The following is a 288,358-nucleotide window of genomic DNA, read 5'->3' as shown; positions in this document are numbered from 1 at the left end:
ACAGGAACTTGAAATGTAAGCTCTAGGAATTGAGTTAAGCTGAATGTGGTTAAACAGGAGGTAGAAAGTTTAAATATTGACATCTTGGGTATCAGTGAACTTAAATGGATAGGGATGAGTAGTTTTAATTCAGGTGATTAATAAACTACTACAGGCAAAAATCCCTTAGAAGAAATGGAGTAGCCCTCCCAGTTAATAAAAAAGGTGGGAAAAGCAGTATGGGATATAATCTCAAAAATGAAAGAATGATATTTGTTTGAATTCAAAGCAAATCATTCACCATCACAGTAATAAAAGCCTATGCACCAACCGCTGATGATGAAGAGGCCAAAGTTGCTCAGATCTATGAAAACCTACAACATCTTCTCAAATTAACACACACACACACACACACACACACACATACACACAAAGTCACATTCATCGTAGGGGATTGTATTGCTAAAGTAAGAAATCGAAAGATAATTGAAATAACAGGGCAAGTTTGGCCTTAGAGTACAAAATGAAGCAAAGCAGAGACTATTTTTTTTTTTTTTTGTCAAGAAAACTAACTGGTCAAAGCAAACACTCTTTTTAAAAACCCAAAACACATGGACATCATCACATGGTCAATAAATAAATCATTTTGATTATATACTTTGCAGCCAAAAGTGACAAAAGTCTATATGGTAAATTAAAAGAAGATTTGCATTTGATTGTGGCTCTGATCATGAGTTCTTGTTGCCAAATTTAGACATAAATGGAAATAATGAAAACCATCAGACCATGTAGGTATGACCTAATTTATATCCCTAATGAATGTGAAGTAAAGGTAATAAGTAGATTTAAGAGGTTAGATATGGGTAGAAGGCCTAAAGAACTATGGACAGAGATTCTTGATGTTGTACAGACAGCAGCAACAACAATAATAACAAATCCTAAATAAAAAGAAGAGCAAAAAAAACCAAAATGATTAATAAGGTTTTTCAAATAATTGAGGAAAGAAAGCAAGAGAAAGGAGAAAGTGAAAGATATTTAACTGAATGATGAATTTTGGAATATAGCAAGGAGACAAAGTTTTCTTAAATGACAAACGCAAACCAATAGAACAAAACAAAAAAATATGAAAGATAAGAGATCTCTTCAAGGAAATTAGAGATACCAAGAGAATATTTCATGCAAAATGGACATAACAAAAGATAAAAATGGTAGGATTTAACAAAAATATAAGTAAGAAGTGATAAAAATATACAGAAGAATTATACAAGAAAGATCGTAATATCTTCAATTAACATCATTAACATCAAAAAGAAATCTAAGAAACAAAAAGACTAATGGAGATGACAGAATTGCAGCTAAGCTATTTAACATCCTAAAAGATGAGGCTATTAAAGTGCTTCACTCAATAGGGCAGCAAATTTGTAAAATTTGCCGATAGCCACTGGATTGAAAAAGATCAGTTAGGTCCCAATATTTAAAAAGCCCAGTGCCAAAGACTGTTGAAATTACTGAGCAATTGCCAGAAAGTTTATACTTAAGATTCTGCAAGGTAGTCTTCAACAATATGTGATTCCAGAATTTTGAGAAGAACAGGAAGGTTTTTTTTTTTTAATTTTCAAAATACATGCAAAGATAGTTTTCAATGTTCATCCTTACAAAACCTTGTGTTCCCAATTGTTCTTCCTCTCTTCTCTTTATCCCTCCACTAGGCAGCAAGTAAACCAATATATGTTAAACATGTGCAATTCTTCTATACATATTTTTCTACATTTATCATGCTACATAAGAAAAATCAGAGAGAGAGAGAGAGAGAGAGAGAGAGAGAGAGAGAGAGAGAGAGAGAGAGAGAGACAGAGAGAGACAGAGAGAGAGAGAGAGAGAGAGAGAGAGAGAGAGAGAGAGAGAGAGAAAGCAAACAACAACAATGAAAAAAAGGTGGAAAAACTATGTTGTGATTCATATCCAGATCCCTAATGTCCTCTTTTGGATGCAGATAATCTCTCCATCACAACCCATTGGAACTGGCTCTGAATCACCTCATTGTTAAAAAGAGCCAAGTCCATCACCATTGATCATCACATAATCTTGTTTCTGTGGTATAATGTTATCTTAGCTCTACACACTTCACTTAGCATCAGTTCATGTAAATCTCTTAGGCCTTTCTGAAAATCAGAGCAAGATGGCTTTTGAAGAGGCAGAGGAATTAGAGACCAAATTGTCAACATTTCCTGGATTATGGAGAAAGCAAAGGAGTTCCAGAAAAAAAAATCTACTTCTGCTTATTGACTACACTAAAGCCTTTGTGTGGATCAAAATAAAATGTGGCAAGTATTCAAAGAGTACCAGATCATCTTGTCTCCTGAACCTTTATGCAGGTCAAGAAACAACAGTTAGAACTGAACATGGAATAGCTGATTGGTTTAAGATTAGAAAAGGAATACAATTAGACCATATATCATCACTACTATGGACATCCCTGGAAATGATACTGCCAAAGTATCCAGTTTAATTTTAGCTTGTAGCCGTTTCAGTGAGGTAAGTTGCTATCTTTGATTCTGTTTGTCATCATCGAAGGCATTTGACAACAGGGCTGAAAACATCACGCGAAAAAGTATGAGAACAAGTACAAAGCCTTGTTCCACTCCATTGGACACTGAGGTCCTTTCTCAAACTAAATTGTCAAGCATTCTAACTCTACTGCAGAGAGCACAATTCCATTGAGCTGGTCGCATTGTTTGAATGCCACATGTGTGTGTGCTTGTCAAAAAGATTATTTTTATAAAGAACTCACACAGGGTAACTACTCACAAGGTGGTAATACAAAGACACTCTCAAGTTTCTCTTAAGAACCTTATAATTGGTTGTATTATGTAGGAGACACTGGCATAGGATTGCCCAGCATGCCCTTAATCCTTAATTCTAGTGCCTTCTCTATTACTTCTTATTTATTCTCTATAAAGGTTGAATATTTGATTGCATGTTGTCTCCCCTATTTGATTGTAAGTTCCTTGACAATGGGTATCTTTCTATCCTCAACTCATAGTCCATGCTTAATAAATGTGAACTAGACAATTATGCTACTAGATGAATTTGGCACTGGTTGAAAGGCCAGACCCAAAGAATAACAATTAGTAGTTCATTAAAACTTGTCAAGACTTCCCCAAAATGAAGCCACACAGATCTGAGAGAGGCCTGTGCTAACATTTTTTAAAAATTATGACAAGAATTAATGATAAAGATGGCATACTTTTTGTGGTTGACATGAAGCTGGCAATGATGGATAAAGAAATTGTATATAAGAATTAGGATTCGAGTGATTTTGACAATTAGAGCATTGAGATGAACAGAATGCAATAACTATAAAGTCTTGTTCTTGGATTCAAAAAAAGCAACTTCGTGATTAAAAAAAATGAAGATAGGACATGATTAGATTCCAACTTAATCTGAAAAAAGATATGCAAGTTTTATTAGACTATGAGCTCAAAATGAATCATCAGAGTAGCATTAGATTTTTTCTGCTTCATTCCAGAGGTCAGACACAGGAGTAAATAAGGAAAACCTGTTGAGAAGTAAATTTAGGCTTGATGCCAAGGAAAGTTCCCTATTACAGTAGAATAAAGAAACCAAGTAATTATTACAAGGTAACAATTTATTTAGTAATCCATGTGCTGGCAAAAATAAATCCAAACCAAGGTCCTTGGTAGTTTAGGGGAAAGGACCTTGATTTCCACATATTTAATGTAAATAAATTATTTGATTCCAGACCTTGAGTCATAGTCAATTCATAGCCAAACACACAGCAAAGTTCTACATTATTCATAGGATATTGTAGCCAGACTCAGAATTAACAAGGTAGAAATTTTCCTGTTCAGAAAGAAAAATAGCACAAAGGAGAAACTGAGTAAAGAGGCATCTATTTTAACTCTCCCAGGCCCAGATATCCATCTATAAAGTTCTCAGATTGCACTTCCTTTGAGCACCACACATAGCATTCCCCTCGAATAGCTTACTGACACTTCAGACCACTGTATCTAAAATAAAAAATTAGAACAAATCGAATTATAGTTTCATGAGAATTTACCTCAAATAGATAACTTTCACTAATTATCGCTTAGGGCTAGGTTATTCTTCTTATGTTGCAATATAATATGACAATGAGCACATATAAGAACATTTTATTTTTATTTGTCCTTCATTAATAACTTAAGAATAATTATATGCTGGAATTTCAGAAATAAGTGAATACATTATAGTTGACTCCAAATCCTAGAAAAATGTTAACTATAGTAAGTTTCCAATCTGTATTGTGAATTTATCCCTAAGACAAGATTGAAATCTTTAAATCTAATATGACTCAAAAATGTAAATCCAATTCAGACTATTTATTACAGGCACAATTTCTTTTTTTTGTTGTTTTTTGTTTTTTAAATAAATGGTAGGCAAATAATCTATCAGATAACATTTTTTTTTTTTTTACCATAAGCAGACTCATAAATTTTTTCCACTTTGACTGGGAGATTCTAGATTCTCAAATTTTATCACGCACTCTCAGCAGAGCTAATAAGATCTTGTGAACTCAACCAAGCAGAAAGTGCCAAGACACTTCACAGAAAAGGATAACTTGAAGAACACTTTGCTATTTTCTCTCAAAAGTAAGTTGTTGTTGTTTTTCTTGTTGTTATTACTATCCATTTAAAGTAAATATACCCCTCATTAAATACTTAAGTTTTCAAACATTTTTATCACATTCTTTTAACAGCTCAATTCACAATCTAACAGCATCCAGATTAAAAGAGAAGTTCCTTTTCTAATAGCATTTTTTATATAATTCACAAATCTCATAATATAAGAAAAAAATTTAGAAACACAATAATATTCACAATATTATGCACTTAAAACATTAGACTTATTACATGTATTTCAATTCAGTCAAATACATTTCCAAATTATTTTAAATTAAAAACTATTCATTTAATCATTTTTGACATTCTGTATTGATCACATTCAAGAATATTTACATTTATTAACATTTATATAGTGTTCTCTATGGGTCAGGTACTATGCTAAGCACTTTACAATCATGTGATTCTCACAAAAAACATGAGAGATAGGTGCTATTATTTACAAAAAAAGGATAAAGAGGTAAACAGAGGCAGTGTAAGTTGTTTAAAGGCATACAGATTTTATAATGGGTTCTAATTGTGCTAATTGGAAAATGTGTCTCACTGTAAATGCTATCACATTATGATTTCATTTCAAAACAAAATTTCAACCAAATCAACTTTAGATTCATAATTATTAGTGGTAGCATTTAAATCTCAATTTTCCCAAGGGCCAACAACTGCCAGAATTTAAAATTTTAGCATTTACTGTTTTCAGTTAGTTTTTGTTCAGAGACAGGAAAAAATTTTTTTTCATAGTGGTACTCACATCTTCCCATAACTTTTCTTTTTTTTACTTTAAAATCATCCAGTGACAACTTCCATCTGGATAAACCTAATCCTACCTGGCTATATTTCTCTAATCTTTATTTCCCAAGCATATAACTGACTATAGATATAAGAATAATCTTCACTCCACTGAATTATCATCTATAATTTGACACAGGTTTTTGTTACACAAAACCAATTAATTATAAAACATTGTGTTTTACAAACACACAATCTATTATAATACATTTTGATAACTTTGCTTCTAGCTTACCTAAACAGTTCAATTCTGTTATATCATTATAGAACAAATACAGTAGTAACACAAAATAATCTCCCAAATTAAATTTTATTTAGTTTGTAGTTGCTCCATGATGTAAACAAGCTTCTCTCTTTTCTTTTTTAAAAATTTTTTAAAATTTCTATATTTTTAAAATTAATTTTATAATTATAACATTTTTTGACAGTACATATGCATAGATAATTTTTTTTTTTACAACATTATCCCTTGTACTCCCTTCTGTTCCGAATTTTCCCCCTCCTTCCCTCCACCCCCTCCCCTAGATGGCAGGCATTCCCATACATATTAAATATTTTATAGTATATGCTTGGTACAATATATATGTGCAGAACTGAATTTTATTATTGTTGTTGTTGCAAAGGAAGAATTGTATTCGGAAGGTAAAAATAATGTGGGAAGAAAAACAAACAAACAAACAAAATGCTCACAGTTTACACTCATTTCCCAGTGTTCCTTCTCTAGGTGTAGCTGATTCTGTCCATCAATGATCAATTGGAATTGGATTATCTCTTCTCTATGTTGAAGATATCCACTTCCATCAGAATACATCCTCATACAGTATCATTGTTGAAGTGTATAATGATCTAGTTCTGCTCATTTCACTCAACATCAGTTGATATAAATCTCTCCAAGTCTCTCTGTATTCTTCCTGTTGGTCATTTCTTACAGAACAATAATATTCCACAATATTCATATACCATAATTTACTCAAACATTCTCCAGTTGATGGACATCCATTCATTTTCCAGTTTCTAGCCACTACAAAAAGGGCTGCCACAAACATTTTGGCACATACAGGTCCCTTTCCCTTCTTTAGTATTTCCTTGGGATATAAGCCCAGTAGTAGCACTGCTGGATCAAAGGGTATGCACTTTTTGATAACTTTTTGGGCATAGTTCCAGATTGCTCTCCAGAATGGTTGGATTTTTTCACAACTCCACCAACAATGCATCAGTGTCCCAGTTTTCCCACATCCACTTCAACATTCATCATTATTTGTTCCTGTCATCTTAGCCAATCTGACAGGTGTGTAATGATATCTCAGAGTTGTTTTAATTTGCATTTCTCTGATCAATAGTGATTTGGAACACTCTTTCATATGAGTGGAAATAGTTTTAATTTCATCATCTGAAAATTGTTCATATCCTTTGACCATTTTTCAATTGGAGAATGGCTTGATTTCTTATAAATTAAAGTCAATTCTCTGTATATTTTGGAGATGAGGCCTTTATCAGAACCTTTAACTGTAAAAAATGTTTTCCCAATTTGTTACTTCCCTTCTAATTTTGTTTGCATTAGTTTTGTTTGTGCAAAAACTTTTTAATTTGATGTAATCAAAATTTTCTATTTTGTGATCAATAATGATCTCTAGTTCTCCTTTGGACACAAATTCCTTCCTCCTCCACATGTCTGAGAGGTAGACTATCCTATGTTCCTCTAATTTATTTATAATCTCATTCTTTATGCCTAAATCTTGAACCCATTTTGATCTTATCTTGGTATGTGGTGTTAAATATGGGTCCATGCCTAGTTTCTGCCATACTAATTTCCAGTTTTCCCAGCAGTTCTTGTCAAATAATGAATTCTTATCCCAAAATTTGGGATCTTTGAGTTTGTCAAACACTAGATAAGCTTCTCTCTTTTCATGGTCAAGGAAGAGTTAACATAGACAGTTCTTAAATTTAAACTGAAAACATTTTTTTCCTTTTCTCTAATCAGTAAAATTTCCTTCTCTCCTTGTACTAAAACAATAAATCTATCCCTTTCCAGGGAAAAAATAATAATAAAAGGTCTAAATACTGTGTTCATGTAACTTTTACAGAGTTTGATTCTTATTTTTTTTAAAACAAACTGTACAAAGCTTGCCTCAAAACTCATTAAAAACACTTCATCATTTATAGAAACATTCAAACTACAATTTGAAAATTCACAGCCAAGTCATTTTAGTCACTGATTAAGCTCTAATTCATTTATAATATTTTATATCCCTGAAGACTGGGAGCAAAGATTATTTTCCTTCTTATCTGTTTCTTGTCTGCCTCTCCAACTGGACTAGAGTCAGAAATATAGAAAAAGGATATTTTTTCTGAAAATTTTGAAAGTTCCTCAGAAAATTTTCTCTTTTTGCACTCTTTTTTCTTCATTTTGTCAGGCTACAGGAAGAAGTAAGTTTGATTTACCAAGTCATAAAACAGAGATAATATTACAAGACAAATACATAGAAGCTACGTTTTATTTCTTATCTTCCACTGAAAGTTTAAAAAAAAAATCTGTGAGAATAAGTCCCTGTTTGATATTACTGATAATTGGGAGAGCTATTTTGAAATAAGTTCTGTAAACCATTTGGAGAAAAACCTTTAAATATAAAGAAAAGACTATTCCATATCCACAAGAAAGAATAGGAGGTAATGGAATAATGTATTCCAAAGAGCAATGGAACAAAGCATGCAGCCCATGTAATCTATCCTACAAATCTGAACTTAACCATACATGAAAAAAGATAAACACTCATTGCCATTAGGACTGGGAGAATTGAGTCAGGAAAAACCTTGAATCTCTGAACACTTTACATATCATTGTGTCAAATTCCAGGTGCATTATCTTGATCCTTGGTAGGATAATTTCCCCTCTGTTTGAGTATTGCCCCTTTTCTCACTGTCTCCTGTCCTTGACTTTCTTATCTTAGCCTCTATCCTGTCAGGATTAAGTTATGATCCTTTCCTGGAATTATAGCTTGTCCACTCATCCAGTGTCCTAGTCCCCCTTTATCTGCCTTAGTTTCCTCTATAAGATTGTACACTCAGGTTATGTATTCTGTTTGCAAACCTAAGTAGCTAAAACTCTATATAAGTTCCCTGCCTCAGTTCCTCAGGGACATGAGTTCCATTTGGTCCGCTAATCTAAAACTCTCCACATTAAAAGATTAAAAACAATCTTTGTCTTGCCTCAGTTTCTCTGGCATTATATCTTTCTTTCTTTCCCATCCCTTCCCTCTGTCCATATCATACCCTTATCTGCAGGTGCTCCAGCCTAAGTAACATAAATTTTGATCATTGAAAGCTCTGAACATATCTTGGGGCTTAACCAATAGACTTCTTTCTTAAGGATCATGCCTTAAACCTAAGTCACTCTGATTCTCATTGATTGGCCAATAAAAGGTACCAGGCCAAGCCCTACTGGGTCTTTGTGTGGGCCCTCAGTTGGCTCAGAGTAAACTTAAATAATAGTTGTTTCTGTTTCAGCCAGATACCCTGAGAGTTTTCCCCTCCCAGGATGATTTTTTTTTTTTTTTTGCTAGATAAAACTAGTCATTCTTTTCCTCAATTCTTACCTAATCTTAGTCATCTAAAACTGAGAGCTATTAAAGATGTAGCTTAAAAAGGCCAAGATTTCCTATAGCATGCAGGCCATCTCCAGTCATTCTGATCTATCTCTTGCCACTGGACACAGATGACTCTGGAGGAGAAAGTGAATCTGGTGATTTTGCAAAGCCCACTATCACTTAAATTTAACTCAATTGTACATCATGGTATCACCTTCCTGATGTCATAGTTCTCTGAGGACTAATGACAAACAACAATGATATGGAGTGAAGGCAGAAATCTAGTAGAGATAAAGTGAAGAGATGGACAGAAGGTATTATTCACAAATTCTGGCAACAATCTAGAAAATCAATGTTTACTTTTTCTTTTGTACTATACTACAATATGGAAAATTATTTGAAATGGGGAAAAGGGAGAAAGGAATAGAAAGGAGTGTGTGATATGCTGAGGTCAAAGGCTAGCCCAACAAACAAATACAACTCAGGAAGGCTAGCAATGAGAGGAGGGTGACCTGTGATCTCAGAAAGAAAAGAGCCTACAGGTGAGAGGAAGAATTGAAAAATGAGGGAGGAAAAGAAGCCTTTTGGTGGTAAGGGTTACATTGATGAATGCTCCTATGGTTAAGGAAAGATAGAATACAAAAGGAGATGAAGACCTCAAACTGAGTGTGGTCTAGGGGATTTTGTACTTGAAAAATTTGCTTCTCCTGGGGGCAGGAGGTGGGGAGAGTTGGAAACCTTAGGGATAATTGACACCTGGTGGAGTGGAAGAGCATGAACAAAGGGAGGAGATTTTCAGACACTGTATTTTGCCTTTGTATTCCTAGAATTTAGCACAAAACCTAGCCTGGCACATAGCAGTCACTTAATATTGACTGACTTACTATATGGCAGGGTCTCTGATTTCTTTACCATTTTAGTCACTCCCCTCTGGGTAAACTAATTTATTAATGCCCTTCTTATGTATTTAGTAAACAAAAAATATAGGAATTTTTTCTCCTTTTTTTGTTCTTTGTTGTTCTCTTTCTTTCTTTCTTTTTCTTTTTCTTTTCTTTCTTTCTTTCTTTCTTTTTTTTTTTTTTTTTACAATTTCCATAACTATTCCCAAACAATTAGATAAACATTTATTAAGTGTCTACTGTGTTTAGGAAACTGGAAAATGCCAACTTTGCATAATAATACCTGACATTTATAAAGTTCTTTAACTTTCACTTAAATTTTGACTTGTATTATTTCTTCTGAATCTCACAGCTACCCTATGAGATAGATATTATTAGTTTTATTTTTCAGATGGTGAAACTAGAGATTGAAAATTAGTCCATGGATACATAGCTAGTAAGTGTTGGAGGAAGGATCTGCATCCAGGTCTTCCTGGTTTCTTAATTTAGGGTTGCTAGACTTTTTAAAAAATTTGATAAATATATTTCAATATAATGTTATCCTGTGTGTTTCCTTTTATTTTAATACTTTAAAATATTAGTCTGAAAATTTTCAGGCTTCATCAGACTACCAAATCGATTCATGACATACAAAAAGTGTACGAATCCCAGAACTAAGGATGGGGAAAAAAAACATCAAGTAAATAGCAAGAATAAGAGATGATATAAGGCATTTTAAACATAAGGAATAGTGTGAGCCAAAGCATCCAGATGGTAAAGGACTGCTTATATTTGTAGGTTATTTGACAAGGATTAAGTCCTTACTTTATGCAGAGTACTATACTAGGTACTAGGAAAGTATACCTTCTAATGAAGAACCCAATTGGTTGGAGCATGACTCCCAGATATGTATACCTAATCTGAGTTTCTCTTCTGAGCTCTAAATTGTCATCAACAACTTCCTATTAGATATTTAGGACTGGATGTCCTGTAGACATCTCAAATTCAACAAGTCTGTGTGAACTGTGTTCTCAAAAACAAAACTTGTCATTTGTCCTCTTTCATCCCTAATCTATTCCTTTTACAGACTTCCCTATTTCTATAAATAACTACCATCCATTCAGTGTCATCCTCAGCTCTTCATTCTCCCTCAGACCACAAAGAGGATCAGTTGTTAAATCTTGCCTCTGAAACATATTTTGCATATTTCCTTCTCCATTCAATCACCTTTGACTTGATTTGTTAAAATAGACTTCAAATTAGTCACCATGCTTTCTCTCTCTTTCTTGTGGAATCTATTCTCCAAATGACTTTCCAAGAGACATGAATGAGTAAATAAAAAGCATGTTTATTTTTGTCAGAAACTGTGATAAGCACCAGGGATACAAATGAAAATGTGAAGATCATCCATGCCCTTAAGTAGCCTCCATTCTAACAGGAACATGTATAGGAATAGAGGTTGGAGAAGGGTATTTTGGTTTGCAAAATTATTGGCTAGTGAATAAAGCAGTAGGGGAATAATAACATCCTCTTTCTACTAGTAAGTACAGAATTGATTTGATCATAGCTCCAGAACTAGAAAACAAATAAATTTGGAAGGTGAATGTTGAAAACTATCTTTGCATGTATTTGGAAAAATAAAAAGCTATTTTTAAAAAATCTCTTTTAGGATAAAGATGGTGTCCCTAGCACTTAGCATAAAATCTGGCAAATAGTAGGTACTTAATGAATGTCTACTAAAATCCCAGCCTGTGATGGGGTTTGACCTTCTGCCTCCTCTGGATTCTATCATTTCCTAAACCAGACCATAAACTGTTATTCCAATGAAAGCACATTATTTCTCTTCTTTTGATCATTGTCACCAAATTTTACCTTTCAAGGAGAAGATCCACCAGATGAAACAGACCTGGTTGGTGCAGAAGAGGATATGAACCAGGGCTTGAACAGACTGATGGCAACCATCTGAGACCTGCTGGCAAACATCCAGTTCTAGGACCTTCTGACAGAAGATAACCCTGATGGGAATGGAGATGAGGATGAACACTGGAGCATCCAGAATCCCAGTGATATGCTGTATATTCATGATGTCTTTCGGTTGTAAATCTAATAGTTCCCTAAAGTAAAAAAAGTACATACTTACACACACAAAAAAAAGTCTACTGATTGATTAAAGTTATGAATACATAAAAAAAAATGCATTCAGAAAAGGGAGTGGAGGGTAAACATACACTGGCAAGTCAGCTGAGAATGACCAAGGAGAATAGCGATGAGACACTGATCATGATGATAGGAACTGTAGGACAAGAAGAGTTCCAGGGCTGAAAGGGTTAAATCCACCGGGACAGTTTCTGGTCCAAATAAGAAATCTAGCCAAGAAAAATGGCAAGTGAGAGTGTCACATATCCCATTCCATCTGCCCTCTCTGCTTTTTTCACTGAGTCTCCCATGCTCAGAATTGCACTAACATCTCACTTCCTACATTTTCTCTTCAAGGCTCAGCTCCACCATCACTTTCTGCAAAAGGCTTTCCTGATTTTCCCTCAGCTGCTAGTGCCTTCTTCTTTAAAACTGTCTTATACCTATTTTGCATTCCTAAAATGAATCTACACATGTCCATTTTGTCTTCCCCAATAGCAAGCAATCTGTCTGAGGATAGAAACCTTTACACTTTTGCCTTTGGATCCTTGCCAACTAACATAGTTCTTGACACAGAATAGGAATTAATAATTGCTTGTCAATTGTTGATTGAATGAGATAATCTGGGGAAAACTTAGTAGGCACCAATGATGTAGCTGATGTAGACACCAGATCAATGGTGGGTACCAAAAATTGGGGTTTGGTCATGTGAAGAATCCACAGTGGCCATTCTCTTTGGCAAAAGGTAGATTTATTTAGGGGAATAAAATGAAGACGAAATGAAGGGATGCAAGAGACATCAGGAATAGTAAATATGAAACAGAATTGGGAGAGCATAGAAAGGGGTTTTACCAGGAGAAATCCTTAGTTGGAAGCTAAATCCTAAAAGACTTAGCATCCCAAAAGAATTAGCTATAAGGAGGAAAAGTAGGGGTGAGAAGTAAAGTAGAGTTAGGTAGGATATTGTAATGCTGGAGAAACTGAGGCATGATAGAGATCAGAGAGATTTTAATGTTTTATTTGAAAAGGAGAGATTTACTGGGAACAAATGGATCCATAGTTTGGTCCCAGGGCTGATTGAGACTATCATCTTCAAGAATCCAGCCTCGAATGTCAGATACAAGATTCTTTTACAGGGTAACAAGATCGATGACATAATGGGGCAGGCATCTGGGATGGGGATGACATAATGGAGGAAAGCACCTGGAATGACATAATGGAGGGAGATACTAGAGATGGGGAGAGGCTCCTGATATTTTAATGATGTCTAAGATATAAGACCTTTATCCTATTAAACATTCTAATGATTAAGAGGGAATGGTTTATAGCCAGAGAGAGTAACTGAGGTAGCAATTAGGGAAACTGGGTCAGAAGAATTAGGGAAACTGAATCAGGACAATAAAAGGGACCTGTGGCACAACAATATCACGTGGCAAGGGGAGGGGCAGAGTGCCATGGCAGACTGACCCAAAGAAGGACAGTGGCCAAAAGTAAAATTATAAGGGGAATTTAACCTCAGGGACCTAACTGGGATTTTTGACAGGACATAGCTAGGACATAATGACAAAGCATAAATCAACTTTTGCCCTCAAGAAGCCCATATTCTACTGGAGGAATATAAAAAATATAGTCAATTAGTAATAAATATCTATTAAGTGTCTACAAAGTGTAAGCGCAGTGTGTTGGCTCCCAGGGAATAGGCAAAACACAATATTTGTGCACCAAGGACTCATCTAAAAAGGAAAAATAACACATGCAAAGACATTGAAAAGAGATAAGAAGAAGGTGCCCAACTTGGAACTATGATGAAGTCCTAAATCCAGAGGAGTGCAACTAGATTGGAAATGAAGAGATGGCTGAACCCTTAAATGGGAGGTTCTGGGAACACCTCTCTACCCTCTGTAATCAGAGGGAGGGAAGAGCCCGGAAGCTGGAGACCTGAGAAGGTGTGAATTCTGTGACTGTTGTGTTCAGGCAAGGTGAAGTTGAAATCCAGAGGAATACAATATTTTGAGAAATAAAGAATGATCTCTGAAGTAATCTAGAGATTCTGGTGGACAACTAGGTGGCTCATTGGAATTGGAAAAGCCCCTGATGCTAAAAAAAAAAAAATAAAAGATTTAAGGCAAAAGGAGAAAGGGATGGCAGAGAATGAGATGAATAGATAGTATATGGAAACAAGGAACATAAACTTGGGCAGACTTTGAGAGACAGAGGAGGACAGAAAACCTGGCATACCATGGTCCATGGAGGTTACAAAAAGTAGGACACAACCACATGATTGAATAAAGAGATTCTCCTAAGTGGAGAGGAGAGAAAGCATTCAAGATAGGGGAACATACTTATGTAAAGGCACCAAAATAAATGACGAAATGTGAGATGTAAGGTACAGTTAGCAATCCAGATTAAGACAAATTTAGACTATAAGAAGAGAGTGCTAGAAAGCAAGACTGGAAAGCAACATGGTTTCATATTGTGCAAAGTCTTAAATACCAATTTAAAGATTTTGTATTTTATCTTAGAGATAATAGAAACTTATTCTTTTTTTTTTTTTTTTTTTTTTTTTTTAATGTAGGTTTAAAGGTACCAGGTAAGACTTCAGTGCAAACTGACTCCTACTGAAGCTAAAAGAAACAGACATTGAAAAGGACAAAGCCTTTAAAGGAAAAATATATATTCTCAACCCTAGGAGGGTGGGACTGAGAATAACTCAATTGCAAATGAATCCAGTTTGACAGGAATATGCCTCCAGGCCATAAACTGCATTCACACCTTAGTCCTCAACTATTCATCTACATAAGATTCCCAAAGGGAGTGAAAATGACTAAATTAAAAGGAATAACCCTAAGGCGAAATGGAGTGGTTGTAGAGAGAAGGGTGTTTTGAGGGAAGGAAAATTTGTTGAAAGGAGAGGCAAGTCTCTCTTTTCTTGCCAAAAGATGACAAATAACTTCAGAGCTGAGATGAGAGTTAAAAAAAAATTCTGACTTTCTAAACCTCAGTTAGTCATTCATTGCTCTAGCTGAAAGAGTTCAGTAACTCTTTGCTGAAGAGAGAGCTGTCCCAGCTCTGTTAAACCCTGCCAGACCAGATGGTTATTGAAGATGGAAAAGACTGCAGCTGCCCATTGAAGAACTAACAGCCCAGGAGACCTGGAGATGAACATGTGGGCAGACACATCTTTCCTTGAGAAGATCTCAGTTAAGGAACATCCAGCCCAGCCAAGCTCATTCACCTGAAGAGTAGGTAGCTTAGTCCTGCTGATCCAGTCCTAGAATAGACTGACCCCCTCAACATTTAGGCAAAGAAGGGGAAGAGAAAGTGAAATTGAAGAGTAAAAGAAATTTTTTTTTCCTTTTAGTAAAATTCATGAACTTAATATTAAGGAAAGGGAGATAATGATTCATGAGAGAGAAGATCTTACCCAAGACCAATTACCTCTAATTACTGACATATATAAACATCATTAAAGGGTTTTTTGCAACATTTTGTTAAGACATTGATTTCATCAGTGTAGTGATGACTGTAAACTGTCTCCCTGACCCTTAGTGGGGAAGGTAGTCCTGGGTCTCAAACCCTCCTGGCCTCTGGGAGGGCCCCCACCTCAGCTTGGGACATGGTCAAGGCCCTCTATTGAAATGAAAATTAGTCCCTCAAATTGCTATCTCAGAGCATCAAAAAAACTCAATAAAATAGAATGATATGTGCCCAGACTTTTGCAAAAGTCCTAACAGAATTTTACCTGCTGAAAAAGCTATTTCTCAGTGCAATAAACCCATTCTTGCCACAAACCTCAAGCCTGTATTCACTAGATTTTGCAAATTATTTTGAAAGTCTTCAGACCAACCAGGGGATCCCCTTGCTGTCAACCCTCATTTCTCAAACCTCAACATAGGGAACTTTCCAATTGGGGAACTCCTCGTATCAAAGTAGAGCAAAACCTATTCTGTAACTCATAGCCAAAGGTATTGAGATGTTAAAGATTGTACAGAGCCAGTCATGGCTAATAGGCTTCAGAGGCAGGACTGAAGCCAGGTATCCTTGAGTCAGAGACCAGCTTTCCAACCATTACCTTATGCTGCTTCTCTCCTCAAGAGTAGATGGGGATGGGGAATGGGGAGGGGGCAGCATAGTCTGACCACAGAATTTTCAGGCATAAACATGAAATGGATGGCATAAGATTTTCATACACTCATGACCTAGGGACAGCAGTTTATTCAGCAAATACTTATCATAGATCTATCATGTGAAAGATATTGTGCTGTTGTCAAGGGGAATATAATCCAACCATCATTATCACACGCAAATAATTTTCTTATAAGGGAGAATGAGAGCTCACAAAGTAAGATGAGAAATTTGAGGAAGGACTTTTCCTCTCTCCACTTTCCAAATGCAGCCAGTCCTTCAAGATTTAGCAAAATTCTCTCCTCCAAGAAACCTTCCCAAATTATTTCATTTTACTGTAATCTCTCATTCTTTGATTTCCCATTAGCAATGACTGACTATATCACTTTCAGCTGAGGACACTCAAGGGTATTTAATGATTAGCGTGTCATTAATACCTTTAGGACACTATTGGTAAAGATGAAGCTGGGGAGAGGACAATGTCCATTTCAGAAATGAAGGATATCAGGAACTAGATTTCATTCCAAAAAAAAATTTTTTTAAGTAGTACAAGATAATAAATGGAGATAATAGTTTATTTGGCAGGAATATAAAGCAGGATAGGAAAGTTTATGAATAGGCCTGGTAAAAATTTAAAGCTCTGCAAACTGGCGATCAGAATAAATGTGCATATATAAATAAACACATGTATATTTACTATTTACTTCTGTAAAGATTCTCTATTGTCTACAAGATTGAATTCTCTGTTACTCCAGGTTCTTTATAATCAGTCATATATGCTAGCTTTCAAAGCTTATTTCGTGTTATTATGGAATTATATATAGTAGCCAGACTAGTTTCTTCACTTTGATCCAAGCATGTCTTAATCATTCATTCTCAAGTCAGAGCCTTTCCTTATACAATTCTCAGACTTGGAATGGGTTCTGCCTTTCTCTATGCCTTTCAAACCCAATTGATCCTTTAGGGCTTTCCTTAATTTACCATCTGTGAAGCATTCCCAAGTGACTCCATTCCAGGGATGATCTCTATGTAAAAACTTACTGTAGCACTTACTATCCATCTCATGACTTCCAGTTTTTAAATGTAGAATTTTGAAATCAAAGGGACTATCAAAATCATCTTTTCCAACTCTAGGGAGTCAGGGGATAAACTCAGTTAAAAGTAAGCATGTTTGACCTGCATGCTTGGAAGGTTCAAGGGAGAATTCCTCCAATTGGTATGTAGCTCTTACCATATGTCAGGTACTGTCCTACATACTTTACAATTACTATTTTATTTAAGCCTTGCAACCACCTTAGGAGGTAGGGGCTATTATTATCCCCATTTTGCAACTAAGAAAACTGATTATGATCTAAATTAAAAGACTTGCTCTGGGTCAGACAGCTAATATGTGAGGCCAGATTTGGACTCAATTATTCCTGACTCTAAGCTCAGAATTCTATTAGCAGCTAGCTGATTTCTAATTTATTTTTCCAATATTGTTGGATGAAAAATCCTGGATTTTTTAAAAAAGACACTAGAAGAATAAGATGAAGAGTTGATTATCTCCCCCCATGTCTGAGAAGGTTGCATGCGCCAGATAGGTACATAGCAGAAGAGATCCCTATTTCCTCTGTCCCTGGTTTCTAAGAATTCCTATTCCTTACTTTTTTGTGGTAGTCAGAAAAGAGGATAAGCTAACATAGAGTTAAATATGTCTCTCCTAGGGAAATATAAAAGAAACTATAAAAGAAAATTAATAATCTGGTAAATTAGTCTACTATTTTTCTTTTCTCCTTCTCTCCCTCAATTCTTCTTGTCCTCAAAATAGTGAATAACTATAGCACTATAGTGTTTGACAAACCCAAAGATCCCAACTTTTGGGATAAGAATTCATTATTTGACAAAACTGCTGGGAAAACTGGAAATTAGTGTGGCAGAAACTAGGCATGGACTCATATATTTAACACCACATACTAAGATAAGATCAAAATGGGTCCATTATTTAGGCATAAAGAACGAGATCATGGGGCAGCTAGGTGGCTCAGTGGATAGAGCACCAGCCCTGAATTCAGGAGGACCCGAGTTCAAATGTGATCTCAGACACTTAACACTTCCTAGCTGTGTGACCCTGGGCAAGTCACTTAACCCCAGAAAAAAACCTCAGGAAAAAAAAAAAAAAGAACGAGATCATAAATAAATGAGAGGAACATAGGATAGTTTACCTCTCAGACTTGTGGAAGAGGAAGGAATTTGTGACCAAAGGAGAACTAGAGACCATTATTGATCACAAAATAGAAGATTTTGATACATCAAACTAAAAAGTTTCTGTACAAACAAAACTAATGCAGACAAGATTAGAAGGGAAGTAACAAATTGGGAAAACATTTTTACAGTTAAAGGTTCTGATAAAGGCCTCATCTCCAAAACATACAGAAAACTGACTCTAATTTATAAGAAATCAAGCCATTCTCCAATTGATAAATGGTCAAAGGATATGAACAGACAATTTTCAGATTATGAAACTGAAACTATTCCTACCATATGAAAGAGTGTTCCAAATCACTATTGATCAAAGAAATACAAATTAAGATAACTCTGAGATACCACTACATACCTGTCAGATTGGCTAAGATGACAGGAAAAAATAATGATGAATGTTGGAGGGGATGTGGGAAATTGGGACACTGATGCATTGTTGGTGGAGTTGTGAAAGAATCCAACCATTCTGGAGAGCAATCTGGAATTATGCCCAAAAAATTATCAAAATGTGCATACCCTTTGACCCAGCCATACTACTACTGGGCTTATATCCCAAGGAAATACTAAAGAAGGGAAAGGGACCTGTATGTGCCAAAATGTTTGTGGCAGCCCTTTTTTGTAGTGACTAGAAACTGGAAAATGAATAGATGCCCATCAATTGGAGAATGATTGGGTAAATTGTGGTATATGAATGTTATGGAATATTATTGTTCTGTAAGAAATGACCAACAGGAGGAATACAGAGAGGCTTGGAGAGACTTACATCAACTGATGCTGAGTGAAACGAGCAGAACCAGAAGATCACTATACACTTCAACAACAATACTGTATGAGGATGTAATCTGATGGAAGTGGATATCTTCAACAAAGAGAAGATCTAATTCAGTTCCAATTGATTCATGATAGACAGAATCAGCTATACCCAGAGAAGGAACATTAGGAAATGAATGTAAACTATTTGCATTTCTGTTTTTCCTCCCAGGTTATTTTTACCTTCTGAATCCAATTCTTCCTGTGCAACAAGAAATTCGGTTCTGCACACATATATATTGTATCTAGGATATACTATAACACATTTAACATGTACGGGACTGCCTACCATCTAGGGAAGAGGGAAGGAGGGAAAAATTCAGAACAGAACTGCAAGGGATAATGTAAAAAATTACCCATGCATATGTACTGTCAAAAAAATTATAATTATAAAATTAATTAAAAAAAATTCTTCTTGTCCTCAATCTGGGATGTGCCCCTTTGAGTGATAAAGTTTCAGAGTAATACCGTATTTCAGAACAAACTGATGCATGGCATTAATATTAGGAAAAATAGAGGAAGAGATAAGGGAAAGGTGGGGGAATAAAGAAAGAAAATTTGTTTAGAAGAATGGGGCTTACCATTTTTAAGTGGCATAATCAATATTTACTCTATCAGTAGTTTCTGATCAAAATTCTAAATACTTTCATCCATATGCTCTCTGGGGCATGATTTTGAATAGTATATATTCTGAACTGAATTAGGCTACTGATACTGTTATTTATTTCGATTTCTAAGTTAAAAACAAAGCCAAATTCTTAGTCACTGTAATGACTGATTTGGGGCCTGGAAAAGGCATTAGGGAGGCCAGATGACTATGTGTGAGGAATTATGTGCTGTCCTTGTATCAACTGTCATAATTGTTTTTCTTTGTTACAAGGGAGATGCTCAGAGCATCATGGCTGGGTTGGCTACAACATCCAGTCTGATTTTCTGGATTTCTGTGGGCCCAGGGGTCATGCTGTTGGGCCACATCAGAAACTCTGATCCTTGTATTTTGAAAACAAAAAATGAGACAAAACAAATGAGTCTTTCAGTATATTAGGAAATAATTGTGAGGAAGCAAAAAGCATCAGGATGCTTTAACAAAAATAAAAATATTTCTAAATTACAATTGTCATACAAAAATTTTGTGCCAAACCCTGCAACTTTAATAGTCCATTTAGGGTGATACCCCTCTTCCCCCTGTACCACCATGCCTTTAAAAAAATTAGCACAATGTTGCTTGGAAATTAGAAGACTTACTGATATCATGATAGCTGTTCTCAAGCATTGGAAAAACTTTTGTTATATATAAAAAAAAAATAATAAAAAAAAAGGATTAGACATGAACTAATTGATTACAGAAAGCAGAACTAAAATAAGTAGGTGGAAGTTACAGACAGGAAAACTTGCTAACAGTCAGAATAGCCAAACCTTAGGAAAATGGGTTTCTTCTCTCTGAAGGTCTTCAAACAAAGGCTGGACACTACTTGTCGAATATATTGTAGAATTGTGGGGCACACTCTTTTTTGGCATGTTGTATTTTTCTATTCAGTCATTTAGACAAATGACTTTGATTTAACATTTGCCCAGTTTCCTGAGTAGTCTCACAGTCCATGAGACTTTATAAAAGGGGAAGGGCTCTGAAGATGGTCTTCTCACTGCCCACCTCAGGTTATATTCACTGGAGAAAGAGACCTAGGTCTTTGATTCAACTTTTTTTTTTTTTTTTTTTTTTTTCATTTTTTCTCTTCAAGGTACAGGGAGTGAGTCTCTGATATGGCCAAATAGCATGACCCATGGGTACCCAGGAATCCTAGAAATCAGACTGGATGTTGTAGCCAGTTCAGCCATCATGCCTTGGGGACCATGGATCTGAAACACCAGTTCAGCAGAAGTCAACATTGTCAGCCTCAGAGTCAAATATTGTAGGAAGAGTGCTATTTGGAACTGACCCACATTGTCAGCCTAATTTTCTTTGATTTCTAGGGACTCAGATGGTATAGAAAAATTATGTCCCTGAAGAGTAAGGGGGATAAAAATAGTAGTAGTAATGTTAATAACTATCTATATCTATATCTATAACTATATCTATAACTATATCTATATCTATAACTATATCTATAACTATATATCTATATCTATAACTATATCTATATCTATAACTATATCTATATCTATATATAACTATATCTATAACTATATATCTATATCTATAACTATATTTATATCTATAACTATATCTATATCTATCTATTTATAGCTATCTATAGCTATCTATCTATCTATCTATCTATCTATCTATCTATCTATCTTTCTATATATACAGAGAGAGAGAGAGAGTACTTTAAAATTTGCAAAGTACTTTACAAATATCTCATTTTTTTCCTCATGACCATCCTATTTCTTTGAAGCAAATTGTGCTTTTGAAGAAGTTAATCTGTATGGCACCTATGCTGTTGATAGAGGCCTGAACTGATCCCACCATTCTAGAAAGTAATTTGGAACCATGCCCAAAGGGCTATAAAATTGTGCATATCCTTTGATCCAGTAATATCATCACTACTAGGTCTGTGATATAGAAAGAGTTGTTTTTTTTTAAGGAGGAGAAGTTGGGGGGTTGAAGGAAAGAACCTATTTGTACAAAAATATTTATAGCAGCTCTTTTTGTGAAATTGAGGGGATGCTATCAATTGGCAAATGGCTGAACAAGTTGTAGTATGTGATTGCAATGGAATATTACTGTGCTAAAAAAAATGATGAGCAGGATGGTTTTATAAAACTCTAAAAAAGACTTGTATGGATTTATGCAAAGTGAAATGAGCAGAACCAGGAGACCATTGTACACAGCAATATTGTACCATGATCAACTGTGAATGACAACTACTTTCAGCAGTACAATGATCCAAGAAAATTCTAAAGGATTCATGATGAAAAATGCTATCCACCTCCAGAGAAAAGAATTGATGGAGTCTTAATACAGCTCAAAGCATACTATTTTTCATTTTATTTATTTATTTGTGGGTTTTTTCCTTTGGATCTTTTTTCACAACATGACTAATATGATAAGATATTTGCATGATTGAACATGTATAAAGTCAAATTGCTTGCTGTCGGTATGGAGAAAAATTGAAAGGAGAAAATGTGGAACTCAAAAACTTAAAAATTAATGCTAAAAATTGTCTTTACATGTTATGGGGAAATATATACATGTACATATCTGTGTGTTTAAATATGTACATGTACAGATATGTACATGTATATATTTTCCCCATACATATATGCTTTTTTTTTTAAAGAAACAGTTATTCTGATATTAAATGGCTGGATGGAACTGGGGTACCGTCTGTGAGCCTCTCAGTAGGGAAAGACAATCTATGGAGAATTGTGCCAAAAGCAGGAAAAAAAAAAGAACTTTCACCCTCAAATCAAATTATTGGTCTCTGAGAATCATGAGGAAGTAAAATATAAAATATTGCCTGAAATATGTCTTGTACAACTTTTTATGTTCATTCATGGTTTATAGCAGGTAAAAACTGGTTTTGTAGCTAATTTCTATTGCTTTATACATCCTATATATTTCTATTTTTGAGTTTCCCTTTGAAATAAATGAAAACTCTGCAGATTAAAGCATTAAGCAAGGAGAAAAGAAAACCACTAATCATGCCTTTTAATATTTAAAAGTAAGTAAGGAAAAATTTTTACAGACTACAGAAATAAAAACTATGAGATATTTCAATTATTCTGATATAATTTACCCCACAACGAGAGGATCAATTGTTTTGATAAAGCAAAGAACACACAAATAAATGTACAATAAATTTCTATTATTAGAAAAAAATGTGATTGTAGGAATTACCTTTACCAAAACAGATTATAATCTATCTACAATATTGTAGGGTTTTTCAAGGGGGTGCAAAAGCTCTAAGCAGTTACCTGATTTTTCTAGGGGTAACCAGGCAGTGGAAAATAGAGATGAGATCTGAATACAGGTCTCCCTGATTCCAAGCCCTTTTATCCACTCTACCAGATTGTTTCCTTACTTAATAAGAATTTAATACTAATTTAATTGAATTAAATTATTCTAGTAGCATTGTACTTTGCCTCTATAACTCTTGATTATGTAACATAAATATAACTCCCATATCTTCTATTCTTTAATTAAAAGTTGGCAATCACCCATAACTCATTAATCATTTCTCTAAATCACTGGCATTCAACCTCTTCAGTATTAGGATACCCTTTTAAATGTCAAAAAATTTCCCAGGCTCCCACATTAATATTACAATCGTACTATTAATATCCATTTATAAAATGCATAATGACCAAAAACTATTAGCAATTCTATGAATTTTTTCATTTTGTTAATCACATTAGCACCCAGAAATATTTTGAAAAAAGCTGAGGGGATGGAAAGCTGTCTTGGATTTAAGTCCTACTTCTAACAAGTACAGGCTATGGGATCTTAGACAAATCACTTAATATCTCAGTACCCTCTTGACAATTCTCAGTTAAGTTTCAGAATAGTTGCCAATTTGCATTTTTTCTATAGATGAGGAGAGGGAAGAGAGAGAGGGAATAAGCATTTACATAATTCCTACTATATACCAGGCTGTACTAAGCACTTTACAAATATTATTTCATTAAAAAATTATTGTTTTATTTTTTTCCTGGTTATATATGTACATTCATTTTTAAAAATACACATTTCTCTATGAATAATGTTGGGAGATAAAAATCAGAATAAGAGGGGAAAATTACAGGAGAAAAAAAATGAACATAACATGTATTGATTTACATTCTGTCTCCATAATTCTTTCTATGGATACAGATGGAATTTTCTATCCAAAGTTTATTGGGATTTCTTTGAATTACTGAACCACTGAGAAGAACCAATTCTTTCATAGTTGATCATTATACAGTTTTGCTGTTACTGTGTACTATGTATTCCTGATTCTGCTTGTTTCACTTGGTATTAGTTCATGTAAATCTTTCCAGGCCTTTCTAAAATCAGCTTGTTCATTATTTTTTATAGACTAAGAATATTCCATTATCTTCATATACCATAACTTATTCAGCCACTCCTTAATTAATGGGCATCTACTCATTTTCCAATTCTTTGCCAGCACACAAAAAAAAGAGGTATTAGAAACATTTTTGCACATGAGGGTTCTTTCCCCTCCTTTTTGATTTTTTTGGAATACAGAACATTATTATTTCATCTTAATAAGATAATAGAGGCAACTAAATAGGCAGAAGATAAAATTCTGATTTTGGACTCAGAAAAACCTATTTTCAAATCCAACCCAAACATTTATTAACTGTACCACCTTGAACAAGAGACTAAATCTTTGCCTATCTCAGTTTCCTCAGTCATGAAAATGAAGAAGATAACTTACCTTTCAGAATTATATTGATTAAATAAGACAAATAAGATGGAAGAATGAAATCACAGATAAGATTGTTAAAAATCCATATAGGTGATGAAATATTACTTCTTGAGGATAGTTAAATTTTTTTTAGTTTTTACAAATTCAGAAGTCTGTCTAAAATGTTTCTCAAGTCCATTTTTAGTTCAATTTCTCAATAAAGTATCTTGATTCAAAGCATATATCTTTCATGTTTGTTCATTTTTTCCAACTTCTTTATATTTTACTCTCCCTTTAACTCTCTCCTTTCTTTCCTTCACTGAAGAAAGGAAGAGAAAGATGAAAATAAATTCAACACTTTTCAGAAGTGCTTTTCAAATTATGGTTCAAAGTTTATTAGTAATTTCCAAAATGTTTGCACTTAAAATTTTCTACAGAAATAGGTCCAACATACTATTCTAAATACTGGATTAAATTATTTTTACAATAATACTCCATGCTCTTAAGAAACATAAAATACAGTGGGGATAGGGAAAGGAAATTAAATAATAACAACAACAATAATAGCTAGCATTTATATAGTGCTTTAAGGTTTGCAAAGCACTTTATAGTGTCATCTCCTCAGATTCTCATAACCACCTGAGGTAAATTCTATTTTTACCCCCATTTTATAAATGGGGAAACTGAGGCAGATAGCCCCTTTTTTTTTTTTAGCATCTTACCCAAGGTCATACAGCTAGAATCTGGCTGAGTCTGGATTTCAACTTAAATCTTCTAACTCTAATCTATCCACTGTACCATGTAATTGCCTCAATATAACATATATACACAGCCAACCAATAAGCATTTATTGGCTATTTACTGTGTGCTAAACCTTGGGGATAGAAAATAAAAATGAGACAATCATCGATTTCAAAATATTTACCTCCCAATGAGAAAGACAACCCATATATGGCCTGGGAAATTGGAAAGTTCATTGAGTTAACACACTTTTTCCAGAGGCAAGGTAGTGGTGATTTGATTATCTTTCTGGATTCTGAAGGGATGGTAAGAGGTCCAGGCTCTCAGGGCCTGGCTAGCTGAGTAAAGATTAGTTCAGAGAAAAGTGACTTAATTCCTTCCAGGAATAATTTCTTGGTGGTCCATTTTAGAGAGTAGAATAACAACAGAAACATTAGGGACAAGGAATTTTTACCTTGGCAGCAGGAACTGGGGTAATTTCTCTGGTTCCACTCCTCCCTCTCTGCTCTTATTAAGTGGATTTAACATGGCTTATTCAACAATCAAGGTAATTGGTAGTAGCTGCCTATGAGATAAGTTAAATTCCCCCCTCTCAACTATACTTCCTCTTGCCTAAAATGCTAAGTTTTGAAGATTAGGACTATTTTTCATTCTATCTCTGTCTCCCTTTGTACATAGTAGGCATTAGCAATTTCTTATGGGATGCTTGTATTGGGACAACTGGTCAATTCAAGTTATAGGAATATGATTGACTCAAAACATGAATGGGTTGCCTTGAGAAACTAATGAGCTCCCTTTCATTAAAAGTCTTCAAGATGATGTCAGAAAGACCTGGAGAGACTTACATGAACTGATGGTAAGTAAAGTGAGTAGAATCAAGAGATAATTGTACACAGCAACAAGATTATGTGATGATCACCTTTGATGAACTTGGCTCTTTTCAACAAAGGCCAATTCCAATAGACTTCTGATGGAGAGAGCTATCTGCATCTAGAGAGAGAACTATGGGGACTGAATGTGTATCACAACACAATATTTTCACCTTTTTTATTGTTGTTTGCTTGCTTTTTTTCTTTCTCATTTTTTTTTCTTTTTGATCTGACTTTTCTTGTGCAGCATAATAAACGTAAAAATATGTTTAGAAGAACTGCACATGTTTAATCTATATTGGATTACTTGTTGTCCAGGGGAAGGAGTTAGGAAGAAGGGAGGGAGAAAAATTTGGAACACAAGTTTTTGCAAGGGTGAATGTTAAAAGCTATTTTTGCATGTATTTTGAAAAATAAAAAGCTATTATAAAATGTTTTTAAAAAATAGAAAGAAAGAAAGTCTTCAAGCAGAGGCCCCTTGTCAACATCCTGAAGAAGAAAATTCTACACGGGATGAGAGACTGTACTAGATGAATTCAAAGTCATTTCCAACTCTATGATTCTTCAGTAGAATAAAAGAATAAAAGGTTTGTATTCAGAGGACTCAGATTTAAATTTGGGGTTGTAGCTGTAGCCAAATCACTTTATGCTTTTGGGTTTGTTTCCTCATTTGTAACACGAGGGGTTCAACTAAATGACTTCCAAAGTTCCTTGTAGTTCTAGTAGTACTGTCTATAATATGAGTTTGAATATGGTTTGTGGCTTGTCTCATTGCTTTCTAACTATGCATGTGCTCAGACAAATAGCTCTGTTCTTTATCATTCTATCCATGCTTTTAAACCCTTGGAATTTTAGAATGTAAACTCCTACACAACAGGCATCCTGTTGGATTATCTCCCTGGCCCCCTTACTTTTCATGAGAGTTGGCCAGAAAGTAGTGTGTGAGCTCGTTTCTTAATCATTACCAGCTGCTCAACTGCCTTTATGTATTCCCTGTAATCTCATAGCTAGACTTTCTATGGCAGTCACTCAGAATGACTCCACAATGGTTGATGAATACAGGTCCATTTCAGAACCTGCTTTTGCTTACCCACAATCAGTGTGTGTGGGCTCCTCAAAAGAATGTATTTCTCTGAGTGTAAACTGTTTGCATTTTTGTTTTTCTTTCCAGGTTATTTTTACTTTCTGAATCCAATTCTTCCTGTGCAACAAGAAATTCAGTTCTGCACACATATATTGTATCTAGGATATACTATAACATATTTAATATGTATGGGAATGCCTGCCATCTAGGGAAGGGGGTGGAGGGAAGGAAGGGAAAAATTCGGAACAGAAGGGAGTGCAAGGGATAATGTTGTAAAAAATTACCCATGTATATGTACTGTCAAAAAAAAAGTTATAATTATAAAATTGATAAAAAAAGTAAAAAAACAAAAAAACAAAAACAAAACTACAGCACAAAAAAAAAATGTATTTCTCATAGTCTCTGATAACAACTCCAGAAGAGAAGATCCAAAATAGTTTGAAAAAATTCTTGGGATCAGGGAAAAGCTTCCTGAGGTGTCTGCTCTGGGGGGAAAAGGCAGCTTTGGGATGTATCGGCATGTTGTACATCCATGAGGGCTTACATGTAGGAATGTAGATCCAAGTGTGAATCCATGTGTTTCTGCCAGAAGTGAGGAAACTGCAATGGGATATGGGACTTTTCAAAATGGGAATTCTAGATAAGAAATATTATCTTCAGGATATTAGGGTACTTGAAGGTTTAAGCAAAAGTCTAACAAATCAACAGTCATGAATCTGCATTTGCCACTAATGAGAAGTTTAAATAACCTTAGGAGGCATTTAGTTTTCTCCCATTTAATTTTTCTCACATATAAAAAGGAGAATGCTAACGTGGCGCAGGGGGATAGGATGAAACTAGTCACATTTTAATCTCTGAACATATAATTTGTTTTCCCTCAGCTGTCTGTAATTTCAATTTATTATTATAAATATTATTAATTATTATGAAATAATAATGTCTTTGTATGACTTGGTTAAATGAGTGGAACTAATGCAGCATGAGGAAATATCAATTGCTCTTGTTATGATGCTTAGAATGGCAGCAGAAGTCATTGCAGCTTTAGGGGTGAGGAAAGATGTAGTACACAAATAAATCCCTGGCATCTGGGCTTCATCCTCTATTCATCTCTCATGAGTAAGAATGGGACAGAATAATGCTTTGACTTCTACCTAGGAAACTGAGGTAGAGGAAGGAGGAGAAAGAAAATTAAAGAAGGAATTGGCAATAGACACAAAATCCCTTAGGTCTGGCTACTTTTTCCTGCGCAGAATACTTTAACAACATGAATCTCTATTACACTGTCCATCCCTAATTCAATGGAATCCTGCTTCCCTAACCCCCCTCTTTCCCAGCTTCCATAAAATAATATAATTTCTAGAACCACCTTCAAAATTTAAGATGGTTTAAAAATGGTTTGATAAAGTTCAGACCCCTGAGATCCACTTAGACAAAACAGATTTAACCTGAACTCTCAGGACAAGCTTAGAAGCTTACCAATAATTCTGGAAGCTAATGAAAATTAACCCAAGGTCCCATCATATCACTAAGGCCTAAAGCTAACAAACTCAAACAACCTACAAGTGCATGAATACAGACTTGTTCTTTGGAACCTCTGTGTGATCTCTATGAGCAAGAGATGAGTCCTATTTGTCAGGTAGCCACTAGACACATACACTGCTGTCTAAGTGGCAGATATCTTCCATTGACAAGGACAAAACCAGAAATTACAGGAGGGATGATAAGACCAAATAAGTCAGAAATTGCTGCTACCTGATATCAAGAATCTGAGCAGAAGGCTCATCTCTTGGTATATGGTTTCTCTGAGTCAAGTAACAACCTTTCACATTAATGTTCGCCAAGTTACTTAATCTACTGGGAGCCTGAATCAATCAATCAATTCCTTGGGGAATTCATTACTAAGGGGAATGAAATAATCAATCTGCAGTTATTTATTGAGACTATTATATGCTCAGCACAGGGCTAAATAAGCTTTCATGTTTCCAATCAACACAGGAAAAGATTTAAAGGTCTTTAAAAATTATTCCTGTGGTCCAGCAAAAGTAATAAGCATTCCCTAAAATAAAGTATACCAGGAGATGGGCTAGTGAGAGCATATATAGCACTTAGATAGAACTCTCTTTGTGGACTATGAAGTAAAACTCCTTTTGTGGATTTTGGAGTACAGATAGTATCTTTTTTATTTACTTATATGACAAAGAGAGACTTCTGATTCTGCTATTGTTTGTATCTCTATATAAACAATAGCAAAACTTATTAACCAAATAGATCTCTCTTTCTTTTTTTGTGATCAAAGAAAGACAAAGTATAAGCCTTTGAGCGAGGAAAGAGGCTTTAGATTTTTATTTCCTATCTGCTAGAAAGTATCCAAGACAGTGTGCCCTGTAATAGAGAAATGACACATAATGGCATTGAAAAGTGAACTTGAGGACCAAAGCTTTACAGCAACCACTTTAACTTTGAACCTACTATTTTCAGGGGCAGAGATGATATAGGAGAGAGTATGGCCCCAGATTAGATTTCTGTTCTTGTTTTACCTTCTCAAGGATTATCTCTTTGTAGAAAACAAATAATTTTTCATTGGCTAAATGATAATGGGTGGGACTAATCACTGAGTGAACCAATGATGTAAGATAACTATAACTGATAGTGGGAAAAATACATTAACAGGGAAAAAATAACTTGAGCCAATAGCTTTCAGTAAAGATATGATGTACCCCCCTTTCAAGTTTAATTCTAGATCACTAAGGAAGATGTAGCCAGCCCTCTAGAGATCTGATTTGACAGTACATGTAGGAATTGGGATAAGAACCTTTACATTCATAGTCAGTAATGCAAGCACTGTATCTATATACATATGCACCTAATAATTTCTTATGTGTTTAGAGTATTCATAACTATAGTGTCTGACATGGGCCTAAAGAGTCCTGAGTTCAAATCCTGTCTCTCTTTCTTTTTTCTTTTTAATAGCTTTTTATTGACAGAGTATATGCATGGGTAATTTTTCAGCATTGTCCCTTGCACTCACTTCTGTTCCAACTTTTTCCTTCCTTCCCTCCATCCTAGATGGCAGGCAGTCTCATACATGTTAAACTATATCTTAAATACAATATATGTGTACATATTTATGCAGTTTTCTTGTTGCACAAGAAACATTGGATTTAGAAAAGTAAAAATAATCTGGGAAGAAAAAAATGCAAGCAATCCACATTCATTTCCCAGTATTCTTTCTCTGGGTGTAGCTGGTTCTGTTAATCACTGATCAATTAGAACTTAATTAATTGGATCTTCTCATTGTTGAAAATATCTACTTCCATCAGAATATATTTTCATACAGTATTGTTGTTGAAATGTCTAGTGATCTTCTGGTTCTGCTCATTTCACTCTGCATCAGTTGAAGTAAGTATCTCCAGGCCTCTCTGTATTCCTCCTGTTGGTTATTTCTTACAGAACAATAATATTCCATAACCTTCATATACCACAGTTTACCCAACCATTCTCCAATTGATGAGCATCCATTCATTTTCCAGTTTCTAGCCACTATGAAAAGGGCTGCCACAAACATTCTTGCACATACAGGTCCCTTTCCCTTCTTTAGTATTTCCTTGAGATATAAGCCCAGTAATAACACTGCTGGATCAAAGGGTTTACACAGTTTGATAACTTTTTGAGCAAATTACTCTCCAGAATTGTTGGATCTGCTCACAGTTCCACCAACAATGTATCAGTATCCCAGTTTTCCGGCATCCGTTCCAACAATGTCATTATCTTTTCCTGTCATTCTAGCCAATCTGACAGGTGTGTAGTGGTATCTCAAAGTTGTCTTAAGTTGCATTTCTCTGGTCTATAGTGCAAATTCTGTCTCTTGCTACTGACTTTGTAACCATGGGCAAATCATTTAGCTTCTCTGGACTACAATTTCCTTATCTGAAATATTTAAAATAGATGATAAACTTTCATTTGCCAAATAAATGTCATATAATATTAATTAGAAAAACTATCCTGTGCATCCTATCTGTTACCTTCTTCTAAAATGATTTGTTATATAGGGAACTGAGTCAAATTTATAAAAATAAGAATCATTGACCCACTGATAAATGGTCAAAAGATATGAACAGTCAGAATTTAGAAGTAATGAAAGTTATTTATAGTCATATAAAAATTAATTTAAGTCATGATTGATGAAAGAAATGCAGCTTAGAACAATTCTGAGTTAGTACCTCATACCTATTAGAATCAACGAATGCTACAGGGGATGAGGAAAAATAGATAAATTAATAAACTGTTGGTGGAATTATGAACTGGTCCAACTATTCTGGTGAACAATTTAGAACTATGCCCAAAGGAATATAAAACTGCATATACCTGACTTAGCAAAACTACTACTAGGTCTGTAGCCCAAAGACATTAAAGATTATGTACTCTGGGAACAGTCCATAACACAGATTCACGGGCCTGTGTTCTAAAGCAAGCAGGATAAGATTTTACATATCTGGTGTCTTATAAATGTTAAATTATAACCAAAGATTGAAATTCCTCTCTTTTTTATTCTTTCACTTATTTGTTGGGCAAGGTATTCTGTGAGGACCTTAAAATCTAGTTGAGTTTTTAAAAATATACACAAATAACTGCAATATAATACAGCTTGTAGTATATGAAAACTGGTACTAGAGGCAAGTGCTATATCAGGGTGCAAAGCATGATCAGGGAAGTTTTCATGAAGGAGATGAGAATAGAGCTGAACATTGAAAAATGGAAATGGAAGATTGGGATCATTGAAATTTGGAGAATGGAATGAGCAAATTAAAAAGTCAGGAAAAGATAAAAAGTATGTTTAGTCATCCATGAGTAATCCAGTTTCACGAGAGCAAATATTTTATGTAGGAGTGTAACAAAAGACAGGACTTGTTTGTTTGTCTTTAATTTCAAATTTTGAAAATCTGTTTCAATTCAAGTGTATAATTTTACCTTTTCTAGAAAACATTTGCATGCTCCTACATTTTTATTGTAAATATAGACAAAACAACTTTTTGTGGATTTTCCTGTTAATTTTAATAACAGATGTCCTTTTATTGGACTGATTGTCAGACAAATCTGCAGGTCAAGGTATTCTATAAGGAAACAGCAGGGTGATGCATCAAAGGATTGACTTGGATAAAGAATATTTGAGTTTGAAGCCCACCTCTCATTGGCTAGCTGGCTAACCATGTCATGTCATTTAATAGCTCTGAGTTTCAGCTTTCTCATCCATAAAGTTGGCACACAGTATGTGCCTCAAAGGTTATTTTGAGGCTCAAATAAGATAATCAAATAGCAATTTATTAAGTACTTACTATGTGTCAGAAATTATAGTAAGTCCTGGGAATATAAAGGACATTGATGTCAATAAGTTCACAGTCTAATGGAGGAAACAACAGGCAAACTATGTACAAATAAGATATAGAAAGAATAAATTGAGGGTAGTCTCAGAGGAAAAGTGCTAAGATTAAGAGCTGGGCAAAGGCTTTTTATAAAAGATAGGACTTCAGCTTGAGACTTGAAGGAAGTTAGGAGAAAGAGATGAGGAGGAATAAAATTTCAGGCATGGCGAGAAGCCCAGTGAAAATGCCAAGAATTGGGAAATGAGGATTTAATCTTTGATCCCGGAGATGATAAAGGGCCACTGGATTTTATGGAATAGGAGGGGGTGATATGGTCAGATAGGTGGTAAAGGGCCACTGGATTTTATGGAATAGGAGGGGGTGATATGGTCAGATAGGTGGTAAAGGGCCACTGGATTTTATGGAATAGGAGGGGGTGATATAGTCAGATAGGTGGTAAAGGGCCACTGGATTTTATGGAATAGGAGGGGGTGATATGGTCAGATAGGTGGTAAAGGGCCACTGGATTTTATGGAATAGGAGGGGGTGATATGGTCAGATAGGTGGTAAAGGGCCACTGGATTTTATGGAATAGGAGGGGGTGATATGGTCAGATAGGTGGTAAAGGGCCACTGGATTTTATGGAATAGGAGGGGGTGATATGGTCAGATAGGTGGTAAAGGGCCACTGGATTTTATGGAATAGGAGGGGGTGATATGGTCAGATAGGAAGATTAAATAGACTACTTAATGGAGAATGGATGACTGACATGGGGAGAAATTTGAGGTAGTTGGACAAAACAGCTTGCCTATACAATATTTCAGGTACAAGATGATGAGAGTTTGCACCCAACAGTGTTATAGGAGAGAAAGGAATCTTGTATTAAGAGATTTTTCATAAAACTGGCATCTGATTGGATATAGGGTACATCTTCACCTTATAGATGGCATTGTTATTGTTATCCAGTTGTTTCCAGCTGTTTTTGACCCCATTTGGGGGTTTTCTGTGAGATACTGGAGCGGTTTGCCATTTCTTTCTCTAACTCATTTTACAGATGAGGAAACTAAGGCAAACAAGGTTTTTGGTGAGAGTCACACATCTATTAATTTTCTAAGGTCATGTTTGATCTCAGGTCTTGCTGACTCCAAACCCAGAATTCTATCTGTACCACCCAGATGCCCATATAGATGTTATCTACAATTATTATCAGAATCACACTTTGAGATAGTGATTTGAAATATATACCAGGAAAGATTGCAATTCTGAGCTGCTATTATTGGTTCCATCTACCAAAATGCTAATTTTCTGGCACTACTATCATTTGTATATGTAAACCAAAAGAATCTTGCTTTGTTCTTTTATAGCCAAGAGAAATTATGTTCCCATGGCTTCAGACAGTTGTTATGCCTTTTTCTGACTTCTGCCACTTATATATTAGGCTCCTGCAGATTATTACCAATATCAACATCTGGCTCTGCTTGCTTTCCTGTCAAATGAAGTGCTTCAATTTCCTCTATTTCTTCAGTAACAGGAAATACCATTTGTGCTTTGGTGGGATTTAGGATTAAACATTTCTGAAAGCAACTGTTGTTTTTATAAGACATCTTGAAGTGATGATTTATTTTGTATGCTCTTTTGCCTGTAAATTCTTCTCTCCATCTGAACTGAACCAACCCCCTACTCTCCACCCCCAGTCTTCACATCCTGCCATTAGATTGCTCTGCTTTTGTTTCTTCCATCCAGTCCTATTTCATGAGTAACTAATGTATATAAGGCATCCTACTGGGTGAAAAATCATCTCTAACACCCAAATGCCAATGGTTTCTGGCTACTGTTCATCTGGGACAGGAGGTATTGTCAAGTATATAGGAGAGACAGCCAGCCTCTCAAATCATATTTTCAATATTTCTTTTTTTCCCTAATAGTTATGTTCTATTTGTTTAAAATAACTCTGTTCAAGTAAGAATTTAATGGTCATTGATTTGAATTGATTACCTTTCTACGTGAAGGCAAAAATATAATGATTAGGGGACAATATAATGTAGTCCAAAAAGTACGGGATTCAGGAGCATAGGAGTAAGATTCAAATCCTGCCATTATAACTCATTTAAAATTCTCTGGGGCTCAGATCCTTCATCTAAAAAGTAAGGGGTTAGGTTGGTTTAATCAATGAATCAATAACAATTCATTAACTTCTATATGACAATACAGGGCTGGTTGATAATACAAAAAGAAGTAAATCTCTGCCCTCAAGAAGTTCACAATCTAATAAGGGAGACAAGAAACAGAAACGTATTCAAAGCAAGCTATATATATAGGATAAATAGGAAACAATTAATAGAGGGAAAGCACTAGACTAAGAGGGATTGAGTAAGACTTTCTGTAGAAGATGGGATTTCCTTTTTGACTTAAAGGAAGCCAGGGAAGGAAGCCAGAAGACAGGGATGAAAAGGTAGAACATTTTAGGCTTGGCAGACAGCCAGAAGAAAATGTTTGGAGCTGAGAGGAGGAATGCTGGGTTCATGGAACAGTGTCACTGTCTCAAAGAGAATATAGTGAAGAATAAGGTGTAAGAAGACTGGAAAGATAGGAGAAAGCTGGCTTATGAAAGGATCTGAACGCTAGGCAGACAGAGCATTTTTGAATTTGTTTTTGAAGGCAATAGGGAGTCACTGAAGTTTATTGAGTGTTCGGGGACGGAATAAAAAGTAATATAATCAGATCTGTGCTTTAGGAAATCTGAATAGAGGATGGATTGGATGAGGGAGAGGCAGGCAGACCTATGCAGCAGACTGTTGGAATAATTCAGACATAACAAGAGAGAGTCTGCACCTTAGTCGTAGCAATGCCAGAAAAAAAAAGATCTGTTTGAGAGATGTTGCAAAGATAAAATCAAGAGGCCTTAGCTACAGATTAGATATTGGGGAGTTACAGATAATGAAGAGTCCAAGATAACTCCTAAATTGCAAGCCTAAGACACTGGAAAAATGGTATTGCCCTTTTCAGTAGTAATAGGGAAAGTATATATGAGAGGGGAATTGGGTTTAGGGAGAAAGATAATGGGTTTCATTTTGGACTTATTAAGTTTAACATGTCTACTGGCCATCCAGTTCCAATTGGAGATGAAAGAGTAAAGGTCAAAAGAGTGATTGGGGAAGGAAAGGTAGATTTGAAAATCATCAGCATAAGGATGATAATTAAATCAAAGGGAGTTAATGAGATGACCAAGTGAAGTAGTATAGAGGGAGAAGAGGACCCAGAACAGAATCCAATTATAGGAGATCCAACAAAGGCAACTTAGAAGGAGTGGTCAAAGAGATGAAAGGAGAACCAGAAGATAATAGTGTCCTGAAAATTTAGTGTGAAGAGTATCAAGGAGGAGAAGATGAAAAAAAGGCTACAGAAAGATCAAGGAGAATGAGAATTAAGAACAGGTCATTGGATTTTACCTTTAAGATTTTTGTCCTCTAATTTTGGGGTGGTCGTTTCTAAAAAAAGAAATGGTTACTATTTGTATAAAAGCATGTGTTAGGTACTGTGTTGAATGCTGATATACAAATATAAAGAATAAAATAGTTTCCTACTCTCAAAGAGTTAACAATCTAATGGAGGAGAAATGCTCCACTTTTCACAAAGACATCAGTATTTTCTTTAGAGAGTAATAATAGGATTTAGAAATAGAAGGAACCTTAGACATTATCAAATCTTTTCATCCTTAGCCCATTCTCTGTCATATTAGGGGACATTTTCTGAAAAGCAGGTGACAAAAGGAGGAAGGCTCTAGATGATCATGGCCAGGAAAATATCTATTTACAGGCATACGTCATTTTATTGTGCTGTTCTTTATTGCACATCTCAGGTATTGAGTTTTGTTTGTTTGTTTGTTTTAACTGTGTGGAGCGGGTCTTTTGGCACTATCTCAACAGCAAGGGCTCACATAATATCTCTGTCACATTCTGATAATTCTCACAATATTTCAAATATTTTCATCATTATTATATGTTATGATAATCTATCACAACTATCTAAAGATCAGTGATCTTTGATGTTAAATTATTTTGGGAGTATTCACAAATATAAGACAGCAAACTTAATCAATAAATATGTGTGTTCTCATTGTTCCATAGAGCAGTTATTCCCCATCTCTCTCTCTCTCTCTCCTGAGGACTCCCTATTTCCTGAGATACAATAATATTGAAATTAGGTCATTTAATAACCCTACAGTGGTCTCTAAGGATTTAAGTGAAAAGAGTCAATTGATATGGGAAGCTTCATTGCAGTTTTATTTTAAGAAATTGCCACTACCATCCCAACCTTCAGCACCCATCATCCTGATCACTCAGCAGTCATCAACATTGAGGCAAGATACTCCATCAGCAAAAGAACTATGATTCATTGAAGGCTCAGATGATGGCTAACATGTTTCAGCAATCAATTATTTTTAAAAATAACATAATTTAAAATTTAAAATTACATTTAATTAAAGTATGTACATTTTTGTTTTTTTTAATGCAATAATACTATGGCATACAATAGACTACAGTATAATATAAACTTAACTATTATATAGACTGGGAACCAAATAATTCATGTGACTGGATTTCTTGTGATATTCATCTTATTATGTAGTCTGGAACCAAACTTGCCATATCTATGAGACATGACTATACTTTTAAAAGGCATAAAAGTGAAAGAAAGAAATGAGTAAGCAACATAGAAAAGTCACAACTGTCTTTATTTCTAAAGATCAGTGGCACAAAAATATGGCATGTTACTAGAAGAATAATGTCAATTATACTAATATTTAGAATGAGTGAAGAAGGTAAAGAAAAGTATGAAGAAGAAAAAAGAGATATATTGGGGAAAGAGGAGATTCAGAGAATGGACCATTTCTCAGGTGAATGGGATGATGATGATGGATAATAGATAATTCAAGTCAGTAAACTTTTATCAAGCATCTACTATGTGCCAGCTCTAGGAAGACAGTTGATGCAATGGATAGAACACTGGACATGGAGTCAGAATCATCAGAGTTCAAATTTGGCCTCAAAGTCTTACTAGCTCTGTGACTTTAATTGTGTCACTTAATCTCTATATGACTCAGTTCCTCATCTATAAAATGGGGATATACTGGAGAATGAAATTGCAGACCATTTCAGCATCTTTGACAACAAAACACTATGGAAAAAAGTCCATGAGATCATATGGAACACGACTCAACAACAATAGCAGCAGCAAAATGTGCTAAACCCTGTGTTAAATTAAAACAAAGAAAAACAGTTCCTATGCTAGAGGACCTTACCATCTCTATTGGGAGAAGACAAATATACAAAAGAAAGGGAAAAGGGGGAAGGGGAATGATGTTACATGGTGTCAAAACCCTGCAGTTTTATTGATAGAAAGTGGAAAGTTACCTAGAAAGTTGAGATCCTAGCCCTCTGTAAAGAAAGGCTTTAAGAGGATTTTAGTATTCCATCCTCCACCCAACCCCCCAATCAGAGAGGAAATAACACTGAGGAGCTGAGAAATTGTTGAATGTCAAAAACTGAGTCAATCCGCATGGTGAGATTTGAAGTGATCAGCTTATCCTGGGTGAGATTTGATGTTTCATGGATAAATAAACAGATGAATCAGAGTGGCTACACTTTTTTTTTTGCAGCTGTTTTTTCCCCTGTCAAATAGAAGTATGTTTGGAATGAAAAAGATAGAACAAAGTAGCTAATAATAGTATTAATATCCAAGATAAATAAGGAGACACATAGCACTGGCTGTCCTTTATGAGTTCAAGTCACTGGTCCAGACGAACTCCATTCTAGGATACTGAAAGACCTTGAAAATATGTTGATTGAGTTGTTTTCAATAATCTTTGGAAAATCATATGGAATGAAAGAAATACTACAGAATCAAAGAAGGGCAGATACTCTACATAAATGAAAGAATGAAGTTTCCTAAATGTAACATTGATGTGCTTCTTTGATTTCTACTAAAAGCTGCAAAATGAATTACAATGAGCTAGTTAGTGAATGACTAGAATAGGAAGCATTATTCACAAAGATAAATGTGGTTTCATTAAAAATAAGTCACTGAAAGCTTTTAGGTTCCCTGTCTGAGAACTCCCTAACATCTTAGAATAATATAATACTCACTATCCCCAGAAAGCAGTCAGAAGACCAACCCAGACATTCTCTATAGTGCAGAGCCCAACCCTAACCTAAAGCTTGAAAGCATCAAGTAACCTGGAAGAATGAGCAAACCAAAAAAAAAAAAAAAAAAAAAAAAAAAAAAAAAAAGAAGAATGCCATAAAAAGCTATTATAATGACAGGGACATTCAAGACAAATCCCAAAGACTAAAATAATCCCCAAAATAGTTTATGAGCAAAGCCTCAGAACAAACAGTTTGGATACAAGTTACCTAGAGTTCCTGGAACAGATAAAGCAAGAGGTTTTTGTTGGTTTTTGTTTTGTTTTGTTGTTATGTAATTTTTTTTTAAATAGGGGGCAGCTAGGTGGCGCAGTGGATAGAGCACCAGCCTTGAACTCAGGAGGACCCGAGTTCAAATGTGATCTCAGACACTTAACACTTCCTAGCTGTGTGACCCTAGGCAAGTCAGCCTCAAAAAAAAAAAAAAAAAAAAAAAAAAATTTATTTGGGGGGAGAGGAATAGAAAAGAACTGAAAACTATGGAAGAAAGAATTGAAAAGGGAATCTCAAAAGGTTCAAGACTTTGCCCAAGCAATAAACTCCCTGAAAAAAGTGGAATGGACATTCCAAGAGAATGACAACAAGAAATATTAAAGTCAAAAGACTTAAAAATAGAAGAAAATGTAAAATCTTTCATAGCAAATCAACCAACCTGGAAAACAGATCTGAAATGCCTAGAAAGTATAACCAAACAAAAGAACCTAAACATCTTAAAGAAAAAACTGCCCAAATCTTTTAGAATCAAAGAACAAAGTGGAAATAGGGGAAAAAAAGGCATCTCCTGAAAGAAATTTTAAAATGAAAACTCCCAGGAGAATTACAACCAAATTCCAGAATTTCAAGACAAAGACAAAAACAGTTGAAGCATCCCAAAACAAAGAATTCAAGTATGAAGGAGCTACAAATCAGGATCATATAATATTTTAGTAATCACCATCAAAAAAAAAAAAGAGTGAACAATTTATAATTCAGAGGACAAAAGATATAGGCTTACCCAAAAAGAACAACTTAGCCAGAAAAACTGAGCATAATACAATTTTAATGAAATATAAGAGCTTTAAACCTTCCTGATGAAAAGACCAGAGCTTCATAGACATTTTGAAATTCAAAAACAGGAGTCAAAAGAAATTTAATAAAAGAAAATATACTTATTTTCTAATACAAGGGAGAGGACCATTGGTTTCCCTCTGAACATTATCATCATCAGTCATCATAAGAATCTAATTAGAATACCTGGAAGTGGTGATCTTAAGAACAGAAACGGAGGGGAAGAGGAGAGTGGGAAGGAGAGAAGAAGGATGGAGAAAATTATTTCAGGTAGTAAGGGTGCTGAGCTTTTAATCTTATTTTTCATCTGTTTTGGTCAAAGGAAGAAAGATTACACATACTTGGGTAGGTTCAGAAATATATTTCACTAAACAAGAAAAAAGGAGGGAAAGGGGACAAAAGCAAGAGTAGAATATGTGGTAAAAGAGATTAACTGAGGGATTATTCCTAAGAAAAACAAGCTAAGAATACATAAAAAATATTTAGAGCAACCTTTTTGTGAGTTTTGTGGGGTTTTTGTGTGGCAAAGAATTAAAATTGGAGGGAATACCCATTACTCAGGAAATGACTGAACAAGTCACATAAATGTGATGAAGTACTATTTTGTCATAAAAATAATGGAGACAATTTCAGAGAAATTTGGGATGAATCTGTATGTCCTGATGCACAATGCAGAATGAAGTAAGCAGAAATTTATGCAATGACAATATTGTAAAGACAAATATTTATGTAAGACTTTGGAATTTTAATCAGTCTAATTCCAGATAACTCATGCTAAATCATGCTGCTACCTCCTGATAGGACTTAGAGTACAGATGGAGCCATATTTCTTTTGGACATAGAGAATGCGCGAGTTTGTTTTCCTTGACTACAAATGTTTGTAGCAAGTATTTTGTTTTTCTTTCCTACTTAGAGAGGGGGAGGTAGAAGGGAGAGAAGGTAGGTTTTTGCTGATTGAGAAAAATTTAATTACAGAAAAGGATATCAGATGATTCTTCATCGTGTCTCTGTGCCAAGTAACCTCCCTACCCTTTTCAGCTCCTTTTTTATTTGTTATCTTTCTTTGTATCCCAGTACTCAGAACTATGCCTGAACACAATGGACAGCTAAAGGTTTATTGACCATTGACTATTATTTATTGACTAATATGGGATTTAATAAGGATAAATGCAATTCTTCATAGGTTTCACAAGTCCAATTTGGAGTAGGTGTGTGGATAGACAGCAATTTATATGAAAGAAATTGTAGGTTTTTAAAGGACTTTTAGAAGTCTGTTCAATAGAAATGAACAGTATAATATGGCCATTTGAAAAGCTAATGATATCTACTTGGTTTATATTCCAAAGATATCCAAAGAAAAGGGAAAAGCACATATTTGTATGAAAATATTTATGGTAGCTCTTTTTGTGGTGGCAAAGAATAGTAATTTGAGAACATGTCCATCAATCAGGAAATGGCTAAACAAGCTGTGGTATATGAATGTACTGGAATATAGTTGTGCTATAAGAAATGATAAGCAAGATGCTTTCAGAAAAACTTGGAAAGACTTATATGAACTAATGCTGAGTGAAGTAAGCAGAGCCAGAACACTGTACACAGTAACATCAATATTGTACCATGATCAACTGTGAATGGCTTGACTGTTCTTAGCAATTCAATGATTCCAGACAATTAAAAAGGACACATGATGAAAATGTTATCCTCTTGCAGAGAAAAAAGTGATGGAATCTAAATGCAGATTAAAGTATACTATTTTTAAATTGTGTGTGTGTGTGTGTGTGTGTTCATGTAGTATACATAAGTGATTTCTTGGTTGATGTTTTTTTTTCTGCAACATGACTAACATGGAAATATATTTTGCATGATTATGTATGTATAACTATATTAAATTGCTTGTTGTCTCAGGGAAGGGAAGGGAAGGAAAGGAAAGGAAAGAGGGAAAGGAAAAAATTTGTAACTCAAAATTTTTAAAGAATGAATATTAAAATTGTTTTTACAATTAGGAAGGAAATAAAATATTATGTGAGAGAGAGAAGGGAGAGAAAAGAAAAAAGGAAGGAAGGAAGGAAGGAAGGAAGGAAGGAAGGAAGGAAGGAAGGAAGGAAGGAAGGAAGGAAGGAAGGAAGGAAGAAAGGAAAGAAGGAAGAAAGGAAGGGAGGGAGGGAAGGAGGGAAAGAAGGAAGGGAAGGAGAAAGAAAGAAAGAAAGAAAGAAAGAAAGAAAGAAAGAAAGAAAGAAAGAAAGAAAGAAAGAAAGAAAGAAAGAAAGAATGAAAGAAAGAAAGAAAGAAAAAAAGGAAGGAAAGAAAGGAAGGAAGGAAAGAAGGAAGGAAGGAAGGAAGGAAGGAAGGAAGGAAGGAAGGAAGGAAGGAAGGAAGGAAGGAAGGAAGGAAGGAAGGAAGGAAGGAAGGAAGGAAAAGAAGGAAGGAAGGAAGGGAGGGAGGGAAGGAGGAAAAGAAGGAAGGAAGGAAGGAAGGAAGGGAGAGAAGAAAGAAGGAAGGAAGGAAGGGAGGGAGAGAGGAAAGAAGGAAGGAAGGAAGGGAGGGAAAGAGGAAAGAAGGAAAGAGAAAGCTAATGATAAATTGCAATAATAAGGGCAAAGCTTCTGGGAATAAGGAGATGTAGTATTTCTGTGGTTTATTCTGATTTGCATCTGCAACATCTCTATATCTTCATCTACATTTACATCTGGTGTCATGTCCATGTAGTTTTCATTTTAAGAAGCCTATTGAAAGCTAAGCAATTTCCAAAGGAGGGCATCTAGGATCATGGAAAGCTCTCTGGTTCAGAGTTTTGGAGCTGAAAGAGACTTTAGCTGCTATCCAATCCAATCCCTTCATTTTACAGATTATGCAACTGTGGTCTAAAATAGGAAGATACTATGCCCTAGGATATAGCCATAGTAAGTAGCAGAGCCAGAATGTGACTCTGCCCTCAATCTAGTGAATCTGTTTTATTACTTTACCTCCTCTCATGTTATCTCAGGATTAGTTGATAGTAAAGGGAATGTTTAACTTTGAGGGAAGACTAGAGGTACATGACAGGCTAACATTAAGTATTTGATGGGCTGTGGGGCATAATTAATTTGTTCTGTTTAGCCCCAGAGGGCCGAAGCAATGGGTAGAATTTTGCAAGAAAAATTCCTTAACAGTTAACAACTGCAAAAATGAAATGAATTGCTTTGGGAGTAGTGAATTCCTTCTTCACAGAAAATCTTCAAAGGTTGAATGACTGGTTGTTATACATGTTATACTCAGGTACAAGTTGAATTGGATGGTTCCTTCAACTTCAGATTCTTTGATTTTTTGGTGTTTCAGAGATGCTAGCACCCACTAGCATTCTCACTCAAATCTCCTTCTCCATCAGCTTCTTTACCTCAATCTCAGCACTTTTCTCACTCCCTGATCTTTTCCCATCTGCTGCTTAGGACTACAAATGGTGTTTGATTAACAGAGCATAGCATTTTCTCTGATTACCATTTAAAGGACAAGTTTATATTAATGGTGTTATTGTGTGAAATGGCAAAGCTAGAAGAATTAAAATTGAATTTAAAAAGAGCTCTCCCAACAGCTCCAGAAGAAATATTCCCTTTCCACTACTTCTTTTTAAAAAGAAACTTCACATTTCAAGAATCCATGATTTTACTGATTGGCCATTACCTTCATTCATGCAAATTGCCACCCTTTATTTGTTTAGTAGTTATTCTTTATGAGTTGTTAGGACCACAAACATTAATCCCTTGCTAGCCAAGTGATAAAACTCTCTTCCCTAAACTAGAATGTCAGAGGGACAAATTCAGGGCTCACAAAAACTCCAGTGTGCCTAGAGCAAACTCCAGAGTTTTGGAGCTTGAATCAGATTTAAAATGATTTACACACCCATGTCAAACTGGAAACAGATCCCTGCCAGATGCATATTGACTTAGAAAACCACAATTTAACATTATGTTCTATTGTATTTTTATTTATTTTGTTAAATGTTTCCCAATAGCAATTCAATCTCATTCCAGACCTCAGAGAGGCAACTTGTTTGACATTCCTGGTCTACAAGAGATATACCAGATACCAGGCATTGTAGGATTTAACCCTTTCAACTCTTAAAGTCCCACCTTGGAGTCTTGATTGGGAATGCTTCATTTCTAGCCAATTCCAGCCATATTTCACTTACAATGCAAAGATATTTTTGCCTCACTGTATATACTCATTTGCCTCCATCCTTGCTTTCCAGTTTTTAAACTATAATTAAATCAATACAGTTTCACTGACCATGCTGGCAATTTTTCAAACCAAGTCACTCATTTTAAAGTAGTTTCCCCATTGGAATGCAAGGTTAATGAAGGCAAGAACTTCCTTGCTTTTGTATTTGTATACCCAGTGTTTAACACAATGTTTAGTGCATTGTAAACTCTGAGAACTATTTTACTCTTCCATGTAGACATGCATTTGTTGTTGTACCTATTCCCAAAACCTTCCAAAGGTGAGTATATATTGGTGTCCTTAATAACTCACCTTCAGACCATGCTGAAATACTGATGTAGGGTTTTCACAAAAGAGTCCTTTTAAAATGGATGTGGGAGAGATTTTATTCTGAACATTCCTATCTTGAATGATGGCAAGACTTATGGGGTTAATAGGGCAATGGACAAGGGCAATTTTCATACTTTAATCTGCAGTACAAAGGTACCACCTCTTTCCACTTTTACAATTGCTCTATCTCAGCTCCTATAATTTCTTTCTCTCTGTTGGAGGCTCCTGAACTGTCAGTTTCTGAAGCCCTGATTTTTCATTTCAGTGCACTATGTGGTCACAGAACATTAGGAAGCTTTACCTTGATCTCTCCAAAATGCCTTCTCCACATGCCATCCTCCCAAGGGAGTACTAACAACTGAATTTTGACAGAGAAGGAAAGCACTCCTTCCTACCCTTTTAAAAACTAGAACCAAGAATGCTTTATACTAAAAACAGTAGCATACTTCAAGTTATAAATTTTAACTTTAAATAGCATCTTGATATATCCCTATTGCCAGATACCAGTTAAGAAAATTCCTGAAGATAATTATGAAACAAAAATTAGAAGCCTATGAGGTTGGGGTGGGTCATTGATTTCATTGTATGAAAAGCTCCAAAATGAAGAAATTACCTCCACAAATGTCAGTCAGCATCTTCTCTTCATTTCATCTTATTGCCTAGTCATACTAAGAGAATGTGGGTAGGTGAAATGTTTAAATAGTCAGCCACAGTGCAACAGGAGATTTGAGTGGCCCAGAAGTAATCTCTGTGGATATAGGACTGCCCTTTGGGTGGGATCCTGGCCATATTGAGATAGCTTCATAAGGGCTGACGGCTCTCTCTCTGGTTGGCTGTGTGTGTGACCTCACAGGCTCTTTATAAGCCCACTGCTTGCAGCCAGTCGCCCTCTTTAACCTGTCTCCCTAACCTGGGGTAGCCAAGCCAAGCTGATGGATAGCCAAGAGAAGTAAGGAGTTTGGTAGTGAACACATGGATCTTTAGACCAGGTGTTCACTAGGGAACCAACAAGTCAGGGCATCAAGTCAGAGCATTATGTGAGTAGGTATAATAAAGGCTTTTAAGATTACATGTGGCTGTTCTTGAGCGTGCTATCGGTTATTAAACTATAGATTCAAGAAATCGTGGCCAGAGACTTTTGAAGGCCTCAGAGGAGGCGAGCCAGGTAGAATTGACACTGCAAAGGTCAGTGGTCCAAGGTACTCTGTTGGGCCTAGGATAGACTGGTAATAGTAACTGCCAGGAGGGCATGTCACAGTGAAACACTTACAAAATTTTTAAAAATCCCTATGAGTTCATTATCTTCTATTGCATTATAGTTTGTGCTGATAGATTCACCATATATACATAGTACAGTTTTGTGGTACAGTGGATAGAGTTCAGGACTTTGAGTCAGGAATACTTGATTCAAATGTAACCTTAGACATTTAATTTGCCTCAGTTTCCTCATCTGTAAAATAAGCTGAAGAAGAAAAGAGCAAACTATCTTTATCAAGAAAATCCCATGAGGTCATGAGGGGTCAGACACAATTGAAATAACTGAACAACAAATAAACCAACAGTTCCCAACTTAGAAATATTTGGCCTAAGAATAATTCATACATATACATATATATTTACATAAATGTATGTATGTATATATTACATATGGGTCAAAAGTCTTTATTAAGTAAGTTGTTTTTTTGTTTTTTGAACTGCTGACACTTGAGTCCAAATCCATCCATATCTTTACTATCTACCAAAACTGCTTTTCCCAAAGGTGCTGTCACCAGAGCTCTTTACCTGACTCAAATTTATTTATCCATCTCCCTGCCACTGTAAGCTTCTTCTAAGATTACCCTGGGAGCCAGAGCCAGTATTTATAAAAAGGGATTGAGATTGGGAGATGAGGCTTAAAGTTTTTGTGGGATAGTCTGTGTCCATCATTAATAACCATGTTTCTATAGGAAACTGCAGTCCAATCAGTCACTTTATAAATAAAATTTTAGAACACAAGCCATTCATAAGTTGTAGGCTGTATTCATATAAGAGGAATTGTGTTTTTTGCATATTTCAAAGAATTATCTCTTAAAGATTAAAGATCACATTTTTTTCAGGCACAGCTTTCACTCTAAGCTTAAATGAAAATAGAATTTGAATAATTTTTTCCCTAAAAAACAAGTTGAAACTATAATTTTAAATGCCTTTACATATTTGTGAATTTTCTTTCTGAACCTTCTCCTCCCATATCCGTTTTGGGATCTCTTCATATGTTCAGTAAAAAAAATGGCCTCAGTAAAAAATGGGCATAGAACTCAGAGATTTAAGATGAAAGAAAAGTTCTAAGTGAAAAGCCTGTATAAATTATATAACGAACAATTTCAAAGAAAATTGATTTTAAATTTAGTGATAATTCTACCATTCTCTGCTGAAATTAAAAAAAAGTTTAATATGAATCCATCTTTTATTTGGCCTTTATTGAATAGTTATGGAACAGTAAATGAAGACACAACACATGGATAATTGAAAACATCACAAACAAGACCTTTAAAGAATCTGAATATAAATAGAATCCCAACGTAAGAAATAAACCTGCTTTGCAACTTATAAGGAATATAGACCAGAGGAAAACTGTGGATATTATTCCTGCCTCTCTGTAGCATAAGTTTATAATAATCATCATAATAAGAATATATTAATAATAACAGCTTTCATTTCTACAGTATTTCATGGTTACAAAGCACTTTCACATACCTTAGATTCAACTGTACTGTAAGGCAAAAGATGAATGAGTTAATACCGGTATTTTGCAGATAATAAAACTGAAGATCAAAGCATGGAATCACAAACAGATTCAGACCTGGAAAGGTTCTTTGAGATTATTGAGTCCAATTACCTCATTTTACAGATGAGGAAAGTGAGTCTCACAGAAGTTAAATTATATGCTCAAGGTCACATTGGCAGAAGACTCCATATTTGAATCCGAGTCTTCAGGCACCAAATTTAGAGCACTAGAATTCACTTCAAGATTCCATGGATAAGTAGGAGACAGTCAGAAGTCCCAGAGGTAGGACTAAATAAAACTTCAGTGATCTCCAAAGGGCTATTGAGATAGCTAAATAAATGCCATGGATAGAATGTTGGGCTTGGAATAAAGAAGACTCATTTTCCTGAGTTCAAATTTGCCTCAGACACTTATTAGCTGTGTGACTGGCAAATCACTTAACTCTGCTTCAGTTTCCTCATCAGTAAAATGAACTAGAAAAGGAAATGACAAACCACTCCAATATCTTTGCCAAGAATACTCCAAATGAAATCAAGAAAAGTCAGACATGAATGAACAACAACAACAACAAAATGACTCATTTTACAAATGAAGAAACTGTAACACAAAGATGTTAGATGATTTTCCCAGAGTAGGAAAAAAGGTAGCAAGATTTAGATTACTAGAAAGAACATGAGCCATCCCTTTTCTGGATGTGATCAAACTTCAAAACAATCTATAATGTATTTTGTGAGTTTAGTGTCCATGATATTGGTTTAAAATGTAATTACACTAGGCTGCCATAATTATGCTTTATATAATTTGAGGCTGGTATTCCTGAATTTTAATATTCAATTTAATTTAATTAAATCAACATTTGCTAAATGCATTTTTTTTTATGACACTGTTGGTACTGAGAACCTTGAGAAAAGAAACTATGTGTTGCAGTGGAAAGAGATATATTTGGTATCCACAGGTTCTAGGTTTAAATCCCAATTCTTCCCTTATTTTTCTATTAGTATAACCTTGGGCAAATCACTAGACCTCATTTTCCTCAACTATAAAATGAGAGGGTTGGACTAGATGACTTAAATTCTCTGTCATCCTATTATTGTTCCTACCATCCAGGAATTTACACTCTACTAGGGAAGGAGATGCTATGCAAACTGATCAGTAAAATGCTCTAGTGTGAATAATAGGTAAAGGGAGGCTTTGAAGATAGGGAAAACATTTTCAGTTGGGACAATAAGGGAAGGTTTCATGGGGAGAGTTTTTATCAGCAGATTGATTGGAGATCTTGGATATCCCCCATAGATTCTGACAAAGGAAATGTTTTGTAAATTCTAGAAGACTATACAATGCGAGTTAATTTATTTGATATCAATTGTTTCTATATTATTTCTGCTAGGCAATGGGCCTAGGTGTTTTTTGGGTCCAGCCTGAGAAGCCAGTCACTACTTAATTTTTTTCCCCCATTTCTTTTTTCCCTTACTTAATGGCATTCTTTTGCATTGCATTCAATCTTTAAAGATTTTGCATTCCAAACTATTCTCCCTTCTCCCTTTTCCTCTTCTCAAGTCTGCAAGCAATCTGACATGTCATACCAACATGTAATTCATTTTTCCACATTAGTAATAGTTCAACAGAAAAATCAAAACAAAAGGGGAAAACCTTGAAAAAGAAAAAAAGTGAAAATAGTATGCTTTGATCTGCATTCAGACTCCATAGTTCTTTCTCTGAAGGTGTAGACTATTTCCCACCACAAGTCTTTTGGAATTGTCTTGGATTATTGTACTGATGTTGTTAGGATTCTTACAAGGTAATGTACTTGGTTCACACCTTTAAAGGAGCTCACTCATTGGTCCTTTAAGGAGCTCCCACAAGCCCAGGGAGTACCCACAAGCCCATTCTCTGGGAGGATATAAAAGCCCACTCTCAGAGAGTCTGATGTGAGTCAAAGGGAGAACTTCAGGGAAGCTTGAGGAGATTCAGTGGATTCACAAGTCCAGGAGATTCACAAGTCTAAAGGAAAAGTCTGCTCATGGACTTCTGGAAGATTCAGAACTAGGATTGAATTCTGGGAAACCCGCAATCCCACACTTGGAGGCAGAGTCTGATTCATTCCCACCTCTACCTTCGTGCTGGCTGGAGGCTTTGGATTCAGAGGGAGCTGGAGACTGAACCTGGCTGGAGACATTCTGACAAGAGCTCATGGGGAACCAAGGAGAGAGATAGGCCTCTACTAAAGCCAACCGGGCCCCAGGAAAGGATTCAAGTCTTTGAAGGACACAATGGAAGATCCGGATTTTAACTCCTGGCTGCATTTTGGGAATATTAGAACTGCACAGAAATGAAGGCTGCTCCCAGAGACTCCAAGAAAACCTCAACAGAGAATATTATATTTTAGAGAAAAAGAACATTACATGATGTGAAGAGCCAAACTGGTCTTCTCACAACATTCTTTATTGTGCACAAAGTTCATCTGGTTCTGTGCACTTCACTCAGCATCAGTTCGTGTAAATCTTTTCAGGTTTTTCTGAAAGCTGTGTTCATTATAGCAGAATAGTATTCCGTTACAACATACACACATGTTCAGCTAATTCCCAACCGATGAGCATCCCCTCTAAGTCCAATTCTTTGCCACCTCAGAAGGACCGGCTATAAATATTTTTGTACAGATGGGTCTTTTCTCCCTTTTTTAATGATCTCTTTGGGATACATTCCTAGTAGTGATATTTTTCACCACTTTAAACGTATTTTCCTGGGAAAAAATGTCAACAAAAGAACTTTGGGACGCAGTCTTAGGTTGAAGTATCTTCCCGAGCTCAGGAGAGGCTGGGATCTTCCCCGGCACCCCGCCCTCTTGCCTCCTTTCCCTCCCCCCCTCCCTCCCTCCTTCACTCCGTGACGTGCCGCAATGGCCTCTATCGCAGGCTCCGGGGGAACATGCGCACTGCCGCCACTTGTTTCTCGGCTAGCGCGAGCTCGCCGCCGCTCCAGTCAGTCTCCGCTGTGCGGGTCAGCGTGCGGACTGCCGGGGCTGCAGTGCCCCCTCGGGAATGTGACTGACCCGTGCCTGGGAAGCTTGGCGGCTCGGCTGTGCGTCTTCCCCGCCTCCACCTTTCCTCTTCTCCCTTTCCTTTAAAAAAGAAAGAAAGAAAAGAACACCCAGCAAGTTCCATCAGACACACTCCAGAGGCTCCCCTTAACCGTGCAGCTTCTTTGCAAGGCAGCGGCGGCGGCGGCGGCGGCACCAGTAGGAGTCGCCGGGAGCTGCTCGGGTCGCGCGCCGGTCCGGCGGAGCCCCGAAGCCCTAGCCGCCGCTTGCTGCCGCACAGTAGGCTGTGACTCGGGAGCCTTGCCCCGATCCGAGGCTTAGTGCGGACCGCGCCAGCCGTCTCCTTCTACCATCTACAACCACTGTCTCCTCCTGCGCTCCTGCTCCAGCTTCTGCTCCGATACAGCCGCGCTGGGCTGAGGCCAGGCTCCGCAGTCCCGGCTGCCACCCTCGACCCAGGCTGGGGCCGCTGCTGCAGCAGAGGCTGCTGGATCCCAGTAAGTTGAATACAGTTTTTCTGAAGTTGAATAAGGGGGCGGGAGACCGGGGGAGAAGAAACTAAGAGGCTGTGCTGATTTTGCATTAGTGTTTGTTTTTGAAAGGAGGGGGGCGGGCGGAGAGAATTGTGATGGGAGCTTGGAATTGGCTTGTGGCCCCCCTCCTCTCCAGCAGTGTTTCTGCGCTTGGCTGCAGCTTGGGGCTGAGGGTGGGAAGCGAGCCCCTTCCTTAGGCTTCACATAGAAGGGGGAGGGTGTCGGGTGACTGGTGGGAGTGGGTGGGCTAATTACCGTGTGACACCCCAGAACCTTGGACGGAGGCACCAGTTGGAAGCGTGCTTCGGGAGGACAGGTGCTCTGAGGGTATCTTGCCTCTTGCTAACCGCACATTCCAAACATCTTGAGTATGTGGTTTTGTGTGTGTATGTGAGTGTGTGTCCTAGGCTGATGTTGTGTCTCATGTCAAGTCTGCACTGGAGTTAATTCTGCGGGTTTCCGGCAGCCTAGGACTGCAATAGACCCATGTCTTCTGTGTGAAGAGAGCCAAGAGGAAAAGCTGCTTTTTCCAGGTCACTGGTCTGCATCTCTATCTCAGTTCTCAGGACTGAGGGGCAGAAGTTGTTAGTGTTTCTGCTATCGGGAACAGAGCCCTTGGGGGGGGGGGATAGATTTACATGCAAACCCAACATAGGAAGAGATATAAATGAAGCAGCAGCTCTAGACACGTGTTTTCATTTACCTTTGGAAATGCAGGGGAAATTGACAAAGGGCGAGGATTCTAATTAAGAGGACTCCATGACTTTACCTTAGCTGTCATTGTTTATGTAACAACTGTGAAGTCGCTCTGAGCGCCGGTAATAACTCCATCTCTCACTGCAGTGTCTGCAGCTTTGGGGCTCCCTTCTATTTGGTTAACATCCAACTTCATCAGTATTTAATGCAAATGCTGACATGCTATGGGAACCTGCAGCTTGAATCATAGAGCACTTTTCAAATTGAAAAGCCTTCTCTTAATAAAATAGCACAGAAGGAAGAGCTGAGTCTATTTTTCAAAACACCAGCACAAGGAATCAGATGCATAAATCACTTTTGAAAATCAGATACATTAAGTACATAGACTGTAGTCGCCTGCTTTTGAAGACGTTCCCTTATGTTTTTGTTTGTTTTTTTTTTTTTCACAAAAAGTAAAAAACATACTTGCCAGACAGTTGTTGAGTTAAGTGTACTGATGGGCCTAATTAACTTAATAAACAGAGAGAATGATTTATAGATAGCTGAACTGTACTACTCTGAAGGATAGAACTCTAACCTTTCTTTCTCATCAGTTCTCCAGAGGATTTCTTTTAAACACAGCAATTTATCATTGTTGGTGTTTAATTCTTGAGTTGATTAAATTAATAAAAGAAGAAGATTTTGAGATTCAGTATTATTATGAAATTATTAGACAGTGACTGTGGAAAAAGATTAAAGAAACTATTTTAGTATGTATCTGATATAGAAGGCATACTGTGCAGAACTGATCTCATTCCAATGTCAGGATTTTTTTCTGAATTTGGACTTAGGATAAAAGGATAATTTCATTATAAGCCTAGATATGTGCTAAGACCTATTCATTTAAGAGAAAAGCATATTATATTTAAAGTATTTTATCACACAAAACTCTTGTTCTGGGTTCTATGTATGCACATGTTATTTAATAGTGTAAATTTTCCTAATACCTTAAGGCAAATTATCAATTTCTATTTTTTTTAATAAAGCATGGAATATGTTATTTTAAAAAGTGTTATTGTTAGTCCCTGGCAATTTATTTGAAAATATCCTGGGCTCTCTTTTAAATATCTGCTTATTTACTTTCTTAGGATATTTAATATTAATGGAGAGTAAAGACTTGTAATTTATGATAGAAGATATCCTTTTTCAATTAGAAAATTACATGTGTGAGTATCACAGTCCTAGGAAATGTGTTTATAAATGGAATATGTTTTGAGTCTTTGAGACTGGTGGTCATTCAGAGATAGCAAAAATTGTTGAGCAAATTGTTATTTTTCCTCTGTGGGCATAATACTATATATAGTATTATTGATATTTTCCCCACCTTTCTAGATACAGCTGAAAGAACAACTACTGATTCTAAGCCACAAAAATCCATCAAATTTGCCCATCTAACTTAAAAAAAAATTATTTCTAATTCATCCTATTTTTTGTATGTTGCATTATAAAGTTAAGTAAGAATTATTTCTCCTTCACATAAAGTAACGATCTGTCACATTTTATTTGCACTCTAATGTTTCTTCAAGAATGTATAATTCTCTTGCTATATTTTGCTAAATAAATATAAAATAGTAAACTTCATTAAGCAGTCTTCTAGATTCAGGTTGAAAATGAGTTATGTGTGCACTACTTGTAATGTGTATCTTTTTACTATCTCCAGGACCCCAATAGTTAATGAAGACTAGGTCTTCATTCACTGAGCCTGGACTCAATAATTGTTGAATTACTTCAGTTGTGTCTGATTATTTGTGACCCCATTTGGAGTTTTCTTGGCAAAGACACTGGAGTGGTTTGCTGTTTCCTTCTTCAGCTTATTTTTACAAATGAGGAACTGAGGCAAACAGTTGAGAAAACTGAGGCAAATAGGCTAATGCATATTTGTTTCTTTCCTTTTACTGACATAAGGGCAGGGCCAATTGAGTCTGCCTTTTCACTAATGAAGGCATCCTAAGCCTATGTTTATCTTCATATTCCTAGAAAAAACATGGTCCCTACCTTCAAGGAGCTTACAGTCTACTATTTCAGGAGATAAAAGTAAGTGTCACCTTCTCAGCACAGTGGATGGAGTGCTGCTGGGCCAGAGACAGGAAAAATTCCTTTTTCTGAGTTCAGTCTAGCCTTAGACATTTACTAATTGTGTGACCCTGAGCAAGTCACTTAACCCTTTTGCCTCAGTTTCTTCAACTGTAAATTGAATTGGAGAAGGAAATGGAAAACTATTCCAATAACTCTGCCAGTGTGCTCTTCTCCTCTTCCCCCAATACAAATAGGGGTCATAGCTGAAAAAAAAACTGAACAACAAAAAAATCATACCTTTTGAAGGTAGACAAGGTTCTAAAGGGTAGAAATCATCAAAGACTTTGTGAAAGTAGCATTTGACCTGGGCTTCAAGGACTGACTGATTTTGTCAAGCAGAGAAAGGAAGTGTCATGAGTCAAATGAATAATAGCATAAGTAAAGATCAGAGATAAGAAAATATTAGGGGTATAATCTAGTGTCTGAAGGATAGGATACATATAAGAAATAACTAGGAGATTAATTATGCAATATGACTTGGAAGGGCCTTGGAATGAAATGTTTTTGTGAAGAACAATGACCTGACCAGGCCCATGCTTTAAGAAAAATAACATGGAAATGGTTTAGTGGAGAGCCCAATGGAGATGGTTGCAGTAGTCCTGGAGAGAACAGTGAGAGCTGTGAGATTGGAAGGGAGAGATGTGCTAGATGATTCCCAGAACTTTGTGCCTGACTGGATGGATATGGATAGAGAGCGAAAAGCTGAGGATTTTGAGTCTGAGTACTGAGAATGATGATGATATTACCAGAAACAAGGAAGTAGAACAACAGTGGAAAAGCCTCTTTGATGGGAGAAGATAACAAAGTCATTTTTGTACATGTTTACCTTGAGATCTTGAGATATCCAGATGGTGGGCAATTGAAAATGAAGAACTGGAGCTTCACAGAGAGATATGAGATAACACAGATTTAGGATTCATTCATAGAAGAATGATAATTAAGATCATGAGAATTGAGAGTTTGGAGAAAGGTGAAATTGTATTTAATTCAGTATGTATTTAAGAGCTTACTATGTGTTAGGCACTGTAGTTAGTAGCTCTTGGAGATTCAAAAGCAAAAATAATTCCTTCCCTCATGAAACTTATATGCACACCGATAAATAAATAAATATAAAATATACAAAATAGTTTTGAGATAGAAGGGATGAGAAGCACTAACTATTAGGGTCTTCTTGGCAAATATACCAGAGTATTTTAGCAATTCCTTCTCCAGTGCATCCCTATTTTTACACATAAGGAACTGAGACAGATAGGGATTAAATGATTTGCCACGAATCATATCTGAGGTCCAATTTAAACTCAGATCTTCTTGACTCCAGGCCCTGTGCACTATCTAACCACTGTACTACCTAGTTGCCCCATATACCATCTATATATTTATTTATGGACTTTGTGTTAAGGGCTGCTTCCCCATAGGGTACCCCTAATAGTGCTTTACCTTATTTCATCTTACCTTAACAATGTAACCCGATAAGTTACCTTGAATAAGTGGTTTTATCTTTATTTTGCAGATTAAAAATTAGAACATAGATAAGTGATGGCACCTCTAGGACTGATTCTGAGGGAAACCAGGAAGAACTCAGGCAAAGTCCTGTCTACTATCTATCATCTTGGCTTTGTCCTCTGTGATGGTAAATCTAAAATTGGGCAGCTGATTAGGGACAGAGCTGGCTCTAGATTTTGGTACCAATGAAACATGAGTGAATAAACTTAGATCATTTTCTTTTCTGTAAAATGGAGATAATAATATCTACCCACAGGATTATTGTGAGAATCAAATTATATAATTTATATGAATCACTTTGCAAAAACTTAGAGCACTATGTTAACTACATTACATCCTAGTGACCAGACAAACAGGAAATTTTGGGTTTTGGCTGTTACTGTGTTGGGCAATGGAAGACAAGTTGATTAGAGAAGTTTAGTGATTGCAGAGCTTGGATTGTGTATCTCTATGTCTTAAGCAAGTTCTGAAAATCACTCTCCTTCTAACCTCCATTTCTGTAGTATTTTAATGGTTAATAGTTTTAAAAATGGAAGTTTTTAGCCTTCATTATAACACATTTGACTTGATTCACAACAAATTTATAAGTGCAATGAACATGAAATTTATTGTTATTAATTTTTTTAACTCATAAATTTTCTCTTGCCTTCTCCTCAACCTTAACCTCCTTTATTTCTACATTAAAACAGTGTTTAAGAAACTGTTGCCCACTTTGTGTACCACTAGATCCAACTCCAGATGGTAATATGACAAGTTTCCTGTCTACAAACAGCAGTTGGTACCCACTGTACAAAAACTTAATATCTACATCTTTTGGGGGAAGAAGATAATAAGATTAGGAGGCCCAACCAACTTAAAAAAGGAAACCACATGCTAGTTTTGTGAAACAGGAAATATAAATCCTTCAAATGATAGTGGAACCATAGGGTATTTTATCTTTATAAGAGCAAATGTTTGTCTCATAGTAATATATTTGTAAAGGAAATGAGAAATATGGAAATCTGATTTTTCTTAGATGATTAAAACAGTTTTGTTTTAAAAACTTTTTAAAAAGTTAATAATAAATATTGAAAAAAATCATTCCTCCCCTCACTCTGTTCTCCCTTTCCTTCAGAGAATAGCATCTTATTCACAACAAAGTCATCTGTCATGTCCAAAGAGAATATCTTTTTTTAAAGAAAATTTAATGTATTAATCTGAAAGAATGATCAGTGATGATCATTTGTTTTCTCTCTTCTGTATCCCCCCCCCAATCTCCCTTCCCCATTTCTAATTCCCATCTCAACAATAATCACTAGGGGCTTTAAAAAGCCTTATTATGAGCCTCTCCAAAATATATATTCAAAATTTTTTCTCCTAATATCTAATGACTGACAATATATTGATTTTAGTGACATTGTATTTAGACTTAATGGAATCTTAATTATATGGGAATTCTTTGATACTTTTGTTTTAAATAATGTAAAGATGTAAATGAATTAAGTTCAGAGAATTGAACTTTAGATGTGATATTTAAGGCATGTTAAATAAACATTTAAGATATGTTTTATATGGGTTGGACTAAAAAGAAATTCTATCTGAAACCCTTTCAGTGCTATGAAGGGATCAATTCTTTTTTTTTTAAAATAATAACAATAAGCTTTTTATTTTTCAAAATACATGCAAAGATAGTTTTCAACATTGACTCTGCAAAACCTTGTGTTCCAAATTTTTATCTCTCCTTCCCCTCTCTCCCCTCCCTTAGACAGCAAGCAATCCAATATAGGTTAAACATGTGCAATTTTTCTATGTATGTATTTCACATTTGTCATTCTACACAAGAAAAATAAGATCAAAAAGAAAAAAAATGAGGAGCAGCTAGTTGGTGCAGTGGATAGAGCACCAGCCCTGAAGTCAGGGAAGACCTGAGTTCAAATATGGCCTCAGAAACTTAACACTTCCTAGCTGTGTGACCCTGGGCAAGTCACTTAACCCCAATTGCCTCAGCCAAAAAAAAAAAAAAAGAGAGAGAGAGAGAGAGAGAGAAAGAGATAGGAAAAAAAAAGTAAGTAAATGATATAAAAGTTAAAAATACTATGTTATGATCTACATTCAGTCCCCATAGCCCTCTCTCTAAAGGTAAATGGCTCTCCACTACAGGTCCATTGAAATAGGCCTGAATCACTGATGATTGTTGAAAAGAACAACGTCCATCAGAATTGATCATTGTATAGTCTTGTTGCCATGCACATCTCCTGGTTCTTTTCATTTCACTTAGCATCAGTTCATGTAAGTCTCTCCAGGCCTCTCTATATTCATCCTGCTGATCATTTCTTATAGAACAATAATATTCCATAGCATTCATTTACCACAACTTATTTAGCCATTCTCCAATTGATGGGGATCCACTACAGTTTCCAGTTCCTTGCCATTTCAAAAAGGGCGCCACAAACATTTTTGTACATAAGTCCTGTTTCCCTTTTTTATGATCTCTTTGAGATACAGACTCAGTAGAAACACTGTTAGGTCAAAGGATATGTGCTGGAACTCTATCTTTCCAGAAATCAGCAGGAGTCAGGATCACTAAACGTCTTTATTCTAGATCTTTACCGTCGCCTCCAACGCCAGGTCACAAGTGTGAGTGAGCGTGAGTTCCACCACCCAAGTTTTTCTTACTCCTCCCACACAAGTCACTTCCCTCTCTTTGTCTCACCAATCAAGTTAGCACTGAACAGCTGGGGAGGGTCAACCTTAAACAAGTTAATAGGGAACCGTCCAATTGGCAATTAGTCTCACGTGCTTCATCATCCAAGTGCATTGCTCAGTTCTAGCCCTTTACATCTCCCGCTTTCTTTTGTTTTAGACCACAGGAGGTCGTGCCATCCCTGACTTTTCAGGGAGATGAGAACCCCAAAAAGGAGGTGATCACGCCCCCCCTGACTTCTCAGGAGGGGAGATGAAAGCACTAAAAAGGAGATAATCATGCCCTCCCTGACATCTCAGGAAGGGAGATGAGAAGCACCAAAGAGAAGTGGGGATTTGCTAGCGGGTTTCTGGATTGAAGGGCCTTATTAGAGACAAGTATGCACAAACCCATCAGCATGGGAGTTATTACACAAGCACATAGCAATAACGCAGAGGCTATTAGTGGTGACTCTCCCCACAGTCAGTGCAGACTCGATGTGGTGTAACAAACAGGAATTGTACATGCAAGTAGTGATATAACAAACAATATAAATCAACATGGTATTGTAAGAGATTTCCAGAAGTCCTAGAAGGAGGGTATGTAAACACCAGACACACATACCCCTTCTTCAGCAACCAAGAGATAGTCCAAAACCAATCTATTGTCCATTGCTTCACTGTTAGGGAATCCAATGATCCCCGCAAGATTTTGAAGTCCAGCAACAGTCTTATGATGCCTCATAGAATCCAATGATTCCTGAGGACTTTCAGTCCTACAATAGTCTTATGATGCCTCAGAGAATCCAATGATTCCTGAGGACTTTCAGTCCTACAATAGTCTTATGATGCCTCAGAGAATCCAATGATTCCTGAGGACTTTCAGTCCTACAATAGTCTTATGATGCCTCAGAGAATCCAATGATTCCTGAGGATTTCAGTCCTACAACAGTCTTATGATGCCTCAGAGAATCCAATGATTCCTGAGGATTTCAGTCCTACAACAGTCTTATGATGCCTCAGAGAATCCAATGATTCCTGAGGATTTCAGTCCTACAACAGTCTTATGATGCCTCAGAGAATCCAATGATTCCTGAGGATTTCAGTCCTACAACAGTCTTATGATGCCTCAGAGAATCCAATGATTCCTGAGGATTTCAGTCCTACAATAGTCTTATGATGTCTCAGAGAATCCAATGATTCCTGAGACTTTCAAGTCCTACAATAGTCTTATGATGTCTCAGAGAATCCAATGATTCCTGAGACTTTCAAGTCCTACAATAGTCTTATGATGTCTCAGAGAATCCAATGATTCCTGAGGATTTTCAAGTCCAACAGTTTTTGATGTCCATGGGTCAAACGCCATAACTGCCAGGTTCTTTCAGTGGTGGGCACAGTCAGCAACGGAACCACCCGATGTTTCTTGGGCCTTCTCCTTTGTTTCAAGGGTCTGCTCCGTCTCTCTCCGATGGACAAGGCGAATACGGCTCATTGGCACCCATCTGATTCCTTCTCCATCTGTAGAGATACAAGCAAACCCTCTCCCCCAGGCAGTTAACCTATCTGGTCCCTTCCATTCACCACTTTCTGGGTCTCTCCACATCACTTGGCGATTATCTAAAGACAGTGGAGCTGCTCGCACTGGACACTGCCCTTCCGGTGAGTTATAAAACCTCTCTGCTGGAGCCAGTGCATCTTTGTCAAAAATTAAAATTTAATGGTATAGAGAACTAAATTTAGAAGTTCTCTAGGGTTACCCGTGGCTCCCCCTTTCTTTTGTTTTTGGAGGAGTGTCTTAATATCTCGGTTTCTTCTCTCTACTATTGCCTGCCCTTGAGGATTAAAGGGTATGCCCGTGGTGTGTAAAATCTTATACTGTGCACAAAAGTGTGTAAAATGTTTAGATGTATATGCAGGTCCATTGTCTGTTTTTATTGCTTGTGGCACACCCATAATTGCAAAGGGCTAGAACTGAGCAATGCACTTGGATGATGAAGCACGTGAGACTAATTGCCAATTGGACGGTTCCCTATTAACTTGCTTAAGGTTGACCCTCCCCAGCTGTTCTGTGCTAACTTGATTGGTGGGACAAAGAGAGGGAAGTGACTTGTGTGGGAGGAGTAAGAAAAACTTGGGTGGTGGAACTCACGCTCACTTGCACTCGTGACCTGGCGTTGGAGGCGACGGTAAAGATCTAGAATAAAGACGTTTAGTGATCCTGACTCCTGCTGATTTCTGGAAAGATAGAGTTCCAGCATTTGGCGCCCCACGTTGGGCGCCATTTGTAACGTGCTCTCCTGGCAGTTACAATTACTAGTCTGTCCTAGACCCACCAGAGTACCTTTGACCACTGTCCTCTGCAGTGTGAACTCTACCCGGCTCGCCTCCTCTGAGGCCTTCTAAGGTCTCTGGCCACAATCTCTTGAATCTATAGCTTAATAACTGGTAGCGCACTCAAGAACAACCACGTGTAATCTTAAAAGCCTTTATTATACCTACTCACATAATGCCCTGACTGATGCCCTGACTTGTTGGTTCCCTGGTGAACACCTGGTCAGAAGACGCACGTGTTCACTACCAAAACCCTTACCTCTTTTGGCTACCCATCTTGGCTTGGCCACCCAGGCTAGGGAGCCAGGGTGAAGAACGCCAGATTAAAGAGGGCGGTTGCTGCCTGCAGTGGGCTTACATAGGGCCTGTGAGGTCACACACACAGCCAATCAGCGAGAGAGTCACCCATTACAAAGCTATCTCAATATGGCCAGGATCCCGCCCAAGGGCAGTCCTAATATCTACAGAAATTACTTCCGGGCCTCAATCTCCCGATGCGCTGTGGCACCCATTTAAAGGGCCCTTACAGATATGCATATTTTTATAGCCTTTTGAGTATAATTCCAAGAATGGTGGATCCATTCACAACTCCACCAACAAAGAATCAGTGTTCCAGTTTTCCCACATTCCCTCCAACATTCGTCATTGTCTTTTCCTGTCATTTTAGCCAATTTGAGAGGTGTGTAGTGGAATCTTAGAAATTGCATTTCTCTGATCAATAGTGATTTAGAGCATTTTTTCTTGAGTTTTAATTGCCAACATTTTATTTTCATTCTACCCTCTTGCTTTTCACCTGTTGTTTCATGACCTTACATTCTCTACTTGCCAAACCTTGTGTTCTTTTGCATTTGACTGGCATCTTCCTTTTAGTTTGCTTAAAATATTAAAGGAAGAATCACCACTGACATTTGTACCAATTTAATTCTGAGCAAGACCCAACTTTGCTTGAAATAACCTTCGTGGATTTGTGTGGTGTCCAATACACACTAACAAATATGACTGTTCACTTTTTTGAATGCCCAAATATAAAAGTTTTGTTAAATAATCAAAAAAGCATATGTCATGGGTAGGATTTTAACTCAATTCTCATAAGAACATAAGAGCTACAACATGTTTGTTTGTTTGTTTGTTTTATCCATTTTGATCTGCTCTTTCTTGCTCAACCCAACAAAGATGGAAATATGTTTTAAAAGATTGTACATGTGCAACTTTTTCAGATTGCTTTCTTTCTTGGGGAGAGGAGAGGTAAGTAAAAGAGGAAGAAAAATTTGGAATAAAATTTTACAAAAATGAATGTTGAAAACTATCTTTACATGTCTTGGGAAGAATAAAATATTATTGAGAAAACAAAGAAACAAACAAGAACATAAGAGTTTGAAGAAATGTTGGAGGACATCTTGTTGAATTTCACATTTTACAAAGAAAGAAAATGACCTAAAAAGTCAATGTAAACTGCCCAAGTAACATAGTATAACAAAGTGATAGGATTCTGTCTTCATAACATAATTGAAAACATCTAAGTTGCATGACGCTGAGTCAGACACTGAATTCATATCTATATCTTCTTACTCCAAATCAATTATTCTTTCAACTAATGCATACATTGCTTTCTAGCAATTAGAGCTCTCAAAAAATAGTTATCTGAGTAAGAGTCAGTTTATTTGTGGGCAGCTAGATGAAGGCCCACTTGTTGGGTAGGTATTTATGCAGCAAGTAGGGTTGGACGAGAAGTCTTTTCCAATTCTGAGGCTCTGGGCTTCCTTTTGCGAGCTCTTTGAGAATAGGGACTGTTTTATCTTCTTCTGTATCCCTAGCATTTAGCACAGTGTCTTAGGCACTTAATAAGGGTTTATTGAATGATTGTTTGAATGGTCCTGGGATCTTAGCTAAAAGCCATGGGAAAAACAATCACAACTAAACTAAAACAGGTCATTAAGATAGTTGGATGACTGACATAGAAGACAGCTAATAGTTTGTACAATTAGTAACTGTGATTTGAGGTATAATAAAGAGATCAGGAAATAATAGCTTTAAATGAAAATTTACTGTAACATCCTTGAAAGCCAAGCGAAAAGAAGAATATGAATATGAAGTAAGTAGGAGTAGTTGGAGAGAGGTAAATTTGAAGAGCTAGAAATATAGCAAAAGAAGAGTTTTAGAAATCATGTTTTTGGTGTCCATATAGATTATGCAGTCCTATTAATTCCAGCATTAGAAAAATTATTTTTCATTATGTATGACATTATAATTATATAATGAAATTATAAATTGTGGGATTTTGTTTTCTCCTTGATGGTGGTGGAAATTACTAGAGATATGGGGAAAACAAGAAGACCACCTGGAGCCTCAATCAGCAACAGATGGCCTGTGGCTTTTGAATATACTGAATAAAGTCTTTAATGGCATAGCATTTGTGTAGCATCTCTAAAAGGGACTTCATGAATGGTTGTTTAGAAATATGATTTTTATCACAATTATTAAAATGAATAAGTTTTGATTTTGCTATCTGGGCTATACAAATAGCCATAAAGTAGTAATAAAACGATGATTTTTGTTGTTGTATGGTGTAACCAGTCATTGCTGTATGACTACATCATTATTCTTTTAAGATAAAGAAATTAAGATTATTTTTATGAACTATGGACATATACATAGAGAGGATGAAGGTAAAATTTTGTATATGTGATGGGGGGTTTTGTTGTTTTTACTGGTCAAGTTAAAATACCATATTATAGAAATTAAATGTTGGCAAGGATTCAAATACCAGTATTGTGCAACAAGTTATTTTTGCAAATATCAGTGATTACATTTCTATAGCACTCATCCACACATTTGCACAAGTAATTGTTGATAAGTTTACTATAATAAGAAGTCTTAGGTGTTCTGAAATACTGCCTCTTTTACTTATGTGCAAAGTTAAAAAAAATCACTGATTTATGAGCCAAGTGAATAAAATAATCATGAAAATATGTGATGGAATAACCTTTTCATGTTTCTTTAGATACATTACCTAGATTAATGAGTCTGGAAGGAGTATAATGGAAGTAGTAGTACTTGATAGTACTGAATCTGGAGACAAGTGTAGTTTGAAAAGCATTGGGAAGTGACGTGGAAGCCTGGTTCTAGGTAAGACAAAATAAAAGCTTTCAGAGTCCAGGTTCCCAGGAATAGGATCCAGGTAGTTAAGTTGGAGGTTGTTGAGGACTGGATGGAGGCAGCAGGATCTGGAAATGGCAGGGTTTACCATCAATGTAGGTAATCCCTTCAATGATGCTAATCTCTACCCATCCATGTTGGTATAACTTTTGCCTAAGTCCTGTCATGAATCTTCCACAAAGAGTCCACTCAATATTCTTCAGGTCTTTAGTTCTTTTGACATTGTAGGTATACCAATGGATATTTAAAAGCAGGTACAGCATCCCTACAAGTCACTGGATGGGAGAGTCAGGAGGGAGCATGTGCAGACAAGATAAACCATTATTTCCATTATCTTGGACACCTATTTTCTCTTAGACTCTGATGGAGACAAACCATCAAAACCATCCAAAATTGGAATACCAATTTTCCCATTTCAGTGTCTGCAACATGTTGGGGCATAACTCATCGGGAAATAAGGCTGACAGACACTCCTACATTAACTACAACCACATCTGTTAAAACTGAGAAAAGAGAATTCTTGTCACAAAAGTCTTCATTATCAAATGTTCAACAGTAGAAAATTAGATGATTTTATCAATGGAAGTGACATTAAAGAAGAGGCATTGATATGTGGTTTGCCAATGAGTTATAAGGAAAATGAGTTGTAGTTTCCATCTGACTGGCAAATGAGATTTTCCATATGTATCACCCCCTTTAAAACAGGTTTTCTGAGTGTAGGGACTATTCTACTTTATTGTTTAGATCTTTAGACTTGGTACAATGCTTTACATATAGTAAGCAATTAATACATGCTTCATTCATTTATTTATTTACTTAGTGTGGGGGAGATCTGGTTGTCAAAAGTGAATAGAATTCCTGAGCTGGAGTCAAGAATACTCATTTTCATGGGCTAAAATCTGGTTTCAGACATTTATTATCTGTCACTTCACCTTGTTTGCCTTGATTTTTTTCATCTGTAAAATGAATTGGAGAAAGAAATGATAAATCACTCCAGTATCTTTGCCAAGAAAACCCCAAAAAGGATCACAAAAATCAGACATTACTAAAATAACTAAACGACAATAACATTTTTTTGCCCTTTATCACTCACTCTTAGTATGACTGCTTAATCCTTCTCATTTTAGTATTTTTCTAAAACATAAATCTTCAATATTTTACAAACTGTGTAAGCATTATGATTATGATTTTTTTGACATGTGAGATTTTATAATACCATTCTTGGGGTAATTTTTTTAATTGCTGAAATGGATGGTCCAATGAGGAATCTGTCATATTTGTCCCTCTTAAATTATTCTTCTTTTTAAAGGTTAATGATGTAGCTCACTTTCTTAACTTTTTTTTTTATCTGTGTAATCATCTAGGTATCTATTTACCTATCTATCCATCATTTTATGAATAAACCTTAAAAACATTTTGGAAAGCTAAAAGAATTATGGTTTCATTAAGCAGTATGCAATAAATGAGTTCCAAATCTCACCATAGAAACCATATCTATGTATGTATCTATAGAGGATATAAAATCATAATAAATTAAGTTCTACAAAAGTCAAAGAGAAGTTTCTTAATTGAACAATTGTTTTTATCTTCTAAGTTATAATTCCCTTAAAGTAATCTGAAGTATCTTCGTTATGTCAGATCCTTTGTATGAATAAATATTAATAAATTAATGAAATCATAGCTATATTTATGAATGTTCTTGAAAAATATGGTCTATAATGGCATATTCTATCTATTCAGAAGGTGATTAGGAAGCTTGTCAAATGAATATTTCCAGAGGAAAGCAATTTCTAATATGTTGCATGTGTTAATGCTTATCCCTAAATATCAATTTGAAGCTTCACAAGGCCAATTTTGCATTTTACCTTCAGAAATAATATTGAATATAGGTGTCTTTGGACATAGAGTGTTTCTTCCTGGCTTAATCTTTTGTTCTTGATGCTTTTGTTTAGAAAAAAATAAATTTACAGAACAAATGAAAGGAATTTATTACCTGACTCCTTGATTATTCCAATAACCTGAAAAGAGAATTCTAACACCAGTGAGTTGTCAGTCCCCTTTTCTTTTTTTCTGTACATGCCACTAGATTCCAGATTGAGCTTTCTTAAATATGTTTTGGCATTAGATCATTCTGCTAAGCAAAAATCTTCAGTTCTTCCTTGTTGTCTGTAGCCTCTTGAGAAACACATTCAAGGCCCTCCATGACCTACTTCCCTTCCCAGCTATATCTGACTTAAATAAGCCCACAAGAACCATGTACTCTAGCCAAGATGATATGCTTATTCCTCATCCCAAGATACATCAATTTAATCTTCCTAAGATGCAGGTCTGACCCTGCCACTTCCTTCTTCCAAATGCCTCCCTCTTACCTCTAAGAACAAATAGAAAATCTTCTTTGGTGTTCAAAACCCTATATAACTTCTTCCTCTTTCCCCTTCCAGTCTTCTTAACTCATCATACCAGTGACAATGGCCTCTTTGCTGTTCCTCAAACAAGACCTTCCTTCTGACTGTGGACATTTTTACTGATTATTCTCTCTTCATCTCTGCCTACCGGCTTCCCTGACTTTCTTCAAGTCTTACCTTGTTCAGGAAATCTTTCCCAATCCCCTTTAATTCTAGTGTTTTCTTTTTGTTGATTATTTCCAACTTATTCTCAATAGTTTGTTTATATTTTCTGTATATTGTCTTCCTATTAGACTGAGCTCCTTGAAATCAGGAACTGACTGCCTCTTGTTTTTCTTCATATTCTCAGAACTTAACACAGTGCCTAGAACATAGTAAGGACTTGATACATGCTAATTGACTGACTGCCTACGGTATTTATTCCTTCTTCTGGACATTTTGTAAATTGTTCCTTCCTTTTGGAAGACCCTTACCATTCATGTGCAAAGTCTGTCCAACTGAAATACCGCCTCTTCCCTAAAGCATCATGATAGAAAGATTGAACTTGGATTATGCCTTAGAGTTTATATAAACCAATTATATTTTAGTGGTCAAGACACTTAGGCTTTAAGATATTAAGATATTTAGGAAGTTAAATGACTTACCCAAAGTCATAGAGCTACTATGAAAAGAACACAAGATTGGATGTCACAAGATTGGGGTTCATATCCTGTAGATTAAATTTAACTACCTGTAAGTCATTTTCACTTTCTGAGACTGTTTATTTATCAATAAAATGAGGAAGCCCATCTTTCTCTAAATCCTATAATCTTGTTATAGCAGAATTGGGGCTAGAATCCCCATTTCCCCAATCACAAAATTCAGGACTGTCCCCTGAATCACTTCAGTCCATATTTTTCTTTTTAGTCTATAGCACTTGGTGTTTGCAGTCACTAGATATTCTATCACTTTACTTTTAAGAAATTTGACCTTAGGTGCTTATTGCTATATGACTCTGAGTAAAGCCTTAGTCCCTGTTTGAGGTACCTCAGTTTCTTCCTCTGTACAATAATAATAATAATAAATATTAGCTGCATCATAGAATTGTTGTGAGAATCATATGAGATAGTACTTATAAAACTGCACACTTTAAAGCATTATCAAAATACTAGTTGTAGTTATCACCAAGCATCACTTGCTGCTTCAAGATTACTGTGGGATGCTGGGATGCTGGGATGCTGGCAATCCAGGCCTTGAGGGCCTATGATCCAGCTCAGGTGGCTGCTTGCTCCCAACTGGAGGAGATATCCCTTCTGATGAGGGGCAGGCTATAGGATGGCTGCAAGGAATGATTTGGATCCATACAATATGCTAGTCCCAAAAGCAGCAAAGGAAGAGCCCAACCTGGTGCCTTCCATCATTGCTAAGTGAACAGTGGTATGTATCTGTGAAGAGGACAACAGTTCAGTCGTCTGATTCTAGCTTCATGAAGGTGAGACTCAACATTACCCTAACTGTGAAACCATTATAAACTGGAACTCCACCAGATGAGCCAGTGAGTCATTGGATTGGCTTACTTGAGATGAGTTATAATGTTTTCTTCCCTCCAACAAAAGATTAACCATTTTCATTAAACAAACAAAAAAACCCTCATAAATTCACTTTTATTATTATTATTATTATTTTTTTTTTGCTTTTCTTTGTGGGTTTTTGTTTTTGCTGAAGCAATTGGGGTCGTGACTTGCCCAGGGTCACACAGCTAGGCAGTGTTAAGTGTCTGAGGCCAGGGCTAGTGCTCTATCCACTGTGCCACCTAGTTGCCCTGCCATAGCTTTTTAATTTGACTATAAATTCTTCCTCGTTGTGGACAGGGGCAGCTAGAGTAGCGCAGTAGATAGCTTTCTATCAACTTCATGAGTTCAAAGCTGACCTCTATGACTCTGGGCAAGTCACTTATCCCTGTTTGCCTCTGTTTCCTCATCAGTAAAATGAGCTAGAGAAGGAAATAGCAGTCTAGTATCTTTGCCAAGAAAATTCTAAATGGGGTTGGGTTACAAAGAATCGAATGACTGCAATGATTCAACGACGACAAAATACATGGGCAGCCTTACTCAGTGTGGTTGAGTGGAAGATTCATGAAATTTGGAGGCAGAAGACTTTGATTTGAGCTCTGTGACTGAGCAAGTTATGATCTCTTTAAACTTCTATTTCTCCAACTAATAAAATATTGTTAATGATACTTGCTCAGTTTTCCTTACAAGTTTGTAGATATTCATTAAGTATTTGTTGAGTGAATGATGTAAATTTTCTATTTCTATATATTTTTTCCTGTTAAAAGAAGGGCCAGAAGAATTGGGCAGAGTTGTATCTAGAGTTTCATTGGTGAAGATAATTCTAGGTAAAGAAAATCTCTTTAACCATGAAAATCAACTGTTCTACAATACATAATCTACATAGTTGCCTTGGGGCACTTGGAAATTAAATGACTTGCCCAGAATTACACAGCCAAACTCTGGATCAATTAACTAGCCTTAATTAATGCCTTTTATTTGCCAGGCACTTGCTAGGCATTAGGGACATAGATAAAAGTGAAAATTCCTATCGTCAAATTTACAAATCTATAGAACCATAGATTTTCAGCTAGAAGGGAATTTCAGAGACCATCTAATCCAAATCTATCATTTTTGCAGATGAAAAAACTGAATCCCTGGCAAGATTTAAATCATTGTCCTCTGACAGCTTGGTGGCACAATGGATAAAGCCCTGGAATCAAAAGGACCGGAGTTGAAATCAAACTCAACACAATAGCTTTGTATTCCTAATCAAATCATTTAACCTCTGTCTTCCTCAGTGTTTTCATCTGCAAAATGGGAAGAATAAATAGTACCACCTTCTCAGAGTTATTGTGAGCATCAAATGGCATCATATTCTTAAAGCTATTTGCAACTCTCAAGGTTCTATTTAAATGCTTGTTTTATTTATTATTATTACTAATCCTCTGACTCACTTTCTACTGTTACATGTTTAATAAAGATAACACTACACAAACACAAAAACAAAACTATATAAAATATATGTTATAATTTCATAAAATTAATGAAGGATTGATGTAGAAGATGGGGGCTGAACTGAGTCTTGAGAAGGACACAATGAATTGACCTTGGACACGTAACCCTGCCTCTGTTTCATTATTTGTAAAAGGAGCTGGAGAGAGAAATGGCAAACTAATCTAGTTTGCCAAGAAAATTCCATAAAGAATGGGTAGACTAAAATGACTAAACAACAATTCCCTATTGTGAATAAGATAAATTTTACAGTTTGATGTCATTTAAAATCTTCCAATCTGACCTCATTACAAAAAGTCCCATTTTTTTGTCTCATTTCCTTACAGTTATTATATATATATATATATGTACACACACACACACACACACACACACACACATATATATATAGTTATAAAATAAAAACAGATTAATCATTCAATGTGCATTTCAGTGCCAGTTACATATATAAGAAAATTATGAGAAACAAGACTGTATGTGTCATATTGTGTTTCACAGATTTTTACATATGCTTTTTATATTGGAGAAACTTAACCAATGAATTGAAGATTTATTGGGCTGCCAGATGCCCCATGCATCTTTGTTTCAGCCAAATGCAAATATGCTAATCCATGACATGTTGTTAGCATTCTGTTGACTTGATTTGACATTACTGCACTGCTTACTACCAAGGTAGATAATTAAACTGCATTTCACACTCATCTTTGCAAGAAAAGTGATTTCATTACCAGGTTCTATATATCTTCATTTTTTTTTTAAAGGCAAACCCTCAGATTTGCTCATCTTTTCATGTTTACAATTCGTATTTTTCAGATGTTTTTAATTTCAATAGACAACATGATACCACTGGATAATCATAATCAATATTTTTTAATATTAGACTATTCAATATTCTAAGAATTATTCTTAAGAATATTAAGAGATGATTAAAATAACTACTTATGACTACTGTGCATATTCTTTTTTCTTTTCCTTTCAGTAGATTTCTATTTCTTGCTTCATATTTAGTCCTGAGCCTGTCAAAATTCAAGTCTGCAGCTTTTTTTTTTTCTTTTCTGGTTGATATGTACAAGGCAGGCTCATGTTCTCATTCATGCTAATTCATTCACTGCTTTATTTTCATCTGTCACTAAAGATTGTGACACATATAAATTATAGATTTTTTCTTTAAGACAGCAAATTAATTTAAAATATTAAGAAAGAATTGATATTGCTTTTATGTATTATTTATAGATCCTGTTAGAACAACATTAGCAGAAGCTTCCCAGATATATTTATCTGAGGCAAAATCTAAAATGAACAAAATTTCAGATGCTCATAGAATTATGGAATTAGGACTATAGGGAACTTTAGATATCATCTAATTCAACTCTCTTATTTTATATTTGAGACTACTGAGGCCACAGACCTCAAAAGAGTTTTGCCAAAGGTCATATCATATAAATGTCAGATTCGAACTCTTGAGCTCCAGCTCAAAATGGTACTTATTTCTTCCTTTGCACTATTCTGCTACCATTTCCCAGTTACATTTAAAATTTTTTCAACATTCATTTAAAAATTTTTTGAGTTCCAAATTCTCTCTCACCTCTCCCCCACCCATTAAGATGGCAAACAATATGGTATCAATTTTACATTCCACTGTCTCTTGAAGATGGTTTCTTTACATGTTCTCTCCCCTCACTTTCTTTCTGCTGGATTTTAGAATAAATTTGCCCAGGGTCAACATTTATGGTTTAATTTTTGCATGGCTTATTTTTACATTATAACTATGGCTAATGTGCAATTGAAATAAGAACTTTTAGTGCCTGACTTAAAAAGTGTTTTGGGGCAGTTGAGATGAAAACAGCCTTCAAGGAATTATGCTGGGTGGTTTAGAAAAGGACTGCTGTGGAGCCACAGTGACTGAGAATAAAACAAAGCACCATGGCATAAAACTCCCATTTAGTTGAATGGTTTCTTTCTCCCACAGTTTTTAACCTTTCAGATTGGCTGACTTATTTGTTAATAGTAGCATGCCAGCACCTGAATTTATTATAGAATTTTCCTTTTAATAAATAATAACATTTCCAAAATTGTTGTTCTCTATAGTGTTTATAATAAACAGCTCTGGGCTGACAGTGAGCATTCTTCTCTCATACTGTTTTATAGCCACAGGCCATTTGGCATTTGGATATTCTTCTTATGTATTTTCTCAGCATCACATATCCTGAAAACAGTCAGCTCTGGATTAGAATAAACCCTTTGCTTCCACATTTAGTTGAGAATTGAGAATTTTTTTCCCTTTCTGCTTCTTTTTTTCCCCTTCTTCCCCTACTATAATTCAGTTTCTGGTTGTCAGGACCTCAAGTCTGATATACTAGGTAGCTAGTACAAAAGGCTTTCCTTTTATAGAGGGTTGTGTTAGCTCAAGGGAGTAATAACTTCAGTAGCAATGTATAAAATGTGCCCATATCAATGTCGCCTGTCTTAGATTGCAAATAATCATATGGCAAGAATGGTATCTGTTTCACTCAACTTGTGCCTTTCCCAGCATATAGTGTAGTGGGAGAGACAGATGAATTCTTGATAAGAGGTTTTGATGATGATAAAATAAACATGGCTTTAGTTCTGATCTAATAGACATACTCTGACACAGGGATGGATTTGGAAAGGATAATAGCTCTCTGGCCAGATGTAAAACCAAGCTATTTGTGGATAAAATTAACCCAGTCCCTTGAGAACAAAAGAGATGAGTTGATATTTATCTTCATCCATTTTGGTTGGAAATAATCTCAGAAAAGAAGCAGAGGTAGAGGCCTCGCCTAAATTGTTCTCTGGGGTTTTATGAAGAATGCAGAAAGTCTTATGAAATTAAAAAGTCAACTTTCTAATGAGTTAAAATATAAAATCGATTTTTAAAATTCATTCTCTACATATTTATTGAGTATATAAGGATTGCTATTTGTTATATAAAATGTATAATACATACATACATATTGTACATAATATATGTATGTATACCTATATTTGTATATTATATATATAAATGTATACCTATATATACATATATATATACTTATATACATATATACTTGTATACATAGATATATATATGAAAAACCATTCTTTTTTTTTTTTTTAAATCTTAACTGTACCATAAGCACGATATATTCTTGGCTATCCATGCCTTTCTAAACTTCTGTATCACCTAAGGCTAAAAAAGTGTTTAAAAGTAGATCTTGGGATAGAGGGGAAAGAAATACATATTAGATTTCTCTTTGGGTAATTTTCTCTTTTATGTCAATAAATATTTATTAAAAACCTACTATTGCAATAGATTCTGGAGATTGTAAAAAATAAGTTCAGCTAAGACAAAAATCTCCTTGCAAATAGTTTCATCTTTCTTTATTCACAATATTTAAGATAGGACTATACCTTGAACTAATGTAGGCTCATGATTCTTCTGAGAGTTGGTTTAGAATAGTAGGTAGAAAGGGTGATTTGGATTTAAGGAAAGTTATGTGCATATCCTACTTCTGACAGTTATTAACTGTCACATGATTTAGGGGTTTCTGACTTTTCTGGTGTTCATATTTGTGAAGGAAAGGAAAGGGAAAAAATGAAACAAAATAAATATTTATACTACTCTGAAACAGTCATTGTACTAGGTATTTTAAAGATATTATCTCATTTGATTCTCACAATGACCCTGGGATATAGATTTTGTTGTTAATCTCAGTTTACTGTTGATTAACAATAAAACATTACAAAATAATTAAATAACAATAAAAATTGATAATAAATGGTTAACACATTAAACGGCTTGCCCAGAGTTACACAGTGTCTGAAGCTGAATTTGAACTCAGATTTTCCTGACTCCAATCCCAGCATGCTATCTAGCTGCCCACCAGACATGTGTTTTATGCCATAAAAAAACAACTGCCATTTATATATCCCTTTACAGTTTGCAAAGTACTTTATAATCTAAAAATAATCTTTTGAGGTAAGTACTCAAGTAATTATTCCCATTTTTTACTCCAGGCATTATTCCCATTTTATAGATTAAGACAACTGGAGCTCAAAAGCCAAGCGACTGTCAAGGGTTTTTCAAACATTAAGTTTCAGAGGTAGTATGTGATGCTCAAGAACATCCAGAGAAGTTTATATCAAATTCCAGTTGAAACCAAGAATGATAAATGGTTACTCATCCCTTTTGATCTCAAAGGATAAAGGTAATTTTACCCATAAATAGCTTATTTTTAACCTCTGGCCAGAGAGTAATTTATCTTTTCCAAATCTCTACTTGTCTGTTTGGCTGTTAAATCAAAACTCAAAAATTTTTTTTTTCATCTACTGCCAAGTCCAGAGCTCTTTCCACTACAACACCAATCCAAAAGTAAACAGGAATCCCTTTGATAAATATACTGGACAAGAGTCATCCAGTGAGGGTAAACCTACTAGGTAACCTGTCACTATACAATTATAGACACATCAGTCACTCTTCTGGGATTTCTGTGCCTTGTTATACTGCCAGGATAGTTCTGGCCAGTGCAGTTCTCCTCCACCATCTTCCTACACATCCTTTAAAATAACAGACTTCTGTGCATAAAAAACCACAACGGTCATTATTCCCTACCAGAATAAGAATATCCTCCACTCCAGCTCTGGCAAGGTAGCTAAGTGGCAAAGAGAATAGTTTATATCTTGCCTCAGATACGTAGTAGCTATATGACTGGGGGAAATCACTTCATTTTTATGTAGAGCACCCTCCCTGGAGTCAGGAAGAATTGAATTCAAATATTACGCTTACTGTGTGACTCTGGGCAAGTTACTTAACTTTGCTTGGCTAAATTTCTTTAAAATGAACTGGAGAAAGAAATGGCAAAGCGAGTGTCTTTTCTAAGAGTACCCTCACCATGGACATTCATGAATATAATTTCTTCTTCATATATATATATATATATATATATATATATATATATATATATATATACTTTCTTTATCTGCTAATTTGTTATATATTTTGAATACTCCCTGATGTTCTGCTGAGCACATGACAATGTTCTCTTTTGTTTTGCCTTATTTTGTTTTATATTTCTTTTCTGTGAATAAATTTAAAAAATAAGAGTACTCCAAAATAGTGTCACAAAGAGTTAGACATGATTGAAATAACTCAAAAATAACAAAAGCCCCAGTTTCCCCATCTTTAAAATGGAATTAATAATGGTACTTACTTTGTCTGGTTGTTGTGATGATCAAATTAGATAAAATGCTTTGTAACAGATAAAGGGCTGTATAAAGTAGTCATTATAGCTATTATGTAGTTTCTACTTGAAAATCTCTAATAATGGAAGCCTTCTGTCATTTTTTTTTCATAACTCCAATTGTTCCCTTCATATTGAGTTAAAATCTGCCTCTCATTTTAACTTGTAGTTATTGCTCCTTGTTCTGCCCACAGGAGCCAAATATGTCTCCTCCTTATTCATGTAGCATCACTTCAAATATTATTTTTTGTTTCCCCATGAGACTTCTTCAGCTTAAACATCCCATCTTCCTTTAATAGGATGGTCCCCAGGCCTCTCTCATCTTTCTATCACCCTTCAATGGATGAGTCTCTTTGTTGGCTCTCACCCAAGACATTACAGTATATACCCCATGCTTTGGCTGAATTCCATACTTTGGAAGACACTTCTTTCTCACCTCTGCTTCTTAGAATCCCTAATTTCCTTCAAAAATTCAGCTCAAGAGCCACTTTATCTCTATAGTTCTTCTTGATCTCCCCTAGCTCTAGTAACCCCAAACAATTTTGTATTTCAGTGATTAATAAATGCTTGCTGACTGTATATAACTATATGCACACATCTTTGTTAGACCATTAGTTTTTTAAAGCAGGAACTGGTTCAACTTATCTTTGTATTCCTAGCCTTATTTCAGGGTCTGGCATTTAGGTAATGCATAAATATGCTTGTTCATTGATTGGTTGGGCAGAGTTACTGTATAGAAAAGCTGGGTTAATAACTGAGTAGACAGTATTTAAGAATTAGTGAATGGCTAAACTCTATATTCATATAACCCAAGATATGCTGAATTAGTGCTAATAGTTCTGATTATGATTTCAGTAAGCTTTCTTAATGTTAATTTTGCAAACCTATTTACTCTCTTACTATAAACTTATACCTAGTATTAGCCCATAATTCCCCAGAGCTACCTGGAAAAATCAGAGTAAAGCAAAAATAAATGAATAAATAAACGGATAAAGTATATTTTTGTCTCAGGTATCTCTCATCTTGGCTTTTCTGCCTATTCAGCTTCATATCTAGGTTCTGGAAGTTCTGATCTTTTATACATAACTGCTTCTTTCCCAGGTTTTCTAAGTGTTCTCTGATTTACTTCCAGATACCCTACAATCATAGGATCAATTCCTTCTCTGCAATGACTCCCACTTCTCTGCAACACAGTTTTGGAGAACTAAGTTTCTTGCTAGATAGATTCAGGATTTCATAGGATAATAGATTTTAAGCTCAAAGGCATTTTAAGGAACATCTGTTCCAATACTTTAATTTTACAAATGAGGAAACTGAGGCTCATAGATATTAAGTGACTTAACTATAGTCACATAGGAGCCACAGCTAGGATTTGAATTCATATCTTCCAACTCCAAATTCATAACTCCTTCCACTGTATTGTACTGCTTTCTCTACTTTTAGAATGTAGTTTCTCAAGTTTGCAAAACTTCTGTTTTTAGGAAGTTCTCTACTACTTAAAAAGCTGACCCATTAATTATCTTAACCAATCAGTCTTGACCATCTCCTTTTAACCTTTCATTGTCTGAAGCTGGCTTTTGTCTCTGAATACATAATTAGTTACCTTCACTGAAACCCCCTGTACCCTACCCTTCTCTTGTAGAATGAAGCAACACATTTCTTGAAATGTTATAAATCAAATATAAATTCAGTAAAATTTCTTAAAGCATCTATTGTCTTCGGTGCTTTCTACTGGAGAGAGAGAAGAAATAAAATGAAACCAGCCTAGTCTCCAATTAGGGGGGCAGTAAAGAGAGAGAGAGTGGGAGAGAAAGAGAAAGGGAGAAAGAGTGAAGGAGGGAGAGACAGAGAGAGATGTATCAGCTGATCCTGGAGAGAGAAAGACCCAGTTTTCTGGGTTGAAATCTGGTCTCAGGTACTTATTAGCTGTGTGCCCTAGGCAAGCCAACTTAATCCTGCCTGCTTCAGTTTTCTCCATCTGTAAAATGAGCCAGTCTTACTTGTGGCTCCAAAAAGCCATAGCATGTTCAGGCCACCCAGGTAAAACTTTCAGCAAGTAGGCTAAACCAGATTGAGGGTAACCCCTAAACTTTGGCCGTCAGACCCATTGATGAGTTAGGAGGATGTCGACCCAAGTATGTGAAGATTTCTCCCAGGAGAATGGGTGGATGGAAACAATTTTTTTCGTGAAGGCAGATGAAGCAGGTTATATGGAACACACTTAGAGCTTGGTCATCCATTGCATCCCAGGCCATCGCCCACCATCTTGACTTTTGTCTTGCCATTGGAATTCAAGGACTCTGGAAGAGAGAGGACTTTGTAGTACTCTACTTCCCTTAAATCCAATTCATGCATGAGTTAAGACATCCTCCATGATGTCATTGGTCTTCTTCCAAAACAAAGGATGAACAATAACCATGAAGAAAATGGCAAACTACTCCAGTATTTTTGTCAAGAAAGCTCCAAATGGGGTAACAAAGAGTTGGGCACATTGAAACGACTGAACAGTAACACACAGATGAGTGAATAAAAGTATACGCAGAATAATACAAAGAAATTTCAAGAAGTAGAGAGCTCTAACATTTGGGAAAATCTGCAAAGACTTCCTGTGGGAGACAAACTGTGCTGTAGTGCTAAGGATTCTTAGTGGCTGAATCATTCAACCCACACATGGGATGTGGAGAGGGAATAAAAGGGAAACTACCTGGGCAAAAGCATCAAAGCAAGAGAGAAAAATAGCTAATAAGTCTCTCTGAAGGAATATACAAATAGTATATGAATAACCATGGGAAGGACAGTTACAGAAATGTGAAAAAGAGGATTGTATCTAGTCAACTAGCATCCATTAGGCACCTACTGTGTACCATGCATTGCTTTAAGCACAGGAACTTTAAAAATTCCCTTTTTTTCCCATTTACTTTTTTCTTTTCAGCTACTTTGTTGATATGGCTTTTATAGGTTTCTATTCATTTCCATTGTTACTCTTTTCTATTTATACCCAACCCATGCCAAAATTTTTTATAATGGAGACATGTTCATAGGACTAGCTAAAAGATTATAATTTTCTTCAGAAGTTAAATCTGATGTTTTTTGCAGCCCAACATTTCTATCCTTATCCCCATTGCCCAATTTTTGGAGCACATTTTCAACAAAAGTCTTTCCCCCACCCTTCTGCTCATTAGCATCCTTTTATCATCCAGCCTAAAATACTTTTAAAGTTTCAATGGGGAAGTTTTCAATAAAATGAAATATCCCCTGTCCCCAGGACAGGTGGGAGATTTGACCTTGGACAATTACTATGGAGGACAGAATTTTACAGCAGGAATAGGAAGGAGTGATTAGGGACTCCAGTGAACTCTTAACAGATGTGTGGTTTTCTTTTATTCAGAATACATCCTATATGTCCCTGAATTCTCATCCTGAACATTAAAGAATTCTGAAGCTGGGCAAAGATTCATTTGGCTGTCCTCTTAACAAGATTCTTTCCCATCGTCTTTATGCAGTCAAAACTCTCCATCCCTTCAATGAGTTGTGCCTGCAGGGCTGTTGGATTGGATCCATTGTTAGACAGCTTCTGAAGGAACTGAAAAGAGGAATAATAATACAAATGATTTAAAAATAAGGTTTCTCAAGTCTAAAAGAGTATGTTGCTTTAGTGCCCAGACAGATTTTGTTCTTAAAGACAATTGTTTTATTTTTGTTGGTTGTTAGGAAACTATTACAGCTCTTTTTATTTTAAAAAAAATTCCTTATGTGAACTGCTTGGGTATTAATGATAAGTAGTCACTAAACACTTAGGATATTCATGGTACATGTTGTAACTTATTGTGCACACAGGCATACCTTACTCAAAGGAAGTGCAATAGGTGAAAATCTCAGTGCATAAAAATGTCCTTTATAACTATAAAATGCTATGTAAATATTAGTCATTACACAAAATATTTTAGGACTGCTCTTGATTTTTCAAAATGATTCACAGTAGGAGTCCTTTTAATAACAGATTTCCCTCCATACACTTAAAATATGATTCATTTTCCAAAAATTCTGCTTTAGTTCCAGGTTTCAAGGAGCACAGCTTGGGCATAAATTAACCTTGCAATTTGCCAAGCTTACATATGTGACAAACTGTCAGATCCAGCTTGTCATCCTGATGGGTCAGATTAGGGGTCGCTAAGAACTAGAGACTACATAGATACCCAGAGACAGGTAAGGCAGTCTGACTAGGACCATTCATTGGGTAGATCCAAGCAGTTAGTTCCTGCAAATGGAACTCCCATCAGTCTAGTTGACTAAAGCAGCTTGGCCTTAGATAAGGGATGAAGTTAGCATCAGGAAAGTTGAGAAAAAGGTAAAAAAGGGATCCAGTTAGAAGGAATGAAATTCATAAATCAAGTTCATAGTATAGATTAGTTGTTTGGTTTAATAATCAATATCATCACACTTATAAACCAACCTTCCTTGTTAAGAGACTGATTTAAGGGATATACAAAATACAGCTTTTATACCTGGACCTTTCAGACCCTTTATTTTTACAAACAAGGAAATACCAGTTATGCATAGGATTGGATATATCTCAAGCCGTATCTCTAAATACAAACCAGTTGCTGTAGTTTTCGAGAATCTGAATTAATTCAAATAGCTGATTTCTAACTAGTTATTATGTTTTCAAAATAGAGTTGCTTAGCTGAATTCAAGTATTTTTTGCTTTTTCTGCTCAGATGGTTTATTTATGAAGAAAGCTGAAAACTTAAGTTTGACCACCTGAACCATCATTTAGCATAAAATAATAATGTACCAAAAATAATGTACCATGATACTTTTGATCAAAGCTTTTTTTTTCTTCTATTTTCTTTTTTTGTAGTTTTTTATTTTTTTATTAATTTTATAATTATAACATTTTTTGACAGTACATATGCATAGGTAATTTTTTACAACATTATCCCTTGTACTCCCTTCTGTTTTGAATTTTTCCCCTCCTTCCCTCCACCCCCTCCCCTAAATGGCAGGCATTCCCATACATATTAAATATGTTACAGTATATCCTAGGTACGATATATGTATGCAGAACCGAATTTTGTTGTTGTTGTTGTTGTTGTTGTTGTTGTTGTTGTTGTTGTTGTTGTTGTTATTGCAAAGGAAGAATTGGATTCAGAAGGTAAAAAATAACCTGGGGAGAAAAACAAAAAATGCTAACAGTTTACACTCATTTCCCAGTGTTCCTTTTCTGGATGTAGCTGATTCTGTCCATCATTGATCAATTGGAATTGGATTAGCTCTTCTCTATGTTGAAGATATCCACTTCCACCAGAATACATCCTCATACAGTATCATTGTTGAAGTGTATAATGATCCCCTAGTTCTGCTCGTTTCACTCAGCATCAGTTGATATAAGTCTCTCCAGGCCTCTCTGTATTCCTCCTGTTGGTCATTTCTTACAGAACAATAATATTCCATAACATTCATATACCATAATTTACCCAAACATTCTCCAATTGATGGACATCCGTTCATTTTCCAGTTTTTAGCCACTATGAAAAGGGCTGCCACAAACATTTTGGCACATACAGGTCCCTTTCCCTTCTTTAGTATTTCCTTGGGATATAAGCCCAGTAGTAGCACTGCCAGATCAAAGGGTATGCACAGTTTGATAACTTTTTGGGCATAATTCCAGATTGCTCTCCAAAATGGTTGGATTCTTTCACAACTCCACCAACAATGCATCAGTGTCCCAGTTTTCCCACATGCCCTCCAACATTCATCATTATTTGTTCCTGTCATCTTAGCCAATCTGACAGGTGTGTAGTGGTATCTCAGAGTTGTCTTAATTTGCATTTCTCTGATCAATAATGATTTGGAACACTTTCATATGAGTGGAAATAATTTCACTTTCATCATCTGAAAATTGTTCATATCCTTTGACCATTTATCAATTGGAGAATGGCTTGATTTCTTATAAATTAGAGTCAATTCTCTGTATATTTTGGAGAAGAGGCCTTTATTAGAACCTTTAACTGTAAAAAATATTTTCCCAATTTGTTATTGCCCTTCTAGTTCTTCTTTGGTCACAAATTCCTTCCTCCTCCATAAGTCTGAGAGGTAAACTATCCTATGTTCCTCTAATTTATTTATGATTTCGTTCTTTATGCCTAAATCATGGACCCATTTTGATCTTATTTTAGTATGTGGTGTTAAATGTGGGTCCATGCCTAGTTTCTGCCATACTAATTTCCAGTTTTCCCAGTAGTTTTTGTCAAATAATGAATTCTTATGCCAAAAGTTGGGATCTTTGGGTTTGTCAAACACTAGATTGCTATTTTTATTCACTATCTTGCCCTGTGAATCTAATCTATTCCACTGATCAAATAGCGTATTTCTTAGCCAATACCAGATGGTTTTGTGACTGCTACTTTATAATACAGTTCTAGATCAGGTACAGCTAGGCCACCTTCATTTGACTTTTTTTTTCATTAATTCCCTTGAAATTCTCGACCTTTTGTTGTTCCATATGAATTCTGTTGTTATTTTTTCTAGGTCATTAAAATAGTTTCTTGGGAGTCTGATTGGTATAGCACTAAATAAATAGATTAGTTTAGGGAGTATTGTCATCTTGATTATATTCACTAGCCCTATCCAAGAGCACTTAATGTCTTTCCAATTATTTAAATCTGACTTTATTTTTGTGGCAAGTGTTTTGTAATTTTGTGATCAAAGCTTCTTAAACTTGTGGGTTGTAACAGTGGGGAATCATGAAAAATCTGACAACAATGAAAGGCATCAATTATTCCGCCAATATTTAATTCTTCATGTAAAAGTAAACAAGCACATCCATCTCATTAGTATGCAAATTTGTTTTTGTCTTTAATAAATGTTAAAATTATATCAAAAATTTTAAAATCAATTTCTTTATAATTTATTGTCAGTAAATGTTTAATTTATATACCTCTTTTATTGTGTCTATACCCAGGATTGCATAAAAAATTCTTGAGCAAAAAGCAGTCACAAGTGGAAAAAGTTTAAGAACCTCTGCTCTAGATAAATGTTTAAGTAGTAGTTGTATTATCATTGATAATTTTGTGTTCATGATTCTCTCTACAACAGAAGCTTCTTGAGGGCAGGGACTGCTTTTTGTTTGTATTGGGTGTTCATTTCCTCAGTGCTTGTCAAAGTGCCTTGCCATGTGAAGGATATGAATGAATGCACGCTAAATTGAATTTAATTGAACATGAGGTGGGAAAGGTAAGATTCAAGTCACAGTTGAACTGAAATATTAGACAGACTCCAGTTACTCAAACTAGAGTAAAAATAAAATGTAATGTCTATTAATGCTGAATTGATACTGAGTCAGCAATGCATTTATTAGTCTGATTAATTTGGGGGTTCTTATTCCTCATGCTTGAGTAGGTGCATTGGTCCCAGTGTCCTTGGCAAAGCTGGACTTCTAAGTAGGGTTTAACAGTCCCAATTTTCAAGGTTAAAAGAATGTAGGAAAAGGGAACTAAGCAGTTTGTTATGCACACAAATTGTCTAGCCTGCTGTTAAAACTTGCCCTTTTTTAAAAAAAAAAACTTATTTTTCTATTCTCAGCATAAATTGCTGGGCAGCAAGGCATGAGCAAATAAGCTACCTTCAGCACTTTAAACCAATGTCAAATAGTGGAAGAATTTCAGGACAAAAGATCTGATCTTTCCATGCCAAACTAGTAGTGCTCCCTTCCTCCCTATTTTATGTATATATTCATATTTGTGTTTTTTAATGTATGGATATATATACATATTTATATATGTAGTCTTCCTAAGATACTTGAGATGAAGAAATCTGGTTTTCATTTTTATGTCACTTCTTTTTTTTTTTTTTTAATTTATAGTTAAAGCTATTTATTTATTTATTTATAGCCTAGCTATTGTGTGTGTAAATAACTCTATTGACCCTATGTAAATCCTGGAAACCATTCAGTTCCATTCCTTGAGTGAGAAACAATTAAAAAGACTACCTCAGTGAAAACTAGTTCTGCTGCCTTTCAGATCACAGAAATAAAAGCCTTAAAACTCTAAATGTTTCACAAATGTGTTGTGAAGTATTTGGTTTTTTTGTTCCATTTCCACGGGGAGACATGGATACTACATAAAGGCTAGAAATAGCCTTCTTGTAGAGAATGTCTTAAACTATAGTGATTTTGAATCACAAGCGGTGATTCTCTGGATGTGGGCAGTTTTGGCACATGGCCATCTTCATTATTAATTCAAGTGTCTATCACAGTGCCTCACAGAGACTTCAGTAACAAGGACCTGCGGTGTCAGCTGCGTGGGTATTTCCTCCACCCATGGAGTTTACCACTTCTCCATATTAGAGTTAGTGGATAGTTGGTATAGTCAATAAACAGTCATAACCTGTTGGCCAGCCTTCTCATGCTGTGTTGATCATTCGTTACTACATTGTTAATCCCATTTTCAAATCTTATTTAATTTGGTTCATTCTTCCAGATATGAATAGTCTTTAAGATCTCCGTAGTGCAGATTAGATTTTAATTCAATTCCACAACTATTTATTAAGTTCTTCTATGAACAAGGTACTGTGCTAATAACTGGAGATGGGGATAGGAAGGTTAAAAACATAGATTTCCCCCATATAAGCCCCTTTGTTGAAGAGGCTTTTGTAGAAAATTCTTTTAAAGAAAACTTTTTGTAATCTTGCCTTACTAAAATGTGTCAAGCTGAGACCATACCCAGCCACAATAGAGCTTTTATTTATTCCTTACTATTTGCAAAGTATTATTAAGCATTTATTTTGGGCTTAATAGTATAGTGTCTTAAATACATTATTATGTATTTTTAATTCTTAGCACATTACATTCTGTAACTTTCCTTTAAATTGCAGCATGTAGACATTAGAATCTATAAATAGATAAATTATTTATTTTGTGTAATTAAATACTAGGCACTCTGCTAAGCCTTAAGCATACAAATAGAAGAAATCTAGATAATTCCTGCTTTCAGAGAACTTACTTTCTCTGGGGAAGAAGGGAGGACATTTAAAGGACAGATAAAGACCTAGTTCCAGGCAGAATGAGGTTCACCTATCTGACCCAAATGACCCAGAGTCTAAGTTTGGGTGCAAAGGGAGGGTGTGGTAAGGAAAAGTGGGGTGAGGTGAGTCCCCAGGGATGGACAATGTAGATGATGACCCCAGTGTAGACAGAATGATGAGATAATTAAGGGAGGATTAAAGCTTCTGAGACTGAAGTTTTTTCTGGGAATCTTTCCCTCTAACCATACAACTTTGTAAAGTATAATAATGAGATGCTATGACATCTTTTTTAATACCTATTCCAGTGGTAGTAGTGGAAAGTACATTTGTCTGGGAGTCACAAAGTCTGGTACAGTCTCTCTCTCTGTATGGACTTACTTCAGTTTCCTCAGCTATCAAAAAAAGAGGTAAAAATGAATAATATCTAAAAAGAGGTAAAAATGGATAATATCTTGAAGGTCCCTTATAGCTCTTTCATTCTGTATACTTGAACATTTTTGCCCCAAGCAAGCCTATTCTGAAAAATAGTGACTTTTCTTTACTATAGCTTTTGAAGTGGAGGTTTATTTAAAAAAAATAAGATCATAAATGAAATTCTTGGTTAAGTGTAAGTTGAATTAAAGGTAACTTCTGATGTCTCTGAGATCCTGTGATAGTGAGCCTAATTTTGATCAGCTGGAAATTTTTCTTTATGATCAATTCAATTCCTTGTGTTCTATATTTTAAGTTCATTTCTTCTTGGGCTGTCTTCAAAGAATAAGGAAGAGCCGATCACTATATTCTGTGAAAAAAAAAAAGCCCTTCATTCCTTAAAGATATAAAACCACTTCCTCTGTCTTCTTTTTTCCATTTTTAGTAATCTCAGTGAGATTTTTTTTTCTGACCCTTGAAACATATTTCAGTCTTCTAAATATGCTCTGTTTCTCAAATCCCTAGATTTTTGGAGTCAAAAGATTTGATCCATCTATACTTTCCACTCCATTTCATCCCTGAAATGAATTAATGTTCAGGAATACACACACACACACACACACACACACACACACACACACATATGCAGTATCAGGCTTTCATTGCCTCTCATCTAGATTCTTGCAACAGTCTCTTAATCCATCTTCCAGCTTCATGGCTCTCACCATTCAAGTATAACCTAAACATTGCTGCCAAAGTAATTTTCCTGAAGCACAAATCTGTCCATGTGACTCTCCTATTCAGTCAACTTCAGTGTCTTCTTGTTGCCCCTGTGATAACATATAAGCCCTTCTACTTTCAAAAGTCTTCATAATCTATATTTGGCGTACCTTTACCCTCCCATCATTCTGTCATTCAATCAAACTGGGCTTCTCTTCATTTCTCATACAAGATGATCTATCACTCGCTTCTCCATAGCTATGTCCCTGGCTGTCCCACATTCCTGCAATGATTCCCTTCTAATAGAGTCAGCTTTCAAACACTATTTTCTTTTCTTTTTTTTTTTTTATTAAAGTTTTTTTATTTTCAAAACATGCATGGATAATTTTTCAACATTAACCCTTGCAAAATCTTGTCAAACACCATTTTCTTGAAGACTTTCTGGTTCCCTTCAACTGTTAGCAATCTTCCTCTTCTCTCAACTTCTTTGTATTTAACTAATTTATATATGTTTCCATTTGTTTATTATTATTTTAGATAAATTTATAAATGTATCTTTTTCCTCATTAGAATGCAAATTCTAAGTAGGGGTTGTTTCATTTGAAATTTTCCCCCTGCACATAGTTAGGTTCTTAATAAATGCTTGTTGATTGATTGTTGTTACATAGTTCATATATGACCAGCACAGCATAGTAGGCCTTGGAATCAGGAAGACCTAGATTTAAATATCACTTTTGGAAGGAAAGTAGCTATCTTGTCATTGGGAGAATAAATTAAAATGGTGATATATAAATATAACAATATTACTGTAACTTACAAAATGATGAATATGATAAATACAGAAGTATGGAAAGATTTACATGAATTGGTATAAAGTGAAGTAAACAGAACCAGGAAAACAATATACATGATGACTACAAGAAAGTAAATGGAAACAACAGAATCATTGAAAGTGAATGTGGTGAGATTATAATGGCCAAACTTGACTCCAAAAAAATATAAAAAGGCTTTTCTCTCAACCTTTTTTAAGAAGTAGAGAATTACAGATGTGGAAAACTTCATTTAAAATCAGATGGGGGCGGAGAAGGAAAGGATATGTTGTTTTTTTCTCCTACTTTTTAATATTCTTTGTTTAAAAGGATGGCTTTTGGGGAGGAGGAAGGGAAATAAATACATTGGGAAGTATGTAAAAAGAAAGTATGTTAACAAAAATGAAGAAAGGAAGGAGATAAGCAAGCAAGTAAGGAAAAGAGGGAAGCATTGAGGAAATCCCTTTTCTAAAGTCTAATATTGTATTCTGCTGTATAGTTTTCAGGCTTTTTCTTTGAACAATTGAATTGTGTATCTTCCTCTTTCTTTATATTCCTAGAAAAATCTTAAAAAGAAAAAACGATTTTTCCAGTTCTCATCTTGTCTTTTACCCAATTTTAGTTTAAGATCACCAGTAGACCTAGAAACTAAAGTTTTATTTCATGCAGAAAATTGGAATGCTTTCAAGTGCCATGAATCATTTATTTCTTAAGTAGTTCTTAAATTGTTGGTGGCTAAAAAGGATGTTAAAGTAGAGGAACTGAATTTAAAAGTATCACAGTAATCAGATTTTATTTAAATCCTGGCTTAAGAACACATTTGTTTAAAATACCTATTTTCCTTTAATGTGAATGTAGTTTCTATTAAGATTGCATCCTTTCTTTTTTGTTGTCATATTTATTGACATGACATTTAACACCTCTCTTAATATTTTCATTTTAAATTGTATCTCTTTGATATAGCCAATAATATTAAAAAGAGAAGCAGTTTTGTAAAAATTATATGGAACAGGAAAAAAAGAAAGGGGAAAGGGGCAGAACATTTCACACTCATCTCATACATTCTGCAGTGTTCTTCATTATGAACACATATATAAATTATGATCATATAAATATATAAGCTAGATGACATAAGGGATAGAGTATCTGATCTGGAGCTAAGAATTCCTTTTCCAGAATTCAATTCTTCTTCAATTAACTTCCTGGCTATGTGACTCTGAACACATTATTTAACCCTGTTTGCCTCAGTTTCTTCATTTGTAAAAAAGCTGGAGAATAGCAAACCATTCTTGTATCTCTGCCAAGAAAACTCTAAACAGAGTCAAGAAGAGTCGGGAGTGACTGAAAAATGATGACTACTAATCAAATCCGGGACATTCCAGCCTTGGATCTAACACTAATTACCAGTGCACCTTTGAAAGTTACCTGCCCACCCTGGGCAAAGTTTTTCATTTGTAAAATGAAAGTTTTGTTGATCTTTCACTTCCCTTCCAGGGTTAAGATTCTCTTGCTCTGATTAGGTATCCTCTCTTGACAGTTAATCAGTAATGGGAGGATAATCTGCTTGTCCAAAAATGTGAATGGAGAAGTGGAAAATCAATGAAAAGAACATTTTTTTTTCTTCCTCATTCTTCTTCTAGATACAGCATTGTTACTGGCTTTTGTTGTTGTTCAGTTACGAAGGATTCTTTCACAACCCCATTTGGGCTTTTCTTGGCAAAGATACTAGAATACTTTGCCATTTTCTTTAGCAGTTCATTTTACAGATAAGGAAACTAAGGCAGTTTTTATTTTTTGCCCCACAGCTAGTAAGTGTCCGAAGTCAGATTTGACCCAGGGCTTTCTAATATCTGGCCCAGTACTCTATTCACTGAGCCTAATTACCCTATTGCCATTGTCTACACTGAAACAAACTTTTCTGAGGTGATTAAAGTGTCACAGAAGATGAGACTTTTGAAATTGTTCCCACTGATAAATGTAGATTCTACAATAACTATGAAAGTTTGCTTTTCTAGTCACGCTATTTTATGTCATCATTTCCTAGTGAAACATTTACTTAGATTAGTTTCAGATATTTAATGAAAGTCTCATTAGAAATGGCATGAAGTGTTCCTCAGCCTTGCTCTAGAGAGTCTTAAGGAGGAGTGATCATTCTCATACGATTCTACATGGAGTGGTGGAAGGAACAGTTCCTCTGGGCCAAAACTCCCTCATTTTGTAGATCAGAAAATTCAAAGCCAAAGTTTATTTGACTTGCCCAAGCTGACACAAATAGTAATTTTTTTTTATTTTTTTATTTTTTTTTGAGGCTGGGGTTAAGTGACTTGCCCAGGGTCACACAGCTAGGAAGTGTTAAGTGTCTGAGATCAAATTTGAACTGGGGTCCTCCTGAATTCAAGGCTGATGCTCTATCCACTGCCCCCGACACAAATAGTAATTATTAGACATCTACTTCTGTCCCTGGTTTCAACTCCTGAGAACAAAAATGTCCATCCCAGGTTAAACTCATTGCCTCTAATATTATAACTCTGCTGTTTAACTCAAGCTGACCATCTCTCTCAGCCTCCTCTGATTAAATTGATTATATTGTTTGGAAGGTTGAAGGGAAGAGTAACAAACTTCTACCAATGCCTTCCTTTATAGAGAGCAGAAACTACATCTTTGAACTCTCCGCCTGGTTTCATCTCCAAGGAACAAGATGTCTTAGTACTAGGACTGGCACATAATAGACACTTAATGTTTATTGGATATAATTGGTAGGAATTGAATTCAAGTGTTCTGACATTTTTTTTAAACTTGTGTGAAACTTTGCGTTTGTCTTTATTAAATCACATATTAGTTCATAAATAATAGTCAATGGTCAATAAACATTTATTAAGTGACTACTGCATTCTATAGAAACCATTGCAATCTAATGCTCTTTTCCTAGTATTATGTGCATCAGTCATACTAGTCATAAAGCTAGCACAGGAAAATTTGAGTTCCAATCTGACCTTGAACACTTATTAGCTCTTTAATCCTGGGCAAGTCACGCAATCTGATTCATTTCAGTATTTTTATCTGTAAAATGGTCTAGACAAGGAAATGGCAAACAATTCTAGTATCTTTGCCAAGAAAACCCCAAATAGGATCATGAAAAGTCAGACAAGACTGACAACTTTGTCTTGGTGATGTATATGTGTGTGTGCGTGTGTATGTACACATACAGACAGACATAAATATATAGATATCATATTTCAATTTAATTGGTTTCCTTTGTAAACTTTAAAAACAGTATTCTTAGGAAACTATATTATGAATTGAGATTATGAACTTTCTTCATACTATACAAAAAAAGGTTAGGAATTCTTACAAATATTTCTTTCTTTAAAAAATAAAAATTCCAGCTGGATTACTTCCTTCGTAGCCACCATCCAACTGAATCATCACTCCTGATATTCCTGCAGTCAGAAAACCCACCAGTGGTCAGCTCTGAAGAGGGCCCTGCAATCACTTCTGTTGTTTATCCACAGCTCTTTATTGGATAAAGGGCTATTAGGTCAGGGAACTCTGTGATCATTTTCTGTGTTGTGCTGTTTGTCATTAATTGGTGTATTCTACTATTAGATTTTTCATCAATTTTTGGCCAAATTGTCACTATTGCCTTTGTGAAGTTAGAGATTGAGACTTGATATTGAAATGCTAGTGGGAAAAAATGAATATGCAAGATATGCACTATCTCAAAAGGCTGTCCTCTCTTTCTCCAGAGGAGAATAGAAAACATTTAAAAATGATTGTTCATCAGTTCTCTTTCTGGAGGTGATATCATTTTTCATCATGGGGCCTTTGGGAATTATCTTAGTCTCAATCAGAGTAGCTAAGTCTTTCACTGAAACCACCCTGCTTCTCATTTCTTATAACACGATATATTCCATCACAATCATATGCCATAACTTGTTCAGCCATTCCCCAGTTGATGGGCATCTCTTCAATTTCCAATTCTTTGCCACCATAAAAAGAGCTGCTATAAATATCTTTGTATAAAAAGGTCCTTTCCTCCTTTAAAAAATCTCTTTGGAATATAGATCTTATAGATACTATTAGCTTTTCAAATGACCCTATCATGCTGTTCATTTCTATTGAGCTTTCAGTACTTTAAAACTCCATAATTGCTTTCATACAAATTGCTGTCTCCCCCCCACACCTACTCTGTATTGGACTTATGAAGTGGATTTAAAAAAAAAAACCTTGCATGAAACTTTGTATTTATCTTTATTAAATCCCATATTAGTTAATAAAAAATAGTCAATGGTAAATAAATATTTATTAAGTAACTACTGTATTCCATCATAATTATATATATCACAGTTTATTCAGCCATTCCCCAATTGACAGGCATCCTCTCAATTTTTAATTCTTTGCTACCACAAAAATAATTTCTATAAATATTTTTGTGCATAAAGGTCTTTTCCCATTTTGTTTAATCTCTTTAGGATTCTGAACTAGTTGATGGTATTGCTGGGTCAAAGGGTATGAACAGTTGTATATCCTTTTGGGTATAGTTCCCAATTGTTCTCTCGAATTGTTGGATTACTTCACCAATAGAGAATTAGTGTCCCAGTTTTCACATATCCTCTCCAATGTTTATAATTTTTTCTGTTACATTAACTAACCTGACAGGTAATAAAATGGTATGTCTCTAATCGGTAGTGATTTAGAACACTTTTTCATGTGACTGTTGAAAGTTTTGATTTCTTCTTCTGAAAACTGGTCTTTGGACCACTGATCAATTGGATATGCCTTTTTTTAAAAAATAAATTTGACTCAGTTCCCTATATAGTTGAGAAATGAGGTTTTTATCAGAAATTTGCTGCAAAAAATTCTCCACCAGTTTTCTGTTTCCTTTCTAATCTTGGCTATATTAGTTTTGTTTGTGCAAAAGCTTTTTAATTTATTGTAATCACAATTACTTATCTTACTTCCCATAATCCTCTCTATCTCTTGTTTGGTCTTAAACTCTTAACTTATTCATTGATCTGACATTTTTCCATGTTCCCCTAATTTACTTATGATGTCACCCTTTATATCTAAATCAGTTATTCATTTTGACCTTTTGGTATATGATGTGAATGTTAGTCTAAGCCTAGTTTCAACCATACTGCTTTTTGGTTTTCCCAGCAATTTTTGTCAGGTGTTGAGTTTTTTATTGCAAAAGCTTGGATCTTTGGGTTTATCAAACACTAGATTACTGGTGTATTGTATACAAATGTATAACTCTGACCCACCACTCTATTTTTTAGCCAGTCCCAGATTAATTTGATAATTATTATTTTGTTATTTAATTTGAAATCTGGAACTGCCAGGGTTGACTTCCTTCGATTTTTTTCATTGATTCCTTTGATATTCTTGACCCTTTTTCCCTTCCAGTTGAATTTTGTTACAATTTTTTTCTAATTCTACAAAATAATTATTTGACAGCTTGATTGATATAGCACTGAATAAATAAATTAATTTAGATAGAATGGTCATTTTTATTATATTGACTAAGCCTTACCCATGTGCATAATTAATATTTTTCTAATTGTTTAGATCTGTCTTTATTTGTGTGAAGTGTTCCTATAGTTCTTGTGTTTGTCTAGGCAGATAGATTTCACAAATATATTTTCTACAAATAGGATTTTCCTAATTCTTTCTGCTCATTTTGTTGGTAATATACAGAAATGCAGATGATTTATGTGGGTTCCTGTCTTATATTAAAGAAAAATATTCTTCTAACGAAGTGAATTAACACTGGAATGCGTAAGACTCCATTCTTCAGTTTCTGGAGTGAAAGACTAAGGCTGAAAGTTAAAAACGGTGCTTATTTTCCCAAAGAGTAAATTTCATAGAGAAATCTTTATACATTCCAAAGAGTACAAAGCCTTATCAGTTAACAAAACAGCCTGTAGAGTAAAGCCAGATGCAGAATGTAGTCAAAGAAAGGGAACATCAAAGAAGATGCAGCTGGTTCATTTCAAATTATTTTGGGCCTTCAAGGCCAAGCATGTTCAATTTTTTAAAAAAGGAGACCTCATAGGCTTAAAATAGCATTAGGATTTCCCATAGTTACTGCCTCCTCAAACTAAAGCTTGCTGTTCAATTAAGAATTTGACATTTTTATATCTTTATAATTTGTTGCAAAACTGATACTTTGTATATAAGTATCAGACTTTACATTTTTCCCCTTTGAATTTATTCTTACTAGATTCAGCCCAATTCTCTGGTCTTTTTAGAGTCTTTAACAACCTGCTTCTATCATCCATCTTGTTAACTATTCCACCTAATAGCACCTTTAGTTTGTCACATGGCTGTGATTACTGCTTTGCTACATCCTTTAAGTATACTGTCAGATCAAGCCAGACAACTAATATTAATAGGCAATATTTCTATTTGTGTGTTTATATATTATATATAACAAATGTATATGTATATACCATATATGTATACATGCATGTATATATGCAGAGAAATATATATGTATACCCATTACACACATATATATTTGTTGTCATTCATCTTCAGTCATGTCCAACTCTGTGACTCCATTGGGAAATTTCTTAGTAAAGATACAGAGGTAATTCGTCACAAACAAACAAACAAACTATTCCATCAATATATTTGAGTGTGACATGGGACCAAGCAGATTCCTCAAGGTTTTCTACTAGAGACCTTCTGTCCTGTTGATACTAAATCATTATTGGAGTCTCTAACTATTCAGCTTTTTCTGAATCTATTTGAATGTAAACTACTTTAACTACAGAACCAATCTCACTTCTGCATTTGTATTCCTTGATATTATATTTGTATTCCAAAGCACAGTGCCTTTGTAGATGCTTAATAAATGCTTGTTGAATGATTTCAACCTCCTAATTTAGATCAGCATTTTCCTTGGCCTCTACAAATTCTTTATCTTGGTTTTCTCATCCACTGACTTGCTCTTCTTGCTGTCAAAGGGACTTTCAAAAGTCTTGTGTAGCTTCATAATTCAAAAGTGTTCATTTTTCTTTCTCTGTTTGACAGAAAATGATGGGACTAGTTGCATTTTATTTTTTAATGTTAAGCTTTGAGGTAGCTGTGATATTCTCCTCTTTCACTCTCATTAAGTGACTTCTTAATTCCTTTTTACTTTCTGCCATCAGATTGGTATTTTCTGCATATTTGAGATTGTTGATATTCATCTCAGCAGCCTTAACTTAGTAGCATTTACCATGTTATATTCTGCATATAAGTTAAATATACAAGGTAACAATATTATTGCACTCTTTTTCCAATCTTAAATCAATCAGTTGTTCCGTGTTTGATTCTAACTATTGCTTCTTGCTTTGCGTACAGGTTCTTCAGGAGACAAATAAGATGGTCTGGTATTCCCATACCTCCCTTTTTTAAAAATTTAAGCTTTTTATTTTCAAAATATATGCATGGATAATTTTTCAACATTAACTCTTGCAAAACCTTGATTCCAATTCCCCCTTTCCTTCATCCCCTCCCCTAGATAGCAAGTAATCCAATATATGTTAAACATGATAGAAATATATGTTAAATCCAATATATACATACATATTTATACAATTATCTTGCTGCACAAGAAAAAATCAAATCAAATGGTATCCCATCCTTTTAAGGATGCATTTTGTTGTGATCCACATAGTCAAAGTCTTTAGTGTAGTCAGTGAAACACAAGTGGGCTTTTTTTTTGGAATTCTCTGCTTTTTCCATAATCCCGTGAATATTGGAAATTTGGTACCAGCCTGCAAGTGTGGTAGAATTTTAAGCATAATCGTGCTGGTATATGAAACAAGAGCAATTGTTTGATAATCTGAAACTTCTTATCATGGCTCCTCTTTGGGATTGGGACATAAACTCATCTTTTTTAATCCAGTGGACACTGATGTGTTTTCCAAATTTGCTAACATATTGAATACAGCATCATTCTTTAGGACCTTAAATAGCTCAAGTGGAATTCTGTTACCTCCATTAGTCTTTTTGTTAGCCGTGCTTTTTTAGGCCCCCTTGACTTCATTTTCTAGGATGTCTGGCTCTAGATCAATAACCACACCATTGTGATTATCAGTGATGTTCAGATCTCTCTTGGTTAGTTCTACTCTATTCTTGCCCCCTCTTCTTAATCTCTTCTACTTCTGTTATACCTCTACTATTTTTTCTCTTTTATCATGCCCATTTTGGCATGAAACATTCCCTTGATATCTCTGATTTTCTTGATAATCTGTAGATTTTGTAGCTTCTTTTTTAAGGAAGGAAAATCAGCGCACATTGAGAAACCATTTTTCTTTATGGTAAAAAATTTAAATGTCACACATTCTATGTAAGTCATCACCAAATTACTCAGGTTGTCCACATGTGCTGGAAATGAATTCTTGGTTGTAAAGTCTCTCCTCACCCCCTTAGTGCCTCATTAACATCCATACAACCAGACTCCTTTTTTTGTTCCTTTTGCTACTCTCATCTTACCTTATCTCAGCATTTGTTACTTTGTCTTATTTGTTTCGCCTGTTCCATCTCTTCTTTTGCTTCTTCTCAGTGTCCTTCTGGATATTGTCTTCCCCCACTCTTCATGTTCCTCTGCTTGCATTTTCTTTCTCCCCCTCAAATCCTACACCTCAAGTTTCTATACCTCCAAATCCAATCTCAGATTTTTCTTTAAAATTCCAAAGTCTTTCAAATCGTTTTCCCAGTTTTTTTTAATTCTTCTTATTTTAGTTCAAGCCTTCTTTTGTTCCTTTTTCTATACAAACTTCTCTGTAGGAAACTAGAAGTAGAATTCTTTGATCATATATAAAGGCATACTTATGTCTATACACACAAACATCTTTTCTTGTGAATAGTTAGACATTTATCTTGTTAACTAGTTTTTTAAGCCCATTTTATAAGATGTAGAAATTTTAAATGTTTCATTTATATCAAATGATTTCTTTACGGGTGAGGAACCCTTGTTCCACATAGACAATTACTTCATGCTATTTAAAAAAAAAAAAAACAAAAAAAAAAAACACTTTAGCAAAAGGGCTTCCAGGAACTGGAACTCCTACATGTATTCTATAATTGAGTTCACTTTGCCCTAGATCTTCTAGTGCCAGTGGAAAAATATGCCAAAAGCTTTTTGGGAAACGTTGTTATGAACTAAATCAGCTATATTACTATAATCAATACCTTACCTCAATAGCTAACTAAGTCTGAATTACTAATTGACATCAATTTATAATTGTGGTGGTAAGCCTAACATTGAGGACTCATGGAGTATGTAGTACTAAAAAAGACATCAGCCCCTTAAGGTTAACTTTAAGGTGCTAAGGGGACTTTGTAGTCAGCCTTTGGGGACCAACCTGCCAGTACAAGTGGAAGTTTGGGATAATTGCCTTAGATCATGTGCTACAACTTCTGTTTTTGATAATTAAGAATGGCTCTTGGCTTTATCATTTTTTTAGTTTACCTTTAACTTTGAATTGAGAATAGGCCTTTGAAGAAAAATCTTCTAGCTATTTCACAGTGTGCTTTTTGTGAATTATTTATGACTTGGATCATGGATATTTCCTTTCCAGATTGCATCTAGTGTAATAGAAGGGTATGATTTGTCTTAAATTGTCAGCCTTATATTCGCTGTTTTTCTCACTGTGATTTACCTCCCTTTTCCCAATCTTAGCTTAAAAAAAAAGAATACTAGTTTGATTTATTTTTTTACTTGCAGATGATCTTGAGATGCAGCTCTTGAGGATGGCATACAACAACTAAGTTACAATTTTCTTTGTGTTGGTTTCAATCTAATTCAGTAATTTTCTCTCTTTTTTTTCCCTTAATTTTCTCTTTTAAATTAAAATTAAATGTACATAAAATTTGTTTTTATGACTCATTTTTAAAGGATGTTGAATTTATTATTTGTAACAATATGTAGTTATTATATTTTAAAATTATATATTTTAGAAGTAAACTATATATAATAAGAATTTCATGTATGGGCTCTTCTGTTCTATGTATATGAAAATGTTTATTTGGTATTTGTGAAATTGGAAATTTTAAAAATATTCTTTTTTAAGGCATTGATTATATTTTTCTGTACCCATGACCATTTTCTTGGTTCTTTTCTACCTCCACTTCTCTTCCTCCTACCTCAAGCCTTTTCCTTCAGACTATTTGTCTTTTCTCTCTACTTTCTCATGTGATTCTTCATAGTGCTTAACTCATAGTAGGAGTTTAATAAATGTTTTGTTAATTGATTGGTGCTATTTTCCAGTCTTATCCAGTTAGCAGTTTTAAGCAGATGACTCCCTAATCTCTATTTCCAGTTTATGACTCATTTTTGTGGAAGTCTTTACTTATGTTCTTATTTTAAGAGAGCTTTTCCTTTTAAGTCTCTAAGGAAAATAAGTCATGGAAACATTTCAATAAAGAAAACTAAAATACAAATTACTCTCAGACATGACTTATTTATTAAACATCAAATTTTAAAGAGGCTTTATGTAATTTTAACCATCCCTTTTGTAATTATTGTGAAATGGAGATAGATTCCCAAGGGGATATCCATCTATTTGAATTTTTCAGTATATAAATTTAAGATAATTATTTTTCAAATAAAACAATGAATTGATATATCCTTAATATAAATAAAATGTGAGTTTTGTCAATATTTGTTTTGAATACTAATAAACAAGTGATATTCACTCATGTACTAAATTGAAAACATTTATTGAAAGCATTTGAAAGCTAGTCTATTCTCTTAAACCATCAATCTTGTTATAGAAAATGAATGAAAAGATATGTGGTATGTCTAATATGCAAATGTGCACTAAGTCATTAAGGACTGTAAAGATAAATATCCATCATGTAGAGCTATATGTAATTGATATAGAGTTGATCCGATAAGCAACAGAGAGAAAAAAAAATTCATGATTAAATAAAATTCTGAGTTTAAAATCAAATTATGTCTCAAATTGTTTGCTCTTCTATATAACATTATTCAGGGACACATTAGAATATTTAAATGAGAGATTCTTAATCTAAGGTTGAAAAACTTTAACTTTTTTTTTAATAATTGTGTTTCAGTTTTGTTGGTTTCTTTTATAATCTAATATGTTGTATTTTATATATTTAAAAACATTCTGAGAAGGTGTCAGTAAGTTTTGCCAAACTGCCAAAGGAGTCTATGACCCAGAAAAGTCTAAGAATGGATAAAAATGAATTAGTCTTGTATTCTCTTAATTTGAATGCTAGACTTCTTATATTTATGCAATTTTTTATTGCTTTAAGGCAGACAGTTTAACTTGGACTCTCTTCCAAGATCTAGTCTCAATCATTTTCCTCAACCCTTCCTAATTATTCCACTTGAAAAATCCAATTAGAAGTCATAGCCATTGTCACTAAATTTGCTGTGGATTTAATTTAAGTGCTTGAAAGTCAGAAGAGGAAAAGGACTGGATTTGGAGTCAATCAGTAAACATGTAAGTGCTTACTATATGCCTGGTACTATGCTAACCTCTGGGACTTAAAAACACTGTTCTGTTCTCAAGGCTCATACATTCTAATGGGAGAAGACTACACATGAAAGGAAGCTGAAAAGGGGACAAAACCAAAAAGAACTGCTACAAACATTTTCACACATGTGGATTATTTTCTCTTTTTAATGATCTCTTTGGTATACAGACAGTATCCAGTAGAAATACTGCTGGATCAAAGAATATGCACAGCTTTATAATCTTTTGGACAAAGTTCCAAATCACTCTGCAAATGTTTGGATTCGTTTACAATTCTACCAACAAAGTATTAGTAACCCTGTTTTCCCACATCCCTTCCAACATTTATCATTTTCTTTTTCTGACATCTTAGCCAATCTTAGAGATGTGTAATGATAGCTCAAACTTGTCTTAGTTTTTCCATATATTTTGAAAATAAAAAACTATTTAAAAAGTTGAAATTTTTGAAAGGAACTATCCAAACATGAGGAAAAGGCATCAGTATGGCTCAGATTACTTCAGTGCAAGAAGGCTGGATCAGAGTGAATTTCTAGGGTGAGGAAGTTGTGTGATCTTTGAAGGCCAGAAAGTTGGGAGTAGTGTCTGAGGTTAAATCTCAACTTTGGTATTTGCTCTGTTGACTTTAAACAAATTACTTTATCTTTTTGGGTTTGAGTTTCTTCATCACAAAATGAGTAAATTAAATTAGATAATCTTTTCAACTCTAAATCTATGATCTCATGAAGTGAATCTAATAAAAATGTTTTTATTAATAAAATATTAATTTTATGTTAGTATCTAATTTTGGAGAATATCTGGCTTTAGAAATCCAAAGTTATAAAAACTGTACATTGTCATGATCATCATCACAAAGTACTTTACATATATCATCTCATTTTGACTTTACAACAACCTTGGGAAGTAGGTAATAGTATTATTCCCATTTTATTAGAGAGGAAATTGAGACATATTTAAGTGACTTGGCCAGAGTTACACAGCTAGTAGAAATCTGAGGTCAAATACAAATATAGATCCTTCTACCTCCAGATTATCAGCATTTGATATATATTCCTTCTGTTCTTGTTCTTGAGTCATTTCGGTCACATCTAATTTTTCATGCCTCCATTTTGAGATTCTCTTGGTAAAGATACTGAAGTAGTTTGCCATTTCCTTTTCCAACTCATGTTACAGAAGAGGAAACTGAGGCAACAGGGTTAAATGACTGTCCCAGAGCTAGTCAATATCTAAGGTAGGATTTGAACTCAGTTCTTCCTGACTCCCAGTCACTCTATCTACTACACCACTCAGCTGGTTCTCTCATTTCTTTTATTGACTCATAACTTTTTGACTTCTCTGCATTCTTTCACATGATGAATTGCTCTTATCTTCTCCATACTCTTTCTATTTTAATGTTTTCATGACATTGCTATTTTCTAATTTTCCTCATACCCATCTGTCCTCTGTTTAGTTTCCTTTGGTTATTCCTTAGGCTCTGTTCTGGACTTCATCTTTTCTCTATTCTGGCTCCCTTGGTGAGCTTTTTTGGGTTCATGAGCTTTCTTTGGTTCAATTATCTGTTTGGAGCTCAGGAGAAAAGTTAGGACTAAATAGATCTGTAGTCTTAAATCAACAACTTTCTCTTATATATGTTGAATTAGATGTCCAAGTCATTTTTAAATGAACACATGCAAAATAAATTTCATTATGGTCTTCTACCTTGCCTTCCCTCTTTCTAATTTCTTTATTTCTAATTTCTAATTATTTTAAATAATTTATTTTTTTCCAAGTACATGTTAAAATGGTTTTTGACAAAGTTTTGATTTCCATAATCCCTCTCTCCCTTTCCTGAGATAATAAGCAATGAAATATGTTATACATGTACAATCATATAAAATATTTCCATATTAATCATTTTGTACAAGAAAGAAAAGGTATACTTTGGTCAGCATTCAGATTATAAATTCTTTCTCTGGAGACACAGCATTTTTCATTATAGTCTTTTGGAATTGTCTGACGTAATTTTATTGCTAAGAATAGCCAAGTCACACTTCTTTGAGGATTGAGAGGGAATCAACTAGAGAAGAGTAAAAGGAATGCTGTACTGCAATGAAGGCCCAAGCAGTTGCAGGTACTGATTAAGCTCTACCCTGATTTTCTAAAAAAGGTAATAGCAAATATTAGTCATTATTTTTGTACTTAAAGCCACCAGTGAATTATCCCATTGAACTCAGGTCAAGGTGGTGACATTAAGGTCTTGTGTAATCTGAAAAATAAATAGATGGGCTGAGTCATGTGAGGATAAAATAACAGCCCGAATTAGCACTCCTGGGAATCAAGCAGAAGTTCTCCAGAATAGATATTTTTTTAATGGATGATTTGCAGAAAGAGGTGGTAGATAAAAATCATGTAAGCAGAGGATTTTTGGATGAGTTCTTTGGAAGGGTGAGTTCTCACAGTGTGATAGGTTAAGCTCAGTAAAATGGCAACCAGTTCTGGCTTTGTTTGATCACTTGATAATTTTAGACTGAGTTTACACACAAACAAAATCCATAATTTTAGAGGCTGAAATAAAAGTTGAAGTTTGAGAAATCTAAATTTTTCATCCCAGGTTATAATTACAGTTTGAATTCAGTTTCATATTCCATAAAATGAAGTTTGCTAGTCATTAGGATAGTCATGAAAAAAATTGAGTTGAATTGAGGAAACAATATAGGAATTTTGTGTAAATAAAAAGAAGATTAAAGCATGGCTATAGAATGAGATGGATTTTCTTCATAAGAAATTATGGAATTACACAATCCCTTTTGATAGTTTTAAAGACTCTTTCAAAGATAGTATTTAAATATGAGTACAATTTAAGAGGCATGTTTTCATACCTTGGCAGTTTTGCTACTTTATAAGTTTTTTTGTCAGTGAAATATTTAGAATCTTATATTCTTAAAGTCTATCTGGTGCTACTTTCTCATTTCCAGGTGTTTTGAAGAAACAGTAGAGAGGATTCTGGGAAGATGGCAGAGTAAGCTGAGAAATTTCAAGCTCTCCAGATTTCCCTCATAAACAACAAATTTGTGTCTCAGGGTGAACATAGATGGTAAAAAATCAAGAAGACTTGGGACAAAATAGGGGTCTGAGAATCCAAGATGATGTAAAGAAAGCTCCCAGGCTAGGGATTAACCCATGTGAAATGCAAACACTCCCGGGCTAGTTCCATAGAAATATCAAGTGGGGACCCTTGGGTGAGGTGGGTGTGGCTGGAGCCTCAGTAGACTTTCACCTTCTGACTGAGGAGTCTGGGGTCTGAATCAGGGAGCCTTGTCTGATAAGGAAGGTCAGGTCCAGCTGTGCTGCAGAGGCAGGGCCTTAGGTAAGAAAGAACCAGCACACCACAATAAAAGACCTCAGGTTCTGGTATCATATTGACCAACAGCCTGCAACCAATAACAATCGACCTGCAGCCAAAAATGTCATAGCCAGGAAAATTATCCATAATATTGAATGAGAAAAATGGACATTAAGAGAACTTGCTGATTTTCAGGACTTTTTATCAACCAAACTCGAACTCAGTAGAAAATTTAACATAAAAAAGCCAATATCAAAGATAAGTTTCAAGGAATTTTACATGGACAGATTGTTTTTCACATGGGAAAGATTGTTTAAGATTGATACATGTTTAAGATTGACATTAGCAATGGGATAGCTCAAAAGAAAGATTGGGCAGATTTATGGTAAAAATAGTAATTATGTTATACAAATGAGGTGCAGAGGAATAATAGACTCAGAGACATTAAAGGATGGAGAGGAAGAGTAGTTCTAAAAATTTACTCACATTGGGAATTGGTTAATTAGGCAACACTACTACAATGAAGGGTATAGCACCCTCCAAAATTTATAAGGAAGTGGGGGAGGGAGTGCTAGGCAGACAAGGAAGCAGAAGGTAAGGGAAGAAGACCATGGATGGGGAGAGAGAGGTGTGTGTGTGTGTGTGTGTGTGTGTAGATATAAATATCTACATATTTATATATAAATATATCATTTCTTAACTGTAGCCTGTTTGGGGGAGGTGAGGAGGATGAAAGGGGAAAAAAGATAAATAAAAAGTATAATATAAAAAAGATAATTTTATAATATAAATTTATAATATAATTATATAAATATAAGATAATTTATAATATAAAAAAAGATAAATAAAAAGTATAATAGATGTACAGCAGATAACAAAAGAACAATTTACAAGGAAGTAAATAAAGATGGACTCCTAAATGAATATAATTTCTTCTACTAACATACTATATATATATATATATATATATATATATATATATATATATATATATATATACTATATACACACACACATATATATTAGGCGCATGACACTGTTCTCTTTTGTTTTATATTTCTTTTGTGTTTTTCTTTTTTTTTCTTATTCTGTTTTTAAATAAATAAAAGAAGAAAAAAAAAGATAAACAACAAAAAACAAAAACTGAAGAACAAAGAAATCTGAAGTTCAATGTATTGATAGTTTATAATATTTGCAATGTGTAGTGACCATTTGTTACAAATCATAAACCAGAAGGCCTAAATTTTATAAAAAGAGTGATCTGGTAATACATTAGGAGGAATTTCCTTATCATATTAGCTAATTCTTAACTTCTCAGATTGTTTCTTCTGTGGTTCATCCTAGAGCAGAAAGGTGCCCTAGATGACCTTTTCCTTCTCTGCCTATAAGTTAAGTAGAAAGCTTACCATAGTTTTTTCGCTAGATAAATCATTAGAATTTGTGACATTAAAATGCAGTATTTACTGGTTTGTTTTCTCTAATAAATGCAGTGTATTTAATAGACAGTGCTAGAAAAGGTCCTGAAACAGTAAATTAAATCAGCCCAGTCCGAAATTAATGTTTGTTGAGGATTTTTTCCTCCAAGTTTCAGAAATTTCAAATATTGCCAGTATACATGAGCCTACCATATTGTTAATAACTCTACTTTATTACTACAATATAATATTGACACAAACAGTACAAAATATTATGTGATACAAATCATATAGAAGTTTTACTGATGGCCAACAAAACCAAAGTCTAGACTCTATGGAGACTACCTTTTGAGGCAGCTAGAGCTGGGCCAGTGCCATAAGGCAGAAATAGGACTATTTGATCAATGGTTGTTTTTTTGGTTTTTTTTTCTTCAAATAAAGGGAAATATTGATGTCCTGATGTAATCTCCAGCAGTCTGCATTTGTTAGCTGATTCCCTTGTGTCAAGAACTACCACTGAGTTTTTTGTTTTTACACCAGGATTTAGAATGGTTTTTCAATAAGTTAAGAGATCATTTCTGATTTATGTTTAGGAATACAAAATGGACTCTCTTGTTATTCTAGTAATGGGTTTAGTTGGTCCCATAATACAATATATCTTCTTCATTTTTATAATAGCTTTCTAAGTAGATATTTCATTTTCCATGTTTGCTTGTCACTGTGCTGATTGTTTTCTTTCCAGGAATTTTTTCTGCTGACTTGACTGTGATTCAAGCTGTTTGATTAAAATGAATTCTGCTAAATTTCCAAAATGGTGTGTTTTCTGCATTTCAGAGAACAAGAATGTATGTATATAAAGCAAATTAAATCTGGAGTATTGAACTTGCTTCTTATTTGAAAGTTTATTTAAAAGCTGGACATTTGAGCCCTCCCTTAGGTGAATAGTGAAATGCATGTGGTCATGAATCTAGAGTTAATGGATCACTTCCTATTGCAAGAATGAGAAATTGGATGAATGTGTACATGTTGTAGAAAGGAAATAACAATAACATTAATAGATGATAGCTAGCATTTATAAAAAAAATACTTTAAAGTTTGCAAAGCTTCTTGCATACATTATCCACTTGCTATCATTATCAGCCCTATTTTATAAAGAAACAGAGACTGAAAGAGATTAAATGACAAGGATTGTATAATTAGGAAGTGTCTAAGGCAGAATTTTAATATGGGCTTTCCTGATTCAAAGTCCATCATTCTATTCACTACCTTATCTGCCTGCCTAATTATCAGTTTGGGAGATGGACCAGCTGATTACTTAGGTCCCTTTCTGCTATAAGAATTTTTTATTCTAGTTTGCAATTTCAGATTAGTGGCAAATGTTAACTAATTTTTTTTCTAGCAAGCTCCTCACAAATTAATGTTCCTTATGGGTTAAAATGTGTCTTATGCTTTACAAGATTATTCCAATTTACATAGTTATTGGTTTCTACTCTCCACTGGAAGGTTCAGTTGGAATTTCCTTTTTCTTTTTACTCTCATTTGACACCACAAATGATTGATTATGACACCACAGTCCCTTTTCAGTGTTATCAAAGAATTTTTATTGAAAGCCTTTGACTTTACCAAGTGATTTGGGATATAATTTAATTTATTTTCCTTTATTCCAATTATTCCTAGCTTAGGACTTTGAGACCTCAATTTTCATTTCCTTGAAGAAGTAACCGAAAGTGGATTATGTAATAATGGCACCATATATACCTGATAGTTTTTGAAATTTGACTTTTCATAAAGGGTTAATTTAGTGTATAACACTTTTACATGTGTGCATGTACACATACACACACTCCCTAAACCCTGCCCCCCCCATGATAAAAGACAATTCTTTATAAAGATCCTATCAGAGGTACCTTTTATTGTTTTAAAATTTAAAACCTTACCTTGAAAGGAAACAGATGCCTTCTGGACAACAAGTGAAAAGACTACTTGCGATCTGAGCCCTAAGCCCCAGAAAGTGATAGTAAAACAAGCCACATAAAGAAAATCTTAAAGCCCTGGTCTTTCTTTGTTACTTCCTGAAAATGTCTGGAACCTAGAATCTAACTAACATTATTAGATGGTTATTTTTGGCAGATAGGTAAATCTGATTACTTGCAAGGTGGTAATTTCCTTGTGGAGTAAATGTCACAAAACTGTTTATAGGTTTATTCTAAAGGATTTGAAATTCATTTAGTGAAGAATTTTTGCTGATATCTTGGCAGTATTCACGGCGGGGAAAAGCAAAATGCAGTTTTCTTTTCATTCTTAGCCTTGGTACCATGTGTAAAAAGAAAGGAAAGTGACCTGCTTGTGATTTTTTATCTTGGGGTTTAGCTAAGTAGCCTGAAAACATGGTTTCAGAGTCAGACTATAGGATGTTCAATACCATTACAGCATGAAAATTCAGAAAGAGACAGAATGGTATTTGTCATAATGGCATGACCTTAGCTGAACAATGATTAGTTCTGCTCTATTTGAATGGACTCTGTGATTGGAACAAAACTGATGTTAGTGTTAAAGTTAATTTTCCTAGCAGTAGTAAAATAAATAAAATACATTTTTGATACATTATTTTAATGCCTCATCTCATTTAGTTCTTATAATAACCTTGTGTGTTATTCAAGTTATTTGACATCTGCAAGACTCAATGACCTCATCTGCAAAGCAAGGATATTAATAATTACCTACCTCACAGAGTTGTGAGAATCAAATGAAGTACTTAAAATAGGCTAAAGTGCAAAACTTTTAAGTGCAATATAAATTTTTATTAGCTAAATATTAATAGGAAATTTTCACAGGTATTTTTGAACTTTAAGGGCTTTTAAACATTATTATTATTATTATTATTATTATTATTATTATTATTATTTTCACAGGTATGTAGAACATTTGATAGAACACTGGACCAAAAAACCTGAGGTCAAATTTGTCCTAATTGCATGACCCTAGGCAAGTCACTTAATATTTGTGTGCCTCATTTTATTGACTTGTAGGTTAGGTAATAGTAGCACTTATCTCCCAAGATTGTTTTGAAGATAAAATGAAATCTTATTTGTAAAGTGCTTTGTAAACTTATAAATGCCAAATAATTGTCAGTTATCATCATCATCATTATTTACGTTATGTTGGTATTTTTTTTAAGCTGGTTAAACCTAGGTAAATCTCAGTTTCTTTATTTAAAAAATAGAGACAAAAATACCAAGGTATGATTTACCCTACTTATGTGAGCTCTGATACTATGGGGAAAATCTGGATGGCCTTCAGGAAGATACTTTATCTAAAAACAAAAATCCTTTTGTCCATGACTTCATTTTGGGGGGAAACTAGGGGTAATTGTTCCTTTTTAAAATTTAAATGAGACTACCAAGGTCTGTAGAACTGGATACCAGAATACCACTAGACATTCTGGACCTCAGAATAGGGATGGCCTACTAAAGGCCTACATGGCATGCCTATAAAAGGAGCAGGTATTGAGGCTCTGACCTCAGGCATAGGCAGGGCACATGGGAAAGAAAGGAAAGTGGAAGTAGAAGAAGCCCTAAAAAGACAAAGCTGCGCATTCTGTTAACCCCTCTGCTAGGGAGTTACTACCTTCCTCTTTCTCATCAGTTTTACTTGCTACAATAGCCAGCATTTATATAATGCTTTAAGGTTCCAAAGCACTGCACATTTTCTCATATGATCCTTAAAATCACCCTGTAGGCTAGGGACCACTTGTTTTACAGAGGAGGAAACTGAGGAAGGAGAGATGTTAAGTGATTTGTCTGGAATTTAACTTGGATCTTCCTAACTTTGTCAAGATACACTGAATTGTAAACTAAAGCTTGAAAACTTTGGATTGCAGCCCCATATAGGATTTCATAACTCAAGGTAGAGGTTGCAAAATTATGATTTATTACCAGTAAATGTTTGATTTGTATACCTATTCTATATTCCTACGTACCTGGGGCAAATAAATAAATAGATAATAAATAATTTATTTAGATTTTTTTTTGTTTTTATTTTTATATAAATCAAAACGATTTGTGAAAGAGGCCATTCTTTGCCCTAGTGGCTACCTAGCCTTAATCATATAATGGGTTTTGCCTCAGTCAGATTGACACCTTTCAAACATGTCAGCTTAAAAAGGTAGATGTGATAGCACTAAACTTTGGAGCATGCTTAGATTGCCTATTCATTCGTTAAAACTAGTAGCAATTGAGGTAAAGAATGGCCTCTTTCACTTATTGAAGATTTAAGCCTAAAAAGGCCAGGGTCTCCCATTGCATCCAGGGCCATCTCCAGTCCTGCCACTGGACCCAGATGGCTCTGGAGGCAAAAGTGAGGCAGGTGATCTTGTATAGCCCAAATCCAATTCACTTTCATGTCACATGACATTACCTCCCTGATGTCATGATGTCACCTCACTGGTGTCATAGGCCTCTTTAAGAACAAAGGACAACTGACAACACCAACATCTAGGGTTGTCTAAAAATTTCTTGGGTGAAAAAATTTAGGAAGCCATCAAACTGCCTAGATATTTGTGTTATAACAGAAGGATATTCTCTCATTTTAAAAAAGGTGCCTGCAAAGGCATCTGGAGCATTTTGATTTGAGGCCTAAAAAATGGTAGCCACAGACATTTGTGAATGTGAGACTTCATACATAAGTATCAAGAAAGGAGGAAGCTTTTTAGACAGTTCCCTTCAAAAGCACATTTTCTGTTAAAACGTATATGTGACTCTCAAATGGTCTGCTTACAGGTTCAGTTTTTTTCTTTCAGTGGGAGATAGAAAGAAAAACACAGCTTTGATTTATAATGGTACCGGGGAGGGGGAAGGGAATAACAAAGAGGTGTTTTGGTCACTTGGTTTTTTTTCCCCTGAACAAGGAAAATAAGTAGTTTTCTTCTTGACTCTCACAAGAGTTAGTGAAAAATAATTTAATTTAAATTAAATTGAATGGTTCAAAATAAGCTTAAAATACTTATTTTACAAATGTGACATTTTATATATAGGATTTGAAGATATTTGCAGTTGTGTACACTGATTTTTTTAGTGGACATGAACCTCACTGTATAAATTTATAAAAAAATAATATTCCAATCATGGTTCTACTTCAGGGGACACTCATGCCCTGAAGTTCCCCCAAACTGTCCCAAAGATGTATATTAATTCCACTTTTACCTGTCATAGTTTAATAATTATATATGTAGTTTCCATCTTGGGTTATAATCTGAAGATTTGTTTCTGAATCTGAAACTCAATGCATTTTTCCCACAAAAACAATACAAATTGTGATTGTTTAGTCTGTGTAATACAATACTAACAAGCTGCAATTGTAGCAATATTTCCATCACAGGGAAATAGATATTTAAGCAGGAAATGTTAAAATTGGAAAGATGATTGAGAAATAAGGAGTCGGTTGGGGTGGGATTTCGGGGCAACTTCTGCAGTTGCAAGCATGTAATGGTCTTTGTGTTCTGGAGCAAGGACTCTGCTGGGTGGACCCTGGTTGGGGAGGTCTAAGATAAAGAATAGGAGATGGGAATAAAGAATAAGATGGAAGAGGGGGTGGCGCTTGGAAGTTAAGGTCAGTGAATAAACAAGAAGAGGGCATTGATGTTTCTGACAGAGGTAGTTGTTGTATGTGTTCTTTCTTTCTTTTTTTTTTTTTCCCCTGTGGTGGGGTTAAGTGACTTGCCCAGGGTCGCACAGCTAGGAAGTGTTAAGTATCTGAGACCAGATTTGAACTCGGGTCCTCCTGAATTTGTGTGTGTTCTTGAAGAAGGCCTTAATATCAAGAAGGTGATGCCATGAGATGCAAGTGAATTGGATTTAAATGAGGAAGAGCTATGCAAAGTTACCTGCCCATGTTCCCTTCTTCCCTCCAAACACTTGTGTCCATTGGCCAGATATAGATCAGGAGAACTGGAGATGGCCCTAGCTGCAGAGGGAGACCGTGGCGTTTTTAAGAGAAGGTCTTTAACTGGTCTCAGTTTGACTGACAAAATGCCTAATAAGTGATTAAAGCAAGGTAAGAAATGAAGCAGAGAATGGCCTTTTTTACTTAGTCAAAAGTGGTGGTTGGAAGAGCATTTCCCCTCCCCACCTAAATTGGATTGAAATTGGAAGAAAAGTAAAAGAGATCAGGAGGATCAAGGCATTGATGGAGCAGTAAAAGCAAGGGAAGAGAAGGAAAAGGAATGGGGAAGTAAAATCTCCATTAGGTACAGCAAAATAAATTCTCATCACCACTCCTTGCTGTCTCTTGGTATATAAAAACCATACATTGTCTGACATTAAAGTGGTGACTGATGAGGTAATAGGGAACCTCAAAATGATGAGGTAACGAACCAAATCATGAGGTAAATACCTAATAATGAGGTATATACCTCAATAGGATTAAGTGAGGTCTAGTGGCATGATTCGGGGTACAGGGAGTCACATGGAGCTCCCCTGAAACCCCCTTAGGATTCGGCGCAAGGATACAAAGTTAAATCAGGTCTAGTGAATTTACAGGCGGAAAACCTAGATGGGTAAAAAGATGTTTATTGCCGGGTTTGGAAGCAAGGTTAAGGTCTGGTTAGTAAAAGGCATTAGATAGAGGAAGATATACACTGAAAGCGGCGGGGACAGAGAATCTCTGATGCAAGCATCTTAGCTGGCATCTTTCAAATCTCTGAACCCAAGATGATTCTAGCTTTGCTCTTTGTTATCTGCTTGAAGAAGCAATGGGAGGAGCTCAGGTTAATTCTTTGAAGGCCAGATTTTTGGAGGGCTTTATCCAAGCCAGCTCAGATCCGGTGGGGGGGCTGGGTACAGCCCAAACTAGTTTTGACCAGATCTTGTATCAAAGGGAGCTGAAAACCCAAACCAACTGGGGGCTGGGTACAGATCTTTTCCCTTAGGAATATCTTGTCCCAAAGGTAGATCAGACAAGGAATCTTAAAGGGGCTACGCCCACTACATTACTACCTGTACTCTTTATTTTTTGCTCTTTATCAATAACTTGGATAATGGTATAGTTGATATGCTTGTCAAATTTGTGATTGGCACAAAATTAGGAAGGAATATTTCCACAATTACACTGCCCAAAAAAATCAAATCAAAAAGGAAAAAATGAGAAAGAAAACAAAATGCAAGCCAACTACAACAACAAAAAAGTGAAAATGCTATGTTGTAATCCACACTCTGTCCCCACAGTGTTCCCTTTGGGTGTAGATGGCTCTCTTCATCAAAAGTCCATTGAACTGGCCTGAATCACCTCACTGTTGAAAAGATCATGGAATGGACTGAATTTGATAATATAAAAATTAGCATGGTTAAAAAAACATAAAGTCCTATCAGGGTTAAAAAAAGTAAGCCTCCACTTCTCAAGTATAATATAGAGGAGGCATAACAGGAGAGTATTTTGCCCCCCATCCAAAAAAAAAAGTATCAGGACTTTAGTGGATTTCAACAACTACGAATCAACCATAAACTGTGATAAAAGTCATGTATCCAGAATGATAGTGGTGGTAGTCCCAGTTAATTTGGTCCTGAAAAGACCACAACTGAAGTATTGTGTTCAGTTCTCTGTGCCATAATAACAAACTTGAATGTATTGAAAGTGATAAAAATGGTGAAAGGGCTGTAAATTATGACATATGAGGATAATTTAAAGAATCTGGACATTGTTTAGCTTGTGTGTGTGTTTGTGTGTGTGTGTGTGTGTGTGTGTGTGTGTGTGTGTGTATTCTGCCTCTGGAGGCATCACATGTGGTAGTATCTAAATCATATGTGATAATATCTAAAGAATTGTCAGGTGGAAGAGAAATTTGGCTTATTTTCCTCCAGAGGCAGAATTAGAAGTAATGGGAGAAAATTGCAGAGGGACATTAGTGCAGCAAACTGCATTTATATTAAAATCCAGTATTAAGGGTATGACATTTATAAAATAAGTAAGCCACTTAATTTAATTCCTTGATATAAGGAAAATTTATCCCAAAGTAGGACAAAATGCACAGAAAAGATAATGTTTCCTCCCTTATTTGGAATTTTCAAGATTTTTATCTTGTTGATAATGTTGTCAAGGGAATTCTTTTGTCAGGTGTGGAGTGAAATAGATGGTCTCTGAAGTACTTTCCAAGTCTATTATCATATGGTTATATTAATGAAATTAAGAAGATAGTAAATCTGCTTTCTCCACGTATCTTCCACTATTAACATAGACAACATGATTTATGTCTAGGAAGACATTCATAGAAGTAAATTGTCAACTCTAGTTCCTCAAAAGCTTAGCACTACTCTTTAACCAACCTATTACCCACCTCTCTTTTCTATTGTCTTTTCTAGTCCAGATTATCTGGGTCTTCTCTTAATAATGTCCTTCTGTAGTTTAAAGAGTATTGAATTTTGAATCCAGAGTAGTTTGTTTACATTTTTGCTTTGCCACTTTATGACCAAAGGAAAGCTGTAGTCTTGTTAAGTGCCTATTGTGTTATACATAGTGTATGTATACAAAAAGGCACTAGGGTATTAAAAATTTAGATAATTACCTTTGTTTTTATGGAGCTTAAAACTGAATTGAAGATAGGACTCTGATTCTCAACATGGCATGATAAGTACATGAGAATTGATGTAAAGAATGTTTTTTGAGGTCTGAGAAAGGAAGGTGTCAACAGCAGGGATGTGGAATTGAAGTTAGCCTTTAAAGGATGGATAGCAATTCAATGGCATAAGGGGAGGAAATTCCAGGGATTGAAAATAACTCAAAAAAGCCATAATAGCTCCTAATTTAATTATTACAAAGTAGCATCAAATATAGGAAGAGGAAAAGGTTAACAAAAACATTTTTTTTTAACCAAAAAGGAAATTAAAAAAAAAAAAAAGATTCAAATGTGTCATTAAAAAGTCTTTATTTGAAGAAATATGTGAAGCCGACCTTTTTGTTTGAACTCAACATCCTGAAGGATATGAATTATATCTTTTTAATTTGATGTGTAATTGCTTGCAGCATAGTGCCATCTGTACTTGAATGCTTAGTACCTTTTATGTACCATTAATGATGTTGGGGAATAAAGTAAGAGTCAGTCTGGCTTTCATTCACTGGACATCTGGTTTGCATTCTACGGCTAAATATTTATTAATACTTCCATCTGCAAAGCATGTGTGAATTTTTCAAATCTCTTATACCATCAAAAATAGCCCTTATTTCTCAAGGTATAGAGGCTAAACACTTTTAATAGGATTTTAAGTGTGTATACACATATATACACACATATATATAGGAACACACATATATACATGTACATAATCATAAAGTCATTGAATTTTAAAGCTAAAAGGGAGGTCATCTGGGTTTTATTTTTTTCATCTTTCAGAATAAATAAAATTTACTGATTTGTTTAAGTTTGCTCATACAAACTGTCAGAGTTGAGCCTTGAACTGAGGTCTTATGAATTAAAGCCAGTGTTCTTTCCATACCCCACAAAAATATTAACGGCTAACAATTATGTAGAGCTTTAAGACTTCCAGTACATGTTAGGTATGTTATTTCCTTTAATATGCATTATAAATCTGAATTAGGTTGTGTAGATATGGAAACTAGGGCTCAAAGAAATTTACTTGTTTAAGATCATAGCATTTGTAAAGGGAAAATCCAGGACTGAGTCCCATTCCCTTTCCATATTCCAAGTGTAATAACCATAAATAAAAATTCACTGTTGTATGGTTTAGAATTTCAGTAGCTGAAATGAAAGTTCCAGCTTTGGTGGACTTTGAACTATACACAGTAAATCCTAAAAACTGCAGACAGATGAAATGGTAAATCATTGGATGATTAATGTTCATATAAATCCAGAATATTTTATTCAGTTAGAAATCAAAATTAAAATGCATAATATAGGCACATTGTTTTGGGTATGTGTGTGTATACATACACTTAAGCACACTTTATTTCATCATATTTAGATCAGTTTGAAAGAATTGCTCACATTTTTCTTGAACATAAGTGATATTTGAAAACAATACTAAATAAACATAAGTGGTATTTAAAAACAAAACTAAATAAACTAAATAAACAGGTGATATTGGTGTTTGAAGTTTTTATTTTGTTTTGGTTTTACTCTCATCCATCTATTAAGGGAAAAAATGTGATCTTGTCATAATATAACACACCTGTCTGAGTCCTAGGCAAAGAATTTTAATGTTTTGTGGCACTCCGTCTCATTTCTTGCTTGCCATAAAGTTGTATTCTTAGACCATCAACACTGTACACAAAATCCCAAAATCATTTATTTATTTTCCTCAATACCACTTTGTGGTAAAACGGCTAATGGTCTGTCACATTTACCTGATTATTGTTATTATAACAATTGCAATAGCAACAATTCGTATTTTTATAGTATTTTAAATTTGTAAAGTAGTTCTTTCCCCATAATCTTGTGAGACTGATAGGGCAAGTATTATTTTCCCCATTTTACAGATAAGTGACTTATCTATAGTCACACAGCTAACAAGGTTTTTTGGGGGGAGGGAAGGGGTTGAATTGCTTGACAGGCAATTCAATATCCTGACTCAAGATCCCATAATTTTTCTATTGTGCTATACAGCCCTCTGACATTATTCCTGTGAAATATATTTTTGAAGGGACAAATACTATTATTCCCAAATTTTAGCTGGTTAAGTTATATCTTAAGTTGCAAATTGATTGTAAATAAAGGAAATTATTTGAAACTGTTTTGCACAATTGTATGCTAACATATAGAATAAATAGATGAATGCTTACAAAAAATGCTTATAAAAATAAAAATCTCCAGATTAATAGAAGTAGAATAAGAACCAATATCAGAAAAAGAAATTGAATGAGACATAAATGAACTCCAAAGAAAACAAATACCAGGAACATGGATTCACAAATTAATTCTGTCTCTACTCAAAAAAGGAATTAATATGATCCTACATAAACTATTTGCAATAAGAAAATAAGGTACCCTTCTAATGTCTATGATATAATTATGGTTTTAATATCTAAACTAATAATGGACAAAGCAAAAACCATAAACTAATGTCACTAATTTAAAAATGTTGATGTTAGTTTTAAATATAATATTAACAAATAGTTAAAACAACATATTAGAAAGATTATGCAATTTTACCAGTTGGAATTTATGCCAGGAATCCCAGGCTAATTCTAACACTCATTTCTATTAAAATTCAAGTAATCCTAGCAATAAAAGAAATGTTCTGTTTGGACAAAATCCAACATTCATTTCTAATAAAAACAACAACAACAACAACAGCACTCTAAGAATTATAGAAATAAATGGACTTTTTTTTCTCCCTCTTTGGTGTTCAGCATTCTTTATAACCACCCACCATGTATTCTCTAATACAGTGATACTTTGCTCTTCTTTGAACTAGGCTCTCAAACAGTAGCGATGGAGAAAATTAAGAAGACTTTCCAATAAGATCAGAGGTAAAGCAAGGATGGATCTTATCATCAATGCTGTTTAATATAATATCAAAAATGCTAGATATAGTAGTAATGATGAGAACTAGATAAGGAGTACCTAAATGAAATTAGGGTTAATTGAGATCTAGTGGCAGGTTTGGGGTACAGGGAGTCAAATAGAGCTCCCCTGCAACCCCTTTGGATTCGGTGCAAGGGTACAGAGTTAAATGAGGTCTAGTAACAGTGCAGAGTCCTCTGTAAAGGAATTTACAGACCCAAAAACCTAGATTAATAAAAGAAGTTTATTGTGGGATTTGGAAGATTGGAAGGTAGAAAACACCAGGGCCAGGACTGGCACCAGTGGGCAGGAACCCTTGACATGGCCGGCGTAAGGATGCCATGTTTGGGACATCTGCAAAGAGTGGACTCCAGGGTTCCCTTTTTTATAATGGGGGGCTTTTGGTAATCTTGAAGGGGCCCGTGGGTAGAGTCCCAGGTTGGCTCCTGGCTGGTTTCAGCCAGGGTTAGAATTCAATGGGTTTTTAGATAAGGAACTGTGCTGGGGGTGGGGATTGGGGAAATCATTAGAGTGGGGGCTGGGACACCCCAAGTTAGCTCAGACCCGATGGGGGCTGGGAGAGCCCCGGATATTTCCCATTGAAATTCATGGGGACTGGGAATTAGAAAGGAATCTTAACCCACATCAGTAAGATAAGAAAAAGAAACAGAGGGAATAATAATAGGCAAAGAGGAAATAAAACAAGAACTTTGTGAAGATGATAGTGTACTTATAGAACTATGGTGTTGATTAAAACTAATAAAAATTAAAACTTTTGAAAAAATGTGCTGTATAGGATAAGTCCACATAAATCAAAAGCATTCCTATATGTAACCAATAAAACTCAGAAGGGCCAGAAAGATAATTACAGAAATTACCTAATGCTTGGAAGTAAGTGTATCTTCCAAGAGAAAAAAAGAGCTAAATAACATGGAGAAACATTCATTATCCATGGGTAGGTTGATCCAGTATAGTAAAAATCATAATACTATGAAAATTAATTTAATTAATGCTGTAGCAATCAGACCTGGAGGAAGAAAATTCAAAATGTCAGTGGGGAGAAATGATAAGAAAAGGAAATTATTAGTATCAGATCTAGAATTTACTAAAAAACAATTTCCATTAAAATGATTTGTATCTGTTTTATAATTTTTTTGAAGTCAGCTCTTAATTTGTTTTTAATTAAATCATTTTATTTTCAAAATACATACTTGGATAATTTTCAACATTCACCTCTACAAAAAAAACCCTGTGTTCTATTTGTTTGCTTCCCTTCCCTCACTCCTTCCCTCATTCGGCAAATGATCTAATATATATTAAACAGGTACAGTTCCTCTATACATATTTCCACAATTATCATGCTGCACAAGAAAAATGGGTTCAAAACTGACCATAATTTATAAGAAACCGAACCATTCTCCAATTGATAAATGGTCAAAGGATATGAACAGACAATTCTCAGAGGAAGAAATTGAAACTATATCCACTCACATGAAAGAGTGTTCCAAATCACTATTGATCAGAGAAATGCAAATTAAGACCACTCTGAGATACCACTACACACCTGTCAGATTGGCTAAGATGACAGGAACAAATATTGACAAATGTTGGAGGGGATGTGGGGAAATTGGGACACTAATACATTGCTGGTGGAGTTGCGAAAGAATCCAGCCATTCTGGAGAGCAATCTGGAATTATGCCCAAAAAGTTATCAAACTGTGCATACCCTTTGACCCAGCAGCGCTACTACTGGGATTATATCCCAAAGAAATACTAAAGAGCGGAAAGAAACATATATGTGCCAAAATGTTTGTGGCAGCTCTTTTTGTTGTAGCTAGAAACTGGAAGATGAATGGATGTCCATCAGTTGGAGAATGGTTGGGTAAATTGTGGTATATGAAGGTTATGGAATATTATTGCTCGGTAAGAAATGACCAGCAGGAGGAATACAGAGAGGCCTGGAGAGACTTAAATCAACTGATGCTGAGTGAAATGAGCAGAACCAGAAGATCACTGTACACTTCAACAACAATACTGTATGAGGATGTATTCTGATGGAAGTGGAAATCTTCAACATAAAGAAGATCCAACTCACTTCCAGTTGATCAATGATGGACAGAGGTAGCTACACCCAGAGAAGAAACACTGGGAGGGGAATGTAAATTGTTAGCACTAATATCTGTCTGCCCAGGTTGCATGTACCTTCGGATTCTAATGTTTATTGTGCAACAAGAAAATGATATTCACACACATGTATTGTACCTAGACTATATTGTAACACATGTAAAATGTATGGGATTGCCTGTCGTCGGGGGGAGGGAATAAAGGGAGGGGGGGTAATTTGGAAAAATGAATACAAGGGATAATATTATAAAATATATATATATATAATAATAATAAAAAAAAAGAAAGAAAAATGGGTTCAAAAAGGGGGAAAAATGGGAAAGAAAACAAAATGCAACGAACAACAACAAAAAGTGAAAATGTTGTAATCCACATTCAGTTCCCACAACTCTCTCTCTGGGTGCAGATGGCTCTCTTCATCACAACAACATTGGAACTGATGTGAATCGCTTCATTGTTGAAGAGAGCCACATCCAATCAGGATTGATCATCATATAATTTTGCTGTTGCCATGTATAATGATCTCCTGGTTCTCCTTATTTCCCTCAGCATCAGTTCATGTAAGCCTCTCCAAGTCTCTCTAAAATCATCCTGCTGGTCATTTCTTATAGAACTATAATATTTCATAACATTCATACACCATATTTATTCAACCATTCTCCAATTAAGGTGCATCCACTCAGTTTCCAATTCCTTGCCACTATAAAAAGGGCTGCCACAAACATTTTTGCACATGTGGGACCTGTTTTTTTGTTTTGTTTTGTTTTGTTTGTTGTTTTTAAGATTGATCAGTGGAACTTATGCTTACAAAAATAAAAAAAAATAAAGATGGTAATGTAAGATTTGATAAACTCAAAGACTGTTAACTGGAAAAAAAGATTCACTATTTGACAAAAACTACTATAAAAACTATATAACAGTCTGGCAAAAATTAAGTTTAGACTAACAGTTCACATTATATACCTAAATAACCTCCAAGTACATATATCACTTATATATAAAAAGTTATAAAGAAATTAGAGCAGCAAGGAAAAAATTTGGAAAATGACAAATGTTGGGGGGGGGGGATGCGGATTGTAGGAAAACAACTACATTGGTGCACTGTTGGTGGAACTATACATTGACTCAGCCATTCTGGAAAGCAGTTTGGAAACATGCCCAGAACATATGCTTTGATTCATCTATACTACTACTAGATTTCTACTCAAAAAAAAATTCAGAGAAAGAGGAAAAAGATATATACATACAATAATATTTTAGTAACTCTTATCGTAATAGCCAACAATTGAAACAGGATGTTACTGTCCCATGAGAAATGATGAAATGGACAATTTGAAAGGAATTTATTAACTGATGCAGAGCCAAACAAGCAGAGCTAGGAGAGTAGTTTATAAAATGATACCAACATTATAGGAAAAAAAAAAAACTCCACCTTTGAAAGACTTTAGAATTATCAATATGAAATACTCCACTCACTGTAATGAATTTGAAATAGCAAAAGAAGCATAGTTTTTGGACATGGTTAAAGTGGGAATTAGTTTTGCCAAAATATGTGAATGCATTTTGAGATTTTAAAAAATTTGCACAATAATGAAAATAGCCTGGCTATTTTTATAAGGTGCCAAGCACCTTATAATTATTATCTATGGAGAAATGGTAGGAACAGATTTTTAAAAGTTCTTGTTAAATTATTGTTAATAAAAATTTTTAAGCTAACTTTTGAAGTCATGTGATAAGGGGATGTCCCATTTCTTAACTGCTGTTTTATTATCTGAGACAAACACAGGGTCATTGGAGTTTTAATTACTAAAGTTTTCATTAAACCAAGATATACTACTCATCTGTTTATGGGTGTTCATAATGACTTACCAGACTGTTTTTTCATAATTGTCTCCCAAGTCAATTATTTATCATTTATAGTTGGAATATTTTTTCCAGGTGGTCTAAGTTGATTACTCATTCAAGTTCAGCATAGAAGTGACAGTCATAGTATTATATTTGTATCATTTCAAGCTATTAAAACCAGTGTTTAACTATTAACTGATCTATAATATATTAACATCTGTGAGGGTGATGTTTATAAAAATGTTGTTCTAGACACAATTTAAATTGTAATAAATATGTTCTATTCCTATCTCCCTTAATAAGATGAACATGTGATAATATTTTCTTTATATCTTTGGGTAGAAATATTTGGCATGCCTCATTTATAGTGTTTAGGACAATGAATGAGAAGAAGAAAAATCTAAATGTGTTAGTATTCCTTAAAATTTCTTACTGTTTCACATGTAAGTGTTTGTGAAAGACTATGTTAAATTGGTGCAATGAATAGAGCATTGGATCTAGAGTGAGGAAGATTCATTTTCCTGAGTTCAAATGTGGCCTCAAACACTTTATAGTTGGGCAAGCCACTTTACTTAATTTTCCTCAGTTCCCTCATCCGTAAAAATGACCTGGAGAAGAAATGGCAAACCACTTTAGTATCTTTGCCAAGAAGACCCCAAATGGGATCACGAAGAGTCAGACATGACTAAATGAACAATAACAACTACAAAGTTGATAGAAATCTGGCTTCTAAGTCAGGAAAACCTTGGTTCAAATACTGTCTCTGACTTGATTTGCTATATGACCCTGAGCAAGTCAATTAACCTCTCATCTGCTCTATGTTACTCTTTTAAGATTGTCAGCAACAGAGTTAGTACTAACATGCATATTGATAGGAGTTTTCTTTATCAAGGGCCAGTTCCTTTCCTAATTAGTTGTTCTTTGGTTATATATGCAATAACAACAAAAAAGGTACACTTAATTTATTTCTTTTTCAATTTCAACAGCATTTTATTTTTCCAATTACTTGTAAAGATAGTTTTCAATTTTCATTTCTGTAAGATTTTGAGTTCCAAATTTTTTTCTCCTTTTCCCTTGCCTCCCCCCTTCCCAAGACAGCAAGCAATAAGTGATTCAAAACAGGTTATACATGTACAATCATTTTAAACATATTTCCATATTGTACTCTATTTAAAAGGAAGCCCAAATCCTAAATTGATTATGCCCAAGTCATTTTTATTCTTCATGAAGTATCACATAAAGCTGCCACTGTTTGTAGTTTTATTAAGTTAATTGTGATACAAAAGCAAAGATGATAGCAGTTGTATAAGTCTGTACTCATGGAGTGATTTGGCAGGCAGTTAAGTTTTAAATGTTTTTATACCACTATGGATTTTTTGTTTATTTTTGCACCTACATGCTATAACAGTTAAGTTAAACTTAAATGTGATATCAGTATGAACTTTAAAAAAATGTATCTGTATGCTATAATAGAAATTTATCTCTGCATGGAAATCTGCTTGCTGAATTTTGGGCACTGAATTATATAAAAGATTTTAACTTGTCACTGCACTGGGTGAAGGGACAGAAGAATTAAAAGAATTCTAACCTACTTTGTATTCCATCCATGTGGTTGTTTCAGGGAAGGTTAGAATGTATTTTTAGAAAGCCATGTTGGATACCCTTTGTGAAATATCTAGAGTTGTATTCAATGCCTTTTTGAACAGATGGGGCCAAAGAAGATTCCTGTTGTTCCTTGGGTCCTCACTGTGTATCCAGCATATTTACCATGTTACCAAGCCACTCAATCTCTTTCAGAGACCAATAAAAAATATGGCTGCTCTAAGTGAAACGGACCTTGCATATGATCCCCCAAATCATCCTGCTTCTGGGATGCTTAATTTTTAAAATTATATCATCACCTATAGTTTTTTTCTTCTTTGCTTTTTTTTTCCCAGAAGTAACCTAAATTATTTTGGATATTTGATTTTCCAGTTCTAATAAAATGAATGAATGAATAAGGTCTGGTGTGATTCACCCAGGCTTTGTATAGAAATTAAGCTATCTTATTATACCTCTGAGGTTTGGGGGAAGAAGGTTTGAGGAGATAAATTTAAGCATGTTTACTATGAAACAAGCAAACAGGAATTGGGAAAGTTTCATTTGAACTACGTAGAAAATGGAACACCCTTCTTTCCAAGGCTACCCCCACCCCAAAGTTGGTGATCATGAGTAGGCTGCAATTGTGGACATACTTTGTTTGGGGCTTTTCGACAAACTGGGTTTAGAACCAGGAAAGGGAAGGAAGTGTAAAAAGCAGAAATAACTGGGGGAAAGCCTTTTTACACCAAACTATTTCATCACATACCACTCTATAAAACTAAAACTGTTTTACAGTAAAAAATTCTACTAGTTAGAGGCTAATTTCCCTTAACCAAGCATTCTGTTTTAAAAAGGCAAACACTAGGACTGTGGACTTTGAATTATGCCTACTATGATGTGAATTAGTTTAGATTACTTTTCTCTAATACATAACAAATTAGCTGAGTTGCAGGGAAGAAAGATTTTTGGATTGGCAGTGACTCAAGATAGGGTTTATGACAGCATAAGGACATTTAAATTCCTGAAATCTTGCTTCTGACAATTGCTACTTAGAGCAACACATTTAACTTCTGTGCCTCATTTTCCTCATCCAAAATATGAAATGTCTGGGCTTAAACTATGGATCATGACCCCATTTGGGATAGAATAAGTGAATGTGGGGGTTATGAAAAATTTGGCAACAGTAAAAAGTTTCTAAATGTTCTATGTCCTACAGTATCAAACATTCCACCAATATTAATATTCCACCAATTAATTCTGTGTGTAAAAATAAACAAGCACATCCATCTCATTAGTATGCAGATTTGCTTTTTTAAAATAAGTGGTAAAATTATATGTATACCAAAGAATTGTTTTAAAATAAATTTCTTCATGATTACTATCTGTAAATGTTTGATTTGCATACCCATTTTATATACAGATTTGCATAAAAATTCAGATTTGCATAAAAATTTCTAGGGTAAAAGAGACTGAAGTAAGTGGAACAGTTTTAAGAAGCCCTAGGGCTATGTCCTCTTTAAGGTCCTTTCAGATTCTAAATCTTATTATTTTGTTTGGAAAGGGAAAGAGATATGGAAGAGTCCTAAAAGTAAATTTGGATTATTTTGAAATTCTATTGCAGGAAAGGCTGAATGGGAAAGTAAATATTTATGGCTGTTCATCCTTCCCATCTCCATCTCCACTCTTGCTATTATTGTTTCTCCATAGTTCCTTTCATAGTTCCTAGCTTTCTTCCATAGCCATCTTCCAATGTCCTTTCTCTTCAAATCTTTCTCCATTTCATCCCCTCCATGACTACCACCATCCTAGATATCTAATTACTATTCAATGAAATGTCCCTGGTGATTCCTTTCAAATGTAGGTGAATATTACTTTAATTCTTTTTGTGCCCAAAGACCCCCCCACTGTTTCTCATTGTTATTAAAAGTAAAAATCTTTAGAAAATCTTAAAGGGTGCTTGCTCCTAGGGGAGGGAAACTGTCAAAATACATTCTGTTCCATTGAAGGCAAGAGGGTGAGGGAAGAAACCTGGCTCTGAAGTAACAGGTGGTGACAGCATAAGGGAAAATTGGCAGGTTAACCCTTGTATTATTCAATAGATGAGTACTGATATTTTTCCTAGGAGGAGAGACACAATACCCATCTTCCTTTCAATTGAGTTGATATCCTCTGGAATAGGGGTTCTTGACCCTTTTTTTTTTTTTTTTTCTTTTGTATTGTGAACTTCTTTGGCAATCTGGTAAATCAAGCCTATAAACTTCTTCTTACAATAATGTTTTAAAAGGCATAAAATTAAATATGGTATTTTAAAAGAAAATAAATTTCATTTGTATATATACATAAGTGTACATGTATATGTATATATCCTATTCGAGTTCATGCATCCCCTAAAATCTGTCTGGGCAGTGGTGGTTCATGGACCCCAGAATAATACCATATTCATAATACTATAGAACCTATACTGGGTATGTTTCTATTACAAACGGTATCCAAAGTTCCTGTTTGGGATGCTAAAAGCTACATCTCTATCCACTATAGCCCCATCAATAGGATGGGGGACTACTCCAATTATTCTGCCTCCTCATTAATGGAAATCGGGTATACTTCTAATTCCAACAATTCACAGTTTTCCAGCTCTTTGAGTTTTGGATCACTGGAGGCATTTCACAGAGTCTAGGGTAGAGGTCCTAGATGAGTAGTCCCTGGAGTGAAGCAGGAACAAGTTTTCCTAGTTAGCATTACAACAAGCATTTATTAATGGCACCCTACTGGGTGTTCCAAACTCTACCTTCAAGAAGCTTATATTCTTTGAAGTTAACAATCAACTCAGAAACCAGCTTCTAGAGCACAATGCAAATTGATGTTAAAGACTGCCTGTGTATGAATTTGTAAATCAGAAACTGTATTAGTAAACTTCTTGCCAATTTTTTCTATTTTTGAACATGACTTTTTTTTACATCTCTTTTTAAGAAAAACGTCTCTGTGCTTTTAAAATATTGTTTAGAAACAGCAATAAAAACTATTGATTTATAGAAGTATACTTTTTTATTTAAAAAAAATCCATACTAGTTGTTATATATTTTTGACTCATTTAGCTGTTGTATGGAGGTATAGGAGAGAAATGGAAGTATGTCATCATGTCTTTTATTTTGTATAGTACAAGAATTAGTAGAATCACTATCATGTTTAGAGATTATTTTTCCAAAACAAAGAATTAGAGTTGCTATTGGAAAATTAAACTGCTATAGGCAGTGGTTTTTTTGTTTTTGTTTGTTTGGTTTTTTAATAGGAAACCCATTTGAAAGAAATTTGGTGTGTCCCAAGACAGAAAGATAAAATAACAATTGAGTATTATAAATGCATAAACAGATATAAAAGCTATTAATGTAATTAGGGATGGATTTTCAAATTCATATGTAACTCTTTAATGATAAGTTTTAGCTATCAAAAGGGAAAGTTTAAAGTTTGGTAAAATGGCCAGGGAGAGAATATAAGTATGGGGCAGCAATAAGTACACCTCTATAACACCTCTATTAACACCATAATAGGTGTTAATAGCTCTATGTAGCAGGGCACCTCAAACTCCTCCATCACAACAAAACAAAGGAAACAATATAATTATTCAACATTCAGACAATAGGAGAAGCAGTGTGCTGGTAAATTTTTAACAACTAACTCTCTGCAATAGATAAAGTAAACAATACATCTTAGTAGCATTTTTTTCTAATACTTTCAGTCTAGACAATCAACATAAGTTAATCCCTGATTTGTAGTATTTGTTACAAGTTTCAGAGGTATTAAGTATTCCTCTTGAAAATTTAACTATCTAATAATAGTTGGCTCTCGCACATTCCTAGATAGCAGTCTTGCTCAGGCAAGACTGATTAGTTTCTCATTTCTAATATCATAAGATTAGTCCCCCAAAGCATGAAATATGAAATGTACTATTCAGTTTTCAAAAAAGATCAAGTTAAAAAGCGTACCTAAATCTGAGGCAGTCTTCCACAATTGAGACTTGGCCTAAAAAGCCAGAGATATTTTTGAGCTATTTAATAATTGTAGCTCTATTTTCCATTATACTTTCTCCAAGACAATCCTGGTACAGGGTGCTCATCTACTCAAATGGATCTATGATATCATCATTTGGAGGGCTCCTTCCAATAAGACACATTGTCATTCATTCCTTCCTGTCTCACATGGGTTTTGCCCATATATTCCCCAAGTTTGCCACAAAGGAATACAACAAACATATTAAAATCCTTCCATGATTTCCTTCAATATCACCGAGGCATCAGTGATAAAGGAAGACTAGCACCTTCATCTGCTCATTTAGCACTGGTGTGTCTACCTGGTACTCAGTTATCCCTTTGGCTCCAGGAAGCTAGAGAAAGGGAAAAAGGAAGAAATATGCCTGTAGACACACTACAGGTTAATTATCAGAGCAAGAATCAAACCCAGAATGTTGACTCTCAAGTTCCCCACTCTCCATTACCCAGTATTGCTTCTAAAATAATAATTATTTACGTATTTGGTTTTTGAAATTTTACTGTTTATTTCTTCAAATATTTCATTACTATTATATATACAGATTGTTCTATGAATATGATAAGTAAATATTTCCATTTTTGTCCATTAATGTTCATCTGCATGTGCAGCCACCATACTTCAGTAAAACTGTCTTTGGCAGATGAGCTAAACTAGATTGAAGGTAACCCACAGACCGCAGAACCATTGGTGAATAAGGAAGGTGTCTATCCCCCAACCACCTGAAGATTCCCTGGCAGAATGAATGGATGAGAACAATTTGTTCCAAAGGCCATGAAAATTGCTGAAACAAACAAATAAACAAACAAACAAACAAACAAATAAAAATTAAAAAAAAAGAAAATTGCTGAAGCAGATACTGTGCAGCACTTAAAACTTGGTCAGACATCAAAATCACCAAGGTCACCCATGGCACTCCAGGCCATCACCACTGATATTGACCTTTTTTTTGTCTTATAAGTGAACTTCAATGACTCTGAAAAAAAGAGACTGAGGACTTTGTACAGCTCTGCCTCACTTAAATCTAATTTATATCCAAGTCAGGACATCATCCTGTGATGCCATTGGTCTTCTTCAACAATGAAGGATGAACAAGACCAGTGCATCACTGTGGCTCTCTGTTATGTATCCCTCAATAAGCAGCCCATCTTATTTTCTGGTCATACAATTACTTAATGATTCATTTGTAGTTATTCTTTAGAGCTCCTCATTGATCATGGGTCATATTTACCATGTTCCATTGCCCTCAGTTTGATACCCCTCTTTAGTTCTTTGAAGACAGTGATATCCATCTTACAAGTCATATTTATAAGTGTTGAAAAGATTAGTGTTATAAAATATTAAAATATTAGTCTTAAAAAGAATGCTTTACTTTCATGGAAAGCTTGGAGTCAGTAAAATATGCTCTGCAGTATCTCAAAAGCAATCACATGGAGCACCTAAGTGGCTCAGTGGATAGAGCACTGTCCCTGGATATAGGAGGACCTGAGTTCAAATCCAGCCTCAGACACTCACTATGTGACCTTAGGCAAGTCATTTAATCCCAATTGCATACCTGATCCCAGTCACAAAAAAGCAATCCCTTGTTTCATTTTTTTTTTTTTATTCTTGACTTACCTAGTTCATTTGTCCATCTATGTTTTCCTGAACCTAAATAGCATTGGACAAGCTCTATAGGAAATCTATCCAGAGGCATGTAGTACTTGAATATGCATTCTTCATTCACTTGTTCTTTGCTGTATAGATGCATGGTACAAATATTATTATCCCCATTCCACAGAGAAAACAACTAAGTTGAAAAAGAGAAGAGGTATGCCTATGAACACACAGTTCAGTGTCAGAGTCAAGAATCAAACTCAGAATTGTTGACTCTCAAGTTCCCCCCTCTCCATTACCCAGTGTTACTTCTAAAATATTAATTATTTATACATTTGGTTTTTGAAACTTCACTGTTTATTTCTTTATATATCTCATTACTATTACATATACACATTGTTCTATGAATATGATAAATATTCCTATTTAATGTTGCTACTTAAATTTCAAAAGTAATCATGGTTTAATGTTGCTGTTATTTGTGCCAGAGTTTTAATCACTTTTTCTCATGTAGCATTTATTAGTTCCACACAATCAGGATAGTGACAGATTTTATCTTTGTGTTTTCTATCCAGATGATGACTTCCTTCTATTACAGATGAATACAATGTGAGCTTTGGCAAAGAGACTTCCAGGTAATTATTCACCATTTTCTTTAAAGGCTGACTGGCTTTCAACCTAATCTTATATGCTGACATCATTTATTGATGCTGAGACATTGACTTGGGTTGGGTTGAAATTTTTTTCTTTTTTTTTAAGATTACAGGGTATTCCCAAAAGTCTTTGTACAGATTTAAACTTTAATAAAGTTTTAATAGAGTAAAATTATCCTAAGGCTTTAAGAACACCTTCTATGGAGAAGGTACTGCTTGTTACTTAACTGTTATTTCTCAACTAAATCACAAGTATATCAACAAAAATGGCACATACCTTGAGACATCTATGCTATACTTTGCAGTAGGGGAAAATTTTAATTTGAAGATGATTAGCTTATAATAAATCATGTTATGTTATGTTATGTTATATTGTATTATATTAAATATAAACCAGTAATTGGGTAAATACTTCTTCCAAAAGTAAGGATTTTTTTTTTATCTGCTTCAGGGCTCAGCTTCTCCAAACTTATAGTTCAAAATCTGTAATTCTGTGATTTCAATTCTGAGCCAATAGATTTAATAAATGCTCCATGACTTTTTCATAGAGGCCACTTTGTCACTAGTAGGCAATGACAAAGACCATAGAGGCAGCTGGTACTGCCATGAGAGAGTATTGGGTCCAGTGTCAAGAAGACCTGAGCACAATTCTGATCCTCAGACACTTACTAGCTGTGTATCTTTGAGCCAGTTATTTTGCTTTTTTTGTGCCTCAGTTTCCTTAACTTTAAAATTGGGGTAATAAGACCACTTATCTCCTAGGTTGATATGAAAATCTATTGAGACACATTTGTAAAAAGTGATTAGTACAATGCCTGGCATGTAGATAATGCTGTATAAATGTTAGCTGTTGTTGATGTTATCATTATTATTATTTATTAAGCCTTACCATGTACTGGGATCAGTGTTAAATACTGGGAACGTAAAGAAAAGCAAAAACATAGTCCCTGTCCTCTTAATTTTGCCATTTGGAACTACAGAAAATGATATTTGTAGTTATTCCTGCCACTTCAGGGCTTTATCCATTTTGGTTTCGACATATCATGGGTCAGCATAAGAAATTAAATGAGAATTTTTTGAGAGTTTTAAGGAAGCCACAAAGGACACAGAGAAAGTTTAGAATCTCAGAAATGCATAAATATATATATATATATATATACATGTACATGTATATATATATATATATATATAAAATTTTACAATATTGAGACTCTATAAAAAAGAAAAAAAATCAGATTTTTTCTCTAGTATGAAGGAAGGGCCAAAAAAAAAACTATGTGGATTTTCTATACAGTTGGAGTGGGTGTGGTTTGGGCATGAGCTTTACATTCCCAAATCCTCCCCACCCCCCCAAATATGAAAGGGCTAACTGCACTTTTTCCTTAGATCAGTTTATAGAAGATATTTTTATAAGAAGCAGCTTTCTTTTTCTTTGTGCTATAAAATGCAGATTTCTCTATTAGCCAGGGAGGATCTTGGCTTGGTGATAAATACTCCCCCTCCCCTCCATTCCATAGGGGGCAAAAATGATACGTGTCTCCATAATCCAAAAGATTTTCCGGAAGTTTTTTGGAAAATGAAAGATAATATAGGATATATTCTACTTTTGGAACCTGTACTGTCCTAGTAAAAATTTGACCAATTAATGTCCTTACTTTTGCCAGTATCCTCTCCATAAGTCTTTCCATTTTGTTACTCAAAAACTCCATTTCAACTGGAAAACAAAAATGTCCACTTAAAATTGGCCTGTCTCCAGATGGTGTCTTTTTTCTTACTTTGAAGGCACTGAGAAATGGATTAGTATTCCAGGGAGTTCCTCTCTCAAGTACTCCACAGGCTTAACTTGAGCTTGTGAGAATCAGATAAGACTTTCTCAAACTGCTATGAACCTTGACTCTGGTTAACATGCACAAGATAAAGCACTGTGGGGGTGCTTGGGGAATGATAGCAGGTTGCCAGTTCCTTTGAAGGGTGACAGACAAGGCCCGGGAAGGTGTGTGCTACAGCTGTGTCATTTTACACAGCACTTTCATGGAAAGTTCCCCTGCCTTTCCCTCAGAGCCCCCCTCTGTATTTTCCTTTCTTCTCTTGAGAGCAGCCTAATAACATACAAAACAAACTCTAGCCAAGATTGTGACTCGGAAGCTTGTGAGGCTTGGTTAAATTGTGGGAATGTTTTTATTCAGGCAAATGCACTTTGCCTTCTAAACGAAATTATGAAACCAGTTTTGAGAAGGATCTTGAAGGTCACATTGTAATATAATGTGTGGTTTTGGAAAAGTGACAATTCCCTCAACTAAGTTAAAGGAGAATAAGATTTTAGAAGGGGAAGATTAAAAAGTGAAAAAGCAGCTGTTTTCTCTAATAGGTTAATGAAGAAAAAAATTAATTCAGTCCTTGTAACTTGGCTTCTATTTGTTTTGCATGCTTGCAGTAAGTTACTGAGCCTTCATTGTGTGTTAGATATACAACTTAGGAATAGAGTATGTATTCAAATAATATTAACAAACCAGGATCATTGAAAGAATAGTTTAAAAAATATATATATGTCTTTAACATATTTAACATAGGAGGAAGTAGAGGAAAAATTAGAACAAAAGGTTTGGCAATTGTCAGTGTTGTACAATTACCCATGCATATATCTGGTAAATAAAAACTATTAAAATATATATATATATATATATATATATATATGTATGTTTATTTTGGTTATAAAGTTATCACATATATCTAGCCCAATTTTATTCAGGAATGTACCAAATAAGATTTGGACTAACACATATTTAGTTTCCTTCCCTTTAGTAACCTAAAAAAATTACAATGTATGTGATAGAGGCAGGATTCTTGGATGGAGCAAGAGAGGTCTAATAAAATGAATTGAAAACATTGGGCAAAGAAGAGGCTAAGATGGGGTTGATTCTTTCAACATGACAGATATTTGTATTCCAGTATGACAACAAAGGCTGTCATAAGGATCTGTTCCTGTATTGAGTGGGAAATTGAACTTGACCTCTAAGTTCTTTTTAACTCACTATGATAGTATGTATTGACACATTGTCAAAGAGGTTAATTGATGTCTCTCTGAAGAGTTTTAGGACCAGTTGCTACTACTGTGGGATTTTTTGATTATTTTTTGCAAGTCCTTTCATGTTTTTCTAAAATCAACCTGCTCATCATATCTTACAGTACACAGCTAGTAACTCCCTTGTAGCTTTTACAGCGTGGCTCTTTTAAATACATTATCCATCTTTGTCCAGATGAAAACACAAGACTAACAGAATATATCACTAAAATTACACTGACCCTGAAGTTTGGAGGCCCTGAGTTCAAAGCAGATTTAGTGATTTTACCACATACTGACACATATATACCATTCAGCAGTATTGTATCCACTTTCCTGATTTTCTTCCCAGTAGGGATCTTTGCCTACTCAGAACAACAATAAATAAATCTGTTCTAGTCACGATTTATCTTTAATATGGAGTTAGATCTTCCTGTTCAATTGCACAAGTATTTTTAAAATATTTAACAAGAGCACTGTTCATGGAATTAGGAAACAAAAGAACTTAGTCTAATATGAATATAATATAAAATTATAAGGAAGGGGAAGGGAATGAGCATTTATTAAATACCTACTATGTGCTGGGCACTGTACTGTTTTACAAATATAATCTCATTGAACATAATTGAGGTGCAGATAAAGTACTATATACATCTTGGAAAGGAAAAGATGGAGAGGTCAGAATGCTTTATGGAAGAAGTAGAGATTTTCATTTTATTTACTTATTTGTTTTTGCTGAGGTAATCAGAGTTAAGTGACTTACCCAGGGTCACACAGCCAGGAAGTGTTATGTGTCTGAGGCCAGATTTGAACTCGGGTCCTCCTGACTTCAGGGCTGGTGCTCTACCCACTGCGCCACCTAGCTGTCCCAGAAGTAGAATTTGAACCAATATGATGAATTAAATATGTCAAGGAGTTCAACAATTGAGCCAGCAAAGTACAAAAGTATGAAGCATGTATAGGGGATGGCAGCAAGTAGATCAGTTTCACTGCAAAATGAGGACTATTGAAAATTCATGTGAGATGAGACTTTAAAGATAAAGTTATCAAATTATGGAAGCCCTTAAATGCCAGATTAAGGAATTTGGACTTTCTTCAAGTATGATTCCGAGATTCTGTAACCGTTTTCTAATAGTCCTTTCTTCTTTAGTACTCCTTTATTGCTCTTGATTTTAATTTGAAAAAAAAAAAAAAAAAGGAAGTCAGTGTCATAGATTTAGAGCTAGAAAGTAGATTAAAAAGCCCAACCTGCTCATTTTTCAGATGAGGAATTTGCTCCAAAGCTGTCAGCTTACTTGTCTAAGATCTCACAAATAGTAAGTGGAAGGGATGGAAAATCCAGCTCCCCTGTCTCTAAGTTCAAGCCTCTTCCTGTTGCAACATAAAAAGGATGTGGTTGTTTAGTTTCAATGGTATAGAACTTTTCGTGACCCCAGTTGGGATTTTCATGAGAAAAATGATAAAGTAGTTTTTCTTTTTCTTCTCCAGTTCACTTTATAGATAAGGAAACTGAAGCAAACAGGGTTAAGTGAATTGCCCAGGGTCACATAGTGAGGAAGTTTTTGATGCTAGTTTTGAAGTCAGGAAGGTGAGTTTTCCTGACTCTAGACAGGGCACTATGGTGCCACCTTAACTGCCCTGAATAACAGAAGAGTGACATGATCTCATCTGCCCAAAATGTGGGGGGAGGGAGGGAAGAACATGGGGCAGCAAGACTAGTTAGGATACCAGCAGGTTTTCTGTTGTTTTCTGTTCTGCTTAATGTAGTACCTTTTATGAAAAAAAATAGATCTGACTATATGTCTTCAGCATTTAGACTATAATGTTAATTACACTTCCAAATCCTTAATAACTTTGAGTCATCTGCATCTACAACAACTAAATCCAGGAACTTCATTTTACATAAACTTGGTTTCCAGAAATAAAGTACAAGTTAACTCAACTCTCTCCAGTTATTCTCAACATTAGATTTACTCTAATATTGGCTCCATGGTGAATTCAATACATATATGTGTCAGGTGCACCCATTTAAAAGATTTACAAATCTCACATGTTCAAGACCTAAGTGACCCAAGCCTATTAAACTCCATCATGTAATGGCTTTTCTGGTTTTGAAAGGAAGGAGTACATCTGGCATGAATTTTCACATTCTTTTTACACTGAGAATCTTGTAAAATAGGGCACTGTCCTTTAATTAAATCTGCCCTTTAAGTTGTTAAGGAATTCCTTTTTCCCCTGCAGGAGTAACTTTTTCCTCTTGGGATCTATTTCAGAAGCATTCTTGGTTGCCCTTTGAGGTCACAATTCTACTGAATTCATCTGCTTATCCTCCCTTATCCTGCCTTTCAACAGCCTGCCTTTTGTTTGTCACTTTAGGCAGAAGGACCAACTCTATAAAACCAGAAAAGTCTACTTTCTTCATTAGCATTGTCTTTCTATATGGGGAGGAAATATTATATGTTTCTAGCAATCAGAGACTAAAATTTAACCCAGATAGATCCTATGGTTTTAGGCTTAACTTTCTTAAAATTTGGTTCAATTCAGTAAACATTATTAAGCACCTATTATGTGCATAACATTGAACTTTGTGCTAGATATACAAAATATAAAAAAAGAAATAATCCCTGTCTCTAGGAGCATAGCAGCACATAGTGGTATTTCTGAGTTTCTGGGGCATGTTTATTATTATTCTTTAACCCAGTATACCTATTAAACAATACTCCAGGTATGAATGTATTTATTTTTTCCTACTTATGTATGATTATTTCATTGAGTGGTATCACAGAAAGGCATAGTTATTAGATTCAGAGTAAAGAAGGCCCTGAACCTTTGAAGGTACTTCCTAGTTATATTACAAAGGTAAGTCATGATACTTCTCAATTTCACTTTTACCATCTATAAAATGAGCATAATAGTATTTACGACACCTACTCTACAAGATTGTTGTCAGGCTAAAATTAGAATATGTGTAAAGTAAATTGCAAATCTTAAAGCATTACATTCCAGTTATTAAAATATTAATGTTCCATGATAATTTTATATATGTATACATATATATGTGTACATGTATGCATGTATATACAAACATATGGCTCACAGGAAAGTATAAGCATGCCCAAAAGTACATGATACTTTTATTTCCCCTTGTTATTCACTGATACTATTTTAAACTATGCTTTGTGCTAATAAAGATTATATTTGGTTTTCATTACCTAGTCTTATTTGCAAATAATTCTAATCATATTACATAGTTAAGGACATTCCATAATTTTTGTTTGATTGCTTAAATTTTGATGATAGCTTCCATATTCCCCAAATTCCAAGATTACAAATTGAAGAGAGAGTGCCAATCTCCACTTGTAGGGTAATTCTCTCATTGGAAGTTCCATCTGCTGATGAAATCCAAGATCTGCTCCATAGGGAAAAATGTGTCAGGGGAAGATGACCAAGATGAAAGGGACACTTAAAACTTCTCAGATCTTTAAAGGAGATTTCTATTTCTCCTAGGGAAAAACAAATACAACTCGTTATAAAATCAGGTTATCTGGTGAGATAGCATGCACATTCTAGACAGCCAAACAAATCCAACAAATTAATGTATCTCTTGCAAAGATAAGGGTAACAAAAATAGTGGACTGAATTATCTGAATAGCTGAATGAAAATAGAATAAAATCCATTCTTAATTTTAACCAGTTCTAGAAAGAACAGCAAGAGCTCAGACCTGCTGTAGTTTTGCAATCAATACAGGCTATGTTAGAACTTAGCAACTGTGTTGATTGTGAAAATAGATTTAGATTGCACCAAAGTCTAAGGTGATGGCAGAGCCTACTGAAGTCATTCAAACTTTCTACTTTTGTCTCATTTTTGATCTCTAGCTCTCAAAGCAAAGAGAGATATTTTCAGAATAAGACATTGGTTTGATTTTATGTCAGTTAATTGTAATAGCCACAAGCTTTACGGCCCAGATGTGCCCTGAAAAAAGACCAAACATAACAAGTGAAAAAACATCTCATAGCATGCCTTCTGTGTTGCAAATAGTATGTAAAAACTTCTTAAGCAGTCATCAACTGAGTGCTGTGTACCCAGTCCAAGTCTTTATATTTCACAGAAAAATACTCATACTCTGAAGATCCAGAGTGGCAAAATAATAGAATGTTGGTCACTCTCAAATAACCTTAAGTTAAATTTATTGGGAAAACAAGTAACTTAGTTTTATACTTAATATTGCTTAGTACTTAGGAGAAAAAGTCACACAGTCGAAGTATAATGCATGCTAGATGTATATTGATTTTTTTTTCTTTTAGATCAATGTTTCCCTAGAGCATAGTATTACTTATTCATAAATCAGAGATGATGCTTGACAGGGAGTTACAGCAGTGTAAATCTGTGGTCTAGATACAATAAAACCTAATGTAAGAATCCCAGAAATCGATGCTCTTTTGCTAAAGAGCAATATCTTAATCCTGAACAAATGCATTTACTGTGTCTCACTATTAAAAAAGAGAATTTTCCTATACAGTAAAATTCAGTTTTCTTGGGGGGAGGTGTGGTTTCCATCCTCCTTTTCAAATGATTTGAAAGCACTGTTTAAATGGGAAGCTAATAAAACAAAACTGTCAGTAAAGCAGCAAGTTGGCTATAATCACCACTATGCGGACCATTAGCTCAGATCCCATGTTGATAACCACTTTGTCAACTTGTCTCCCAAAGGATATAGTAGGCCTCTTATCTGTTTTCTATGTCTTTGCTGATTAGTGTGTCATTTGATAATGTGTATAACTGAATATAAAGTTGAAAGCTGTCACTACATGACTGATGGGAGATCTTAGGCTATTTGTACAGACGCTCAGAATTGGGACAGATCTGAGTTCATCTAGCACAACCTGATAATCCTGTGCATAAATCCTTTCCATAAGGCAGCAAAGTGACACATTAGATAAAGCTCTGAGACTGGAGTCAGGAAAACCCGAGTTCAAATTTGACTTTAGACAGTAACTAGTTGTGTGACTCTGGGCTAGTCATTTTATCTCTGTTTTCCTCAATTGTAAAATGGAAATAAAAGAGTACCTACTTGCCAGGCTTATTGTGAAGAGCAAATAAGATAATTGTAAAATATTTCACCTAGTGCCCAACACATAATTTGTTTTGATTATTCTTTGTTCAGTTGTGTTCAACGTTTTGTGGATCCATTTGGAGTTATCTTGGTCATTTGTTATTTCCTTCTTCAGCTCAAGGATTTCCCCAGAGATATCTCAGAACTAGAACAATAGATTTTTGGTTACTGATTTTTTTGGATGTGCAAAGAAGAAGAGGGAAGATGGAATTGAAGAAAATTTCCAAACTTAGAAACTGAAAAGAGAAAGTGGGACCAATAATTCTCAAAGGAAACTTAGGAGAAATGAGCAGGTTTGGAAGGGGCAGTAATGAATTTAGTTTTAGATGTGCACAATCTGATGGAGATATTCAGCAGCAAGTTGGGAATTCAGGTTGAAAACTTGGGAAAGAAGTTTGGATCTAAGAATACAGATTTTGGACATAGAGATAATACCTGAAATTGTATGAGATTTTCTAGGGTGCATTTAGAAGGCAGTATGAAACTCCAAAATCAGGGCCTTAAGAAATAGAATTAATTATCTGGCAAAAGAGAAGAGAAAGTCAACTAAAGAAATCAGAGGGCTAGTCAGAAGAAAAAGAACCAGTAAGTTGCCACATAACAAAAGCTAAGAGAAGACTATGGAGGAGAGGAGTAGTAGCTCTTTTCTACCTTTCTAATTTTCTTATACTTTACCCTGCTTTTTTGAATTCCATTTTTCTCGTTTCAACCACGCTTAACTCTGGTGTCCTCTTCAGGTCTCCTTATGTTGGCAATAGCTCTCTCCTCCATCCCTGGAATGTACTTCTTCCTTACTAATGTTTTCCAACTCTCTGATTTCCCACCCTCCCCTCACACTCTGTTACTTAGACTTCCTTTTCCCAAACTACCTCTACTCTGTATTTGGTTTGCACTTATTTATTTACAGGTTGTCACTCCCATTAGAATATAAATTCCTTGAAGGCAGGATTAGTTCTTGCCATAATTTGTGTCCTTAATACTTAGCACAATGCTGGCATATAGTTAAGACTTAGGTGCTTTCCATCAATCATAAAGTGCTATATAAATGCCAGCCATAATTATTGTTCTTTCTTAGGAGTGTTCTTTCTTAGAATCAGCTTGTTTTCTTATAACTGCAGCCTTGATTGATTAATGACAATGGGTGTCAAATGCTTTAGAGAAGTATTAAATGACATTGGAAGGATAATTTTAATGGGGTTTTGGAATGGAAGCTAGATTGCAAGGAGTCATTTTATATAGGAGTGATAGAAAAGTGAGATAGGAAGGGTAGAATATTTTTTTAAGTTGCCTTTTTTTATATCTTGATCATTTTCCTATCACCCTCTAATAAGATCCAAAAAATCCCAGAGTATTTGCATTGGGAAATACATTCCACATTCTGTACTCATACTATCTCTAATAAGGAAAGGAATCTTTTTTTTTTTCCTTGTGTTTTTTATTATTTACGCTTTTTTATTTTCAAAACATATACATAGATCATTTTCAGCAATCACCTTTGTGAAATCTTGTGTTCCAAGGAAACTTTACCCCCTCCAGATGGCAAGTAATCAAATATGTATAAACATGTGCAGTTCTTCTCTACATAATTCTACAATTATCATGCTGCACAAGAAAAATCGGATGAAAAAGAAAAAAAAATGAGAAAGAAAACAAAATGCAAGCAAACCACAACAAAAAATAGTGAAAACACTATGTTGCGATCCACATTCAGTTCCACAGTCTGTGTGCAGATGGCTCTCTTCATCACAAGATCATTGGAACTGGCCTGAATCATCTTGTTAGAAAGAGCCACATCCATCAGAATTGATCATTGTATAATCTTGATATTGCCATGTACAATAATTTTCTGGTTCTTTCACTTCATTTAGCATCAGTTCATACAAGTCTTTCCAAGCCTCTTTGAAGTCATCCTGCTGATTATTTCTTAGAGAACAATAATATTACATAACATTTATTCAGCCATTTTTCAACTTATGGGCATCCATTCAGTTTCCAATTTCTTGCCACTACAAAGAGAGATGCCACAAACGTTTTTGCACATATAGGTCCCTTTCCCTCCTTTATGATGTCTTTGGGATATAGGCCTAGAAGAGAAACTGCTACATCAAAGGGTATGCACTTTTTTTTAGTCCTTTGGGCATAGTTCCAAATTTCTCTCCAGAATGGTTGGATTAGTTCACAACTCCACTAGCATTGTAATAGTGTTCCAGTTTTCCCACATCCCTTCCAACATTCATCATGATCTTTTCCTGTCATTTTAGCCAATCTGAGAGGTGTATAGTGATACCCTAGAGTTGTCTTAATTTGCATTTCTCTGATCAATAGTGATTTAGAGCACCTTTTCATATGACTAGACAGGTTTTCCATTTCTTCATCTGAAAATTGTCTGTTCATTTCCTTTGACCATTTATCAATTGAAGAGTTGCTTGAATTCTTATAAATTTGAGTCAATTCTCTATATATTTTAGAAATTAGATCTTTATCAGAATCCTTGATTGTTCAAATTTTTCCAAGTTTATTGTTTCCCTTCGATGTTGTCTGCATTAGTTTTGTTTGTACAAAATCTTTTTAACTTAATATAATTAAAATTACCCATTTTGCATTCCATAATGTACTCCAGTTCTTTGACCACAAATTCTGGAAGGAATCTTTTCCCAAGGATCATAAATTAAAAGCAGAAAAAACCTCAGGGGCATCAAGTCCAACTCCCTAATTTTACACAGAAAAGAGGGGTAAAATGGATCTCATAAATAGTGTCTGAGGCATTATTTGAACCTATATTTATAACATCATGTTCAACATCAAAATCAGTATATCTCTTTCTCCAGAACTATTCGTTGCAATTGATCTGATTCCAAGTCTTTAAATAGGATTTTCATTTATATCACGTTAGTAATTATGTATATTGTTTTTTAGACTAATCTTGTTAAAAATTTAACATGATATGGCTAATATGGAGATGTTTTACATGATTTTACATGCATAATTGATATATTGCTTTCTTAAGGAGTAAGGGAGGAGAAAATTTAGAACACAAAACTTAATAAAAAGAAAGTGATGGTCAAAATAATAAAATTTTGGAAAGGTAAAAAATTAAAATGAAATAAAAATTTGACATAGAACCAACATCGTTATCATAGAAAAGAACACTGGTCTGCAATCAGAATTTGGGCTCAAGTAATGACTCAGGTTCTTGCTGTGTGACTTTGAGCAAGTTGTTTAAGCTATCTCAACCTCAGTTTCCTTATTTGTAATTTCCATAGTTTCTTCCTGTTTTAAATCTTTGATCTTTTGGAAGGAAAAAAGGAGATGGAATGTTAGATGAGGAAGTAGTAGGGTTGAGGGAAGGATGTTGGTGGGGATTTTTAAAAAGTTTTTTTGCAGGTAATGAAGGAGAGTAAGGAAAAGGTGGCAATTATAAGAAAACAAGATGACATGTAAAAGCATACATTTATAAGAAATTATGTAATTATTTTTTACAGTAATTTTTGTAATTACAGTAGTTATTGCTAGCATTTATATAGCACTTTATGATACACATATTATCCTTACAATAAATCCACTGTGGGGAAGATGTGTTATATAAGTATTGGGACAATTGATGGACCTAGAACCTGAAAGATTCATTTCCTGAGTTCAAATCCTGGCCTCATATATTTACTAACTGTGTGATCCTGGGCAATTCACTTAACCCTGTTTCCCTAATTTTCCTCATTTGTAAAATGAGCTGGAGAAGAAAATGGCAAACCAGTATCTTCTCCAAACAAACAAACAAACAAACAAACAAAAAAAAACCCAGAGGTCACAAAGAATCAAATGCAATTGAAAAACAACTGAACAACAATATAGGTATTATTATGCTTATTTTATGGTAAGGAAACTGAGAGTCAAAGAAGTTACTTGACTTATACAGCCAATAAATCATTTCAACTCCTTTCTTACCCCTCAAGTTAAATACTTTTCCAATTATATCAGATTATAATGGTGAGTGGCTTTGGGAAAGAGGAGGCTATATTTTCTTCTGAGAATAAAGAAAAGGATGGAAAAATAGGGGAAGATACTGAGTAGTTTTGTGAGGAAAGAGTAGGAGCCAAGGACCTTGATTTCAGTATAAAAGATCATCTACTCCAAATGCCTAGAGTTGAATGAAAACAGTCACTTATGAAAGTCAGTAAAAATTTATAGGATAATGGGACAGTAGGGGTCAAGGTCCACACATACCTATGGGATCAGTCAGTAGAATATTTATTCAGCACAACTTTGTTTCTGTGACTTTGTCCACAGTAGTATTCCATAGACCACAGGGATTAAGTTTCTGTGTTTCATATACAAATAGACACATACCTAAACACAACTCAGGTGTACATGCATCCCGTTCCTTCATTAACTTTTCATTATTCCACCTCCACCTTTGGACACAGGGGATTATCTAAATTATACCAAAACAATTCTTATGCAATTGAAAACACATTCTGAGAATCCTTAACTGAGCACATTCATCAGAGGTGACTTTGCAATCTTTATTTCTACTTTTGATCTGGATATATCAGAAAAATGATGACAGTGGGACAATCAAAAGCTCCCTGACAAGCAATAATATAACTAATCTTGGGACTAAACCTTATATCTTTTCCTTTCCCCTTTTTGTTAAGATCATAACTTCCTTGAGGCAGACTATATCTGGTCTTTTTTCCTTGTATCACCAGTGACCAGCAACATAGTTTGTACACAGTAGGTGCTTGATAAATAGTTATTGAATGAATTGGAGTACATACTATATACTATAGACCTATGAGGCAAGTAGTTCTTGGGGGGGGTTCCTTTTCCCTATCCTCACTGCATCCTCTTAGACCTTGTCTTGCTTCCATATCCAGGGCAAGTGGATATGGATATGGGAAATCCTTTGGATTTTTGAGCCTTAAGTAGGAAATCTACAGTGAATGATTTAAAAAAAAATTTTTAATAAAGAATTTTGTTTTCAAAACATATGTGTAAGACAGTTTTCAACATTCATCCTTGCAAAACCTTGTGTTCCAAATTCTTTTCTCCCTTCCTTCTCCCCTTCCCCTAGATGGCAGGCAATCCAGTATATGTTAAACATATGTAATTCTTCTACACATATTTCTACAACTATCATGCTGCAGAAGAAAAATCAGCTCAAAAAGGAAAAAAATGAGAAAGAAAACAAAATGCAAGCAAACTACAACAAAAAAGGCATGAATACTATGTTGTGATCCACACTCACTTCCCCCAGGCCTCTCTCTGGGTGCAGATGGCTCTCCATCAGAAGACCATTGGAACTGGCCTGAATTACCTTGCCATTGGAAAGAGCCCTGTTTAACAGAACTGATCATCCTATAATCTTCTTGTTGCTGTATACAGTGTTCTTTGGTTCTACTCATTCAGTGAATGATTTTTAATACTATATTAGTGAAATAATGCTGCCTACCTACATAAGTATTTATATACATACACATGTGTGTGTATGTGTGTGTGTGTGTGTGTGTGTGTATATATATATATATATATATATATATATATATATATATATACACACACACACACACACACACACACACACTAGTATGTAAAAAGCTAATTAATGAACAGGATATTATGATAGTTATTCAATAGAACTTCTATTCTACTTGATTTTTTTTTTAAATTTAGTACTTCAACTGTTTTTATATTTCAGAGTGTCAGAGTGTTGGGTGACATTTTCTGTAAAGCACCAGTATAAAATCTTTTTTTTTTTTTTTTATGTTTGACAGTAATTGGGATGACTAGCTTTCTTTGCTTGTCTGATCAAAACACAGCTCTGGAAGTCTGTTGACAATGCAAAAAATCCAAGGAATATATTTCAAGCTTGTTAATGTATTTCCAGACATAATTATTAACCAAAGAAGAATATCCATTTTCAAGATCTTTATTAAGCGTGGAGAAGTGCTATTCTTGGGATCATCTTGTGTGAAAAGGCAGAAATCATTATGCATTACACAGAGGCTAATGAATGCAAAGGATTAGAATTAAATTGTGACCTCTGCTTTTGACTTAAAGCTGTAAACATCTTGGTTACTCTTGAGGAACATAAAGACAGTTAATAGTATCATTTTCCAAATAGATTACTTGAGAATTAAAATTCCATTAAAAAAAATTTGTGCTAGAATAAAACAAATGCCTAGATCAAAGACCCTCAGCCACTGGGTAAATGTTATCTGTACTAATCCTTTTACATTTCAAAGCGAATTTATCTATACTTCAGTCTTCTGTATTTATTAACAGCAGAATTCAAAATGAATGAGGAAAAAAAAATTGTTGTTCTGAGTCCTACTACTCCTACCACTCTCTAACTGTCATTCTGAGTAAATCATATAGCCTCTATGGGCCTCAGTTTCCTCATCTGTATAAAACCGAAACAAACAAAAAAGGTCTTGAAACAATTTCTTAACATTCCATCCAACTCTAAGATTTTTTTCTGAAAAAGGATGATAATGCATTTGTCATATGCATGATCTTTGGACAAAATAGAAAGGATGGTTAATTTTGTATTCTAGTTTGATCCCCAAATGAGACCCTGAATGAAGATTGTCAAATTTTAAAATGTTAATGACTAGTAGCCACAAATTGATATCATAAATCAGGTGTCTCTTCTCAATATAGATTCATGTCAGAAAAGTGCGAGTTTTTTTGTATTCAGCCTTTTAGCACACCTAAATTCTGCCTTCCAAGAAGTATCTCCAGGTAGGAGATGAAACACTTAATTCTTGACCTATCTGATAGAGAGAGAGATAATGATGTATCTGCCTTGTGGATTACATTGATTCTTGGTGTGTGGTAAAAGGATTTTTTTCATTTGGAGGAAGGTGAAAGGGAACAGTCCAGAGGAGTTAAGTATGGTGTAGCATGAGGAAGTCAGATTCAGAAACAAAGGATCTGAGCTCAAATTCTGGCTACTATTGGGCAAATCATTTATTTCCTCATCAGCACATTAAAAGGGTTGGATTAGCTAAATAATCTTTAGGGGCCCTTCTACTTCTGAATTCATGATTGGGAATAGTGTTCCACAAGGGTACAAATATGAGCAATAATAATTTGTTATTATTAGAACTGATGCTTATACAAGTAAATGAGCATGTCTAACGTATGAGCATTATCTAACGTTTACAAAGCACTTTGCATATAAAATCTTATTCAGTCTTCGTAAAAAACCTATTAGATTAGTGTTTATTATCTCATGGGGTACCTAAGCAGAGTAGGGAATAGATCAGGGTTTCTCAAACTACGGCCTGTGGGCCACATGTGGCTACTGAGGACGTTTATGCGGCCATGGGCTGAGGGCCGGAGACAGCGTGTGAGCTTTTGTTTTTACCATAGTCCGGCCCTCCTACAGTCTGAGGGACAGTGAACTGGCCCCTATTTAAAAAGTTTGAGGATCCCTGTGAGCATGGAGCTTATAGTCAGAAAAATCTGAGTTCAAATCTAATCTGAGAGACTTACTACTAGCTGTGTGACCATGAGCAAGTCACTAAACCTTGTTTGCTTTAATTTCTTCATCTGTAAAATGAGCTAGAAACAAGTGGCAGGAGGAATCAGAAATGACTAAAAGTGACTAAACAGGAACAGCTCTTTCCTAAGAATTAGGGAGAGAGTGATAGGCAGTAGCAGATAAGTCCTTCTGGTTCATTGTCTCCCAAAGATTCTCATTAAAAACTATTAGGTTTTTGTGAAGATCCTTTAACAGATTTTGAGAGGATTAGGGAATATCTGGGGTGTTTTTGGTTGTTGATGGTATTGTTGTATATGTGGGTGTAGAGTTCTTAAATTCTCCTTCAATCTCTCTTTAGGATGGTCATATAAAACATGTTTCCATATTAATCATGTTGTTAAAAAAAAAACAGGTTAAAAGAAAAAAATGAAAAAAAAAAAAAAGGTAAAAATAGCATGTTTTAATCTTCACTGACGCTCCATCAGTTCTTTCTCTGCTTGTGGATAGCTCATATAATGCTGTATCGTGTTCCAGCTTTGTACACTTCACTTTATATCAGTTCACATAAGCCTTTCCAAGTTTTCCAGAAATCTGCCTGCTGCTCATTTCTTATAGCACAGTAGTGTTCCTTCATAATCATACACCACAACATGTCCAGTTATGTTCTGCTATCACAGAAAAATGCTATACATATTTGTGTACATCTAGGTCCTAGAAAACTCTTTTAATATGAATTTAACTGAATTAGAATAATAAAATTTGTCCACCAGCCCCTGGTATGTTGGTATGTTTGATCAAATAATATCATTAGATTAGAGCAAGTTGCTGGTTTCTGTAGATATGACTTGAGTGTTGCTTTTTCATTGTTAGGTAGTATGCAGAAAAGGCTAGACTTGCCATTTAAAGACTTGAAGGTTCAAGCCTCAAGTCTGTTACTGACCAGATGTGTTGTCTTGTTCAGGCCCCTTAACCACTCATCTGTGGTTTTTTCATCATTAAAAGTCTGCATTAACCGTTGTATAGGAATTTTGAGGGGATCAAAAGCTAATGAATATAATGGCCCCCACAGTTATTAGGGTACCTCTCATCATTCTACCCTGCATTCCTTTTGAATATGTTCTGAATGTTTTACTTGTGGATATCTTCCAAATTATCATTTAGCCTCTGTTTTAAGAGCAATAATTTTCATTTTTGTGTTTTTATTCCTGGTGTTTAGCACATAATGAGCATTTAATAAACACTTGTTGACTTTTACATAAAAATAATCTGAAAAGTTATTCTTTTCTGATATATAATGTATCCAAATATGTGATATTGTACATTTAATACTTCAAAGTATGTTTTGCAAACATTTTTTTGAAGAATTAGTTACTAAGCATTTACAAGTGAAGTCAGGGTTTAGCAAGTCTTCCAAACTATAAAAAGACCAGTGATAGACCATGTCTTTTGTCCAGAGACCATCTTCACTACATTCAGAGAGATTTTTTAATGAGAACTTTGATTCCAGAAATTCAGGAAGGTTCTCTGTTGAGGCATGAGGGGAAGAGTGGTGAGTCAGGAGGCGTTTCACATTGTTGTAATCATGGCTTTTTCCAAGTATTTAACTAAGTTTTAATAATATTGAAGCCAACAAGGTAGAATCTTCATTAATTCTTTCAAGTCACTACTAATACAATAAATTATCACCTTGATTTACTAAATGCAGACCTGCAGGAGTAGCTATGTTTTCCATTTATATTAAGGAGCACATAGCATAAACTCCTTCCTCTTATTCACTTATCTTTCATTATGGTTATGCTCTTTCTAATTAGTAAACAAATTCTCTTTGATTTGTATTTATTACTCATAGTGATAATGAGGGTGAAATGAGGTTTATCACAAGATTCTCTTTTGCCCTCAAAAGATCCTCGTTTTCTCTAAAACAAATGTTTTGAAGGTTCCATTTGCTATTACTCATGAATCTAGCATATATATGTGTGTGTATATGAGTGTATATATATATACATATATATATATAAACTTATGCCTTTCAAGATGAGAAAAAATATTTTCTCTTCAATATTCTAGATTATTCTAGATAGATATCAAACTTTCATCAATGTTTTATGATAACTTATGAGTTCTTATGAAGGAGTTCTTCAGTGTTGACCTAATAAATCAGAAAACCTGGATTCTAATCCTCTGTCTGTCACTAACTCTGACTTTGGGTGAACCATTTAGTTTTCTGGTCCTTAGTTCCCTTAGTCTATAAAGTAAAGGTGCTATTCCCTGACAGATTTTCTATGAGGATCTACTCATGTAGAAGGTGGAAGAATTAGAATAACTTTGCTTGGCTAGAATGGATTAGATTTAGAAGGCACTAAAATCAGATTTTAGACTTGGAAGAGATGTGAGAAATCACCTAGTTGAGCACATTCCTTTTCTGGATATGGGGGGAGCCAAGGTTTAAGAAAAAAACAAATGTACCCAAATTTACATGGATAATAGATTGAGGGGCTAAAGCTTTGAACTTAAGGGCTAATGCTGATTTCAGGAGGTCATACTTGGGCACAGTTTCACATAAGACATAGCGCTAAACAGAAGGTGGCAGATTTTTTTTTTTTTTAATATCAAATTGAGGGAAAACTTTCTTAACAATTAGAGCTATATAAAAATGGAGTAAAGTACTCAAAGGAATAGTGACCTCTCAGTCACTGCAAAGTATGTAAAGAGGAGCTATGAATAGATGCCTACTTATTAGGTATAATGTAGATGGGCTTCATAATTTGATTAGGATTTGGATTAGAAAAACTCATATTCCATATAAGGTTTACAATTCTATAATCTTAAATTTATGTGATACTTTATAAGTTTCAGAAATAAAGTGCTTTGAAAATTATAGAATATTATGATAAATCATCTGTGTGGAGAGTTTCCCTTGATTTTGTTTTAATGGCACAAAGAAGAAAGGCATTTATAAATGAATGTTTTAAAAAACAAATGAAAAAAGAAATTATATACTCTGTATATTGAATCAAAAAGTAATGACAAATCTAATCCCCCTTCTCTCTTTTTCTCATTCTTTCTCTCTCTCTGTCTCTGTCTCTTCCCCCTTTCCTGCAGTATATTTGTCATTTCAACTGAGAAAACTCAAATAAATAAATATTAAAATGTCATTTTGCTTTCTATAAATAATATACTTCAACAGTTATGTATGAATATATACTTTTCAGTAAGAAAGATAATAAAAAGCAATTGCCATATGTTGGAGGCAGCTCTAATACTAGCCCTTTCTTTGTTCAGGTTTGATGTTAGGAAGAAATAAGGTGCTTACAGGCTATTGAAGAGTTAACAAAAGGAGATTTACTTTGCCCTAATATAGCAAGAATATATAATAAGAACACAGTGGCACTTAGCTTTTCAGAACACACAGACACACATTTACCTTTATATGGAAATATATATTTAGGTCATTAATTTAGACGAAGGACTTGATGATTTGAGTGATATTTATAAATCCACCAAAAGGGATTTCCACTGCATATGAGTAGAACTTTTTAAGCCCTTAGGTTACCAGAATTTGTCAAGGAAACAAAGGTCAGTTTGAGTTCCAGAATGATTTTTCTTTTAGAGAAAACTAGACCATGTTATAAGAAGAAAAGAAAAGGGTTGCACTTAATTGACATTGTACATTGTAGGGAAATGCTGGTAAATATTAGTCCTATCATACTATATAATAGTACAAACATTTACTATATATAGATAAATAGAAATTTGGCTTATGACAGAAGGCTTTTGATATTAACTGCTTTGGAAATTAGATTAGAGTGTATATCACATAAAACACATGCTCAAGATATGCTGTAAATTTAATGACAGGACTCTGCTGAAATGAGTTCTTGTGGTTTTTGAGCAAGAAAATCAATCTGTATATGCTGTTTCATTTCTTTTCTACCCTAACTCAGTATGCAATTAAATTTAGTCTGAAAGGTCACAGTGTATGGTGGACATTGACCTCACCATAATCCTAATTGTGATGGTACCAGTAATAATAGCTTATCAAATCAGAGTCTTCAGTTGTAACCCTAAGTTGTTTAAGGACTTATATTATCATATATGTGTGTATGTGTGTGTGTATGTGTGTATATATATATACACATACACATATATGATTATATGTGTGAGTGTGTGTGTGTCGAAGGGCATAGACTAAATGAGAAAATAAAATATAAGGCATAAAGCCTCAGAACTTTAAAAATCACCTCAATTTTGGTCTCAAATCCAAACACCTGTTTGTTTCTAGTTGTTATAGCACTAAAGCACTTTATGATTTCCCAAATGTTATATAATCTACTCTTTTCCTCCTATTCATTTTCCAGCTTAGATTCATGAACATTCTCAGTGCCTATCCAGGGTATACATACTGATCTGACTAGCTCTATGAGGTGTTCGACTGCATATCATAGTTTACACAGTGGATATTCTTCATCCACATGGTTTTTCCTCTATGGATAATTATAGTAAACTTGTGGAAGTGATTATGAATCTCATTTAGGAAGCTCTACAGTAATCTGGTTTTTGTTCAGTTGTTTCAGTCCAAATCTTCTTGAGCCCATTTTTGTTGGTTTTGACAACGATACTGGAGTGGCTTGTTATTGTCTTCTCCAGATCATTTTACAGATGAGGAAACTGAGATAAACAGGGTTAAGTGATTTGCTCAGGGCCCAAGTGTGTCAGGCTAAATTTTGAACTCAGGTCTTCCTGATGCCAGGCCCAATGCCCTATCTACTGTACCACCTACCTGCCCACAATAGCCTGGGGTTAGATTTACAAGTATCCTTCACAAACAGGATTTTTTGGAGTATTTTAAGAACTATAGGAAATCCTTTTCAATTTTGATTCTGTATATTACATCCTTTATGACAAGGAAAATACCTTTCAAGAGGAGTAGGTGTCTGTTTTATGTCTGGCTTGATATCAATAATCAGAGGATTATCAAACAAAGTTTGTTGTATTTTAGGAAATTTTCTATGATTTTTTAACATGAATAGGGGAGAAAAGCTTTTATGGGAGAAAAGCATTTAAATATTTTTATCTGATGAAATATAGTTTGGGAATTTTTTTAATAGTCAAGAAATAACAAATATAAACAAACCTTTTTAATCATTTGACTATAAATATATGGTTTTCAGTCTTTCTTAAAAGTCTTTCAGTTCATCAGATGCCTCCTATTATATGTGTAGATTATTCTTAAAGATTTTATAGATGGGAATATAGGCAGACAGCTTATCTCCATAAAACAAACCCATCTTTTAAATACCAATAATCCTCTGATGATACTATGATTCACATGATATAACAATCTGCAAGTATCAAGATTATAGATCACTTCAGGGCAATGGAGATAAACTTGGCAGGTATGAAGGCAGCATTTTATCATGGAAGCATTTTGCAGAAATGTAAAAGATATCATCAAAAAATATATCCAGATAAGGTGATGGAGTCATTATGGAAGACTAACCAGAGTCCAGTATGGACAATCTAGATGCTTCATTGGTACCCCTCCATATAATGTCAAGATTACACCTCTGGCATAAAGGTGGATTTGTGGTAAAGGATTTAAAAGGGTGACATAGATCCAAGTAAAGAGGTATAGTTAAATTGTGCTCAATGCTGCTGAAGGGGTTGCCCCCACATCAATGATATTACATATAAATCCAAGTGTTTTATAATTCATCTGTTCCCACTTTGTTATTGTCTTTCTATAGTCATGTCCATTACATACTTGGACATTTAATCTGCATTCTTAGAATTTTCTCCATCACTTTCTTAAATCTAAATAATTAATACAGCAACCCTGATTTGAGGTGTTTGCCAATATCCAAAATGTAAATATCCACATCTACCACAGAACTTCACACATAATAGTCATTTTTTCAGTTGTGTCCAACTCTCTGATCCCATTTGGGATTTTCTCTGCAACGATACTGGCTATTTTCTTTCTCCAACTCATTTTACAGATGGGAAAACTGAGGCAAATAGGTATTAAGTGACTTGCCCAATTACACAGCTAGTGCTGGAGACCAGATTTAGACTCAGAAAAATGAAGCTTCCTAACTACAGACCCAGAGCTGCTTAGCTGTCTCTAGTTGCCACTGTTTCCTCTACTACTATTTAAATCTTTTGCTTTTCATAGATTCTTTAAATCTAAATTTTGGCTCAACAAAGGAACAGACCTTCAGACGCTATGTTGAAGATCTCAACCTAGTACCTGGCACAAAATAAACATTAAAATAAATGTTCACTCACCGATTGATAGCTTTATTTATAGGTTTTTGAACAGAAGGGTAAATCACCTGGTTGTACCTAATATATCCCAGTAGTTCCTCCTTTATCTCAAGGATCAATTATAAACTCCTTTGATATTTGAACCCTTCAAAACGTAGTCTCATCCTCCCTTTAGAACCTTAATATTTATTATTCCCCTCCACACTTCATTCAGTTCAAGTGTGATATATTAGTCTGTTGTTTCTCACATAGAAATTGGGCAGCTAAATGGCTCAGTAGATAGAGCACTGGGCTGGGAGTCAGGAGGACTTGAGTTCAAATATAGCCCCACAAAATTTTATGACACTAGGCAAACCATTTAAACCTGTTGGATTTAATCCACTAGAGAAAGAAATGGCTGATATCCTTGGCAAGAAGATTCCCATACACAGTGTCATGAAGAGTTACACATGACTAAACAATATACAGAGAACTCTACCTCCTAGCTATTCACCTTGTAAGGAAGTTCTTCCTCTTCCTCTCTACCTTTAGGAAATCCCTATTTTCCTTCAAGACTAAGCTTAAACGTCAGCTTCTATTGAAGACTTTCTTGGTTCCCCTAGTGACTAATAACCTCCTTCCCCGTTAGTTTGTATTTGCTTTTTATGTATTTTGTACATATGTACTTGTGTGTGTATTGTGTCTTCTGTTAGAAAGTATATACCTTGAAAGTAGAGACTATTTCATTTGAGTTTTTGTATTCTCAGAACCTGACACAGGGTAGACACTTAGTAAATTGGACCTCCAGTTATGAATCCAGTAATTAATCATACATTTCCCAAGCACTTAAAAGTGCTTTGGTAGGCGATAAAGAAATCCAAAGATGATATTTTTTCTTTTTGTTTTATTTCCTATCCTGAGACTGCAAAATACTTTGGGGGATGGGATAATTATAGAATAGGAGGAAATGTGGCCCTCATACATAACATCTCATATTCTCATTTCTTATTTTTCCTTATGTTGTCATCTCATTGAGGAGACTCCCTCTGGGAATTTATAATTTAAATCTTATATTACATAGTACTTCTCACAGTCCTTGAGACAATATTGTCCACCTAATAAATATTTAATCAATACTTGTTGAATGGATTTGGAAGTATGTCCAGAGAGCATGTATATAAATTAGAAACTTTATTAAGTGCCAGGGAAATTGTATATGCTTTATTGTATTTTACAATTTTGGAAACATAATACTTCAATATGCTGATGGATTTATGATCCCAGTAACATATGTATCGTCTCCAATGATCCTGGTCACAGTCTATCTATCCGTATTCTGATTAAGTGAGTCTTGTCCATATGATCATAGTAATTCACCACAGAGGGGGTTCGCCCATCATTCTTTGTGCAAATACCTGTGTAGCACGCATGTTGTTTGTGGTCAGCTTTCAGTCTTGCTACAGGGACATGCTACATAGCTTACCCATGCCCACTCTGCAGTTCTCCATGGTTTTTTGAGGGAGCCTCAATTTTAATTCTTTGGAACTTCCATAACTCACAGTTATATAATGTGACTGTTTCAGAAGGGGAATGTGGTTAAGAACACTATTGATTCTTCATGTTTGTCTTCCCCTCTTCCAACATATCTTGTTTTTTTGAGGCAATAGCCCTTGTAATCTATTGTCTGTTTCTATAATGTTTCACAAAATAGTTTATATTTTTTTTTGGAGAGGCAGTTGGGGTTAAGTGACTTGCCTAGGGTCACACAGCTAGTAAGAATCAATTATCTGAGATCAGGTTTGAATTCAAATTCTCCTGACTCCAGGACTTGTACTCTATGTACTGTACACCTAGCTACCCCTATGAATTTATATTCTAAAGCACTTCTGACAGCTGCTTGGCAAGGAAACCAAGTGTTGTCTGGATAAGGAGGTTTTTGGGGACCACACCCCCTCCCCTCCCGCACTTACCTAACTTTGCTTTAAATTTTTTATGAAATAGGGAGAGAATCTTAACTTTATCAATGTCCAAATTTTTACTATCAATAGCTTGTCCATCTATATATATAAATATATAATGCCTTAAGTTTTTCAAAGTACTTCACATATGTAATTGTTTCATTTGTGCTTTGTTAGGATTACTAGGTGAGAATTCAGGTTGTCTGGACAATTACAAGGTGAGAACTCAGGATGACTTGATAGTTCTCTGGCTAAGATTCTTAAGAGGAGCAAGCTCATTGGTTGGAGTACTTCTTCCCAGAAGCCCTTGCATTATCCCACACCCATTCTCTGGGAGGATAAAAGAGGCAACATTGAGCTTGGAGAGCAGTCTGGACTGGGGAAGGACAAGAGCTGGAGGAGATTCAGAGCCAGGATTCAGGAAGAAGAAGAGGCTGGCTGGAGGCTCCAGAAGCCTCCTAAGAAACCTGCTCATAGAGGAAAAGATTATACAGAAAAGAAACCTCCTCCCAAAGAAGGATCACAACTGAGAGACGATCAGAACTTTACATTTGGTGTCCACACGTGGGGCAAGGACTTTTGCTTATCCTGACAAGAGGAGCTAGACCAGACCTTAGCAATTTGGCTCCCGAATAGGAACAGACACGGTCCTGATTCCAGTGGAAAAGCCTCCCATCCAGATCTCGGTCTCTCTGACCCAGAACCGTGAGTAACGAGGAAACTGTTAAAGATTAAGTGAGTATGCTAATAGATAAACAAGGAACTTAACTTGTTAAGGGCTAAACCAGCAATCTCTTATAGCTGAAATGGGGCAGATGTTAGCTAAATACAATCCCTTGACCTCAGCCGACTCAACCCCAGCCCCAGAGGCAGCTTCAGCTCCAGCCCATTCAGGAGTGGTACTATAGAGAGTATAATCAAGATAATTGAGGAACAGAGTTTACTTGTAACCTGGGTACAGATTGATAAACTCTTGGCTGCATTAAGACGCACATCCCCTTGGTTCTTAGAGGAAGAGAAGATAGATGTAGATAAATGGAAGCTAGTGGGATTTGAAATGAAAGAATTTCATGCAAAAAATGGGCCTCGTTCAATTTCTGCAGAAGTATTTTATATCTACAACATAGTTCAATTAGCCTTAAACTATCAAGCAAGTTGTAGGAGAAGGAAAAGTTTTAAAAATGAACAGAGGAGGAAGTGTGAGGAAAAAAAAAAAGATCAAGATCTTGCCCTAGAGCAAGAGGATTTAAATGAGGAATTAGGGTATGATTCTCTTGAAGAAGCTTCAACCCTGCCTAGAGAACAGATTATTGACGGGCCCACATCAACCCCACCTTCAGAGGTGGAGGAAGAAGGAGGAGAAGAGGCAGAAACACAAACAGAATTGCCTGTGAAGCAGCCTAAGCCTATGACAAGATTAGAAAAAGCATTGGTTAAAGCTAAGAGAGAAGGACAGGATATAAGTGATTTTATATATGCATATCCTGTGATTGAAAATATTGACTCTGTAGGTCAAAAAAGGAGAAGATATGCACCTTTAGATTGGAATAAAATTAAGGATTTGAAAAAAAGTTGTACCCTTTATGGGGCTACATCAGCTTATGTTAAAATGTTACTAGATGGTTTGTCTTATGAAGTCCTAACCCCAAATGATTGGAAATCCATAGCAAGGACATGCCTGCAACCTGGAGAAAATTTGTTATGGCTTGCGGAATTTCATGAATTTTGTAAAATCCAAGTCAGATGCAATTTGGAAATAGGAGTTAACACACAATTCACTTTTGAGCACTTGGCTGGTGAAGGTTGGTATGGAGAGAATTCAGAACAGATTAATTATACCATGACAATATATGAGCAAATTGCTAAGGCTGCAATAAAAGCTTGGGGTGTCCTCCCTGGACAGAAAGATCGGGGAGAAGCTTTCACTAAAATACAGCAAGGTCCCAATGAACCTTTTGCGGATTTTGTGGGACGTTTGCAAACTGCTGTCAAAAGAACTATTGGAGAAAATGCAGCTACAGAAATAATGACCAGACATCTGGCTAAGGAAAATGCCAATGAGATTTGCAAAAGAATTATATGAGGATTAGACAAAGTTGCTCCTTTAGAGGAGATCATAAGACACTGTGCTACAGTGGGAACAAATGCTTTTTACACCCAGACAATGATGAACGTGGAAAGACAGGGTCCCTCCTGGCAAGGGACTTCTAGAGAAACTCGGCGATGTTTTCAATGTGGAAAAATTGGACATCTAAGAGCTCAGTGTAGGTATGGAGATAGAGTGAGCAGACAGGGTGAAAGAAGACCTAAAACCCCATGTTCAAAATGCAACAGAAGACTCCATTGGGCATCAGAGTATAGAATAATTCAGGGAAATGGGATGAGGGGCCCAGGTCCAGGGCCCCAGGCAAAAAAGACTTGGGGCATGATGGCAGCTGATGTTACACCCAAAGAGCCTTTAGAAGGTCAGGATTCTGATTTGATCAACCAGCAGAAAAGCAATCACATGGCAGAAAGGGATTACCTGATAAGTGAGCCAAAAGGCAATCAGATTGCAAAAATGGATTACACTTGGGGAGAATACAGGCCTTTTAAACCAACAGGGCTGTGTCCAGTGCAAACAACTCCAATGTAATTGCCAGATGATGAGAAGAGATTTAAAAAGTGGTAAAAAGAAGGAAATTAGATAGGTTAACTGCCTGGGAGAGAGGGTTTGCTTGTATTTTAACAGACAGAAGGAAAAAAGATGAAGAAGGAAACAGGTGGCAACAAGCACCTGGAGAGAGACAGAACAAGAGAAAAACCTCAAAACAAAGAAGATCTAAGAAATATCTGACACTGAAAGAGCATGGCTAATAAGAAGACTGTTAAAGAACTTTAAAAACCAGCAGGATCATTGGATTTCCTAACACAAGATGAGACTAATGGACAAGGGACTTATGGACATTTATAAATTCTCAATTTATGATTATTTGATCATGTTATTTGTTACATACTTCTAGCACGTATTATGTTACTATGTTACTATGTGCTTATATAATTTATGTAATTATGTGTAATACCACCCATATTGATGGATTTATGTTTCAAGGTCATGACTATCCTATATTCTAAATCAAAAGAAAGGGGGAGATGTTAGGATTAGTAGGTGAGAATTCAGGTTGTCTGGACAGTGACAAGGTGAGAATTCAGGTTGTCTGGACAATTACAAGGTGAGAACTCAGGTTGACTTGACAGTTCTCTGACTCAGACCTTTGGTTCAGGCCTTTAAGGGGAGTTTACACCTTAGGAATTCTAGGAGGAGCAAGCTCATTGGTTGAAGTGGTTCTTCCCAGAAGCCCTTGGATTATCCCATGCCCATTCTCTGGGAGGATAAAAGAGGCAACATTGGGCCTGGACAAGCAGTCTGGACTGGGGAAGGACAAGAGCTGGAGGAGATTCAGAGCCAGGATTCAGGAAGAAGAGACTGGCTGGAGGCTCCAGAAGCCTCCCAAGAAACCTGCTCATAGAGGAAAAGATTATACAGAAAAGAAACCTCCTCCCAATTGAGAGACGATCAGAACTTTACAGTGCTTCACAGTAATGTGGTGTGGTGTTATTGATATCCTTATTTTATAGATGAGGAAATAGAGGCTGAGAGGAATTTAGTCACTTGCCCAGGGTAACATGATTAGAAGGGTTTGAGGCAGAATTGGAACTCGGCTCTTTCTGACCCCAGTACTGTCCATTATACCACTTGACTATTTGGCTGCTATAGTGCATAGAGAGTTGGCCCCAGAGGCAAAAAGCCTCAGGTTCAGTTCTCACAGATAGTGACTGTGTGACTCTGGATGAGTCATTTAATTTCTTGGGTCCCAGGCACTTCACCATGACTTGAAGTTACAGAGAAGATGCTGATCTGCCCTGATGGAAAAAGCATCTCACCCATAGGTCCCTATGGTCAATGAAATTACAGGTTTATTCCCCTGCTTTTCCCATCCCACCATCAAATCCTAGCTTAGAATATTCTTCTCATCTGATTTAGATCTTGATTGATATGGAAGGAAACTTTAGTGAGGCAGATTTGGGTTCCTTATAAACTAAAAGCAAAACCCCCCCAAACAAACACCCCCCCCCAAAAAAAAAAAACAAAACCTAACCCTAGCAGTCAGAGCAGTCCAGAAATTGATTAAGTAAACTCAGGAATAAGGGAGCTCTGTCACTGGCACCATTCCAACATATATAATCTTTTAAGATGGGGGCAGTGTAGTGTAGTGGGAGGAACCCTGGTTCCTGAGTCAGGTGATCTGGATTCAAATCTCAACTCTGATACTTAATTACCTGTATGGCTTAACCACCAGTAAACCCGTCCTTAGGCTTCTATTTCCTTATCTACAAAACAAAAGGATGGACCAGATGGCTTCTATCTAGGTCCTTTAGAGTTGGGGATGCTGTGAATGACAAACAATTTATATACTTTCAGTATTTATATCTATATATTTTGATTATTTTTGGATTAGATGGTCTTTAATATCTCTTCTTATTCTGAGATTCTGATCTTAGTGTAGCAGGATTTGGGTATAAAATAATGATGCTATAAAATGGCATTGATCATGGCTATGGTAAGCAGATTTTTTCTATATTCCCATCTGTTGGAGTCTCCTCTCTTGCTCAACATGCTGTTGTGTGTGTGTGATGGATGAGAGAGGAGACATCATAGTTTAAGAACTGATTTGAATTTTCTCCTATTCCTTGAATTCTTTATTCACCTTGTCTACAGGTTCTGACAATCAGATACATATACACACATATATGTATACATATATACACATATATATTATATTGTATATAGTAGAAATTATCCTTCTTCTTGCCTTCTAGCTTAAGTCTCCTATCCATACAGCCTGCCTCTTCTTTTATTCAATTTTCTTCCTCCAGAACTGTTTATGGCAACTTCCTTTAAAGGCAGCATTGCTTCTGCCATCAGAGACCACTTCAAAGCCAATTTTTACATCAAACAGCGTAATTACCCTGGTGCATATAGGACAGGCTAGAAAAAAATACTGATACCTAACAGCAGTATATGTTTATACTATCTAGTTAATAAGAGTTTCTTAAAGTCTTTTTATTCTTCTTATTATTATATATTTCCTTTATTTTTATTTTGTAGAATAAAACAAATATTTGCACATGATTGCATATGAAATTGCAAGTCTATTATATACAACTTGCTATTCCTTTTAAATATATAATGAAGTTATCATGTAAATTTCTTTCTTTTTCTTTCTTTTTCTCTCTCCCCAAAAAATCTCATTTAGAGTCTTTAAAAAAATCTATATAATGACAATAATATTTCAAAAACCCACCTCAATGTAAAATTAAGTAGAATTTTATTTGGGTTTAATATTAAATTTTCTGAACCAACTCAGTATTAATTGAAATTGGCTTTGAAACTCATGTGTGTGAGCAAGCTGAAACTTGTGTGAGCAAGTAGGTTTTAAATCAAGGCCTTTTTGACTCCAAGTATAGCAGTCTACATACTATACCACCTAAGCTATCTAATCAGGTCAGTATTTTGCTATTATGTTTAGAAGTACTGTCACTTATTTATCTTTTATTTTAATTTGGTATGATTTCTGACTTTTAACTTACTGATGATTACATACAGACAAATGATTCTCAAATGACTTTCATTTTAGCAACTAATTGTTTAAAGATACCGGGATTCAGTGTATGAATATATGCACCAGACCTAGAGAAAACTATCTTAGAAGAGACACAGAATTGGAAATGTTGAGAGATTCTTTTTCAAAATCTCTAAGAAAGAGAGAGAAATTACTGGAAAAAATAATAGATAATAATGTTGGGGGGGAGAGCAATTGAGAAAATTCAATAACTGCCAACCCACAAGATCTTCCCTATCCATTTGTCACAGATATCTTTGATAAAAATGAGAAGGGAGAATAGGTGATTTTCTGCAGTAAACTCCATCTTTATAACCACATTATCAGGTACCACAAAACTACTAGGTCTCTTCAGCAAGATCCATGACCATTCAAGAACAAAGAAAAAAAGTCCACAGAGATAAAAACAAATGAATGATGAATGTCTGCTGTCAAAATCTCGAGATATGATTTCTTGAGAGATTCATTGAATTAGTCCATCAGAACATATATCTTGATTAGAAATTACAAATGGATAACAAGTTGGCTCCAGAATTTAATAGGAAGACTATAGAAAGTTCTTTTTGCATCAAGGAATTTATTACAGCATTTTCAATGATGTCATACAACTCCCTAACAGATAAGCATCTTTTTTATCCTGAAGTGCTTGATATACATTATATTATTTGACATATCCAAATTTATTCAGTAATAGATTTCTGTTATTCCTTGAATCTGAATTTCTAAGTAATTCTGTTTTGTTTTTCAAGGGAGAAATGGTACAATTTTATTCAAATTAGAAAGAAAAAAGTGTTTGAAAAATCAATAGCACTTTACTTATAAACCAATCTATGACTAGATAGAGTGGGATTCCATTGTGTCTGCTTGTATTGACATAGTATAAATTGCTTGTGAAAAGTGGCTTTTTTTACCCAGAATTAAATTGCTTTTTTGAAGTAGCTGTTAATGTAGACATAAATAAAATTTTGCTCTGGAAAGGGAAGTAGTATTATCTTTCTGCAGCATACTTTTATGTCACACATTTTTTAAAATTACAGGTTCTCTCCTTATTGAAATCTGATTATCATTACATGTGAAGTTCAATATAGACCATACTTCTTTAAAACTGATAGTTAAGTATAATTAGCCAAGACAAATTACAGTGAGAACCCTGAAAACATATCAAAAATCTCTGAAGCCAATGTACCAAGGTACAATTAGAAAACAGCCATTTCTCATATAAACACATACATACAAATTACAGCTCTCTTAAACTGGCTTCCCACTACTTACCAAATAAAGTTCAAGCTCCTTAAGCCTGGCATTTAAGGCCCTCCTGAATTTATTCTTAATGTCTGTTTCCAACCTTATTTCTCCAAAAAGTGGTTTGTAAATTATTAAGCTCTTAATGCTACTTCTGTTCTCAGAAACTCTACTCCAGTCAAATAGATCCCACAATGATCCCCTTGAATTTGCCTTGAGGATTCCTTCCTTCCAGTCTTCCTTGATAACTTTTAGCCTTCCTAATAATTAGTCTAATTTTTAAAGTCCAGTTCATGTTTGTTGCCTGCATGAAACTTTTCTTGATTTCACTCTCCTTCTTTCCCACTTTCATAGTCATCATAGCACTGATCAATACTCCTTGAAAGCACTTAAAATATAATTAAATATCTTCGTGTTTTGTGTTTCTGTCTTAGCTCTCTACTAGACTGCATGCTCTACAAAGATATTTTATTGTCCCCAATTGTTGTAACCCCCCCAGCACTTAGCATACAATAGGTTTCTCACGTGTTGTTATTTCTGTTGATTAATTTTGGACATTTTGCTCTAGAATTCCAAGTTTCCTTCGAGGATCAGCTCACAAGAAGGCTTTGCTGATTTCCCCCAGGACCTTTTCGCCCCAAAGTGCCTTGTATTTGTTTTGAACAAAACTATTTTGTATCTACAAAATATATGTTTGTTTCTTTTTACTTCTTGGCAATATTCTCAATAATTTGGCAGCCTTTCCTGGAAGTTTTAACTATTTTCTCCCAAAACTTCCCCAGTCCCCAGGGCCTACTATTTTCTGATTGGTATGTCTGCTTCACATGACCCCATTTCAGGCTGATCCCAGCCATTTACTTCATTCCCTAATCCCCAGGCCATCTGCTTGATGAATTAACTGGTTTAACTTTTGTTGCTTAGAACTTAATTCCTCCTTCCTCTTTCTACCTCCTCACCCCCAAATACCCAGTGTTCTTTAATGTATAATTGTTTCCATCTATTATAACGATCTCTTTGGAGATGAGGATTCCCTTTTATTTCTGTATTTGTAGTCCCTATACTTAGTATAATCAATCAACAGACATTTAGCATGGGCCAAGGACTGTGCTATGGACACTAGAGATTGAAAGAAAAAAAAGGAAAAAAAAGTCCTTGTTTTAGGGGAACTTATATCCTTATGAAAGGAGACAACATGTCATACAACAACATACATACAGGTTAGAAATTACAATAATCTTAGAAGGAATTTAATAATAGCTTCTTGTTATTCAGTAGTTTTGAATTATGTTGGATTCTTCATGACTCCATTTGGGGTTTTCATAGCAATGATATTAGAGTAGCTTGTCATTGCCTTTTCCAGCTCATTTTACAAATGGGGAAATGGAGGTGGATAGAGTCATGTATCTATGAAATATCTGGGGCTAGATTTGAACTCAGGGAAATGAATCTTCCTGACTCTAGATCTAGCATTCAATCCATTGCAGCACCTAGTTTAACTTGTACTGAAATCTGAGTCTCCAATATCTACAGAATTCCTTCTGTACTACCAGGTTAGTAATGTGTCAGAAAAGGAAATGAAGTTAGTCTTGTACAACTTATTCTTAATGAACCTCCATTAAGGTTTTAATGAATTTCCATTAGGGGTTCATTAAGTTAGAAGTACTTTGAAAGATGTAGTGAATTTACCTCTGATGAAGGTAGGGGTCAGTAAGCACCAGGAGCCAAGTTCCAGTATGTAGGGTCTCTATACAATCATCTGCAGCCATTGGTCTGGCACATTGCCTTGTCTACCAGTATCTGTGAAGAAGACAGAAGTTTGTATTTATGATAAAGAAAAAAAGTAAGACATATACAAGGAACATACAAAGAATTGGCCCAGCATTGTTCTTCTCAGCTATATACTTGACACCATCAGAAGTGAACTTTGTTATCTCTGGGGAAAAAAAATGTGGATTTGGGGTTTGTTAAAACCCAAATAAAAGAAACTATCCCATTTGCTGCTAGAAAACTTTCCACTGGGGACTAATTTCATCTAATTCCATTGCATTTGACAAATTAGTAAAAGAAAGTTTTGTGGCTAATTTCTTTTTTAATGGAATTGTGTTTTTCCAATTAACAAGCGTTATTTTCTCTTTTGCCCCTTTTCATTTTGTTCCCAGGACAATTAAAAAAGAAAAGGAAGCCACTATAGCAGATATATGCAATGCATAATATGTGGACTTAAAACAAAACTAATTCCTACACTGGCCATGTATAAAAATAAAAATGTATGCTTCATTCTGCATTTCACGTTCATCACCTGTTTGACAGAAGGTGGTGCACATTTCTCTTTTTGTTATTATTCAGTCATGTTCGACTTTTCATGACTCTGTGGACCGATGAGGTTTTCCAATTCCTCTTCCACTTTTATGCAGGCTGGGGGGAAGTGACATGCCCAGGGTCGCATAACTAGTCAATGTCTGAAATCACATTTGAACTCAGGTTTTATTGAGTGCAGACCCAGGGCTTTATATACTGTACCATATAGCTGCCCCATGCTTTCCTATTTAGTTCTCTGGAATCATGAATTATCATTGCATAAATGTTCTCCTAATTTTATTCACTTCACTCTTCATTAGTTCATAGAAGTCACTCTAGTCTCCTTTGAAACATTATTTCTTATGACACAATAATTTTCTATTTTATTCAATTACCTATTTTATTCAATTCATTTAGTTTCTATTTTTCTTACTATGAATAAAACCATTATAAATATTTTTGTTCATATGCTTTGATCTCTTTGGAGCATAAGCCTCATAGTTTGGTTGGATAAAGAGAATACAAAGTTCGTTTTTAGTTACTTGCTATTTTTTGATGTATTTGTTGAATATTTCCCAATTATTTATATTTATATGTGTGTGTATTTAAATTTACATTTCAAAAAATTGAGGTCCATTTTGTCTCCCTCTGGCCCTTGAGAAGGCAAGCAATATATTGAATATATATGTGAAATCATGTAAAACATTTTCATGTTAGCAGTCTTGCAAAAGAAAACACACATATACACAGACAAAAGAAAGTAAGAAAAGCAGGCTTTCAATCATTACTCACCATTCATCAGATCTCTCTCTGGAGCATTTTTCATCTTGAATCCTTTGGAATTGTCTTTGATTTTTGTCTTGACCAGAGTAGTCAAGTCTTTTTTAGTTGATCATTGTAGTTTCTTATTATTTCAAAATCCTGTTGTTTCATTGACTCTTCTATTTGCTTCTCTGAGCCTTGGGTTTTCTTATCTATAAAATCTGTCTAAGATAATAGGAAAAGATAATGATGAATATTAGAGGGGATATGAAAAAATTGGGACACTAATACATGGTTGGTGGAGTTGATCCAACCATTCTGGAAAGCAATATGGAACTATGCCCAAAAAGCTATCAAACTTTGATTCAGCACTGCCTCCGATGGGACATAAAAAGAGATCATAAAAAAGGGAAAAGGGCCCACAGTGCAAAAATGTTTGTGGTAGCCCTTTTTGTAGTGGAAAGGGACTAGAAACTGAGTTGATGCTCATCAGTTGGGGAATGGCTGAATAAATTATGGTATGTAAATGTTATAGAATATTATTGTTCTGTAAAAAATGACCAGCAGGATGATTTCAGAGAGATCTGGAGAGACATCAACTGATGCTGAATGAAATAAGCAGAACGGGGAGATGATTGTACATAGCAACAAGTTATATGATGATCAGTTCTGACAGACATAGCTTTTTTCAACAACGAAGTGATTCAGGCCAGTTCCAATAGTTTTATGATGAAGAGAGCCATCTGCACTCAGAGAGAGGCCTGGGGGGACTGAGTGTGGATCACAACATAGTGTTTTCACTTTTGTTGTTTGCTTGCTTTTTGTTTTCCTTCTAATTTTTTCCCCTTTTTGATCTGATTTTTCTTGTACAGCATGATATTTGTGGAAATATGTAGAGAAGAATTGCACAAGTTCAACATATATTAGATTACCTGCCATCTAGGGGAGGGAATTGGGGGGAAGGGAAAGAGAAAAATTTGGAACACAAGGGTGAATGTTGAAAACTATCTATGCATATGTTTTGAAAATAAAAACTTGAATAAAAAAGAAAAAAAAGAAATATTTGCACCATGATTCATGAGATTATATATGTAAGGTAGAATGGTATATGTATGACAGCCCATACCTTCAAAGATTTTAATTAGTTAGGGCCAAAAATCCTTGTGGTCTAGATAAAAGCTTCTTAAATTGTGGCTTGTGACTGAATGTGAGGGTGAGAAAATTGTGTTTTATTATCAGTAAATGTTTGATTTGTGTATACCTGGAATCATGGATAAATTTCTCAAATGAAAAAGGATTGCATGGAAAGTTTAAGAAGCCCTCATCTAAATGAAGAACTTCAAGTTTTTCCTTCTCATTTAATGTATTTTTTTCCCCAATTTCATGTAAAGAGAGTTTTCAACATAAATTTGAAATTCAGGATCTTATAAAATTATTCTTTTTATTTCCCTCTCCTTTCTTCCCTTCCCCAAGCAGCAAGCAAATATGATATAGGTTTTATATGTGTGTGTGTGTATGAAAAAAAATAAATATATGTATGGAAAAATATATGCATATATACACACATATATAATATTTCCATATTAGTCATCTTGTGAAAGAATAATTAAAACAAGAGGGGAAAACCATGAGAAAAAAAATTTAAATGAAAACAGTATGCTTTAATCTGCATTCAATCTCCATAGTTCTTTGGATGTGGAGAGCATTTTCTATGATAAGTCTTTTGGAAGGGTCTTGGATCATTATATTGCTGAGAAAAGCTAAGTATCATAATTGATCATCACACAATATTGCTGTTACAGTGTATAGTAAGACCTTAAATGTTGAAGTGTCACCTTTTATATAAAGTCTTTCTTAACCTGCACTACCCGTAACTGCTAATGCCCTCCTTCCAAACTACCATGAATTTATTTAATTACATTGTGTTTTTTCTGTTATATTTATATATGTTATTATCTCCTCCATTAGATTGTAAGTTTCTTGAAAATAGAAATTATTTCCTTTTTTATTTGTATCCCTAGTACCTGGCACATAGTTGGCATTTAAATATTTATTGATTGTACTAATGCCAGAAAAATTATTTACAGGTAACTCACATGTTCATTCATATGAAAGTTTTGTCTATTACATGAGATTTTAATCTATAAATGTAATTATCTTTTTTTGAGAAGAGAAAACATATGTTGCCTCTGATATAAACAGTTATCCCTTCAACATTGCTACTCTCCCCATCAGTTTCAATATATTGTTCAGCTGAAGAAATTAAATGGGAGTGATGATCAACTGTGACAGACTTAGTTCTTCTCAGCAACACAGTAATCCAAGACTTGTATCTAATGGACTTAGGTTGTTTTTTTTTTTAAAGAAATTAAGTGAGAATTTGTGAGAAGTTTTGCAGAAGCCACAGATGACACAGGAAGACCAATGGAGAAACTAAAGCTTATGACCAAATAATTAGCCCAAATTTTACAATAAACACCCCATGAAAGTAAAAAACAGCAGACTTCTTCACTGATATGAAGGAAGGGCCAAAAAATCTCATGCAGATTTTCCAAAATTGGTGGTGGGGTATAAAGTCCTGTTGTCTCCAGAAACTGCTGATTGCTCTCTGGGAGGAGATCTGCTGTCTCAACTCAATCTCTCGGCCACCAACTCTGACCTCAAGTAGAGACTCCTCTCCCTTGCTCAATGTTGCCTCCTTTTTCCTCCCAAATTATGAATAACTCAGGGGCTTCTGGGAAAAAGTACTTCAACCAATGAACTTGCTCCTCCTAAGCATGTAAGCTCCTCCCCAGAAGTTCAAAGGGGCAAAACAACCCCCAAAGGCCGGAACTAGAGAATTGTTAAGTACTGACTTAGCACTTAGTAAGAATCTAATATCTCTTTATCTCATTAGCACTTAGTAAGAACCTAACAGTGGGGGTGTGGGAAAAGGGGAAGGGAAGGGTACTGAGTCTTTGACCCAGCAATGTGGAAGGGATAAGTGCCTGTGTGACCTGGGACATGACACTTAATGTTAATGCTTTAAGGCTGCAACTTGCAGAGAAGTTGCCTATTTGTAGGTAAAAGGAATTTCCTCAAAGGGAAGTTCTCTATATCAATCAAATCCCAGGTCCTATGTAGGAAATAGGAAAGTCCATTTTCCTGTTTCCTACTTATTATTTACTTATACATAGAATACTTCTTAATTGTTTTGAGACTGAAGTAGAGAAACTGGGACTGGGACCATGGTTGTCACCCGTGAAAGGTGTTAATGCTATAAGATATGCAAGAGTCATTTAGTGCCAGATGTCCAAAGTACTAAATACACAAATTCTCTTAAGAAAAAAAAATCTGTTATTAAAAATGGACATACGAAGTCATATTAACATGAGCATATGTAGTAATGTGTCTGGTGCAACAGCTCCCAAGATATCTAGCTAATTTTCCTTTCTCATTACCAGTACAAATAGAGTTTTCTCTTCTAAAGATTGTATCTTTAGAATTTAGCATTACTGCCAAGTTATACTCTGTGACACAGTTAAATGTTGAAAACACAATTTTATTACAAGAAAAGGGGCACAGTGCGTTCGGAGTAATATGCAGACTGAGTCAATTACATATATACAATCTGGCCCAAGTTCATAAATGATTTTGCCAATTGTTTCCTGTCTTACTTCCTACTTCAAATCAGACTTGCTCTTGTAATTTTTCTGGCTCCTGAGAAAATCTTTCTATTGGGTCTTATTAAGGGGCTATGCTTTAGTTTCTGGTTGAAACTATTCTGCTCAATTTAGGGACTTCTCTAGATTTTTTTTTAAATCAGGTTTCCTTTTTCCTAGGCAAATAGTTCCCAGAGTTCCATCTCCCCATTTTCACTGCTGTTCCAAAGCTTCTTCCTATTTTTTCTGTTTTTTAAAAGCCTCCAAATTGTCCTTAACTTTACTCTTTCAAGTAAAACACCAGACATCTTATCTTATATTCCCAAGCCACATGTGCCTACAATGTATTATACTTCCCCATATGCATCTTCAAAATAAATATTAATATATCTAAAACTCAATTACTTGTTGATCTCTTGAACTCAGTTAGATTAAGGCTACCAATTGTTATTTATGAGCTAAGAGGAATTTTGCCATACCATTACCTATCTTGCTTTTTACCACCCCCCTGAGGGTTTTATGCAGATTTCCTTACCTTGACTGCTTCTAAACACCCAGTGTTAGTTACCATAGCAACACCTGTTGACTTCAGAAAAAAGAAAATGTTATAGAAACTGATGCTACCCCTGTTGTTCCCAGTGTATAACAGTCCAGTGGGTATTCAGGAACCCTTCAATGCTTTTTCTTTCTAGTTCTGAAATCCATTTCCCTCTTTGGCATGGACTCATGCAGAAACTGCTTGATGATGTTGCAAGCTTATTGTGACTCAGTGTCATGGGTTTATCTCTTTCTGAATTGCTCATTTATAACAGTTTTAACAAAAAATATCTTTTATCCATAGAGTCCAAAGTCTTTTTGCTTTCTTCTCTCCATGCTTTTGTTTCTCCATACTTCTTTTTCTCTCATACTTTCCATTTTCTCTCTTCCTCCACCCTTACCTAGTCTGGGTTTTCCCTTCCTCATAATCTCTAGGAACTTGAAAGATTTCCTTTTTACAGATGGGAAAATAGAGGCAGAGAGTAGAACATGTAATAAATAACTAAAGGTTTCCCAGTTGTGCAATTCAGATCTTCCAGTGACCCTACAAAATAGGATTTAGAGTAAGAGGTTGAGAGTTTGAAATCTTTTATTTACTATTTGTGACTCTGAACAAATTACTTCTTTTATATGAGATTCATATTCCTCATTTGCAAAATGAGGAAACTGGACAAGATAGTCCCCCAAAGACCCTTGGTCCCTATACACTATTAATATGAATAGTTGATTAGCTTTCTAGTGAGATAAAACGCATCTGAAGGAAAGTGCAACTTGATCAGCACGAATCTGTCTCACTTCAAAAGGGAACTCAGATCACATGTCCTATTGATAGAGGATCAGTGTGATCAACTATATTCCAAATGACAGTATATTGATAGTAACAGGACATACATTCCAGAGGACTGAACTGTTTTCCAGATTAGTTACCATTTTGAGGCTACTGTAGATACCAAGATTTGCCTTTTAAAATTTGTTTAAGATCACTAAGGTTTCAAAAAACTTCAGGAATTATATTCTTAGGGTTTCTTACTTTTATTTGGATAAATCCAAATCCTTTAGAAACCTTTCAACAAATTTTTTTTAATCTCCCTTCCCATTGCTTCTTCTTTCTCCATTTAACTTTAAAATTCTGTGTCTCATGTATTCTAATGCCTGATAATTTGGTGTAACGCATGTTACAGACAATACCCATTCTCTAGAATTCTAGTTTTTCTAAAATTCTAGAAAGAATTTTGTGCTAAATCACATAATATTTCCCATGATAAGTTTCTTTATTTATCATGTAATTGAACAAGGACTATGGGCTTTATTACAATAATCTAATTGAGAAAAAATGTGTTGAATTCATATTATATTTGGGATACTGTGCCAGGCTCTAAAGATAGAAAAATGAAATAGTCTTTGAATTTGAAAAGCTTGTTCTAATGAAAGAGGTAATAATACATCATACGAAGATGTAAGCATAACACAAGTTATGGAATAGAGGAGTAAAGGAGGGGTCAGACAATATTTTAGGAATGTTTAAGGAGAATACCACTTGTATCTGGAAGGATAAAGACTACACAGAAGAGATAGTCCTTGAATTGGTCCTTAATGTCCAAAGGAGTCATCCACATAATAATTGAATACATGGGATTTGATAAGACTACCAAAGAAAACAATAGAAAAGAAATGACAAAAATGAGAAAAGCAGTTATCCCAGGACTAAATCTTGAGAATGTTTTGGTGGTGGAAAGTGAATATTGGTTCCTCCAAAAGGAACAGCACTGCTAGTACAGATAAAACAAGAAGAAACTGATGTCATGGAAACCAAGGCAGAAACAACTTTACAGGAAATGAATAAGATTATCTATGCAAGGTTAAGAAAGAAGAGAACTGAGAAAAGCAATTAGCCCCACTGATTGGGGTGAAAGGCTCAAAAAATAATCACGACTATGAAGAAATATTTAGTGTCTTATTTTTAAAAATACACGAAGAGAATAACATGGGAAGACTTTATATGAATTGATGCTGCTACTATTCAGTCTTGTTGGATTTTTGATGACACCATTAGGGGGGTGTTTCTTGGCAAGGATATTGGAGTGGTTTGTTATTTCCTTCTGAAGCTCATTTTGGCAGATGAGGAAAATGAGGCAAAGTTAAATGACTTGCACAGGATTATATAGCTGGTAATGCCTGAAGCTGTAGTTGACTTCAAGATGTCTGACTCCAAGTCTAAAGTTTTGTCTACTGCATTACCCAATTGCATATGAATTGATGTAGACTGAGGTAAACAGAACTGGGGGAAAAATTTATTACAGCAGTGTAAAGAACAACAAAAAGAACATTGTATAATTTCAGTGACCATGCTGGAGAAGAGTTGAAAAAAAATTCCCCCCAGAGGCAGAGAAATTGTGGATATGGGATATTAACACATACTTGTCAGAAATGGTTGATGTGTTATGATGGTTTTGCTGACCTGCCTTTTTTTTTATCTTTTATGTTCTTTGTTACAAAGAATGACTGGTTAGACTGGGGAACAAGAATAGATGTGTTCAGAAATTAAGGTGATGTTAAAACAAAAGATACCAATAAAAAAAAAAAAGATAGACAAGGGCAGTAATTCAGAGCTCAGCAGCAGCCTTTAGAAGAGCAATTTCAGTCAAGTGGTCTATTTGAAAGCCAGATTGCAAGAGGTTAAGCAATGATTGAATGGTGGGGAAATGAAGGCAGTAATTACAGACTTGTTTTCTAGGAGTTTAGTAATGAAAAGAAGTAGAAAATTGTTACCGAAATTGTATCATAGATTTAGAGCAAGAAGGAAGCTGAGGGGTTACCTAGTTCTATTCCTTTATTTTATGATTGAAGGAAATAAGGTCCTGAGAGTGTGGGATTTGGTAAAATCATATAAGAAATAAGGAACAGAACCAGGTTTCAAATCCTGGAATTTTAACTGCAAATAAGCATCTGTTCTACTTTATCCCAGTAGTGAGAAGGTATAATCATACTAAGGATTTTTGTTTGCTTATTAGTTTGGGTTTTTTAAGAATAATAAAAAGTGACATAGAAAATGGCAAATAAAAGTCACATACACTATGAGCTTTTAGATGAGAAAATGTTTTGAGGTTTAGATTAATGAAAATGATGAAGGATGACCTTGATTTATTTGGCAGTTATTATTATCTACCTCATATCCCCTACTTTGTGCCACAGAGGATCCACCTAGGGAATATCTTCAGCAAAAATACATTCACATCAGTATTCTATTTAAACTTGGCACCTCTCCTGTCTTACCTGTTGTTGTTTTGTCATTTTTCGAACATGTACCTGTCTTCCTGACTTTTTTTGAGGTTTTTTTGACAAAGATACTGGAGTGGTTTGGCATTTCCTTCTCCACCTCATTTTACTGATGAGGAAACTGAGGCAGGCAGGATTAAGTGACTTGCCTTTAGGTCACACAGCTATTGAGTGTCTGAGACCTGATTTGAATTCAAAAATGCAAGCAAGAGGCTTGGCACCCTACTCACCATGCCACAGGTCCCTCTCCAACCTTACCTGTTATTATGCCTCGTAGGCTACTCAAGTATTGTGAACTGACTGTAGTATTATAATCCCCTTTGTCTTCCCTCCAATTTACTTCATTCCCTCCCCCAGGAACCCTTGAAAGCTAAGACCTCATCTAGCACCCTGGATGGGAATAATAGCCATCATTTATATAGGACTTTGCATCCAGAAAAAGAACTAAGGAGATTGAATGTAAATCAACAAATGCTATGTCCATTTCTTTTTTCTGTTTTTGTTTTTTTTTAATCTCTCCCATGGTTTTTCCCTTTTGCTCTGATTATTCTCTCCCAACATGATTCATAAAGCAATGGGTATTAAAAATAAATAAATTTTAAAAATTTATATAGGATTTTGTTTTGCCAGACATTTTACTTATGTTAAATAAATTGATCTTCAGTGGGAATGGTCCTCCTACTTCCAATCTACCCCCCATAAATGCCGCCTAACAAACCTCCAGAAATCCTCGAGATTCCTATCCTGGAGTGGAAACAAGGACATGGCTATTCTTTTCATTTGATGAGTTAGATTTCCATCTCACTGGGTGATTCCTATAAGGCTTGTGTCCTAAAATCCTAAAGTCTTACCATTTACCCTTCAGACCGCTGGGCAATAAGTACAGTCTCATCTGCTAAGGCATCCTAAAGATCCTTGGGTCTTGTTCTCTGCCTTTCACCTGAACACTTTTATAGTTATGAGCTTCTTGTCTCATTTTTTAAATTGTTTTTTGTTTTATTTATATCTGTAGCACTTAGTACAGTGCTTCTCACATAGTCAACACTTAATAAATGCCTATTCATTCATTCATTCATGTCTGTAGGCACAAAGGGTGGTTATTATAGGCCAGGGGTAGAAGAGACAGTACTGCTGGTGACTCTTGGCTCTTTTCATCCATATCCTTGGAGGGGACTCATCAGTAATGTCCTTTTTGAATGCATAACTAAGTACCTGAAAAATTGAATGCCCTAGTTATTACATCTGCCTCGTTTGTCTGCCTTGCCTAAAGCGGAGAAGTTTTCTCATTTTCTCCTTTACTGCCAATTCATTTTCAGTTAATTGTGCTAGTCAATTTAAATGTTTCTTGCTCTCTACTAAAGAGATGTTTTAAACATTGAGACCTTGCCTTTCAGAGATTTCTATCTATAGACCCCTGCTTTAAATTTGTCCAGACCTATCTAAAAAGACCAGTAGTCTATTTTTTTTTTTTTTTTTTTTAGTAAAATAAGCCTGCATTCTGTTAAGAAGTGTAGTGTTGCTTCCAGCTGAAAAAGATGGTTGTGATATTTCTGCTCTGAGAGTTTTGATACATGTAACCGAGTATTTATCTACTAGAATTAGGATTTTAAGGCTACTTGAGCCCTCTGCTTACAGTCTCCAGGGACTACTCCTTCTATTCCACTTTCCCTTACAACAATATATCCTTGACTGTGCTCTTTAAGAACAATTGAGAAAAAAGCAAATAGTGTTGAACCTCAGGGAAAGATAAATGTGTTATGTGTGAAAGATACTTAAGTTTGCTATATGTCAGAAAAAGTGTCAACGTACTATTCTCCTTGCCTTAGACAAATCTCTAATATATTTCATAATATCAATGAATGAATGAACAAAATATATTTATATAATATAAATATAGTAAGATTATATATATAACCTTAGTGCTGATTGTCTGAAGAAAAAAATTTCTCTTTACATAAAGAATTATTCTTTTCATCACACTTGATCATTTGGAAGAGGAATTTCAAAAGGAATTGTTTTCCTAGTCCCATAGAAATGATGTCCTTACCCTGATACTATTTTTTTAAAATCCAATTTCATCTTTATTTCCTTGTCTTTATTTTAGTTTTTCTTTTCTACAGCTTCACTCTGGCACCATAGTTAAATAATCTCTTTTTTTTTTTTTTTTTTTTTTTTTTTTTGTCTGCTGCCTTCCCCCTTCCATCCCCCACCCCCACCCCTGTTTTCTGTCTTTCTCTGTCCTTAGTGGGGAAAATGAAAATTCAGAAAATGCCGTTCTCTTAATGGACTGTTGCTTTGGCAGGCAACCGGGATTTCAGCTGTTAGATTCAGTGAAAAATGAAGCAGAAGACATCAGATGGTGTGAAGACTAGTACTGTTAATACAGAAAATCCCAGGAAGGCTGAGAGTGAGAGTCAAGGCAGCTGGGGTTAGAAAAGATGAGACACAGCTGGAAGAAATGTAGAGAGGAAACTAAAGGCAGACAGTAAACGAGAGATGGTCCCAGATGGGGTTTATCAAGTGGAGAAATATAGACATAGAAAAGCAAGACTTGGGAGTGCCCAGGAGGAATGGGAAATAGATTTCAAAATCTTTTCTTTGTAGATCATACAAAATTCATTTAACTGTAGAGAATCTAGTATAGTGGGAAAAGTATAGACTGGAAGGCAGGGACTCGGGTTCAAGTCTTAGCTTTATCATTTAAGAGCTATGTATCCTGAGCAATTCACTAAAGAATAGAGATAATAAAATTTTGCCACGGTCATGTAGTTATTGTAAGACTAATAAACATGAATGTGAATATCAACTATAAAAGAGCAAATGGGCATTGCTGGATCAGTGAGGTTATCAATGAGCATTTTTTTTAAATTGTATATTTAAAGTAACTGGTCCATGACCTTTGGCAATGTTAGAGTGACCTTGCAGCAGATATGTTCTAGTAGATATCCTTTTTCAGGTAAGCATTGGACTAGATAATCCAGAGGTCCCTTACAATTCTCATTCCATGATCATGTGATTCTATAAACACCATGTGGGGTCCATACAGTGTGTTATGGGCTTCCCTCTGGATCTCTTGACATTGCCTGGATAGATATGGCCAGTCTGAGAATCACATTATTTATCCTTCCTTTTCACCATTTTTTTCTTTCATCTCTTTGATTTTTTTTTTTTTACCTACTTCTCAACCTGGAAAATGCTATTTTCCCTGCAGCCTTCTCACTCTGGATGATCCCTCTGCCTCTGCAGAGAGATCAGTCTCTTCTGATCCCTCAGTTCCTTCCAGAACCTCCATTTTGAAAAAGTGCCCAAGCAAAACCATGCTGATTCTACTTTTCACCTGGCTCTGCTCCTAACTATCCAGACCTCTCTACCATGACCTATTGTGGATCCTTTTCAGCTGCCTTTCTTGTGTAATCTTCTCCCATTTAAATGTAAGTTCCTTGAGATGCTATCTACCTTACTTTTTGCTTGAATTTATATTCTTAGCAGTTTGCACAGTGCCTAGTCCATAATAAACTCTTAATAAATGCTTGCTGATTTGTTCATTTGATATCTTATAATTAAATATTGTATTACAATCATAATAATACAGTTAGATAATTGTACTATTAATTTTATTCATATTTTAATATTTTCCTGCAGGATTTTTATAGGAGTATTTTTTTACATGGGAAATTTTGACATCTTGAGGGTAATCTCTACCTTTTTAGATTTTTTTGGTTTCTTGTTGATTTATTTATTTCCCCCAGTTACATTTAAAACCATTTTTTACATTTTTTTTAAACTTTTGAGTTCCAGATTCTCTCCCTTATTCCCACCCTTAGCCTCCATTAAGAAATGACATGTTAAGTTACACGAAAACATTTCCATATAAATCATGTTGTGAAAGAAAACATAGATTTCCCACCCCGATTAAAAAGAACTATCAAGAAAAATAAAGTTTTTTAAAAAGAGAGAGTATGATTCAATCTGTATTCAGACATAATCACTTTCTTCTCCAGGTATGGGTAGGATTTTTCATCATAAGTCCTTCATAGTAGTTGTGGATCATTATACTGCTGAGAATAACAGTCATTTACAACTACTTTTTAGATTTTTAAAAAATTTTATCCAGAATAGAAAATATGGACATGGCTTTAGAGGTGGAAAGAATAATGGCTATAGAGTCAAAAAACTTAGATTCAAGTCCCACTGCTCCAAAGCCTCTCCTCTGAGCCTTGATTTCTCATTTATAAGCTGAGGTCACTTGACCAAATGGCCTTCAAGTTCACTACCTGCTCTACCTCTAGGTAGCCATGTTCCTTCCCAGAAATGTGGAAAGAGCACTGGACTTAGAGTTAGGTAGTAGTTAGGTTTGAGTGTCATCTCTTACTATCTATAGAAATGTGGATGTCATTTAAATCTTCTAGGTTTTCCCATCTGTAGTATAATAATTTCAAGGCTTTTGTGAAGAACAAATGAGATAATGCATATAAAGCACCTTGTAAAATTTAGAAAGTTGTCTAAATGTTTGTCATATATTAGCTTATTAATATGTTGAAAGAGTAGGGAAAAGACCTAAAACATGTAATTTTCAATGGTAAAATATTCATTATAAAATATCAGTTTAATATCATGTAAATTATGGCATTTCAGTAATCCAATAACATGTCTATTAATACCTTGCAATAAGTTTTTTTCTTTGGCCAAATGGCCTCACCTCTCTGTATCTCAATTTTTTCATTGATACAATTGGGCATTTGAACTCATTGTCTTGGATTGCTTCTAGCTCTTAAAAGTCCATGATGCTCAACAACTTCTGAGGAAGGGGAGGAAGGAAGGGAATAAACATTTCCATAGCATTTACTGTGTTCCATGTACTATACAAAAGCACTTTTTTTTTTTTTTACAAATATCATCTCATTTGATCCCCTAGTCACCCTCCAAATAAGTGCTATTTTAATCCCCATTCTGCAATTTAAGGAAATTGAGGCCAATAGAAGTTAAGGGACAAATAGTAGGTATCTGAGACTAGGTTTGAATATTCAGGTATTCTTGACCAGTTCCTTTACTCTTATCTATCCCACCAGTAAAGATTGTGGTATTTCAGAGATGGGACTGTGGAACAGAAAGGGTTTGTATTTTTAAATACATTTAACTTAACAGCATTTTTTTAAATCTCAGTTTTTTATTATGTAAAATGAGATTAGCAATTTAAAAAAATATTTCCTGTCTCATAGGTTTGTTGGGAAGCAGGAGCTTTATAAATTCTAAAGAAAAGAAGAACTGGACCTATGATTTCATTAGTACAGGGAACATCTAGTAAGGAAACTTTATTCCTATAGGTTAGCATCTTCTCTTCAATTTATCATCTTAAATTACAGGATTTCTGGAGCCCTAAAAATGAAATACCTTGACAAGGGTCATGCATTCAGTATCAGAGGCAGGATCTGAACCCTGTGTTTCTGGCTTGGAGGCCAGCTTTTTACCTACTGTACCACACTCCAAGAATTGGAAAGCATCATTTAAAAATAAAAATTTGTGCTTTAGAGCCTACAACTGCCATTCATCTGTAAAAAAGGGGGAAAAAGTTGAATCATTTCAGCATTCTTTTCTCCATGATTAAAAAAAGTGTCTTCTGATAATGATACTTATTTTTGTTAAAAGTGCACACTGGGAACAAATCTCCCATTTTTCATAGAATTCAGAGAATTTTTATGAAGCTCGCTGTTAATATGAAGATCTTATTAATATTGATTTTGAAGATGGGTTGTAGAAAATAGGGGGAATTTAACAAAGACCTTATGTGATGAATGAAAAAGAAATGTCTTATATGGGGGCAAATGCCCAGTGCTTGGTATCTCTACTACACAAGAAAGACCTTGAGACAGAAGCTTCAGAGAAAATGCTACAACTATTGCTTCCTTCAATGGGCTGATAAGCCATTATAACAGTATATCAGATTGACATAATGGAAAATCAGATCTGAAAGGGGAGCTGGGAAAGTTTATTCAGAATAATATTGGATATTGGACATGGAATCAGGGATTTGTATTTTAACCCCAGCTCTGACATTAATCTGTGTGAATCTGAGCAAATCACAATTACATGAACTGAAGCTTTCTTATATGTAAAATGGGGGTAATAGTACTTTCCATACCTGCCAGTACAAGGAAGACATAGTAAATAGAGAGCTGCCTGAGAGTCAGGCAGCTGGTCTCCTCTGACACTTAGGGGTTGTGTCAGTTAAACCCAGGGAAGTTATTTAACCACAAGTGCCTTAGGTCATTCTATTAAGACTCTGGAGTTGAACAACAATTGCTGATCCGTGCAGAACTCAGAATTTCTTCACTAGGAATTCCCTGCACCAGGTCCAGACTTCCCACCCTCATTTTCTCATCCCTAACTTCTACCTTCCTGTAGATAGTAAAAAAAGAGTCTTTTAAGAAGAAAAACACTATAGATATAGGAACTATTTGTTATTTCCCCAAACTATATTTAATGCATTCCAAAAAGCAGTAGTTAGTTAAGGTGGTGATAGGTGGTCCCATTTAGAATATGAGCCACTTGGGTGATGGTTTAGCATTTAGCTGAAGCACCATCTTCTGAAGGGAGACTTTCCTGATCTCCTTCACCTTACCTTGCTTTCTCTAACTACTAACCTAGGGGCAGCTAGGTGCATAGTGATTTGAATGCCTGGCCTGAGTTCCTTACTGTCTGTGTGATCCTGAGCAAGTCACTTAATTTATGTTTGCCTCAGTTTCCTCATTTGTAAAGTTAGGATAACAACACCTATCTTCCAGGGTTGTTGTAATGACCAAATGGGATAATATCTGTAAAGTACTGAGTTCAGTGCATGATACACAGTAGGTTCCATGTAAATGTTAGTAGTATTAATATTAGCAGCAGTAGTCGTAATAACAGTAGTAGTAGTAGTAGTAGTGATAGTGGTGGTAGTAGTAGAAGTAGTAGTGGTAGTAAGCAGCATCTTTGTGAGTTCAAATCTGGGCTCAGGCAATTACTAGCTAGCTGTGACACCCTGAGCAAATCACTTAATTCAGTTGTTTGCCTCGGTTCTTCATTAGTAAAATTAGTTGGAAAAGAAAATGGCAAACAGTCCAGTAGCTTTACCAAGAAAATCCCAAAAAGGGTCATGAAGAGTTTGACATAACTGAAATAACTGAACAATAACAGTAATAGTACTTGTAATAGTTGTAGTTGTAGTAGTAGTAGTATATCTATATATCTATATCTATCTATCTATATGTAAGTGCTATTTCTTCCAATAGAATGTAATGTAGAATTTTTTTATCTTTTATTTTTCTATCCCCAATGCTTAACAGAATGTCTGGGACATAGTGTTAAGCATTTGATAAATATTTATTGAGTGACTCGTGGCAATTAAAATAAACATGTATTTACAGAATAATTTCCCTTCTACTCTAAAAAGTATATTAAAATGTAGGTCCCAATTTTCATTACTAGAATTTGCAAAATTACAGAAACTTACAAAATTGTTTCCATGGAAATCCAAATAATTGGGTGCAACAATTCATTGGTCTTATGAAACTAAAAGTTTTGTGATCAGTTTTCATACCAGGATCACAACTTAGATTATATGCACAATGTCAAAACATTATTTTAAACACCAACTAATCAGGTTTGATATTTCAAAAAAATTTGCATTATTTTAAATCTCTCATACTTTTTTAGCATAGCAGTTTGATTTAGGTAATCAAATTTTGTTCAGATTTCTGACCAATTCACAATAGCTCCTGGTCATGACAGTATGGGGAAAATGGCAAAGTGGTGGGGGCTATAGTTTTAATTCTTATGTAAATGCATTTGGATATCAAAGCTTGAGAAAAAGGTTGATTTGAAATCTAATGAAAGGGTAGGAAATAGTCTGAAAATGGTTCTTGTGTGCCAAGCCCTTCATACAGTGAAAATGAAAATCTACTCAGTTTGCTGTGATTGACAGCTGAAGGATCAGGAGAGTGCTGAGTAGAGGGTAGCCCATGATTGCATGTCTTGTTCAGATCATTTTTCTGATTTATTAAAAAATGAAAATAATAACACAGCCAAATACAGTGGCAAACCAAAGGTAGCAGCTCCCACTTGAAAAGTGTCAGTGATAACAGTAGATGAGCCTTCAACTAATATAGTATGTTCACTCCAGTGTGAGAAAAATATAAAATCTTATAAATGATAATATTGATGCTTAGAGAATATCTACATATTTAATAGTTTTGCTTTAATGGATCCATAATTTCACAAATATGAGGTTTTTTTACCCTGACATATATTACAGTTATAGCTTATATACATAATTCTTCACATCTTCTATATATTCTCTTTAGATCATCTCTCCAATATGCTAGAGGCTTCCTCTCATTCTTTTAATGTTTCATTTATATTAGGGATTCTTAAGAATTTTATGGGTGTCATGGAGTCCTTGAGCAATTTGGTGAAGCCTGTGGTAACTTTTAAGAGTCATATTTCTCAATGCATAAAATAAAATACACAAGATTATAAAAGAAATCAAATATATTGAAATAGTTAAACTATTTTAAAAGTTCACAAAGCCCCACTCTCAATTTATATATTTAATATTTGCAAAAGTCAAAATAAGTAAATGGTCTTTATAATTCCATTTTATTCTAAGCAACTTAAGAAGAATTTTAATTTGAATAAATTAAATTTTTGAGGCACCAATGTTTGTCAAAGATAAGTTAACTCCTTCAGTCTCTCATGGGAAAGAAATTCTCAGCCTTTTATCTCTGAACCTCATATTGTTTCTCTCTATCTATGATGGTCTCTAGGATAACAATTTAAATTAAGTTAAAAAATGTATATACATATATGTATATGTTTATACATATACACACATTCATTCATTTATACATAGGCACCTAGATGACACAGTTCCAGGCTTACAATCAAGAAGACTTATTTTTCTGAGTTCAAATCTGGCCTCAGATACTTACTAGCTTTATGACGCTGGACAAATCATTTAACCCTGTTTGTCTCAGTTTCTTTATTTGTAAAATGTTCTGGAGAAGGAAATGGCAAATGATTCCAGTTTCTTTGCCAAGAAAACCCCAAATGGACTCAAAGAATCAACACAACTGATATTACTGAACAACAGATTTATACTGAAAATGATTAAATTAGGATGTAAGATCCTTCAGAATATGGACTGTTTCTCATACATATTTGTACAGCCAGGGCAGTACCTCTCCCACAATCATGTACTCAATAAATGTTTGAATGAATAGTGTACAAAGGTAATAATGGCATCATGTTCTTATCCCATAGGGTGATGAGGAGGGTTAGTATAGTGACCGACAGTTACGTTGTGTAGGATAGAAAGTAAAGAAAGAAACTCTAATTTCTTTTTTCTACTTTTCAGGCTTAAGGGGCATTTACAGAGTAATTTAGGGAGTGATGCATTTATTTCTAAGGACAGAGCTGAGAAGGTCTATACTCTCTTTAATTGGGATGTTGTTTAATGGTTTATTAATGCATTTTGGTTTTTTTCACACTGAAGCTACTTCCTAATGATGTCTTTAGTAATATTGTTTATTTAAAAGAAATTGACCAATACTGTGATTTATTAACTTTCTGCACTCCTAATCCCCAAGTAGGGTGTATTGTAATATCAGTCATCTGAAATTAATATGATGATTGCTTTTATCATCTTTTATTTTATCCATTATTGTAGTCATTGCATACTATCCTTCTGGTTCTATTATGTTCTATCAATTCTTTTTTTTTTTTTTTTTTTTTTGTATTTAAAGGAATATGTAAAACAGAACTATAGCTTCCTATCCTGAGTGCCTTTGGGACTATTTTCCTACTTGTATTTCAGAGTAATTTTTAAAAGTCCACATCGAGTTCTTTCTATCTCTTTCTACCTCAGAACCCAATTTCAAATTTTTATATAATTGTTTTAGAGCTACCTCTCTCATATGTTGTACATTTGTCATACAAAGGTAAATATCAAGTCTAAATGAAATAAAATTAAGAATTATGATATTGTTTAGTTTTTTTGTTTTTTTGTTTTTTTAAGTCATCTCTGATTCTCTGTGACCCTGTTAATAGTTTTCTTCGCAGAGATCTTGGAGTGTTTTGCCATTTCCTTTTCTAGCTCATTTTACAGATGAGGAAGATGAGGCAAGCAGGGTTATGTGACTTGTCCAGGATCATACAACTAGGAAGTGTCTGAGGCTAGATTGAATTTATGAAAAAGAGTTTTCCTAATCCAGGACCAGCACTCTTATCTACTGTGCCACCTAGCTATCCAATTAAGAATAATTTAGTTCAAATTTTAAAAAATATATATATCTGCAAATTTGTGTACTTTTGGATTGCTATGGTATGTTGTAATTTTTCTTAATTTGTGAGGAAAAGCTTCATACCCAGTATTGAACTCAGGCTTACAAATATCTCTAGCTTTGAAACAGTTTTTCTTCCTTTCTCGGGCCTCACTTGCCCCTCTAAAGTCCCCTCCTTTCTTGTAAACTCAAAAAGAAGAGAATCTTTCTTCCAGTAACATTTTATAGGTCATTTGAGGATTTTGAACTTTTTTCCCATGTGTTAAATATTCTCATCATGTTCCTTTAAGATAAACATGTTTTTCCTTTCTCTATTGAATGAGTTGTGATTGTATTACAATATTCTAGTCAGTAGGGACAGAAGAATTGGGAGCCCAAGTTTCCCATTCCTAATTTTTTATGTCTGGACAGATCAAAATGAGAAGGGTGGAGGTATAGATGAAACTCCAGAGATACTCTCCCTTCTCTTCTACTTTTTTATTTTCATAGATATGATTGGGAGCTAAAACCAGGGACTCTGGAATACAGGTGATAATTGTGTTGCTGATGCAAGCTAACATAGTGCCAAATAGGAGACTTGGACAGTTGCTGTAACCTCTCCATGCAGGGCTGCCAGGAGAAACAGAGAGCGCCTGGGAGACAGCTGGGCATTAGTGAGAACAGTGGGAAATCAGTTAGGATTCCTTGCTTGCAACTGCATGCCTTCTGCAGACACTCACTGAAAGGAAGGGCATTGTTTGGTATAATCATAAAAATGGCATTTATCCTACTTCTCTCTTTTTCTTTACTCATTTTGGAATAAACCATAATGTTTCATTTCTGAGTATTCAAATTGACATTATATGTGATAAACCAAATTATCTATTAAATTTCCTTCCTAAATTCCCATGTTTCTGATACTTTTTTTTTTAAGATAGGATAGAAATAAAATGCTTATTTTGCAACCATTCTTATGCTCACTTAATACACTGTTTTCATGGAATGGGAGGGGTCTTCACAGATCATCTCATCCAGTTTTTCAGCTTTGCTCCCACTATGATTTTTTTTTTTTTTACAACATCCTTGACTAGAGGTCAGCAAATTTCTGAACACTTCTGGGTGGGGAATCTCATTACACTGCAAACCTATTCTAATTTTAGATAACTCTAGAGGTGGTCTTCCTTATATTGAGCTGAAATCTGTTTCCCTATAATTTCCACCCAATAGACCTAGTTCTGCTCTCTGAAGCTATATAGCTAATTCTTCTCCCTTTTCCACATGAGAGCCCTTCATATATTTGACAATTTTAACCATGCTCCCTGTTATGAGATAACGTGTGTGGTTTTTTAAAGGGCTTTGTAAACCTTAAGGTGTTGTAGAAATGTCAGATATTTTTACGTTTACCAGGAAATTGTGATATAATGGAAAATGTTTACATTCAGTTCCTTAAAATTCTGTCCTTTTAAGTTCCCAAAATTTAATGATAATTTCTAGAATAATTTTTGGAGTAGTCAAGTTCAGTCATGTTGAATGCCTTTTTGCTAACCCAGAAAAAATGTAGCCACTTTTTTTCCATTTCCCTTTAGGTGACATGGTTCTGGGTCTCTTCCATTCTAAAAGTATGCCATGTAGACTGGCAAAGTAAAAATGGCAAAAATAGATAGATTTGTCAACAGGAAAGATATAGCTTTATATATGACACTTAGCTCTATGGCCACAGATAAGTCAGTTCAATTTATCCAAACCTCAGTTTTTTCATCTGTAAATGGAGATGAGAATACCTCTAGAATTTATCTTACAGGCATCAGGTTCAAGCGAGAAAATTTGTATAAATTCTTTGCAAAATTTAACACATTATATAAATTATTAGCCACTATTCCTCTTAATTTGTGACAATAAGGATTTTATATCATGGGGTCTGAGAAGTGGAATTTCAATGAAGAGCAGTCTTATAAATATTCTTTGGTTTTGAAAGTTGTCTCTGGACCACCTGCCAATTTCTAATTAGGGCAGGTAGACCTATTTATCAAGGATTATAGATAATGAGACTGAAGACTTAGATTTAGAGAAGATCTTAGAATTCATCTAGACAAGAAGTATCAATCCTGGGGGTAATACCAAATTACAGCAAGTACCATATTAAAATGTAATTGGAAAATATTTAATAAAATAAAAAATAGAATAGAATTTAGATAATGTTAATATGTGTCTTTCTACATCAATATGTAGCTGCTAGATTCCATGTGTATAGTTTAATGGCTCTCACTGTTATATAGAGGAAGAAACTGAAGCCAGAATCTTGCCACCAAACAGGTTATAGACAGAAGGACCAAGATTTAAATCCATGTCCTCTTATTCCAAAGTAATTTCTCCCCCTATTCTATGATGGCTCTCTGAAAGTACTGCTGTATGTTGGATACATTTTAGGATGTTAATGTCTTGGTGGTGCTTAGTAGAATAATATGAAATGGATTTTAGAGGTATTGAGGGTGATTTTATTTGTATAGAGAATTCCTGGTGTGGAAATTCCATCTACTGATACAGATCAACAATTTTCTCATTTATGGAGTTAGTTATCTGAAGCTCTGAAATATTAAATAATAAACCCAAGGTTGAACAACTGGTATGTCATGGGTAGAACCCAAGAATTATTGACTTCAAGCTGAACTTTCTATTGCAAAAGAATTATTGTTCTTTTTAAAAAAATCATTCTTTGTAATTTATCCTAAATTAATTTAATTACAATTTATTCCAAATTTGTTCCAACTTATTTGTTAGCCAAACTAAGATTTTTTTAAATTTTTTCTTATATATTTATATAGTTAGTACAATTTATACTATCATTCTTTTGTGAACAGTTGATTGATACATCATGTCAGTGTCTCTTCCTTGTGGATTAGAGAAGTAATAAAAGATGACTTCCTTAGGGCAGAGCCTTCAAAAACTTAGCAACAATCCCACGTATTTGAGAACATTTGAATTATCCCCACAAGCCTGAGAAGGGTCAGTGTCACACTTGGGAGCCCTGAGGAGGCAGAACTCTGAGAAAGACACTGTTATAAAAATGTGGACAAGTCATGCACATTCTTCCATGATTAGGCTGTCAGCACAGACATTGTTTCTATTTTAGTGAAGTAGGACCTTCTAAGTTTAGTGGTGAAATTGAAGAAAAAAGTACGTGCTGTGTCCAGGTCATCAAGGACAGGAGAGCCTTGGTTAATGATATCCAATACCATAAAAAGATTCATGAATATGTGAGACATTTTAAAAATTCAATTTTCTTATTCCATGAAAAGATCGGTGAAGAAAGACTTCTATTGTCTTCTGGAAAATGCACTATGAAGTATTTATTCTGAAAGATCAAGACTATGATTTCCTGTTAGGACAAATGATTATATACGATGTAATATATGTATACATATATATGTGAGAGTGTTTGTGTTTATCACATGGATATGTAAACATGTATATATATTCTGGAAATAAACTAAACAACAGGCAAAGCTGTCAGCCTTGTTTGCTGAGTTTTAGATGTGTGTCTTCAGGTCTGTACATGAATCATGAGCTTTAGTGCAAAAGGAAGCTCAGGAAAAGCAATTGAATTTATAGTCAACCTCAAAAAAATAATGAATTTGCTGCCAATATTTTAAAACAGGTTGCTGTGTCATTTCTCAGAAGTTTCCCTGTTGGTTGGTGTTCAGTTTGTTGCTGGAAGCTGTTGAGATTTTTTTTTTAAGTCTTTAAATAACATCTGATGAAACTCCTCCTTTCGTCTCTGTTGGTAGATGTTTGTTCACATACCCATACTCATATTGTAACACAAAAATCTATGAGCCAATTTAAAAGAAAATATACTTGTCAACTTTTTATGTGTAGAACTCAATGTATATTTGTTATTACTTATTTGTTAGATTTTCAGAATGGGGTTTCAATTTAGCAAAAGTAAAGTGGTGTTTTTTCAATCACTCTTCTTCCTAGTTAGACTGTTGTGGGTGGGGGAATGGTTGGGGAGGGCTGTACATTAGAGGAGCATTTTGTGATACTATTCATTCTCCATTCTGACAGAGAAGACATTGTTTGCTCACTGTAATGGACTTGGCAGGAATTTGTGCTGTGCATACAGAATCAGAAACTGTTAGACTAGAGAAGAATCTCTAAATTCTAGGCAATGAATAAACTGAAATTTTTAAAAAAGTGTTTTTAATAGTTTCTTATTTCTGTAAATAGGAGTCATAATGAGGTGGTGAAACATTTTTCTTCTTAAATAATACTTTTCCCTATACTGCATTATGTTTGTCTTACATGAAAAATATGACTATGATAGTGATATAGTTATATGAAAATAGGGACTAGAAATCTAAAGTCTCAGAGTTTGAAATGAAAATGACAATACTGGAACTGCTAAAATTAGACTATTTAATTTGACATGTCTTTCATTCCATTATTTTCTGTCTCAGTTACCAGCTCTTTGTCCCCGAATAAGTTAGTTCATCTCTCTGTTGTATTTTCTTTATCTATATTGTAATATATATTTCACAACAGTTGTGAGGTCAATGAGATCATGTGTCAGCTATATGCCAGGGACTATGCTAAGCCCCAGGGATGCAAAAGAAGGGCAAAACAAACCCCCTCTTTAAAGGAGCTCACAGCCTGATAGAAGAAAAAAATGTGGAAATACCTACCTATGTACAAGCAAGATATATACAGGATAAACTTGAGATATTAAAGAGAAGAAGGGCACTAGCATTAAGAGTGATCAGGAAAGGTTTCTTACAGAGCTTTGGGTTGTTTAGCCAGTTCCTTGAAAATATCTTAAAAGGTACTTCACCCCTTCTTTCATCCTGTTTTGATAACATCTGTGGAAACCCAACTTCTCATACTCCTGACAATTGGTAACTTTGGAGAGAAGAGTTTCAATTGAATGGTGAGGTCAGAAGCCAGGCTTCAGAGTTAAGAATTGAAGAAAAGGAAAGGAAGCACAAGTATTAGACAGCCTTCTCAAAGAGTTTAACCATGAAAGGGAGCAGAGACAGAGAATAATAGATATTGGCGATGCACATAGCTAGTGAGTATTTTTGAGGATGGGAGACACATTGATGTGTTTAAGGGGGACAGTCTGCTAGAGAAGACAAGATGGAATAAACTCACTTATCCAAGTAGAGGGGTTTTTCTTGGAAGAAGTATCACCTCTTCTTGTGGGCTGTGTAAAGGAGGAAATGATGTAAGATAAAGAGAGAAGGAGGTGTTTTAGATGGAGATCTAAAAGATCCTTAACTTTTTCAGTGAAACATGAGGCAAAGTTCTCAGCTAAGAGGATGGGAAATTTGGGTAAGGATGGAAAGGCTTATAATAGCCACTGTGGTAACAGCATGAGAGAATATACATCCATTGCTTTAACAGCTCTAAAATCAATGGTTAGTTCAATTCTCAAACTTATAAGTTTGAGCCAAAAATTGTATACCAGACTATAGTGGAGGTTACTAAGAAAATTTATTATCTTCTATGTCCTTGTTGCCTCATTACTAGAATGTAAGTTCTCCTGGCATAGGGATTATTTCAATATTCATATTTGCTTATGTACTTAACATAATGCCTAGAACATAGTAGGTGGGTACTTAATATAATGTTTGTTGATTGATTGAGTTGGAAAGTCTTATCTATGGAAAGGAGAAAGTATCTCCTTTGCTAAGGAACAGTATTGATGAGCCAATTAGCATTCATTAATTTTGGGCTTCTTGTGGAGGAGGAAGGAGTTTGTGTCCAAGGGAGAACTAGAGACCATTATTGATCACAAAATAGAACATTTTGATTACACCAAATTAAAAAGTTTCTGCACAAACAAAACTAATGCAAACAAGATTAGAAGGGAAGTAACAAATTGGGAAAAAATTTTTACAGTTAAAGGTTCTGATAAAGGCCTCATCTCCAAAATATACAGAGAATTGACTTTAATTTATAAGAAATCAAGCCATTCTCCAATTGATAAATGGTCAAAGGATATGAACAGAAAATTTTCAGATGATGAAATTAAAACTATTTCCACTCATATGAAAGAGTGTTCCAAATCACTATTGATCAGAGAAATGCAAATTAAGACAACTCTGAGGTATCATTACACACCTGTCAGATTGGCTAAGATGACAGGAACAAATAACGATGAATGTTGGAGGGGCTGTGGGAAAACTGGGACACTGATGCATTGTTGGTGGAGTTGTGAAAGAATCCAACCATTCTGGAGAGCAATCTGGAATTATGCCCAAAAGGTTATCAAAATGTGCATACCCTTTGACCCAGCCATACTACTACTGGGCTTATACCCCAAGGAACTACTAAAGAAGGGAAAGGGTCCTGTATGTGCCAAAATGTTTGTGGCAGCCCTTTTCATAGTGGCTAGAAGCTGGAAGATGAATGGATGTCCATCAATTGGAGAATGGTTGGGTAAACTATGGTATATGGATGTTATGGAATATTATTGTTCTATAAGAAATGACCAACAGGAGAAATACAGAGAGGCTTGGAGAGACTTACATCAACTGATGCTGAATGAAACGAGCAGAACCAGAAGATCATTATACACTTCAACAATGATACTGTACGAGGATGTATGCTGATGGAAGTGGATTTCTTCAACATAGAGAAGAGCTAATCCAATTCCAATTGATTAATGATGGACAGAACCAGCTACATCCAGAAAAGGAACACTGGGAAATGAATGTAAACTGTTATTTTTACCTTCTGAATCCAATTCTTCCTGTGCAACAAAAAATTCGGTTCTACACACATATATTGTATCTAAATTATACTGTAATATATTTAACATATATAAGACTGCTTGCCATCTGGGGGAGGGGGTTGGGGGAGGAAGGGAAAAAATCTGAATAGAAGTAAGTGCAAGGGATAATGTTGTAAAAAATTACCCATGCATATGTACTGTCAAAAATGTTATAATTATAAAATAAAATAAAAAATTAAAAAAAAAAATTTTGGGCTTCATTCCAGTAACTTTTCTAAGGCCTAAGGATACAAAGAAAGGGAAAAGACATTCACTGCCCTTGCAGAGGTCACAATCTAATAGGAACCATGCTCTACTGGAATTCTTCTCAAGTGAAAGAACTGTATTGAATCCCTCCCAAAGACTGGGAGTTTCAAATTCAAATTTTACTTTTTTGTTTTTGTTTTTGTTTTTTTAATTTAGAGTTTACATCTATTTGTATCATTACCTTATAAATCTTTTTAATTTCTTTTTTTAAAAGATGTGTTGATTTTATTAGTTTGTAGAAGCAGAAAAGCAAATGTGATACTCATCTAAACAGAAATAGCCAACTACATATGATGGGGCTATGGTTTCAAAGAATTCCAAGGACACCTGCCTTGTACTATATTTTGCACTATATTTTGTTTTCTTACATATAGACAATTCCTAGTTAAATAAATTTCTTATGTGAGTTGTTTGTTTGGATCCTCCTACATATTTTTTGTTGAAACAATGTTGTTGAGTAATTAGCTTCTAATTACTATGGGATTCTAGTTAAACCACATGATAGTTAAAATATATGGGCATACCACACATAATGTCATTAGTTGGTTTTACAAAAATTAAACTTTAGGGGAAACTGCATGGTGATATTAATTACAATTGGGAACCATATCCCTATGTTGCTTATAAAACTGGATTGTAAGGAATGAAAATTAATCTATATAAAGATCCGAAACTATGGTGAGATGAAATTGTAAAGACTATATTAAACTGATGAACAAAAACCACTTTTTATACAAATAAACAAATCTAAATATCCTTTTTAGTTATGTTAAGTTAAAATTTGCTTGTAGGAATAAAGTCTATGTAGTCAAGAATAGCAGAAATGCAGAAAATTAGGGGGAAAACTTTCATAGACAATTTCTCAGTAGGGTGTAATTGGGTTGAAATAATTGCTATGGTATAAAATGTGATAAGTAGTTGATTTAGAAAAAAACATGGAAAGATTTAGACTTATGAAGAAAGGTGCTATCCAACTTCAGAGAAACAGATGATAGAAGTAAATAAGCATAGTACAGCTTTACATGTGTGTATGATTATATATATATGTTTGTGTATGTACATATGTACCTGCATGTATGTTTATGTATGTCTATATGTGCATATATACATGCATCTGCATCTATATCTATGCTTAATTATAGCCTTCTTTTAAGGAGAGTAAGGTGGAAAAAGTCTACTGTGTATATAACAATATTTTTTTTCTTTTCTCATTTTGTATTTAAGTTTAAAATAAATTTACCAAAAAAAGAAAAGAAAAGAAAAAAAAGAATAAGAGGAAGAAGATATTAAACTGGACTGGAATAGGCAAGGTTAAGCTACTTAGATACAATTACAAATCCAAGGTATGGAGATCTAAGATAGATAATATTTGTATTTCCTACCATGAAGTGTTGTCATGAGGAAAATCTTTTCAAGTTTATAGAGTGATATATATATATATAAACAAGTGTAGTTATTCATTTTATTTAGTAGAGGGATCCTGTAATTTCTAGGATGACTAATCAGTAGTAAAGAATCAGGGATTTTCTCTGGATATCAGGACCCAAAAGAAGAAGGGAGACCAGGGATTGTTGAAAATATATGTAGATCCACAAAAAATTGGCTAAATCAGTGAAAAGAAGCCATTGTGATTGGGACTTCTTCTGGGGCTAGGAAAGGCATTTCTATTTTTTGAGAAATTATTTATTTAAAACTAAATACAAAGTAATAAAAAAATAGAAAAAGAAAGACAGAAAAAAGAAAATAAAACAAAACATTGTCATATGCCTAGCAGAACATCAAGGACAAATAAAAATATACAATAATTTCCATTTCAAGAAAGCATATATAATAATAGAAGACATTCACAACTATCCATTTTTTCTTTGCTTCTTTGTAGGTTATTCTTTTGCCTTCTGATGTACACGTTTAACTTCATTCTTTTTTTTCCCCTTTCATGCCCACCTTCTTCTCCAAGTAGACCCAGATAAGGAAGGATATACATATATACATACAAACATATATATATATATATATATATATATACATATATATATTTACTATATATATATATATATATCTAAAATAAGATTAATATGGTTGACACAATATAATTTCTCTCTTGATTGAATCTTTAAGTCTGATTTTGTCTGAGATTACTAGCTCAATTTTTTAATAAATTCTACTTCTGATCCTTGTTATTGTGTTTTGTATATCTTTTATTTCCTATCCCTACTAAACTTTCTAGTTTAGTTCTCCTTAACAAACATTGCTTTTACTTAACCTCCCTCCCTCCATATATCCTTCCCTTTATCTTCTTCTCTACCTATTTCTTTTCTTCTTTATCCTGTTCCCATTAATCTACACATCTTATCCCATACCCATTAATTAAAACACCCTCCTATATCTCACCTTATTCTATGCCACCTTTTCCCTATCTCTTTATTCCTAAGAAAGACATTTATAAAAAATGAATGGTAAACTTAAATAGTTCAGAAATATCCTGGAAGGAGAGCTATGAGAAAATTTATTGTCAGAAATGTCATAACTTTTCATTGAAGATGTTGCTGAGTTTGATGTAGTTATTCATTCTCAAGGAGGACCAAAATAACATCACCATGTTAGAGTCAAGGTACAGTATGTCCAACTATGGCTGATCAGACCATTATGAGTTTGGAAGGCTCTTCCAAAAGCCAGTTACAAATAATCCACATGCTCTTTTGGATTGGTGATATCTCTAAATTTGTACATCTTATATTTCTTTTGAGCTCCTCCAATTCTGCTTTGCTCAAAGAGCATGGAATCTTTGTTAGTGCAAGAACACCATTATGGGCAGTCTTTTCCTTGTCAGTATCTCTCATGACATGCAATTGATTCCAGAGTTAGTCTTCATGAGACCTTAAGAATGAGGTAGAGATGAAAACTCATGAATTTGGATGCTTTTTCTCCAAGAATAAAATGATATTGGCTGGAGCTGGGCAGGATATGACCTATTGCTCCAGAGCAGCAGTATCAAATTCAAATAGAAATGGGGGCCACTAAAGTATACATAAGGATCCCCACAAGTTACATATTAACTTGGAAAATCATGTGTACTTATATATTCCTTTAAAATAAATTTATTTATATTTTTAAATATTTCACAAAGGCATTTTAATCTGGTTCAGGTCTCACCCAGAGGTGTTATGAAATGCATGCTGCCTACTGTGTGTAGAGTGTTTGACACCCTTGCTCCAGAGGACCTAGAGGAACAGGAGAGTGCTGAGCCCTGGTGAATAATTTACTTTTTTAAAATTAATTTTATAATTATAACATTTTTTTGACAGTACATATGCATGGGTAATTTTTTACAACATTATCCCTTGCACTCCCTTCTGATCCGAAATTTCCCCTCCTTACTTCCACCCCCTCCCCTAGATAGCAGGCATTCCCATACATATTAAATATGTTGTAGTATGTCCTAGATACAATATATGTGTGCAGAACCGACTTTTGTTGTTGTTGTTGTTGCAAAGGAAGAATTGGATTCAGCAGGTAAAAATAACCTGGGAAGAAAAAATATAAATGCTAACAGCTTATACTCATTTCCTAGCGTTCCTTCTCTGGGTGTAGCTGATTCTGTCCATCAATGATCAATTGGATCTGAGTTAGATCTTCTCTTTGTTTTGACAAAAACTGCTGGGAAACTGGAAATTAGTATGGCAGAAACTAGACATGGACCCACATTTAACACCACATACTAAGATAAGATCAAAATGGGTCCAAGATTTAGGCATAAAGAACGAAATCATAAATAAATTGGAGGAACATGGTATGATTTATCTCTCAGACTTGTGGAGGAGGAAGGAGTTTGTGTCCAAGGGAGAACTAGAGAGCATTATTGATCACAAAATAGAAAATTTTGATTACACCAAATTAAAAAGTTTCTGCACAAACAAAATTAATGCAAACAAGATTAGAAGGGAAGTAACAAATTGGGAAAACATTTTTACAGTTAAAGGTTCTGATAAAGGCCTCATCTCCAAAATATACAGAGAATTGACTTTAATTTTTAAGAAATCAAGCCATTCTCCAATTGATAAATGGTCAAAGGATATGAATAGACAATTTTCAGATGGTGAAATTAAAACTATTTCCACTCATATGAAAGAGTGTTCCAAATCACTATTGATCAGAGAAATGCAAATTAAGACAACTCTGAGATATCATTACACACCTGTCAGATTGGCTAAGATGACAGGAACTAATAACAATGAATGTTGGAGGGGCTGTGGGAAAACTGGGACACTTATGCATTGTTGGTAGAGTTGTGAAAGAATCCAACCATTTTGGAGAGCAATCTGGAATTATGCCCAAAAAGGCATCAAAATGTGCATACCCTTTGACCCAGCAGTGCTACTACTGGGCTTATATCCCAAGGAAATATTAAAGAAGGGAAAGGGACCTGTATGTGCTAAAATGTTTATGGCAGCCCTTTTCATAGTGGCTAGAAACTAGAAAATGAATGGATGTCCATCAATTGGAGAATGTTTGGGTAAATTATGGTATATGAATGTTGTGGAATATTATTGTTCTGTAAGAAATGACCAACTGGAGGAATACAAAGAGGCTTGGGGAGACTTATATGAACTGATGCTAAGTGAAATGAGCAGAACTAGGGGATCATTATACACTTCAACAATGATCCTGTATGAGGATGCATTCTGATGGAAGTGGATATCTTCAACATAGAGAAGAGCTAATCCAATTCCAATTGATCAATGATGGACAGAATCAGCTACATCCAGAAAAGGAACACTGGGAAATGAGTATAAACTATGAGCATTTTTTTTTGTTTGTTTTGTTTTTCTTCCCAGATTATTTTTACCTTGCAAATACAATCCTTCCTTTGCAACAACAACAACAAAATGCGGTTCTGCACATATATATTGTACCTAGGATATACTATAAGATATTTAATATGTATGGGAATGCCTGCCATCTAGGGGAGGGGGTGGAGGGAAGGAGGGGAAAAACTCGGAACAGAAGGGAGTACAAGGGATAATGTTGTAAAAAAAAAAAAAAAGAAAAAATTTACCTATGCATATGTACTGTCAAAGAAAATATTATAATTATAAAAATTAATTTAAAAAATCTTCTCTTTGTTGAAGATATCCACTTCCATCAGAATACATCCTCATACAGTATTGTTGTTGAAGTGTATAATGATCTCCTAGTTCTGCTCGTTTCACTCAACATCAGTTGATGTAAGTCTCTCCAAGCTTCTCTGTATTCATCCTGCTGGTCATTTCTTACAGAGCAGTAATATTCCATAACCTTCATATACCATGATTTACCCAACCAATCTCCAATTGATGGACATCCATTCATTTTCCAGTTTCTAGCCACTATGAAAAGGGCTGCCACAAACATTTTGGCACATACAGGTCCCTTTCCCTTCTTTAGTATTTCTTTGGGATATAAGCCCAGTAGTAGCACTGCCGGATCAAAGGGTATGCACAGTTTGATAACTTTTTGGGCATAATTCCAGATTGCTCTCCAGAATGGTTGGATTCTTTCATAATGGTGAATAATTTCTAAAAACGATGATAGATCATTTGTCAGCAGCATCTCTCATAAATCAACCTATTTCCTTGTTCAAGATACTAGAGGGGGTACTATAAATAATAGGTCAGCAACTGAATTTGTAGAAATTGAGCTAAACCCAAAGATCTAGGAGCCAAAATGCCATGACTCTCACAAAATGTACCAAGTGTAGTACTAATTTTCTTTTCTTTTCCTTTGCACTTAGAAGCAGTTGAGTGGGAGGAGGTATCTTGATGCCTTCTTTTTTTTGTAAATGGAGCTGTTACTGACAGATTAGGCTAATATGAATTTCTGTATAATTTATTTGGGAAAGAACATTTCATATAGTCATAGGTTTAGAGGGACCTTTCGGATCATTTAATCTAACTTGCACATTTACCAGTAAAACTGAGACAAAGAGAATTTAAGTGACTTGACTGGTCACTAAGATGGGAAGTGTCAGAGCTAAAATTTGAAACTTGGTGTTCTGACTCCAAATCTAGTGTTTTAGTTATAGAATCTGCTGCTTCTTACTCTAATGTTTCATTTGCAAAGGTGACCCAGGGCCCCCAGAGGCTATGCTAGTGGACTGTAAGGATAATGATGTTTATTGTAGTTTGTAAGCATGATAATGTAATCTTATTACCTTGAGCTCCAGCTTCTCTCTCAAAAAAAGAGATCAGCTATTGCTCTCAATCCCAGAGATCTTGTGGATATACCTTGTCCTGAGCTGAGCTAATTTCAGATGATATAGCAAAGGAGTAGAGAGCTCCTAATATGCAAAGATTCTTTTTAGTTTTTAACATTCACTTCCCCTCTCCCCCCCAGGCTGGGGTTAAGTGACTTGCCCAGGGTCACACAGCTAGGAAGTGTTAAGTATCTGAGACCAGATTTGAACTCTGGGTCCTCCTGAATTCAAGGCTCTATCTACTGCACCACCTAGCTGCCCCAACATTCACTTTTGAAAGATTTTGAGTTCTAATTTTTTTCTTTCTCCCTTCCTTCCCCATTCTCCAAGACAATAAGCAATCTTATATAGGTTATACATGTACAATCATTTTAAGCATATTTTCATTTTAGTCATGTTGTGAAAGAAAAATCAGAACTGGAAATCCAAGGGAAAAAAAGTGAAAATAGTATGCTTTGATTTGCATTCAATTCTTTTTCTCAAGTATGGCATTTTCCATCCAGTCTGTTGAATTGTCTTAGGTCACCGTATTGTTGAGAAAAATTAAGTCTATACTAGTTGATCATCATACAGTCTTGCTATTATTTTATACAATGTTCTCCTGGTTCTGTTCACTTCACTCAGCATTAATTCATGTAACTTTTTCCAGACTTTTCTGAAATCAACTTGCTTATCATTTCTTATTGAACAATAGTATTTCATTACATTAAAATGCTGCAACTATTTCAGCCATTCTCCAATTGATGGGCATCCACTCAATTTCCAATTTCTTGCCACCACAAAAAGAGCTGCTACAAACATTTTTACACATATGAATCCTTTTCCCTCTTTTATGATCTTTTGTGGATTTAGACCCAGTAGTTAGATTTCCAGGGATCTATTAACTTGGGGAAGAAATTATATCTCTTCATTATGATTAGTTTTCTTTTTAATACTATGTATTTTATTTTATGCATTTGAAAATAGGATCTTTAGGCTTCATTTTAATGCAATAGGAGTTTATGACATAAAATGGTTAAGAACTCTTGCTTTAATGATGTTTTTAAAAATCAACAGCATATTTTGTATGCCAGGTTATTTTCCCAAATAGGTATTCCCAAAACTGAGTCGATGTCCATCAATTGGAGAATTTCTGAATAACTTATGGTATATGAATGCCACAGAATATTATTGTTCTATAAGAAACAATCAGTAGGATGATTTCAAAGATACCTGGAGAGACTTCAATGAACTGATGCTAAGTGAAGTGAGTAGAACCAAGAGAACATTGTCATAGCAACAACAAGAATATGTGATGATCAACTCTGATGAACTTGGCTGTCTTCAGCAAAGAAATGATTTGGACCAATTCCAACAGACTTGTGATGGAGAGAGCCATCTGTATCCAAAGAGAGGGCCATGAGGTTTGAATGTGGATCACAACATAGAATTTTCAACTTTGTTGTTTTTCCTTTTGATCAATTTTTTTCTTGAACAGCATGATATGTGGGGAAATATGTATAGAAGAATTGCACATTTTTAACATATACTAGATTTCTTGCTGTCTAGGAGAGGGGAGTGGGGCAAAGGGAGGGAGAAAAATTTGCAACATAGGGTTTTGCAAAGATGATTGTTGAAATCTAACTTTGCATGTATTTTGAAAATTAAAGACTATTATTAAAAAATTTTAAAAAGACTAATATTCCTTGTATACAGGTGTGATCATGTTGTTCCTGCATTTAAAACCTTATTGTGGTCCTTATTACTTACTGAATAAAGTCTAAAGTTATCCTGGAAAACTAGCATTTTACATGTATCCAACAAAATCTGAAAAAATTCATTGCTCAGTTCAAAATCAGAGTAAGTCATGGTCCATGAAAGACTGAGGAATTTCTTCACATGATTTTGTCTCACATTTACTATCAGTAGCACTTTTTTTCTCAGCCATTTCAAAGACCATGAGTAACAGGGCATCCCTATACCATGTCCTACCATCCTTGTGCCTAATAACCTAGTCAGACAAGAAATGTCATTGTTTTGATGTCTTGTTTTTAACCTTTGCTCATTCCATCCCTTATGTTGCCCTTTCCACCTGTCTTGGTCTTTTAAAATCCTTCAAGACCAGGCTAAATATCCCTTTCTTTATGAAATCTATCTTGTTCTACCCAGTCAGGAATGATTGGGTTTTTTTCTTCCTCAAACTGTGCATCTCACTTAATATCTCACATCTTTGTACCCTTTATGAATAGCGTCTATTGATTCTGTTCACCATTTATTACATACTTTAAAAGAAAAGCTGGTTGTATATAATAGAGATTTGTATTTTCATGTACAATCCTCTTTTTCTTTTCTACTTTATATACTGAAGTGTTCATTTTATTTGGTGTTAAGTTCAGGATTTTTTTTTAATTTAAGAATCTTTTCATTATTACAGCTATTATAGCTATTATATAGCCAGTGCATGTTTTCCTATTTCTCATAACCTAAATTTCAATTTTTTAGATTCTAAAACTTCATGACTGCAGAGAAAATGCTTTAGTTATGATAACTTATCCATTGCTTCATCCAATGTTTCAAGTACTTTAGTATTTTAAGAATATATGATTTCAGTATTGACAGGAAGAATTTGTGCATTTCTGAAATTATAGAGGTTTGATCTAATTATGACAACGATAGCATTATGTCAACTATATCAAACCAAATGATGACAAAACTTCAGCAAACTGGGCTATCCTATTTTTACTACAATCTGCAGATAGCTTCGATCCTGTAGCATCAATACAAATGAAACATAAAGGATCATGAAGATTTCCCAGTTCATTATTAGTGTGGAGGACATGTCAGAAACAACATTGTTTTCCCAATTGCCTTCAATCCTTATGTAACATTATTTATAAAAATTTGATTTAATAGAATTGTCTTCATCCTGAGAGTAAATTATCATAGGCATTCTTCCACTTATATTCATGCTATGACCAAATTGAGGGCAGTCAGGTAGTTCAGTGCATAGAGCACTGAACTTAGCATCAGAAAAACCTCATCTTCCTGAATTCAAATCCTACCTCAAATACTTATTGTGCGATTCTGGGCAAGTCATTTAACACTGTTTGTTTCAATGTTCTGTTAAATGAGTTAGAAAAGGAAATGGCAAACCACACCAGTATCTTTGCTAAGAAAACACAAAAAAGGGGTTACAAAGAGAGGACACAACTGAAATGAACCAACAACAACAACATGATTTAGTAATTGGTCTTCAAAAGACACTGTCACTTGATTGTACGTGTGTAACCTGGGGGGAAGAGAGAGGGGGAAAACTGAAGCTCAAAATCTTGCAAAAATGAAAACTGGTCCTGGAACTTTAGATGTGTAGTTGTCCCATACTTTGTAAGTAATAGATAAGTAATGAGAGGCAGTATATATAGTGAATAAAGAGCTAGTTTGAAGTCAGAAAAAGTAGAATCAAGTCCCATTTTTAATATATACATACCAATGGGATGATCCTAGGCAAGACACATAATCTTCAGTTTCTCAGTCAGTACTCTAAGACCTAAGTTGCAGAAGAGATTGATATTTTGCATTGCTAGAGGTAGTCACATTTGCACCCAAAAAAATCTAATATAAATGATGACTGAATGTCCTCACATATAGAATGAAACAATCTCTCAATTCCCTAAGAGATAGAACTCTGTTCTCTTAAGTTTATTATAAGGGACAAGGACTGAGGATGTTAGCCACAGGATTAGGACCAGGTTAGGTATAAAAGAGAGATACAAGACCAGCATGCTTCAAGAGACCTAATCTTCTGTTTTCCATTTGCTACTACTATATATCCTCCCCTATATCAATCTTGGTTCAGGGAGAGAAATGAAGTTCAGGAAGCCAGTCACAAGCAGCAATTTGATCTGCAGAGGAGAGATGACATGGGACCTAGTATCTTGTAAAGTAGATAATATTGAGTACCAATAATGCTTATTTGAACAGGTTACAAAATGATAAACCACATATCTCCCTCTTTATTGATTCTAATCTATTTGTAGATTATTTAAATCAGCATGGCATTTCCCAGTGGTATTGATTTGCTTTTCTGCACATTTCACTGCTTTAAGCCCATTAATGCTAAGTTACATAGTAAAAAAGAAAAGCATAAAGTAATCTGTACTTGAGGCTTTAAGGAAAAGTATATCCATATATGAAGAATTCTTTCCATCTAGCTAATTGTATATAAGTTTTAAAATTTCCAGGTGAATTGGCTTTGACATTAAATTTTTTGGGGAAAAAACAACATTTCATATTAGAATATGAATTCCAAAGAGCTGTTTGACAACTTGCACGACATTGCTACTGTTTGGATTTTGTTATTTGTTATAGAGCATCAGGCAGAATGAAATATTTGGTGCCTCTTGAAGAAACTGCTTAACATTTCCTTTTCTAGCCTAACAATTCATTCAGAATAAAAATGAGTCACCTTATTACAAATGTATTTTCTACAAATATTGGCAGGAAGCCAATATTTGCACTTTTGAAAATAAATAATAAAACTATTTTCAACATTATTGAGTTTCTTTAAGCAACTGTCTTCTAGATTCTGCCTTTCACTTTCCCACATGCTGCTGTGCTTTCTTCTTTCATAGTCTTATTGGCCCATCCTGAAATTAGATAACTTATCTATTGCTCCTTTTTTCTTTTATTAGCATTCTCATCTTTACATACCTTTCTCTGCTGAACAGCTTTAGATTCATAACCCAAATGCTGTGGCTATTGACTAATGACTGAAGTCATAGAGCTAATATGAGAATTTATCGACTTTTTTCCCCCATACATTCTCTAAATACTAGAGGAAGGAATCTCTACTACTCCCAAAGCAGTCTTACTTTTCACTGCATTAGCAAAGTGAAGAACAAAGCACAAACACTGGTTTGAATTATTTGGTAAATATAGTCAGTACTTTTTAAATGCAACAAATGTACACAATTGACTCTTATTCTGTGTGGGTTCCTATAAATCCACTAATTAGAGTATTGGAGAATTGATGGTTATTTTTCTTAATCAACATTAAAATAATACTACCATGTAGAATCTTTTAAGAAACATCATCATATGTATGACCAAAAAAGTCATCTGTATCCCGTAGACCTGGCTCTCACTTTCTTGAGAATACATAAGCATATAAAATATTGTAGAATTTTTTAATGCATCTTAACACCTAAATTTACTATGAGTAAGAACTACCAAATGACATGATAGGATACCACCACTAAGGCTGTAATTAATTTCCTTGTTATTATTTCATTTATGGGTAATTTGTGAATTATATCCTAATACAAAAGATGGGTGGGCTGTCCCTTCAATTTTTTTCTTTTGGCAAGGCAATCAGAATTAAATGATTTCCTCACGGTCATATAGTAGTAAGGTATCAAGTGTCTAAGGCTGGGTTGGACTCAGATCCTCCTGACTCTACCTCCAGGATTCTATCCACTAAGCCACCTAGCTGTCCCTTCCACAAATTTAATATCAAAACCAAGAATAATTCACATGGAAATTTTGCAGCTTATTATATACAGTTAGTTAGATGGAAAGAATTCTTCTATCTAGATATATATTTCCCATAAAGCCACAATCAGAATTATTTTATACTTTTCTTCTTTGCTTTGCAACTTAGATAGCAGTTGATGGTCAAGATTGGCATCTTTAACCTAAAGCCAAATTTTCCAAATAGGACATGATTATCAGAGAAGTTATTGACATGTGCTATTAGGACTAGTCTATTATTATATTTTTTAAATTGCTAAATTCATCTCTTGGCATAATTAAAGAGAAGAGCCATGAGTAAATTAATTCCCTGAACCTTTCCATTAGCACCTGAAACTTTGGTTGTAATTTGCTAATCGGTCAGTATTTTTTTTTTTCCACTCTAAATCCCTTGGTATTTTCTAGTCATCATTCTTCAACATCAGGCTCACAGAATTTGACATATTAAAGATACATTTATGTCACATTTTAATATCTATCTTCAGTTCAACTTATTCAGGGATCTAGAATGTTCTTTATAACATCTGGAGTAGAAATGTAGATTTTTCTTATATCATTTATCCCGAGTTATCTTAAAATTGGTCAGAATTGTGTTAGCTTGAAATATGCCAGCTTTTTCTTAGCTGGAGTTATCAAAACCATTCCATCTATTTTCAGAAAAAAAATAGCATTTCTAGAAAGATCCTGGATAAATTAGGACCAGGTTTCTTACTGGCAAGAATTTGTATTCGTCATTTAGTTGGGGAAAAGTCTGGTTTCAGATTAATAGGGTAGTATCTTTGTAAAGGAAATGAAAGAGAAAACAGAAATGTTTTGGTGTTGTAATGAATGATATGCATCACATAGCTTTTAACATTAAAAAATTATTCATCATTTTTTTTCAGCACACTTGTATGATTGGATTCTATCAAAGGAAGAATTGCATGACATCAGCTTTCCAAAACAATACTGTTGGCAGGTGAGAGTCAAATATATTAATAAAATGATAGCAGTTGTTACGTTGCCATTTGTGGTAAGTCTCTGCTGAGCATATGAACATGGCAAAACATGAACATTAAAAAAAAAGTATGACAAGTCAAATCAACAAACATTTATTAAGTACCTGCTATGTGCCAGGTACTGTTCTAAATTCTAAGAATACAAAGAAAGGAACCCAAAAAAATCCCTCCCCTTCTAAAACAAATAAACAAAAATCCTTGATAGTGCTCATAAGGGAGATAACATGAAAACAATTAATACAAGTAAGATATATACTGAATAAACTGAAGATAATCACAGAGGGAAAGAACTAAGGTAAAGGACACCTGGGAAAGACTTCTTGATTTATATGAACTATTAATAAAATGTTATTCCAAGTAAATTAGCTTTGAAAATTTTCAAATAAAAAATTTTCAAAAAATTTCAAAAAAATTTCATGCTAATTTATTTTGATGCATTGCATTATGATAACAATATAATGCACTTATTAATAGTTAATAGAATCTGTAGTAATTTAAGTGATATTTTAATGTTGTCCCTAATAAAAGTTTATATGTCTAAGTTGGACCTTAGCAAATGCTGTGTAGGGGAGCCAAATGTTGACTTTGTGCTTGTATAAAATTAGGAAATCATTCATTTGTTTGCATTTCCTCAATTTATTTTAAACTTGCCTTTGTGCAGAAGAAGAGATAGTCCATGTTGACTATTTCATTCCTGGATTTGGATTACAGTATAGCAAAGGAAGAAAATATCTGATATGTAGGCCTGCCTTTTACATTCAGCTTAATAACAATGACCATTCCTGACAGTGAGAGCCCTGAAGCTTTGATGGGGAAGGAGAATGGGGATATTTTAGGATGTGAGCTTTTTATAGTCTCTTCTTAGTAATTAGTAATTCACCAATTTTGAAGCCTGAGTAGAAGTAAAAAAAAAAAATTGTAGGCTTGATGAAGTAAAAAATATGAAGAAGAAAATTTAAAGTAGAAGAAGTTATATTTCCAACAACATGGTAGGAAGCTCTTTGCCCTAAATTTCCATCTCACAAATGCTGAGTTAGATTTGGTAGTTATTCTAAAAGTAGTTCAGGATGAAAATCAGCCTCCATGTAGTGATGCTCTGCCTTAATTTGCTACAAGCAATGCTGTCATATGTACTTAAACTTTAGATGGATCCATGAGTTCAATAGTATTGATTGGAATTCCCTCCACTATACAGATGGCAATTCCTCCTAGCCTTATATAATCCATTGCAATTCTTAATGCACATATTTCTCTTAATCTTTTGAAGAGACTCCACTAAATATTTTGAAGACCATTCTGTAGTCCTTTTAATCTTTTTGGAACTGTTGTAGTACTTGGGACTTGTCCCATTTTTAAAGTACCTTGGTGCAGTGGATAGAGTACTGGGCTTGGAGTCAGGAAGATTCTCAGTGAGTCTCCTGATTCCTTCATCCCTTCAGTTATTAACGCTCTCTCACTCTTTAAATTAGTTTATACTTGGTATTTACTTACTTTTGCATATGTACATACATTTTGTTACTTTTGCATATGTACATACATTTTGTGCATATGTACTCTCTGTCACTTCCCATAGAATGTTAGCTCCAATGATAGAGTGAGTTTTTGGCTGTTTTTTTAAAATAGTATTTTTTCCCATTTACACATCAAGACAATTTTTAGTATTCATTTTTACAAGACTGAGTTCCAATTTTTCTCTTCCCTCTTCCCTTTTCTTAAAATGGTAGGGAATTTTAAATCAGTTATACATATGCTATCATGTAAAACATTTCCATATTAATCACAATTACAAAAAAAGAAACAGATCAATAGGAAAAACACACATAAAAAAATAAAGTGAAGAAAGTATGATTTGAGATCTGCATTCAGAGACCATGTGTTCTTTAAATGTATGTGGTTGGCATTTTTTCATCATTATTTTGTATTTGTCTTATAGCATTATGTTACTGAAAAGAACTGAGTCATTCATAGTTGTTCATCACAATGTTGCTAATAATGTGTACAATGTTTCCCTGGTACTGCTCATTTTACTTTGTATCGGTTAATGCAAGTCTTACCAAGTTTTGCTGAAATCTGCCTGTTTATCATTCTTATTGCATAGTATTATTCCATCATACTCATATACTACAATTTGTTCAGCCATGTTCATTTCTTTTGTATCCCCAAAATTAAAGGGTGCCATATTTTTTGCATATATAAGTTTTTCCTCCCTTTTTATTATCTCTTTAAGATGCAGAACTAGTAATGGTAGAACAGATATACATAGTTTGGTTGACCTTTGAGCCATAGGGCCAAATTTCTTTCCAGAATGTTTCAAACAGTTCATAAGTCCACCAACAGTGCATTAGTATCTCAATTTTCCCACATTTTCTTCAACATTTATATTTTTTTCCTTTTTTTGTCATATGAAACAATATGAAGGTATGAAGTGGTACTGGTACCTCAGAATTGTTTTTATATGCATTTCTCTAATCAAAAGTGATTTAGAGCATTTTTCCATATGCCTATAGATAGCTTTAATTTCTTCATCTGAAAACTGCCTGTTTATATCCTTTGACCATTTATCAATTTGGGGAATGGTTTATATTCTTTTGAATTTGACTCAATTTTGAGAAAAATCAGGCCTTTATCAGAAACACTTGCTGTAAAGATTGTTTTTCCAGCTTTATGCTTTTCTTCTAATCTTGGTTACGTTGGTTTTGTTTTTGTAAAAAAAATTTTTTAATGTAATATAATCAAAATTATTCATCTTACATTTTATATAGCTCTCTATTTATTGTTTAGTTGTGAACCTGTAACTCAACTTCTTTAAGAATTTGGATACTGTATGATTTGTGTATATATGTTCAATATGTTACTATTACTTTATTGTCTGATACCTTTTAATTAGGTCTATTTTTGCTTTTGCTTTGAGATCATTCTTGCTAACTCTGCTTTTTTTTTTCTTCTATGGAAGCATAATGAATTCTGTTGCAACCCCTTAACTTCTCTGCTTCAAAGTGTGTTTCTTGTAAACAATATATTGTAGGATTCTGGTTTTTGATCTTTTCTACTATCCACTTCCATTTTATGAGAGAGACCCATTCACATTTCTCTTTATGATTACTGTGTATTTCCTTCCATCCTGTTTGTCCTCTCTCTCCCTGATCCTTTTGCTCCTTGACAATGTTTTGCTTCTATGCATACCAACTATTGGAGAAAAAACAAAACAAAACAGAAATACCACATCTTTTAAAAAAGATGTCCCACAAAATTTGCCTTTTCAAAACAACTCATGAAATAATTACTTGATTTTATTATCCAAAGCAGGAAACAAAATGCTATTTTTATCAAACTTCTTAGTTATAAACTCTTTGAAAGTTAATGTTACTACTCAAAACCTATTTTCAGAGTTTGTTAAATGTTATAGATTCTTCCCCTGTTGAATAGAGAGGTAAAATAAGAATGGAGAAAGTAGAAAGAAATTTACACTTCATGACTTTTATTTTGGTAAAGTATGCGATTTGTTAGGATCAAAGTATATAATTTGTTAGAACTGACCAAGTTTGGTAACAGTTACCATAATGACTTTCTTTGCTACAGAGAAAATAAATATCTGATGAATAGAAATGATGAACTAAGGAAATGCAACTAAATACAAAAAAATAATATATTTCAATTTAAATGTCAGGAGCTTTTTTGGTACATAAGAATTATTTTTAAAGATTTTTGTAACCAAATGAGGAATGATATTTATAAATTCTTATTGATTTCATTCAGTGCCCTGCCATCACTATTCTCTGAGAATTAGCCAAACTGTACTGAATGCTAACTGTATAGAATAACGAATTCTTGCATAAATTTCTGGTATTCCTTTGATTTCATTAAAAGAGACTATATTTTCTTTCTCTTGGGAAATATGGCTACTAAGATATCCAAGTAGTAATGTCAGTTGGAAAAAAAGAGACTAAAGGAAAATAGCTAACTGTTTTCAAATAATATTTTATTATTTCTTTATAATGGAATTTGTTAAAATGGTTTATGTAGAGAACCCTACATCCTATTTTCTACCTGTAGATAGCCAGAACTCTGGAAAAGTATACTTGAAACAAGATGTTAACTCAGTGGAATTGATAAGATAATGGTTCTCTAATATACATATACTTAGTACTTAGCATGGTGATGGAATGGTTCTCTAGTTCACACACACTCAGTATAGTATAATGATGTAATTATAATCAGGTATTAAGTTGGGGACAATGTCAGACTCAGAGGGAGACTGAGATGGGCAGACTAGCAGACTACTGGATGAGACTGGGTCAAAATGAGACTGGGTCAGACTATGACAGACACAGACTGTGTAAGAGACAAAGACTTTGGACTCTATTCTTGTCCATCCTAGTGGTGACTATCCAGCTGAGACCAAGGTCCTTCAGGAGGACCCTGAGAAAGCTAGCCTGAACATTACAGCTTTATAAAGCACTGACACTTGAACGATTGAGATGAAGTAAAAATTCCTTTAGAATCCAATTCGGGAGATATAATGCTTGTTAGAATCATGGGATTCTTGGTCTATAAGGGATCTTAGAAAATTATCTCATTTAACTAGTATTAGACTGAATACTGTTTTATCCCACTTCACACTTTCACCATGATGTCAAAGCTTGCATAAAAACATACAGTGTTCAAATATTTGTTATGCTCCTTTGCTAAATATCATGCCATATCACTGGATTTAAAGTTCAAAGAGAATTTTAGAAATCACTTAATTCTTTGTGTTACAGAAAACTGAGACTCAGAGGGTCTAAGATAATAATATCTTAGAAAATAGATAAGGATTACATAAATAGAAAATGAGATAAGAATTACATAACGCTGTTTAAAATGCATAGTAGTTTATTTTGATATTCATGGAAGTTATATTTCTAGAAAATTGTGTGGATATAATCCAGTACTTTATCTAATGAAGAAAAAATTTGAATTAGAAGGATGAACAGATCTTGGACAGTATCAAGGGACAGAGCCTAAATGTAGAAAAACAGATAGCAACCCAGCTGAATTCTTCCAATATTCTCCTCCACACAACTTTTAAAATAGCTCCTCAAATTACATTTTTGAAGCAACAGAAGCAATGAGAGTTCAAGGTGAATTTTTTTCCAGTCTATTAAAAGGCCAGCCGGAGAGGTCTATGTAGGAATTAGGGTAGGAATGGACCTAGAGTGGAATAGGAACACCAGCATGGAAAAACAGAATTGGCCTAACAATTAAAAGAGGCACAAAAATTCATGAAGAAAATAATTTCTTAAAAGTTAGAATTATACAAGTGGAAACTATTATTAGACATCAAGAAACAACAAAACAAAGTCACAAGAATATAGTAGAAAAAAATATGTAGTATATAGAAAAAAATAGTAGAAAATGTCAAATAACTTACCAGAAAAATAACTGCCTTGGAAAATTGATCACAGAGACACAATTTTAAAATTATTGGACTATCTGAAAGCTGGAATAAAAAAAATATCCTGGGCATCATCTTTCAATAAATTATCAAGGAAAACTGCCCCAATACTTCAGATTCAAAGGATAAAATAGAAATTGAAAGAATTTGCTGTTCCCAAAATTCCTAGGAATATGAATCAAATTCCAAAACTCTCAGGACAAGAAAATATTGCAAATAGCAAGAAAGAAACAATTCAGATTATCATGGAACCATGGTCAGGATCACAAGAGACTTAACAACAACATATTAGAGAATTGGAGAGCTTAGACTCTGATCTAATATCCCAGAATGCAAAGGAACTAGGTTTCCGCCAATAGCAACTTCCCAGCAAAATTCATTATAATCTTTCAGGGGGAAAATGAATATCTAATGAAATAGACTTTCAAGCATACCTGATGAAAAGAGCTGAATAGAAAATGTGATTTAAAATGTTATGTTCTAACACAAGACCGGAAAGATACATCAAAAAGCAAACATGAAAGAGTAGTCAAAAGAGAATCGGTAAAGTTAAACTGTTTACAATCTAATATGGGAATGCAGCTTCTAAGATCTTATTATTAGAGCAGTTAAGAATCTATATAGATAGAGGGCATGTGTAAGTCAATTATGTTGTCATGATTTAAAAGAAAAAAAAAAAGGGTGAAAAAGAGAGATCTTATCCAATAGGAAAATAAGTGTAGAAGGGGATACAGGAGATACAAGATATGGGGGAAAAGGGGAAAGGGAAGATAACAAAAGGAAGAACAGATTAAGGAAAGCAGTAGTCAGAAGCAAAACTGACTCTTGAAAAGTAGCAGCATAAAAAAGAGAGAGAATGATAGTCAAAAGAAAATAGAATGAAGGGAAAAACACAACAATCATAACTGTGAATGTAAATGGAAGAACTAACTTATAAAATGGAAACAGATAATAGAATAGATTAGAAACAAGAATCCAATTATCTGCTTGTATACAAGAGACACACTTGAAACATAAAGACAATTAAAATCTTAGAGCAGAATCTATTATACTTCAGCTAAAGTAAAAAAAGGCAGTAGATTTTGGAAAAAGCAAATCCAAAAATAGACCTAATTTTTAAAAATAAACTTCCAAATACCTGCTGCTAAAAGGTACTAGCACAGACAATGAATGTGGTCATAAAAAAAAAAAAAAATTACAGCGTTTCCTTTAGTAAAGGCCTTAATTTTCAAATATAAAGGTTACTTAGTCAAATTTATAAAAAATAAGAGCCATTCATCAATTGATAAATGGAATAAGTATATGAACAGCCAATTTTTAGAAGAAATCAAAGCTATTAATTATCATATAAAAATGCTCTGTCACTATTGTTCAGAGAAGTGTAAATTAAAATAGCTCTGAAGGACCTGTTCACATCTCTCAGAAATGATGGATGCCCAGAGATTTAAAAAAAAAAATAGGTGTACTAATAAATTGTTGATAGATTTGACTAGTCCAGCTATTCTGGTAAATAATTTGGAACTATGGCTAAAGGGCTGTAAAACTGAGCACATCTTTGATTCAGCAATAAAACTACTTAATCTGTACTCCAAACAAATCAAAGAAATACTCTGGCTTACTAAAATTTAAATTCAAAATTTTATAATTCCAAATTCAGAAATCTAAGTAGATATAAAAATTTAATTATTAACTTTTCACGTGTTTTTTAAGTTTATAATCTTTATAATTCTGAAACTATTAAAGCTTAAAAATAGCATCAAGACTTTTGGGATACTTTGTATATAAAATGTGATTTATTGTCTATAAAACGAATGCTGTGATAATAGTTTATATTTCTAAAAATATATGTATTTTTGAAGAATGATATATTATTGTATTCTATAGAATAGCAGTACTCAAATTTGGACCAGGGACCTCTGTGGTCTTTGAGATTCTTTGAAGAAATCAGGGAGGTCAGAACTATTTTTAGTCTGTCTACAACATTTATTAAGGTCTTACTTTGTGTGTTAGGCATTTTGCTAAGTAGGTTCTGAGAAATAGAAGTAAAAAACAAAAGCAGTCCCTGCCTCAAGGAGCTTACATTCTAGTAGGAAGATAATATACTAAAGAGCTGTTAGGGTGGTATAAAGAATAAGTGTCTGAGGTGGCCAGGTAGAGAAAGTCCTGATTAGAATCACCTGTATAGCCTGGAGAGAGATAATCAGGAAATAATACTAGATCAATTTCTAATGTGACAAAAATCTCTTCTCTCTCTCTCTCTCTCTCTCTCTCTCTCTCTCTCTCTCTCTCTCTCTCTCTCTCTCTCTTTCTCTTTCTCTCTCTTTATTTCATATATATATAGATATATAGATATATACACACACATACACACACACACACACATACACATACATACACACTAAAACTCTTTACTGGGTATTCGATGTTTAAGATTATGAGTCCTGAGACCAAAAAGTGTCAGCAATACCCATTCCAACAATGTAGGTCTCACTTTCTTGTCATTTATTAGATGGTTCTTAATATTTGTTGTGACCAAAAAAGTTTATTAGTCTGTAATCAATCTGGTAATGAACTTCTATGAACTATTCTGGTCCTCAAAGAACAAATATACAGAACCATTATGAATATCAAGTCTATTCTGAGTGATTAACTATGTGTGTATATGTATATGAATGTATTTATACCAGTCCTAATAAACTACCGTTAATCAACATGTCTTCCCAGACTAAACCATAGTTGAGTACCTGTCCATTGAGAGTTTAGTTTTAGATCATGGGTTAGCAAATTGCCAGTGGGCCAAATCCAACTCACCACCTGTTTTGAATAACCTGACATCTAAGAAAGGATTTTGCATTTTTAAATGATTAAAAACAAAATAATTTTGTTTTATCATGCATGAAAATTATATGAAGTTGAAGTTTCACTGCCCATAAATATATTTTTATGAGAACACAGCCAAATTCATTTATTTACATATCATTTATAATTGCTTTTTGGCATATGTGATACACAAGGAGGAGCAACCCCCCCCCTTTGGTTTTCATCCTTCACCCAGTTCTCATAAACAATATTGTAGGGTAGATAAGTGGCTCAGTGGATAAAGTATCAGACCTATAGTCAGAAAAACTGATCTTTCTGAGTTTAAACCTGGCCTTAGACCTTACTAGCTTTGTGATCCTGGGCTTAACCCTGTTTAAGTTTCCTCATATGTAAAATGGGATGAAAAAAGAAATGACAAATCACTCCAGCATCTTTGCCAAGAAAATTCCAAATGAAATCACAAAATTGAACACTACTGAAAAATTACTGAACTAAAAGAATATTTTGTTTTGAATAAAAAGTTTTATCAGGATGCAAGTAAATGGCATCTACTATGTAGGGGGCAGAATGAGTTAGTGGACAGAGCATTTAGTTCTGAAGTCATTTAGAGAAACTGGATTCAACTCTTTGCTCCTTCAGCTATTGTAACAAGGAGCCATTTAATCTCTTGAAGAATCAATTTGTTCATCTATAAAATGGGGTCTCTTATACTATCTTTTTAACAGGATTGTTGGAAGGAAAATGTTTTATAAATTATAAAGTGTCATAAATATGAGTAATTATGTTTCTTTACAATTATATAGATGTCACTGTATTATTAAGAGAAATTAAATTGCTTTCTAATAATAGTAATGAGGTCCTGGGTATCAAGGTGAGCTTTACCAATATGAAAGCCTGAATCACTGCATACAGTCTGAAAGTCTAGCTACTCTCTGACTCCTTTGTTGAAGTGGATTTTTGATTAAAGTCTCTCACCCCAGTTGGAGAGCTCTGGAAACTCTAACTTTACTGTATCCTATTAGAAATCCAAGTTTAATATCCAACCCCCAGGTTATAGTACCCTTACAAAAGGACTTTAGCTCACTAACTTACCAACTTCTCTTGGAATTAAGCTCACTCTTAGCAGCATAATAAAATCTTTGCCCCTTGATTTGGACTTATGTGACTACTGGCCTGAACCCCAATATACGTTGGAGGTATCACCCCAAACATCAACAGTAATAGCAACCACAAATTACACTTATAGAGGACCTTATGGTTTATAAAGTTTGTGTAAAGTCATATTGGTAATTATTGCATTTTGTGCCTTTCTAAATGTATGACTTTAACACTGAATTAACAAATCAACCATTAATAACTGAGAAAAATCACTCTTTTATTGACAACGATTCTTAAATGTCTCACATCTAGCCCCTCCTCTTCATTTCTACTATAGTTCCTTCCTCAGACTGTATTTTGTATTTTTTTGTATTTGTATATTTCAAGGTGTGTGTGTGTGTGTGTGTATGTTTGTGCGTGCGTGTGTCTATGTATATGTATATGCTTGTTTCTATAAATTTTTTTCTCCTCAATTGGATATAAACTTCTTGAAGGCAGAGGCTATTTTGTGGTTTTGGTTTTTTTCCCCTCTTATCTCTGGTACTTAGCTCACTGCTTAGCATATAGAAAGCATTTAATAGATATTTGTGATTGATTACTATTGCTTTGATTGATGAAATATTTGTCTTGATTTTAGTTACTTTTTTGATAGTTTTTTCTATTTTTATATGAGGAGTTAAAATTACAATCTACCAGTAAACAAAGACTTGTATTGTTGTCCTTTTGTTTCAAGAGTTATTCTGCCGTTGTTTAAAATAACTTTTAAAAATAGGCACAAATTTAAGTGGTTGACATACTAAAAGTCTAGTAGGGAAATAGGGATGATTTTTTTTGCCAAACTATAACATTAGAAAAGTGTTCTTGGATCCACTGGAATTAATGATAGGGTTATTTCCTCACCTGTGAAGTATTCATTCCCCCAAATAACTGATCTGGCTTTTTGACAAGCATTTAATCCTTCTATGACCTTCACCCATCTGAAGAGCCCTTTGTAACCTCTATCTTCCTGCAGCTCCACCCTATGAATGTCAAATAAACAGTCTTATCTCCCTTCCTGTCAGCTGCCTCATCTTAGACTGTCTCCTTCCTTGGTTTTTAAGTGCCTGAACAGGATTCTCAGAAAACTGTCCTGAGGAGATTGGGTTGTTGGTCTTTCCCCCATTGCATCACAAAAAAAGGTATTCTATAACAGAACAGAAAAAAGGATTTAAAATACAGGTTTGTATGTAATGCTACTTTCTTAGAGAATACATCAGTGTTTGAAGCATGAAAAGAAGGACAGTCTCCCCCAAAAAGGACAGAAACTACTAAAAAACAGACTTCATGCATCCTTCTTTTTACAGACAAATCTAATAACAAGTAGTTTCAAAACTGTCCAAATGCCAGTAGAAATATTTGACACAGAGAATCAAATATCAAATATGCCAACCTAAACAGTGGGGTTCAGAATATTCCTCATTTTACTTGTTAGACTTTATCCTTTTTTTATTCACTTCCAAATTTTCTAATAATAGGATCATCAGGAGTGTGTGTGCCTGTATATGTGTGTTCCACTTTATGTATTGCTTATTATTTGAGTCTCAGAGACTTTCAGTCTGGATCTGTTCCATTGCACATAGATGGGCAAAATTTCATGCTTAGCATTCAGTGCCACTTAAATGAGAAGAGAATACAAATATCACTATTGTATTAACATCATTGGGATGGTTTAAGTAATAGCATGATATGTTGACCATAGAATCAGGAACTATGAGTTCAGAAATCTGAGGGTCTTTTCCCAGATTAGATTTTTTTTTTTTTTTGACTAGGTAAAAGAAGCTCTTCTTTTCTCAGTTCTTTCCCAGCCTTAATTCATTGAATAGACAGTGCCTCTGTTAAACTGAGACTTGTTAAGTTTAAAAAGACCAAGGTCTCCCACTGCAAGCAGAGCCATCTAGCATTCTGTATCCAGCCACTATATCCAGATAGCTCAGGAGGGGAAAGTGAGGCAGGTAAGCTTGTACAGCTCTCTCTCACTTAAATCCAATTTTCTTGCATGTCATGACATCACCTCTCTGATGAAGTGGTCCTCTTTGAGAATAAAGGACAAACAACAACAGGAGGTCACTTAACCTTTTGAATTTCTGCTCCTTATTTGTAAAATAAGAAAGTAAAGACTGGATCTTTTTTTAATCTCCATTTCAGCTATGAAATTTCATGGCTTTAAAGGTGTTATGAGCTGTACCATACTATATATAAATTTTTTTTTCTGAGAAATTCTAATTTTTTAAACGAAACTTGATCTTATGTGGAGCAATAAACTTGTTAATTAAAGGATCCTTATGATGAATGCCTTATTTAATCAAATAATCATCTCCCACTTATCCTGTTTTGTGGAAACATAATTTCCTACATTGAATTTATTTATAACAGGGTACATTTTTATTCTGCAACTCTTGGAGCTTTATGCTTCAATGAAAGTTGTGCTATTCTAAGCTAATGTTGTTTTATAATCTTGATACTGCTGACTATTTTTCACTTAAATTTAATAAAACTCTAATTAGCCATTTAGTTAAAGAAAAATAGCTGATCCAGATGTCAATTCATAAATATATGTTTGGGTCAGAATATATCTAACAGACATTAAAGCATCATTTATAAGTATAATCGACATATAAATACATAACTTTCTATTTTGTGACACCAAAACTCCGAAACAGACTAATGTTTGGCTTCTGGCTCATTGTTGTATATGGTTATGTGATTTGGTCCAATGGTCTTATATCATATCCATACATAATTATAGACCCATCATTTGTCAGTATGGTTGAAAGATAAGAGAAGGGATATGGAAAGATTAAATATTTGTGAAGGAACTAGATTAGATGTTTAGGAGAATGAATGCTTCACAGGTGTTGGAATAAGCTCATCATTAATTCCATTAAATATCAGAACATTTTCCTAAATGTGTCATATACAACAACAGTGGTTTCCATATTTGTTTTTTGTTTTTTTGCCTATTCCAATAATCTTATACTTGAAAGTAAAAATTAGCAGCAAGAAGATCCTATAATGTAAACAGTCTACCAGAAATACATGGATGTTCTTTACAAGTACAGCATGAGACTGAAAATGAGTCTCAAATGGATGACAGCAGAGTGGCCGATGAGTTTTGTGTAGTATGGCAAGCTGACCAGAGGCCACCTAAAATAAAAGAAAAAACAAAAACAGAATAAATTTCTTAAGGTGGCAATGACACTGGTCCAGTTAAAGCCTGAGAGGCAGCCACAATTGTAAATCAAGAATATAGAGGACTGTTAATGTCAAGTTTTTTGTCACAATTGTGCACAGACATAAATTTACCATCAGTAGTTTTAGTCTCATTCATAAGAAACAACATATACTGTTTTATATCTCTTATCTTTCTTAGTAAGGCAAATATTTTTGTTGTAAGCAACAAATAAAAACAATGGATATACCAAATAGCCCGAAGTATAAAGGTAAATTATTATTGCCATTATAATGTTATATTGATTTCTATTATGTCTTTTATCCTTAAGAATTCTAACAAATATACCTCCCTTTAGCACTGACATGCACCTAAAAATATTGGAATTGAGCCTGTAACCAGCAAAATGTCATATTATTTTACTATTTTTATATAGCTAGATATATACTATAGATAATCAAAATATATATATTGTTTAGCATTTTATATTTGAAAGCACCTTTAAAAATTATATGAGATCTCAGCATTGACAGTCATCTGTGCTTTATTGACAATTCTATGAGATATTCAGAAATTAAGAATAATTTAGATGGATTTCTGACTTTATCAGTGTGATTACTTTCTCTGCTGACACAGATAATAACCCCCCCCTATGCTTTCTTATCCTGTTTTTTTCTCCTTCATGTCTTCCATAAATCTTCCAGAGAATCCACCTAACATGTGGGGTGCTTCCTTTGATTCTTTTAATATCTCAAGTGTTACTAATATAACACTTGGTCTGGCCATCTGTCATATCTAATTCTTGATGCATGATCAGCCCACATAATTTTCTCTTCATATATGTCTTTGATGTTTAAAAAAGTATTTTTACTGAAGAACACCTTTTTATATGCCTGCTTATACTTAGAAAATTCAAGAGAAGGTCAGGATAGAATAGAAATCATATTTAAGAAATAATACTAGAAAAAAACATGGACTCTAGCACAATTAAAAATAGATTACTGATTTTTGAAAGAAGGTATATATACTACAATATGAAGTGTTTGTTTCTGAAAGGAAGAGGGAAGAAAAGTGTTCAAGAATTGCGTGACCAAGAAAGCAAATAGGTGAAATAATAAATGTAGTAGAGATAAATGTAGGGTGGCTCCAATATGTGAAATGTTTAGATAAAGAGACACAGTCTATCTATCTAAAATCACAGGACATGTTTCTAAATATCACATCAGTTTACAAATCTTTTCCCTTTCTCTCCCTAAATCTAAAAAACAGCTTAATGGATAGAGACTAAGTCTGGAGTCAGAGTGACCTGAGTTCAAATCCAACCTCAGACACTAGATAGTTGTGTTACTTATGTTACTTAACTTCTGTTTAACCTCAGTTTTTTCAACTGCAAAACGGGGAATGTAACAGCACTTTTTACTCAGGATCATGAATATCAAATGAGAACTCCTAGCACATAAGAAATATATAAATACTCATTCCCTTCTCCTTTACCTATATATCTACTTACATACTCCTGCTATCAAACCCAAAAAACAAACAAACAAACAAAAAAACCCAATTTAATAAGTATGAGAATATGGGAATATTTTTACAATATGGGAAGCATAGTTAGATATCAGTTTATCTGGGGACAAGTGAAATATTTTATTAAGTTCCAAATTTAAAATGCATAAGTGGTGCAATATGGAAGCTGAAAAATGTTTATGTAAGTATGTTTCTTGCTGTTTAGTTATTTTGAGTAGTATCTGACTCTTTGTGATACTGTAGGGTTTTGTTGGCAAGGATACTGGAGTAATTTGCAGTTTCTTTCTCTGGCTCATTTTATAGATGAGGAAACCAAGGTATACAGGGTTGAGTGGCTTTTTCAGCATCATATAGTTTGTAAGTGTCTAAGACCTGGTTTGAACTCAAATCGGCCTGATTCCAAGCATGTATCTATCTGTTCTACCTGGCTGCCCTTATGGCATCCAAAACAAGAAAGGTAATAGTCCCACTGTCCTCTGCTCCTGTCAGCCCATATCTAGAGTACTATGTTTAGTTCAAGGTGCCACATTTTAGGACAAATGTCTTTAATTTGGGGACAGCCATGATGGCAAAGGTCCTCCAAATCATGTTGATAAGCTGACCCAACTGGAAATAGGTAAAGGAGAGAAAACTTGAAATGAGGACAGGAACATAAGATCTCATGTGAAAGAGACACATTTGATTTGTCTCAGATGGTATGACTAGGACCAAAGGGATCAAGTTTCAGAGAAGGAAATCCAAGTTTGATGTAAGGAAAAACTTCCTAGTATCTGGAGCTGTATAAAATGGAATGGGTTTCTTAAATTTTGCTTTCACTAGAAGTCTTCTTAGCAAAAAATAGTTAACTTGTCAAGGACATCAGAAAGTACCATATTTTTCAGTAGCTTTTTTTTGTTTGTTTGATTAAAAAAATACCATTTGTAAACTTCTCCATTCTTTAGAAATCTACATCAAGAAATCGTGAAATGAGATACCTAGGTGCCTTTGGATTTGTCACTTCTCATAGAGATTTCTTCCAACCATATTAATGGCTTCATTTTTTTCTAAAATGTTAATTACTAATTCCATATATAGCTCATCAGGTATTAACATGGTAGACCAAATGTGGTGGTTATACTATCATTGCTAGGTCACTATAAAATATCTGACAAATTGTTTCATTTTCCTCCCTACCTGTTTTCTTTCCAAGGCTCATCAAAAATGTCCTTGATCTTGGTCACAGGTTTAGCTTGTTCTCTTGTGAACTGTTGTTCTGTATTTGGTGTGTCAGTATTACGGTCATAATCGTAAGCCATCTTCCTCTAATTTTTGGCAGAGAAGCTTATGCTCAATGTTGACATTGTCTGCCATGTTCTTTTACTATTCAAAAAGATTGTGTTTACTGATTAAGGTGGTTTTGTGAGCTCTTTTAGCCTCTTTGTTTTGGTAATTGTTTTATATCAGTTAAATTTCTCTAAGAAATTGTGAGAGCCTTGTATCCAGTTTCCCTTTTTCAGAACAAAAAAACATATTTAAACATGTAAGTTTGGAACTACAAAAGCCAAATTTATTATCTTTTCCCCCAATCTAATCTTTCTCTTGATTTGGTATTTAGTATTGTTCTGACCTTTTTTCCCTTATCTGAGGATCATCTAATTAAATACAGTTTACTCTGAAAACATAGTTGCATTGATTTTGTCTGTTAAAAATCAAGACAATTTTTTTTATGGGATCTTTTGGTGCTCACCATGTCCAGTGTCATTATGGCTTTCTTCTTCAAATAATCATGATGTGGCAAACGTGAAACTTCTCAATAATACACAGTACTTTATCTGCTTTTATTTCTTTATCTATAACCATATTTTTCAATATAATTTTCATCATCTTTTCTTTATATTGAGATCCTAAGACATAGGCTTTGAGGATATCATCAAATGTTTCAAGAGTTGGGAAAGGGCTATATAATGAATCTATTATATTTTGTATAGCTGTCCATTTCATTTATGGCCAAACATTTTTAATCTAATGGATTCTCTTGGTTTTTAAATAATCTTTCATTAAATCTCTTTTCAAAGCCTTTCTAGTCTAATAATTTTTTGTCTAACTTTTTGCTCAAAACAAATAGCCTGATTTCAATATATACAAAAATTTTTAAACCTGGAAGGATACCCATGATTATTTAGAAAGATATTTTCAAAGTCATGTAAAAAATGTTGAAAAATATTTTAAGAATTTGATTGTTGAGAAAAACTAATTACATAACCACCATAAATAATTGCTTATAGAAAAAATTGGAATGAAGCCATTTGCTATGTATTATTTAAACCAGTGAGCAGAGAACAAAGACTAATCTTTCTCTTCCCAATGGCAATTAGATTAAAGAGCTGGATTTACTGGTTGTCATTGACTGACTTGATATTCAAAATATGATTTTTTTCCTGCAAAAATCTACTCTTAATAATTAGCAAAACTACTTGTCTCACAATGATTTTAGAATAATTTTTTTTTTCTTTGAGGTCTTTCTTAATCGTTACATGAGAAATAATTAAATGGTTAATCTCACAGGATTCAATTCTACTTTTATATTTTCCACATTATTCATTAGGGATGTTTAATGGATGTCTAGACAGTGTATTAATAACATTTTAGGCAAATTAATGTCTAGTTTCACACATGCAATGAGAAATGTTCGATTTTCTTAGGAGTATTTGGAATATGTTGTTTTCCTCTTTGAAACTGGTAGAAATGCTACTTTTTTCCCCCCAAAAAGCCATCTCATTCACTATTAAACACAATTACGGTGACATGAAAGTAGGGATTTTATACATTAATGGGCATAATGATTGTGATCTAAAATGTTGGGCTTTTAAAACACTGGATTACTTTATCCTTTAAATTATTTTTCTCATGTAATAAACTTTTAAAACATTTCTATGTATACCTAATATAACTAAGAATAACTAATTGTCTAAGTTCTGACACCCATAATACTCAATAATTTTAGTTGCTTATACTAGATTGATTACAGTTTAGTAACAGAATCATGGAATTTGAGAATTAGACACTCATAGGCTAACTAGTCAAAACTTTAAAAGAAACTCCACAACTTTACATTACACTTCTATAAACAATGCTCAAAAACTTTCATTTCCTGAATAAAAAACATTAGAAATGTATCCTTCTAATTAGAAGAAATACAATGCCAATATACTCCAAAACATTCTGCCCAGTGCCCTTCAGAGTTTGTAGGAGATGTATATTGATATTAGAAAGATGATATTAGATTAGATTATATTAGGATGTTGAACTCTTAGACTTAAAATGTATCTTAGAGAATAAATCTACCTGAATGTGTCCTTCTCTCTACAACATCCTGTCCAAATCACTACTTACAAGCTCTGAACATCACCAGAGAAGTGAGCCCATTACTTATCAAAAATTAGGTTTCATCTCTCTTTGGTATTGGTTATTAGGAATTTCTTCATTCTTTTGAGGTAGAGCCAGTAACAAGCTGAAGCCTGTCCAGAAGAGGCTAACTATGCTAAACAAACAAACAAACAAACAAACACTTAAAATTGTGGTCCAAAGGTGAATTTAAGAAGCCAGAAAAACTTACCTTTGAGAAGAGATGGCATAGAGGTCAATCATTTTGAACTATAACCTGATCTATGACCTCTGTCATTTTCAGAGTTCATAAGTAGCGGTAAACATTTAAACCCAAGAAAGAATCCTGAGGGATAATACCTGCTTTTCATAAGCTATGAAAATTTTCTAAATTGTTCATTAGCATTCATCTTATAAGGTCTTATCTGATTAACTATCAGGTCATTTTAAGAAAAAAAAATACAGTTTTTGAAGATCCTTTCCCAAGGACTATATAGATTACCTTTTACTGCCCTTAGCCACAGGAATAGAATATAGAATTATATTTCTTTGTTGCAGAATAGAAATAAGGTAATAAAATATAGTTACTATGATTTAATCAAATTTAAAAAGTTGAAAGAACTGAAGTTGAATTTAGTTGGATATTTGTTGATATAAATGAATATAAAAATTTTTGAGCCTGTACTCCAGTGATCAGGGTTTTATATAAAGCTAGGATTGGACTAATGATTTCACTGTTACAAGAAACGCCAGGGTTATGAAGGTCTTTCTACAAGTGCAACTTGGCACCTTTTCTTCAACTTACAGTCTTAAAGATTTGCCTTATACTCTAAGAAGTTAATAACTTACACAGGGTCACACAGCCAATATGTGAGACAGGACTTGAATCTGGGTGTTCTTCAAGGCTTATCCAATGTGCTACATGCCCCTCAACTTCTATATACGGATATAATATTGCTATGTTTTTCCTGAAGAAAAATAGAACATAGAATATAAGTGATAAAATAAATGAGATTTGGAAGTGATGAAGTAGTTGAGAAAGAAATACAAAAAAAAAAAAAAAAAAGAAAAGAAAAGAAATTTACCAAAAATTGTAACAACCATAGTAGTTGCTTTAATGGTAACACATAGAAGAGCCATTAGGTTTTTACTAAAAGGATGTAAATAGTAAGCTGTCACAAATTATATATAGTAAACCAATTATTTTCTAAATTGTATATTAATGTATTCTAATTCTAATGTATAATTCTAAAATGTATATTAACATTAACTGACAAGTATGTCTCTAAGGTTTATAAAGTACTACACAATCCTCCCAACATTACTGTGAGATTACCCTACAGATGTCCCTGTTTTGCAGATAAGGAAACTGAAGCTTAACAGAAGTGATGATATGTTCAGCATCACACAATTAGCAATTAGCAGTGGTAGAATTTGAACCCAATACTCTGCTAACTCCAACTTTATCATTTTCCTACTATATCATAATGAGGACAGATGGCTCTGTAAACAGTCTGATTTCATTGATGAAATATGGAAACTGCCCTCAAATAGTCTATAATATTATTTTTTTAAATGTTAGTTTTTTGAGGCTCAGGGACTTTCCTATCCTTAAAAAAATTGATAATATCATTGTCATTTCTTCAAGCTAATATGCTATAGCTCTTCCTTTCACAGCCAAATTTCTTGAAACAGTCATCTATACTCTATGCCTTTTATTTCCTCAGATCTCATTCACTTCTCAGTTTCTTGTAATCTGAAAGATTTTACTGAAAGGCTACCTTCTCTAAGATTACCAACAAAAGACAGGAATAGGTACAGCAGAAAGAGGACAGGATTTGGAGGGAATGGACCTGGGTTCAAATTCTGTTTATGCAGAAGACATTCAAATCCCTCTCCCCCCAAGCCTTTATGTGTGTAAGCAAAATGATGAAATTGAAGTAAAAGACTTCTAAGATTCTTTCTCATTGTAAATCTGTTTTTTTGTGATCTCTCAATTTTTTTTTTCATTCCTTGTTTCACTTTTCTGCTCTGCAGTTTTTGACATTCTTCCACTTCCCCTCTTCCTCCTTGATTGGATAGCACTGTTTTCTCTTGGTTCTGCTCCTAACATTCTGCTTTAACTTTTCCATGTCATTACCTACAGGCCCCCTCTGAAAAAGACATTCTGTTTTGGCTCTTAGAGCCTCTTCTTTCTCTGCTTCCTTCTTTGGTGATTTGTTTAGCTCCTTTAGGTTTGATTGTCTTCTTTATGTTGCTGTTGGTTTGTTGAGTCATTTCAGTTATATTTGACTCTCTGGGACTCCATTCAGACTTTTATTGGCAAAGATATTGGAGTAATTTGCCATTTCCTTCCCCAGCTCATTTTACAGATGAGAAACTGAGCTAAACAGAGTTAAGTGATTTGTCCAAGGTCATAAACTGGTAAGTATCTGAGGTCAAATTGGAATTCAGGTCCTCCTGACTCCAGGCCCAATGTTCTGTCCACTGGGCCACCTAACTGCCTTATTATCTCTTCTTATAAAATTTTAGAAGTTATACATCAACTCTAATCTCCCTCCTGAATCTGAGTCCCACTAATTGCCTTTTGGACATCTGCACTTAGCTATCCATTAGATGTCTCAAACTCACCTTCTTATTTTCTCCAATACAGATAGTTCCTCTAAACTTTCTATTTTTGACAGTACCACCATTCTTCTGGTCTCCCACATTCACAACTTTAGAGTGAGTCATCATTGATTTTTCCTTTTCCTTCAACTCTCGCATCAATCAGTTGCCAAGCCTTATTGATCCTACCTCTACAACATCCCATACCCATCTATTCTCTTATCTACTGATACAGCCTCTGTCTCAGTTCAGACCCTCATTACCGCTCACCCTGTCTGTTGTAACGGTCTCCTAATTTGTCCTCAATCTTTTTCCTTTCCACTTCCTCCTCCACTTTCTGTAACTTTAATATTAAACACAGTTTTACCTCAAAAGTCTTGAATAATATTATCTTATTACAAATTGTAAATCTCCAACTTTAATTCATTTAAAAATGAATCTTCTTCATGAAATCTCCTTTTCCATCTAACCAGGCTAATAGGTCTCCAATGTCATGTATTTGCATAAGGACTCCCAAACGCCTGGAAAATAACTTCCTTTTCCCATTTGCCTAATAGAGTTCTTTGCTTTCTTCAAAGTAAGTTAAATGGCTTCTCCCATTATTGTGGGGCCTATTGGCCTTTCTGATTCCCTACTCATCCCTAGTTTTAGAACTCTCTTCTCTTCAGGATTGCTCTATCTTACTTTGTATGGACTGTACATTAACTCATACTTGTTATATATATCCTTCCAACAGTATACTATAAGTTCCTTGTAGGCAGAGTCTGCTAGCTTTTTGTCTTTGTAGCATATCTCTAGTGCCTAGTATCAGTTTCTGATACATTATGTATGTACTTAATAAATGGCTTATGGATTGATATAAAATCAAAATAATATTATTGGTATATTTTTTCCAGTATTGCTATATGGCATTAGAAGGTCAGATTCAGAAAAAAAAGAATAGAAGGAAGGAAGTGATAGTTGTGTATATGTCTGATTTTTTTTTCCTAGGAAAATCTGTAAATGATCAATTAATCTTAAAAACAAACAAACTAACAATCCACTCATCTGGGGGGATTAAGTGAATAGGCTAGACTACATGACTTCCAACTATAAATCTCTGAGCCTACAATTTTAAGTTTAGCAAATTATTGGTTTAATTTTTAATTTTGTATAATATAAACATGTCAGATACAAGGAGAGGCAGCTCTTTAGTGGCGAGAGCACAGGACTCAGGGATAGGAAACAAGTTCAAATTCCAAAATGATAGAATGTGAGTTCCATGAGAGTAAGGATGATTCTATTTTTCTTTTTTTGGATCCCCAGCATCTAGCATTGAGCCTCTTGCATATATAGACTAGTAACTTAGCTGCCCTCAGCTTCAGTTTCTTCATCTGGTAAAAATAAGGGAGTTGGACCAGATGGCTTCTAATGTCTTTTCGAGTTTTAGATTCTATAACCTTTAATAGATGCTTGTCAATGGATTAAATACATGAACAAATCATTTAAATTCTGTGTCTCACTTAACTCACATTCAAAAAGAGAAGGATTTTTGTTATCTCTAAGATTCTTTAAATTCTTGACATCAAAAAGGTAGAAATTATATTTGGGGACAGAGAGTGATCATCTTGATGTCTCTGACAACAAAAGTGGTTGAGCCCTTATGGTAAGTCTGAGACTATGTGAATGTGGCTGAAAAGAAAAATTTGCAACAACAGCCATTTCCAATGTGCACATGGAAAAATATTCTTTGAATTCATTAGACATATTCAGGACAGTACTCCGCTTAAAACAATATCATTCCAAGGACATTGCTCTTACATAAAACCTATTTAGCTTTTGCATCCAGCCATACATCTTATCTAAGTCTAATGAAGGGTATTTTGAACAATGACTTTTTAATGCAATGTAATATTTAACAAAAAAGTGGAAAATTGACTTAGATTTTTTGATTCTTGGGATTCAAATAGAAATGGTTTTCATTTGGTTCAAAGAATATATGGCTGAGGAAACTCATTTTAAATGTCATTTATAAACTTGTTTAATATTAATAGTCAAAGTTTAGTAGAATCCCAAAACTTTAATATAATATAATAGAAATCTAGAAAAACAGATAATCTCATGCTGGATCAGCAGTAGGAGGGATTTAATATAAACACGTGATGAAATTGGTATAGAATCAAATATAAAAAGATTGAGAATAATTAGTAAGGCTAAAATTGGGATTCTAAACCTAACTTCCCTTAACTTATGAAATCATCAAGGAGTATTAATCATGTTTCATGAGTTTGAAAGAATCTGAGTTTTCAAATGAAATTAGCCTTCTTTATGGTTGTCATCTATAATTAGTTTCAAAAATTATAAACTTGAAAGGGAACTCAAAGTCTAAATCTCACCCAAATTGCTTCTCTAGCATGAGGTATATTTTTTCTAGTTTTCAATTATATTATATTTTAAGTTTCCAGAAATTCCTCTAGAGAAAAGAGTAGTACAAGTATTTACATATATGGGATCTATAAATTATAGCAACATAATTAAATGATTATTGTAAACTTGAACATAAATATGTAATGAGGCATACTGGCTTCAAGGCATTCATTTATTCTGTGAAAATATGTGTGTGTGTGTGTGTGTGTGTGTGTGTGTGTGTGTGTATGTGTGTGTGTGTGTGTGTTAGTGTAACAACACCACAAGAAAAATTAGTTTTATAAGAAAAATGTATAAAAGGGAAAGAAGTGCCTGGGTGTCAGAATTTAGACTATAAAAGTACAAAATAGGGTTTCTTATCCTTCTGCCAATTCCCCTGTCCCTCTTCTTCATCACTCTTCCCTTCAAGGATAAATAGAACACCTTATATGGTATTGTCTAGTAAACAATATCCAATTGTTCAGATTTCCTGCTCTCTTTCATTCACGTCTTTTGAAAAACTTATTTACCCTCTCTGGGTCTCAATTTTCTTATCAATGAAGTGGAAGACAAGTGAATTAAATGGGAACATTGTATAAGTAAGTTATTCTCCTGATCCTGATCATTCCCCTCTGCATCAATTCATACAACTCTACCCAGCTTTTTTTGAAACAATATCCTTCATCATTTCTTATGGTATGATAGTATTCCATTACATTTATATAAAATAATTTAGTCAACCATTTTCCAGTTGATAACCACCAACTCTAGTTCCTCCAGTATCCAATTGCTTGCCACCACAAAACAACAACAACAACAACAACAAACAAAAACAAAAAACTACGTATATTTTTATTCAATCTTAGCTTTTGTTTTGTTTAGGACTAGTCTCCTCCTCAATCTGTTCCCCCTCTTAGTTCTTCTATTTTCTCTTCTCCCCTTTCCCTTTCCATGTTCAGTGAAATGTATTCTTTTCTCTTTTGATCAGTTCAGATGAGACTGAGATTCAGGTATCATTTACTCCGCCACCCTTTCCTTGTGATTTGTATACAGCTTTTACTTGCTACATCTTAATTACGTGAAGTAATTTCCCCCAACTCTTCTCTTTCTCTCTTCCCTCCTCTTGCTCTCTTTTTCCATTCTCTTAAGTTCATCAAGATATAACAGAACCACTCCCATATCTTCTGGTTAAATAGACTCCCTCTCTGACTTCTGATGATGATAATAGCATTCAGAGAGGATATGTGTATCATCTCTCCATATCAGAAAGTAAAGGTAATCCTTGCTTAGTCCTTTTGATTATTTATTAATGTTTCCCTTGCCTCCTTTGTTTGAACTTCAAAGTTTCTCTGTAGCTCTGCTTATTTCTTCAAGAATGCTTGGAAATCCTCTATTTAATTTAAGCTTTTTTTTTTTCCCCTGTAAAATTAATACCTAGTTTTGCTGGGTACATTATTCTTAGTTGTAAGCCTATATCCTTTACTTTCTGGAATATTTATGCCCTCCACTCCTTGAGAGCAATAACTGCTAAATCATGTGTGATCCTAATGGTGGCTCCTCAATATTTGAGTTCTTTCTTTCTGAAAGCTTTCAGTATTTTTCTATGACCTGGAAACTCTGGATTTTGATTGATGTTTTTGGGTATTTTCATTTTGAGATTTATTTGAAATTTCTTTCCAGTGGATTCTTTATTCCATTTTGGCTTCTGGTTGTAAAATATGTAGACAATTTTCTTTTGTGATTTCTTGAAACATGGATGGCTTAACTTTTTCTGTCATGACTTTCAGTAGTCCAGCAATTTATAAATTATTTCTCTTTAGTCTATTTATATTGTGAAGAATGTTCAATTTTTTTCCAGTCTTTTGACTACAATTTGGTAATTTTTATTGTAGAGCTTCTATTTAATACATTATAATTTTCAGGGGAAAGTTTTTATATTCCTTGTTTCAAGCTATTAATTCCCTTTCTAATTTTTTTCTTTCATATCTTTCATTTCTTTTGCAATTTTCTTTTCCAATTTTTCCTTTCATTTGTAAAAACATTTTAATTCTTAAAAAAAAAAAAACTCTTCCTTCATCTCTACTTGAACTTATATCACCATCTGTGTTTTTCCTTGAACCTTTGCTTGTAGGGGCTTTCTTCTCAATTTGTATTTTGAACTTCAGTCACCATGATAGCTTTTTATGGTGGAATTTGTTTGTTTGCTCATTCTTCCAGCCTATTCAGTACTTATAGTACCTTCCTCAAAAAAATAATGAGAAAAATACTTTGTAAATGTTCAAATACTCTAGAGTCTAGAAAGATGAGAATGTTTAAGAATATAATAGTTTTTCTTAATTAAAAAAAAACATTAAGTGTCAAAACAAACACCTGTATTTGCTTAGTAACTATGTACATTTAAGTTTATTTAAATGCATAAAAGGATCCAAGTATTCATTTATTTAGTTTAGGTTGTTCTCAGCTCATGAAAGCATTGTAATCTGAGGTTAAATGATTTGCCCAAATTCAAATAGATAGTAAACAACAGGTCTGGGATTCAAATCCAGGTTTTCTTACTTCAATCTCAGTGTTCTTCACAATGCACTACAGTCTAATTTGCATACTAGACATGCTGCCCTATATCATATGGTGGTGAAAGTGGACAGACTCACAATATTCATGGTGGTGTTTAGTCTGGGTCAACAGCATAATGGCGAGATCATATCATAGGTTCAGCTATCTTTTGGGGATTTTTAAAGCAACAATCATCCCTTTATCCTAATATTAACAAGCTGCCGTAGCAGACAGGTAAGTTAGACATCTTAGTGTCTTCTGACATCAGAAAAGAAGGAAGAAGATTATTTAGTGTGTTCTGGCTATCTCCCCATAAATAAGACCACTGTACATTTTAAGAGATAATTGAGAAAATGTGCTTCAGGAATCTGTTTGCACCTCTTCTCTCATCACAGGACTCTGGGAAAAGGTTAGACTTGTTCTGCCTGGTAAAACCAGTGGATAGAAGTTATTGGGAGGCAGATTTCAATTCAATACAAGAAAATATTCTCTACCAATAAGAATTGTCTAGAAATGGAATGGATTGCCTCAGGGAATACTGAGTTCCAAGTAATTGGAAGGCTTCAAGCAGGAATAGATATTGTTTTTGATCAGGCATGCATTGGATTAGATGATATCTAATTTCCTTCCCACCCCTTATAGTCTACAGTTTGATGGAGAAATAAAGAGGCTAGGTTTAATTTCTCTCTAGCCAATATGCAACTGCCAGGAATGCAATTGATTTTTTTTTTTAAGGTTATCAGAATTGATTACTGTTACTGCCCTCTAATGTTAAAGGGCTGGTCACTGTTCTTAACAAACATCTCATTAGTTTGTCTTCATCAGATTTTCCATTAAATTAAGAAAATCCTCTTCTTGTAATACAAATTTGTTGCTCACATGTTGATTTGAAGGCTTCTCTCTGATCAGTATCCATTATTGTATAGAATGCTGTTGAGTTATTTCCTTTTGTAAATATATGAGTCTATCTGAAATAATACGTTAGCCATTTTATTAAGGTTATTCAGGAAAGAAGTTGAGACTGAAATTTGCTTAGAGGAAGAGTCCCAAAGTGGGAGACTAGTCTTAATTATGTATTATTAGAGAAACATTCAAAACCTATTTTCAAAGCCAACATTTGTTCTGTTTACAAAATTTGCATTCCTCATTCTTTTAGGGCACTAGATTTAGATATGCTTAAATTGATACCCTATTAGTCCAACTCCCACCCCCCCCAAAAAAATTCCTTATGTCATTTAACATCTCTCTCCACTTCCCTATTTACCATAAGATTGTTACTACAAATTTAAGAAATCTTTGGCTAATATTTCCCCATTATTTATATTGAGTAATTTTTTAAAAAATTATTTATTTTCTTTTCATTAAGTGTCTTTTCCCTCCTCAAAAACAGATTGGGGATTCTTTAAAGTTATTTTAAGTGTTTTTCCAAGCCTAGATGACAGGACAGGCAATAAATAGAATGTTTGTTGTTCAATAAAGCAATAAAATAAAGTTTTGTTTGTTTGTTTTTTGTTTTTTAATTTTTTGTTTCTAGCCAATGAATGGGGGTTGGGAGGCATCAAAATCTAATAGTAAATCTCTGGAGCTATCAAGGAGAAAAAAAAAAACAACCCTACACACTGCATTTAATTTTTTTTATTGGCTATTAAAAGAAAAAAACAACATGATCACCTGCTTAATTTCCTGTGGCTCAGTTTCTCCTCTAGCAAGAGCAAAGAGATTAGAGTAGTAGTTATATGTAGTACCATTTGAAAGAAATTTAGTCTAAATAAACTATCCTGTACTTACCCACCCACCTATTTCACAGGAATAGTATGGAGGTTGTGATGGTGCCTGTAAAGCATTCTTAATACGTTTGAAACAAAGCATGTGGTAGACTAGTACATTATTAATGTGTTGTTATAAATGTACAGTGGTGTTATTTATGGTTGGATGGCCAGAATGAACTAAGCATTCTTCTTTCAGCCTTCTTTTCTGGCAACAGAAGATACCAAGATGTATACCTCATCTGTTTGCTAAGGCAGATAGTTAATATTAGGATTAAGGTATTATGGCTACTTGAAAATTCCCCAAAGACAGCTGTACCTATAACATGATCTCACCTTTCTGCTCTTGACCCAGACAGACTAAACATCATCTTGATATCAATGGGTACTGTGGATTTCACCCATTTTCACCACGGTACATATAGAGCAGCATGCCTAGTTTGCAAATTAGACTGTAAAACATTAGAAAGAGCATTTGAAGTCAGAGGCCCTGGATTTGAATACCAGACCTGCTGCTTATTACTTATATGAATGGGGGCAAATCACTTAACCTCAGATTACAATGGTTTCATAAATTGAGATTAAATAAATGTTATTGTTTAATCATTTCAATTGTGTCCTAGTCTTTGGGATTCCATTTGGGGTTTTCTTGGCAAAGATACTGAAGTGGTTTGCCATTTCCTTCTCCTCCATTTACAGGTGAGGAAACTGAGACTAGTAAGTGTTTGAGACTAGATTTGAATCTAGGTCTTCCCGGCTATTCTTTTTTCTGCATAAGTTCCATTAATGATATTCTTTACTCTGATTATTCTTTAAAAGTCCTTCATTGTTATGTTTCATTACCAGCTCATATTCATTACATCCCGCTTCATTGCTCTCTGGGTGAATAATTCTGTAAATGTTTATTAAACACATATTGTGTTCCAGACACCGTGTTGAGCTCTTAGGTGACACTCATTTTCAATTTTTTGGCTATTATACTATGTCATAATTTAACTACCATAATACTATTAGAATATTGTTGATGATAAGATGGACTTTTGTTTCCAAGACGTTTGAGGCCATTAAAGGAACTTTGCAATTTCTCAAAAGTGATTTAGCTCATTATCTTCCTTCTTTTTCATTCTGGATCTATTTCATTCTTTTGTACAGTTGGTCAAAGATATTCATACATACACACACATAATAAGCATATAGACACATACACAAATGAGCTCTATAAGTCTATTTAACTGCATGTCATAATCAAGTCAGCAAACATTATTTGTCCACATGATTGTTATTGTGTGGTTAATCCAAATTCTTTTAAATTTCTATAGTTCGCTTTTATGAGAATCTGTAGGTTTCCAAAGCTTAATTCAACCACCACAGATTCACTGGAACACAGAAGCATCTGGAGCAATTTGCTACGTATAGGGAATCCCTCTTCAATTTCGATTCTCTTATAGATCTCCATGACAACGGCAGACACCTTTAGGAAACACATGTCATATACAGAAAGGAGAGTCATGCTAGAGGTGATAAAATTTTGAAGGAACTGAAGAATCAATTTATTAGACTTACTGAGGAAAGGAAGATACCAAAGGCATTTAAAAAACTCAAACCTTACTCAATGGTGAAAAAAGCTCACCAAGAGAGCATCAGTCCTCTCACTACCAATATAAAATTGATTCATCAGGTACATTGATATTAGTAGAAAACAGGCAGGTTTTTACAAGCAGGTTGCCATAGTAGATCACATCTTTAGCATCACACAATGTGGGGGGGGTAGGGTTAATAGGGGAAAGGGAGAGAGGGAGAGGGAGAGGAAGAGAGGGAGGAGAGAGAGAGAGAGAGAGAGAGAGAGAGAGAGAGAGAGAGAGAGAGAGAGAGAGAGAGAGAGAGAGAGAGAGAGAGAGAGAGCTTCTCATGTTTGCTTGTTGATTATTTTTTGAGTATTTGATTTGGAGTAGTAAAACACTACCTTTAAAAACACTGTTCTAACAAGGTGTCTCCCATGTAGATACCAAAATTATGTAAGATCCCATAAATGATTAACAAAGAAGATAACTTTTTTCAGTGATCCTATGATTATAAATATCAAGCAGGACATAAAATGTCACCAAACAGTTGTATTCTTGTGAAAAATATTTGCCACTGTCAAGTCAAGGATGAAAAGAAATTTATTAACAATACTAAATAAGGCAACTTTAATACCTAGGCTGCTTGCCTTTAATTTTTAAAACAGACAAAAACCAAAATGACAAATAGATCCCATGTATTTGTAATTTACTTATTTAAAAGCAATAAACTAAAAGAAGAGAATTTAATCTTTTTCTCTGATGTGGTTTAGAAATAACTTTAAGAAAGACAACAAAAAGAATCTACTTTCCTATTTTCCTACAGTAGATCAATAGGTTTGGGATGGTACAAAATGTAATCAGGTTACTCTGACAGACTGAGCTGAGGATTAATGGCTTGCTACTCACTCCATGGCTCTTTCCTTCTCTCCTCACAGTAAATCATGCTTTTGAATTCCCTCTCATTTTATCCTCCTTGTCATGGTGCTTTCCAGATCCTTTTTCTCATCTTCATTAAAGTAAAATCATTCCGAGAGAAAAATATTAAACTATTTTTACAGTAATAAGGGATAAGGAGGACTAGACCAACGATTTTATTAGTATAAGGAACTCCAGTATGAAGAAATTAATTCCCTCCTCCAATAAAGTATGGCACTTTCTCTGCAAGTTATAGTCTTGTGCTTAGCATGTAGGGATAAATGACTTGCCCGGAGTCACATAGCCAGCTCTTCCTGACTATGAAGCTTGCTCTTTATTTACTATGCACACTCCATCTCTAGAGAGAAAGTGTCTAGTTATTTCAATAGCTATTAAAATTGAATCCTATCAATAGTATTTCATCTTAGTGTCCATTATCTTTTTAGACCCTTTCCTGTTCCAGATGTGGGATTCATCTTGATAATAAACTATTATTTCTAAATAGGCAACAAAACTGAACTTTAGGCTTACTTTGTAATGGTAAACATTAATCCTTCTATCTTGGCAATGTGCTGGATTATCCTTTAAGCAATTACAAATTATTAATTTGTATCATGGTTTTAAATTTAAGAAGTGGCAGCTTGTATAGAGTGAAGAGCAATGAAATTGCAAGCAGAGTTGGGGTTTAAATCCTGCCTCTTCCTCTTACCTCATGTGATCATAAGCAAATTATTTAACTTCAGTGTGCCTCTGTAGAATCTCTAGAATCTGTGAGATTCCCAGATACTATACTTGTAAGTCCATCAGGTTTTTGAGGACCAAATGAGATAATACATGTGAAGTGCTTTATAAGCCTTGCAAGATTATATCCATTTCTGCTACTATTTGGCTGGGGAAATCAAAACCAAAAATTTCCTCTAATGCTGTCAAGTGTGGGAGGTGTGAGGATTTCTTCTCTGGTGCTAAAACTACTAACAAATCAGTTAAAGTTCTAGTCATCAATTAAAGATGTTCAGTAGTTGGAGATGATTTCCTTTCACTTACTCTAAAAAGCTGAAAAGAATCCTGAACACTCCTAAAAGGCACCCCAGGCCATAAAATTACTATCACACCAAGGAACTGATGAGAAGTTGGTCTATTTCTGAGGCTATCACACTTTTTTTTGTAGTAAATGGATTGAGAAATTAATGCAAATTTCCCACCCCTTGTAAATGGTCTCAAGAGTGGAGAAACATGCCATCAACTTTAGGTCCGCCAAGCCAGTGACTACACCTGCTGCTTCCCTGGTTCCATCATTATGGGATGGTGATTCCTCTTCAATTAAAAGTAGAATCAGCTGTCATGAGGGAGGGATGGCTGTTCTCAACCCTTCTGATTCAGAAGGGTTAAGGTGCTTGTGTCTAGCTATAAGCTTCTATTTAGTTTGCTTTGCAGAAATGGGCTGAATAGTAATTATAGTGTACATCACTGGAAAACAAAGTCACTGACCTGTTCTTTCAAAGTTTTCCTTCGTTGTTTTTTCTCCCCCTTCTCTTGAATCTTGATTGCTGATAGTTTAAATTAATGAAGGAAATTAAAATGCCAGCTACAAGGGATAAGAACATATCTCATTATCTGGCTGGCGGATTTGGAGTAGAGGAAAGTGGGCTTATGCTGACACCATGTGGTCAACATTGGTACATTCCCATTTTAGATTAGAATACCCATAGATAATCTCTTGTTTGAATTCTCTTTTGGTTAGGATCATGAAATAGATGGAAGGAATCTCCTGTCTACAATTCCAGTCCACTGCCTAAATTACTCAAATGGATGTTTACTCTAACCAGAAAAGTTTCCTAGGGAAGTAATCAATCAGTGAACATTTACTAAGGGCCTAAGATAAGTGAATATAAAGACAAAAAAAAAAAAGAAAAGAAAAGAAAAAGCTCTTCCTTCAAAGAGCTCACTTTCTATTAAGGGAGACAATATGAACATGTAAAATATAGACTATATATATACAGAATAAATTATAAATAAGTGCAAAGTAGTTAAATAAAAAAAAAAGTTGAGTAGAACATTAGCATTTAGAAGATATCTAAAGACTTTTTTTAATAACAGCTTTTTATTTTCAAAAGATATGCAAATATAGTTTTCAACATCTACCCTTGCAAAACCTTGTGTTCCAAATTTTTCACCCTCCTTTCCCCATCCCCTCCCCTAGACAACAAGTAATTTAATGTATGTCAAATGTGTAATTTTTCTATACATATTTCCACATTTATCATGCTGCACAAGAAAAATCAAATCAAAGAGGAAAAAAAATGAGAGGGAAAAAAAGCAAGCAGACAACAACAAAAAAGGTGAAAATACTATGTTGTGATCTGCACTCAGTCCCCACAGTCCTCCTTCTGGATGCAGATGGCTCTCTCCATCACAAAACCATTAGAACTGACCTGAATCCTCTCATTTTTGAAAAGAGCCACGTCTATCAGAGTAGATTATGTCATAATCTTGTTGCTGTGCATGATGTTCTCTTGGTTCTACTTATTTAAAGATTTTATAAAGAAAATAGTGGTTGAATTTTGAAAGATTGAAGAACCAATTAATAAGGATTGTAGAGGTCTGATGATTAAGCATAATATCATGGTAGACTTTCGGTATAGAGTGAAATATCTATTTTTCAAACATAGTAATGCAGGAATTTGTTTTATTCTTTTATTGTTGGAAGAGTTTTGTTTTTCTTTTTTTAATGGGGGAATGAGAAAGAGGAAAAATTATTTTTGTTCATCAAAAATACAATTAAGTTTTTAAACAATAAGGTGCTACTTAAGCTGAGTCTTAAGGAAACAAAAGGAAGATAAGTGCATTACAGTAGGTGCTATTACCAATATTACTGATCTATTCTTGATATTTAACATGGATTCTATTACTATGGCAATAGACATTCAAGTTTATTTTTTTAAAGACCTTAGAAATCAGTTAATCCAAGTCTATTATTTTATAGATAAGAACACTGACATTTTTTTTTTTTTTATCACAGGTGAGATTTGACTTCTTCAGGTTCTCTGATTCCCAATCATGTGATCTTTTCCTATCCTTCCCTCAGTCCCCAATGTAGACTACTCAAGCATTTGAGCCCCCAAATTTTGACAATAGCAATGCTCCCTTTGTTAGACCATTGGCCCTGTTTCCAGCCTAGCTCCTCACCCCCACCATGATTCAGGTAAGCCATCCTTGTCACCATATGACCTGACAACTGCCTCTATAGGTGCTACAATTTCCAACTCAGCAGCCACAACCATTGAAGATCCAGAAAAAGAAAGTTTTTAGTGCTGAAAAATGGCCCAAATGCCATAAATGAATAAGATTTTATTACTGGAAATAATAGGAAAGAAGGTACATAAGTATTTGCTTTGTTTCTATACCCTAAAAAATATGGAACCTTTCCATTATCTGACATGCAAATATTCAAGTTAAAACTTCCTACATGTCTTTAAACATAGAAATATGGCTTAGAGATTTTTGCAAATAGTAAGCATTTACTAAATGCTTTTGAATTAATTCATTTATAAAGAATGAGAAAGTGATATGCTTTCTTTCTTTTCTTTACAGATATTACTCCAAAAGAGATCAAGCTTTTATTGTATTCATAACTGCTACATAGTTCATTTATACATTTACAAAAGTGGGGATATTATATTAAAAGAAATATTCCAAATCACACATATATATGTGGCATTTACATTTACATATATATGTGTGTGTATATATACATATATATACATATATATATATATATATATATATTTATTTATTTTTTTTTTTACATATGGTTGAATTGTAGGGAAGTAGCATGGGATTTTGAATAGAGAACTATCCCCAGAATCAAGAAGGCCTGGGTTAAATCTTGCTTCTATAGGCTATGTGACTCTGGGTAAATTACTTAACCTCAATGCACCAAGCCAGTCTTTCAGAGTATAATTTACAGAGAAGGTATTGTTCATCATTCCTAGGAAAAATGCCTCCCCAAGAGCTTCCAGTACTGGTAAAAGCAAATATTTTTTTCTTTTTAATGACAATAAAAATAGAAGAAATTAAGACTTTAAAGTATTATTGTTTCAATCAAATAGTTTTTATTGAATATTAAAAAGTCAAAGTATATGAAGCTAATGATCCTCATGAATTTCTCTGTGTGTTTGTAACAGTCAGCTCATCTTTATAGCCAATCCCACAATTATAATGCTGATTTATGATTTTTGGAGACTTTAGACATAGGGATTCTTATCTCCATTTGTGTCATAGATGGCTTTGAGAGTCTGGGAAAGCCCAAAAGTTACTTGTCAGAATAATGGTTTATGGGCAATGACAACTTCATTTGGAGATAATTTATTTTTCCCCATCCAAGTTGATAGATCTCCTAAAATCTACCCTATCGGTTAAAAATTCCTTAGAAGAGTATACAAGAGAGATTCAAAGTGCTATGTTAAACATCATAAGGCTCTGTCAAATTTAGGATCACTTGGGTCGTTAACCTTAAGGGTCATTAAGTTCTCCCCCCCTCTTTGTAGGACAGAGGAAATTATGAGGTGCAGAGAAATGAAATAAAGAGACAGGATTAAATCTAGATCCTCCTCAAAGTACAGCATATTTTCAAAAATATTAAATTGCTTTCAAAATCATCACAGATTGGTTTCAACCCAGCAGACACATATTAATTGCCTTCTCCACTACTTTTACAATGCTAATTGCTAGAACTATAAGTATTTAAAGATAGATCTCCTGCCTTAAAGAATTTGCAGTCTAATTACATCTAGTTGTCTCAGTGGATAAAGTCAGTGGAGTCAGGAAGATCTGAATTCAAATTATGCTATCTCTGTGGCCCTGGAATAAGTCAATTAAACTTTCAACTTCAGCTTCTTTATCTATCAAATAGGTATAATAATGCCATCCAGCTCACAGATTGGTTGTGTATAATATGTGTCAAGATGGGGAGAGTGAATAAGCATTTATTAAAATCCCTATAATATGCCAGGCACTGTTCTAAATATTTTTACAGATATATCTCATTTGATCCTTACAACAACTGTAGGAGATAGATATTATTATTCTCATTTTAGACTTGTTCAGGCTCACACAACTAGCAAGTATATGAAATCAAACTTAAAGTTATATAAATGATAGTCATTAATTGGACAGTACAAGTATACAAATGTGATGCAAAGTGGAATAAGTTATAGGACCAAAAAAGATCATGACAAAGTGTTCTAGGACAATTTGAAAAGGGGAAAAAAACCAATTTCTTCCAGGGTTGGGAGTGAAAACCCTGGAAGTCTCTTTATCAGAGGTGACCTTGAAAGATTAGAAATACAGTAAGATTCAACAATGTTTCTTCTCATGAGTGGGAGTCATATTACCTATTTGAGCCAGGAAAAACAGCTCTAAGAATATTACTATTCCCAGCCTGTCAAGGAAAAAAAATGAAATTTATTCCTTTTTTTTTGTTTGTTTTTTTGTGTTTTTTTTGGTGAGAATTCATTTTTTTTAAAGCAGGACATTAATTTGAAAGATACAGTTTAAAAAACAAAACAAAACTTTAGTCTATGCTGCCTAACACAAGAAGCACTTTACACATACTGGTTGATTGACTGATTGATCAAGATACTTAAGAAAGCATCTTATAATAATTATCTTTCACCTTGGAAACAGGATAAAATAAGAATTCACAACAGTTTGAATGAATGAATGAACTTATAGCCTGTCAGCTGGAAGAGTCCTATGTAACTGGAGCCTATGTTCAAGCCTATGTTTTAGGTACAATGTTTGCACTAAAGCCCTGACAGCTTTATTGTGAAAAGAAGAGCTTTGTAAACAAAAGTATATAAATATGAATTGTGTAATGTGTAGGAAATATGCCTCCCCAAGAGCTTCCAGTACTGGTAAAAGCAAATATTTTTTTCTTTTTAATGACAATAAAAATAGAAGAAATTAAGACTTTAAAGTATTATTGTTTCAATCAAATAGTTTTTATTGAATATTAAAAAGTCAAAGTATATGAAGCTAATGATCCTCATGAATTTCTCTGTGTGTTTGTAATAATCTGAATAGAATTAGATCTTCCAAAATATCCAACTCACCAGGCCAGAGTATTTAAGAACTATACTCCTTAGGTATTATTAAACCTGTTCTATGGTGAGTATGTCCTTGGCATTTCCAAAAGGCACATAGTTTCAATTTTTATTATCTTTTATTTTCTCTTTCAATTCAATCCAACAAAAAAAAAAAAGTTTTTTAATTAAACACTCAGTAGGTGCCAGGGCCTGTGATTCAAAACCTGTGATTCAAAATTAAAAAATAAAATAGTTTTTGCCTTCAAGGAGCGTATATTTACCCCAAATACATATCTTTCTAATTTTTATATTACTACTAGGAATTAAGTTAGAATTAGAAGAACTCCTTGAGAGTAGGGATTGTATGAGTTTTTTGTATTTGTATCCCTAAAGGTTAGAATAGAACTTGGGGTGGGGGAGTATATGGAGGTATCTGTGGAGGGATGGGAGTGGGTATGGGTGTGGATATAGTATGCCTTTAATAAATATTAGTGAATGGATCAATTAATTTTGTTCATTTTGACAAAAGAAGCTTCTCAATAAGAGTTATATAACCCTGAGAACCCTGTCTTGGGCACTCCACTCTGCTGAAACACTCCAGAATTAGATTCTAAATAGATATTTAATTTGATTCCAAAACTATCATGTTGCTTGGTAACTTCATTAATACTAATAGCTCCTAATGTCTGATAGTGATGCAGATGAAACATTCATTCAAACAGTCAGCAGAGTACCTACATCCCAGAACAGTTAGAAGTCCAAAATTTTCCTCTGGGATTATTCCAATAAATCAAACAGTTAAGGGCTTCTTTCCTAAGTATTTTGTAGTCCCTTGTTTCTGATTATTGCTTTCCAGTTTTTCCATCAACTCATAATTTCACTTGATTTCCTACACATTACACAATTCATATTTATATACTTTTGTTTACAAAGCTCTTCTTTTCACAATAAAGCTGTCAGGGCTTTAGTGCAAACATTGTACCTAAAACATAGGCTTGAACATAGGCTCCAGTTACATAGGACTCTTCCAGCTGACAGGCTATAAGTTCATTCATTCATTCAAACTGTTGTGAATTCTTATTTTATCCTGTTTCCAAGGTGAAAGATAATTAATCCCTCTAGCAGAATAATAAAAGTTATAGTGGAGTGATGTTTGCATATATCTGTAGATATATATGCAAATACACATAAATGTGAATTTACACACACACACACACACACACACACACACACACCCACCACTGATTGGTACAGCATAACAGTGAGAGAAGATCCTATTCTTCATTCCTAGGAAGTAAGAGGGGAAGTGTGTTATATTAACACAAAACATAATCATGTAGAATTGAGCTCGGTTTTAGCAGAGAAGATTGTTCAATTATATCTTTTATAGGCTCTTAAAGAAGATAGTAATGTTGATTCAAAGATCTGATTAGAAAAACTGAACTGCCTCATCTATTGTTATTTTCTCAAATCCTCTTTACAGATTAAAAAGTAATATTTAAGGGGTTTGGGGAAGTGTTTTTTGGGGGTCTTTAGCCCCAAGTATTCAAATATAAGTGATAGTGTTTAATCTAGAAAAATTGAACCTAATTAAAATCTCTTGGTAGGAAAATGTGTTTTCTTCCAGTTTAATGTTCTGCTATAAGCATTTCAGGTGACTACATAATATTAACAATTAGGGATGAATAGATTGAGGTGAGATTTACCTTCATTCAGCCATTCAATTGATTTCTGCAAATTGTGGCTGCCATTCTGAAGCAAAATTTTCATAATGAGGTTATCCTTATCCTAAAACTATTATAATTAAGTTCTAATACTATTTAAAAGTCATGTGTCATAGAATGAGCGACCCAAATATTTCTAAATCAAGTGTTCACATGGTATAATAATCAGAGAATGTTCAGGGTTTTTTTTGTTTGTTAGTTTGGTCTTTTAAAATGCCCATAATTATTAAGATACTGGGGGTAAGTAAGTGGTATAGTGTATAGAGCACCCAACCTGGACTCGGGAAGAATCCTCTTCCTTAGTTCAAATCTGGCCTCACTTACCACCCTGAACAAATCATCCCAATTTGCCTCAGTTTTCTCATCTGTAAAATAAATTGGAAAAGGTCATGGCAAACCACTCCAGTATTTTTGCCAAGAAAACCCCAAATAGGGTCATGAAGAGTACATTATTATTGAAAAGTAACTGAACAAAAAATTTAGATATTTGTACATGTGAATTTGTAGTTTCATATCAGAGATATTTTGTGAGTTAAAAATGAGTTTCAATTTATGACTTGTGCCAAATTAATGTATTTTAGGGACAGCTAGGTGGCGCAGTGGATAGAGCACCAGCCCTGAAGTCAGGAGGACCGAGTTCAAATCTGGTCTCAGACACTTAGCACTTCCTTAGCTGTGTGACCTTTGGCATATCACTTAACCCCAATTGCCTCAGGGGAAAATTAATATATTTTAAGAAGATGCCTTTCTATCATGTGCTTGTCTCTTAGGCTAACCTCTTCATGGGCATAGAGGATCAAACTGATATTCCCTTTCATTCCCGTTTCATAGGCTAGCCTCTTCCTTCTTGCAAAGGATCTTCCCCACCCTTACCTGCAGTGGACAGAGAGACTTTATGCTAACCTACTCCCACCCCTATTTCCTAGACTGGCATGGCTGTGTGGAAAGAAGAGAAGTATCTTTGCATCAGTTCCACCCACTAGCTCCCTGTCCTAAGCTGCCTAAGACAAGATTCTACCCTGTCTCAGTGATGTTGATAGCCTATCCTAACTCATTTGTAAAATGATTAGCAAACTGCTACGAATCATATCCTCCCAGTTCCAGTGATTCTGAACCCACAGCTGTCATTATTCAAACCTCACTCTCCATCTTCCACGCCCTTATTACTATCCTTAGTATAACCTCTCACTGACTATCCCACTGGACTCTCTGAAATGCTTGCTCCATGGGCAACAAACTTGCTTTCATCTTAAACTTTTTCTTTTCCTGTTTCTTTCATCTTCTGGCTTTGAGTCTGGTGCCCTCCTCATGGCAAACTCCCTGATCAAACTTTCTGGTACTGGTTGGTTGTATTGTTACTCATTCCTCCCCACTCATTGGGGGAGATGGAGAAGTCGGAATTCTCTTTGCACCCTATCACCTCTTCCAGCCTCATCTTCTAGCACCGTTACTCACTCAGTAATCTGTCCTCTAAAATTCTCTCAATCCATATGACCCTTTTAACCCCCCTCCAAAAAAAATGCTTTCAAATCTTTAGGACACCTTATTTTAGTGAGTTGAATGCATGGCTCAAAGACTTTCCTCCTCCCCAACTTTATACAAGGAGACTTCAATATATATATATTGATATTCCCTTAAGCACCCTAAACTTACTCATTTCATGTAACCTACTCTTCCACTACAACTAAGATACCCACGGATGCCCTTGAACATACTGTCACCTATAAATAGACTAGTTCTAAGTTTATGAACTTAAGTTCCCTTATCTGATCAAAATCTCTCATTATTTCACCTTTTCTTCTGCCTTACAATCCCAAACCCTGTTCTTTGTCCCATGTTCTCCAATTCTTCCACTCACAGTTCTTTCCCAAGGCTACACCTTCCACACCTCCCCGCCCCCTTGTGCACTGACTACACTTTTGTCCTTTTCTTGTCTTGACCCATTGATGAATCAGTTCAGCTTTATTTTTCTCTTGAATCTCGTCACCATTTTCTGTTACCAATCTTTCTCCATCAAGCTTCAATCCTGGCCAATTCCCACAATTCATTATTTTTTGCTACACATGTTGCTGAATGAAGCTGGAGAAAATCAGAAAATGATGTTAACTGGATCCACCACAAATTTGTTATGTAATCTCGACTGGATCTTCATTGCAGCAAGGGGATCTGTTTATACCTTCCTAATTAACTCAGTATCCCCATCAACACAGTGGCTATTTCACATGTCTCTATCCCAAACCAAACATTCCATAACTCCCCCTTCCGTTATCTTTTCAGCTGACAATTTTATTTCATTTTCACTAAGTTCTTTTTCTTTCATCTCACATTAGCCAGATGCTTTCTCTTATCATCTCTGCCTTCAGTCCTGTCTCACAAAATGAAGTGGCTATTCTTTTTGCCAAAGCAAGCCCATCTACATGCATGAGTAATTGAATTCTAAGCCATCTTCTCCAACAGACTGTCCCCTCTCTTCACTCCCACCTTCTCACTTATCTTCATTATCTCCTTGCTGCTGGATGCTTCTCTGTTACTCATAAATATGCTCGAGGAAATCCTTGATTCATCTATTTTAACTAGTCCTGTATCTCTCCTCACCTTTATGATCAAACTCATTTAGAAAACCTTCTACAACTGATGCCTTCATCTCCTTTTGTCTTAATTCTACAGTCTGGTTTTTACCTTATTATTCAACAGAAACTGCCCTTTCCAAAGTTACAAATGATCTCTTAACTGTTGAATTTAATGGCTTTTTTTCAATCTTCATTCTTCTTGACTATGACACAGTTGTTCATGCTCGTCTCCTTGACACACTTCTCTGTAAGTTTTTATGACATTACTCCTTTCTGGTTCCCCTCTTACCTCTCTGGTTATTCCTTCTCAGATTCTTTGTTGGATTTTCTTCTGTATCATATTCACTAAGTGTGTCCCTGTCCCTGCCCATCTTCTGCAGTCCTTCAATGCTATTTCACATGGTGAGTTCATCAGCTCACACAGATTCAATTATCTCTATGCTGATGATTCTCAATGTACTCATCCAGTCCTAATCTCCCTCCTGCCTGACTCTGTCTCATATCTCCAGCTGACTTTGTGATAGCTCAGACTGGATATTCCAGAAACATGTCCAGAACTGAATTCATTATTTTCCCCAAAAAACTCTGTCCTCTTCTTGCTATCCCTATTGTTGTTGAGGATTATCACCATGCTCCCAATCACCCAAGTTCACAACTTAAGTGACATCTGTTACATCTCATTCTCTCCAATCCATATGAAATCTGTTGACAACTTGTGTCAATTTTATCTTTCTGATATCTCTCTTATATACCGCCCTCTTCTTTGGACCCTGTCCCCATCCTGGTGTAAGCTCTCACCACCTTGCATCTGTCCCAGAGCCAGTCCGTCCTCTCAGTTGTTAAAGTATTCTTACAAGTAAATCCATAGTGATTTCTTTTATGCCTTTTCGGTCTCAAGCATCATTCTCTGGTCATGGGTTACATGCAGCCAGCTTATGCCCATCACACATCTTTTTACTGCCCTTTGGATAACTTGTTAGTTTGATTCCTCTGAGATCTTGATGTTCTATGATTCACACCTTTGAAGAATTGGTAAGAGAATATTGATGCAAAAGAGATGGAACTTTGTAGTAATGGACATGGAATAGTGTCTTCTGTGGGGCCATTTCCCCAATAATCCATTTGTGCCATTTCCCAAACATAATTCGGTAGATTTTTCTTATCCTACTCAGTTCTTCGTTGCCTACAGTTCATGCTTAAGTTCTAAATAGTGGTGGATTAAATCAATGAGATGTTAATTTTGCTGAACATCATAATCTGGACACTATCTGTTTTTCATCCATTGTGTTTTGTCATATAGAAGATTAAACTTCTCCAGTGATGAGTATTTCTCCTCTCCTTAGCTTAATGCAGTTTATGTGACATATGAGAGAGATAAGGATCTTTTTGTGGACTTAACAATAGGGAGTCCTTTTTTTTTTAAACTGCTTAAAAGTTTACACAGTAATTATTCTTTAATATTCCTTCTAGTACCAAATTATTATATTCTGATAGATGAGATACATACTTTCTTCATATAGACAAAAATTTGTGCAAATTTAAGAACATAAAAAAAGAAATTCATTTATTTAATGCCCAGTAATCATTTTGAGGAATGGAGTAGAAGAAAGTTAAGCTCACTGGGGAGAAATTATGGGACAGCAAATTGTACATATTGGAAAAGCTGTATTGAATGTTTCCTTTTTTATCATGAATAAAACTTTTGACTCACTAATATTAATTTTTATAGCAGACTTAAGGAATTAGTTTTCTGTTAATATTCACTTTTAAGTAAAATATTATTCTGTAGTCAACACAGAAGTTACTACTTTCTATTCCCCAAAGTAGATTATTCTCTAGGGTGTCTTAACCAAACATGGACTGTAATTGGTGGATTCTGGAGCTAAATTTAATGTCAGATTTCCCCCAAAAAACTTCTCATTCCAGAAAGATCTATCATTTCTGCTGCTGATGTCTGAATGTTTGGAAGACTAATTACTCAACCCTACTGGTACCAGTTCCTGAGAACATCATGGGACCTGAAGGTAGCTTTCTGCATAGTGGACAGGTGCACATCATCATCTGGGGGAGTTTGGCAGCTGTTGCAACTTTCCTGCTTATTACCTTCCTCATATTTCTGTGCTCCAGTTGTGAAAGGTAAAACTTAGATGAGCAAAATTTTGCTGAAACTTAAACATATCATTGTTTGTTTTAGCTATTGCTATACAACTCAGACAGCAGAGGCTCCTGTGTATTAAAATTAATCCCATTTGCTTTCAGCTACAATGATGATGAGCCCATTTTCTGTTTCAATGAAGATTAAGCCATTGTTTTAACACTTTGACAACAGTTCACACATCTGTGTGTTTGAGGATTTTCTGAATGCAATTATTTGGCTATTCATTTAACCTGATACTTGTGAAGATATCTTATCTTCACGTGAGTGTTGATATTTTGAAATCTGGATATTGTGTGAATGAAAGTGACAACTTTCAGAGTCATAGTTCATTGTAGAATTTGGTGTTAACTGTTTTTTGACTTTTGAACTTCTGCTTATTAGAGAAGCATTAATATTGTCAGAACAGTTGCCTTAAAGACAGAAGATTATTTATAGAAAACCAGAACCTAAGTTAGTGAATAGGTTTCAGAACGAGAATTTTTTTAATGAAAAGAAAGACATCCTCACTTCAGTGTAGACAACAGTTATGTTAATGAGAAATTTTATGTCGCTGATACCATCAGCCATTCTGCATACAGCCTCTCTAGAATGAGATTTACTGACTTAAAATTTGTGTTGGGAAGTAGGGAGGTGGAAATCTTGTTTTGCTCAATCTTTGGCAGAATCTATGTAGTAAAAGGCATCCCCAAGTATTGACTATTAGCCCTCTGGGACTAAAAACAGACTTCTTAAAAGTATGTCTGGAGTAGAAGAAGCTTGAGGGCATGTTTTCCTGTTCGGAAGTTTGTTTTTTGTAATAATTTTGCCTCCCATTAGGTGTCACTCTTCCCTTACAGATTGTGTGTGGTAATTCTGCTTCTCAAAGACCGCCCATTTACTGATCCAAACCAATCCAAGGGAATTCTATTATCCTTCAACAGTGGGTGCCATAGATTGGAAAAAGTGTGAAACACCCTCAGTAGCCCACAGACTTAGATTTATGTTTACTTGTCTAAATTCCCATGTAGTGCTTGATTTTTCCAGCAAAAACTTTCTCTGCTGAATCAAATGGGAGGGTAAGGAAATCATTTATGTACCACAGACTGATTATCTCTATATGTGAGATTATAAATTACTGAGAATTTGCTGATTTGTACCAGTAAGAGTTCCCTTATACTCTTTTCCCTTTATCAGTGAAAATACAGTTCTAATACCTTATCCTATATCTGTATGACACACACACCTATATGTTGCCATATTACATGTGCACATATGTGTATATACATACATATGTATATATTTTTATACATATAATTCCTGCTTATGCACTTTGGTGCAATGTATTTCAGGCAACAACTTCTTCTTGAGGCATGAAGTGAAAAGATTTTCTGTTGGTTGACCAAAAATATTTGCATAGATCTTTTATTGTCTTATTGCTCTTCCCTCCAGCAAATGAGGAGATATGATTCATGGCATAATCTGACTATCCCTTCTTCCTTTGGAAGGAGTCAATTTTTTTTAAATGAAAGAAATAGATTTTATCAAGAATTAAAGCAGTATTTTCTAAACCTTAGTGAACTAAGCATATAAAGTACGGTATGTTTAATTTTTAGATCTATGTCTATATAAATATGGAACGTTACTAAAAGTTCATTTTTTAAATTTCAGAGAAAAGAAACCAAAACAACAAAATGGTGACCATGAGAACCTGATGAATGTGGTAAGGGTCTGATTTCTTTTTTCTTTCTTTTTTTTTTTTTTTTTAAGCAGTTGTATATTTTAGCATGTTTCCACATGCCCAGAGCCAGAAGGAAGCCAGGCAGGATGCCTAAAATCAGCTTTGCCTCAGCTATTCTTTGTCCTTTAGGTTAGGTTTCAGGGAAATTTGTGTTTCTGAAAAAGCTTAGTACCTACCATTTTATGCCCGTGTTATTAGCCTAGTAATGTGGAAATCAATAGAATAATTTCCCATAATCACATGATTGTCAGTGCCCAGCCTTGGGAGTGTTTAGGTTTTCTTGAATTTGTGGCAGCTCTGTGTTCTTTAGAGCTTCTGCTAATCCTTCTCCCATTGTTAAGTGGATAGCTCAAGGGACTTGGCTTCTAACTGTCTATGTATAGGACTATGCCCTTTTGCAAGAACCTTGCCTGCCCCTCCAAGCCCTGGCCCTAGAGACCCATTGTTTTGATTGGTCTCAAGAGACTGGCATATGTCATTTGAATAGTAGCAGCTCTAGGGAGTTTAAAACCTTGCCTTAGGTTATATCTGCCTCCAGAAATTTCCCTCAAGGGAAATGTACCTAAGGATGACTCCAGGGAATTTGGGATCATCTTAGAGGAAATTTGAAAGTTTATGTTAGTGAGGGTAGAGGATAATACTCTTTCCACATTGTTATGTTGGAAAATACTTCTCATAATCTTCCTGCTTTGGAACTACTTTATTCAGTCAGCCTAGAACCAAGCTTATATGAAAGGTTAGAATGTTAAAGATATTGCTTTTGAGAGTATTCTCCCCAATAGAAATAGGTACTTAAGTTGGGAAAGAGACTAAAGAGGTCTGGTAAATAAAAGTAAATACACATATTGTATTTATTAGCAAAAGTTCTTGGGAAGTCAGCAAACATTTATTGAATGCCTCCTATATGTCCTAAGCACTGGAGACACAAAGAAAGGCCCAGACAGAAACCACTCTCAAGGAGTACAGCTTAAAGGGAGAGACAATAAACAAACAAGATCTATACAGGATAAATCTAACCTCTAGATCCTTCAGGACCTACCCAAAAGACTTCATAGTAGAATGGATTTCAAATAATGAGTCCTCAACTTAGAGAACAGAATATTAATGTTGGAAGAACCAAAGTAAAGTCCAACCCAAAGCTAAATAGGAGTCACTTCTGCATTGGAACTATTAGCCTCTACCAGAATCAGATTAAATATACTTGGTGAAAGTTAAACAAAATAAATAAAAATGCAACATAGATAATGTTAATTTGTGATTTTCTAAGCCTATATGTGGCCAGGCCACATAGCTTTAATAAAGTGGTTATATACCATTTCCTTGAAAGATCTCACCTTCTCAAAGAAAAATCTGCAATTTTTCAAGGCAACCTATTCCACTTTTGGATGACTCTAAATGTCAGGGAGTTCAGGGTTGTTTTTGTTTTGTTTATTTTGTTTTTCCTTTATATCCACTATAAATTCAGTTTCTCTCTGAAACTACCTCTCATTGTCATTAGCTCTGTTTGCTTTTTCTGGTCAAGTAGACAATTCCAATGCTTATTCCACATGACAGCCTTTTAAATACTAGAAGACAGTTGTCAAGCTTCCACCCTTAATACACACACACACACACACACACACACACACACACACACACACACACACACACCCCACACACACTGCTTTAGGCCAGAGCCATAATTAAAGCAGGATGACTGGAACTTTGCCTTCCTTCTGTTGATGATCTCCAATTTATCTTGGATATATCTTCTTTGCATAGAGTTGTCTGCATGCTGTCTCCCCCATTAGACTGTGGGGATTATCATGTAGAGATAATCATACACCGAAATATATCAGCAATTCCATACCTTTTATAGTAGTCCATTTGAAAAGGACTTAGTGTATCATACCAGGATTTTTTTCCCTTATCTTATAAGATGTATACTATAAGATAGGAATAGAGGGGAAAGGGGAGATTGAATAATTCACATCATTCATAGTAGTAACACAAATTGTCATGTGGGCAAATTAGAATATGGGATTTTTTACTTCTGATAATTTTATACTGATATTTGGAATGTGGAGCAGAAGGGAAACAGCATGATTTTTAAAGGAAATGCTTTCAGTGTTGACAGCTTTGTTTTGACTTGTAAATTGCTTAACTTTACTATGGAGGTAATTTAAACAGAGAGACACTACTGCCAATTAGTTACCTTCCTGATTATAATCATTTACCATAGCTAAATTCTCTCTAACCACAATTTTAAACAAAATTTAATCATATTATAGCCATATATTATAATATTTTAATTAAATTTGCCAAGGATTATAATGTATGAGGAGGCTGAGTACTCCTAAAAAATAAAATAAAGTAAAATAGAGAAAAAGAAAGTGATCCTGAAAGGTCATTTTTACTTCCAGATGTCCCATTTACCCTTATTTGTATGTGTTCTTGAGAATAAGAAAGATTTAGAATGCAAGTTCTTTGCCATCAGGGACTAGTTTTGCTTTTTATTTGTATCCCAAGCACTTATCAAAGTGTCTGGCACATGAATGGATGAATGAAATGAGCATTCTTTAAGCACTTACTATGTGCCAAACACTGTGGTAAGGGGTGGGAATCTAAATAGAAAATTTGAGACAGCTCTCCACTCAAGAAGCTGACACCCTAATTGGAAAAGATAACACATAAAAGGAAGTTCAGTTGAAGAATAGACAGAAAATCCTTTAAGTCCTAATGGGCAATGGTGGGTAGATGACAAGAGACAGGGATCCTTACATTGCATAATAGGTCAGGCAACTATGTTTTTGTATAGAATGGATGAATGATAAAACTTAGTGGTCTTCCATCTCTTTGGATGGAATAGAGTATAACACTGCCATCTTGGATAAAAAGTTTAAATAACCAAGTAGCCTAGAGGATTCTGAGCCTTAGGATTAGTGAAGGGGACAAAAGGTCCCCCTTCTCACTCATCTCTCTCTCATGCCTTTCCCACCCTCTTAGCCTAATATATTTTGCCTTCAACCTCCTAGGACTTGTGTCCTCTAGAAAGCCCAGGTAAGTTCTGGGTAGTCTTCTGGGAAAGTGATGAAGCCTAAGTGATAAATAAAGATTTGCTTCTTCTCTCTCTCTCTCTCTCTTTCTCTCTCTCTCTCTCTCTCTCTCTCTCTCTCTCTCTCTCTCTCTCTCTCTCTCTCTCTCTCTCTTTTTCTCTTTTTTTCTTCCTTGCACTACTCCCAACAATTCATTTATTTATAACCTTCTTTTCTTTTTAAATTTTGAGTCCCCTCCTTCTTTCCTTCCATCCCATTCCTCCCCCACACGTAGAAAAGGCAAATAATATAATATTAATTATATCTGTGAAGTAATACAAAACATATTTCCATATAGAAGAGAGACAAGAGACAAGAGAGAAAGAGAAAATGAATTATACTCAGGGTTCATTAGTTTTCTCTCTGGAGGTAGATGGCATTTTTTCATTATGAGTCCTTTGGAATTATCTTGGATCATTGTATTGATCAGAGTTGCTATATCTTTCACAGTTGATCGTCATTCCAACATTGTTGTTACTGAACACAGTGATCACTACTCTACAAACAGTTCATTAATGTAACCACAAAAAGAGCTTCTACAGACATTTTTGCAGATATGGGTCCATTCCCCTCTTTTATAATTTCTTTGGGATACAGGCCCGGTAGTGACACTTCTGGATCAGAGTATATACTTGTATAGCCCTTTGGGCATAGTTCCAAACTGCTCTCCAGAATGGCTGGATCAATTCACAACTCCACCAACAATATATTAGTGTCCCAGTTTTCCCACATCCCTTCAAACATTTATCATTATCTTTTTCTGTCATTTTAACCAATCTGAGAAGTTTGAGATGGTACCTCAGAGTTGTTTTAATTTGCATTTTTCTAATCAATAGTGATTTGGGCCACTTTTTCATATGATATAGATGGTCTTAATTTCTTCATCTGAAAATTGTCTGTTTATATCCTTTGATCATTTATCAACTGGGGACATTTTGAACTTTATGTTAAAGTTGGGCTCTGATCAGCTGGGGTGGGAGGCACTGTTCCAAGGTTTGTCATGAAAATTTTCAGTGCTTCCAATGTGGAGTTATCTTGTGAAAGGTATGGTCACTGCTCTCCTGATCTAGCTTCTGATTTTTACCCAAGAAGGTCCCTGTGACCTCAGCTCCCTTGTGACTGGTTACAAGTGCTCCTCTCTCTTCTGGAACTACAACTGCTTATAGAGTACCCAGTCAGTACCAGATGCACTTAGTGCCAGCATAGAGTGTGCTATAATCTTTTTCTGATCAGTTGTCTAACCCCTTTTGCCATTTCTGATCTGAGAGTTCCCAAAGCTTCTGTCACAATCTCCTCCAAGGCCCACCACTAGTGTTCCCATCCCACTCCAGACTTGTGTCCACCTCATTGTTACAGACCTTTCTTATGTATTTTCTAAGTTGTCTTTGACTAGAAAAATATCTCCCTTCAACCTTTTGTTGATTCTACCACTCCAAAATTTGATTTAAGGCATTAAAATAGTATTTTACTTTTCCAATAACATATATAGTTTTCAACATTCATTTTTTTAAAAAAGATTTTGAATTCTATGCTTCTCTCTTTCTCTCTCTTCCCTCCCCTTTCCCCAGACGGCAAGCAACCTGATATAGGTGATACATGTTTGAGATATTATTTTCAAATTGTTGGAAGATAATGTTGGGAGAGTTCAGCTGGGGCCCAGCTGGTACTTTGCTGTCTTCAGAACATGATTTTCTATTGCTACATATTTCACATGAGGGCATTTTAAAAATCATTTTGGTTTAACTCCTGTTACTATATGGAATGTATTTCTTAATTGTTATATGTTCATTTTTTTACAGCCTTCAGATAAAGAGATGTTCAGCCATTCAGTTACTAGTCTGGGTACTGAACTTCCTGCCAGCAGTGAACAAAATGGGGGCCTTACCAATGGAGACAGTAAGTTCCCCTGAGCTTTCCAATATGTAAAAATCTTATCCTACATACTTGATCATGTTCAAAACTTAAATGGATATCCAGAAACTTTAAGTGCTATAGTTTTAAACTTAGCTTCTATCAGTTTATTCATTTTTAGAACCAGTTTTATAAAGTCAATCACATTGAGTTGCAGCTATTAAGTTTTCTTCTGGCTCTAATGTTTTTTTTGGTTCTATGGCTCCAAGTTATAATTTACTTTTTTTATAATATAATCTGAATTAGCTATGTACTTATATAGAAGTTCCTTAATAAATGTTTGTTGGACTGAATTAGGTACATAATAATCCTCCTGAAGTTCTATTGGAGCTAGAAGATAAACATCGGAAAACATCTTCCAACTTTTGTTAAGTCTTAAAACTTAGAATACAGGTAGTACTTAATTTTTTTAAAAATTAGAATTACTGGTCCATAGCATTATACTTCATAAAGACATTCCCAATAGAATGTAAAAATATAGGTTTAGTACTTTGCCTTACAATGTTAATAGTTCATTGGCCAACTAGAATTTAGAATTCGTACCTTCTTATCAGGATTGACATATGGGGTGGGAAAGAACAGAGAGACAGAGAGATAGAGAGACAGAGAGAGACAGAGACAGAGAGAGAGAGAAATATGTATGCTCCACATCTATGTTCATGGGTGATATTACTTCTAATATAGTCTTGTTAATCATAAACATGCCTTCAGAAATGTGGATTTGATCACAAATAATGACATAATTTCTGTACCAAAATAAATGGTTGTTTTGCCTGGGTCCTTTCTTTATCCTTCAAAGGGCTTCTCATCCAAAGACTGTCGTTGGATATCCTATCTCACTTAACCCAAAAGGACCAGTGAAGTCAGTGAACATAGAAAGAGGAAATAGCTCAGTAGGGGTTAAAATAAGTATCATTATTTTTCCTACAAAAGGCACAAAAGGTGATTTTTTGGGGGGGATCTCTGGAAAAGCAAGTGTGTTATATATACACTGAAGTATAGTAACAGCTAGGTACCATTTGTCATGAAAGGCATGTGAGACTATTTGTAATACAGTGAAGGAATATTCTTTTGTGACAAATTGTATCCCTTTTTTGGTGGAGTAGTATTGAAAATAAAAATTCAATTTTGTTGAAGAAATTAATTTAAAACCTAAAGTCATCATGAGTGAAGTTATTATAACTAAGTAGCTTTACTAAAGTGCTAACAGTTTTTTTGTTTGTTTGTTTGTTTTTCCTGAGGCTGGGGTTAAGTGACTTGCCCAGGGTCACACAGCTAGGAAGTGTTAAGTGTCTGAGACCAGATTTGAACTCGGGCCCTCCTGAATTCAGGGGCTGGTGTTCTATCCACTGCACCACCCAGCTGCCCTGTGCTAACAGCTTAAATTTGAAAGATATGCTAGTTCATTTCCTTCCAAATTACGAGTAAAATAATAAGAATCCTTAGTCCATAGTCAGGTCTCTATAATTTTCTTCTTCAAGTCAAAGAAGATGAAGAATTATGATTTTTCCTCACTTAACATATAGTAAATCACATAGAGTAATGTTTTAGAGGTGATTGAATCTCTTTAATTCTTTTTTTTTCTTCTCCTTCTACTCTTGCAGTTCTTTCAGAAGACAGTACTATGACATGCATGCAACATTATGAAGAAGTACAAACTTCTATTTCTGACCTGTTGGATTCTCAGGATAGTACAGGAAAGTCAGCGAAATGTCATCAAAGTCGGGAATTACCTAGAATTCCTCCTAATGATACCTTGGATACTATTCTTACCACAAGAAATGTGGAGACTGACCAGGGTCTTGGAATGGAAGGACCATATGAAGTTCTCAAAGATAGTTCTTCCCAGGAAAACATGGTAGAAGATTGTCTGTATGAAACTGTGAAGGAAATAAAAGAAGTAGGAACATTAGCCAATCTTGAAAAGGGCCAAATTGGAAGACCAAGTTCTGTAACTGCTTTTAAAGAGATTCAGGGCCCTCAGGTCTTGAATAAAATTGAGTCTGCAGAATATGCCTCTGTGGACCGAAATAAAAAAAGTCGACACAGTGTCAATGCAGAGAGTATTCTTGGAAATTCTGTGGATGTAGAGGAAGAAGCCCCACCACCTGTCCCTGTAAAACTCCTTGATGAGAATGAAAATGTACAGGATAAAGCAGATGGGGAGACAGCAAATAAAGGGGCCACAGAGAGCACTAGCCATATCAATAAGGTAAGCTGATTCTTTTCTCCTATTCTTATAGTATAAAAAAGGGCAAAAATTATTTGTGTGCAAAACTGACCACCAACTTTAGTGAGAGCCTTTTAAAAATTTTATTCCAGATACATACCATGTAACACCAATTCTACATGTCTAAAGGGAAATTGATCCATACATGTTCATGCTACTTGAATGATGAAAGCTTTTTACTGACTTCTAGAGTTAGGATTTTTTCTTCTCACATTACTCCAGTGATAACTTATTTTTATAAAGAATCTCTCTCAGAACCTTTTTTTGGTTATTATCCAATTTTTACATTGTTAAATCTTAGAGGTGGTAAAACAGAAGTAGAGATATTAGTTTATTTGCTTGAGGGTTAAAAGGCCACAGAATATTATGTAATCAACCTAAACCTCATACAAGTCATGTTTTGTCCCTAGGATTTGTGTCTGACAGATATAAGTAAGACAATCCCATGATGCAAATTTTTTATATAAGTAAACTTCATGTGAAATAGTTTTTTTTTTATTATGAAAATATGTTAACAATAATAATAAATGAAATTATTTTAACATATGAAGCTTTACAAAGCACAGAATCACAAAGTATCATATTTGGAGGGGAGCCCAAAAGTCCAATTCGGATCTACAGCAAGAATCAGTTCTCCATTCTCTCTAATAAGTAGTTGTTTAGCTCTGCTGGATTAATGTAAGTAAGTTATACCAGCAACCCAAGAAATAAAAATGGGAAAATCCAAAAATATCAGTCCCCATGATCAAAGTCCCCTACAAAGGTATTCACAAATTTTATGTCAACATATATATTCCTATTTCAAATAACCAAATGAAGCAAATTCTAGTAGAAACTATCACCAGGCATACTAGTTTGAATTGGTAACATGATGAAAGAAGAGAAGACTGGATTTGAAATGAAAAATTCTGGGTTTCAGTCCAGCTCCAACACTCACCAGCTGAGCAGCTTTAGCCAAATCAAATGATTTCATCTCTGTGATTTTGTTTAAAAAAAAAAAAAAAGGAATCATCATAATTGCACCACCTACCTCACAAGGGTTGCCATGATTTAAAAAAAACCTTTAAGCTACTCTATGCAGGTTTTGCTATTATTCTTTTAGTACAAATAAAAAATGAACCTCATTTTCTGCTTCATGAGCAATAAAGGCTTGTTAACAGAAGGACCAAAATTTAAGAGATATAATTCTAGCTTCACTATTAAAAACTCAGATTTGTAAAAGGATTAGTCATAAAATTAAAAAGGTAAATAGGACTTCAGAAGTCATCCAATACAAGCCATACCTGAATAAAAATACTCTGGCTCACTATGATATTAAATTTGCATTCATTTATTCATAATTTATAATATATAAAGCAGAAGGCTAGGAACTATGACAAATAAAGGCCTAAATGACTGAAGTAAAACAGTCCCTGCCCTTCAAGAACCTATATTTGGTTAGAGAAACACAATTAAATATAGTACAAAGACAATTGAAGAAGGAGAGCTTTTAAGAACTGAGGAAATTAAATAAGACTTCATGGAGTAGACCAGTGATATATGACTTGAAACTTTGAAAGAAGATAAGAATTTTGAGAGGATGTATTCAAGACATGGGGAATGGCTTGTATAAACTCGTGAAGGTTTTAAATGAAATATGAAGTTCAGACAACAGCTATTAGTTCAATTTGGGTAGAAGCCAGGGTTCATGAAAAGGATTATAACATGAGATAAAGCTGGAGAGATAGGTAGGGGACAAATTGCAGAAGTATTTAAATGCCAGGCTAAGGAAGACAGTTAGTAGGGGTTAGTAGGTGTGACATGTTCACACCTGTGATTTAGACAGCCACATCAAGGGTAGATTGGATCCAGACTGAAAGAAGAGAGACCAATTTAGAGTCTTATTATGCTAGTCTGGGTGACAAAAGCTTGAATCAGAATGTTGGCTATATGAGTGGAGAGAGAGAAAGAAAATTTGAAAGATGCTGTGGAGCTGGAATCAATAAGACTTGTCTAGGGATTAAATACTCAGTATAAGAGAGAGGGAAAGGTCAAGGCTGATTCTCAAAGTTATAAATCAGGATAACGGCCCTTAACAGAAATAGGCGGTGGGAACTAGTAGCAAATTTAAGGGGGAAAGTCATGAGTTCTCTTTTGTATATACTGAGTTTAAAATGCTTCATGAATGTGATTTATCCAGGAGGATTATTGACAATGTGTAACTCAAGTTTGGAAGATCTGTTAGAGCTAGTATTAGATCTGGATGTCATCCGATCCAGAAGCTGATGAGATAACCAAGAGATTGACTGTTGAGAGAGATGGAAGCCATGGACAGTCTCCTGAGGGAACATCCTCAGTAAGCACGAAGAAGCTATGGAGAACAGAGTTTTTCTGAATTCAAATCTAGCCCCAAACACTTACTGGCTAGGTGACCTTGGCAAGTTACTTAACTCTATATGCCTCAATTTCCTCTTCTGTAAAATGAGCTTGAAATTGCAAGCCATTCCAGCATCTTTGCCAAGAAAACCCCAAATGACACTGGATGTAATTTGCAAAGCAATAGCCTTGTCTGGAAGCTGATGAGATATCCAAGACAATGATTGTTGAGAGAGATGAAAACGGTGGAGATGGAGGTAGGGCATACAGAACAAAACCCTGGGAACACTCTGAGTGACAGGAGACTGACAATATTCCACTGTAGAAGGAGAAGTGCACAGACGATTGGGAAAGGAACCAGAAGAAATCTGTGTCACATAAACCAACAAAATACAGAGTGTCCAGGAAGAGGGAGTTGTAACTAGTATCTTGTAATCATTTGTAACCTTGCTGTTCATAAAGAGCAGCCAGTCAGCCTTAAAAGATCTCCAGTGATTACCTTATGAGGACACTCATTCCACTTTTATACAACTCTAATGGTGAGGGAGTTTTTCCTCATATGATGTAAAAATTAGCATTAGAGTTAAGTTCATATAGCTAGTAAATGTTTAAGGCTGGATTTGAATTCAGAAAAAAGAGTCTTCCTGACTTCAGACCTGACACTCTTTATAGCTTCTATCCTTTATGCTAAAATCTGTGACGTCTATTCTTTCTACCATTAAGACACTTTTCCCCTCTTTGCCCTTCTTGCTGTTCCTTGCACTCAACACTCCCATCTTCCAATTCAGAGCAGTTTCACTCATTGTCCCCCATTCTTGGAGAATTCTCTCTTTTTATTACCACTTCCTGGCATCCTTGGCTTCCTTCAAGCCTCAGTCAACTAAAGTCTCATCTTCTACAGCAAGATTTTCAGTCATCCTTAATCTTAGTGCCTTCCCTTGGAAACTACCCCCAATTCAACTTGTATGTCTGTGTGTGTGTGTATATATATATGTGTGTGTGTATGTGTGTGTGTATGTGTGTGTGTGTGTGTATATATATATATATATATATATATATATATATATATATATATATTTATCTTATATGTATCTGTGTGTATGTTTTTTGTTTGCACATAGTTCTTCGCATGTTGTCTACTTTAGACTATGAGATCCTTGACAGCTGGTATTATTTTTTTTACCTTTCTTCTGCTGCTAAGAACTTAACACATTGTCTGTTACATTTTAGTTGCTTTTCTGTTACGTCCAATTCTTTGTGATCCTACTTGGAATTTTCTTGGCAAAGATATTGGAGTGGTTTGCCATTTCTTTCTTCATCTCATTTTCTAGATAAGAAAATTGAGGCAAACAGGGTTAAGGAATTTGACCAGGCTCATAGAACTAGGAGAGCAGATTTGAAAATGGAAGAGGAGTTTTCCTGATTCCAGACATGGCAGTCAATCACTGAGCCACCTAGCAGCTCCCCTAGCACAAGTAGGCACTTACTACATGCTATTTGACTGACTGATTTATAGCCATTCATATGCTAGACTTTCAGAATCTCTTCTTTTCCAAACTTAATAATTCCACTTCCTTCAACTTATATATATGCCCTAGGGTTTTACCTATACAGAGCTTGTGGTTCACTAAAGACTCAATCAATAAACATTCCTATTCCAACTTTTTCATATGAATTGCTTTCCAACCCATTATCCTCATCTTTTACTTCTGTAACTAAATTTTTCTAAACCAAGCATGGGATTTTGCATTTCAGAAGGAAGCAGGGTGTAACCATGAAGATATCTCCATTTTTCATATTTTCATATAAGGCATGATCATCAGAAATTAACTCCATAGGAATTAATGGAAGGTAGCCAAAGGAATGCATGAGGTTTCAACAAAGTCCTTTTTCACTTTGCTTAACCCTCTGGAAAATTGCTTTGTTTATTTGTTTGGAAAAATTATGTTGTGAATATCAATTTTTCAAGCAAAAAATTTCTTGCCATATAAAAATTTGGTTTGCCATATAAAAGTTTGGTTTTTTATTTTTCATAATACTCCAAATTAAAAAAGCAAAAATAAATCTAAACCACCCACAATCCTAATAAATAGAGCACACTAAGATAGTTAAAGCCTTTTATTGATATTATCCAGCTGGTAAAAGAGTTAATGAACCAATTGCTATTAATCAATTGCCTAGACTTCACTTTATATATACATATGTATATATATGGTATATATATTTTAGAACAAATTAGAATAATAAACCTTATTAATCCAAGTTAGTCTTATGTAGAAATGTATAATATGAGTAGGCAACTAGTTGTGATATCTCCACATAGTAACAATTCATACCTTAAATCTACATTTTTGGGGGTTAATTTTAAAATGGTAAGGATATGGAAGTTGAGTTGAGGAAGTGAATGGGGACAAGCCCTCCTACCTCCACAGAGCAAAAGACTGTATGTTTCCTGCTAATATTAATGTTAATAGTAATCACTTGAAAAAGGACACTTTTGACTTGTGTATTTATTACATCAGAAAGATTTAGTATTGATTAGAGAGTAGGCAGATGGCTGAGCAATTACTGAAGTCTCTCAATTACCTTTTTTGTTAGTGGGGGAGGTTTGCAGTGGAATTTTTCTAGTCTAGCAAAGTCTGATGGCTAAATATCCCATGAAATCATGTTTCTTGTTGCCTGTTGGCATACAATAAATCCCATTTAGCCAATTCATTTCTTCACTTCTCCAAGGAGTACCTGTGAGCCAGACTTCCATTTACCTACAACTTCATCCTTTCTTCTGGCTTTGTTTACGGCAAGAATATCAAGATTGATACGACAGCTGCTTTAGCAATATGCCCACTTCTTGGTCATTGGACAAGTATCTCACATTTAGAGTATCAACCATCAAATTAAATTCTATCGATGTGTGATTCTTAGCACCTGCTACCCACTTTCCTGTAACTTTGCCTGTGTTACTATAGAAGTAGTAACAGAACACACAGTACTGGGCCATTCTTTTTTCTTTGTTTTGGAGTTTCTGTGGCCAAAAAAAATTCATTACAAAGCAGCCTACCTATTATTGCTGCTCCTCTTTCTACTTAGCAAGGCCTGTTCCATAAAGAAAGACTTGGTCTATTACTGAGGTCATACTCAAGCCTTTGTAACATGATATATTCCATTAACTAAATTAATAATCAAAACAAAGAATATAGGTGTCTGCTATATGTCAGGCACTGTGCTAAGCACTGTGGATACAAAAAGATGCAAAAGACCATCTGTGCTTATACTGTGGAGGAATGAGGGAGAGAACATATAAATAAATATGTACAAAGCAAGCTACATGCAGAATAAATAGGAAAGAGGGAAAGCAATAGAATGAAAAGGGGGTTAGGAAGGTTTTTAGGGAAACCTTCCAGTAGAAGGCAGGATTCTAATGAAAAGTCAAGGAAATCAGGAAGGTCGATAATCAGAGCAGATGAACATTCTAGAGACAGCCAATCCAAAGCCAAGAGTTGCAGTGTCTCCTTTGTGGAACAGTTAGGAGGCACTGTTGTTGGATTGAAGAATACAGGTTGGGGAGTAAGAAAAATGGGAAGAAGCAAGGTTTTGAAAGTATTTGAAATGTCCAACAGAATATTTTTTATTTGCTTCTGGAGGCTATAGGAAGTTTGTTAAGTGGGAGAATTTATTGTGTATGTAATTGGACTTACATTTTAGTGAAATCCTTTTGGTGGCTGAATGAATAATGTATTAGAGTGGAGAAGGACAATGTAGGCAGATTCAGAAGTCTGTTGCAGTAGTCCAGGTATGGGGTGATGAGGGTGAATGATGGGAATGAATATAGGGGTGGGGAAGTGGAGGATAAAAAGGAGTCCAGCATGATTCCTAGATTATGAACCTAAGACACTGGAAGAGGGTGTTTCCCTAGGGAAAGGGAAAGTGAGGGAAGAAGGGGAGGAGGGTTTGAGGAGAAAGATAACAAGGTCTCTTTTAGACATATTGACTAGGTTTCTTTATAATTTGCACCCCTTGCTTCTGGTTCTATAAAACAGGGACAAATAGATTAAGACTAATCTGTCTTCATTATGACAACTCTTCACTTACTTAAAAACAAATCTGTCTTCCCAAACTCTTTTCTTCTCCAAACTAATCCCGAATTCTTTCAAAACCAGTCCTTGCACAGTCTCCAGTCTTCTCATTGTTCCGTCATTATTGCCCTCTTCTGAATATGCCTCCGTGGTCTGTCTTAAAACAAGGTACCCAGAAATGGACACTGTATTCCAGATGCATTCTGACAAGAACAGAAGCCCTTTGGGCCTCTTTTTATGTTGCATTGGTAACAATTGTCTTTTTGATGTTCATACAGGTATTTTGATTCATGTTAAGTTTTTAATCCCCTAAAATCTATCTATAATCAATATTTATTGAGTACTTCCTCTAGGCCAGGCACTAAAACCTCTCTTTTTCCCCAAAAAAAGTTCTGTCCCTCATCTTGTATTTTTGGAAGTAGATTTTTTTGAACCCAAGTGTATAACTTTATTTTTCCTTATATTAAAATTCATTTTATTCAATTTGCCCCATCATTCTTCCTATTAAGATATTCTTTCAATTCTGATGCAAGCATCCATTGTGTTATTTGTTCTTCCTTATTTTATATCATTTTAAGGTATTGTAAGCATACTAATTCTGCTTTCATGTCATTGATAAAAGTGATGAACATCCCAGGGCCAAGGAGTTTTTAAAGGGAGTGAAAAAACATCATTAAATCACAATTGGCCTTTTCCAGGAGAGAGAGAAGAAGAGAAAGTGGGTATACTCATAATAATTGTAAACACAAACTCAGATTCATTGTCTTCTTGCTTTTGCAAGAAACTTAAAAAAAATCTTTCCTAATCATCCATACCAAGAAATGTATTCCTTTGTATTTAATTTTGCACATACCCATTGAATAGACACACATATATGATACTCTGTCTTCAGAGACTGTGAATTGACTGAAATGATTAAGGCTCTGAAGAATTAATCAGATGATGACAGATGCAGTCCCCCAAGTACCACAGAAAAGGTGTTCATTTAATTAAAATGTCTTCAGAATCAAAGTCTTTTTAAGCTACAACTTTATCATATCATCCCAATGTTCATCTCTAAGTACATGCATAATGCATTGAAACACAGGCCTGACCCATTCTGGAGCCTTGTATTCACATTGTAGCCAAAAATGGTAATTGAATTTTAGTCTGTCTTTTAAAACATGAACTGTTGTACATTGTCAGCCATTAGATAAATTTTATTTTTCCAGGCAATACAAACTGCAGTTCATTTAGTAACTCTGATTTTAATTGTGCAAATCAAAAAGTACTCTGTTATGACAGAACCTAATTTTTAGGTAGCTTTTTAGTCATTTCTTGAAATAATATTTTTTTTTCATCTCTGCCCCAATCTCATGAAATTCGTTAGATGATGTTCTTTTTTGACAAAATTCCATAAAATATATGAATGTTCCATTCTTGCTTTGTTTTTGTCCTCACTCACATCAACACAATATATCTATATGCTGGCATATGCCGCATAATATTGCACCAAACAATGTCTTTTAATACATTCTAATTTGAGCTTCAAAATAACCTGCAGAAGTAGGTTGCATTGAGAGCTATTAATCCCATTGATAGATTAAGAAACTGAGTCTCAGGATCAGTTGGTTTGCTGACATTGACCCTATAGCATTAATTGCCTCAGGTAACCCCAAAATTCTCTCTCATCTTCCCTCTCTCTTCCCCCACATACAGTAAAGTAACACTTGCGTGATTTATTTGATATTTATGATCTTTGACTCTCTCTTCCTTGATATTCTTATCATGTGGATGATAATACTTGTATTACATAGAACAGAGGGTTGTTGTGAGAATGAATATAATGTTTATTGAGTACTTTGTAAACTGAAATGTGCAATAAACTAAATGCCAACTATTATGAAAATAATATAATTAAAATATTAAAATAATTTAATAAAAAGTAAAATGCAATGTATTGGTCTTCTCTTACACAGCAAGACACATGGAAAGAGATCAAACAAAAACAGTTTGGTATATATTAGTGTGAAAATCTAGTAGATTTTCCTACCCTTTTGTTTACAATTGCCATTTTTTTGGGGGGGTGCTTTCCTTCAATGTTTATTATACTCAAAGCCTCTATTTCATAACTAGCCCATTCCTCTTTCTTAGTTGTTGTTCAGTCTTTTCAGTCATGTCCAAGTCTTTGTGACCCCACTTGGGGCTTTCTTGGCAAAGATACTACAATGGTTTGCCCTTTCTTTCTCTGGCTCATTTTACAGATGTAGAAACTGAGGCAAACAGTTTTAAGTGTCTTGCCCAGGGTCACACAGCTAATAAAAATCTAAAGACAGATTTGAACTCTGGAAGATAAATCTTCTTGGCTCTGGACCTTGCTTTTTATCCATTATGCCATGTAGCTGTCCCAGGCTTCACCTGCAAACTAGTCCACACTATAAAATATAGAATGAAATTTCTATTCAGTCCACCCAGATGAGACTTGTGACACTTGGTTGTCTTCTAGAAAAGGGCTTCTTAAACTTTTTCTATGCATGACCCTTTTTGCATGAGAAATTTTTAGTGACCCCAGTTGTATAGGTATATAAGATAGTTATACAAATCAAACATTTAGTTATAATAAAAATATAATAAATCATAAATAAATTTATTTTAAAACAATTCTTTGGTGTATACATATATATATAATCTTATCATTTATTAAAAATGAAGACAAATTTGCATAGTAATGACCTGAATGTACTTGTTTATTTTTACATGAAGAAATAAATCTTGGCAGACTATTTGATACTATTTGTGGTTGCCAAATTTTTCACAACTCCCAATCAGGAGTCATGACCTACAGTTTAAGAAGCTTTGGTCTGGAACAATCCAGCCCTACTCATGAGTCAAATATTCCTAATATGTCATCATATGGTCCCTCACAATGTGGTCACATTTCATACTCAGACGAGATGATTTCTATATCTATGGAATTAGGAAAAGATTCCAAAAGGTTTGACAATTTTCTTGAATTGAAGAGGCTGGTAATGCAAATTCTATAAGACTGTTAAAGAAATACTATATTTTTAAAAGAAGGCATAATGATTTTCCTGAATTGAAGGAGCTGATATGTAAATTCCATAAGATTATTAAAGAAGTACTATACTTTTAAAAGATTATCCCATTCAGCTACACTTATCATGATGTAATTGAAACAGTATCCTCCCTAATTTAATGGATTATTTTAACTCATTATCATATAAAAATATGAAGAAGATTTTACTAGGTATCATCTGAGCAGATTAATTAATAGGTCAGAGAGTTACTGAAGTGCACAATTTCTTTACATCCCTTTATATTGAAAGTTATTGTTCAGGATCAAGTTATCAACCCCAATCCCAAAGCCTTATGGTAGCTTATCTGAAAAGCTGTTAATAATGTGAAAAGAATTTTTATGAGCAAAATATCCCATTGCTTATGGAAATAGAAGACTGAATCCTAAGTTTCACAGTATTTCGTCTTGATATGTATTTGTTCTTTCTAACAGAGACTTAGTTCGCTGTCTTACAAGTCTCGAGAGGAAGACCCAACTCTTACAGAAGAGGAGGTAGGTTTCTGCAACTATTCATTCCACGAATGTGTTATATACCTAATGGGAACCAAGCACTATTTGAAGCTTTAAGCAGCAAAAAGCCCTAGACATTACCTTACACCTCATGAGAGATTAGCATAAAACAGCTTTACTAATTATAAATCCCTGTGACAGACAAGTACCTACTCTCCCCAAGTAAATGCCTGTAATTTTTTTTTTATCAACTATAGGCAAATACTATCTTAAGCATGCTAATAGGAATATGACTTTGGCATTGAACATTTTTATCCTGACCAGAAGTGACTGATAAGTAACAAGATAAAAAAAGAATTAGAGAAAAAGGAATGCGATTTCTGGTAGGGAAAGAGTAAAGTCAAAGACTCAGCCTTGAAGGCAGGCATTGGAAAGGATCAATACATTCAAATATAGCCAAAATATCAAATATGCTACCCATATTGTGGCCCAGGAAATCAGTACTAGATTAAAATGTAATTGGGAAATATTTAACAAAATAAATAAAATACAGTAGAACATGGTTTATGTTATGATTTTCTCAGTCAGTACTGCAGTACTGTATGGTTTAGTGACTGTTTCTCTCTGAGTTTGACACTGCTGTTCTAAAGAATGGTCTAGAGGGGGTCAGGCAGAAAACTAGAGATTATCAGTAGTTGCATGCCCACAAGTAATATAATGAGCATTTTTGCTCAGAGAATATTAGTTGATTACCAAGATGTAATCCTCTCATTTTTCCACCAACAAAACTTGGGCCCAAAAGGTTAAATGATATGTAAGGTATTAGCAGAACCAGAATTACAAGTCCTCTGACTCAGAATCACTGAATCCCAGAATTGGAAGGGACTACAGAGATGGTTCAGAACAAGCATCTCTTCTATAATTTACCCCAGAAATGATCATCAGACTTTTCTGTGAAGATGTCCGCAGAAAAGGTCTTCATGACTTCCAAAGGCAACTCTAATTTGCTTTTTCTTTATAACAAACCTAAATTTTCTTCCTTGCAAATTCTAGTCTTTTTTAGTTCTTCCCTCTGGAATACAACAAACAAGTATAATCCTCTTGCAAATGACAGCCCACATAAGTGATAACTGAATCATGGGAGTTCATGAAGTCATTTTGAGAGAGAATGCAGAAAAAGTAAAGAAAAGAGATAGTCAGTCAATAAACATTTATAAATACCTACTGTGTGTCAGATATTGTTCTAATAGCAGTTTTCTCCTCTAGATTGTATCCCCTCAGTTGATAACGTTACAGAAGGAGAGAACTAGAAAAGGGATTTTATCACAGTAAGGTCTGCCTTAAACTGTTACTCATCTTTCTACTTGACTTATTTGACAGTCTTTATTCATATATATCCTCGACCTATACCATTCACTCCACTTTCAAATCAATTCATTGGTATAGCTTCTGGAGGAAAAGCACAGGCTTAACAGACATAAGTTTGGGAGGGGATGTAGTAGAAGAACTGTAGGAGATGCTACTCCCACTACCCACTTGATGCATAATGATACAACACCAACTGAACCAAGAAGAAAAGCGATCTGGTGGTGGAATTGTCTACATTGCAGAAGGTATAAAGCAGGAGTCATTGAGGTCAGGGAGAGAAGTTTCTACTGAGAAAGGACTGAAAAAAAGTAAAAGGGCTAACTTCCTCACTCCCCTGAGCCTCTTAGCTTTTGCTGCTGCTGTTTTATGTATGATAAAGCATTTGAAAAGTTGAACATAAAGGAAAAAAACAAAAATGTAAAGCTAAATAGTAACTCAAAATAGAATGAATATAATTATTGGAAAAGATAGGACTAAAAAGAACTGAGATAGCAAATGAAAGGGAAGAGGGAAAGGGAAACATATTAAGGATTTCTTCTTATAAAATGTATTCTAATAGATAAAATGCTTTCCTACTGGCTTGGCTGAGCCAATGACATTTAGACCCAACCTTGTGCCAGTGGAAGTTTAGCATGCTAGAAAATTAAATACTCAATTTTCTCCAAGAAAGGTGGAAGAATTAACAGTTTTGCTAAAGCAAAGTTTTTTTAACTGTAGCTTGTGACCCACACGAGGTTAATAAATGGGAGGTCACAAAATTATGATTTATTATTAGTAAATGTTTGATTTGTGTACCTATTTTATATACTTACATATCCAAAATCATGTAAAAATTTCTCAAGTGAAAAGGATCACAAGTGGAAAAAATTTAAGAAGTCCTGCTCTCAAGGAACATCCATAGAGATCCAATAATCCTACCTGCCAAAATAATTTTTCTAAAGCAAAGGTCTAACCATGTTTCTCTCCTGCTTGGAATATTCCAATAGTTATTTCAGTGGGCATGAGGGATCTAACCCATGAATTAATCCAAAAATATTTTTACATATAACAATTAATAGAATCCCAGATTTCTAGTCTAACCCATACCTGACAGTATTCCCCTCCAAAACAAACCCCAAACTGTAGTCCAAAATCTTCAGTAAGGAGAAATCTACTCCTTTTGAAAGTTACCTATTGCATTTTTGATCAGTCTAACTGCTAAGAGCTTTTTCTTTACATTAAACCTATTTTTTTCCTCTTTCAACTTCCTTCACATTGCTGCTCATTCTCTTTGGGGTCAGAACATTTGACAGTCATTCAGTTACATGAATTAAATATGCCCAGTTTTTTCAGTTGATCCTCATAGGTCTTGAAGCATCTTCTTTCTTTTCTTCTGGCTGCTTTCTCATTTAACAGTGGTTTTAAATGTGGTACCCAAAGCTAGACATATTACCTTTTACCTATATATTCTTAGACAATGCCCCTCCCCTCACTAATCTATCAATTTTGAGTCATACATAGACCAATAAAACCTTCATATACTTTTCATATGAATAGCCATCTTGCAATTCAGATAAATTTTATATTTCTACCTGTAAAATGAGAATAATAATACTTGCACTACCCAAATTATAGGATTGTTGTAAAGGAACATACCTTGTAAGTAATAGCACTTTCTTTCAAAGATATTGTTCTATTATAATTCTTGCTCTTCAGAAAAAATAATAAATGTAAAACATTTGCTAACTTTAAGTGATATATAAATATTAGTTGTTATTTTAAGAGCAAAATATCCTACAGATTTTCCATGTTAATTTTTGGGGGGTGGAATGGAAGTGAGATAAGGGTGGAGAAAATCATATCAAATCATAAAAATATGGGAAATATAAGGGCTCTTAGAGTTCATTTAATCCAATCCCTTCATTTTACAGATGAAACAGTAGACCCAGAGAGGAAAAAGAATTGCCAGGTCACACAAATAGTTATGAATTTCATAAATTTATTCCTAGATTTCTAAGACACTTATACACTAGGTAGACAAGGAGTTTAGAGGCAATACCCTTTTTAGAAATGAACAGAGTTTATGCCAATGACCAATAAACAAATAGCCAACCTGCATTAAGAAGACTCTTAGACCGGCTGGAAATTTGTGGATTTGTGGAGGGGAAGAAAATATCCCTTGGCAATTGGGAAGCTGAGCATCTGTCAGAAAAACATGCTCATTTCTTTCCTAGATTTTGTGAAATGGATGAATTACTATGTCAAAAAAGAATGCCAGGTAATCAAGGATATTTTGACTTGTGTCCAACCATGACTCATAATACCTGAAGCAATTTTTAATCAGTACAGAGCATCCATTCCCTTGTTACCAAAGGAAATTAAGTTACTGTTGATATTCATGGTAGACAATGCTAAGGATGTGATTGAGTATGTTTTCTTGGATGGCTGCCTGCTATTACCATAGGGAATTTCCTGGATATGTGTATCTTTCTAGGAGTGCCAGACACATGCAGATAATTCTTTAAACTATATAGCATAACACTTTTGAAATAAAATGAAAAGAAATCAACACAAAATACTAATTCCTAACATTTGTATGGTGCTTACAATGTGCCAGGTATAGTGCTAATTGTTTTACAATTGTTATCATATTTAATCCTCAAAACAACACTGGGAGATAGATGTCATTATTATTCCTATTTCACAGATGGAAAAACTGAGGCAAATAGAAGTTAAGTGACCTGCATGTAATGATAGATCTAATTGTCACAGGCTGAATTTGAATTCAAGCTTTCCTGACTCTGGACCCAGAACTCCTATTTACCCATGACCTTTATCAGCTGTCTCCAAAATGAAACAAGCCAGAAAATAGTGGATGTTGTTTGCTCTTTCTTGTCTATAATTTAATAATATTATTATGCTTGCTTTTTTATAATTATAGTTAAAGTTAAGACTATAAAGATTATTTAGATAGTGGTGGTGTTCAGTCATCTCAGTCATATCTTATTCTTCATGACCTAGACACTTAATTGCAGTGTAACTCTGGATCCTGGACCACAACTTAACTATGTTTGATAAAATGCCTTGGCAAAGGAAATAACAAACCATTTCAGTATCTTTGCTAATAAAACAAAAACAAAAACAAAAACAAAAACCCACCTCATGTACAATATGGGCTGTAGTGTTACAAATAGTCAGATATAAATGAACAACTGAATACAACATACATATATATGTATACTGTATGTCTCCCATTTAAATATGTAAATTCTATCCTATGTTACCTGTAGCAAGGGAAAAAAAGTGTGTTTCTCAAATAAGCTTCCTTGTTTAAAGATTGACTTTTTTAGTTAGTTCACATCTGAAGTAATTGATTTTAGAAATTTTTTATCAATTTTGGACATTTGCAGTTTATTGTCAAAAAAGAATAAAGTAATGAAAAGGACCGTGAGCTTGGAAGTTGTTGGACTGGGTTCTGCCAATCCCTCATTCTGTGACTTTGGATGTCATTTAATCTCTTTAAATATCAATTCCATCTTCTATATAAAACATCATTAATTCAGTATTTGCCTTACATTATTTTAAGGCTACAATAAGAATGAAAATGTTTGGTAATCATAAATCACTACATATTTGTAATAACTATATAAATTGCTACATATTGTTATGATCTGAAACCTCTACAAATAATTGTGGGAGAAAGTATATTGGGGTGGAAAGGATAACTGATTTGGAAACAATGAAACTGGGTCCTAATCCCAACTTAGATACTTTCTGCCTATCTGATCCTCATTCACTTAACCTGTGTGGGTCTTAGTTTGCCCATCTGTAAAATTTGGATGTTAAATTAGATATCTTCTAAGGTCCCTTCCAATTCCAAATCCATGATCAATCATCTAATGATAAATATCCCTCACAATTGAAACTCCCTTTTAACTTAAGGAAACCTATAATTTAGTTAATAGTTTTCTTGCTGGAAATAATTCACAAACTATGTTATCCATAAATAATTTTTTTTGTGAAAATAACTCTATGTATGTAAAAACCATGTTTTTTTAAATGGAAAAAAGTCTAAATGAGAACGTATTCTAGTCACAGGAATTCTCACTATGGTCTAATAAAAGAAGGCAGGAGAAAGGGAGGTCAGAATCTGGAGTTCAGGCTCAGTTCTGGTAGGTTTTTGCTGTGTGAACTAGAGAAAATCATTTTATGTCTCTGGGCCTTAAATTGGACTAGATGACCTTTAAAGTCTGTCTCCCCCCCTCCTGCCTTCCATCCCCAGCTCTAACATTTTGTAATTTTGTGATATTTAACACTTGACTTATTAAAATTATATGCATCCTTAAAGCATGCATACATTCTATATATACTACACCAATGTAATTATAGGTCCTACTACTACTCCCTCCCACAAAAAAATTGAAAGGAATGCCATTGCATCAAAGTTAGTTTTCATCTAAAGCCACAGAGAACAAGAGATATTTCATGAACCATTCTCTGCCCCACTGCCATGTCTCAGGCAACCCAGCAGCAATGTTGGGGGGGGGAGAAAGAAGACATAAAAGGAGAACATATTTCCAGTACCTCTAAATTCTTGCCATGCCCATGATGGTGGCAAAGGGAGTAGTGTTCTTATCAATTTTACATTCTCTCCTTAATAAAGTCATAAAATCATATTAGATCCCCAAGTTAGCCTATCAAATTCTATTTAGTCCATAATATACTTAAGACACTTTAACATTTGATATAATGCTTTGTCCTGCTATTTCCCTTTCATTATAGGCTAAATAGAATCTTGTGGGTTGAGCCAGGAACCCAATATTCACCATTTATGACAATTTTTTATGGGAAAATGCATTCTGAATTCCAAACAGCTGACTTAAAAATGAAGTTTTGGGGCATGACCTCTTTCTGAGGTCTGAGGCTCGCCTACATTATTGCCCAAAATATATTTTCCATTTATTCCAACAAATATCTTTCCAAGAAAATGCTTTTCTATCATTGTGAAATGTTTCTGCCTACAATAGAAAGATTTATATATCATATTATACCAAATATACGATACCATGAAAGGCAGTGGAATTACCACTTAGAGTACTGGACAGAAAGAGCTGGGCTCAAATGCTCTCTATTCTTACTAGCCATGTGATCACAAGCAAGTCACTCTGAGTCTTAGTTTCTGCATCTGTAAAATAAAGATAAAACACCTATTGTATATGTTTCACAAATCTGCTAGAAATATAAAATGAGGTAATATTCCATAAAGCAGTGTAAAGAATTCTATTAAGGACAGACACCATTACTACCTCAATTTCTACATTTAGGTTCTCATTTGGGATGGATAAGTCTTCAAGTTAATTTACTAATAGTTTTGAAAAAGATTTTAGGACTTACCAAAAGATTAACAATTGTTCCCTAGATTTATATTCATAGCAACATCAAATGTATATATGGTTATGTAGGATCATAGGAACTTTCAATTATATCCTATAACCTTCAATTTCTTAACTGTGGTCAGTGACATCATATGAAGTCTTGTAAATGAATGTGGGAGTCACAGACTTATAATTTATCATCAGTAAATATTAGATTTGTATATCTATTTTATATAACTATATACCTAGTCATATAACAATTTCTTGGATGAAAAGAGGTCGTGAATGGAAAAAAATTTAAGAAGCCCTGTTTGTTGTACTTTATAGATCTGAAAACTGAGAATAGGAGAAGTTAAGATCACTTAGCTAGTTAGTAGTAGTGCTGGAGCTATAATCCAGCTCTCTTATTGCAGTTCAGTATTCTTTTTTTATTCAACATAGAGGTGTGTAACTCATTCTATCATTCATTAACAATAGCATGTTGGACATTGGTGTGATTCTCTCATTTTCAATATAAACCCCAATCCCAGAATCACTCCCACAAGGTATTTAAAATGGAATTAGTTAAATAGTATGATAGAAGTACACTAAAGGTAACAACAGAGTCCGAAGTGTTCTATATATTGTTATCTGTAATGTGCTAGGCACTGAGAACACAAATAGAAAAATCAAGTATTATCTACCTTCAAAAGGCTTACATTCTTACTGGGAGGAAGAGATGAATATAGCTTAGAAAGATAAAGTAATATGAAGTCATTTTAAGAGAGAGCAAGCAAGAGGATTAGAAAAGTGGCACCTGAATTGAGCGCAAAACTGGAATGAGCAAGATGTGAATTCTAGACTTGTCAAGAACATCTTTGCAAAGGCACAAAGATAGGAATGAATGTTTTCTGTGGGAAACAGCTAGCAGGCTAATTTCATTGCAACCAAAGTCTAAGAAGAGGAATAATTGGACATAATATTAAAAAGTCAGGGGCAACTAGATGGCACATGCATAGAGATGGAGGTTCCTCAATATAGGAGGACCTGAGTTCAAATCAAAATTTGACCTGAGTCAAAAGGACCTCAGATATTTAAGACTTACTAGCTGTGTGACCCATAGCAGGTCACTTAACCCTAATTGCCTCAGCAAAAGAAAAAAAAATACTAGAAGACTATTGAAAGATTAGTTATATAGATGACTTTAAATGCCAGACTAAGGAGTTAAAATTTGGTCCTGTCATCAATAGCTTGTTCTGAAAATCAAATGAGATAATATTTGTAAAACACTTAGCATAGTACATGCACATAATAGGTGATTAATAACTTGTTCCTTTCTACCCTCCTCAGGAATCACCTGAGCTACTTTATTCCTTTGTTAGCTTACTTAAGAACAAATAAAAAAAAAGATCCAATAGAAGAAGCATATCTTTAAAATATGTAAATAATAAGAATAATCAAAGCTAACATTTATATAGCACTCATAATGTATCAGACACTATGCTAAGTACTTGACAATTATCATCTCATTCCCTGTGAGACAAACATTATTATCCCCATTTTGCAGTTGAGGAAACTGAGGCAAACAGAAATTAAGTGACTTGCCCATGATCACAGTCAGTAAGTTTTTGAGGTCATTTTTGAACTAAGGACTTCCTGATTTTGGGCCCTCTGGGCTCTATCCACTGTCCCTAAGTGTGCTTAAGCACCCATAGATGAACCCACAGTTCATTAAAAGGTACTATGAGGGAGGATTGGGAGAAAAGACATACAAAAGCAGTTGATGGTTCAAATGATGATTTCTTTTCTAGATTTCTGCAATGTACTCATCTGTAAGTAAGCCAGGACAGACTCTGAAAGTACCAGAATCCACTTACTCCTGTATCCAAGAGGTAGCTCCAAAGAGATCACCGTCATCTGGTAATGATCTCTACGCTACAGTACGGGACTTTGAGAAAAACCCAAACATCAACTTGACTTCCCCAGGAATCAATTCAAATGGGGAGCTGGAGCCTGATTATGAAGCGATACAGTCATTAAACAAGGATGAAGAAAAGACCGCATCGATGGCCAATGGTAACCACATCACTTTTCCAAAAGAAAATGACTATGAGAGTATTGGGGACTTACAACAGAACAAAGATATCACCAGACTTTAATGTGAAGACAAAATTTTTTTAACATTATACTCTCAGCAGTTTGGAAATGTGTCTCTATTTGAAGAAAAACAAAAGGTCATAATAAATCACAAAATATGTGTTGCTTTAGAGAACTGAAAACAATGGAGGGGCAGTGACCATTTTCCAACCTTCTCAAGCAATAAGGTACACACAGATATGCATTCACATATATATATAATAAAAATAGACAAATGTTTCATCCTTCTCCCTAAAATGGTTCATTTCCTCTTGCAGTGAAGATAAAAATGTTGGCGGTTCCCAAGGATGTCCAATATTTTTAAATGAACCATATTCACTATAATGTATAGCACTTGCCTAAAATACTGCCTTTCAGAAGAGCCAGTTGTTCATTGTTTTTGCTACCTGCTGAAAAAATTTAAATGTGTGGCTGTTTTTCTTCTCACCTTCAAACTGAACAAATCATCCCAAGGATTTTCTCCCCCAAAGTTCAGGATTTTTACTCCAGCTTAGACCTATTTGAACTATGGCTAATGTGTTCACCATCCCAATCTTCAGTGCTCTTCAGGGAGTTACTAATTCAGCAGCTGGGGATTCAAACTCCAGCACGCAAGTAGGAGATTTTCTGAGTCTCTTCAGAGTTTTGTCACTTTCTATGTTGGCACTCCACTAGTGGCTTACAACAAAAGTACTTGAATTCAGTTTTAGATGCTTTATTTTATTTTTCTAGTCAAAAACTTTTTTCAGTATTTTAAGAGGATTCAGAATTTTTTCAGTGTTTTAAGAATGTTATGGTACTTAAAGAATTCTTTTTAATTAGCCGGGAACTCATTATTTCAAACAGAGAGCCTTAATCTTTATGTTTGGACACAGACCACATATTTGGACAGTGGCCACACTGTCAGGTTCCGAAGGGCTGGGAACACGAATGTGTGTTTCAAAGTACCTTTTCTGTCCACGTTATAAGAATATTGATTGGCTTGAGTAAGTCATTCTCAGAAATTAATCTAGATTCAATAGAGCATTTGTAAGCATTTATTTTTAGTATGTAAATATCTAAAGCATTTTGGTTTGTGCCTAGCTCCTAAAGAATATCAGAAATTATGTAAATGAACTATTTCCATTTTATGATTCATTTATAATCTTCAAAAAGAAAACAAAATCTCAGAAAGCATATAGGCTAGTTAATTACAGATGGTTGTTTCTTTCTTTCTTTCTTTCTTTCTTTCTTTCTTTCTTTCTTTCTTTCTTAGTTGAGATTTTTAAAGATTCAACTTTTCAAATGGTACATTGAGCTGCTGGTCAGATTCACCTTAGTAAATAAATAATTAAATAAATGTATTTTGCTCATTGGTACTAGTACTTTGGGGTACAAAATTGTAGAAATATTTGGTTGAAATAGTTGCACAGAAGACAAGGAATCTTCCTACCAATTGTCACTATTCCTAGTAGGTGCTTATTTGTTATTTCTTTCAGGTTATTATAGTTCAATGTTTATGCTGCCTACACTAACAGATTTTGATGAGCAACTAGGCATTTCCTACTTTTCATGTCAACTTGGAGCCAGTTGTCACAATTCAAGGAAGAACCCGTTCTGGTCCAGGCTGGTTTTACATGTACCCACTCAGATCTTACAAAATGACCATTCAAAGATTTCTTTCCTAATTCAAGAAGAAACCTCATTATTGTTATCATTGTGAAGGGTGATTTACAGTCATTGGAAAAATGTCATTTGGAAATGTCATTGGAAAAAAGTCATTGCAGGTTATTCTGACCACTAGAAAAGGAGGAAATTATTCTGTATTGTTATTGATAATTGTCACCCTTTTGGTTTCATAATGTGTGCTCTTTTTCCCTCTCTGTAACAATGAAAGTTATTGGGAGGCTAATACTGCTTGAAAAAATATAGTTTCATGGATGTGCTTTCCAGCAAGTGGAATCATTTCTTTGATTCTATGACTGTTCTATACATTTAATTAAATTTACAATTCTGAAATAATAAGACTTACTTCGTAAGGGGATTAGCTGATTAGCTAATCAAGTATAGGTTTTATATCTTCAGAAACCAGATCTCCTGCTAAGACATTAGAGGTACAACAATAGTCTTAGCAAGAGAGTAAACTAGCCCAAATTATATTTCCATAGTACAGGATAAATGGCAGCATTCCTAAAGAGCAATGCTGTTGAGTAATTGAAAATATCTTTACTGTATCCAAATATCTGTGACCATAAGTCATGACTTAAGCACTTCATAGTTAATGAATTAGGAACTTAAAAAGGCCCATCAGTTCTTGTATAGGCTATAGGGTCTCCATTCAATGTATGTTAATAGTAATTATCCCATACTCATGGCCAGCTAGGCAGTTCCATAAATAATGGACTAAATTGTCACCTCTTGGCCTCAAGAAGTTATTATTCATCTCTAAATGCATCTCTTAACAACAGGAAGAATAATTTGGTACTGAACCTGACAGAACTTTTAGAAAGAAACCCTCTTTTTTGCATTGCTTTTTTTTCCCTAATAGCTTTCAAACATAGATTCTGTGTACCAGATCTGTAAGATATGCAATAAATATCTCTTGATTTTGAGGACCCCTAACAGAGGGAGATGTAAGGTTTGTCAGTTAATTAACAGGTTGTAGAAGAAGATTCAGAGAACCTGATTAAAAGTAACAGATACACACACTCCCCACACACACACACACACACAAACACTCTAAAAGATTGGATAATAGAACAATGATTTCTATTGAGGGCAGGATATAAAAAGGAGTTTGGCAGGATACTAGACCCAATTGTTTGCCTTTATTTTTCCCTTTTGGACATTAAACAACAAATAAAATATTCATACCATTTTTCATACTTCTACCATAGTTGGATGAAAATCTGGAAAAATTGGTCACTTCTACCAAATCCAACATTGTTAAAATTCAAATAAACATGAAGAATCCCTTTTGCCAATCAGTTATTTCTTTTTATGAATTATATTAGAATTTTTTAGATATATGAGAGATTTGTCCAATTACAACCTCACCTGGAAATGAGCCAGTGATATTCTTCTGTTATTGTTATTGTTTAAACTGGATCTATTTTAAAATTCCAATTTAATTTTTTAAATTCCCATTATATTTTTTAACAGAAATTTTATCATAAAATGGGTTTGAAGAATTTCTAGGAACAAATTACAGCCTAGAGGAAAAAAATAGCAATTTCCTCCAAAATTAATCTAATGTTTATTTTTGCATCTCCTATCCTAATGTAAATTATATCAATAGTTCTTTTAAAACATTTGAAAGTATAACTTTTCCTTAGGTGAAAGGTGATGCTCACTATTTTAACTGCCTAGTCATAAAAATCCAAGGAACTATGTTTAATTAGGTGCTAAAATTAATGGCTGATTGTCAACACAAAGCAATATTGTCATTTTACTTTAATGTGTGACAGCATCTATTTATTCTAGAGAACATGTTTTCTTAATTTTTGTAATTCTGTGTATTTATTCTTTTTTTCAACTAATATTTTACAAAGTGAAAGCACCAAGCACCTGGTTATCACTTACACATATCCCTGGCACTCACTGAATGAGAAGCAGTCGGTAATGTGCCATCTGAATGTTCATCTGAGAGATCAGCTGAACTGTTGTCAGAGAAGCAAGACTGTAACATATTCTCTAACATATGGTGACTTAAAGGAAAAACTTTCTTAAGGAATTCTGATTCCTTAAACTTTTCTTATATGAAAACATTCTAATCCTTCATTATCACCTACATCTTCTTAATTTTCCCTGCTATAGTGTAATCCTCATTGAGAAGTTTTAATCGCTAGCTTACAAAAGTTTTTGTTTTTTGCTTTTTGTTTTTTTGTCATTGACTCATTGAGAGAATGACAATGAAAATGTAAATAGATGTACTCCTCAGATATGTGTATAGTAGGAGATTTGGCCTATAGCTTTAAAAAAGGAGGGAAAAAATGGTAAATGTGAGAAATGACAATGGAGCCAATGCATGATGACTCCCCAGACAGCAACAGCCAATGAAAACATAATAGTTATTTTATTTCATTCTTTTTAGTTATTTCTGTGGTTCTAGGCATAGAATCAGCAGGCAGTAAAGTAATGTGTTTTGTTTTGTTTTTCAAAAGGATGTACTCCACAGATTGCAGCATGGCTGTAATTTCAAGACTTGTGCAATTCTAAAAGTCATTCACATCAAGACTGAAATGCAGTTTTGTAAATGAGTAAATGCCAAGATTTCCTTTCAGTGCTCCTTGTAATAGTCAGTCTTACTCGTTGTGGTATAGTGATACTGTTCTCAAACTGTTGATTTGTGCTGCTCTATCAGATTAGCATTGGCTGCTGAGAGCCCAGTAGGTACTGATGGTTATTTCCTGGATTTCTTTACAAGTTTATTGTACAATGCTTTGGGGGAATTGGGGGGTGTAGGGTTAAAATATAATGTTCAGTGTTAAGTGACTTATGTGAAAATAGGAACACGTATATAAATATAGTATGGCCTTTAGTTACAGTGAAACCCTAACTTTGCTGTAATATCTTCTTGTTTTGTACTGTAACTTTCTGTAAATGCTTTAAACCTCACTGTGCCATTAGATGGTTTGAACAAAATCTTCTCAATAGAATAACCCAAAGTGCTAAGATTAGAATGCTGAGAAAGCTGTCCAGAAAAACATGATAAACTGAAGTTAACCAGACAGTATTAACAAAATACACTAAAGGGAAAAAAAGAACTAGGCGAAGAATATTCACATTTTGTAAATGTGCAAATGAACCTTTATTATCCCTGCCCTTCATTTTATCCAGGCACAGAGATTTGTAAAGTGCTTGATGACTTTTCCTAGTGCTTTTTTTTTTTTTTAACCAGTCTCCCAGATCCCTTCAAAATATCACAGGAAAAGAGATTTACAATCATGTAGTACTTCTCAGTTATCAGCCAATTTGGTTCTATCTTCTCTTAGTACAATTAGATTAGATTTTGCTTGCAGTATACTGCTTGTGCACCGTGGGTATTTGTCAAAGATGTATTATGCTCTAGTTGTCTCATCACACAGTGTAATGTGTTCAAAAGGCTAGTAATTACCATTCCTCAGACTCCCGTGTTTCAAATCTACAGAAATAAAATGCTTCTATGTTACCTTAAATGGTTGTGTAAGTTTTACACATTTTATGTTTCTGTGGGCCAGAAGTAGGACAAAACATAGTGACAGAGACAGATACACAAATAAGAATGTTTCTAGTCTGTGTTCTTTATTCATGCATTTTTCCTCATCAGAGTTGATCATTAGAAAGTTATGTTCTTTTCTTCTATATGATCCCTACTGATTTTTAATGACTTCCCTTGAACAAAAACAATTTGAGGTGCTTATGTGGTTCCTGAATATCTAAGAAAGTATTTATAATGTCAAAATTATGAAATGCTTAAAATAGTACAAAAATTTAACTAACAGCACACCTGAGTTTTATGGTGGAAGATGCCTTATCTGCTCCAGTGTTTTTATTATTCTTTTTGGCCCAGTTTCCTTTACAGTAGCAGCCCTCTTCACAATCGCTCTTTTCAGTCCTTCTTTCCTAATTAGACTCACCTACTACAGTTCCACTCAAAAGTTTTCAGCACTAGTCCCAGTGCCAAAATGTAAGGTCTTCACTAGCCAGTGGTGAAATATTCCTTAGAAAAGCAGGAAGAATAGAGCACCCCTACAGCACTTGTTTCACTGAACCATATGTTGAATGCCATTTAAAATGATGATAGCACTGACCCTCCATCAATATAATGAATTTTGAGGTGCTTTTCCAATATCATTCAATCATTCAGGGTTCTTATGGGAGATTGGTTGTCTATGGCTTTGAAAAAGAATTGTGCTAGGAATAGTTATGCTTCCACCTAAATACTTAATAAATGCTTATTGAGTGACCAACCCTTTGAGAGATCAAACCCACAATCTTTACTTCATTGGCACTGTGACCTAACACTAGCACTACATCAGAAAACCCTTTTTGCTCTCCAAAAGTTCCATGGAAGTCTGTCTTATTGACTGCTCTTTGGAAGATACAGTTCTTATTAGTAGTACATTTGAACAACAGAATAGTGTCTGACATTAGCTCTCAAAACTTGGTTTGTATTATCAACTAGTTCCCCCCCCCCCAGGTCTGCAATTTCTGATCCTAAACTTCAAGGCAAATGTATCCAGAAGCACACCAACTTTAGCATTGTAAACATGATCCTTTTGTTCCTTTAGTTATTCACATGGGTTTACCAGGAAGAGAACACCTCAAAAAAAAAAAAGTAATTTACAGAGCTGTTGTATTTATAATTAATTGGGATTTATCCTCTTTTCCCTGTACCCACCTGTGCCCAAATGGCTTGAAATTGTTAATGTGTCTAACCAGGGAATGAGTGAGGAATTGGAGAGAAATTGGCTGATTATTTGCAAGCTATCTGACATTGAGAATCCAATTCTACTCACTTCTAATTAGTAATTCAAATGTTTCAATAATATAATAGTTATGATTGCAATTTTCAATATGCACAATATTAGTTTGCCTTTAATTTTTTGCCTTTTCTATACCATAATAACTGATCACAATTCATAATTCATCTTGAGGATATAAATATTATTAAGCCCCTACTACATACATGAAATACTGTCAAATGTAAAAGAAAATTTCAGATGGAAAAAAATGTTCTGATTTATGTTAGTTACATCCATTTCCTTTTTTAAAAAAACTCACCTATGTGGTGATTATATTATCTAATATACTCTAAAGGATAATTAAAGCTCAAAGGAAGAAACTTTTTGACCCCTGTAGAATGCAAATTAAAACTTTGTGAGAGTGCTACCTATCTTAATGATTTGCTTTTCTTTTGTTAACTTCCCACTGTCATACACACATCCCCTCACCCCCATAGAATACAGATCTAAATCTATCTAAAAATAGTATCTAGTGCTTTCTTACTATGGAGTGATTCTGTTATCCTAGGTTGTCCCTTCTGGGAAATAGCATTGCAGGAAAGGAGATCTCCCCTGAAAGAAAGCAACTCCATTCACAAGATGAAAATAATGATAAACCAAAAAGAGTTTGAACGTTTGTTTCTTAAATAAGTCTCTAAGATATTTATCATCGATCATTAAGGTTTTCCTTTTTAAAACTACCAAAAAATCATTTTAAAATCTTCCCTAGCATTGCACAGATAAGTGGCCTCTACAGGATAACTATGTGCATAAAACATTGGTAGGTAGTTTTTTATAGTTACTTATTACTAATTATTTTAAAATTTACCATTTAAAGTTTACTCAATAAGCATTTATTAAGCACCATCTGGATGTTCCAGGGACTGTTCTGGAGACTGAAGATAGAAACCCAGAAATGGAAATAATCCTTGCCTGAAAGAGGTTACATTCTGTCAGGATCTATCAGGATTTCCCTTTGCATTTAGCACAGTTAGACTTTTTTTTTTTCAAATTAATAACTGTGTCAAGTAGCTATTATGTACTCAGCAACATGTAAAAAGAAAAATTGATTTGTTATATGTCTGTTTACCAAGCATCAGGAAAATGGAACAATCTTCCCAACTCCCTTTCTACCCTTCTAAGACTATAATGCATAAATGTGTACAAGATGACTGAAACTATAGACTAGGTTACTAAATCAATAATTTAAAAAATAAAATTATTCATTTCCATTTCTTTTTACCAGGAGGAAGGCTGGTCTATGAATGACATATTGTCACAATTTTAAGTTGTGAGTGGCTAGACACATCCTTTCAAGGAATTCCTAATCATTGAGAATTCTTTACTTTAAAAAAAAGAAAAAGAAAGAAAGAAAGAAAAAAAAAAAGAAATTCCTCAAATATTTACCAAAAAAAGTACTTCCCTGACTGATATAATATCAGTCTGCAATATACAGTGGAAAAAAGAAAAATACAAATTTTTTTTTCCCAAAATTTTCTTGTTATATAAAATAGCATCTTTCATCAATTTTAAAGAGGAGGCAATAGCTCTTCAGGTGATAAATCATTGGTTTTGGAATCATGAGTCCAGGGCATCATTGACAACTCTTGACTTACTTGGGCAAATTAATTAACTCATGTGCCTCAGTTTCTCCATGTGCAAAATGGGGATAATAAAACTTAACACTGCCTACCTCACCAGGATGTGATGAGGGCAAGTGAGATAATTGTGAAATGCTTTGAATTTTTTGAAAGAAAGGTGCTATACAAATTGAAGGCATATTTTCTTTTTAATGAACCAGTTATTGATTCTACTTAGGGTCTTAATACTACTGCTACTGCTCATCAGTGGATAATTTTAAGACTGATGCATATTGTTCACTTCTTTATTCAGATCTTGATATATCTCTCAATGGTGGTACCCAATAAAGTGAAATGTGTATTTTTCAGCTTGTTAAACATTTAAATTGTGAATCTTCACAAATGGCTGGAGTTTGACATGTAACTTCAAAAGTTACATGTAATGAACCTGTATTCATACTTGTACATAAGTATAATTATGTGTAAATATCTGGTATATTGTAATTACAGACATTATTATCAGATTGTCTTTGTCTTTTTTAAATTGCAATAAAGTTCAGTTTTCTACAAAAGTTATTTTAAAAATTATTGACTATTTGGGCAATGCAAAAAAAAAAATCTACCTAACAAATGAATGAGTTACTCAAAGGGCCTACTGAAACTGGATTATTTTAACAAGGCAGATGCCAACATGATAGGCCACATTTGCTTCTCTCCTTCTTTTCCTCATTGAATTATATTAAAAAGTGGCAATCACCCTAGGGGACTTTGGGAAAATATTCTATTATAATTGGAATGACGTATGCTGACCCTAGAAGGAAATCACAAATTGGCTTCCGTAAGAGAACTTGGGTCAATTTTATTTCCCTATGTGCTTAGCTCCAATTTATTCTTAATCCTCTTCCTCAATGCCCACTTTGATTAAATGGTAAAGAAAGGCAAACTTCTTATTTGGCAGTATTCTTCTTTTATTTTATGTGACCTTCTAAGTCATTTTGTTTCCTTTCCTATTCCATTCCTTGTCCTCTGTTTTCATATCGCCCCCTGGCTACCCAAAGTCCCTCAGCCTCATCCAAGTTTGTCTTTCCCAGGTACTACAGCCAAACTTTCTCCTCTCCCCCTCATCAAAATTGGCCAGAATTGGAGTCAGTAAATTACAATAAAATCTAACAAATTATAATAAAAATAAGTCCTATGTAAAAAATTATCCATGTATATATTTTGAAAGTAAAAAGCTATAATTAAAAAAAGGAAAAATATATGACAATTCAGTATAAAGGGGAAAATAGTCTTTATTTATAAACCTGTCTCAAAGTGGAAAAATGCTGACTGAGAAGGTAATGTATTCCCCACTGCTAAAGATATTTTAGGAGTTGAAAGACTCTTGTCAGAAATACTGTACATGATCAAAAATCCCTTCTCAGAAATTTTAGAATTTAGAATTAAAATCATCTAGAAAGATATAACAATACAAAGAAATAATCATAGAAAAATCATTATTTGGGATAAAAAGAAAATAGATACCTTTATACATCAGAAACGTATTAACCTTCATAAAGGTAACATTTATACTAAAAGTAAAAACACAAGGGCAGCTAGGTGGCGCAGTGGATAGAGCACCAGCCCTGAATTCAGGAGGACCCGAGTTCAAATGTGATCTCAGACACTTAACACTTCTCAGCTGTGTGACCCTGGGCAAGTCACTTAATCCCAATTGCCTCAGCAAAAATAAATACATAAAAAATAAAACACAAAATTGTCATTAAAAATCTAACAAATAAACTTTCTTGGAAATAGAGTATCATACCAGTCAAAATTGATTGTCTCTCAACTGCCTCATGTTGTAACTGTCCTCACCCATAAACCTTTGAGAGAATTTGTTTAATACATGCTGTCCTATTAAGGACTGGTGAGTTCCAAATTATGTGCAATGAAAAGCTTTTGATCTATATTTGTATACAAATCACGTGAGAACAAGATGAAGTATATAATATACTCATTGTCTCAGCTATTATCATTATTCCAAAGATGCTATAATCTTAAAAATATGTTTAAATTAAATTACAAAATAAATGCTTGTGCAATGGTCTGCTAACCATGAAATATTAAAGAATTTTAAAAATAAGTTCTAATAAAAATTCATGCTGAAATATTAGAGGCATTGAATGGTCTTAAAATGTTATCTTTTCCTCCTATCCCAACAACACATTTGGCAAGGACTTCTTCAGGAAAATTCCAAAAGTAGCAATGCTTCAGAGTGAATTCAATTCAATAAATATTAAATACTATGTAAAGAGGATTGTAAAGTTTTGGATCTGAGAGAGGCCTCAGAGGTACAACTCACACCAGAAACACTGAAATGTTTTTACAATATTACAAGAAGTCATTCAACCAACATCTAAGTGTCTACGGTAACAATTCAATTCATCTTTTGACTGACTCCAGAGCTAGTGCTTTATCTACCCCGAGTTTTGCTTGTCACTTTAGTAACTGTGCCTTCTCTGAACTTCTATTACAATGATTGTGAGCAGCAAAAGAAGCAGGATAGCAAATTGGATAGTTCTCTAGGCTTAGAAACAGGAAGGCATGGCCTATAGATATAAATACACATACTTATGTATACATGTTTAAAACATATCATGATTCCTATTTTTCTTAGAAAAAGACATTGGGTACAATTTGGAAAAGTAAGTGGGGGGTCAGTAAGGCAGAGCAAGGGAATAGTCCTAAAATATTCTAATATAAAGATTTCAATCACTGAGAATGAATGAATAACTAAAAAATCCTAATGAGGAGTTAGTGGGAGAGGACTAAAAGGTTGTTATGATTCCATTATACATTGAAATAAAGTAAATTAAATGTAAGTTACCAAGCAGTTTAAGTTGTTTTAATGTTCAATGTAAAACTTTTAATAAAATAGATATTCCATATAATAATTCTCATCTATTTGAATTATGTTATCCTCCCCCAATTAAGTTTAACAATGATTCAAATAGAGGAAAGGTCCATGCATGGGATCCAGTTACATTTAAATAAAAATGTAAAAATTCATTCATCTTCAACACTTTTTCAAATTATTAGCAACATTCCAAGTTCTTAAAAAAACATAAGCTATAAAATATACAGCAACATATCCAGGACATGCTCTAATTCCACTGTATCCTTCCCCATGAGATCTTTCAAATCATAGGTTTCCAGAAAGTGCATAGACAAACTCACACATCAGATCAATTCCCATTGGCCTCAGCCATAAGACAAAAAAAATGAAAGGATGATCATAGTCAAGAATGGAAAATGCAGATATCTTAAATAATTCTACAATCAGTAGGAAGATGACTATCACAGTTACTGAGTTGGGATTCAGTAATCTGGAAAATTGCCAGGCAGTTGGAGAGTGGGGATGGGGAGGGAGAGAATAGAAAGGGAATTAAGTGGTTTCCACCAATCAAACAGGACTCAATTAACATAAAAACAATAAGGCAAAAAAATGATCTGCCAAAAAAAAAAAAAAAAAAAAAGCTTCGATCTCAATCTCTCTTTACATTTCTGCCTCCCATCACCCACTAATTAGTGTTGGCTGTGGATTGCTTGGGCCTTGTTCTCTTTGATGAGGTGATGGTGCTGTTTTCACCTCATCAGGCAATTCTTAGCTTCAAATAGAAAATATTTTTCACCTCTTTCATTTTTAAAAAATGACTTTTAACAATCCTAAACTGAGACCCACTTCTTTCCCTTGTTTCTTTTGTAAAATCTTGAAATCTGGGCAAGATTAATGCTAATGGAATCACTGGTGCTTTGCTCAAACATGAGACCTTCAGATCCCCTTGTAGTGAAAATTTTCCACTGATCCTCTAATAATGAAGTAGTCCTAGGATTTCAGGGCAGTCCAGAGACTGTTCGGTCTCTCTGGTAATAAGTGAAAAAGGTAAGCAGCTCCTTGCATGGCCTATATCATCCAAAAGTTCCCAGTTTCATTTCCAGACAAAAATATATTTTTAAAAATTGTAAATGTTCTAAATCATTATTAATTAGAGAAATACAAATTAAGATAACTCTTCACTTCACACTTTGCAGTTTGGATAAGATGATAGGAAAATATAATGATGAATATTGAAGGGAATGTGGGAAAATTGGAACGCTAATGCATGGTTGGTAAAGTTGTAAACTAATGAAACCATTCCAAAAAGGAATTTGGACCTATGGCCAAAGGGCTATAAAACTGCATATTCTTTGATCCAACATTATCTCTAATGGGTCTGTTTCCCAAAAAGATAATAAAAAAGGAAAAAAGGACCCATATGGGCAAAAAAGTTAACTCAGATGGGAATGGTTGAATAAGTTATGGTATATGAATGTAATGCAATATTATTGTTTTGTAAGAAATGATGAGCAGATTGACGTCAGCAAGGCCTAGAAAGACTTACATGAACTAATGATAAGTGAAGTGAGCAGGAATAAGAGTACACAGTAACAATAAGATTATGTGATGATCAACTCTGATGCACTTGGCTCTTTTCAACAATGCAGTGATTCAAAGCAATTCCAATAGATTTGTGGTGGAAAGAGTCATCCACATCCAGAGAGAGAACTATGGAGACTGAATGTGGACCAAAGTATAGTATTTTCACTTTTTTTTTTTTTTTTTTTTTTTGCTTGAGTTTTTCCATTTCTTGTGTTTTTTTCCCTTTTGATTTAGTTTTTTTGTTTGTTTGTTTTTTGTTTTTTGTTTGTTTTTTTTTGCTCAGCAGGATGAATATGGAAATATGTTTAGAAGAATTACACATGTTAAACCTATACTGGATTGCTCGCTTTCTTGGGGAAAGCAGAGAAGAGGGAGAAAATTTTGGAACACAAGGTTTTACAAAAGTCAAAGATAGTTTTGCATGTATTTGGAAAATAAAATAAAATAAAATGTATGATTCTGTGAAAATTTTTTTTCACAAAACAATCAGTATAAACTTGTGTGATCATTTCTACAGAGTGTCCATCAACATGTTATTGTTGTTCAGCATCCTTCATTGTCGACAGAGAACTAAGGACATCATGAGGCTAAAGTCTTAACTTGCCTATAAACTGGATTTAGCAGAGTATCAAACCACTTCAGTATCCTTTCCAAGAACACCCCATGGACAGTATGGCCTACAGCAATCAATATAAGCCACTTAAACAATTTACTAAAATAAATAAATAAGTAAATAAAATAAATAAAGATTTTGATTTTAAAAACATCCAGATCTAACTCCTTGTTGTTTAGAACAAAGCTTATTAAACTGTGGGTTGTGATATGGAGTCATGTAACTGTATGTGAGGGTCACAAAATTATAATTTATTATCGGTAAATGTTTGATTTGTATACCTATTTTATATGCCTATATATCCAATGTCACATAAAAGTTTCTCAAGTGAAAAAGCAGTCACAACTAGAAAAAGTTTAAGGAATCATGGTTTAGAGCTAATGTTATTTTTATTCCTATTACTACTGGTTCCCTTTTTTCCTTAGGAGAAAAAAATACACATACATGTACACGTATTTTGTGGTGTTGTGAAGAAGTAGATAGATGTGAATATGTACATATATATACATATATATATGCATATGTATAAATAGAAACAGATAGGTAGAAGTAAGGTACCGGAGAAGAATAAGAGAACACTCATAAAACTAATATAACATAAAACATTCAATCATTCGAGAATTTTTTAATGGTAATTTTCAGGTAACCCAATTATTCTTATTTCTCTTCAATCTATTCTCCAGATTGGCTGTTTTTCTGATGACATATTTCAATTTTTCTTCTACTTTTTCATTCTTTGACTTTGTTTTGTGATTTTTTGATGTCTTAAAATGTCATTTAACTTTCCCTTGTCCAATTCTAGTTTTCAAGGAATTATTTTCTTCCTTAAGTTTTTGTTTCTCTATTTTCAGTTGGTTGACTTTCTTTTCATCATTTTCTTGTACTGCCCTTATTATTTTTCTAATTTTTCTTCAATTTTACTTGATTTCTAAAGTTTTTTTTAAAGTTCTTCTAAGAACTCTTTTTGTGCTTGGGACTATTTGACATTTCTCATTGAAAGCTCCATTATCTTCCTCTAAACCCTAACCCAGATCTTCTCTATCCCCATAGTAACTATCTATAATTGGGTTTTTTTCTTTCTTTGCTTACTCATTTTATTTATTCATTCATTTATTTTTGTTTTAGCAGTATCAGTGTAATCAAGTTATAGTCCTGTGGTATCAGGAATAAGGCTCCAAGCTGCAGGATCTTCTCATTGTTATTTTCTGAGGTCTGTCTCAAACTCAATGTTGTTCTCTCCTCTCCACTTTTAAGCCACAACTACGGCCCTCCACCAAGTCTGTCCCACAAATGATTATATTCCCTACAATTCCTCCAGTGGCTGTAAACTACAACTGTCCTCTCTGATCTGAAATTGAAACCAGGGACTCTCCTAAAAGTACATGCTAGCTCCTTCTCCCTGTAGCCACAGCCTGAGGTGCCTGCTCATACACAGTTGTCCTTGGTGTCCCTGGAGAGTACAAGGTCTTTCAGTCTTCTCAGTCTCAGACTTTCTCTCATTGTCTGTTGGATGAAAGTTTCAAAGTCAGAGACTACTTTTCAAAGAGGTGTCTCCAGGGCTCATTTGTCATTCTGTAGAGTTGACCTGGAGGTATTTGCATTTCACCCAAGCCAAACTTCCCCCCCAGGAGGTCAGATTTTTCTTAGAGTCTTCTCAAATTGTCTTGAAAGGACAGCTGCTTTCTTCTGTGTTTACTTCTGATGCTCTGAGATAATGTCTTATTTTGTGGGGTGAATTTGGAGAGCCAAAAGTTTTCTGAGGTAATCTGCCACTTTCTCAGAATCTTCTCTGTATTTGTTTCATAAAAGGAGTTTGGTAGAAGTCCTTCTTTGCCTATTATTCTAAATAATTTATTAAATAAATATTAGAAATAGTTGGACTTTAGATGTTTGGTGGAATTCACTTGTAAATCCATCTGATCCTGATGCTTTTTTTCCCCTTAGGAAATCCAATTAAGGCTTGTTCAATTTCTTTTTCTAAAATAGGTTTATTTAGATATTCTATTTCCTCTTCTGTTAATCAAATCTAAGCAGTTATATTTTTGTAAATATTTTCCATTTCACTTAAAGTGTTAAATTTATTGGCATGTAATTGGACTATTTATTTTATTAAATATTTCTCATTTACATTTCAGATTCTACCTGACTCAGGAGTTCCTCACACCCCTCCCCCATTTGACATCACTGCTCTACACCATTTAATAAAGTAATATAGATTTATTTATTTATCATTTAATTATGCATTGAACTATATTAATTTAAATGTAAATAGTTACCAAGCTCATTTCATCATTTCTATGTACATGATTTCCACATCTATACATCCAGCTTAAGTTTTTCTCCTGAGCTCCAATCCAACATCAAAAGCTGCCTTTTGGACATTTTAAATTGTTGTCTCATATACCTCTCAAATTCAACATTTCCAAAACACAACTCTTATTTTTCCTCCTAAATCCTATCCTTTTCCCAACTTTTCTATTATTGTCAAGGACACCACCATCCTCCTAGTAACTAGGCTCACACCTTGATTTCCTATCTAATTTCCTGCTAAATCTTTATCATTCTCACCCTCACAGCATTTTTCATATAAATACTCCCATAGTCACAACCTACTTCAAGTCTTCAATACCTCTTGCATAGACTACTGCAATAGCTTTCTGATCAGTCCTCTTGCTTCCTCTCTCTTCACTTCAATCCATTCTGAACTCAGTTGCCAAAATTATTTTCCTGAAATGTTGGTTCCACAATATCACCTATCATCAGTAAGCTCCAGTGTTTCCTCATTCACTTGCAGGATCAAAAGTAAATTATTCTATTTGGCATTTAAAATTTGTCATAACCTCATCCATTCCTATCTTTGCAGTCTTCTTACACTTTAGTCTTCTCTACACACTCCTCTACAGTCTAGCTACACTAGCCTACTTTTATTTTCTTGAATGTGATACTCCATTGCCCATTCCTGAAGAGCTCTCCCTCCTCACTTCCGCCTTTTAGTTTTCTTGGCTTCCTTCAAATCAGTTTGTTATTCTTTTTGCAGAGGTCCTTTACAGATTATCTGAATATTCTTCTTCTTTCTGTTTACTTTCCATCTCTCTAATTTCAATTACCCCCTCTCTCTTTTTCTCTCTCCTTCCTTCCCTTCCTGTCTCCTCTTACTCTTCCTATCTCTTTCTCTGTGTAAATATACACGTAAATGTGTATATGTATATATATATATATATATACACATTTGAATACATATACACACATATATATGTTTATACATATGTATATACATATATTCACATATATACACTTGTGAGTATATATACTTATGTGTATACTTTTATGTATACACAAACAACTATATGTATACATAAATACATGTGTAAAGTTTTATTGATGTGTTTTATTTTAACATTACAAATATTAGAATGGATTTAGTTTTTTACATATACTTTCCCACTTCTTGGAATATAGACTCCTCTAAGGGCAGGGACTGCTTTTTTGCCTTTTTTTTTTGTATTCCCAGCACCTAAAACAGTGATTGGCACATAGAAAAGTCTTAATAAATGCTTGTTGATCGATTCAATCAACAGAGAGAAGCAGGTTGGTAAAAGTGATGCTTTAGAAATTAAGTTGATTAATTTCATTTTTGAAAACACTGTGTATAAGGTTCCCACATGAGATCATGGGACACATGTTTAGGAAAGACTTTTAGGCTGGAAAATTTTGCAAAATAATAAATATTTACTGTAGATTCATGTCTTTTCCTAGAGATGTAGCTGGAAACCACTGAGCTATGCACTTCGGGAGGCTATGTTCACTTTTATAGACCCTCAGTAAATTGTTTCTCCAGCATGTGCTGTAGAGGCACATGCTTCCAGGAGGGAAAGCAAGATTGATCATGAGTATAATGTCAAGGAAAAGAGAGCTGAACTTGAAGCACCAATTCAACTTTTGTCATTTGCTAATTGTATAATTGCACCCAACACCTCTAAGTATTGCTTTCTTCATCTGGAAAACTGGAATATCAGAACCTGCACGTTACAACTTTGGTGTCATCCTCAACTCCCTATTCTCTATTTAATACCTGCTACCTTTTATGGTTGTTGTTGAGGATCAAATAAAAAAAGGTACATAGTGCTTTTCAAAGCTTACAATGCTACACAGATTTCAGTTATTAGAAGGAAAAAGCTGGATGAAAAGGGGACAGAAGACATAGATATAAGTCCTGGCAAATTTTCTTTTTTTTAAATTAATTTTATAATTATACATTTTTTACAGTATATATGCATGAGTAATTTTTATAACATTATCCCTTGTATTCATTTTTCCAGATTTTCCCCTCCGTTCCTCCACTCCCTCCCCCCGATGACAGGCAATCCCATATATATTACATGTGTTACAGTATAACCTAGATACAATATATGTGTGTAAATACCATTTTCTTGTTGCACATTAAGTATTAGATTCCGAAGGTATAAGTAACCTGGGTAGATAGACAGTAGTGCTAACAATTTACATTCACTTCCCAGTGTTCCTTCTCCGGGTGTAGTTATTTCTGTCCATCATTGATCAACTGGAAGTGAGTTGGATCTTCTTTATGTTGAAGATTTCCACTTCCATCAGAATACATCCTCATACAACATTGAAGTGTACAGAGATCTTTTGGTTCTGTTCATTTCACTCAGCATCAGTTCATGTAAGTCTCTCCAAGCCTCTCTGTATTTCTCCTGCTGGTCATTTCTTACCGAGCAATAATATTCCATAACCTTCATATACCGTAATTTACCCCAACCATTCTCCAATTGATGGACATCCATTCATCTTCCAGTTTCTAGCCACTATGAAAAGAGCTGCCACAAACATTTTGGCACATACAGGTCCCTTTCTGCTTTTTAGTATTTCTTTAGGATATAAGCCCAATAGTTGCACTGCTGGGTCAAAGGGTATGCAAAGTTTGATAACTTTTTGGGCATAGTTCCAAATTGCTCTCCAGAATGGCTGGATTCTTTCACAACTCCACCAACAATGTATCAGTGTCCCAGTTTTCCCACATCCCCTCCAACATTCATCATTATTTGTTCCTGTCATCTTAGCCAATCTGACAGGTGTGTAGTGGTATCTCAGAGTTGTCTTTATTTGCATTTCTCTGATCAGTAGTGATTTGGAACACTCTTTCATATGAGTGGAAATAGTTTTAATTTCATCATCTGAAAATTGTCTGTTCATATCCTTTGACCATTTATCAGTTGGAGAATGGCTTGATTTCTTACAAATTAAAGTCAACTCTCTGTATATTTTGGAAATGAGACCTTTGTCAGAACCTTTAACTTTAAAAATATTTTCCCAATTTGTTACTTCCCTTCTAATCTTGTTTGCATTAGTATTGTTTGTACAGAAACTTTTTAGTTTGATGTAATCAAAATCTTCTATTTTGTGATTAATAATGATCTCTAGTTCTCCCTTGGACACAAACTCCTTCTTCCTCCACAAGTCTGAGAGGTAGACTATCCTCTGTTCCTCTAATCTATTTATGATCTCATTCTTTATGCCTAAATAATGGACCCGTTTTGATCTTATCTTGGTATATGGTGTTAAGTGTGGATCCATATCTAATTTCTGCCATACTAATTTCCAGTTTTCCCAACAGTTTTTTTTAAATAATGAATTTTTATTTCTAATGTTGGTATCTTTGGGTTTTTCAAAGACTAGATTGTAATAGTTGTACCCTTTTTTGTCCTTTGTACCTAATCTGTTCCACCGATAGACCGGACTATTTCTTAGCCTGGCAAATTTTCTAAATCTTAGTTTCTTCATCTGTAAAAGAAGTTTGACCAAGTTCCTTCCAACACTAAAATCCTTTGTATAATTATTGTTGTTTGTGTCCTCCAGAAAGCTGGTCCCATCACACAACAGAGGCAAAAGATTGTTTCATAATCAATCAAAAATGACTTTATTTTCCCAAGTATTTGTAAGTTTAGACAAAAAACTGAGCTGAGGAGAAAATTGTCCCTTTCTGATCACTCCATTAAAAGTCATAAAGTTTAACTCTATTAGGTCTCCATCCCTGGACATGGTGAGTTAGTATTAAACAGAGATTTGAGAAGAGGACTCATTTTTTTTTCAGTAGCCATTTCCATCATCCTCTTTCCTATCACCATCACCACTGGGGGTGTGCTGAAGCCAGACTGAAGAGCCAATTGTTAAATTTTCAGAGTAACCATTTACATTTTTAAAATGGATAATACTATAAATCCCAGGTATGATTGTTTTATTTATTGTCTAGACTTCAAAATGTTAGTGACATAGATAAAACTGATAAATATGTCTGGCTTATATTTTGTTTTTTGAAAAGTGATTATTAAACATTTACCAACATACTCTTTACTATCAGCTCTCCTCCCAGTTATAGATATTGACCCAATCAGCTTTTATCTAACCAAATAGGAACTGATCATGGTCAATCCTGTTAAGAACCCTGAAGCCAGGACAGGCAGATGGCATAGGTAGAGTTCCAACCATGGAGTCAGTGGGACCTAAATTCAAATGGTCTCAGAGAGATGACACTTAGTAGCTGTGTGACCCTGAACAAGCCATTTAACAGATTAACTTGCCAAAAACAAACAAGCAAACAAACAAAAACCTTGAAGTCATTCCTAAGTTGCTTTAATCACCACCAGCAGCCTTCTGCTTTAGGAGCAATCTGCCCATGTAATTGTCCTGGAAAGACTATTGAGGTAGGATTGTGCTGGTAACATTGTTTTTACTTTATTTGAACATCCTTGTTTTACTTGAACAGAAGAAATATTTTGTTAGCTAATCTATACTGAGTTTTTTGGTGAAAGTACAAGACTCAAGTCTTAGTTGGACAGAGTGGCTGGGTTCTCATTTAATGACAGAGAGATGAGAAAATGGGACACCTTATCTGTGGGTTTTAAAATAAGTACAAAAAAGTTTATGTTCTAGGGTAGCTCAAAGCTTAGGAGGTTTGTTGCCAGCACTTATATACATATATGTTATAGGGACAAATTTGGAACCAAATATTTTTTATATGTATTTTTAGACTTTTTATTTATTTATTTTATTATATATATATTTTTTTTCATAATATTATCCCTTGTATTCATTTTTCCAAATTACCCCCCTCCCTCTATTCCCTCCCCCCGATGACAGGCAATCCCATACATTTTACATGTGTTACAATATAGTCTAGGTACAATACATGTGTGTGAATATCATTTTCTTGTTGCACAATAAGCATTAGGTTCCGAAGGTACATGCAACCTGGGCAGACAGATATTAGTGCTAACAATTTACATTCACTTCCCAGTGTTTCTTCTCTGGGTGTAGCTACCTCTGTCCATCATTGATCAACTGGAAGTGAGTTGGATCTTCTTTATGTTGAAGATTTCCACTTCCATCAGAATACATCCTCATACAGTATTGTTGTTGAAGTGTACAGTGATCTTCTGGTTCTGCTCATTTCACTCAACATCAGTTGATTTAAGTCTCTCCAGGCCTCTCTGTATTCCTCCTGCTGGTCATTTCTTACAGAGCAATAATATTCCATAACCTTCATATACCACAATTTACCCAACCATTCTCCAACTGATGGACATCCATTCATCTTCCAGTTTCTAGCTACTACAAAAAGAGCTGCCACACACATTTTGGCACATATATGACTCTTTCCGCTCTTTAGTATTTCTTTGGGATATAATCCCAGTAGTAGCGCTGCTGGGTCAAAGGGTATGCACAGTTTGATAACTTTTGGGGCATAATTCCAGATTGCTCTCCAGAATGGCTGGATTCTTTCACAACTCCACCAGCAATGTATTAGTGTCCCAATTTCCCCACATCCCCTCCAACATTTATCATTATTTGTTCCTGTCATCCTAGCCAATCTGACAGGTGTGTAGTGGTATCTCAGAGTGGTCTTAATTTGCATTTCTCTGATCAGTAGTGATTTGGAACACTCTTTCATGTGAGTGGATATAGTTTCAATTTCTTCCTCTGAGAATTGTCTGTTCATATCCTTTGACCATTTATCAATTGGAGAATGGTGGAACCAAAGATTGAGATGGCAGATGATGTCTCCATGAATCACAGATCCATCTAGATTTCTTTGGCTGTGCTCTTTTCTCCTGGAATTTCCCCGTTTCTTTCATTTACACAAAACTGAAAGACTCTTAATTTGACAAAGTAGCCATGGCTCATATCACTCTAGTCAGGCTTCTTTAGCAAAGTTCTCCCACTGAAAAGGGTTTGTGGATATAGGATTTCATAAGGAAATGAGGAAGGAGTTAAAAGGACTTTTTAGCCCTAAGTTAAATGAAGGCATGGACCAAAGAACGTGCATCCTTGAATGCAGGGGAAGGAATTTCAAAGACAGATAAAAGTATTTTGGATTCTGTTGTTAGCTATTAGACTTATTGTTTTGTGTTCCAAAACTGTTTGGTCCCAAGAGGTAAAAAAAAAACTTGTGAAAATGGATTGTCTATCTCATATTATGGGAAGAAAAACTTAGTGTTTCCATAATCTAACCTGGGATTTTGAAGGTCTTATCTTCCAAAAAAAAAAAAAAAAAAAAAAAAAAAAAAAGCTGAAGTCAAATCTCTGTTATAAACTAAAAGATGGGAGTGGATCAACTTTTCCTGTTTTGAGAAGAGATAGCACTTTATGTAGAGAGACCAGCTGAGGTCAAAAGATAGAAGCACAGAAACTACACAGCCACATGTTACAATAAAGGAATGTTTGTTTAAAAATACATCAGGGGCATTAATCTCGGAATGAACCAGGAGGCTAGCTAGGAACAAGAGAAAAGTATTTTTGTTATTGTTTTAAATTGTTTAGGGAAATAGAACATCAAAGAGGGACAGGAACTTTGCTTGGTGTGAATAATATGAGGATAACTGACAACATAGACAAGACAACTATTTCATTTTATCTTTTCCCATCTTCTCTGCTGAGGAAAATGACCTCTGCATGTGCATACTTACATACATATACACATGCACACACAAATAATTAATAGGGAGTTGATGCCTAAGACTAGTAAGATGATATTAAAAGAACACCTACATGTTCTTGTTAAGAACTAGTAGACATGATTTCTAGGCTAAATTTGAAATATCATAAAAAAGAAGAGAGGGAATAGAAGGTGAAAAAAAGAACAACTATTATATCAATTTAAAGAAAGGAAGGAAGGAAGGAAGAGAGACAGAGGAAGAAAGAAAGAAAGAAAGAAAGAAAGAAAGAAAGAAAGAAAGAAAGAAAGAAAGAAAGAAAGAAAGAAAGAAAGAAAGAAAGAAAGAAAGAAAGAAAGAAAGAAAGAAAGAAAGAAAGAAAGAAAGAAAGAAAGAAAGAAGAAGGAAGGAAGGAAGGAAGGAAGGAAGGAAGGAAGGAAGGAAGGAAGGAAGGAAGGAAGGAAGGAAGGAAGGAAGGAAGGAAGGAAGGAAGGAAGGAAGGAAGGAAGGAAGGAAGGAAGGAAGGAAGGAAGGAAGGAAGGAAGGAAGGAAGGAAGGAAGGAAGGAAGGAAGGAAGGAAGGAAGGAAGGAAGGAAGAAAGCAAAGGAAAGAAGGAAGGGAAGGAAGGAAGGAAGGAAGGAAGGGAAGGAAGGAAAGAAGGGAAGGAAGGAAGAAATTAATTTCTTTAAACTATAGATCAACAAGCTTTTCTTTTCTTCCTAAGAAAATTCTGGAAAGGAACATAAAAGACATAATGAACAGTTACTGATGGAAGCAGTGATTAAAAAGAGCCAGTAGGATTTTAACAAGGATAGATCATGCCCAATTTCCCTCATTTCATTTTCTGACAGGATGAATAATCAGTGACAGATGTCAAACTCACTGCCTGAGGTCCCAAGAGTCTTGCAAAACTTTCCAAGTGAAGTCCAAACCAAATTAAAATGTAATTGGGAAGTGTTTAACAAAATATACAAAAAACAATATAACATAGATG

General features: G+C 34.6%; 2 protein-coding genes across 3 annotated transcripts; both read left to right on the top strand.

The window, feature by feature from the left end:
• The first annotated feature begins 50,075 nt into the window (after positions 1 to 50,075).
• On the top strand, positions 50,076 to 270,450 carry PAG1 (phosphoprotein membrane anchor with glycosphingolipid microdomains 1). 2 transcript variants are annotated; one of them, XM_074278959.1, is made up of 9 exons: positions 50,076 to 50,698; positions 124,362 to 124,421; positions 195,682 to 195,755; positions 237,340 to 237,549; positions 239,219 to 239,270; positions 244,162 to 244,258; positions 245,878 to 246,485; positions 256,440 to 256,499; positions 264,970 to 270,450. In XM_074278959.1, the coding sequence occupies exons 4-9, from the start codon at positions 237,425 to 237,427 to the stop codon at positions 265,315 to 265,317; spliced, it is 1,290 nt and encodes a 429-aa protein (XP_074135060.1). In that variant the 5' UTR covers positions 50,076 to 50,698; positions 124,362 to 124,421; positions 195,682 to 195,755; positions 237,340 to 237,424; the 3' UTR covers positions 265,318 to 270,450. The 2 variants fall into 2 exon arrangements, with proteins under 2 accessions (XP_074135060.1, XP_074135061.1); XM_074278960.1 differs by lacking the exon at positions 195,682 to 195,755.
• On the top strand, positions 149,016 to 152,415 carry LOC141549420 (igE-binding protein-like). Its single transcript, XM_074278961.1, has 2 exons — positions 149,016 to 151,464; positions 151,497 to 152,415. Exon 1 carries the CDS (start codon positions 149,362 to 149,364, stop codon positions 150,385 to 150,387), a length of 1,026 nt encoding a protein of 341 aa, XP_074135062.1. The 5' UTR covers positions 149,016 to 149,361; the 3' UTR covers positions 150,388 to 151,464; positions 151,497 to 152,415.
• Positions 270,451 to 288,358: the final 17,908 nt, after the last annotated feature.

The sequence above is a fragment of the Sminthopsis crassicaudata genome, chromosome 1, assembly GCF_048593235.1.
Source record: "Sminthopsis crassicaudata isolate SCR6 chromosome 1, ASM4859323v1, whole genome shotgun sequence".
NCBI classification, from domain to species: domain Eukaryota; kingdom Metazoa; phylum Chordata; class Mammalia; order Dasyuromorphia; family Dasyuridae; genus Sminthopsis; species Sminthopsis crassicaudata.
The sequence above is the reverse complement of the archived record's forward strand: the minus strand, read 5'-3'. Positions and strand labels throughout refer to the sequence as shown.

Excerpts from the sequence above, each read along its gene's own strand:
- PAG1 (XM_074278960.1), top strand. The coding sequence starts at position 237,425 with ATGGGACCTGAAGGTAGCTTTCTGCATAGTGGACAGGTGCACATCATC. Across the intron at positions 246,486-256,439 it reads GCACTAGCCATATCAATAAG|AGACTTAGTTCGCTGTCTTA; the intron begins GTAAGCTGATTC and ends TCTTTCTAACAG. Across the intron at positions 256,500-264,969 it reads CAACTCTTACAGAAGAGGAG|ATTTCTGCAATGTACTCATC; the intron begins GTAGGTTTCTGC and ends TTTCTTTTCTAG.
- LOC141549420 (XM_074278961.1), top strand. The coding sequence starts at position 149,362 with ATGAAAGAATTTCATGCAAAAAATGGGCCTCGTTCAATTTCTGCAGAA.